Raw genomic sequence first — 259946 nt, 5'->3', positions numbered from 1 at the left:
TGTTCCTACCCCCCCGTTTTTTGGTTCCTACCCCCGGTGTCGCGCTCAAATGGGTCCCCCCGGAAACGGGGGCCCGTTTTTTTGGTTCCTACCCCCGTATTTTGGATTCTACCGCCGGTGTCCCGCTTAAATGGGTCCCCACGGAAACGGGGGCCCGTTTTTTTTGGTTCCTACCCCTGTTTTTTGGTTCCTACCCCCGGTGTCGCGCTTAAAGGTGTCCCCCCGGAAACGGGGGCCCGTTTTTTTTGGTTCCTACCCCCGTTTTTTGGTTCCTACCCCCGGTGTCGCGCTCAAATGGGTCCCCCCGGAAACGGGGGCCCGTTTTTTTGGTTCCTACCCCCCGTTTTTTGGTTCCTACCCCCGGTGTAGCGCTTAAATGGGTCCCCCCGGAAACGGGGGCCCGTTTTTTTGGTTCCTACCCCCGTTTTTTGGTTCCTTCCCCCGGTGTCGCGCTTAAATGGGTCCCCCCGGAAACGGGGGCCCGTTTTTTTGGTTCCTACCCCCGTTTTTTGGTTCCTACCCCCGGTGTCGCGCTTAAAGGGGTCCCCCCCGGAAACGGGGGCCCGTTTTTTTGGTTCCTACCCCCGATTTTGGTTCCTACCCCCGGTGTCGCGCTAAAAAGGGTCCCCCCGGAAACGGGTGCAAGTTTTTTTGGTTCCTACCCCCGTTTTTTGGTTCCTACCCCCGGTGTCGCGCATAAATGGGTCCCCCCGGAAACGGGTGCAAGTTTTTTTGGTTCCTACCCCCGTTTTTTGGTTCCTACCCCCGGTGTCGCGCTTAAATGGGTCCCCCCGGAAACGGGGGCCCGTTTTTTTTGGTTCCTACCCCCGTTTTTTGGTTCCTACCCCCGGTGTCGCGCTTAAATGGGTCCCCCCGGAAACGGGGGCCCGTTTTTTTGGTTCCTACGCCCGATTTTTGGTTCCTACCCCCAGTGTCGCGCTTAAATGGGTCCTCCCGGAAACGGGGGCCCGTTTTTTTGGTTCCTAACCCCGTTTTTTGGTTCCTAACCCCGGTGTCGCGCATAAATGGGTCCCCCCGTAAACGGGGGCCCTTTTTTTTGGTTCCTACCCCGTTTTTTGGTTCCAACCCCTGGTGTCGCGCTTAAAGGGGTCCCCCCGGAAACGGGGGCCCATTTTTTTGGTTCCTAACCCCGTTTTTGGTTCCTACCCCCGGTGTCGCGCTCAAATGGGTCCCACCGGAAACGGGGGCCCGTTTTTTTTGGTTCCTACCCCCGTTTTTGGATCCTACCCCCGGTGTCGCGCTTAAGTGGGTCCCCCTGGAAACGGGGGCCCGTTTTTTTGGTTCCTACCCCTTTTTTGGTTCCTACCCCCGGTGTGGCGCTTAAATGGGTCCCCCGGAAACGGGGGCCCGTTTTTTTGGTTCCTACCCCCGTTTTTTTGATTCCTACCCCCGGTGTCGCGCTTAAATGGGTCCCCCGGAAACGGGGGCTAGTTTTTTTGGTTCCTACCCCCGTTTTTTGGTTCCTACCCCCGGTGTCGCGCTCAATGGGTCCCCCCGGAAACGGGGGCCCGTTTTTTTGGTTCCTACCCCCGTTTTTTGGATCCTAACCCCGGTGCCGCGCTTTAATGGGTCCCCCCGGAAACGGGGGCCCTTTTTTTGGTTCCTACCCCCGTATTTTGGTTCCTACCCCTGGTGTCGCGCTTAAATGGGTCCCCCCGGAAACGGGAGCCCGTTTTTTTGGTTCCTACCCCCGTTTTTTGGTTCCTACCCCCGGTGTCGCGCTAAAAAGGGTCCCCCCGGAAACGGGTGCAAGTTTTTTTGGTTCCTACCCCCGTTTTTTGGTTCCTACCCCCCGGTGTCGCGCATAAATGGGTCCCCCCGGAAACGGGTGCAAGTTTTTTTGGTTCCTACCCCCGTTTTTTGGTTCCTACCCCCGGTGTCGCGCATAAATGGGTCCCCCCGGAAACGGGGGCCCGTTTTTTTGGTTCCTACCCCCGTTTTTTAGTTCCTACCCCTGGTGTCGCGCTTAAAGGTGTCCCCCCGGAAACGGGGGCCCGTTTTTTTGGTTCCTACCCCCGTTTTTTGGTTCCTACCCCCGGTGTCGCGCTCAAATGGGTCTCCCCGGAAACGGGGGCCCGTTTTTTTGGTTCCTACCCCCCGTTTTTTGGATCCTACCGCCGGTGTCCCGCTTAAATGGGGCCCCACGGAAACGGGGGCCCGTTTTTTTGGTTCCTACCCCTGTTTTTTGGTTCCTACCCCGGTGTCGCGCTTAAATGGGTCCTCCCGGAAACGGGGCCCGTTTTTTTGGTTCCTACCCCCGTTTTTTGGTTCCCACCCCCGGTGTCGCGCTTAAATGGGTCCCCCCGGAAACGGGGGCCCGTTTTTTTGGTTCCTACCCCCGTTTTTTGGTTCCTACCCCCGGTGTCCCGCTTAAACGGGTCCCCCCGGAAACGGGGGCCCGTTTTTTTAGTTCCTACCCCCGTTTGTTAGTTCCTACCCCAGGTGTCGCGCTTAAACGGGTCCTCCCGGAAACGGGGGCCCGTTTTTTTGGTTCCTACCCCCGTTTTTTGGTTCCTACCCCCGGTACCCGCGCTTAAATGGGTCCTCACGGAAACGGGGTCCCGTTTTTTTGGTTCCTACCTCCGTTCTTTGGTTCCTAGCCCCGGTGTCCCGCTTAAATGGGTCCCCACGGAAACGGGGGCCCGTTTTTTTGGTTCCTACCCCCGTTTTTTGGTTCCTACCCCCGGTGTCGCGCTTAAATGGGTCCCCCGGAAACGGGGGCCCGTTTTTTTGGTTCCTACCCCCGTTTTTTGGTTCCTACCCCCGGTGCCGCGCTTAAATGGGTCCCCCCGGAAACGGGGGCCCGTTTTTTTGGTTCCTATCCCCGTTTTTTGGTTCCTACCCCTCGTGTCGCGCTTAAAGGTGTCCCCCTGGAAACGGGGGCCCGTTTTTTTGGTTCTACCCCCGTTTTTTGGTTCCTACCCCCGGTGTCGCGCTCAAATGGGTCCCCCCGGAAACGGGGGCCCGTTTTTTTGGTTCCTACCCCCGTTTTTTGGATTCTACCGCCGGTGTCCCGCTTAAATGGGTCCCCACGGAAACGGGGGCCCGTTTTTTTGGTTCCTACCCCTGTTTTTGGTTTCTACCCCCGGTGTCGCGCTTAAAGGTGTCCCCCCGGAAACGGGGGCCCGTTTTTTTGGTTCCTACCCCCGTTTTTTGGTTCGTACCCCCGGTGTCGCGCTCAAATGGGTCCCCCCGGAAACGGGGGCCCGTTTTTTTGGTTCCTACCCCCGTTTTTTGGTTCCTACCCCCGGTGTAGCGCTTAAATGGGTCCCCCCGGAAACGGGGGCCCGTTTTTTTGGTTCCTACCCCCGTTTTTTGGTTCCTTCCCCCGGTGTCGCGCTTAAATGGGTCCCCCCGGAAACGGGGGCCCGTTTTTTTGCTTCCTACCCCCGTTTTTTGGTTCCTACCCCCGGTGTCGCGCTTAAAGGGGTCCCCCCGGAAACGGGGGCCCGTTTTTTTGGTTCCTACCCCCGATTTTTGGTTCCTACCCCCGGTGTCGCGCTAAAAAGGGTCCCCCCGGAAACGGGTGCAAGTTTTTTTGGTTCCTACCCCCGTTTTTTGGTTCCTACCCCCGGTGTCGCGCATAAATGGGTCCCCCCGGAAACGGGTGCAAGTTTTTTTGGTTCCTACCCCCGTTTTTTGGTTCCTACCCCCGGTGTCGCGCATAAATGGGTCCCCCCGGAAACGGGGGCCCGTTTTTTTGGTTCCTACCCCCGTTTTTTAGTTCCTACCCCTGGTGTCGCGCTTAAAGGTGTCCCCCCGGAAACGGGGGCCCGTTTTTTTGGTTCCTACCCCCGTTTTTTGGTTCCTACCCCCGGTGTCGCGCTCAAATGGGTCTCCCCGGAAACGGGGGCCCGTTTTTTTGGTTCCTACCCCCGTTTTTTGGATCCTACCGCCGGTGTCCCGCTTAAATGGGTCCCCACGGAAACGGGGGCCCGTTTTTTTGGTTCCTACCCCTGTTTTTTGGTTCCTACCCCCGGTGTCGCGCTTAAATGGGTCCACCTGGAAACGGGGGCCCGTTTTTTTGGTTCCTACCCCGTTTTTCGGTTCCTACCCCCGGTGTCGCGCTTAAATGGGTCCCCCGGAAACGGGGGCCCGTTTTTTTGGTTCCTACCCCAGTTTTTTGGTTCCTACCCCCGGTGTAGCGCTTAAATGGGTCCCCCCGGAAACGGGGGCCCGTTTTTTTGGTTCCTACCCCCGTTTTTTGGTTCCTACCCCCGGTGTCGCGCTTAAATGGGTCCCCCCGGAAACGGGGGCCCGTTTTTTTGGTTCCTACCCCCGTTTTTTGGTTCCTAACCCCGGTGACGCGCTTTAATGGGTCCCCCCGGAAACGGGGGCCCGTTTTTTTGGTTCCTACCCCCGTTTTTTGGTTCCTACCCCTGGTGTCGCGCTTAAATGGGTCCCCTCGGAAACGGGGGCCCGTTTTTTTTGTTCCTACCCCCGTTTTTTGGTTCCTACCCCCGGTGTCGCGCTTAAAGGGGTCCCCCCGGACACGGGGGCCCGTTTTTTTGGTTCCTACCCGTTTTTTGGTTCCTACCCCCGGTGTCGCGCTTAAGTGGGTCCCCCTGGAAACGGGGGCCCTTTTTTTTGGTTCCTACCCCGTTTTTTCGTTCCTACCCCCGGTGTCGCGCTTAAATGGGTCCCCCGGAAACGGGGGCCCGTTTTTTTGGTTCCTACCCCCGTTTTTTGGTTCCTACCCCCCGGTGTCGCGCTTAAATGGGTCCCCCCGGAAACGGGGGCCCCGTTTTTTTTGGTTCCTACCCCCGTTTTTTGGTTCCTACCCCCGGTGTTGCGCTTAAATGGGTCCCCCCCGGAAACGGGGGCCCGTTTTTTTTGGTTCCTCCCCCCGTTTTTTGGTTCCTACCCCCGGTGTCGCGCTTAAATGGGTCCCCCCGGAAACGGGGGCCCGTTTTTTTGGTTCCTACGCCCGATTTTTGGTTCCTACACCCAGTGTCGCGCTTAAATGGGTCCTCCCGGAAACGGGGGCCCGTTTTTTTGGTTCCTAACCCCGTTTTTTGGTTCCTAACCCCGGTGTCGCGCATAAATGGGTCCCCCCGTAAACGGGGGCCCTTTTTTTTGGTTCCTACCCCCGTTTTTTGGTTCCAACCCCTGGTGTCGCGCTTAAAGGGGTCCCCCCGGAAACGGGGGCCCATTTTTTTGGTTCCTAACCCCGTTTTTGGTTCCTACCCCCGGTGTCGCGCTCAAATGGGTCCCACCGGAAACGGGGGCCCGTTTTTTTGGTTCCTACCCCCGTTTTTTGGATCCTACCCCCGGTGTCGCGCTTAAGTGGGTCCCCCTGGAAACGGGGGCCCGTTTTTTTGGTTCCTACCCCTTTTTTGGTTCCTACCCCCGGTGTGGCGCTTAAATGGGTCCCCCGGAAACGGGGGCCCTTTTTTTTGGTTCCTACCCCCGGTGTCGCGCTTAAATGGGTCCCCCCCGGAAACGGGGGCTAGTTTTTTTGGTTCCTACCCCCGTTTTTTGGTTCCTACCCCCGGTGTCGCGCTCAAATGGGTCCCCCCGGAAACGGGGGCCCGTTTTTTTGGTTCCTACCCCCGTTTTTTGGATCCTAACCCCGGTGCCGCGCTTTAATGGGTCCCCCCGGAAACGGGGGCCCTTTTTTGGTTCCTACCCCCGTATTTTGGTTCCTACCCCTGGTGTCGCGCTTAAATGGGTCCCCCCGGAAACGGGAGCCCGTTTTTTTGGTTCCTACCCCCGTTTTTTGGTTCCTACCCCCGGTGTCGCGCTAAAAAGGGTCCCCCCGGAAACGGGTGCAAGTTTTTTTGGTTCCTACCCCCGTTTTTTGGTTCCTACCCCCGGTGTCGCGCATAAATGGGTCCCCCCGGAAACGGGTGCAAGTTTTTTTGGTTCCTACCCCCGTTTTTTGGTTCCTACCCCCGGTGTCGCGCATAAATGGGTCCCCCCGGAAACGGGGGCCCGTTTTTTTGGTTCCTACCCCCGTTTTTTAGTTCCTACCCCTGGTGTCGCGCTTAAAGGTGTCCCCCCGGAAACGGGGGCCCGTTTTTTTGGTTCCTACCCCCGTTTTTTGGTTCCTACCCCCGGTGTCGCGCTCAAATGGGTCTCCCCGGAAACGGGGGCCCGTTTTTTTGGTTCCTACCCCCGTTTTTTGGATCCTACCGCCGGTGTCCCGCTTAAATGGGTCCCCACGGAAACGGGGGCCCGTTTTTTTGGTTCCTACCCCTGTTTTTTGGTTCCTACCCCCGGTGTCGCGCTTAAATGGGTCCACCTGGAAACGGGGGCCCGTTTTTTTGGTTCCTACCCCGTTTTTCGGTTCCTACCCCCGGTGTCGCGCTTAAATGGGTCCCCCGGAAACGGGGGCCCGTTTTTTTGGTTCCTACCCCAGTTTTTTGGTTCCTACCCCCGGTGTAGCGCTTAAATGGGTCCCCCCGGAAACGGGGGCCCGTTTTTTTTGGTTCCTACCCCCGTTTTTTGGTTCCTACCCCCGGTGTCGCGCTTAAATGGGTCCCCCCGGAAACGGGGGCCCGTTTTTTTGGTTCCTACCCCCGTTTTTTGGTTCCTAACCCCGGTGACGCGCTTTAATGGGTCCCCCCGGAAACGGGGGCCCGTTTTTTTGGTTCCTACCCCCGTTTTTTGGTTCCTACCCCTGGTGTCGCGCTTAAATGGGTCCCCTCGGAAACGGGGGCCCGTTTTTTTTGTTCCTACCCCCGTTTTTTGGTTCCTACCCCCGGTGTCGCGCTTAAAGGGGTCCCCCCGGACACGGGGGCCCGTTTTTTTGGTTCCTACCCTGTTTTTTGGTTCCTACCCCCGGTGTCGCGCTTAAATGTGTCCCCCAGGAAACGGGGGCCCTTTTTTTTGGTTCCTACCCCCGTTTTTTGGTTCCTACCCCCGGTGTCGCGCTAATAGGGTCCCGCCGGAAACGGGGGCCCGTTTTTTTGGTTCCTACCCCCGATTTTTGGATTCTAACCCCGGTGCCGCGCTTAAATGGGTCCCCCCGGAAAAGTTGGCCCGTTTTTTTGGTTCCTACCCCTGTTTTTTGTTTCCTACCCCCGGTGTGGCGCATAAATGGGTGCCCCCGGAAGCAGGGGCCCGTTTTTTTTGGTTCCTACCCCCGTTTTTTGGTTCCTACCCCCGGTGTCGCGCTTAAATGGGTCCCCTCGGAAACGGAGCCCCGTTTTTTTAATTCCTACCCCCGTTTGTTGGTTCCTACCCCAGGTGTCGCGCTTAAATGGGTCCCCCCGGAAACGGGGGCCCGTTTTTTTGGTTCCTACCCCCGTTTTTTGGTTCCTACCCCCGGTGTCGCGCTTAAATGGGTCCCCCTTGAAACGGGGGCCCGTTTTTTTGGTTCCTACCCCCGTTTTTTGGTTCCAACCCCTGGTGTCGCGCTTAAAGGGGTCCCCCCGGAAACGGGGGCCCGTTTTTTTGGTTCCTACCCCCGTTTTTTGGTTCCTACCCCCGATGTCGCGCTTAAATGGGTCCCCCCGGAAACGGGGGCCCGTTTTTTTGGTTCCTACCCCCGTTTTTTGGTTCCTACCCCCGGTGTCGCGCTTAAATGGGTCTCCCCGGAAAAGGGGGCCCGTTTTTTTGGTTCCTACCCCCGTTTTTTGGTTCCTAGCCCCGGTGCCGCGCTTAAATGGGTCCCCCCGGAAACGGGGGCCCTTTTTTTGGTTCCTACCCCCGTTTTTTGGTTCCCACCCCCGGTGTCGCGCTTAAATGGGTCCCCCCGGAAACGGGGGCCCGTTTTTTTGGTACCTACCCCCGTTTTTTGGTTCCTACCCCCGGTACCGCGCTTAAATGGGTCCCCCCGGAAACGGGGGCCCGTTTTTTTAGTTCCTACCTCCGTTCTTTGGTTCCTACCCCCGGTGTCCCGCTTAAATGGGTCCCCACGGAAACGGGGGCCCGTTTTTTTGGTTCCTACCCCCGATTTTTGGTTCCTACCCCCGGTGTCGCGCTTAAAAGGGTCCCCCCGGAAACGGGTGCAAGTTTTTTTGGTTCCTACCCCCGTTTTTTGGTTTCTACCCCCGGTACCGCGCTTAAATGGGTCCTCCCGGAAACGGGGTCCCGTTTTTTTGGTTCCTACCTCCGTTCTTTGGTTCCTACCCCCGGTGTCCCTCTTAAATGGGTCCCCACGGAAACGGGGGCCCGTTTTTTTGGTTCCTACCCCCGATTTTTGGTTCCTACCCCCGGTGTCGCGCTTAAAAGGGTCCCCCCGGAAACGGGTGCAAGTTTTTTTGGTTCCTACCCCCGTTTTTTGGTTTCTACCCCCGGTACCGCGCTTAAATGGGTCCTCCCGGAAACGGGGTCCCGTTTTTTTGGTTCCTACCTCCGTTCTTTGGTTCCTACCGCCGGTGCCGCGCTTAAAGGGGTCCCCCCGGAAACGGGGGCCCGTTTTTTTGGTTCCTACCCCCGATTTTTGGTTCCTACCCCCGGTGTCGCGCTTAAAAGGGTCCCCCCGGAAACGGGTGCAAGTTTTTTTGGTTCCTACCCCCGTTTTTTGGTTTCTACCCCCGGTGTCGCGCATAAATGGGTCCCCCCGTAAACGGGTGCAAGTTTTTTTGGTTCCTACCCCCGTTTTTTGGTTCCTACCCCCGGTGTCGCGCTCAAATGGGTCTCCCCGGAAACGGGGGCCCGTCTTTTTGGTTCCTACCCCCGTTTTTTGGATCCTACCGCCGGTGTCCCGCTTAAATGGGTCCCCACGGAAACGGGGGCCCGTTTTTTTGGTTCCTACCCCTGTTTTTTGGTTCCTACCCCCGGTGTCGCGCTTAAATGGGTCCCCCTGGAAACGGGGGCCCGTTTTTTTGGTTCCTACCCCGTTTTTCGGTTCCTACCCCCGGTGTCGCGCTTAAATGGGTCCCCCGGAAACGGGGGCCCGTTTTTTTGGTTCCTACCCCCGTTTTTTGGTTCCTACCCCCGGTGTAGCGCTTCAATGGGTCCCCCAGGAAACGGTGCACCTTTTTTTGGTTCCTACCCCCGTTTTTTGGATCCTACCGCCAGTGCCGCGCTTAAATGGGTCCCCCGAAAACGGGTGCCCGTTTTTTTGGTTCCTATGCCCGTTTTAATGGATCCTACCCCCGTTTTTTGGTTCCTACCCCCGGTTTCGCGCTTAAATGGGTCCCCCCGGAAACAGGGGCCCGTTTTTTTCGTTCCTACCCCCGGTTCCTAAGCCTGACACCGGGGTTAGGAACAAAAAACGCGGGTAGGAAACAAAAAAAAGGGCACCCGTTTCCGAGGGGACCCATTTAAGGGCGAAACCGGGGGTAGGAACCAAAAAAGGGGGTAAGGAACCCAAAATACGTGCCGCTGTCTCCGGGGGGACCGATTAAGCGCGAAACCCAAAATAGCAACCAAAAAAAGGGGGTAGATACAAAAAGAAGGGCACCCGTTTCCGGAGTTTCCCATTTAAGCACGACACTGGGGGTAGGAACCGGAGAACGGGGGTAGTAACCTAAAACCGGGGCCCTGTTTCCGGGGGCCCCATTTAAGTGCGACACTCGGTATAGGAACCAAACATCCGGGGTAGGAACCAAAAAAACGGGCACCCGTTTCCGGGGGGACCCATTTAAGCGTGACACTCGGTATAGGAACCAAACATCCGGGGTAGGAACCAAAAAACCGGGCACCCGTTTCCGGGGGGACCCATTTAAGCGCGACACCAGGGGTAGGAACCAAAAAACGGGGGTAGGAACCAAAATACCGGGCCCCCGTTTCCGGGGGGAGCCATTTAAGTGCGACACCCGGGGTAGAAACCAAAAAACGGGGGTAGGAACCAAAAAAATAGGCTCCCGTTTCCGGGAGGACAAATTTAAGCGCTAAACCGGGGGTACGAACCAAAAAACGGGGGTAGGAACCAAAAAAATGGGCCCCCGTATCCGGGGGGACCCATTTAATCGCGACACCGGGGGTAGGAACCAAAAAACGGGCGTAGTAACCAAAAAAAACGGGCCCCCGTTTCTGGGGGGACCCATTTAAGCGCGACACTCGGTATAGGAACCAAAAATCAGGGGTAGGAACCAAAAAAACTGGCACCCGTTTCCGGGGGGACCCATCTAAGGGGGACACAGGGGGTAGGAACCAAAAAACGGGGGTAGGAACCAAAAAAATGGGCTCCCGTTTCCGGGGAGACAAATTTAAGTGCTAAACCGGGGGTACGAACCAAAAAACGGGCGTAGGAAGCAAAAAAATGGGCCCCCGTTTCCGGGGGGACCCATTTAATCGCGAAACTGGCTGTAGGAACCAAAAAAAGGGGTAGGAACCAAATAAACGGGCAAACGTTACCGGGGGGACGCATTTAAGCGCGACACCCGAGGTAGGAACCAAAAAACGGGTAGGAACCAAAAAAACGGGCCCCCGTTTCCGGGAGGACCCATTTAAGGGTTACAACGGGGTAGGAACCAAATAACGGGGGTAGGAACGAAAAAAACGGGCCCCCGTTTCCGGGGGAAACCATTTAAGCGCGAAACCGGGGGTAGGAACCAAAAAACGGGCAAATGTTTCCTGGGGGACACATTTAAGCGCGACACCGGCGGGAGGAACCAAAAAATGGGGGTAGGAACCAAAAAACCGGGCCCCCGTTTCCGGGGGGACCCATTTAAGCGCGACACCAGGGGTAGGAACCAAAAAACAGGGGTAGGAACCAAAAAAACGGGCCCCCGTTTCCGGGGGGACCCATTTAAGCGCGACACTCGGTATAGGAACCAAAAATCAGGGGTAGGAACCAAAAAAACGGGCACCCGTTTCCGGGGGGACCCATTTAAGGGGGACACCGGGGGTAGGAACCAAAAAACTGGGGTAGGAACGAAAAAAACGGGCCCCCGTTTCCGGGGTTAACCATTTAAGCGCGGCTTCGGGGGTAGGAACCAAAAAACGGGAGTAGGAACCAAAATACCGGGCCCCTGTTTCCGGGGGGACCCATTTAAGCATGACACCGGCGGTAGGAACCAAAAAATGGGCGTAGGATCCAAAAAAACGGGCCCCCGTTTCTGGGGGGACACATTTAAGCGCGACACTCGGTATAGGAACCAAAAATCAGGGGTAGGAACCAAAAAAACGGGCACCCGTTTCCGGGGGGACCCATTTAAGGGGGACACCGGGGGTAGGAACCAAAAAACGGGGGTAGGAACCAAAAAAAGGGCCCCCGTTTCTGGGGGGACCCATTTAAGCGAGACACCGGGGGTAGCAACAAAAAAACGGGGGAAGGATCCAAAATAACGGGCCCCTGTTTCCAGGGGGACCCATTTAAGCGCGACACCGAGGGTAGGAACCAAAAAATGGGGGTAGGAACCAAAAAAAGGGCCCCCGTTTCCGGAGGGACCCATTTAAGCACGACACCGGGGGTAGGAACCGGAGAACGGGGGTAGGAACCTAAAACCGGGGCCCCAGTTTCCGGGGGGACCCATTTAAGCGCGACACCGGGGGTAGGAACCAAAAAACGGGTGTAGGAACCTAAAAAACGGGCTCCCATTTCCGGGGGGTCCCATTTAAGCGCGACACCGGGGGTAGGAACCAAAAAACGGGGGTAGGAAGCAAAAAAAGGGACCAAGTTTCTGGGGGGACCCATTTAAGCGCGACACCGAGGGTAGGAACCAAAAAATGGGGGTAGGAACCAAAAAAACGGGCCCCCGTTTCCGGGGGGAGCCATTTAAGCGCAACAGCAGGGGTAGGAACCAGAAAACGGGGGTAGGAACCAAAAAAAGGGCCCCATTTTCCGGAGGGACCCATTTAATCGCGGCACCGGGGGTAGGAAACAAAAAAAGGGGGTTTGAACCATAATAACGGGCCCCCGTTTCCGGGGGGACTCATTTAAGCGCGAAACTGGCTGTAGGAACCAAAAAAAGAGGTAGGAACCAAAAAAACGGGCAAACGTTTCTGGGAGGACGCATTTAAGCGCGAAACCTGGGGTAGGAACCAAAAAACAGGGGTAGGAACCAAAAAAACGGGCACCCGTTTCCGGGGGGACCCATTTAAGGGGGACACCGGGGGTAGGAACCAAAAAACGGGGGTAGGAACGAAAAAAACGGGCCCCCGTTTCCGGGGTTAACCATTTAAGCGCGGCTCCGGGGGTAGGAACCAAAAAACGGGTGTAGGAACCAAAAAAACGGGCCCCTGTTTCCGGGGGAACCAATTTAAGAGCGACACTGGGGGTAGGAACCAAAAAACGGGTGTAGGAACCAAAAAAACGGGCTCCCATTTCCGGGGGGACCCATTTAAGCGCGACACCGGGGGTAGGAACCAAAAAACGGGGGTAGGAACAAAAAAAACGGGCCCCTGTTTCCGGGGGGACCCATTTAAGTGCGGCTCCGGGGGTAGGAACCAAAAAACGGGTGTAGGAACCAAAAAAACGGGCCACTGTTTCCGGGGAACCAATTTAAGCGCGACACTGGGGGTAGGAACCAAAAAACGGGTGTATGAACCAAAAAAACGGGCTCCCATTTCCGGGGGAACCCATTTAAGCGCGACACCGGGGGTAGGAACCAAAAAACGGGTGTAGGAACCAAAAAAACGGGCCCCTGTTTCCGGGGGGACTCATTTAAGCGCGACACCCGGGGTAGGAACCAAAAAACGGGGGTAGGAAACAAAAAAAATGGGCCCCCGTTTCCGGGGGATCAAATTTAAGCGCTAAACCGGGGGGTAGCAACCAAAAAACAGGTGTAGGAACCAAAAAACCGGGCCCCTGTTTCCGGGGGGACCCATTTAAGCGCGACACCGGGGGTAGCAACAAAAAAACGCGGTTAGGAACCAAAAAAAGGGGCCCCTGTTTCCGGGCGGACCCATTTAAGTGCGACACCGGGGTGTAGGAACCAAAGAACAGGGGTAGGAACCAAAAAAAGGGCCCCCGTTTCCGGAGGAACCCATTTAAGCACGACACCGGGGGTAGGAAACGAAGAACGGGGGTAGGAACCTAAAACCGGGGCCCTGTTTCCGGGGGGACCCATTTAAGCGCGACACCGGGGGTAGGAAACAAAGAACGGGGGTAGGAACCAAAAAACCGGGCCCCCGTTTCCGGGTGGAACCATTTAAGCGCGACACCAGGGGTAGGAACCAAAAAACGGGAATAGGAACCAAAATACCGGGCCCCCGTTTCCGGGGGGACCCATTTAAGCGCGACACCCGGGGTAGGAACCAAAAAACGGGGGTAGGAACCAAAAAAATGGGCTCCCGTTTCCGGGGGGACAAATTTAAGCGCTAAACCGGGGGTACGAACCAAAACACGGGGGTAGGAAGCAAAAAAACGGGCCCCCGTTTCCGAGGGGACCCATTTAATCGCGACACCGGGGGTAGGAACCAAAAAACGGGGGTTTGAACTATAATAAAGGGCCCCTGTTTCCGGGGGGACCCATTTAAGCGCTAAACTGGCTGTAGGAACCAAAAAAAGGGGTAGGAACCAAAAAAACGGGCAAACGTTTCCGGGGGGACGCATTTAAGCGCGACACCCGGGGTAGGAACCAAAAAACAGGGGTAGGAACCAAAAAAATGGGCCCCCGTTTCCAGGAGGACCCATTTAAGGGTGACACCGGGGTAGGAACCAAATAACAGTGGTAGGAACTAAAAAAACGGGCCCCCGTTTCCGGGGGGAACAATTTAAGCGCGAAACCGGGGGTAGGAACCAAAAAACGGGCAAACGTTTCCGGGGGGACACATTTAAGCGCGACACCGGCGGGAGGAACCAAAAAATGGGGGTAGGAACCGAAAACACGGGCCCCCGTTTCCGGAGGGACCCATTTAAGCACGACACCGGGGGTAGGAACCGAAGAACGGGGGTAGGAACCGAAAACCGGGGCCCTATTTCCGGGGGGACCCATTTAAGCGCGGCACCGGGGGTAGGAACCAAAGAACGGGGGTAGGAACCAAAAAACCGGGCCCCCGTTTCCGGGGGGACCCATTTAAGCGCAACACCAGGGGTAGGAACCAAAAAACGGGGGTTTGAACCATAATAACGGGCCCCCGTTTTCGGGGGGACCCATTTAAGCGCGAAACAGGGGGTAGGAACCAAAAAACGGGCAAACGATTCCGGGGGGACACATTTAAGCGCGACACCGGCGGGAGGAACCAAAAAATGGGGGTAGAAACCGAAAAAACGGGCCCCCGTTTCCGGGGGGACCCATTTAAGCGCGGCACCGGGGGTAGGAACAAAAAAACGGGGGTAGGAACCAAAAAAAGGGACACCGTTTCCGGAGGGACCCAATTAAGCACGACACCGGGGGTAGGAACCGAAGAACGGGGGTAGGAACCTAAAATCGGGGCCCTGTTTCCGGGGGGACCCATTTAAGCGCGACACCGGGGGTAGGAACCAAAGAACGGGGGTAGGAACCAAAAAACCGGGCCCCCGTTTCCGGGGGGACCCATTTAAGCGCGACACCAGGGGTAGGAACCAAAAAACAGGGTTAGGAACCAAAATACCGGGCCCCCGTTTCCGGGGGGACCCATTTAAGCACGACACCGGCAGTAGGAACCAAAAAACGGGGGTAGGAACCGAAAAAATGGGCTCCCGTTTCCGGGGGGACCCATTTAAGCGCGACACCGGCGGTAGGAATCAGAAAACGCCCCTTGAGGCTGCTTTCAGTATCTTTTATACTTCCCACTCAGGGCTCACATGGCTCTCTCACTCCCCACACCTGTGTCAGTTCCTTTTGCTGTGGGACTCACTACGTCCCAGGACCTGGTTCCCCAGCCTCTGGTGAGTTTTCCTTGTTCTGGGGTGGGTGTGCAGAGGCGCTTTTGGGGTGTGGGGCTTTTCATACTCCCCTGGACATCCCCCAAACATTTTGTGTTTCGCAAAATGTTCTGTCAAGCCACTTCCAAGGGCCACCCAGATTACTGAAAAGCTACTGGCCAAGGAGATTTTTCAAATGCTGGGTAGTTCTTTGTAGGGGAGAGTGCAGGAATGGTTGTCACACACACTTGGGAATTTTGAGTGAACTCCATCCTTGTGTAGCAAACTATTAACAGAACTATTAACTAGCTAAAGACCCTCAAAAAAAGGCATATGTGGTAAAAAGGCCTTTTGCTGGTCTCTGGACAGGATTGAATTCAGTCTATGGAAAGTTTTGGATTGGGCCAGACTGCCCCAGGGACCAAGACTGCCCCAGGAACCAAAAGGGAGTAAGTTATTCTTGCTATTTTTTTGTGGATTCTCCAATATTCTGGGTTGGATTCTGAAAGTTGCATTTCACACCATTAATGGACTTGAACCGAATGTAGGTTAGCCCACTGATGCAAAGCTAGCAGAGGGAATGTTCTTTCCTCTGATGCCAACCCTGTCTCCAGGGTAAAGGGGAGGTGGGAGGGAGCATGGCAGAAATGAGCTGTTATACTTGATCCAATGGTGGCATAATCCTTTATAGGCTTTTAGCCTTGGCAGAAACTAAAATGGTCACCGGCTTCTTTTACCTCTGTTGGGACTGGACATTCAGGTTTCAGCCTTCAGCCATTTCTTATGTCTGCAACAGTCCACAAGATCTGAGCCATAACAAGGAAGTTAGGCCTCTCTGTCACCAATGGAAACACTTGTGGTTCAATAATGAGCAAGCACTTTGCACGCTGCGTTCTTACTGCTGCAGAGATACTTGCAGCCTGGTAAATAATTATTTACTTGATGGCTTATGACTAAGCATGACAGATATTTACCACTCACAAATAATAAACAAAGTATTTTATAGACCTCAACATTAACGAAAAAGACATACAGCACCGACGCTTGGTCATTGTAACCACGTAGGGAGATTTGAAGCAAGGTCTCGGCTCCTCTATAAGCAGTATGACTTTTTATGTTTCAGGTCTCAATCTGAAAGGACGATAGTAAGACTTAATTTCTCTCACCCATTTTTTGTATTTTCTATTTAGGTACTAGAGTCTTCAGAACAGGGATGGTCTCTTACTGCATATGTGCACAGCAGGTAGCTCAACAGAGCTGTGATCTTGGTTGAAGATTTTAGGTTTTGTGAAAATAAAACTGCTTTTTAAAGACAGATTTTTATCAGAGGATCCTAGAGTACAATAAGAATATAAAAAACTGTTACAGCATCTTTGAGAGTTAGGAAGTATTCTCTCTTTACACATGGCAACGCAGAAGTACCCAGAAGTACAAACTCTTTTCATGGTCTCATAGCAAGCTAGTGGAAGATGCTAGCCAATTGCAAACAGCTCCCAGGCAACAAACAGTTAATGCTCTTTGGGGTATGTAGTTTACTTGACTGCTGCACAATGATGCTTCAGTGTCTATTGGGACACCTCATTGATACTCTAATACAAATAATGACAGCCTTATATAGCACTATTAAGCAATACTAAAAAATTAAAATGTGAATTCTTTAGAATTATAACAAGATTGAGAGCATCAAGCAGGACAGATCACTCAACAAAATGACACCAGATTACATTTTTTTTTTATTTTCACAATCAGAGAATTTACATAAAGTGACTCTTATATGAGGAACAGTGTATTAGTAGTACAACGGTTATACATTAGTGTGAAAAAGTGTACACAAGCACAGTAAAAAGTTCTGGAGATAAAGTGAAGTAATACATTTGACAGAATGGATTATTTTCAAGAGCCTATGTACAAATAAATATAGCCTTTGTACTGTGTACAAACTTATATGCATACAGAATACACTCATTCAGTTACAAGACAGTTTAATCCAGTGAATAATGAGTAAAACATATTTTTAAAAAACCCCAAACTAAACAAAACAACTTTGTAATTATCAGGGGCTTCTTGAAGTGGTTTTCTATAACAAAAGACGTGGCTTGTTTTTTGTCAATTTAAATGAGTAAAGTAGCTTTAGCTTTTCTTCCTCTAAGGTCGTGTCTACATGTACTTTTATTCATGCCTAAACTTAATGCGCATTAAGATGATTTAGGCGCATGTCTACATGTGAATAAGGATATTCACACTAAGGTGAATTAATGCGGTGTGCGGACTGACTTGAGACTAGCAGTGCCAAGTCAGTCAGGATACGCAGAGTTTAATGGACCTTAGTGCGTCTACTAAAGCAGCTTTAGCTATTCAACCCTAAATTGGACACCTCCTTTTGCAGGTATCAAGTTTAGGCATGAATAGCCTAAAATTTGCTATTTTAAAGGCACATTAAGGGCATGCATGTGTAGACCCAAATCCTTAATATGCCTTAAAAATGGCTAAAGCACCTTAAATTGGCATGTGTAGACATGTCCTCAGTATAGGAATCAAGAGTGTTATAACTGGTAAGTTATTCAGCATGCCATTTTCAGAAAGATCATGTTGACAGACTTTCACTGAAAGTGTGAAAAATCTCACAAGCCAGGATGAAAGCCACATCCAAATACAGACTGACAGGCTTATTTCTAATTGAGACTCAGATTTCTACAACTTATTTCCCTTTAGCATACAATTGATTTCATTTTTTTAAAGTTGTATACATGTACTACACCTTGATTTCAGAAGTGTTTTTTTCAGTCACTGTAGCCAGTCTACACAATATCTGATCTCTGTTGAACAGATATTTTCATTATTTTATTCATTTATTGTTTAATATATTTACGTGTCTCAGCTCTAGACATTTTATAGGAACAAAAGAAAGATTGCTAGCAGAGAGCTTGAAAACTAATTTTAGATGTGACAAGAGGGTGATAGAAACAGTTTGCAAGTGGGGAATGAAAACAAGACATAGGTCCCATAAATAGCAACATGCCATATTCAGCTAATTTGTTGTGCCATAAAATAGCAAATCAGCCACAAAACTATTCCACATAAAATGGTTCCATTTTTAGTTTTTTAATGTAGTATCTAATATTGCTTCATTTTATATATTTTTATGTGCCATCATATATTACTAGCCAACTGCTCATCAAGAATGATGAGGGCTGGGATGGAATGCCACCACCTAACACCCTATGGTGCCACTGTTCTGCTTCTTGCAGGGAGTGAGGTTGGGGCTCAGCTTTGGAATCATGGTAGCACTCCTCCTACTTGGAGCACTCTGATTATCTGCCAATCAGAGCATGAATAAAGCATTACAGACAGACAAACAGACTTATGCTTTTATGATATTAGAATGTTCAATTTTACTTTTGTTTAAATTAGTAGAATGTAGAATGGTATTGTATGCTTTTACCAATAACCACAAACCATGTAATTTTATTATATAATATATAATGTTATTGTTAATTCTATTGTATTGTTTTAGTGAAAGCTATAAATAAATTATGACTGATAATTGAAACCCCCCAACTTATTACAAAAATAATATCTGGATGCAATACAATATGCTACCCAAATTTGAAAGTGAGCTTGCAAATCCTGAGTGACACAAATAACTCTTATTCATGTGAATCAGAATTGCAGGACTAAGACCCTGTGACTAGATAATCAGAAAAAAAAGGTAGCTTCTGCAGTACTTATTTTTGATGGCAAATAAAAAAAGGAATTGTTAATTTTAATCAGATAGTCTGAGCATCAAGAATTTAAACTGTTGTAAGAACATCATAGAATTTAAACATCATAGAATTTAAATATCATAGAATCATAGAATTTAAACATCATAGAATTTAAACTGTTATAAGAACTAAGGGCTTTGGCAGAGGTTCTGTGGAATGTGATATAAAATTATAGCATTTAATAGGGTTTGTGTTGTTTCAGACATGCATGACTGACTTGCCAGTAAATGGCAAGAGAGCAGGGGTGTGTACAGGAGCCCTCCAATTCTGCCCTGTGATGGGACAGAGGGGAAGGGTAGCATGTGGAGGTGGACAAACCAACATGTAGTCTGTGGCTGCCTTCCCTCCACAGCCAATGGGAGGCCAGGCAGAGCAGAGGGTGGGAGGAGAGGAATCTTGAAAAAACTGTTTGGAGTGGGGTGAGGGGGAGTAAAGAGAAAGAAGTGAAAAAAATATTTTAGAAAATTGAAGGATTAAAATTTTGTATGCATCTCAGTGAACTACAATTGGGCTGGAAGGGGGAATTGGGTTAGGGGCAGCAGGGTTTGTACTGGCTGGAATAGGGGAGCTGTCCTGGCCTGCAGGCTGGAATGGGGCAAAGTAGCCAGGGCACAAGGCTGAGAACCAATGTACCTATTGCATTGCACAGAGCACATGCAAGAGCCGAGCTGAGAAAAAAAGGGAGCAGGGCAGGGAAACTGAGGCATAATGAAGCTTCCCCTGCTATGTGGTACCTGGTTAATTGAGCCCCTGCAGCTCCTTGTGAAGCATGGAGCCCCTGGGCAGGGAAAACACAAGTCTGGAACAAGCGAGCTTCCCCCCACTTGCACTATCTACCTTGAATAGAGCCCCAGTGGCTCCATGCTGAGCATGAAGCATGCAGTGAGACCGTGTAACTGGGCTACACAGTCTTTCTGTAATTAAGTGCTGAGAGGGGTGTTCTCAAAAGGTGAAGGGGTGGGGAAGACCACTATAGATTTGCTGCGTGGGAAAGGGTAGAGTGGTTGGGACCTCTGCATCTAGCTGAAGGAATTTAAGTAAGACATTTCCCCAAAGCATGCATACAGTACCCTGGAACATCCTGGGCAAAACTAATCAAAGATAAACCTCAGCTGTAGTGGCATATCTGTGTAACATTTAGGGTTGTTGGTTGTAGCCATGTTGGTCTAAGGACATAGGCAGAAAAGGTTTTTTGCGTAAATGCGATCTCTTTTATTAGACCAGCTAAATAATTGGAAAAATTGTTCTTTGCAAGCCTTTGGGTTTGTTTGTTTGTGCTCGAAAGCTTGCAAAAAACAAACAATTTTTCCAACTACTGTATTTAGTTGGTTGGTCTAATAAAAGAGGTCACATTTGCACAAAAAACCTTATCTGCCTTTGTAACATTTAGACACTTACAAAAGTTTGACACCCATCAACTAATGAATGCTTTCATTTCAAATGCCCTTATGATGTTTTTGAGGTAACTTGTGCCAAAGCCCTTAGTGCATAAAACTTAAAACACAAGATGCTTATTGTACTGAGAACTCATCTGGAGATGATACTTCAGAAACAGTGAATTTACTGCATAAACAGGGAATTATGTTCTCAGGGAACCTGATAATGAATATAATTTTGTATGACTATGCAGCATATATTAAGAACAGGAGCAAATGCTGCCCTCTCTTCATTGTCTTCAGTGGGGGCAGACTGTGGTCCACTGTATTGTATACTTGCTATTCTACCTATTTGAAATCATTTTGTTAAATCAACACATTAACATTTTCTTTTATCAGAAAATAGGATTGTCTTGTATCTAAGTCGCTGTTAGCATTTGGACAACACATGACTCATTCAACTGTATTTTACACTGAATATTATATAGCATATATCATGGATTATGATTTTTTTTATTATAGGTGTTATTTAAAAACTCAGACATAGTCTGCTGGTTTTATTATGGCTTTACTTTGCATTAAGACTGTTATTTAACGTAATATACTGTAAAGTCCAATCTCTTTAAAACACGTATTTTGTTTAATCTACTGGTTCTGTATACGATAAGGAGAATTTACAATAGGCTTACATGTGTGTAATAGATTTATCCACCCCTAAATACAACCTTTTTATTTTGTAGTACATTTTGTATTACATACTTAGTCTTCATGCACTTGAGTACAAGTGGGTCTAGCAATGGGCCTGCTAGAAGCTTTGCTGAGTCTTAGCAATGGGCCTGCTAAGAGCTTTGTCTGCCCTAGGAGTATGATACTAGGTCTCATATGTGGAATTAATGTTTTATAGCTACAGTGATTTGATCTGAAACATTTTGGTAATTTGTGCCTTGTGTTTGTAAAGGGAACGATTAGGATTCCTATAACGAGTAGGAACAACAACATATGTCAAGCCCAAGAAAAAGCTAGATTCTAGGGGTAAAATCCATGCATTGTTAAAGTCCATTGTAAAACTCTCATTAACTTCAGCAGAGTCAGGATTTCAATTTAGGGTCAAAGCATCTGACTCATGCCCATTGGCTTTCAAACTGACTAATTATGAAAGTTTAAGATTACTAGGCCAATGTTGAACTAGACAATATAGCAAGAGTGGTTGCTCAAACCCACAAAGTAATTCAGTCTTTATAGGATTATAGAGTTATACATAGTTATCCGATGGGATACAGAATGGGCAGGAAGAGATTTTTTTATGCTGAATTTCTTTCAAATGATCTATCTTTTTTCTTCAAGAGCTGCTATAGCACTGATGCGTGTCTATCAATTTGTTTTATTCTTTGTCGTTGAAAGGAGAAATCTTCATTCCAAATTGTCAAGCGAGATTTCTACCCTTTTACACTCCCTTTACAAAGGTGAAAAATCATAATTATTAACAAATATAAAAATAATCACTTTAATGAAACATGACAAAAAACAAGATTAACCATCTGACTTGTTTTTGTAATTATAAGGGATGACTTGATTATAACATTTTGATCCATTGAATAATCTTATTCTTTCTTCATTTCTTATTATTTCTGATGGTTTACCTGATTAAACTGTGATCTAAAACAGTGTTAGTCAAACAGTTTTGGCTTTTTTGCTGCATATCACAAATCAAATAGTCTGTATTCATTTACACTTATATAATCCAGCTACTTCAGTATGGGTAGAAGAGAATACAATTTGTCCCAGTGATTCCATTTCTGGTATTATGTAACATATTAATAGCATTATGCAGTGTCAGAGATATAATGTATTTCCTTTTTCTGCTCCCTTCTCCATTTTACCTTACAACATGCTATTGGAGAGTAGATGAAAGTCTGTGAACTTCTTCCTGTGTATCAAGAGACATGTTTACTACATTTAAAAATCAGTCTTCACCTGTGTAACACTACCATTAGTAATTAAATTTGCTTGGATTGCCTGAAGATCCATTAGTGATGATGTGTGGGAAAACAAAAACAAAAACAAAAAAAAACCAGAACAATTGATGCTTGTATTGAGGTATGAGTTTTAGGGCTGGTAAGGAAACATACATTTTTGATAGTTAAACAGATATGAATCAGTGAGACATAACAAACATGGAACCCCAGGATGCCATTCTGCAGAATCACTATTCTGAATAGAACCATGTTAAAACAAACAGCCATATTCCTTTAAATTTGCTGTCAAATAATAAAAAAAAAACCTCATAAATAACAGCATTTATATTTGTCATAAAAGTTGACATGACAAGTATCTCTGGGTAATTCAGTCTTTACAGAATTCAGCGTAAAGGTATTTCCCAATGGTTCTTCAAGTATGGTGATAACAGTACGCTATGGATCACAACCATCAAATTGACTTCCAAGTATTTTGTGAAAACTGTATGGCAGGTATATCAATATTGTAAATATTGTGTGATGCCTAGATAAGTGTGGTGAAATGGGGATCCCTGGCTAGCTGCAGCTAGCTTCCCACCTGCCTCTGGGCACACGACCTACCTATCTCTCCTGCCATGCCTTGTTGATAATTAATAAAGGTGTTAATTAAGGCGGGAGGCTGCCCATTGTTGCACCCCAATATTAGGGGGGGCTATCCGCAGCTCTGTTCCACCCCTACACTGTGGCCCAAGCCTCGCAGATGGCATCTCAGACAGTCAGCTTAACCCTTGCCTTCACCCATTAGCTATGGCCCCCAACTGTGGGGACCTTCGGCTTCCATAAGCCCTGGCCCCGTCTCAGGCCCAGTTGGGACCCCAAGCTTCTGCGCTCATCGTGGGCATCCCTTGTGGTGGGCCCCTGGCCCTTTTGACCCTCAGGTCCTGGCCCCAGCATTGACTAGTCGATTCCTTCAGCGGGGTCTTCGCCTTTCTGGAGTGGGGTTCCCCATTCCCAGCTCAGGTGCTCCTGGGAGTGTGCCTGGTCCTGCAGGGTCTTTCCCCAACTGGCTCAGGCACTTCCAGAAGCTTACCTGGCCTCTAATCCTCCTTTGATGATATTCCCCTCGCACACACCACAACTGGTGCTCCAAGGTCTCACAGGGACTCTCACTCCCCCACTGGAGCAGCAGGTCATTGTGCTTGGCAATTGCTATTATTTTCAACCCACACAAAAGGTGAGGGCTGGGGTTAAGGCACCCCCTACTTGCCTTTCACCAGGGTGGTCACTTGGCCTGGCATTTCCTGGGAGCTCCCACACCACTGAGAGCCCCACCAGGCCACCCACTCCCAGCAGGGTGCAGTTTTAGGTCATGCTAAATACTTGAGGATAGCATGCAAATACAATGAAAATATATCAATCACTAGGCCTACACAGATCTTTCCTTGGTTTGTGCAACCTCAGCACTGTTTTGCTTTGTGCCTTCTTGAATAGTTATTTTCTATTCCCTACCCTAATTCCAACCCTTTACAGAGTTGTAAGATTCTGAACTGCTACAGAATCTCCATAGCACACCTAAGCTCTAAGACTGCTGTCCAGTTACAAGCACTGGTGTTTTTCCCTCCCCAGTGTGGTACATATGTTGAAGGTAGTTATACCAGTGAAATGCAGAGTATCTTTAATGCACTGAACTAAGATCAAACACTGGGCCTATGTGTTTTAATATTTAAGTGTCAACCCAGAGAATCTGGATCTGAGTATATTTCAAATGACAGTATGCACTCACATGCTATCATCACTTTAAAGCTGCATCATGCTCATAAAATCTTGTACGTGCTCTTTTTTTGTGATCGGCATCTCTTATCCCACCCCTCTAAGGAAAACATTGCACATTGAAACCTCTGTATTGCTTTGAAAAAGCTACTTCAAAGGACTGGATGATGACCATGGGACAAACCTACCCTCATTTAAACCTACAAATTTCTACTGAGGACAGTGGCAGTTTCTTAGTGTGAATGAGTGCAGAATTTGGTCTCTAATACATGTTTTCTCTTCAGATTGCCATTCTCTTCAGCAGCCGCCACTATGAGTATGTATATGCCTATTGAAAGGGGATGCTGCTATATTTAAATTTACAGCACAGATGAGGATGATCAAGAAGGATTGATGGTTGCCTACTACAAATTAGGATATATCAGAGTAATGGTTGCCATTAAACAAAACACATGGCCAAATTTCTGCCTCTAATTAGACAGGCTCAAACCCCACTAAAAAGCTATGAGCAACACAGGTGTAGAAGTTGGTTCAGTATGTGATTTTTGTGCCTAGGATGTAATACTTTAGCAGATAAGGAAAGCAATTTTAATTTCTAATTTTCTTGCTTTTCTTCATTAGCATTCCAGCTTTCATAATACAAACTTTTATTTTTAGTTACCTATATATATACATATTTTAGTTACGTATATATTTCTTACTGTTTGATCTACCATTGTTTTTTTTGTTAGTTGTTATGCTTTACCCAGTTATAGTTAAATACAAACATACATGCATGGAATACAACAAAGGACAGAAGTCACTAATGAAATTAAAATGGCTTTGGATTCAGAAAGGAAAGTATAACAAATGCATCCAAACAACTAACTAGACAAAATGTGCTGAGCCATCTGCTGTACAGTCCTGGGTATACCATTTTCATAGTGGATGTGATAAAAATGAGAAATAGCTTTAGAATGGGCACTTGAAGAAACCAGATACCAAATTAAATGACAGGATTCCTGTTTGCACGTCCATCTGCAACTCAGTTACGGGGGGGGGTTTGTTAGTTCCTCTTACCTTATTTCCCAAGGTTGTAGAGCAGATCCTCAGCTGATATAAATAATCACAGCTCTACAATAGACCTATGATAATTTACAGCAATTGAACCCCTGCCCCAAATTATTAAAAAGTATGCTATTTTTTTGGACTTATACAATGAATAGTAGTGGAAAATGCATTTAGTAACTAAATTGCTATCCAGCAGTTGCATCTAAATTCTAAGTGATTACACACAAGCAGATCCAGCCTTTTTTCTTATATAAAAAGGCAAACCTATAGTAGTAGTAGCAGCATAAGAAAGGTAATATCATTACTTATAGTATTGCTGCACTAGAAAAATAGTGAATTCACTCAGTAGTTTTCTGCTATCCTTGCATGCTGGCCTGATCCTAGGAGAGGCCACAAATCCCCAGTCTGGGATTTACCTGTGACTATCAGGAATGTCTGACCCAAGTAAAAATGTTCCAGGCTATAGTACACCATTACACTAAGAGACAGTTTTTGGATCCTGAAGGATTTTTGCAGGATTCTATCAGAACAGCATCTGTGCTATTCAAAGTGCATGTAAAGGCCAATGAAGTAGATGTCCAAAACATGAGCACACCAACCAAAAGGACAGCCCATTAGCCAATTTGGATCAAGTGATGTGAAAATTCTTTTCTTTCTGTTACTCATAAGCATAGTTAGCTAATCACTTCCACAGACCTTTCAGCAAGTTATCAGATAAATCTCGAAGAGGAGATTTGCACCTCCTCAGTATGGATACTAGCATTCTTTTTACAAAGGTTTATCACTTTGTGTTTAGGTATATATTAATATAGAGAAAGAGAGGTACATGAAAACATACGGTACGTGTAGAATATATAAAAGCTTTCATTGTTATGATACATGTACTGTACCTCCACCAGGGAGCAATGAAAGCTTCCTCCCACAAACACAAAAGCCTTATGGCATCTGGCCTCATATCTTCAAAGTAAATATCTTGTTCAGCAGTAGCTAATGCATCAGATGAATAAATCTTCAGCCTCTGTTATCCGTTCCTTTCCTTTATAAAAAAGGTTATGGATCCATTGCTAATTGTCAGGGTAAACTCCATTTCCATTATTCTAATTTTTTTATTCATGAAAATCAGCGCTTCCCACTAGATGGAGATAGGACACAAGATCACTTTGTCCTCCAGAAGGACACTGATGATCAGGAAGACGAAATAGAGTGCGAACATGAGCAAACCTAGGATTTTATTCATCCTCCACTTGCAGAAAGCAATAGAGAGAATAACAAAGATCAGCATGATGAAGAGAAGGACGATAGCACAGAACAAGCCATTGCTGCTAACAGTCACTGGAGCAAATTTGTTAATTATAGCATATATGAGCCATGGAAAAGGAAGTCTGTTGAGAAACAGAAAAAAAGAAATTGGAAATGCTGTAGAGAAGCTGAAAATCTTAATGGAAATGCTCTGAAGACATTTCAAAACAAAGCCATTGATTTACACACAATGAAGTCCAACTGACTGACTAGTACAGGACCCAATAAGTAGGCATTTGATAACATTAAAAAGAACAATTCTGTACTTGGCCCTGAGAGATGACTTGATCAGACAGTGTGACTATGTTGACACTTCCTCTTCAAGAGGAGGTCAAGCTATGGAAAATCTGTCCTAACATAAAAAGTAGAGGGGAAAAACACCGTTTTGACTGAGGAATGTGGGCACTACCATAAAATAATAATAATAATAATAATAATAATTTTTATGCCATCATCAGGAGGTATGGAGCAGCTGAGAAGGAAGGTCATACATATAAGGGAGCTCTCCACCTCTCAAGTAGCCCTAGGTTTTCTCACCCTTCTCTCACTTTCCTATCTTTCTTTGTCATCACTCCCCACTACAGGGTGTTCACAGAGTGAGACACCAGGCTCACTTTATATATAAGCAATCACATTATTTTGAAGAGGGTATGAGGATGGAAAGATCCAGGGGACTCACTCTTCACAGTCAGTGAGGGTTTCCTGCCATGGGGGTCCAACAGCTTTCAGCTAGTAGATCAGGTCCTGACTGCATGGCTTCTTTAATTTATTCCTGGAGTTTCAACTACACGACCCTATCCCCCTACATCTTCCCTTGAAGGCAATATCAGATCTAGACTGGCAAGAGGGAAGAACCTGCAATGCCAGCGAGTGTTCTAGGGTTGTGACCTTCCCACACATCATCAGTGGTAGTTTTTGAGTCAATTCAACCTGGACAGAGTGAGAAAGCTGCTACCCTCAAGGTCTGGCCCTTAAAACTTCTGGATTCACAGTGAGACTGGAAACCTATGCAAAAACGGTTTGAACTTTGTCTGAACTAATGCTTAATTTCTGTTTGCTGTTACTGAATTTCCAACTGTGATACTAAAACATCAGACAACATTACTCTGGAAGATGTCAAGTAAAAGTGAATATTTAAAGCACTGGATTGGAGCTTAGCAGAGCTTTGAACATGTATCAAATGAGACTAATCTGAAGCTCACATCATGTCACTGTTATGTCTCTAAATAACCCAATTAAATGGGAATAATTCATTGCAGCTTCAGTATTAACCATATGATAAATGGAGCTGGATTCTCCTGTTTTCATGCATACAGCATTGCTTATGGCATATACTACAAGGGAGTCCACATTCCCAGAAACAAGAAAGTGAAAAACGTAAGGAAGAAAATAAATGGTGATATTTGAGTATTACAAAAAGGAGGCTTTATGCAACATGATCATTGCTTATGCTACAAAGAATGTTCTAATTGACACACTTGGGATCTTAAACTTTTCATGATATTTCTTACTATTTGAAATTTAAACACAAAACATGTGGGTGGATTCACCACATAATTGAGGCCTTGATTCTTGGCCATTCCCAAGCATTGGATATAGCTAAGAGGTGATGGTTTGGAACAACTCTTTGTACCTCTGCCCTGCAGTCAGCACTAGCCTGATATAAGCATTGCTCCACATAACTGGCTGCAGGTGGCCTGCAGAGGGCTGCTGTAGGAGCTGTGGATTGCTGGGGAGTTTCTATCCTGAGTGTCAGGATGTGAAGCTGCCCCTATATAACCCAGGGATTCTCCCATAACAAGGGGATACTCCAACAGTATAATGTGCTGGGTTTAAATCTGCCTTATGTGTCAGGATCTCACAAAAACCACAGTTAAGTTGACAATGAATAGTCTAAGGGATTCTCAGTAATTCTGGCAAAATCCTTGACATGCCAGAAGGTGCATATGAAGTAGCACAGCAATATCTTATTGATCCATACTGAAAGCAGAAATTGATGCTACACATGCCCTTATCTGGAGATAAGGGGCTGAGAAATATACATTTCTCTAGGCTGACTATATCTTACTCCAAATGCTTAGTGGGATATATTGGTGTAAGACCATTCCTATGGGTAAGTAGGTTTTCTTAAATTGGATGAGCAGGAACTAATTAGGGCCAACAATATCACAAATCATCATGGGTTTTTGTAGCTTAGATATCCCCCTCTTTCTGAAGTACTTACCCCACTGTGATGTCAAATATGTTGCTGCCAACAGAGCTGGATACGGCCATATCCCCAAGACCCTTCCGTGCTACAATCACACTGGTAATTAAGTCAGGGATAGAGGTGCCAGCTGCTAAAATGGTCAATCCCATGATTTCTTCACTAATGCCAATGGTCTCTCCAACCTAAGGGTTATTAAGAGAAATAAGAGACAGAAGAATATATTGATATCAGGGAAAGAATGGACATTCTTGGCTGTAAACTCATTTAAAATGGAAACTGGCTAGGGGCAAGTTCCAGCTTTGATCTAGGGTAGGACTCCAATGGAAGAGAGCAGAGTACACTCTCATGTTTGCAACTAGTTACTTACTTCAGCCATGTCCAGATGAGCACAGCTGTGGGGTATGTGACACCGCACATTCAGCTGTTTTCCATGCTGCAAGGGAGCAGCACGGGGGAGTTTTTTTGACCCCTGAATATTCAGATAAGGGGGACCTAGTGCTGGCCCCAGCCTCCCCTACACCAGCTGCGTGTCAAAGTGTGTATGCACAGGCATTCTCCAGGGACAACTAGCAGCGGCACAAGGTGTCCTGCTGCTAGTTGTCCCTAGGGAACCAAATGTCCATGCTTGTGTGGATGACGACTTCTTGTTTGCTTGCTTGGGGTTCTTCTGGTAGGTTTTTGAGAAGAAAGGAAGTACATCATTCACACAACATCAGTGACAAAGTGAACTATCAAAGACAATACTTAATAGGCTGCTGTAAAAGGACAATACTTAGTATTGTCTTTGATAATACTGCTTGTCTCCCTACTGCTAGTAGGGAGAAAAAGCATATTTTTCAAACAAAAATCTTCACTGAGTTCAATGTGCATTTCTCTTGAATAAAGGCAGCAGGAAATGGGCTATTATTAAAGGTGAAGGCACTTTGCTCTGCATGCATCCTGTCATATTACTGTCAACTCAGAGGAACTATGGTAGAGTGGCAGAGGAAGATATCTACATACCAAGCCCAAATAAAAGGAGCAATTAATGCAAGTTTGTCAAGGAGGAACTAATCACTATAGTTATCAGAGAGAAGGTCGCATTGGTTCTGATATTAAGAGAATGGTCAAATATTTGTTAAATACATTTATTCACCCACTTCTGTCAGATTCTGACACTTCCACACCAGCCATTCTACCTCACAGAATAAGGAGCTAATAACCAGCATGGTGACTGACTGACTCTGAATGATTATTCAGAAATTGAAACACAGTGGACAGTTTCATTTCATACCAGTGTCATTCTCTTACCTGATGCGCCCACCAGACCATTAAATAAGAAAATATTGCTATCCAACTGATCGATCCAAAAAATGTAACAGGAAAAAATTTCCTGGATGACTGAAAAGGAAATAAACAGATGAAGTCAGCATCCATGTTAAATACAGTCTCTAAACAAATTTAAAACAAAACCCTCACAGTGATCAAGGTAAGGCTGACTACCTCATCTACGCATGATCACAAATGCTGTGACACTGATTTCTGCACAGAAGCAAATTTTCTACTGACTTCAATTGGAAAAAGCCTACAAGATTGTTTTATGAAACCACAGCAGTGACACTTATTTATACTGGACCGTAAATATTGGCTTGTCATTCATTCAATATTCCCTTTGGCCCCAATTACTTCAAGTGCTTTGCTGAAGCTTTAGCTTCTAATTTGTGAAATAATGCTTATTCACAAAGTATCAGACAGAAAGTGGAAAGAAGTTGCAACAAGGAAGATACATTTTTACATGTATACACACATTCCTTTAGTAAGATTAGTAACAAGATACATATATCAGGTTGCTTTTAGTCCAATTAACTATACATTAAGAATGTATTTTAGCACACGATTTTCACAGCTGGTATGATAAAGAGTGTTTCAAGATCTAGAATTTAAAAAAATGTACATTCTAAAGTTCTAAGTGAATCATGTTTTCTTAGAATACTAACCTTTAATTAGCATTTAGAAATCCTTAAAAAATGTGTTCATTGGTTATTGTGAAACCCCTCCCCTTTGTTCTGTGTAGAGGTTTGTTATAAAAGAAAAGTAAATTTGCTCAAATGTTAATCTCTTTGAAGCCTATTAATGAATATCAACATCTATATTACAGCAAAGCAGCCTCATTTTCATGATGTTTTTTCTCCTTTACTAATGTCAAACTCTGAATATATAACATTCTCACCACCAATTAATGGGTCATGTTAAAATTTGTAAGTTATTTTGGCCGCTGTTTTTTTCAACCTCATTCATAATCCACATTTTATTTTAGCAAGCTGTGCATGCTTAAAAGAGAGAGCTCAAGCTAAGTGGTTTGGCAGAGGAATCTTGATCATAACACTGTCCTGGGCAAACACAATGTCAATTTAATTACTGTTTGAAACAAAAGGAAGATGCTTCCCATCTTTAAAGAGTCATTTTTCTTTACAATCATTCATTTTTTAGGCTATTCTCATATCAGGTCATACAAAATGAAACAATGAGTGATAATATATCACTGTGGTAATGCATCACTCCCCACTTTATGTATTGGTTCCATGGCTTATTGTTGTTGTTCTTGACTCCATAATACTTCTGCCCATTAAATAGTCATCAACTTCTCTTTGCATTTTTGTCCACATGGACCACAAGAATGGGGCTTTTTCTCCAGCTGGCAAAACTATCCAAAACTAGCTTCCTCAGCTGGTGCATTCAAATCAAAACATGAGATCCAAGGTGATCTTGCAGAACTGGCCACCAAACTCTCAGATTTACATGTAAACTGTTTGATTTCTGCAGCCTCTTTCTCTCTCTCTGTTCCTTCTTTGAAAAGCAGTTCTCAGAAGTATGGTCCAAATTATAAAGTATTTTCCACTTTGCTCCATTTTAGATATAGGTCTGCCATTCCTACGTGCTTCAGAAGAACAAGAACTTCTGAGAGGCATCAGTAAATCCTGCAGGGAGAGAATTAGCTCTGGAAACATTCTGAACATCCCACTACTTTCCCTGAACTCAACTCAAATAAGAGTTGGAAAGCAAGTACCATCCGAACATTGCTAATTTATCATTTAATGTCATTCTAAAGCCTTCTTTTCAAGGGCAGTCACAGAAATGCATGCCAGTTTTTCTGTATATTAAGCAGAATGGGCATGCGTTGGGGGTAGCAAAATAGTCAAGGATTGTTTTATATGGATAAATGCTAGCTAACAGGAGTGAGTAGGATATCCAAACCACCAGAACTGGTTCAATAAAAATATGAATATTTTGTAAATGTTTTAAACCCTCAGTACCTGATACAAAGTTCATTGATGGACACAGGGGTGTATCCATTTATTTCAGTGGGCAACAGACCAAGAAAAAAGGAAAAGCTTAGTGATGGAAAGTGAAGGAAGTAGCTTTTTATATTCTCCCTGCTCATGAAAGAAGAATTAAAAATCCACATCTATTTTTAGCTGTTCAGATGGCTAAAGACCAAGTTGCAAAACTCAGCTTGGTCAGCATTTATTATAATGTGAGAAGTCCCATTGAAATTTGTGTTAGTAAATTAATACTAAGGCTAGGTACAGACATTCAAAAAGCCCGAGGTGGAATCAATCTAAGTTACGTGTTTTTTTGTAAGTGGCATAGATCAGTAGTGAACAGAACACACAATCACCTGTTGTGGGAGAGGAGCAAATCTTAGATCAGGTTCCACCATTTTTAAACCAGTCTATGGGTGCTGAACTTCTGTTCTGTTATGGATATAGGCTGGTTTTGTGTGCTGACCTTTTTATCTTATACTGGTAAAAGTGTAACGTCTGTACCTGGCCTATGGCAAAGAGGGATTCCGTAATGTGAGCTTATTTAGATAATTATCAAGAAGTAAAAAAAAAAAAAAAAAAATGTATTATCTATCACAATACACATTAAAGACTGAGTAGGTTTAATTATATTCATGAAGTATCCATTGAAATATACAATTTTAAGTGGCTACATTTAGTTAGAGGGGGAAAATTTTTGCAGTTTCTGAGAGGATATTCTTTTAAATTAATTGTGTCTAACACTGATGAAAATAGCACTTGGCATATAAATTCTGTTACCATGAGGAACACTACTTTAAAAAAAAAAATCAATATGCTATTTTGTTTGATATACTTCATATATGTTTATATAGCAATAATAAAAAGAAATAATTTACTCTATATTGAAGAAATCAATCAGCCACCTACTATATAAGTAATTTTTTAACAAGAATTTGTGGGAAATACAGTATTTCCACATGCAGGAGTCATATGTGCCTGCTTTAAACAGGAAAACCCCAACCCATATAACAACCTCTTCCCAGACCAAAATGTAAGTAGAGAGGTGGTGATTTGATAATGGTTTATTTATTTTTCAAAATAATGATATTCAATTCCTTGTCAGTATTTTTACAGCCAGATTTTCAAAAAAATTAAATAATTTTCTTTTCATGTGTAAATGTTTTGCTTCTCTCTTTACCAGGTAAAGGAACTAGATGATGAGCCAATATATGTATTTTTGGCAGTGAGCTTTAAAATGCTAAATATGACAGCCAATCAGAGCAGTGGAATTTGCATATTCAACATACAGTTGTCAAGCAGTAACCCTACTGTACACTATGCAGATCCTATGGCTGTTGTGACAGCTGAAAATGATGTCTGTGTGATAAAAGTGCTTGGTGAAGGCTCTGTGAAGATTAGACCAAGTGTTTTTCTGTCATTTGTTTAGCTATTAAGATATATGTTGTTGCTAAGAGCCTAATTAAAGTTTAAGATGTAGTAAGGCCTTGTATACAGCAAGGCCTAGTAAATTTAGCAACGCCTTGAAGTAGTAAGGCCCTGTGGCATAGTTAAAATTAACCTTATCAAAAGGAATGCAATGCTTGTACTGCTATTGGTCAGTCTAAGAACACATGAAGTAAAAAGAATCTGAGTAGCTGTAAATTATCAGTACCGTTCAGAAGCTATAAATTGGCTAAACAGCCGGAAATCATTCAGAAGGAAGATACAGCTCAGTGAAAAGGATTATTTAGCTGTTGACCTGGATCAGTGGGCCCATTGATCTCGAGGAGCCCAAGGGCTGAATACCAGAGTCCTTCCCGGTGCCTCTCGGACAGCGCTGATCGGGGACGCCTGACTTCGCTGAGCTTTGTGGAAAGAGAAACTTGTTGTACATGAGGCATCAGAGGGGACTGCCGATAAGTTGCCGACACAAATTTTTCTTGTCTGTCATTGTTCGTCTTGTTACTACGCGTAGTTGTGTTTTTGTTAAGTCAATAAACCTTTCTTACCTTTCTACCCCCGACCATACTCTCAATCCTGAACCCTCCGCAGGTGGCTGGGACAGGTTGTCATTCAACCAGATGGTTCACACCATATGGTTCTTGTAAAATAACCAGACAGTGCCTATCCAAATCAGATGCCCACAAGGAAGAAGAACATGGGGAACTGTACAGTTGAGAATTATGAGTCAGTAACGGTGCAGGATACATGCACCCTGATGGTCTCAGCCAATTCCATGTCAGCATAATTAACTGATAAGAATTAGTTCAAGGTGAGGAGCATTTTAACAGACTTTCCAGATTAATTATCTATTTTAAAGTAGAAAACATTATTACTCAAACAATGCAAAATGTAAAGCCTGTGCCAATTATAGAAGCTGAAATCATGACAGAAATCCAATAAATACTGTCATATAATGTGCATATAAAAGGTTTAGTAAAAACAGTGGGTGTACTGTTTTTCCTGAAGCTGGATTTCTACTTCAAAAATCCTGCTTAGCTTGTAATTATTGTCAAAGTTTTTCATGTTCACTGTTGCAAGTAATTTGCAAGCTCTTGGGAACATGCAGAGCTGTCAGTTCTGAAAATTTCCCTGAAAAAAATGAATTAAAGCTATCAGACATGAGCTTTTCCAACAACACTTCTTTCCAGTGCACCATTGCAGCTGTTGTAATGGCTGCTGTACAAAGATGCTAGCACTTAGTTTATTACAAATTGGTACCACTGTGGTCATGGTAACAGAACAAATTCAAGAAGCACAGTGGGTACACTAATTATGTCTTTTCCACTTAGCAATGTCAATTTGAACAGAGATCTGTTCGAATGTGCTGCTGTATAGCACAGTGCCTTAATTATTCAAGGCTATTTCTCCAAGACCATATCAGTACTGCATACCTGAAAGTATTGTTTTTTAAATAAAAAGTTTAAAATAAATGGGAATTGTGATCAAAGGATGTTTTCAGAATATGGAGTGTTTCTGAGGTTAATGATCTGGTAAACAAAATATTTTTGTATATTTAGATCAAATATAAATCAACTATATTTAGATTTTTGTAATATTATTATTATTTTTACCCAATATTTTACCGTAATAATTCATATGTTTGCCTCACACACATACTGAGACATGAATATTCATTTATATTTCATCCATCATTTGTTGATTTAGGTTCTTATCCTGCTTATAGGTAAATTCTTGTCCTTGCCCAGAGTCCTTTTGATAACAGGGCTCTCAGTGGACAGAAAGGTTCACTTAGTTGAAGAATCTGTGTAGTTACTAGAATTCTGCTAAGCAAAAAGTTTGTAAAGGGAGAAGCAATAATGTCAAATGGGAAGAGCACTGTACTGGAATATGAGAGATTGAAATGTGAGAGACTGGAATATGAGAGCCCCTACTGCTGGCCTGGTGGATCGGCTTAGTTACATCATGTTGTCTCACAATCCCTCCATTTTCATAACAGTAATGTGTACATAATGATATGTATTTATTTTGTAATTTTTTGGGGATATAGCGATGAAAAGCCCTATACAAATGCTAGTTACAGATATTAAAAGAGCTAGCCATTAGTTGCCAACTACCACCTGAGATCTTGTAGGAACACAGCTGCAAATGTGGGTCTAACTTAGAACAAGACACTGGTAAGTTTAGAATATTATTACTTTCATCAGTTTTTAGAGATACCTATCAATATTTCTTTATTTAGGGCCCACAGTTTTATACTAGAACCAATTTCTAATTTACCAGTTCCAAAAGCTAAACAGTAGTTATTATTGACATTTGAATAAAAAGCCAACCATGAATTTTCTGGGGAAAAATAATCTACCTCCAGTTTACTTCAAGTAACTTTAACAGTGCTCTAGTGATGGTAGGTCTATCTCCATGAAGATGGCTTTAAGTAAATGGTATATTAAACCAGTGATTCCTTATTAATGTAAGTCACTTACTGCATCAGTTATAAAATCACTTTTGAACTAATGTATAGCCTCCTATCATTCTATTTTACACATAAAAATCCATTTATGTGTAAATTGGACAAAATTCAGAAACATTTTGAAAAAATTCAGAAAAAAATTAAAATAGCAGGATCCTAAATAAGCTAGGATTTAGATTTTGAAAGACATTTGGTGTTTCTTAAATGAGAAAGACTTCTAGAACTGAATGTAGTGTTGGCAAATGCTGTTGGACATTCCCTATTTGATCCAGCTGAAAAACATGCCAGAAGAGAGATAAAAGGAGAACAAAGAAAAAAGCACTGGGGGTGGGGAGAAGTGTGGGGAGAACAATTTTCAAAAGTGGACACAGAGAAGACATCAAAAGTGTCATACAGTTGTTTTGCATATACATGCTCACCTTATGCGCCAGTCTGAGCCTCCCGTGGTCCTCAATATTTTCTACTTAAAATTATATTTGCATATAGGTTTTCCAATGATAAATTTCCCTTGAAAATCTGAATGGTGTTTTAGGTTTGCCTCACACTGTGCATGTAAATGTGAATTCCAAAGCACTTTTTGAACCATCCTAATCAACCAGGTTTTCCTTGTTGCAGGTTGGGGAGTGCATTAAATAAGTGAGAGTATTAGTCACAAACAAGCTGATTTGACAAGTTAGGCCGCTGGGCACAGTTTTTGTAACCATCTGGTTAATTCTTTGACAGTAATATTCAAAGTAAACAACTTGTCACACCGATCCATCCTGCTACCTCTCCTGTTATAATTACATGGCATTACAATCTGCATGCAGTGTTCAGCTTCTTTCCTTATATTCCCATGTGACAAGCTATTCTTTTAAGTGAATGAGATTCTTCCTAACTCCTGCTGCCCACTGATTTTCAACATAAGCATATGTACTTCATCCTTTATATCATGGTGAAGTATTTCCTGCTGGACATCTGGGCTAAATTATTGGACATCTATGGGCTAGATCTGGCATCAACACTTCCAGTGCTATTATTCACATGGAGATGAAGCTACTTGAATATTCATGAGATTTTGGTTTTCCAAAATCATTCTTGTTAACAACTGCTCTAATCTGTAGTATATACATGTTAAGGAGAATGAACAAAAAATGTTGCAAACTCAATTTTAGTTGGAGACTTGTATTCAAAATAATGGTAGGCAACACTTTTTTCAGTATTCAGTACTGCAAAAATGTTGCAAATGTATTTGTTATTTTTATACATGTATTTCTTTGCATACATATTGAAAAGAGTTCACAACTTGTCTTATATCATATGCTGTTTTTTGGTACTAGGCAAGAATTCTTGATGAATTCTGAAAACTAAAAGAAAGCACAAACATTAGAAGAGAAAATTGGAAAGCTATGATTCTTTATCTGAAAGCAAATTAAAAGTCTTATTTCAGCTTGTGGATTTGGTGCAGAACTGAAGTTTTTCAGCATGGAGGAGGGGAAATATGAGTGGGAGGCAGAAGGCAGAATGTGGATTTAGACCCTGTCTCCCTGAAGTTTTAAATCTATTTTTGATTCAAGGAGAAAAAAGTAAAATACTTGATGGATTATTCCAGTAATAATTTATTAGCTTTTGTGCGTCTACCATCTACCATTGTTTGGAGATGTAAATATAAGAGAGCTAAGGCATGATGAATTATTATAGACAGTTACTATTATTAATAATCAACCTTTGGTGAATCCAAATAAAAAGCTCAGATTAAAAATGATCAGTGCTTTTCATTAGGACAGTCTTCTCCATTTCATTCTAAAGTGATGATAAAGAGAATGTACAGAAAAATAGAAATCTTGAAGTCCACTCAGGTTTTTCTCAGCTTTTACTCAAGAAAAACTCTTTCCTTAATTGAAGTTTGCCCATGTAAGGCTAACATACGCTGCACTGAAGAGAACCTCTGTTCTCTTTAGGCATGTACCTCTGTCTGATTACCGTTAACAAATAACAAAGTTACTATTCCTGCAAGAGATTAGAAGAAAACAATACTCTTTTCTGTCTTTCATTAGCCTTTATTGGAATGATTCATTTACTTAACAATAGGCTTACGTTTCTCTTGTCACCTGGTTTGTAATTAATAAAATGGTTATGACATAATTCAGGGGTCGGCAACTTATGGCCAAACTTATTCAGCCTGTGGATCCAGCTGGGGAAGGTCTGACCTGGCCTGGGGCAGCACACAGGACAGGGTGTCATAGAAGATTGGTTGGCACAGAGCTGCACCAGGCTCCTGTCCCCTCCCCAACACTCTTCTCTGCAGCCCTGCATGCACTCACGATTGCAACTCCTGGTGAAGGGGAAGGTGAGCAGGGCCCTACCCTGAGCACTGACTTAGAGAAGGTGCCAGAATGCCCTCCTAGGAGTCTCTGCTCTAGCAGGTGTACCTCAGAGCTGCCAGACCCTGGAAGCCAGGCTGCCCTGCAGTCAGCAATGTATAGAGGCCAGGGGTTGAAACGGTGCCCTTCCCAACTCCCCCCTGCCTTTTTACTATGGGAGGTGCAGCTCCTCACCCAGTAGCATATCTGGTGTGGGAGGTGTGAACAAGGCATCAGAGGCAGCCTGCACTGCAGTGAGCCTGCCCCTCAGCTGCAGCAGCCCAAGCCCATACTGCTCCAGGAGCAGCAGCTGTTACCATAGTGCAAAGAGAGTGGTGTCGGGTAAGATTCTGCATCCTCCTCACCAGCCCTGTAGCAATCTACCTTCTGCCCAGGTTGCTGCAGGAGCTTGCTTCACCTCTGCCTGCACTTATTTTCAAGCAGGTGGCTTCAGCTCTGTGGATGGGGTAGAGATTTATGGCGCTTGGCAAGAGGCTGGGTTGCAAACTCTGATGTGCAGTGGCAAAAGGTTGCCAACTCCTGAGGTAATTTGTGTCTTGTGCACTATAGCTTGTGTTCTCATTATTTTTTCCTTAATTTAATAAAACACAGGAAACAAAAGGACAAACACGGGTTGTAAATTGTCCAGGAACCTCAGAGACAACTGTATGTGCCAACAGATGTTGCTCTTGGGCCACCATAACATTTTTATGGTGGCACAAGTTGCGAGCAAGCAGATGTCTTAGCCCTTTGGTGTGCTCCAAGTGCCCCAAAATACTACCATGTCCAAAGGCAGTCACAGCTTGTGGGGAGGACATCTGTTTGCTTATTGCACAGCATGGGAATTCCCTTGCAGGAAATCCTTGCTGGGGATTGCTATAGGACTCATATCAGGTGGCTGTGCCCCAACTTGGGGTGCACATCTGCAAGCAAGGGAACCTGCATGTGGGACTTGGGGTACGGCATCTGGAGCTAAGCCCTGGGCATGGCAGGGACCCCACCCTGCAGCACAAAGGTTGGCAATGCCTATAGATGCCAATGAGGCAGACGTCCCAGTACAGCTAATCCTGCTCCAAAGAACATGTCTATTTATAGCCTGTAATAATTAAAAAAAAAAATTACACAACTGGCCTGAGTTAATCTGAGAACAGAATTAGCTATTAGCGTTTGATCTACCTCTGTACCCTGTTGCGTGGTGAGCCCCTGCTTTGCAGAGATCTTGTTAGATCTCACAAACTAAGTTGGTTCAGAGAAGTTTAGCTGGGTTAGGCAAGGTAACTGCTGTTATGGAAGAATTCCAAGGATCACCAAGATACAGCAGGCAGTAGTAGTAAGGTTCCAATAGGTGGCAGTCTTCCCTTTGAATCAGTACAGAGCCAATGTCACAGCATGTTTTTAATGGGTGAGGAACTGCCTTGTGTGTGGGACTTCCTTAGTGGTTAAGTGCTGCATAATGGACATTGAGAAATGTAGCCATCAAGACCCAAAGAAAATTATTACAGCCTCTCTCTTTGTGCCGTAAAATATTTATGCATATAAATTCCAACCCAGCTGTTACCTTTCAGATAATTTTTATACTGCTTTAAGGTTAATGATTCTAGTGCTGTATTTTTTCCACAAGAAAAAAAAAATGAAAAACAACTTGGTTGAATCTACTAAAAAAATCTATATTTCTTTTCCTTTGCCTCACTAAATAAGTGAGCTGATTCTTGAAAGCAATACTCATGCATAGCCTGCATCAATCCAAAAGGTACTTTTTTCCCCACACTGTGGGCACATCTATGAGATGCTTAATGTGCATTAGACTAATTCTTCTGCACATTAACACGTCGTGGCAAAATCTGTGCACAGTAAAATTAGTGTACTGCACATTAAGCAACACAAAAAGACTGCGTGCCAGCACTAGTGTGCAGTAGCACTGGTTATTGTGCACTTAGTTAGTACCTCATATTAAACATACCAAACAATGCAGAGTAACAACAGCACATTAATGCATGTGTAGATGCACTCTGTTACTAACAACCTGCTACTTGATGTTGGTCATTTTCTACAGACCCATGTCCCCTGATAGTAGCATTAAGGATTATGAAGTTTAGAATGGTTCAGAAAAAACATGCTATAGAAGCATAAAAACGGAGAAACTGAAGCCTAAGAATATAAGTACTGCCCCATTCTAATGTTTGAAATTTTCTAGCCCATAGACAGATCTGATCTGTTAGCTTATCTGAGTTTACTGCACTGAGTTAAACTACATCAAAACTGTGTCAAGCAGGGGTAACTAATGTCCATTTTGCAAAATATATTAACTTATATAACAGCAGAAGGGTCATTACTTACAGGCTTTCTGACATCTGGTAAGGTAACCCACAGTGGAAAAACAATGGGTAAAAAAATAAGGTATGTGATCTGTTTGCGTGAAGTTTCAGGCCAAGCCAGGCTGAGGGGCTGGTCATCATCATCCTCTTCCAAATCCTAAGAATAGAAATAAAATCCATAAAAATAGAAATAAAAAAAGAACATTGGAAAAATAAGATTAGAAGTCAGATGAACGTCAACGTGCCTCATTCAAAAAGTCCTTAAATAGAGATAGGGTTACTGGGTTTGAATCACCACTGTTAGTGCCTGGAGGCATAAATTGTACCAGCCTGAAAACAAGCATTCTGCCTCTGAGGGAAGGCAGACTGGTTTTACGCCGTCACCCTTCTGGTGACCTCACATAAGGGACAATATTAAACTACACCTGGAGTGTCACATGAACTTTCCTGGCAAAAGCTGCCTAAGGATGCACCTGACTGGTATCTCATCCACCACTGTTAGTCATTCATTTGGGTTGTACTGACTACCTTCAAAACTCTTGGACCAGGTGGGGTGTTTGCTTCTGTTTATGCTACTGCCACATGTCCATAAGTATTTTCCACTCATATTTTCTGCATCTCAGGTTATTCTGGTCACAGCCTGATAGCCCCAGCATGAGCCTTTCCACGTTGTTTTGCTCCGTTACTTGTCAATAACATATCAGATTCTTAACAGCTAAGTAGTAAAAGTTTGGAGAAAAACATTATTCCCGTATCCATGTGATGCATCTTCTTTTCAATAACCTCCTTAAAAGTTTTCTGTACACTGTCCTGCTAGTTGCATTTCTGCCATTTACTCTACCATGGGTAGACTTTAAGGAACTTTTCCTGTGAGATGGGATCTTTATGGGTCGCTGTATATGTGCAGGGATGCTGCTCTGACACGCTGGCATTACATTACATCAGATTAGATTTTATTAAGGCTGCTGGAGTGTGATAATTAGCATACTCCAGCAGCCTCCGCATTTTGTGTAATCAGCATCCCTGTGCTTCAAAATGGCAGCAGGGGTACTTTAACTAAAGCTCATCAGATGAACTTTAGTTAAAGTGTCCCCACCACCATTTTGAAGAGCAGGATGCTGAATACATGAGATGCTGAGGGCACTTTAATTAGAGTTTAATTAGAGTTAAATCTCCCTGTTGCAGAGCACTGAGGTGCCCTACTCCTAAAGAGGAGAAACTGCTAGAGAAATAGCCCTAGCAGTGAATAAGGAGCCCAGCTGTTGGTTGCCAGAGAAACTGGAGTCAGCAAATGACCCACACCTGCCAGCAGTCAGCTAGCTGTAAGGGGCAGGTCCTGGCTAAGCCCAGGAGCTGAGGCCAGGGGAGTTCCCTGCCAGGAGCCAGAAGCTCCCTGAGCAAAGATGCAAGAAGAAGCCTGACCGCAGGTACAGCTCAAGCCGAGTAAAGGATGGCAGCTCTAGGATGTCTGAGCCATGTGGTTTTAGCCGGGTGGCTTTAAGTTATGTTATAGCCTAGGGGCTTGTGTTTTGTTTTGTTGTTACACCAGTGATTTGGGTGAGGCTATCAGGAGATGGAGGAGGCCTCATAGGGGACTCACACTAGTGTGGGGACCCCAGCACCAGTGAGGGCCCAGTATTCGGGGTGTATAGACCCCAGCCCCAGAGAGAAGCAGCTGAGAAGCCCCCAAGAAGGGGGCATTACTGAGAAGCCCCAGGGCGGGTGCGGTGAGCCCCCGAGAAGGGGGCATTGCTGAGAAGCCCCAGGACGGGTGCGGTGAGCCCCGAAGAAGGGGGGCAGCAGTGCGGTGAGCCCCGGAGAAGGGGGGCTTTACAGAGAAGGCCCTGAGAGAGGGCGTGGAAAGAGGGAGACAGAGAGAGACTGAACAACACCTATTCCAGCTGCGAGGCTTGGGGCGTGGTGAAAGGGGTGGTTGGAGCCACGCATAGCCCATAAGGCTAGGGTGCCCGTGAAGCACCAATGGTAGAGCAGAACCCATCAGAGGTCCGGGAAACCACGAGGTCTGAATCAACACTGAGAAGGGACCAAGAGGGCATAAGGCAGCCTCCCAAACTTACTTAAACATCAAAGACGTGGCGGGCGAGAATCAGAGGGTGCCCTTGGGCCAACTTGGCATGGAGGAAGGGGGCCTTAAGGAGATCACGGCCCTCCTGTAGGACCCCGCTGTGATACTTCCCCAAGCCTGGAGCATGTGTAAAGATGCCCTATGGTCTTATACTTTTCACCCCCTTTTCCTATATCCCAGCTCTACTTTCATTCTTCTGTGCAGAGTTTAAGCCATCTTGTGTTGCCAGATTGAGTCAGAAAGTCACAACTTAAACTAATATCACATTTACACCTATTTTCTGGCTTATTCACAAGAGGGACCAAGGGGCTAATTTCATTCTTGATTTAACTCAAAAAGGTGACATCAGTGGGTGCATCCACACATACAAGCACGTGTGCTTGCATCAGCTCAAAAAGAAGTGGTGCAATCTTGAGCTGGGGCTTTTTGCTTCAGCGCATGTGCTTGGACATGCACTTTGTTGTGGAGCAAATTGTGCCACTTGGGGCAAAATAACCCTGCCTGGCTCCTCCCAGATCTTCAGCCAGAGGGAGGTATAGCCCCGGGCCAGCACCTGTGTTGTCCCCAGCAGTATAAAAAGCTGCCTTGTCCTGGCCCCAGCAATACAAAAAGCCACCCTGGCAAGTAGCTCAGAGCTACTAGCTCTCAGGAGCTTCTGCGGCCCAGCCAATTGGTACTGGGGGACACTATCCCTTGTGTCACCTGGATTGCTGAAGCAGCCCTGAGAGTTCCCTGCACCCTCTACCTACTGCAGCAGTCTGGCAGTGGGGGCTGCTGCTTGGCTGTGACCTGCTGTGCACCTGCCAGACTCAGATGGGGACTGCAGAGCCAGTAGAGGCATCTGCCCCTCTGGGCCAGCTGCCAGTGGACTGCGGTTGCAGGGTTGGCCTTTGTGAGGCACTACTGCCATTTGTGCCCCTTGCCCGGCCATCTGGGCAAGGGGTACAAATGTGTTCTGGGTATGGTGTTCTGGGTATGGTGGCTTACTTTAAACTGTCAAAGCATGTCCTCCTGGCCCCATTTGTCCAGGAGGTCAGTCATAGCTAAAAGGGTCCAAGGTGCCAGTTCTGAGCAGGCAGGGTCCTACCACTGGCCTCCTTAGCAGGAATTCTGGTGTTCCCTATTGGAAAACTGAAAAATCCCTGATAAAAAAACCCCCAAAGTCACTGTAAAATACCCACAAATCCATGTCCCTGCACAAGTAAAACAAAAGACCACTATAAAGAGAGAGAGACAGCAATCAGTTGGACAATGTCTTATTGATATAGCTACAGTAGTAAAGCAAGTCTCTTATCATAATAATAAAGTGACCTCTAAATACATGTTTCATAAATTCATTAACACACATTTTGCTGCACTCCCACAAGGAGATGGCCCCCCACACAAGGGCTTCAGCCCCCTACACAAGGGGTCTGCCCCCAAACAAGTGGTACAGCCCCCCCAATGGGGGCCAAATGGTCCCCGCAGGAGCTACCATCCCCCTGCAAGACCCACATGCCCCCCAACTGCTACCCCAACTGTTGCCACTCCTGGCCCCATCCTGCACTAGTTGCTGCAGCCCCCCAATGGCTTCCCCACCCAATCCCACCCCCCAACTTGCACCCCCAGCCCCCCATGGCTAACCCCACCACCCCAGGCACCATCATAAAACCCAGAAAAAACCCCAAAAAGAAATGGGGAAAAAAAGCCTCTGCTTACCTTTGAAGCAGCGGTGGGGGGGCTCCAGGGCCTCCTGGCAGAGCCTCCCAGGCAGCACAGGACAGCGGGGAAGCAGCAAAGCCCAGGCTGGGGCTGCTGGGGCTGTCAGTCTGCCCCACACTGTGGAGGCAGGGCCCCAGTCAGCCAGAGCTGCTGATAAGTACCAGGGTATTTTTTTGTTTTGTTTTTTTAAGCTATAGCGTGGGAGGGGCAGGGATGGGGGCGCTGGCAGGGGGAGAGGTGAGCCCCAGCAGGGGTCAGGGGCCTCAGGGGGCTGGCAGGGGAGGGGCCGGCCCCAGCAGGGGTTGGAGGCCTCAGGGAGGCTGGCGGGGGGAGGGGCCATCCCCAGCAGGGGTCGGGGATCCTCCCCATGGTCCCCTCCCCCCTCCTCCAGCCCCCCAACACCTTACTCACCGGCACTGGAGCCCTGGTGCTGAAACATGCAGCCTGGCCGGCCGCATGTTTCAGCACCAGGACGAAGGCCAACCATAGAGATGCTCTGGCTGCCATGGAGGTCCCAGCCTCCGGTTGCCTCAGGGCATGATCTGGGACAATGCCCTCTGCTTTTTTAAACAGGTTTTTTTTCGATGGCAAAAGGAGTTTGAGGCAGGGCAAGAGGCACATGCGCACTCATGTGGACACACCCAGTGAGTTTAAGCTAGAATACAACCAATACCACTGTGTAGGCCAACACAAAACTTGGCCCAAACAGTTCTATGACATAAAGGTTCTGATTTCCAAACACTGTAAAGTCAGTGGAAAGACTCACTCTGAGGTCAACTGAACTTGAATTTGGCCTTGAAAGTAGTATTTGGTTTAAACTTTTTTTCTACCTTTTGAAGTTATTTGTTTACTTAAAAAAAGATATTTGGACTTGACACCTCAAATATTACTGAAAGTGACATATTCTTCTTCCAGTAAGGTTATCCAGTGTGGTGAAATATCATCCATAGTTTCCTTAGAGTTATTCTCCTGCATTAACAATACTTAGTTCAAGTCTTTAATAGTTCTGTAACACACTGACATCAGTAACTGCTTGGTTTGGCTAGTTAATTTCACAGGTCTGTAAGTTTTGGGGCTTGTTAACAGTTCTGCTTCAAAATCTTGTCTTAATTAGGCAAATGTTTAGTGAGATCAGAAATATTATTCTTTGATTACTGTAAATGGAGGTATGATTCTTGTTTGTAAAGTGATCATTTAAAATGTACTAATCAACATTTAGGATCACAAAGCGTGATTTTTCAACTCAGTTTTGTAAATTTTGCATCTCAGTCACCACACTGACATCAATAAGGTTACTCCAGGTTTACACTGACAAAAGCCCATATTTTCCCTTTGATACATTCACAGGTTGTAGCTATCTTTGGCAATTATATGCTCATGTTAAAAATCATAGTCTGTTAATCTCTAAATTCTTAGAAACTCAACTGTGACGTGTGATTATAAAAATTGAAGAGTTCACAGGTACAGAAAATTACAGGATTTCAGAAAGACAGATATGGACAGAAGTGGTCACAATTTCTTCACAGAAGCCTAAGCCTCTGAAGAGTTTAAGAGACAGCAGCTTCCCTGTATTTTTCAGCACATTACTAAAGCAGGCAGATGCAGAATGCCTTATTTCCATAACCTACAGGAGCAGGGCCTCTTTAATAGACTTGTGCAAGTGCAGGGGTTTTTGACACTTCTTCCTTACAACCAAATCTGTTTTCTTTCTCTCTTCCAGGTTTTAGCGGAAGGTGCTGGGGTGGATGAATCAGACAAAGATGGGTGCCTAGGTTTTAAATAATGATGACTAAGGTAAAATTTGAACACAAAAGATGCAATTGAAAGGTTGCCTAGGTATCTGAGTGGCCTGCATATATTGCAAATAGCAGACTCAGCATAAATAAACCTCTATAAACAACAGTTTCAAAACCAGCATTGAATGACTAAACCATCATTCTAAGAGATTAGCTGTGATTACCAGCCCTCTATGATCATAATGATAACTATACATATATCTCCATTTCTCTGGTTACACATTTGCAGAACTTGCAGATATTAATATACAATTCACAAAGGCTACAACCTGTATCCCCAATTTACAGTGTAGCAATGTTGGTTGGCAGGCAAAAGAAATCAGAACTCTTGGTGGAGGTGATATCTTTTATTAGACCATTTATCACTGTAAATTCTGACATTAGGCCTAATTGTGATCTCATACCTGAGGAAATCAGGATTAGCTGTACTGACTCCCTATGCACCCTATGTACTCTATGTTAATGAGCTCAGGTGAATTGTTTGCTTTCATGGGCATTAAAAAATGACAAACTATGAAGCTTCTGAGTTCACCACATACTCTACAGCAACACAGAAAGGAGGCTAATTGAAGTCACTAATCTGGACCCAGCAATATGGATGTAACCCAAGCGGTACTCCAAGAGGTACCCCCTCTCCAATTGAAGATATCAGAGCAGGTGCACAAGCACTGTGGGAGGTGTAGGGACTCTCCTCCCCATATAGAGGACAGACCATCAATGGGGCCTTAACCATATACCTTTTAATGAGAGAACAATACTGGGAACATAATAGGCATAAGCCAGGGGGTATAGGGGACACTATAATGTCCTGAGGAGGCAGGATTCAACAAAGGTTAGACGCTTATAATCATTGACAAAAGACAGAGTTAACAAAATATAAAATGAACTGCAGAACAAACAATACTGGTTGGTGAAATATAAAAGGCACAAAATACAAAAATGTGAAATGACGAGGAATATAGGGCCTAGGTACCTGGAGAAGGGGAAAGAGGGAAAACACAATGACCCCTTTCCACTGCAGCAAGAATTTCTCTCTGTTACTTCACTTACCCCAAGTCACCCCAACTAGGACTTGAACTCAGATCACCTACATGGCAGGCAGACACTACCACACAGCCACCAGTCTTTATCCTATGCTAAGCTGCTAGGGGTCTTGATCTCTCCAGAGCACGGCCTCATGTCGAGCTGCCTGGCCTCTTGCTGGAGGAGCTGGAGGCAGAGCTGGGAACCTCTCAAGTCAATGCTCAGATCATTGCTGGAGCTGGGGAGCCTCTCCTGCTGGCCACAGCCTCCCATAGGCGATCCTGGAGCCCAGTGGGGAGCCTCTCCTACCAGCCACATGCCACGCTGCTGAGGATCCAACTGCTGCCTTCAGGTCCCACTCCTTCGGGTGCTTCTGGGGCAACTGCTTCCACCCTGCTGGCCCAGCTCTTGACAACTCTTTGAAGCTTCTTCCTTGTGGTCCCTCACTGGTCCTCCCAAGTCAGCCACACTGCCCCTTTTATCCCCCTCCAGGTGACCCAAGTGGCCAATCAGGGGACACGGAGGGTGAGTCTCTGGGGCCCGATTGGTGAGGAAAGGGAATCCCAAGTCCTCCAATCATCTTTTGCCTTTTCAAAACCCCTGGGCTAAGTCACTGCCAGCTAGCCCGTCACATGGAGAATAAGTGATATGCATAGAATTGAAAAAACAAAAACATCCATTGTCCACACATACTGGAAAAATACTGGGTTGAAGTTTTGCACTTGTAGGGAGCAGATTAGAAAGGCTAAGGCCAGTGGTGATGCATAGGTGATGCACAGGGGTGCATGTGCACTCCCTTAGAGTGCTGGTGCACCCTGGTTAAGTGACAGGAAGGGGAGGCAGGTGGGAGCACTGGTGACCCCCTTGTGAGTGCCATCTGGGGAGTGGGGGCACCAAGAGAAGTGTCACTGGCACTTCCAGGAGCGTCTGGAAACTGCATTTTGATTCAGGTATAGAAAAATATGAAAAAAGAAACAAAATACCTACTCAGTAGCACTGATGGCTGAGTGTTTATTATTTGCTCACAATAAAGTGATCGCATCACATAATAAATATCTCGAATTTAATATACCACATTTTGTAGCTGATTTCATTGGCCAAATTGACGTAAGGGTTTGGATTATACATTGTCCTATTTTTTGCATGCCTACTTCCCATTGATTCCTGGTACAGATCATCAGCACAGGATTAGCAATAGGTCTCATATGGAAAGTGAAACTGGAGAGCAGTGCCATTTATGGGTAGTTTGATCATGCTGAAGTACAGATGTTGTGTAAAAGTATAAACATTAGTGACCTTTTTTCTAGCATTGCAAAAAAAAAAAACCTTATTCATTTCCGGACCTGAATATCCTGTCCCTTCAATCTTAATATGAAAGTAGGATGACCTCAAGATGTCACGTGTCAAATTTAAATCTAATTGTTCAATATTAAGACTGAAATTATTCTTTGTAATGAAAAATCTGTGATTATTTTATGCCATCATGTAGGCAAAGAGGAAGTGTGACCCAGTGGTTAGGGTACTGTATTGGGTATTGAGAGACCTGGAACCTAGTTCCTGCCCCACTACAGGCTTCCTGGGTGACTTTGGGCAGGTGACTAATCCATCCACTGCCTTAGTTCTTCATCACAAAATGCAGGGTAATTGCACTGCTTTTCCTCTCAGAAGTGCTGTGAGGAAAATATATTCAAGATTATGAGGTGCTAGACCAGGGGTTGACAACCCCCAGCACGTGTGCCGAGCATGGCACTTAAAGCCGTTTTGCTCAGCACACCACAGCCAGCCTCGGCTCTGGGTAGCTGCTGCCAGCAATGGAGCCTGGGCTGCTCCCAGGAGGGCTTGCTTGCAGTGTCCCAGCTGCCTGCTGGGAGCAGCCTGGGCTCCCGGCTGACAACAGCTACCGAGAGCCAGGCTGGCTGCAGCTTGGAGGCTCCAAACACCTGTTACAGGCTCCAGCATCAGCTCTGTACTGGTACATGCAGGCACGCCTCAGAGTGGGCGGCAGGGGAGGGGTCTGTGGCAACACAGCCCCAGTCTCTCCCCCGCTCCCAGCATAGAGGTGATGGCAGGGTTCGGGGGCCTGGCACAGCTGTTTGTAGCCAGCCCAGGCTCTGGTCCATGGCAGCAAGCAGCGGGCAAGCTGCAAACAGCTGCACCGGGCTCCACAGCTCTGGCATCAGCTCCATGCTAGCACCAACTGCGCATACACCTCAGGGCAGACAGCAGGGCAGCACAGCCCACCTTGAGGTGCCCGTGCAGTCGCCGCCAGCACAGAGCTGATGCCGGAGCTGTGGAGCCCGGTGCAGCTGTTTGCAGCTTGCCTGCTGCTTGCTACAGCTGCCCAGAGCCCGGACTGGCTATAAACAGCTGCACCGGGTTCCAGAACCCTGCCATCACCTCTGTGCTGGGAGCGAGGGAGAGACTGGGGCTGCACTGCCTCAGGCCCCTCCCACTGCCAGCTCTGAGGGACGCCTGCATGTGCTGGTACGGAGCTGGTGCCAGAGCCTGGAGCCTGGCACATCTGTTTATAGTCTCCCAGCTGCAGCTGGCCCCAGCTCTGGGTAGCTGCTGCCAGCTGGGAGCCCGGGCTGCTCCCAGCAGGGAGCTGGGATGCTGCAAGCCCTGCTGGGAGCAGCCCGGGCTCCAGCAGCTACCCAGAGCCAGGGTAGCTGCTGACAGCCACAGAGCCTGTGCTGGGGGGCAGGGGCTTTGGGTGTGGGGCAAGGGGCACAAGCAGGGCATCCTGCCATGTACCGCTTGCCCTCATTTTGTTTTTCTGGCATGCCAGCACTCTGGCAGCTTCCAAGGTAGGCATTGTGGTGTTTTTTGGCACACTGACCAAAAAATATTGCCTAGAAGAGCAACCTTTCTACCAACAACTCCTGTCTTCTTAGGATATATTCTCATTACCTGGATAGCACACATTAATGCTAACAGCCTATGTTACTTCTCCTCATATTGTGAAATACAGAAAGCAGGCCAAATCCCTTTGGATTAGATTTTATGGTAATAAATAATGAATGCTCATCATTGCAGTCTGTACTTTTCTTGGACATTTTCTGCAAGTACACAGAGTCCTGAGTAACTAGAATGTCCTGAACTTGTAAACATTTATTCTGCACAAAAGTATGTTGTGGACTTTATTGGTGGGCATGGAAGATGTTTCCAGAGTCTAGTGCTAATAAATTACACTCAGCAGATGCAAATTTAATTTATCAGCTACAGATGCACGGAAGCGCAGTTTATAAGTAAGCTGGGTCTTGATACCTGTTTTCCACTGTCCTATTTTTCAAATAAATGAAAAAAGTAATAAACCAGAAGAGATGTGGGAGAGATTTCTAAATGGCCTTTGGGGGTGGGTGGGAAGGAACTTTTTTTTTTTTTTTTTAATTTTACACAGCAGTGCAACTATTGATGAATGGCAGACAAAGTTTTTTCGGTAAATCTGATATCTTTTATTAGACCAACTAAATAGCTGGAAAAAAATGTTCTTAGCAAGCTTTCATGTTTGAAAACCCTTCGTTAGACTGAGGAAGCATCTGCAGTTGTTATATGCTCTTCCATTCCATCCAGGAAGAGCACACACCAACTGCAGATGCTTCCTCAGCCTGATGAAGGGTTTTCAAACCTGAAAGCTTGCTAAGAACATTTTTTCTAAGTATTTAGTTGGTTTAATAAAAGATATCAGATTTACCCAAAGAATCTTGTCTGCCTATGTCCTTAGACAGCTACAACCTACACCCCTGTAACTATTGATGAATTACACTGAGATAAGTTGACAAGAGTCCCTTACAATTCTTTTAAAGCTTAACATGGTTGTTCAACACCAAGGAGAAGATCTTTAAGCATCAGAAAGGTATTCTTAATCACCAAAAGAATACCAGGCTCTTTGGCACATATTATTGCCCTTCAACTAAGTCTGTTTTCACCTCCCCTATCCCTTTCTCTCCAAAACAGAAACACCTAAAATCATCCAGTAAATGCACCCAGTATCTGAGAACAACTCTGTTTAGATACTAGTTTGATGGAAAGTGCTGTGCATTCCTCAGTAGGAATGTCTCAGACAGAGAGTTTGTCCTGAAATGCACAAACTATGTGCTGTTCTTTCATGAAGAAAAAACTTAATCCACTTTAACATGGTTGCTCAAATAAGCTGTTTAGCAAGCACATTGAAAACAATGAAGGCTTAGCAGTGTTTTCTTATTGCATCCAAGGTGCATTTTCTTTTCATGAAAAGTTGTCTTTGACATGGTTGGCATATACAAGTTTTCCAATTAGGTTTCCATGGAAACTGGTGATAGGGTGTGTATGTGTGGGAGGTGAGAGGAGAAGGTGTTAAGTTGAACAGGGATGTTATTTTTAGGTAAGCCACAAGTGACAATGATTATGGGTGAACCTGCTTAATCAAATGCTTCTTAAGAACGGGAGGTGGGGGAAACTACCTTTCAGAAGGATCATTTCTTTGCATGGCTACCTATAAAATATTTAATGAGATACCATCAATGTCCTTCAAGGTTTCTTTTAAATTTTGTCAAACATGCTCAGTATCAAGCTATAAATATGCAGTATGCATTACATAACAGCATTTTTTCCTCCTGTTAAAGGTCAAAAGGAAAATTACAATATATAGAAAACTACACAGGAGGATGGAATGCACTGCAAGAGGGAAGATGGGCCAGGACAATAAAGAAATATACTACAGATAGAACTGGAGGGAAAAATAACCCCAGAGGATTTTGTTTGATGGCTCTCTCCTGAGAAAGCTCATCCAATACCTATTACCATCAGAGAGAATCTTTCCTTTGACTTCTGGAGGGGACCCAAGAAGAATATAGTTGCCTTGGATTGGAGTTGGGTCTATAGGGGACATTTTCTGGGAGGACCCTTAAGACATCTGTAAACAGTGACAAAAGTAAACAGAGCTCTGAGCTTCTCGTCTGAGGATTAGAGTGTTGGGCCATCAAGAGGGACAACAGAATTTAGATCCTCTGCCAGATGAGAGTGGTGTTAGGAGGTAGAAAGCCACTAATATTTTTGGGGGAAAAAAAGGAAGGGACAGGTACCCTAGAAAGAGAACGGAAAGATTAATGAGAAAGAAGAAGACAAACTAAAGTCCATCCAGGTGCACAAAGTCTTGTATAAGTAAGTCATGGGCCTTGTGTGTTTGTACTCTGCCTAGAGATTAATTTCAGTTAGACAGAATAACACAGTGAAACCAAGGAAGGAAGGGAGGAGAAATCAGACCCATGGAAAAACAACCTGTATCCAGAAAAAGAAAAAGTGAGAAAACAAAAACAAGCCCGAAAAACCTATAAAGAAGGGGAGGAGAAGGAAGAAGCAACACAGGGGAGTGAGGGTGATTTTCTTTTCTTAAAATAAAGCTTAAATTATTTCACAAGCTTACAAAGTTAAAAAATAGTTAAAAATAAAGACAGAGGACTTTGATAATCACAGTTACAAACAAAAGCAGTTGTTTGAAAATAGGAAAGAATTTAGGGCCTGCCAACAGTTTTAAACAGGGTTTTAAACTAAGCTCACCGGGGGATGGGCAGACAACCACCAGTGCAAGCCTACCTAGCAACAACTGCAGAATCAGTAAGTCATACAGCACAAGGCACACTCCAATTCACTCCTACCCCAGCCGAGGGATGGGACTCTTCTAGCAGTGCGGGGAAGCCCAGGACCTCCAATGGCAGGCTTACCTGCCTGTATACAAATGCTAGGAGCCTGGGGAACAAACAGGAGGACCTGGCCCTCCTGCTAAATAAAAATCAATATAATCTTATAGTAATAACAGAAACTTAGTGCGACTCCACCTATAGAACCACAGGTATAGATGGCTTGTACAGGAGGGATCATCTTGCTAGAAAGGGCGGGGGTGTAGCTCTCTATGTGAAGGAGCAGTAAACTTCCCTACAAATGGAGTTTGGCATCTTGAGACCCTTTTGGTCAGATTACCGGGGGGGGGGGAGGGGGACGTGGTGAAGGAGATATATTGGTAGGAGTCTACTATAGACCTCCTAATCAAGAGGAAGATCTTGACCACACATTTGCAAGGGAACTGGCAGAGACTGCACACTCGGTGCACGGTTGTCACAGGTGACTTTAACTACCCTGACATCTCATGGGAGGACGACTCTGCCAAACCCGATTGGTCGCATAGCTTTTTCACCTACATTGATGAACTCTATGGGCGAACAAGAGGTAAGGCACTCCTGGATCTGGTATTGGCCAAAGGGGATGATCTAGTGCAGGGGTGAGCAAAATGCGGCCCATGGGCCGGATGCAGCCTGCCAGGCCATTCTATCCGGCCTGCAGGGCCCCTAAAAAAATTAGTAAATTAATATTTATCTGCCCCTGACTGCCTGTCATGCGGCCCTTGATGGCTTGCCAAAACTCAGTAAGCAGCCCTCCGCTCAAAATAATTGCCTGCCCCTGATCTAGTGAGTGACCTGAGAATTGAAGGGAAGCTTGGAGACAGTGATCATGAACTGATCACTTTCTCTATCCATCACAAAACTGACAAATCAGTCAGCAATGCAGAAATCCTTGATTTTAGGAAAGCTGACTTTCATAAGCTCAGGAGGCTGGTTGCCGAGGCCCTGAGAAACCAGGATCTAAACAGAGAGGGGAGTCCACAAGGAGTGGTTGCTCCTTAAGGTACTCAGCACTGGCCTGCACCTATAGGGAGCAAACTAGGAAGAAGCCAAAGCCAAAACCAAACTTATATTGGCTACAGGAATCAAGGGCAACAAAAAGTCCTTTTTCAGATATGTGGGTAGTCAGAAGAAAAACAAATGCAACATTTGCTAAACCAAACAAGGCAGCTGACAACTGACACCCAAGAAAAAAACAAATCTCCTTAATGATTACTTTGCATTGGTCTTCCACCAGCCCAAGGGTATCACCCTGCCAAGCAAGAAGCAGGATTGCCAGGGTATGGGAGAACACACACCCATCATTGGGGAAGATCTCATGAGGGGACACTTTGAGAGGCTGGACATTCACAAATCAGCTGACCTGGATGGAATGCACTCAAGAGTGCTAAAAGAACTGTCTGACATCATAGCTCGGCTAACGGTGAGGATATTTGAGGACTCATGGCACTTGGGTGAGCTTCCTGAGGATTGGAACAGGGCCAGTGTGGTGCCCATCTTCAAGCAAGCGAGGAAGAAAGATCCAGGAAACTACAGGCCAATCAGTTTGACCTAAATCTCTGGAAAGATATTAGAAAAAAATTCAAAGAAACCACTAACAACAGGCTAATGGAATGCAATATTCTGAAAGATAGCCAACATGGCTTTGTTGCGGGTTGGTCCTGCCTGACCAACCTCATTTCCTTCTATGACCAGGTAACGCATCATGTGGACAAAGAAGAGGTTGATACAATGTATTTGGACTTCAAAAAAGCCTTTGACTTGGTCTCCCATGAAGTCATTATGGTTAAACTGGGGAACGCCAGCCATGACAGCCTTACAGTCCGATGGCTCAAGAACTGGCCCTGTGGTCAGACCCAGAGATTGATAGTAAATGGAACCATGTCAACATGGCGGGTGGTGACCAGTGGTATCCCCCAGGGTTCCGTACTTGGAACAGTAGTACTCTTTACCATATTTACAAACAATCTGAGTTCAGATATTAGACACAGACTAGCTAAATTTGCTGATGACACCAAACTATGGGGAAACGTGGTCACACTAGTGGACAGGCGGGCAATTCAAGCCGACCTGGACAGGCTCACAAAGTGAGAGGATCAAAACCTGATGGCATTCAACACTGAGAAATGAAAGGTGCTCCACCTCAGGAAAAAGAATCCACATCATACCTATAGGCTCGGCAGTGCTACGCTCGCTAGCACCATGACCAAAAGAGACTTGGGGATCAGGATTGACCAGAAGATGAACATGAGCCACCAATGTGATGCCACAGCTGGCAAAGCAAACAAAAGCCTGGTGGCTCTATCAATGCATCTCAAGCAAGAACCAGGATGTTATCCTCCTGCTGTATTTGGCCTTGATGAGGAGTGCTGGAGTACTGCATTCAGTTCTGGGCTCCACACTTTAGGAAGGATGAGGAGAAGCTTGAGAGAGTCCAGAGGAGAGCCACAGGCATGATCAGAGAACAAGAGAACAAGTCTTATGAGGAAAGGCTGAGAGGCATGGGACTCTTCAGCCTGGAAAAGCAAAGGCTCTGGTGGGACTTGGTGGCAGCCTAAGTATAAGGAATGTACACCAAGAATTGGGAGAACATCTGTTCAGCAGGGCACCACAAGGGAAGACAAGGTCTAACAGTCACAGACTCCATGAAGACCATTTTAGGCTTGACATAAGAGAAAACTTCTTTACCATCCAAGTCCCCAGAATCTGGAATAGACCACCCCCCCCCCCAGAAATGGTGCAAGCACCTACTCTAGATATCTTTAAGACACACTTGGATGCCTATCTTGCTGGGATCATTTGACCCCAGAAGACTTCCCGCCCCTGGGGCGGGGGACTGGACCCAATGATCTTGCAAGGTCTCTTCCAGCCCCAATGTCTATGAAATCTATTTGCACACATTGTCCCAGGCCTATAGTAGAGACAAATACTAATATTTTGATTTTGGATGCACCCAACTTCTGGCAAGTTTATAGAAAATGCAGAATGTCATAATGATATGATGTTTGCAACATAGAGACTTTAGATAGAGCTAACATAGTATGGACCAGTGAAAGGTAAAATTGCCAGAAACCTGATAATGTATAGTCTCAAAGTGGGTAATACAGAAAGGAGATATGGAATCATACACACAATATAGAGAAGAATTAATTTTCATAAATGAATTATGAATTAAGATTCATAATCCAAGCATACAGACCTCAACCAGATGTCATTTAATACAGAGAAACATAAAGTGCTCCATCTGAGGAAAAATAAACCACAACACACTTACAGGCTTGGCAGTGCTATGCTTGTTAGCACCACATCTGAACAAGACCTGGGTGTCATGACAGACAACAAAATGAACATGAGCCACCAATGAGGTGCCATAGCTGGCAGAGCTAATCAAACACTGGCATGCATCCACCGAGGCATCTTGAGCAAGGCTAGGGATGTCATTCTTTCTCTCTACTTGGCCCTGGTTAGACCGCAGCTGGAGTTCTGTATCCAGTTTTGGGTGCTGCACTTCAGGAAGGATGTGGAGAAGCTCAAGAGAGTCCAAAGGAGGGCCATGATTAGAGGCCTAGAGACCAGGTCATAAGGAGAGACTTCAGTAGGGCTGTGCGAAATTTCGCCGCCAGTTTTGTTTTGACACTGTTTTGACTCATTTTGAGATCAAAACAGCAAAATCAAAATGAAACAGATACAGCTGAAACATCCTTGAAACAAAATGAGGCGAGTTGAAACGTTTTGTCATTTCGACGCTGTTTTGCCCATAGGCTATATAGGGGAAGGCTGAAACAGCCTATAACTTTGTCATTTCTGGCCTAATTTGGATGAAACTTGCAGGAATGGTAGGTCCTTCTGAGGTCATTACGCCTGTCAATCTTCAAGGAGATGGATGCAGCGGGTTTCGGGAAACTGCATCCCAAAGTCTTGAAAGTAAAACTCATGTCACATGTATGTGTTAAGGCACAGTGGGATCAAAACTGTAGGTATGATATGCCGTGCTGAGGCCACAAAGCTTGCTAAGTTTCATGGAGGTAGGTGCAGGGGCTTGGGGGTACTGTACCTCAAGCTGCAGACAAGCAGAACTCGTGACATGGGTGACATTGTGTGTGTTAAGGCGCAGCAGGACGAAAGCTACAGGCCTGCTAGCCCCTGCTGAGGCCATGAAGCCTGTCAGCTTTCAAGAAGATAGGTGCAGGGGTTCTGGGGCCCTGCACCTCTAGCTGCTGACAGGCAAAACTCATGTCATGTACACTTGTAGGACTGTCTGTCTTGGGGCAGAGGGGGAAACTGCTCATTCCCAGCCCTGATGCCAGGGGGCACTATCTGTGGCTCTGACCTCCCCTACGCCACAGCTCATGCCTCGTAGATGGCATCACAGTTCTTAGCATCACCAGCCCCACACTGGGCCCCATAATCCTTCAGTCTGCACCGCAACTGGATCCCTCCAATCAGGCAGCCTACTCCACCCTCATTCTGGGCTGCCTAGCTCCCTGCACTCTTTGCCCTCTAGGGCGTGGCCCCCCTGGGACCTTTGGCCACACAAACCCTGGCCTCACCTCCAAAGCCAGTCAGAACCCCAGGCCCTCAGCTCTGGGTGTCCCTCAAGGTGGGCCCCTGGCCCTTTTGACCCTTCTGGTCCGGGCCCCAGCACTGACCAGTTGAGGGTGCCTCAAGTCAGGCTTCTTGAGCATCTATCCCACTCTCTCACATGGGTCTACCTAGCCATCCCCATAAGCTCTTACCCTTACCTCCTAGCTGTTCCTGCTGCAGCTCAGCTAAGTGATGTTTCTGCCTGGGCTGGCACCAGCAGACTGCAGCCTTTATATACTGGGTTCTCAAAATGGCTGTTGCCATCAGGCACTTGCTGACCCAGCCCTTAAAGTGGCAGGCACCAACAGTGCCCTGCCACAAGGTACCTGTGGGATTTGTAGTGCACAGCTGCAGCCAGCACTAAGTAAGCAGCAGGACAGCTCCATACTTGGGGAAAGATGAATTTAACCCCCCTCCCTGGACCCAGCCCCTAGCTGGGGTTTGCCTGGGGGGAAGGGCAGCAGTGAACCAGCCAGTGAGGCCAGTGAGCCAGCTCTCACTTCTCTGGCTAGGGAGCAGAGGGGTGGGGCCAGCCCTGCTCTCTGGAGCAGACAGCATAGCCCAGGCCAGCCCAGGACTGCAAAATGTTGGGATGCTGCGTGACTCTGATTTAACTTAAGCCAGGAACAGGTCAGGGACAGAAGTTTTATAAACTGGGTTGACCTAAATCAGTTAAGTCTGATACTGCATTCAACCAGGTTTATCTTAAACCAGTTTCAGCCATCTAAACCAGTTTCTTATCACTGAAACCAGTTTGTGTAATCTGTCCCTCGCCTGGCTGGTGCCAGGCTATTTGGCATGATATATACAGCCTCTTGTCATAAAAGGCTCAAAACTCAAGAGAAATTGCAGGTCAGAAATGAACTGCAATAGCTTAACTATGGGAGTAAAGCTGCTGCACAAGGCCTATGTGGCATACTGCCAAGGATGTTCATCACTTAGTTTCCCTTAGAAGTCTGCAGGGAGTACAACATGCTGTCAGACAGTGTACTTCATAAGGTAGTGCTCCTAGTGTTAAATCCTGTAAAAGTTTAGGGTTTCCTTGATGTTTGGAGCCGAGATAGGAAAGGAGTGAAGAATGAGTATTGGTTATTTTCAAACTCCTAATTCTAATCTTCACTGCTACGAAAGGCCATGTGAACATGATTCTGATGTAAATCAGAAGTAATCCTATTAAAGTCAATAAAGTTAATGGGCAGAGTGGGAGGAGACTTGAGCTCACTGAGGTCATCCATCTCTACTTTGCTTCCTCTCTAATACCACCTATCAGAAACATTTGTAAAAGTAGGCAGTGGGAAAACATGAATATCAAATTTGAATTGTCTGTGCTTTATCTAACAGTGCATATGGACTGAATCCTTCTCCCAGTGAAGTGAGTAGGAGTTTTGCCTTTGATATCAATGAGAACAGAATCAGACCCTTTGTGGCGGCCAGTTGCTTTTCTTTGTCCTTAAACTGCACATTTACTTTTGCAAGTCCAGCTCCTGCTCTCTTTGGGTATGTACAGATGTGTGCTACACCCAGACTATGATCATGCAATTTACTTTAAGCTGCATGGTTGTAGATTAGGAGCAGCATGTGCAGACATTTGCCTGTGCTGGGAGCTATGCCAGGAAGTCAATATTAAGTAACATGGAGTAGGAAAAACTGGGAGGGGCTAGAGGGTCTGGAGGGGGCATTGACATGTTTGAGGGGGTTGGCAGAGCTAAAAGCGAGGTAATGAGGGGGTAGTTGGTGGGCTAAAAATGGTTCAGGTTGGGGGGAGAGGGGGCATACAAAGAGCATAGCCCTGAGACTACAATGAGTGGCTAGGCTTTCCCAGGACTGTGCTCTGAATGTGTGAATGCTAGCCCATTTCTGATCTAAATTAGTTCACCTCTTCAGGTGAACTAATTTAGATTGGACCCACAGTTTTTTACTGATTTAACCTTCCCACATGTCTGCACATTCAGGGATTTAGGTCAATCTAAATGTAACATTTGCACGTACCCTCTATTGCCTATAGGGTACTCTACTTTGTTCTTCCCCTCTTCCTGTCCATCTCTTATAGTTCATTTATTTTTCTCCACACTAACTTTCCTGTGGTCTGCCTTACTTTCTTAGCAGTGCCGTAGTACATCAGGAAGCCTGCCCTTCCTTACTCATCTTTATTAGATCTTGTATAAGTCGGGTAAATCTTCCAACAGCATGCGAATCGAAGACAACCAGTGCTCCTTTCAGCAATGGTCAATAGGAAAAACAGAGGATCAGCCCCAGATTCTCAAAGGCAGTTAGGCTCCTAACATCCTTTGAATTCAGTAAGAGGTAGATCTTTGAGAATCTGAGCCCTAGGCTATCTGGTCCTTAGAGGTATGTTGTGTTCTGCTATGGATAGCAGAAATGAACAGCAGACATTTTTTTTAAATTCTAGCTACCTGACATATTTTTGCAGATAGTTGAAACTGAGATTTGAGGTGTTGGCAGCTATGGTAGCAGCAACAATGGGATAATCATTGACAGAGTAGGAAATCAGAGAGTCTGTGGAGATGAAGCCCCCATCTCAATGCAATTGGGGTACTACTGCGTGCCTGTGCTAGTGGTCTCCTAGCCATTAACGCCCATAAAACCCTTTATTTTAATCTGATGGAACTACAGCTGCAGAATCACTCATACACTCTTGACATTTCAAGCCCCTCTATTCTTAATTAGGATAAATAATGCATCTCACTGCTGTTCTAGCATGGTAAATTTTGAGTATATATGAATATCTGCTGAATCTAGCATGTAAGTTCCAAACATTTCCTCAATGAAAGTTTTAAGTACCTACCGGGAAAAAAGGCCTTCTTGGCAATGTATGCTTGTAATAATTTCATCTATTTATCCCACAGTTGTTTGAAATTAAACCATCAAAATGTTTTACCTTGGATGGTGATGCTGCTTGACTCTGCATATTTTGAGCAGGCTTTGAAGCCACTTCATTACAATATGAAATGTCAATGTATGGACATTTCTGAGAGATACAAGTACCCTTCTTTTACTGCTTTTTTTTTTTCTGAGCAATTTCTGAGAAAGAATCTATATGCAGCTCAATAAATTACTGAATTGAGTTTTACTCAATTACTAAATTTTACTAAAATGATTAAATTTTGAGTTTTTGTGTACTCCACAAAAGTATTATTCATTCACATCATAACAAGTTATTCCATAGCATAGCAGTAAAAGCTGAAGCTGTGCCAATGAAATACACTATAAATAAATAAATCAACCTAATAAATAATTAATATCCCTGCCTGGAGTTATCATCTCCCCCATTTGTTACTGTTTAATGTTATAAACGGCCTTGACATTTATTTTGGCTCAGAGGTAAACTTAGTCTTTTAGAATATGTTCCAAGTGGACGCTGAAAAAAATGATCCCAAAAGCTAAAGGTTCACTATTCATAGATTTATAGATTGTAAGGGCTGGAAGGGACCTCGTATGATTATCGAGTCCAACCCCCTGCCCTGGGCAGGAAAGACGACCTTAGCTAGGTGCTTGTCTAGTCTCCTTTTGAAGACCCCCAAGGTAGGGGAGAGAACCAAAATGCATTGGTTGATAAAGTAATGCCGGAGCAGTGTGTTGAGAACTTTTCTAGAAAGGGAGTTACCAAACTACTCTGCTTAAGTGGAATGTTTAATATTTAGTTTTGATGACTAGGAATCTTTAGGTGGTCCATCAGTCTGGGAAATTCAGCACAATAGAGACTGTGTACATATTATCAGCATCTTTTTGTTTTCCCAACACAACATTCAACATCCACTTTTCCCTGCCTAATCAGCCCAGAAAATAAAGCAGCAGCTTTTCCAGGGATTCCTCCATCTCTTCAGGTGGGACTGTGATCCTAACACTCCATTCCTATCCCAAGAGGCTAGATAATAGAGAGGGTTAAAGACATTTGGCCATGGTTTGTGCCCTACTATTACTGTTTGAGAGTTTTTCCCTGAGTTTTAATCTTAGCCTCCTTTGCTGTAGTTCAAACAAATTTCAAGTGTTTTAAGTGACTACTTTAAACACTTATATAAAAATGTGCAAACAAGATGACATAGAAAAGTACCTGCAGAAATGGGTAGGTAGGTGAACAAAAGTAGAATACTGAAGATTAGAGAACTATTGGGCATATTTACAACAAAAAGCAGCATAAGGAAACAGCAATAGGAATATCAAATACCTGCATTTTGCCACCAGGGAAAATAGTTTCTATACATTCTTTAAAGAAAATGGAGAGACTTGTACATTTTCAGCTGAAAGTAAACCAAAATCTGATATTGAAAGTCATGTAAGAAATAATCCTTGGGCCAGTTTGGAAGTCTGCATGGTGCTTTCAGCAGTTAGCTCGGGTCTAAGTGTAAGACCCAACCTTAACAATACTAACTCACAAGGCTATTTTGTTTCTTTTGGTCACATAGAAGTTGGGCAGTCACCTGATTTGCTTAGGCACTCTTGTAAGCTACACTAGATGCCTGTCTACATCTTTAGGTTCCTAATGTTCTTTGTATTTCAGGTAGTCATTACAAAAATCAGACAGTCATGCAGTTGTATGATAACTATTCATAAAAAGTATATTTACTTGGTTAAAACAAGCAAATTTAAATCTGTATTTTTCTTGTGAGCAACTATGCAATGTCTGCATTTATGCTTACTATGCACAGTCATGCAAGCAAACATAATTTGCTCTCTGTCTGAAATTTGTGTCTCAGATATGATATCCAAAGGAAGATGTTCGTGACCAGTTCTCATCTTGTAAGCACTTTCTTGTAACCATCCACTTAATTAAACATGACAGGTTGCACTCCTAAGAGAAAATGTTCTGTGCAATGTTAGAACAACTGGACAAACTATTTCCATTAGTTGCAAGTATATGCAATATGCAAGAAATATGCCCTGAAAGAAAACATTTCAAAATATGGCTTTGCCTTAAATACGGTGCTACGTGTAGGTGCAGGGGAAAAGAGCCTTTGTATTTTAGGCAAAATTTGCTCTAATACCCAGTTTAATTGAGGGCAGAGGCAAACAAGACTATTCCTTGCTCAGAATAAAGACCTTTTTGCAATCTACTTCTAGATAAAATAGACAATAAAAAGATATTAACCTCGGCTTCAGTGTTGTGGGCAACATTTCCATTTTGTACTGGTCCTGAATCAGTTGGTGGTGTTATTGCAACTTCCACTTTTGCAGCATTTGGGAGTTCAATTTTTTCTGTTAGATCATCCATAAGCAGGGGTGGAGGGGCAGAGGAGAACAACAATATATAACAAATTAGTAACATTGCTTTCAGTCTATGTGAATTATCAAGTGCTACCAGTAACATTCATAAAAAAAGATAAATTCTGGACTTAGTTACATTGATGCAATTACTCCAGAGAACAAACTTTCATACATGTAAATTAGAGTCAAATTTGGACTAATGAGGGGGTTGCCTGGATAAGGGATGAAGAGCTGTTCCAATGTTACTTGTGTTTTTTAAAAGAGCTCTTTTTAATGTTTAAATTCTTAACTGTAACTTAGGACCTATTTGGTGCTCTTTACTCATGTCATACTCTTGCTGAGCTGTGGTAAATCTAACAGAATTGAGTCAAAACTGACACTAAACCATTCTTCATAACGGATAATAAAATATAAGATTCTCTGCTGGCAGGTGGAGTGTGCGATAAACTCATGAAGATATGGAGAAACTTGACTTGCATATTTTTCCATCTGCAATTAGTAAAGCTGGATTTCTGTTAGAGTTGCCATGGAACTCACAGGTGTTATGACTATAATATGATCTGAAATATTTGTGACTTGACATTTGGGGATGTCTATATGCAAAGGATAGGTGGTGAGGAGTTGTAAAAATGACACCTCTGAGAACTACCAAATTAGATCTTGCACTGCTCTGCAATTCTACCATGACAAAAAGGCTGGGTCAGTGAGGTTTTTTTGCAAAAGCTAGACTACAATTTTGTCCCTAGTTGATGCATTAAATAAGAGAGTCAGTTTAAAAATATGGAAGTTGGTGTTTAAAAATTAATTTTGTGCAAATTCCTGTCTTCAGAATTGTCACTTTTCTCATATGACATTCACATTCTTTTTACTTGCACCATGAATGGAAAAAGCAAAGGTACTAAACAATACCCAAGTTTTCCAATAGTTTTACAAATAAAGTCCTCATGAAAATGTCCTGCCAGGATAAATGGGAGATAGTAGGGAACAAGGGGCTCTGGCCCTATATTTATTCAGTTCAGTTCTTTTCACCATGATTCACCTGGGATTGTTCTAAATAAGAAGCATGACAAAAACTCTTATTCAAAAAGAGTAGTGGTCAGATGTCCTTGGATAATCAGATGACATGAGAAGGAGCAACAAACAATTACTTGAACAACATGCATTTTATAAAATCTTGCCACAGAAAGAAGTAAATATAACTGTGTGGCTTGCATTACTGCTGTGGTCATGTTCTTTCTGAATTAAAATCCAAGATTCACAAGTGCAGTGCAGAGCTCAGGATAGGTATAATTATTTCCCTGCTTTTAAGTCTTCCTTCTTCCCAGCAATATGATGCATTAACAAAACATTCTCAACTAATTGCTTGACTCTGTAGGCAAAGTGTATCTAAGTCTAGCACAAGGTCAGGGCAAGTGTCAACTGATAGCATGGATTCGGTTTTTATCAGATACATTTCATAGACTTCTTTTGTTGAACATTCAGTGGTAAGGCAGTGGCTAAAGGAAAGGTGACTGTAAGAATTTTTTCTTTAACAACTACACATGACTTCTGAGCTGAAAGACATTCTTATCCTTTGTGAAATGCAGAGCAAACAACTTAGTGCAACAGCCATGTACAGGGCCAGAGATGATGGAATTTTTCCAGCCCATTGTCAGGATATAGACCAGCTATCAAACTATACCTCCTATTGTTGACTCCAGCTCATAGTAGCGACTGAACTCCACTATGCAATAGGGACACAAAATTTTGGCTACTGGATATGCAATGAGTGTGAACCTAGCGACTGTGACCCTGTTCTACCCCTGGGGTAGCCCAAATCTTTGCCCTACAAGAGAGATACCTCAAAGCAATTACTTGAAATATTCTACAGTTGATGAACCCATATCCGTACCTTTCTTCTGCAAGACAGAGTCTTTGCTCTTGAGACTTTGTATGCCAATGCAAGATATCCAGGTTTTGCTTCTGAGAGAATGAATCATTCACAGCAGCAATGTGTCTCTTTGAGGGCTTTTGAGTTTACATGGTAGATTTCAAGGATGTTAGTCTTTTTTATGGCAGCTGTTGAATTACATATGCCACATCACGCACACACCTTGCTCATGAATGTGAAAATTGTATGTAGTATTACAAACTGTACACAGCGTAGATCTCAGGGAGCATTTTGTACATTCAGAGTACTCACCCAAAGCATACATCCCTGGTACTGCCATAAAGAAATACATAATCGTGATCAAAATGGTGTTTTCAATTGTTCCTGTCAAATTTCTGTGAAAACCCATGGATTTGCATGAACATAACTGAGAGCATAAATTGTCTTCCTATTCCCATTACTTTTAATTCTACATATTTCCATAATTAGTGTTTCAGCCTTGCACAATGGCTCCCTGGATGCCTTTTTTGGCTTTCTTTTCATACATAGGAGCTCCCATTCATCCTGATGGGGCAGAGTTTCAGGCAGAATCCTGTAGAGAGTCAGAATAGTCTTTAATAATTCATTATAGATGAATCAGAGAGGAAAATTTAGCCCCAGAAAGAATATGGAACTTATATCTAGGGCTCATAACAAATGACTAGGCCTAAAATTAAAGTAGATACATTGTTGTATGGTTTCATACAGATAATCAGCCAGATTCTTCACTTGGTTATGCCAAGAGTTCCATCCTGAGCCCAGTGGCCCATCAAGCTAACATAATTAGGACATACTTGTAGCAAATTAAATGCTGAGCAGTTACTATGTATGCACAGTAAGGCACATGTAGACAGCTGACAAGAAGCAAATTTGCTCCCTGTCAGCCAGGCAGCAGCGGGTGGGTGATTGCCCCCTGCCCATTGGAGCTCCCTGCTGCTGGAGCAGGCTCCAGTGGCAGAGTCTGGGTGGAGACAATGTTTCTATGTCCCAGCAGCAGGGAGCTCCCAGTCCCTGCTCCACGATCGGGAATCCCTGCCTAGCCAGGGGCTCACTGCTAGCTACCACACTGGTAGATAGGGGCAGGGGGCTGAGACCTGCCCCTCCCCTGCAGCTCTTTCCAAGTCCCCTGCTCCCAGTCGGGGAGCTGAGGCCAGAAGCTCCCTGCTGTTGGGGCAGGGAGACATTTCCTCATGCTAGGTTCTGCCCCAGCACTAGGCAGCTCCCAGAGGCAGGCAGCAATCTCCCAGCTCCTGCCAAGAGACAGCTGTCTCCTGGCCCCATGCTCTCTGCCATCCCCTGGGCTAGCACCCAGAGGTAGTCTGGAGATCCCCCTGGCTGCTGCAGGGCGGGCAGAGCAGGATGGGAATGGCCATCTCTGGGCTGCCCCTGTTGGGAGCAAATCTGCTCCCAAATGTGTGCACATGTAGACACCTGCCCAGGATGTGTCGATGGCTCCACTGGGTTCTGTAACCAACAGCACAGAAGGAAATGGTTGGTATCATGGTCACTTGCTTTGACCCTCTAGCCTAAATGACCAGGTACCCTTTCATATCTGGGTCAGCTTGGAAGTAGCCTTTGGTGCAAGTCTGGAGCAAAGATCAAACTGGCATGTTTACATGAGACATTTACTGTGGAGCCAACTAATTAGTTCTGCATTAAACATCTCAGCGTCTACATATGCCTATTAGGGCACAGGAGACTAATGAACTCTGCAGCAGGGTAGTACTTGTATATACAAATAGCAGCAGCACACCTGTAGATGCTGCCCTGGCTGGCTGGGGCATGAGGGTACTTCAGTGTCGGGGTTGCCTGCTGGCTAGTCCTACACTGAAGCATCCTTGTGTCCCAGCCAGGCCCTCTGCAGCACATTGAACCCCGTTGGAGTAGCCCTGGGCTGGCAGGCTGACCTCCCAAGCACCCTGCTCTGACCTGGCTCAATGTGCTGTGGTCTGGATGCACATGCAAAAATCCTGGGAGCTTCCTGGGAGCAATAAACTACAGAACAATAACCTCTAAAAAGTTTATTCATGCACTGTAATGGCACATTTGCAGATATGTCTCTCTTCTCATTTGCAGGTACTAACTGCTGTGGAAAACCAGGCTTCTATTATAAGTCCAAATATGGATTTGGGGTCTATTTTTAGGTTCCCAAGCTGATATATTTCCTCTTTTTTGGGTAAGTAAATGGTATATATACTCTTTGCCAATAAAAATAATTTGGAACTCCTATACTCACCATGATTAGCAGCCCCATTCCGTCTTTCACTGTCTTCTACCTGGCACTTCTTTTTGGCAATCTTATGAAGAATTGAGGCTCTCTCTCTGAATTTTCCTTAAAAAAAACCACATTGTCTTTGTTGAAGTGCATCCATTCTGACATTTTTTGTAGTAAATTTTGCCTCAGGACTCAAAACCAATAAGTTATTTCTATCCAACTGAATGAGCTAACATATTTTTAATCATTAGCTGACTTTCCAGCATCTACAAATTGTGATTGCTTATGTACTTAAGAATTTAAAAGATGTCAGCTGGTGCTTTAGAAATCAAAGAAAATGAACTACTAAATTATTTTTTCTGGTAAAGCATTCAATCAGGTTTTCATAAAAAGGTACCAGTGTAAACCATTCAACACAAATTATATAATAAATCTATTTTAAAGAAAAGGGTTATTTTGAGTCTGCTAGAGCAATGCAATAACCAAAGAATTTCATGGGGTTCCATGAATAAGGAACACTGGAACTGGCATACTAAAGACAACATGTGGCCAATCTAGTCCAGTATTTTATTCTCAGTGCAGGACATGCCCAGAGACTTCAGAAAAAGGTGCAAGCATTTTCATTAACGAACAACTGCTGTATAAACTTCCTCATAGGGAAATTTTCTTTCCAACTTCTGTGTCCCCAATCTTTCAATCTTTCTCTGTGGTTGGTCCACAACCTGCAGTATTACGATTCCATCCTAATATCTGTGTTTGTGCTCTTTCTCTATGAAACTTTTTTCTAAAACCAGTCACATGGCATAAAGGCAAATTTTTCCATTCCCTGCCCAACCCAAACACCCACTGAAATCAGTTGGAATTAAGGGGGCACAAAGTCTGCAAGTTTTAAACCAAAAGTTATTGAATTAAAAAGCATTATTACTCAAAGGATGCATTATATTAATACACCATTAGTAACAACAGGAAGCACAGAGAAGTTATGATTACAAAATCTTTGATTTAGATATCAGTATTTCAAAAAGTAAATCAAAATTACATTAAAGACAGGCAGTGAATGAAATGGAAGAATGAATTATCAGCTAATAATAAACAAATATCCCCCTTCCCACCAAAATGTGAATGTTTTAGAAAGCAGAATATCACAGTGGAATGACAGCATGCTAATACAGAAAGGGGCAAGTAGCTATCATTTAGGGAAAAACAGAATGAATCTGTCAGTCACAATATAAGGTAAATGATAATAAAGAGACCTTATTACAAGCTCTGAATACTACCCTTTCAGCTTTACATGTGTTACTAACAAAATATCACACTGTAAAATAATATCTGACCATCTAGAAAAACAGCAGAAAATACCACAAGGAATTTTCTTATCCATTACAAAAATAGTTAGTATGGAAGTATTGGAAATTCTTTGCTCTATCATGGATATGATGAAATAAAATAGCCAAAAGACCAGAGGAATACTGAAAACCAAGATGCCAACCCTCACTTCAGTGCACAGGATCAATGTGAAAAAATAAAGTTCAAACACACAGAAGATAACAAGACAAAGTGCAGAAACAGAGAAAGGAAACATCTGAAGTCTGAGCTGACGTGAAAAGAGAAAGGAAAAGGGAGAAAACCAACCAGAATGGTCTTGCCAATTATTTTATACTGAAATCCTGAAAATGTTAAGGCCATTTCCATTGAAAATATTTTAAAGTGTTTCTAGAGAAATGTGCTTGTAATTTTGCATGTCCTGACTGACCTGATAGAAAATGTGATGCATTTCCATAAACTAGGGAGGATTTGTGTTTGCATGCATGCAAATACACAAGGTTACATACGTGCATGGTGGGGAGTGGCACAGTGTGCAAGTTTAGTCTGCAAACACTTTTTGAGGAGCCAGCTTGTCATGTCCCATGTGTATTGATGAACTTTTGGGAGCAAGGGAAAATGAAAGAAGGAGGATTTTTTTTATAATCTCAAATTGTATTTTGTATGTAATGTTATTCATCAGTTTCTTTGCTGAAATTTCAGCTTGTATTCTAAAATTATTTCCCTTTTGGCTTTTATACTTGTAGGTGTGGGTCGGTATATCCCCTCTCTTCCCCAGGACTTGCCTGTCATGATTAAGATAGTAAAAAGATTTAGATGTTAATCCCTGAGGGGAGAGGGTGAGAAACACCAGACCACCTGGGTGTTAGTTTCACCATGTTTCACCTATCTTTATTAAAGTGGATACAATGTAGTGGACTACACAATTGCCTCATTAAGATGGAAGCAGCTGTATCACCGCTTAGTTGATTGCAGCTTCCCTGCTGCTCTGTTCCTGATTGCGGCTGTCTCTCTGCTGCTCCCACTGAGAGCTGGTTGTCTCTGGGGATCCTCTTTGGGGTCTGGTTCCCCAGCCTTCCCAGGGTCTTGCCAGCCACCCGTCAGCTCCTGTGAACTTTCCCTGTAGCTCCCTTCCCAATCACGGCTGTCTCTCCGCCGCTTCGTTTGAGAGCCGGTTGTTTCCTGGAGCTCGGTCTCCAAGGGCCGCGTTCCCAACCTCCCTGGGATCCTGCCAGATGACTGCTGGCCACTGCCACCTGGGGTAAGTATCCCCCGTCTCACCGGTCTGATGTCCGACTTGCTTGCCTTGCCCACAGCATCCTTCTTGCTCCGTTGGCTTTGCAGCAACTACTCTGCTTCACTCCAGTGCCCTGAGGGCAACCGCTTGATTTCTAGCCCGAGCCCCTGTTACACACCTCCCCCATTTTGTTCAAAGAAACTTAAAGTTGCTGAGTCTTCGCAATCCTCGGCATGATCAGTCGGACCCTTCGCCCTTTCACCGGTATCTGTTGTGTCTTCAGTGCGTGACAGGAAGTCAATATTCCTGCTCTTCTTTCCCGCCCAGTGCTTCACTATAAAATAAAAGGATTGTGTAGCGAGAGACCATCTCGTTGACCTAGTGTTATCTAGCTTGGCTGTTCGTAGCCAGCGTAGGGGTGCATGGTCTGTGATTAGTATGAACTTCTGGCCTACTAAGTAATAACGAAAGAGTTCCACCCCCCCACCAGATAGCCAGGCATTCCCTGTCAGTTGTGGAATATTGGGTTTCTGTGGGCGTCAGTTTTTTGCTAGCAAAGGCTATTCGTCTCTCTTCTGCCCCTCCTTCTTGGAAGAGGATAGTTCCTAATGCAGTGCCGGAGGCATCCATTTGTTAAAAAAAAAAGCATCTTTTCAAAATTTGGGGTATAAAGCACTGGGTGCTGGCATAGGGTTGCCTTAACTTGTTTGAAGGCTAGGATGGCCCGTGGGTTCCACTGGATCCAGTTTCTCCAAGAACTCCTCCAAGGCGCCATCCTATCAAGGGCGCCACCTTCTCTGAAAAATCCTTGATAAAGCACCTGTTGTAGTTGGCAAAACCAAGAAAATACCGTAGCTGTCTGAGTGTTTGAGGCAAGGGGCGTCGTTGTATGGCTGCCACTTTATTAGCTATGGGCTTTATTTTTCCCTGTCCAACCATGAACCCAAGGTACCGGGTCTCTCTCTTTCCCAATGCGCACTTCCAGTGATTCACAGTCAGCTCAGCCTGTCAGAGTTCATTGAGGATCTCCCATAGGTGGTGGCAGTGTGTTTCCCAGTCACCAGAGAAAACAATGATGTTGGCAATATATACGGCCGCATATTCTTGATGGGGTGCCAACAGTTGGTCCATCAGGCGCTGGAATGAAGCTGCCACCTCATGGTGCTCAAATGGCATCCTCCTGAATTGGAATAAGCCCCATGGGGTTCCAAAGGCAGTTTTTTCCTTTTCGGTCAGTGCCATCGGGATCTGCCAATAGCCCTTTGTGAGATCCAAGGTCAAGATGTATTTGACTTGGCCTACCTTTTCCAACATATCCTCTACCTGGGGCATTGGAAAGGTATCGAACATTGCTATTTTGTTTACCTTGTAAGAATTGATGCACAACCTAATAGAGCCATCTGCCTTCGGGACCATCACCACCGGGCTTCTCCAGGGGCTCCTAGATTCCTCAATGATGCCCAACTTCTTCATCACATCAACCTCCTGCTTGACTGCGGGCCACAGGTGCTGAGGTAGCGTCATCCAATGATTGTGTACGATCTGTCCAGGTGGGGTCTGGATGCGATGTACTACTCCCTGGGGTTCCCCCGGGATCTCACAGAACACATCACAATATTCGGTTATTAAGGTCCCCAAAGTCTTTTGCTGTTTGAGGTCTAGTCAGTTATCTACCTCAGGTCTTGGTGGGGCCTCCCCCAACCTCCAAGTTTCCCTATCCCCTTCTAGTTCTTCACATTCAACTGGATCCTGTATCATCCACCACTCCCTTTGATGCCACTTCTTCAATAAGTTAACGTGATAGATTTGTTTTCTCCTGGTGGGCTCCATCCGAAGGACCTCGTACTTGACGGGCCCCGTACGCTTAGTTACTTTAAACAGACCCTGCCATTGACCTAATAACTTGTGTAGACTATCAGGTAGTAGCACTAGCACCCAATCTCCTGCCTTCAGCTCTCTTTCTGCGGTATGCATGTCATAGTGCTATTTCTGTCTCTCTTGCCTCTGTCCCAGATTCCGTTGAGCTATCATCATGGCCTTCTTTAATCTGTCCCAAAAGTCAGTCACAGCCTGTGGTGGCGTTGTCCCCTCAGGCCTGGTTTCCCACCATTCTTGGATCATGTCCAGGAGTCCCCTTGGGTCACAACCAAAAACCAACTCAAATGGGGCATAGCCGGTGGATGCTTGGGGGACTTCCCTGATTGAGAACAGAAGGGGGGGATCATCACATCCCACTCCCAAGGGTCACCCCATATGCATGTCCATATCATCCCTTTTAGTGTCCGATTGAAGCGCTCCACCAGTCCTTCCCTCTGGGGATGACAGATGGAGGTTCTGAGTTGTTCGATTTTCAGCGTGTTGCATATCCCCCTCAGGATTTTGGACATGAAGTTTTTGCCTCAGTCAGTGAGAATTTCCTAAGGGATTCTGACCCTTGTGATCCATCTCATGAGAGTACTAGCTATCATGGGGGCGGTCACTGAGCATACGGGCAAAGCTTCAGGAAACTGTGTGGCATAATCAATGATTACCAAGATGAATTGGTGGCCTGTCCAGCTGTGGAGGAAAGGTCCTGCCACATCCATGGCAATCCTATCAAATGGTTGCCCTGCCAACAGCAGCAGTATCAGCAGGGCCTTGGCCAGTCTTAGCCCCTCTGTTCTTCGACACTTGGGACATTCAGTACAAAAATTGCTCCACCATTGTGTACAGGCCTGGCCAGAAGACCCATCGCTTCCATCTTGTCCTTCCCCAGGTGTCCTCCCATTGGAAGAGTATGGGCTACCCGAAGCAAGTCACCCCGATATTTCCATGGGACTAGGATCTGTTGTTTTTTGTACCCCTCTTCTTTGTCCTCCACTCGGTACAGGATGCCAGTTCTTACCTCAGAGTGGAGACTCAACTTCGCCTTCTCAGGGTCTACCACTACTCCCTCTCATCTAGCCAGCCGGGTCTGCCAGATATTCTGGAACAATGGTTCTTGTTCCTGTTCTTCCCAGAAGTATCCACCGCCGATAATCTGCTCCAGGTCTAGGTCACCCCCTTCTTCCTGTTCGGAGGTTCTGAAGCATACCGCCTCTGGATCACTCTGCCATTCCCCCCGCTGCTTCTTAGTACCTGGGAAACTACTTTCTTCAAGTGTGGTCAATCAACTCCCAGGGGCATGGGGTGGGGGAGGGTCTCTGCTAACCCCACCGCTATCTTTTCTGTGCAGCTTGTCACTGACAGCCGGAGCCATTTCTTTCATAAGTGTACGAGGCCCCATGGATGCAGACTATATTCACAGGTGACTCTGAGCTTCCTAGCTGTGTTGGTAGTAGGCCTGCCCTTATCATGGACTGGGGGCAGCTGGTGTCGACAACTGCAGGAATGATGGTGTCTCCCACTCAAACCTTGACTACTGGCTTATTCTGACGTCCGGGCCTCTTGTGTCACCCAAAACTACAGTCCATTTTCTCTTCATGAGGACTCTCTACCATCGCCTCAGCTTGGGGTCTGTGCGGACAAAAACTAGACACATGTCCCTTTTTTCTGCACCTATAGCAGATTATGTCCTTGGCATCCCAGCCCCTGGGTTCTCAGCCTGAGAGTCAGGTCCCCTCTCCTCTTCTTCCTTTGCCAGAGCCTTCTGAGCATTGCATCATCCCAGTCCCTCCTGAACACTCCTTCTTTGGACCCTCTCCTTCAACTTCAGCAGTGACGTAGTCCTCAGCTAGGTGCAAGGCTTCTTCCACCATCTTTGGCTGATGCTGCCTGATCCAGCATTGAGTGCTGCCTCCTAGACCAGTCAGGGACTGTTCTAGTATGATGTGGTCCACTATCACCCTTATGGACCTGGTCTCCTGCTCTCAGAGTTTGTGCAAGCAGGCATGGGCATAGTCCCCCCATCCCTTTCCGGGCCCAGAACTTCTGCCGATATGTCTATGGGGATATCTCAAGGTGGTAGAGTATGGCCTCCTTCACCTTCCCGTAGTCTCTGGCCTCTGTTTGTGTGAGAGTCCAGTAGGCTGCTTGTGCAGGGCCAGTGAGAAGGGGACCTATGCGCATCACCCAGCTGCTCGGGTCCTACTTACAAATGGTGGCTGTTCTCTCAAAAGCTTCTAGATAGGCCTCCATGTCATCCTAGGGTGTCATCCTAGGGAACCGGGAGCCTTCTCCATCTCTCTCCAGGGACGCTTGTTGGGCTTCAATCTTCTTGCTCAGATTGTGCTGCCGAGAGAACAGTCTGATTCTGGCCTCTGCTTCTTGTGTCCATACTTGGACTATCTCTTCCAATTGTGCCTGCTGGCCCTGTAGCAGCCGTAGAGTAATATTATGGGCCTGTTGCCAGTCTGCTGGGGTCTGAATGTCCATGGACTCCATGGTTTTCTGGTGCTCCCTGTGCAGCTTCAGTTTCCTAGCCAATGCACCACTTTGTAGGTGTTGGTTGGCTATATGTCCCCTCTCTTCCCCATGACTCACCTGCCACAATTAAGAAGATGATAGAAAGATTTAGATTTTAATCCCTGAGAGGAGAGGGTGAGAAACACCAGACTACCTGGGGGTTAGTTTCACCAAGTGCCTACCTTTATTCAAGTGGATACAATGTAGCCGACCACACTAATTGCCTCATTAATGTGGAAGCATCTGTATCACCACTTAGTTGATTGCAGCTCCCCTGCTGCTCTGTTTCCGGTTACGGCTGTCTCTCTGCTGCTCCCACTGAGAGCTGGTTGTCTCTGGGGATCCTTCTCTGGGGTCTGGTTCCCCAGCCTTCCTGGGGTCTTGCTAGCCACCCATCAGCTCCTGTGCCCTGAGTGAACTTTCCCTGTAGCTCCCTTCCCGATCATGGCTGTCTCTCCTCTGCTTCGTTCGAGAGCCGGTTGTCTCCTGGAGCTCGGTCTCCAAGGGCCGTGTTCTCAACTTCCCTGGGATCCTGTTAGCTGACTGCCGGCCACCATCCCCTGGGGTAAGCATCCCCAGTCTCACCGGTCTGATGTCCAACCTGCTTGCCTTGACCTGCCTGCGGCGTCCTTCTTGCTCCATCGGCTCCACAGCAACCGCTCTCCTTCACTCCAGTGCCCTGAGGGCAACTGCTTGATTTCTAGCCCTGCCTTTTATGTGTGGCAGTGGCCATGATTACCCTAATCCTCACCCAGTGTGCCAAGCCCCCCACTGCTGTGTCTTAGTTCTCTTAATCACCCATGGCCAGTGTTTCTTCAGTAACAGGGGTTCTGCTCAAGCCCCTGTTACAATACTCTTTTATAATATTTCCTTCAGCAAGAATCATATAAAATGGTATTGAAAAAAACCCACAGGGCCACTTACTTCATGGGCTTAGCTACACAACAAAGCTGAATGGGTTTAACTTTAACCAGTTTAATTTTAACCAATGCAGATCTGTGTGGAATTCTCATTTCCACTTGAGTGGCTTAGAGTGATTTAGTTGAGTTTCAATGGGTTAGGAAAAAGTTTAAGTTAAATAATAAAAAAAGAAATTACTTTTAAATTGGAATAAAGCTGTCCACAGCAAGATTTCTATTGGTTTCACGACATCATTGTAAAAAATGTATTGGGTTAAGTTGGTGCAATCTTTTCAAGACAAGACCCACCTCTCTTCCTCAATACTAGGGTTTTTCTCTATAATTCATTTTCTCATTTAGTTTTAAATACCCTAAGAGGCTGCATCTATTACTTCCTTTGAGAGTTTATTCCACAGTTAGAACTGACTATCAAGGAACTGATGCTTGACATTAAATAAATTTTTTATCGTCCTTTTTTTTCTCCAAGTAATACTACTACTCTGCATCCTGGGACTTCTCAAAGGGCACACGGAGACATACCCTAGGGTTAGGGTGATCTAAGTGCTGAATAGTGCATACATTTAGGGAGTTTAGACTGGGCAAAAAGTGGTTGGCCTGATCTAACTTAGTTCACCTAAGGAGGTGCATTACATAGTTTAGGTTAACCTGTGCCCGATCTAACTGAACTTGTGTGCACGTCCAGTGTGTGTGTCTGAGTGCATGCTTGTATACAGGTATTCTGTGTGGACCTCTAGTGAACAGAAGATAAGACTTAGTGAAAAATATCACTCCTGTAAAAAAAATTATTCCAACATTTCTTTCAAAATCATGTAGAAAGTAGCTATATGCATTTTCAAGCTGTAATTAAAATAAAAGCTGAAGAACAAAAATAGATACAGTTTTCATTACTTCATTTAGTGTAGGCCAGTGACACTCAACTTTTAACAGATAAGACAGTCACAAATTCACAAAGTGTGGTGCCCTTTTTGGCATTCCTTGATAATGCAAAACTTTCAGTGACTTCTGCAAGCTGCCAAGATAATTAAACTTTATGTAGTGTCAAATTCTGCAAAAAAATCAGTGGAACCTATGAACCCTCCCTATTTCTTAGGAAGCCCTCTAGTTCAGGCCCCCAATATCCAAATGCGTGCGGGACAAAATATACTATAAAGAAATATTCTCTCTTTTTATACCCCGCATCAATCCATGTGACTTTTCTGTCTGTATGGTTATGTTCCAGGTTGTGCATCTTTAAAAAAGAAAGTTTTCCTCTAAGTAAACATACCATTATTTTCAGGATATCATCATTATGATACATCAGATACTGTATTCTTACCATGGAAAAAATGCATTATAGGATTTGCAGAGCCACAGTCATCTTATTGGGGCGCTGCATTTTGGAATAAACTCTTTGCAGAACAACATATAAAGTTGACTCAGTGCAGTGCTGTGGTCAAGTGGCTGACTGGCCTACTAAAGCATGCAAAGCAGCTCATTTTGAGTAAGAGTTTGCACAGGAATGCAAAGCCTCTGGAGAATTATGTAGTACAGTTCTCATAAAAAAGAACAATCAAAATTAGCATTCTGTTGCTGATTTCTTTCTGTCTAGTTAGTATAATTCTAGGACTGAATTGGATTTAGAGAGAGATTAACAAAATAGGTCATACATAATTTGAGCTAAGGTGCCACAGCTAATAAATTTGAGTTTAACAGAAATGTCTGATGACAAAAATATCAATTTTAAGGAATGTCAACTGTTTTTTTTTTTAAATAAATCACTATTGCACCTTGTTCTTACCTTTCAACAAATGTCTGATGAAATCCATATAGCTATATTTATACACTACTGAAGGAGTCACAAGTCAAGGAATGACAAAGTTAAGGTGGACCATCCAATCTCAACTCTGTCCACTTGGGCTATGGTAGGATCAAATTATTGGCAGAAATGTCTTAGCATTTTCTCTTTCAGTCATGTGACTGAAACTTTTGATCACTCCTCAGGCAAAGAAGATGGATCCTACCCCTCATAAAGCGAATGGCAAAATGTCACTGATTTTAGTGGAGATATGATTTCATCTATAGTGCCTTGACATACAGCAAGTTCCTAATCACAAATCACCTCTTTTGGAACTATGGGATCTCTAGTACACCAGCTGAACACAAACTATGGGTGACTATTCTTGCATGCTGCACAAAGTCTTTTTTTATATACTGTACTAAGTTAATCATAGGCCCCTGACACATTTAAGATGCAATTAACAGACTCCTTAAATAGTAACATGGCCACACGTTAAAGTCAATTTAAGTCGCGATAATACAGTTAATGAACAAAAAAGGTATTCCACATATAAGGTACAACAACTTGTGGCTCATTTGTATTATGCCTTAAATTGAATGTGTAGCTGGTTGGAGCTGGCCCATGATAGAGCCCAGCACTCAGCTGAGTGCCAGGATCCAGAATAGGGCAACCCGAGGGCCTAGGATGCAGCTGTCCCAGCAGTCCAATCCCAGGGTCCCCATGTTCTGGGACCTTTAAAACCCCATGTGCCACTCAGCTGGGTGACACACAGGGTTTTAACTCCACCCCAGCTCATATGGACCCAGGGATCAGGCTACTGCAGCCTAATCCCTGGGGTCCCCATGTCCAGGACCTGGTTGTCAGATGAGGCTGGGGACCTGATTGCAGCCAGTTTCAGATCTGAGTGCAGTTCCTCACTCCAAATGACAATCAGCTGGATTTTAACTTGCTGGTTCATTTCAGATCATGATCCCAGGTTCCCTCTGCACTAACAAGATCCCAGTATGGATCTAATTCCTGATCCCAAAATTGCGCATCCTGCTATGCATATGGGCGTGGCAGGGGGTGCAATTGTTGGGATGGTGGTGTAGATCCCTTGGCACCTTAAATTGAACATCTGTCAGAGGCCATAAAGATAAACAGTTCTACAGACCTTACATGGCAGTGATGTCATGATCACATCCTGGAATTCTAGAAAGCTTGGAATGTAGTTATGATACCTATTACTGGCCAAAGAGGGGAAGATGAATGTTAAAGTCAGTACACCACTTGCCTATCTGATATATTGGTTCATAGATATTCTAAGCACTTCTACAAGACCCTTCCAAAGGTTCACTGTAGAGATGATTAAACTTTCATTAACTATCAAAGGCAACACATCTATGTATTTGCTGCTGGAGTCGTCTTATAATCAGGATTATCTTCTATTTGGATACATACAGTATTCTCATAAAAAATGATTAGTTATGAATTGCTATATCTGATTTAATGCATATATATATTCCATTTGGATGTTTCAAAAATATAATCCTCAGTTGCCATGCTTTTTGTCATCCTGATTCAATTTATTTACATCTATCTATCTTGAATATATATATTCAATTCAATGCAATATATATATATAAATTGAATCAGGATGACAAAAAACATGGCAACTGAGGATTATATTTTTGAAACATTCCAAATAGAATCCTTTAATCTTAATCAGTTTCTAGCATATTTTATGCCGTGTTTATTTTTGAAGTTATATAGAAGTGATGGTGACAAATAATGTTGTAAAACTAAAATGTATCATAGAGTCTCATCAGTGGTGATGTTCCAAAAAGGGGGAAAGAAAAAACCTTATTTCTTCCTTACTTTCACCATTAGGATAAAATGTCCAGTATAGCCTCAGATGAATACATCCATGTTCCTTAAAAGTACGTGAAGCTTTGTAATGGAAATTGCAATATACCAAATCATGAAGAGTGATACTTTTTTTCTAATAATAACATTACATATAGCATTTATATCTATCTGGTAATAATATACAGCAGTTAGCTACTTTATACATAACATATTTATAGGAATAATTTCTACCCACATATTGAGACATACATTTTATTGCAATACTTTATAAAATCAGAAATATATTAATGCACAAATTATAGCAGTTTCTTCAAATTGCATATTTAATATTGTAGGATTAAAATAATAGACCCAAATCCCCAGCCCCTATGTTGAGAAATGAAGTAAATAACTTTCCTGAAATAAATATTTGACATGAGAATTTCTCTAACGGCCATATCTGAGTGCTAGGTTAATGACCCATTTTTAGAATACAACAAAGTATTTAAACAAATTAGCCACCATGTTATGTCAATCAAAAGCTCATTTCAATCATAGTGTTTTATAATAGCTCCACCTTAGTTAACAAGTCAATCCCACACAAGATAAATCCAGTTAGATGTTTGTTCTGACACCTCACTGAGTTGGCACCTCTAATAGAAAGGAATTTACTATATTTAGGTTTGTCAAAACTGAGGAAAGAAATCTGCCTAGGAAACATGTTAACTAATACATCTGAAGTAAGAGGATTTTAAATACAGCTCTGCATGTTGTGTAGGGAGGCTGAGCCACATTTAAAAATGTATTCAGTGGCCATGGTTAGGTGGAGACTGCTATCAGGTAACTCATTTTCAAATACAAGGTATTTTTCTTATCTAGATAAACAGGTTGGAATATTTCTGGAAGCAGATTTAAATTTAGACGCTTCAGTAACTATCTCCAAGGTGCCCAACACCAACTGGAATTCTTAGCCCTGAGTTAGATGTCTAGGCTACCAAAATACTGGATGGTGAGAATTAGGTGCCTAAAAAAGCAAACTTAAAAAACCAGCCGATGGGGTGTTGGCTAAACTAGCAGGATTATACAGTAGAGGAAAAGTGCAGATTACAGACAGCTCACTAGCCATGAATATCTCTCTGGCTTGATTTGTGCCTCCTTGGTTATAGGATCATAGGAAAATAGGGCTGGAAGGGGCCTCACAAGGTCATCTAATCTAGCTCCCTGCTCAAGACAGGATCATCCCTGACTACCAGCCAAGTGTCTGTCTAACCTGCTTCTGAAAGTTTCTAAGCATGGAGATGACAAAACTTCTCCAGGTAGCTGTTCCAGTGCCTAACCACTTTTATAGTTGGAAAACTCCTCCTAATCTCCATCCTAAATTTCCCTTGCTGCACTTTGATACCACTAATCTTAGTCCTATCCCCTAAGGCCACAGAGAAAAACCCATCTCCTTCTCTATAATCATCCTTCAGGTATTCAAAGACTGTTATCAAATCCTCCCTCAGCCTTCTCTTCTACAGGCTATATAACCCTAGTTCTCTCAGCCTTTCCTCATAAGTAGGGGTTTACAAAACTTGAGGAGGTGGCTGGCCAATTTCATGGGCAGATCCTGGGGCCAGCCACCATTTCATGGGCTGATTGTGGCAGGGGCCCCCCATGCCTGTGGTTGGTTTTAGGGCCCCTGCAGTCCCACCTCTCCCCAGATTGGCAGATGGCCTGAAACTGCATCTTAATTACCTTGATTAATCCCAGGGAAGCCATTAATCCACATGTTATTAAGCATGGATTAATGGCTTCCCCAGCCTTAATCAGGGTAATTAAGCCATGGTTTCAGGCCATCCCTAAGCAGGGAGACTACAGGCAGCTGCAAAGGGTCCATGGAGCCCTGGCTTAGCTTACTGGCAGCAGGTGCAGAACAGACCCAGCCTCTTCCTTGCTGTCCACCCCAAGGCATGTGCACACCCGCCACTGGCAACGAGTTGGACTGGGGCTCTGTAGACCCTGTGCAGCTGCTTGCAGCCTCCCCGGCACCTGCTGCAAGCAACCTGGGCTCTGTGGCCAGCAGCAGGGGCCTGCCCAGATTCTGGGCCCAGACTGGCTGTGGCAGGTAGCCATGAGGCTGCAAGTGGCTTCACTGGGGTCTGTGGAGTCCTGGCCCAGCTCATTGCCCGCAGTGGGAGCACACATGCAATGAGCTGGGCTGGGGCTCCATAGATGCCAATGCAATTGTTTGCAGCCTCCCCACCACCTGCTGTGAGCAGCCCTTTCCCCGTCCCATGCTCCAATATTGAAGGGCTTCCCACCCTTTTCTCTGCCGACCAAAATTGCAGAGTCTGCCATTGTTCATAGAAAATGCTTGATTTCATATTTTCTATGAAAAAGAAGCAATCAAGATTTCAGTAGGTCCCTATTCATAAGTCCAGGTCCTTACTCATATGTCTTGTCTCCAAGGCCCATAATAATTTTTGCTGCCCTGCGCTGGACTCTTTCCAAACTGCCCACATCTTTTGTGGGGCTTGAAACTGGACACAGTACTCCAGGTGAAGCCTCATCAGTGCTGAATAGAGAGGAAGAACCACTTCTCTCGATTTGCAAATGACACTCCTGTTAATACAACCCAATATACTGCTGGCTTTTTTTGCAACCAGAGGACACTGTTGGCTCATAATCAGCTTATAGTCCACCACAGCCCCCAGCCCCTTCTCTGTCATGTCATTTCTCTGCCATGCTGCAACCAAACCAGTCATTCTCTTGTGAGGTCTTTTCCAGCCCTGCTTTCTTATGTATTTGTGCATGCGTTTATTTTGTCTCAAGTTCAGATAAAACTCCACCCTTTGTACTTGTCCTTGTTGAATCTCATACGGTTGATTATGAGTTTTTACAGTCCATCAAGGTCATTCTGGATCCTAAAATGACCTGGATAAACTGGTGGGGGGGGAGACAGCAGCAAGTTAAAACATTCACCTGAGACTGAGAGACCTGGTTTCAAATCCCTCTTCTGCCTGAGTTAGAACTGGGTTTTAAAACCTCATCTCAGGCAATGTCATTACTGTACAGTCAAACTTGCTTACTTTTTCTCTTGACCAAGAAGCATGCTTATATCAAGTAGAAAAGCTGCAACAAGAATGACTGAAAGAGAGAGATAACCCAAGTGCTGACTAGCTGGTAGGTTGATGGTTATGTCAAGCCCCTGTTGCAGAGGGACACCAATCTGGATGGCAATGTAGGTGGGGAAACATCTATTTTGAGAATCTTGTTTTAGGGCCTCTGGTCTTCCAACTATGGGATGGTATCAGTAATGAAGTAGCTTGAAGCATGTCCACTGGAAAAAAGTTTAGGGTTCCAGAGAATTTAAGTGCTGCAGAGTTAATTAGAATTTGGGTAACATTTTTGAGAAAGTTAGAAGCACCTAAATGATTGAGTTCGGTACCTAAAGAGCTGAGTGTGCTGCGGGTCACATGTTCAAATGGCATACCTGGGAGCAATAAACTTTAGTGTTTATTGCTTCACATTAATTGCATGTGTAAATGTGCCCTAAATGTATCAGTTTTAATATTTTTCTCAACTTAATCCATCTAGCAGGTCCTCCTCTGTAGTTGCCCCCCTTGTAGTTTCTTCCTCTCCAAAGTGCCGTTTTAACTAGTTAGGTTATCTTGCTACCCCAATAGTTTCAGTAGCTTCTCCTGAAGCTAGATCTGCTCTACCCTTTCACCTCATGATGACAACTCAGTAGATGTGCTTGAAACTTTCCCCACAACCCTTAAGACTGATTTTTAATTTAACAAATGTTTTTACATAAAGCATCTACTTTCATAAAAAAGTCATTTTTCATCAGAAAACTTTTTTTTCCATTTGAAGCAGTTTGTTTTTCTGTGATGAGCTATCCTTTTCTTCTGAAAAAAAAAACTGTTTTAGAAAAAAAATCTTCATTTTGGTGTAAATTGTCTGTAGGGGAAAACAGGATGTCTCTTGGAAGAGGGGGCAGGTAAGCACCCCAGTCACCCCAAATGCATCTGTAGCAGAGCAGGGTAAAGACATGGAAGCAAAACTTATATACCAACAGTTAGGGAGGTCTCATGGTGACTTGACAATTTCAGCTCTGAAAATACCAAAGCAATTATAGTGTCTACTTGATGTCAATAAGTGGCAGCCAAAAGTAGAGAATTAGGTAGTTTGCTGCTGGGCTGGGAGTGTTCCACCAGAAATTTTATTCATTTACTTGCACTAATAGAATAGTTATCTACTTACTATGAGCAATGGCAGGAAAAATTAATCCATTAAACAGTGTGAATACATAGAGACATTACATCAGTAGCCTCCAGTTCTTACTGTACAGTATCCACTTTCACTAAGGCAGAGTGGCCACACTTTTCTTTTTGGCTCACTTTTACTGATTATGCAATTGCTCTTAATTGCTTATGTCATTTATGAATGATCAAATGGACTGTGCAAGCCTGACACTGTACCTCTAATGACACTGGTTATTTATCAGTAAGAACAGTACTTTTACGCTGAAATTCTATCCAAGTATAGGATACTTTAAGAAATAACATTATAAATGATTGAAACAGAACTGTTCAGTTCCAGGGTCTGGGGTTTTGAGAGGGAACAGTCAGCCCTGTTGATATATCAATAGTATCTAAAGAATAGGGCCTGTTAGTAAGAGGGAATTCTGCAATGTATTTGAATGATGAGAAAGTGTCCCATTGGGAGCTTAAAACCTCAGGGGAGAGAGCAGAAAAATAGCAAATGGTGGGGGAACAGTTTGCAGGCAGGACACAAACTAGGAATAGAACAAAAGCTTGCTGTCAAGGAGGAGTCAGGCTGCTGTGCTGGGGTCAGAGCCCAAGGGCTCCTTTCCCAATACTTGTAGCAAGGCAGAAGGGTTTTGCTTTGTTTATTTGTCTGCTGCTCAAAGACTATGCTTTATTTGGGAGGACTGGCTGAGGAGCTCCTCAGGATAAAAAACCTCTCTATTGAACTCAGTAGGCTAAGCAACCAGCTTCTGGTCACTGGAAGATGTAGCTTTTAAGCTGCATCTTAGGGACGAGACCCTTGTGATTCCAGGCTCCATATCACCAAGCCTGGAGAAATATGGGGAAAATCTTATCTGGAGAAGAAAGAAGAGAGTAATGAATCAGATATTTTGTACAAGACTGACTCTCATATCCTGTTCTTTAGTTAAGAAACAGAGTTCTTATTAGCTGTAGATCCTGTCTCTGTTATGGAGTGAGACATGGAGGAGGGAGATAAATATGGTATACCAGCTGTCATGGAAATGACTAAACACCATTGGAGTTTATATATTCAATTTTTTTTTTAAATGTTCCTCCTAATTTTAAAATCTGCCATGGTTATGAAATTCTGGTCCTTGAGCAGCTATGAAGGAACTGTGAGTTCAGCTGGGGTCTGCAGCACAGGGGGTTCTCCCCACCCCTGCTGGCAGGGCTGGCTGCACAGCCCTGCCCCCTGTGACTCTCTGCTTCTGACCTGCAGTGGGGAAGGGGAGAGGAGGTGTTCTGTCCCAGTATCTCCTCCCCCCCCCCCCCCCGCAACTGGGGTCTGTCCAGGTGGAAGGAGCCCTGTGCTGCAGGGGGAGGTTCTTCTGCTGCTGTCTTGCCTCCCCCCACCCCCAGGCTGGGGTATTCCCAGATGGGGGGAGCACCTACCACAAGGAGTTTCTCTGACTCCACCCAGCTAGACTGGCTGCATAGCCCTGCCCTGAAAGTTTGCCTCTGACTCACTGCGGGGAGTGGGGAATGAAGCCCCCCATCCCCATCTCAGCCCCATCACCCTGAGCTGGGGTCTTCCCAGCTGGTGGGGATCCTGAATCATGGGATGGTTTCCCCTATCCCTGCTTGGCTGGGCTGGTTCCATAGAAGGAAGGACTGAGCCCTGCTGCCTGGCACAAGCCCCCTGGGCTGCCTGACATGTTGTGCTAACTGCTGCTGGTGTCAGGCTCTAGTGGGATGCACTGGGTGGCCCAGAGGGCTTCTGCCAGCCAGTGGGGATGGGAGTGCTCCATAGAGGGAAGGATCAGACCCCACTGCTCAGTGCAGGCCTCCCGGGCTGTCTGTTGCATCCTGCACTTAGGTGCCCTCGGTAATATCTGGCATGCTGGGAGGCATGCAAGAGTGCCCCCCCCCCGCCCCCCCGTCCTCTTCTTGCCTCAGCCAATGCAGGCATCTACCTGTCTTCCACAACTGAAGAGTGAATGTGAGTTCTTTTCATTAATGGTCCAATCTATGCAGCTTAGAGAAACCTGTGAAGATTGGATTGATTCCCCCATGAGCTTTTTGACTGTCTGCACTTAGCCAAAAGGTAGTTTGGCTGAATATCTCTGGATAAAGGTAAAGAAGAAAAGAATGTGTGGTGTCTACTGTAGACTATCTACTATCTTTTCTGAGCAATTATCAATACTACCTAAAGGATAGGGCCTGCTAGTAAGAAGGAATTCTAAGAACATAAATATCTGTTGGAAAAAAACAATACAACAGGACCTAGACAATCTATTAAACTCTTGGAATACATTGGGGATACTTTTTTTCACTGCAGAAAATCAGAGAAGATATTACAGGAGTGGAGAATGTCATGCTGCTGCTGGTTGTGGTTACTGGTGTTACTGGTGGTGCTGCAGGTGCAAACTCAGCTTCCATCTCCTTGCTCCCACTAGCAGCAGAAGACTCCTCACTGCCAGGAAAGAGGGTGCATCTATCTTTGGGGGGGGGGGGGAACTTGCAGCTCTCCCTCAGCCCCCTTTCCCTCCCCTGCCAGAAGACCTGGCACCTGGCTTTCCAGCATGCTTCATGATGTATGGTGTGCTGCAAAATGTGTGCATATCTGTGTGCAATGTATGTAATATATGTTGTGCTTTCCTGTACAGTGATGACACACTGTCAGGGAAAACACAGATTTCTTTTTGTGGGGGGTAAAAAAGACAGGCTAACAAGAATAAATAAGAGAATTTGGGGGGAACAATAAGCTGAAATGAATGGATAACAATATGGATTGTAGGCAAGGGTAAATAGGAAAGGATTGGATAGAACTTGGTGGCAAGAGACTACCTACTACCAAGCCAGAGCCCTCCAGATGCTGCTGCTGCTGCAACAGACAGACAGCTCACAACAGGCACACAGAGGAGTTCACACACAGCCTTATATGTTGTTTCTATGTGTCTGCCCCAGAGCACTGCGACTGGAAGGGAACTCAGAGAAAGACCACAGTCACTGGCCAGCTATAGATGTCAATATCAGAGCAGTCTCCCCTCCGCACCCCCTCTTCTGAGTTTCTGTTTTCTGCATGACTGCCTTCTGAATCTCTGAATCTTTTCCAAATCAATTCAGAGGGTTCGATTCAATTCGGAGCTTTTGGGTCTCTCAATTCAATTTGGATTTAGAGATTTGGCTGCCAAATCTCCTCCAAATTGAATCGGCTACCAAAGCTTCACACAGCCCTAATAATCAGGTACTTGGGCAGCAGACTCTTATTCCACATACAGTTAGACTCCGATTCTGAAAAACATCAAAATTAACTGCAAAAGGACTTAAGTATGTGGTGAAAGTTAAGCCAATGTTTAAATACTTTCCTGAATCAAGACTATAAATACCATCAGCCTGATCTAAAGGTATTTGAAGTCAAGAAAAAGACTATCAATGATTTCATTGCACACTGAATCAGTCCCCAAGTATGAAAAAAATCAGAGACCTGTTTGAAGAATCAGGTTAGCACCTTGCTGTTGAATAATTCAGAAGACTGAGGTCAATCAATAGTTCTTCTCAGGTTTTGTGCTTAGACTGTCCACAAATGATGTTATCTAATTAAATGTGTTATGTCAAAACCATGGTATAGAAATATGTATGTATGGCATATATTATATATTTGTATGTAGTTACTAGTATATAAAGTTGTCTTACTCTAGCAAAAATATTGTCTGTTGTATAGATTTATCGGAAAAAACAAACTTGCAAATGCAAATGACAAAAATGTAATAAAATCATGACAATTGATCACACTGTCAGTGAAATCATGCAAAGAAATACACAATACCCAAAAAGAAGAATGAGGAAAAAGCAAGCACACAAAAGGCAGACAAAAAAAAGACTTAACAAAGTGACTACAAACAATTCTAAAATATTTCTTACCTTCTTCAGTCATTGTGTCATAATATTTTAGTTTTCCATATGATCCAAGCTCTATAACATCACAGTAAAAGACACAAAGATAAGGAAGCAGTAGACATTAAAAAAAATCTACATGTTTTCACTTGTACTTAATAAACTTCACAGTGATTACGTAAAATTCCTGCAGAAGTATAGGCAAACATGGATTGTTGAAATGGTGGACAGTTTTTTTTCTTGAAATTTCCTAAATCAGTTGCTTCAGTTAAGTGACTTGTTCACATGCAATATGGGGGGGGCGGGGGGAGGGAGAAGAGGGAGCACTGCAATCTAGGATAAAACTTTAACTTGTGACTAGTGACTTTTGGTGCAAAAGGGGTCGGGGTGGTGCAGACATTAAGGTGCATGGTTGGCAGCCTGGAGATCAAAAGTTTGAGGCCATAGCAGAAGCGCTTATGGCATAGCCCTGTCATATTTCAACAAATCTGCAAATCCTGCTAAATACCTTGTCATACAAAGACATGAAAACAGAAAAGAACTGATTTTGGGTGTTTCAATTTATGGAGCACAAATTTAAAACATCTGAAAGAGGCCTGATCAGCAAAGTGGTAAGAAGCTGCCTTTTAAGAGCCAAACTCTTTTAAAGTGTCTGAAGCTTGTCATTCAAAAATTAAAGCACCCCAAATGATAAGGTGCTTTTGGCAAGTCTGTTAAAATGGTTTAGACCTTGGACTGCTCCTAGAAGTAAATGTTCTTGCAACAGCTCTGATGCTGAGTTGCTATCAGACCTTGGATATAAAAGCTTGGCCTCAGATTTATTATTTGAAAAATTATGGGAAATATATTTACTATATTTATTTACAATATGGGATGCTGTGAGGCATAATTAAATTATGTTTTTAGAATACTGTATGAATTCACAGTATTTTATTTTCTGCCCAGAATAGAAGCATGGAGATGTAAAATGGCTGCTGCTTCTTTTCCTTCTGTTCCTTCCAGCAGCCATATAGAGGGTGTGGTGGAGTCCATCCGGGCAGATCTGAGGGGATGCAGTGGAGTGGTTGTATCCTACTTTGATTCCTGCTCTCCCCAGAGTTTAAAATCAAATGCCCAGCTGTGGCATTTGACTTCTTAGGTCATTATAATGTACCTGATTCCTGCTAATCTCTCTTTACTCTACAGGAGTTAATGACCCACTCTCCTTTTTTATAATTTGATGTTCTACTAATCAAGCTATCATTTATTTGGCAATTTGACTGTCTGTTAACCTTTTCTGCTCTTTCTTCTCCTGTTTCACAGCCCTGCAGACTGTTTTTAGTTATTTTCAACATCCTAGATCTACCCATGCCTTCAGCAGAAGCTACAATTTCAGCCTTCTCTTAGTGGCCAAGAACTGCTGAAAATTCAGCTGTGAAAAGCTGTAGGTTTTACCTGCACAGGAAATAAATGGAACATTAGATTGTCTCTGCTCTATAACTCTGGAAAAATCTTGTTTTGGGAAGGCAGAATGAAGAAAAAAGGGTGCATGTCTTCTCTGGGAACATGCGGTATGTGCTAAAATATGATTATCATGGTCCTTCAGTAGCAAGGAAAGGAGTGGAAGTCAGAATCATTCCGTTCCCAGGCCTGTAGTAATTTCCCTAGATGACAGGGTATTTGTGGGGAATCATCTCTTCTTCCTTCAGAATTATTTTTCAAAGTTCATTTTTATTATGAAAGTGGGTTCTCCCCCTAATTTTGTATGATATACTATGAATAATTTCCAGTTTTCTAAAACGTCTGTGAGAAATTAATATAGTGAGGGTTTCAGAATCATGCAAAGTATTCCAGAAAAAAATTTATGATCTAACTAATTTCTGATTCTCTATCTAAAACTTTAATAACTATGCTTTTGAGAACCAAAGATTTATCAATGGCATAACATTTTGAATATTTAGCCATCAGATAATAGAGTTTTACTATAAATTATCCTTTCTTCATATTCAGGAAAGTGCTTAAGAAATTAATTATAAAAATAATAGTCTATTATTTTGTTTTTAGTCTATTGTTTGGAGAGGATGTACCTCATGTTCTCTTCAAACAGTTGTTTTCACCTGAGCAAATTACAATAGAAATCTTGCTTTTAGTTTTTAATGCCAAGACATTGGGACACTGTAGAAATCTGTTTTTTATAAGGTTTTTTTTTTTGTTTAGACTCCACTGCATACACCTGAATCTGTAGGTTGAATATTTTTATGTCATATGTATAATGTAGATACTATTTATATGACACATTTTCATTGTCATTATGATTTTAAAGGTGTTACACAAATGACTACAGAAAACTGTTGGAAGAATAATCTATATATTAACAATAATTCATCACATATATAGATATGTATTTATAAATGTTTGAACAATGTAATTTCTCTTTGTTTTTGCCCATACATACATACATACATATCCATAAGCACACATGTATGTTTACGTGCATAAAGGTAATTATCTGAAATCTCAATTAGAGCAAAGACTGCAATCTATTAAAGAAAGGATTTTATATAGTTTTGCAAACAATTGTTTATGACTGCAGTATAGTTTTAGTTGTTGCATTATACTAAATAAATGCTTTTGCCCTTGTATCTTGATTTTACCCTAAAAATAAAGGTGGTAGTTTAGGACCTGAATCCTTACCCATGCAGAACTCCCAGAAACTTCAGTGTGGATTTTCTTCAGCCAAGGAGCTCAGGGCTGAGTGCATATTTTATTAGAACCCTGATTAGCTTAACTACAGAATCCAAGTTAACTATTAATTGCTCTTCCTCTTTTAACAATATTATTTTTAACTCTGTTTCAATTTGCTTGTGATCAGACAATCTGCAGGCTAGGGAGAGAAGCTGGTGAAGGGTAAAGAGAGATAGTAAAGACAGAGGATACCAAAGGAGGCCTTAAGGGAAAAAGAAGATGTGAAATAGCACCAGGAAGTAGATGCAATACTGGAATACTGATAGGTGGGTGTATACAGCAATAAGGAAAGAAAGCAACTGTGGGAGACCACAGAGTGGGGATAGGAAGGGAATACAGGGTGCATCTACATGTCGCCATATGGTGATGTTGCTACGGCGCCGTGCTTTTGTACTTCCTTTCGGAAGTATTAAAGTACGGCACAGTAATTGCCTGTACTGTGCTGTGCGCACAGCACACAGTAAGATTTCACTGCTACATTGCTGTAGCAGTACGCTAAAATGGGAGAGTGTGCCATTACAGTGATGTAGATCCATGTGATCGCTATGTCACTGTAGCACGCCATACAGCAATGTAGTGTGTTGCTACACTGCCATAGGGCAACGTGTAGACACACCCACAGTGTACGAAAGAAGGTATCTACCAAAGTGTGAAATGGAGTATAACTGAAACAAGAGTCTGGAAAGAGAGCAGCATAAGAGAGGATATGCTGCTAGTAATGAAATGGGACACGGGTTTTGAAAGGAGCCAGCAATTCTATTCTAATATTATAAAAGCCTAAGTCTGTCTGTCTGTCCATAATCCTTTATTCACACTCTGATTGGCTGTCTCAGCACAAGGGGGCAGGGAATGGGGTTGGGACCACCACAGCAGGGGAGGCAGGGGGGTGGACCAACCCTGGGCCTGAACCCGAATCACCAGGGGGGAATGGGATTGGGTCCAAATGTGGGGGCAGGACTGGACGAGGGGAGAGGGGGTGCATGGCTGGACACTGGGCTCTGTACCCGCTGGCCCCCCAAGGGCCCCAAAGTGGAGGGGGCAAGGGTGGGGAGAGTGAGCCTGGCCCCAGGCCTCTGTCCCTGCCCAGCCCCCTGCCCTGACAGGCAGCGGCGATGGAGCAGATGGAGGGGCAGAACTGGCCCTGTCCCCCCTGCTCCCTGCAGGCCACACTCCCAGCCCTGCAGGCAGCAGTGACAGAGAGAACGGGGAGGCGGGGCCAAGGGACGGAGGGGGGTGGTGGCCTGGCCCGGCTCTGAAGTGGCAGCGGGGCGGTCCTAGCCGCAAAAGGTGGGTGGGGGGGCTAGACGCAGGCCTCTGTCCCTGGCCACCCCTCCCTCCCTCCGCCCATAATTCTTGGGCAATTGACTACTGGGAAGATAAGGATGATAGTGCCAGATATCCAGGAGACAGAAAACAAAGTGTGATAGATGGACATGGCAGGAAATATGCTGGAGATCAGGGTTAATTCCATTATTGCTGCTATCTCCACTGAAATAACAGACTTGGACAAACAGAAAGAAAAAAAAGACTCAGACAAACATAAAGAAGAAAAGAAGACAAGCACAAGAATTCACATTGGAATTTTTCCTAAAGTTTAACTTTTTTTTTTTTTAGGTGCACTATCAAGGCTAGCAATTTCACACTAATAGAAATAAAACAAACTCCTGAATCATTAGAAAAACTGTTGCCTGTAAAATTCTAATCTTGCTGCTGCAAATACATTCCCCAAAAGCTTTACACTACTGGCACAGAATTCCTGCAACTAATGAACTAAATGCCCTGCACCAGATACAGGCAAATGAACCTGCTCACATGAATTAACACACTCACTTCAATGAAAATGAGTAAGCACCACTCAAAATCAGGACAGGCAAAGGATCTGGGCTCTAAATAACAAAGACCTATTTAAGTATTTGAAGATTAAAATCTAAGATGTAGAGAAATTATGGTCCAAATAGTATATCACTGACTTCTAAGATTCCCTCTTTAGACAAGGCTCACTGAAGATTAAGGTCAATGTTTTCACACTTGGCTGCCTAAATTAGACATCAAAACCTTTATCTGCAAATCTTATTACATATTAATATTAACCTGATCTAAGTCTTCCAAAAAGTAGATATACCCAGTACATATTTTCCTCCTATTGTGGAAAGGCTAGGCAGTCTGATTGTCACTAGTGGATTATATTAGCTTCTGTTTCACAATTGCTTGAGTGAATCTGGTATGTGTAGTTCATTTTTAATCTTCCCCTTATTATTCTGAGGGTCATCTGGCTAGACTACAGTAGGAACCAACACATACTCAAACTGGATTCAGTTCAATTTATTTTGTAGCCTAGTCAAAAAAATGCATCCCTCAAAACTGCTCGACTTCAGACAGAACTGCTAAATGCTAAAATACTGTGAAAAAAAAAATCACTGTTACTATTATTTGTAATTTGCTTTGGATGGTAGTGGAAAGTCAATTTGATGAAATATTTTGAAAATGTGGACGATAGTTCTATTATAGTGTTGAAATCAGAAATATTGTTTTCAAACTTCTTTGCAATGTATTTTTAAGTTATAGAATCTTGGCATTTTGAATGTTTTAAATTTAATTTTTGTTTTGGAGAAGGTTCATTTTTACAGGAAAACATTGCAGCTGCAAAATTCTGGCGTAGATGGAATGAGCAATTTCGAGAAATGTTGCAGGAAATCCTTTTTTCATAAAATCTGATCTCAGTCTATTTTGAGACTGAATAACTTCATGATCAAAGCACTATGGAGTGTTTATTTGATCACAGCTCAGATTTTTGAAGGCATGTCTGACACTGGAGCTGCTATATTTTTTTTTTTATTTATTTGGATTTTTACAAATGTTAAACATGTTTGAAGTTTGATAAAATTACAATTTTCAAACTGGTTCTACTTTCCAAAATCTTCATATTTCTACAAGGGAATATTTCTTATTACATATGAAACTTGTATGGAACAAGCCCTATCTTGCAGGTAGCTTCTTGTGGGTGGTAATTATTTGCTCTTATTCCTTGGGAATTTGTACTCCTTTCTGTTGTACAGCATGGAGCAGGACTTTGGAAGTTATTGTTTGGCCATGATGGAGAACCTCTCTACAAGTGTTTTCCTTCCTTTGTCTTCTCTGCAAAATTGTTGAGTGGCCAATAGGTCACATAAATGTAGGCAGTGACAAGGAGTGGAGGAACGAGTTAGGAACAGATCATTTGAGCAATGTGTTCTCCCCTTTATGAGAACTGGAGTCCTCATTAAAACTAGAAAAAATCCTCACACAATTAGTTCATCCTGATCAAAACAGATTTATCTAGTTCAACAAACCATGCAATCCCAATTGGAAAGTATATAGTCTTTTACCATTCTTATGAAGTGAGGAGGGCATAGAAATGAGGTTTAACAGCTGCTCCTAAACTTTCACAGACTCTCTCAATTAATTTGTTTCCTTTTGCATGTTTTTACACAGGTTGAGAACAAAGGGTCCTTGATAATCAGGCAATTAGACAACTTGAAGGCTTTTAACCCACTGTTTTATAGTATATTTCACTGCAGCATAATATTTAAAAAGACAGAAATAATCATACAATTATTAAATCCATATTACAATACTATGTTTAAATAATATAAACAAGTCTAGAGAATTGAGGCATTTCTGGAAAAAACCCTATCCCAGATTCCTGCCCTCCATTCAGTTACCAAAAAATAAGACTGAAAGATAAACATTTCAGAGATAATTAATTAAAAAACTCCTGAATTTAAAACAATCTCATATTAGAGACTGAGAAAGGTTTCTAATAAAAGTTTATATCTAGAACCCCTCTCTGTTACTGTTAGCAAGTAAATGCCTGCCCTTCATAGTTTGCAGCAAGTGATGCAGTTTGGTAACTTGTACATGTTTTCTTGTACTATTTTTAGTTTAAGTGGGTTAGACGTGCCATGGAAAATACCCTCTAAATAAAATAGGTTTTATTTAACAGATGGTACCTAACTCAGGCACCATCTTGGCCACCCAAAGGAGGGAAAAGGACCCTGTTCAGCCTCCAGACTCTACAAAACTATCAGGCCTCCCTGGGTGGGCATTACCATAGGGTATCACCAAAGGGTATCTTTTGACCCCTCCTCAATCACTGCTGAAGGGCAATGTCAGAGTCTTTATTTTACTTCTTGTTATGGTTCTTTGGAATTTGTGTTGGGATTGTTTGGAGGAGTCATCTGTGCTTTTTGGGTGGGAGGGCAGTAACAGTCTGAGCCCCTCTGTAGGAAAGAGGTTGTGGATTTGGACAGACTGTTAGGGGAGGGAGTAGTGGGGAGTGGAAAGAGGTTTCTTGCAACTGGATGTGCATGGTAGTTGGGAGGCTTGGTTGGAATTGGCATGAGGGTTTGCTTTGAGGGGAGGGGCATCAGGGGAGGCAGTGATTGGGGGAGGCGGGGAGATGGAGTTCTCAGGTTTTGGGATGTTGCCTGGCAAAGCCAATCTGGGTTGTTTATTTATTGTAAGCCACACGGAGCCTTTTGGATAGGGTTGGCTATACATATAATACATTATTGGTTTATTTATTTTTCTTATTTATTGTAAACCCCTCAGAAACAGATATCTATATTCTTTGCATTATAAATGCACAGTTCAAAAGGAATAAGTATGCAAAAGTCAGCATCTCCTATACACAACAACCTTGAAAGAACCGCAACATCATGGATTTGCCAACTAAACTTCCATATACCTATGGAAGGATGGTCTGGAGGTGGCAAAGGTTGAAAACACATTGTTGAACTGCAGCAGTATTTACAGGCCTCTGCTGGTTCTCCCAGATCTGGAGAGGAGAATTCCATTTCCCTGACTCCTTAGGCAAGGCCTAATAGATTCTGTTATGTTAGGCCTTGTCTACACATAGACCTGGTACTGCTTGAAATAGTTCAAGCAGTATGACTTTATTGAAAAATCTGTGCATAAAGCTGACAGCACACTTTTACCCTATGAAGATAGATTGTGAGACAGTGTTGTTTTACTGTTACTGAGGGGTCAGAGTAAGTGCACAATGAAAAAGCAGCTGATGCACTGTAAAAAAAAATCACACCCTAGCTTAGACAGTATCCACAGTCCAATAGGCATATGTAACAAAAGGGGACCTACATGCCCTGCAGAGACCCCCATGACTCCCAGAAGACCCCAAAAGGGCTGATCAAAAAACCTCAGAAAGCAAGGAAAACTTACCTTTAAGATGGACCCCACAACAGCATGCGGCGCTGCCACCACTGCCACATTTTAAAAGGTCCCTGTCAATCAATCTTGGCAATGCCCCGCTGATGACATCAGCCGCTGGCGCTGCCATGGGAGATTTAAAAGGCACTCCAAGTGCCGGCATGGTGGGAGAAGGGGTTGTCTCTGGGCCGGGGACAGCCTTGAAGCACTGAGGCAGGGCGGCCCTGGAGCCAAGAAGGTTCCCTTAGGCAAAAGCTAAGGAACCATGCCTTTGCCTGTTTCTAAGACTAACTCCCATAGGGAGCTTACTGAAGTCCAGTAGGAACACTGGGTTCAGATAAAGCAATCCCTCCAGAGTGGAGGCTTTCTTGTGTTTGTTCCCTTTTATTCTTTCTCTCTTTTTTTCTTGGTGAAATGTATTGAGAGGGTGCAAAGACCAAGACAGATCTAGGTCAAAGGCCAAGACAGAACTTGCATATAAGGACTAAGGGATCTACCCAAAAAAGTCCTGAGAAACTCCACCAGGGTTGTTGAAGACCAGGACCAGACCAGGCTAGAGTCCTGCATCGGATCAAAACATCTCAACAATGATGGCTAGTGTGTGGCTGGGAGGTGGAGCCCCAAGGTCAACTGCTCCCAGAACCGTGCATACCCTGAGAGGGACCTCTCTATTTACACCACTAAACCCCTCTTTTGAATTAATTTCCATCAAGTTGTGGCAGGCAAGTCGAGGGGAGTGGAACCTGCTTGGGGTACTCTGTATAACACTTGACAAGTAAGCGGGAGCCTTACAGTATAATAGACATGAGGAACCAGAATATGGCCCCTGATGGATGTGTAGGTAAAGGCACGATGGGACCTAATACCCAATCCACACAATTGCTCTTCCTGCCAAATCATGCATGCATGGTAGGAGGCCTGATTGTCGGATCACACATCAGATCTCATCATGCCTTACTGCCAGTGCAGGGGCAAGCAGGAAGCTGCTGCAGCTGCTATCTCCCATCAGCTGACCGTGTTCCCAGCCACAGGGGCACAGCTGTGTACATATTCAATTAATGGCATGATAGGAACCAGCCGCAACATTTTTACACATTTTTTGTGGAATAATGTTGTGGCTTATTCCTCATTTTATTATGCCATTAATTGACTAGATGCGTGGCTGGGATACAACTTAGGAGGCAATTAACTGGTTAATCATGCCTTGAGTGAAACATGTGGCACAAGCCTGATGTGGAAACTCCAAATGTATATTAATATGGCTAGATTCACTCTATGGCCCTGTAACTGAGAATAACACTGAGAACAGAGACAGATATCTACTTGGGAATCTGAAGAACCCTGGAAATTTCAAAACAGCTTCAAACAATTCCGTTTGATAATTTTTTTTAATCATATTGTCCTACAGATGATAGGTTTGGCAAATGAAATGCAAGGAGATTTATATAAAATTTATATAAAATAAACAAGAGGGGTTTTTTTTAATCAGTATCATACTATTTTTATGGTTTTTAAAGCATCCAAGTGCTTTATTTTTTGATTAATTATGTATTTCTAATGGTTTTGAGGAAGTAGAGAACCATTGTTTTCCCCTTGTTTCTATTACTTGTGCTATTGTTGATGGATTGTGAATACAAATGTGTACATTCATAGTAATCAACTGCTTGTTTTGGGTGGATTTCCCAGAGAACAGTCCATGACAATGATTTCCTACTTGAAGGTTTTTCCTGCCTTTAAATCCTTAGCTTTTTAACTTCTCATTTGGGTTTGTTGATGTATGCTTTATGGAGTCTCCTTTGCGTTTCATGTATATGTCTGAAAGAAGGCACAAGAGTTAGGGAGGGAGGAACTATGGAAAATTTTGTATCACAACACTAAAGGGGAATGGGTTCTCTCTCTCTCTTCCCAGTCCCTTTACAGTTTTTGCTACCCATTATTGTTTTTGAAGAAATTCAATTAGATGATCAAGAGACCTTCTCATAAACAAATACTAATAGAATCTACTTCAAAAGTTTTACTAAAAACTGATCTTGCAGCTATTCATCTAAATTTTAATCAAGGTTGAATGTGGTCTCATCAAAGACGCTGGGTTTGGAACAAAGAACTGTTACTGCTGAAAAAAATGCAAAAGATCTAACTGAAAAGATCAATAGAGAACAGGTGCAAAATGACAATACTGAAGCTCAGACAGGGACTTAATAGAAGATACTACTTTTTTCGTACATGAAAACATGAGGTAATGGCAAAGTTCGTAAAGCCTCCCAATTAAAGGATACCGGATATTTTTGGCATTTAAAAAGGAAGATTTATCTTAAAAGAATTTTCTTTGCTGAAGCACGTATCAGATTCCCTACCTTTTACATGGTCCATAAACCTCTTAACACTTGCCTAGCTTATTTATTGTCTACTTCATCTGTCTCAGCTCAGTGTATGAACTATGACATTAATTGTTCTGGTGCCAGGGAGAAGCCATAGGACATTTCTTTGGATTGAGAATAATACAGTTAGTGTTTGAAATTCATAACAGATTGCATGCATTTTTATTGATGGATGGGGTTTTCGAGTGGTACATTGAGGTTTATTATTCATAAGTTATCAAAAATGAAACTGTTTATACATCTACTTGAAATATAGCTTCAAAACAAAAAAATCTTTAATATATATATTTTTAAATCAAAATGCCTATTATAACAGAGCTGTTCAGCCAGGGCCCTCAACTGTACACATCACAGCCTCTGAGGCCGTCGGCTGTATGGGCTATGGACCGTGCTGCCAGTATCTCACTGAGCTGTGCAGATACTGCCGTGCCATCCCATAACCTGGCTCCCACCCTCAAACTGCGCCATGCAGGTACCCTCCTTCCATGAGGGAAATTGGAATTTCAGGGGGGGTTGTTTTTTTTTACTTTGAAATCTAAAGAAGAACTAATCAGTTTGCCTCTTTTTCTGTTTTATGACTAGCATTAACAGGGCTGTTCAGAGATTACCTTCCCAGAGAAAATGCAGCATTGAAAAGGGTCTCCTTATAGGCCTCTGATCTATGCCTAAAGAACACTCAAGAGTGAAGATACTGAAACAAGGAGTTGTAAACAAGTGTGCTTATTATTTTTGCATAGAGTTTTGGCCTAACTAAAGTAAATTCACGTATTTATTTTATTTATAGATTTATACACCACCTTTCCCAATAAAGGGTCATGACAGCTTATATTAAGATAGCAAAATAATTTATAAAAGCAGGTAGAATAGTAGAATACAATATAAAACAAAAACTCTGTAAACAATATCCCAGTTTAAGCGTACTTGCTTAACACCTGTCCAAATGCAAAAGTTTTATAGCCTTTCTGAGAGACATTCAGCCATGGGCTTAGACAGGGCTCAAGGGGAAGCAAATTCCAGAGTAGAGAGACAAGCACTGAGAATGACCTCCCACATCTTGCCAAAAACATTTGGCACACAGGTGGTTGTTCCTTGTTTCATACTCCCCTGGAGCTCCTCATGGGTCTGGTGATTAGGTAGCAGAGGGAGCTGCCAAATTTTCAGACCTGTGGATGACAGACCACAGGCTGGGTGACATGGTCGCATGGGCCAGAGGTTGAGCACCACTGTCTTAGAGTGTGGAAGAAGTGAAGCTGCCTGCCAACCCTGACACGCCTCTGAAGTAGTGTTGACATGACTTTCATAGGCCAAAGCAATGGAATATGAAATTGGACAGATATTTTTACGTGCTTCTCCCAGGCACAAGCAAATGCAGTGGGATGCATTTATAAAGCAATGAAGATCCATGTTTTATGTACAAGTGTATGTAGAAATGTCCAGATACTGGTATGACCAATTCCAGTGACTGTATTAAGGAAATCAGAATTAAAACTCTGGCCCAGGTGAAGGCTATAGGAGTTTGCCACTGACTTCCACTGAGCCAGCATATCATCATAGGTGAACATGAGAAGACTATTTTGATATCTACTTAACCATGAAACCAGTGCACTCAGTCACACTAATGATATGTATTCCTTCTTATGTTCTACATGCTTGGCTACGGTTATGTTCTATAATGTTCATTTTGTGTATTCTTTCCCTGTATACCTTCATTTGTGCACACATTCAGAGGTTTTGGAGGTTACTCGTGCCTTTTTCTTTTAAATGTTTTTGGGCCTGGGTTTTACTGTTCAGGGTTAAAGTGCATATTTATAAATCGCAGGTAGATCAGACTGTGTTTCAAACAGCCCTCCCTGTCTATGAGGGACAGGGGAGTTTCCAAAGAGGAGTCATTCCCTGGATGGCCTTCTGGCCCATCAACTCCTCAAAGGGAAAGTACTTGTGTGTGTGCAAGTCCTTACAGTGTAGTCATGTAGAACTTCAATATTCACTATATAGGTAAAAAGTCTGAAATCCCTGAACATGAGCAAATAACTGAGATCACATAAGGAACATGAAAAGGATCAGTAGAGGAACAGTGGCCGACCCCTAGCAGAAGAGGTGTGGCAGCAATCCCCAGGGATGGCCAGCTACTCCAGTCTGGGCTTCCCTACCCAGCACTTGCTACTTGGGCTGGCATAGGTGGTAAAGCCTTGGATGGCAGGTTTGGGCGAGTCTCTTTTCCCAACAGGCCAGGCTAGTTTGGCATTAGGTTGTTTTGCCCATGACTGAGACTGTTAACTGTTTGGGGTTTCAGTTAATGCTCAACAGAATAGTTAAAGTTTTCTTTAGGGTTGTGTGTTAGTTCCCTTTTCCCCCATAGTAAATCTGTTTTAGTTGAACATTGCTTCCAAGTGGGGAAGTGTGTTCACTTCGGAACACCCAATCAAAATTTACTTTCCCAGGTTTTTGAGCCAGAGCTTAAGCCAGATTTAATTTTTTTTTAATTTTAAAAAATTTTAATCTCAATTTACATTTGATTAAATTTGATTTAAATTTGGTTCAAATTTGACACCAGATTTAAAAAAATTGGTGTTAAGCTGTTTAATCTGAACCCAGCCCTTGTTACTTCCATGCAGTGCCTGGCAGAAAGGGTGAGCATGTGTGTGTATATGCACGTGTATATCTTTTAATATTATAAAAGCCTTAATCTGTCTGTCCGTCTGGCCATAACACTTTATTCATGCTCTGACTGGCTGACTGAAACAGCCAATCAGAGTGCAAATAAGTCTTTGGACAGGGGGTGGTGGTGCAGCGGAGCACACACAGGGGACAGAGCGGGGGGTGAGGCCCTGTTCCCCCCTGCCCTGCTCCCCAAGGGTGGCGGCATGGGTGGGGGGGGGGGGGGGGGCTAAGCCACCTTCCGTTGTCGCTGCCTGCAGGGCCAATGCAGACCAACACGGCAGCGGTGGGGGCAAGGGAGTGGGTCTGTGTAGGTGAGGGGAGGAACAGGCGCATTGCGGCGGCAGTGGGGGGGAGGGGAGGCAAGGGCCTTGGTGCAGGCCTGATGTGGGAGGGGAGCAAGTCCGACAGTGGGGGGAAGAAGTCAACCCACCATGGTGATGGGGGAGGGAGCAGGCCTGGCATGGCCCAACATGGCAACAGCGGGGGTGGGGAGGAGCAGGTCTCCTCCCCTCCTTGGGCCTGGGCCCACTCCTCCCCACCTTCTCCTCCCTCATGTTGGCCCTGATCCCGCTCCTCCTGTCCCCCCACCGTCGCCAGGTCGGCCTGGGCCTGCTATTCCCCCCTGCTGTGGCGGTCCAGCTTCTCCCCACCCTTGGTCCTGGTCCTCCCCTACATTGGGCCCGGGCCTGTTCCTCCCCTTCCCCTGCTGCTGCCATAAGCAGCAGGAGGGAAACGGGGAGCAGGCCCAGATCGGGGGCTGGAGCACAGGGCTCCGTCTGAGCAATTGGCTAGTGTGTGTGTGTGTGTGTGGGTGTGAGTATACATACCCACACACGTATATGTATATATGAGCCTCCCTCTGTGTGTGTGGGTGTATACACACATGCACGTGTGTGTGTGTGTGTGTGTGTGTGTGTGTGTGTACAGTTAGGCATCAGAAGCCAGGGGAGGAAAAGGAAATCCCAAGACACTGGCAACTGCAGGTGTGCACACACACACACACACACACACATGTGCGCGTGTGTATATATGCACGTGTGTGAGTGTGTGTGTGTATCACACATACACACACACGTACACACAGGCAGGCACATATATACATGTGTGTGTGTATACAGATACAGATGTGTGTGTGTGTGTGTGTGTGTGTGTGTGTGTGTGTATACACACACGTAAAAATGTGGATATGCATTCGTACAGTCTTTTTTGCATGTGCAGGTGAGTTGGTTTGGTTTGGGGGGGGGGGTTAATTAAACTAGTGTGTCAGTATTAAGGGAAACACTAAATATGGCTAGACTTTCAAAGCATTCCAGTTAAAAGCCAAAAAGATTTTACATTTCCAATTTGCAAGTAAAATTTGTGCCTGGATGCAAAGAAGCCTTGAGGTCGGGGGGAACACCTAAAAAGACCACTTAAATCCTTCCCTTCTCATTTCACAAGCATGATTTCTGAAGACATGCATTATCTCACCAGTGACAAACCACATAATTGGAACATAAGCGACACAAATAAATACCTGGGTCTGAATGTTTTAGGTCTGCTTCAAGGGGCTGGAGAGCATACCAACTTCTACTCAAGCATGACTTCAAAGTTAGATCAAACCAAATATAAAGTTATGTCTTTCCTCTACAGTAGGTTCTGTCCAACTGGCAGTCCACAGGCTGCATGTGGCCTGTGAGGAGTTAACATGAGGCCTCTGGGTTCCCACTTGTGTCTGCTGACCCTTGCTCTACCTGCAGTTGCCAGTGTCTTGGGATTTCCTCTTCCTCCCCTGGCTTCTGATGCCTAACTCAGCCCCAAAGTGTGGGATATAACAGCATGGCACAGCTCATGGTGCAGGGTGAGCCAGCACCCCAGAATACCCACATGGCCTGGTGCTGTGAGGAAGCCTGCAGGCTGTTGCAGGTGAGGTAGGATACTGTGCTGCATGAGGGAGGCAGGGGGTGGGGGTGGCCACTGATGTGGATGGTGCAGTGGGGTAGCAGGGATGCCTGCCTGTGCATGAGCATGACGTGGAGCCTGGGGGGCCATGGCCCCTGTTGATGCAGACTGTTGGGGTGTGCACCCCCCAGCTACTTAGAAGTTGGACAATCCGGTTCTAGAGAATTGCAAAAGTGCAGAGATTATACTGAGCTCTTTGTATATCCAGCCAAAGTCAAGACTTCGTTATTCCAACACTGCCTATGCTTCATATAACAAATCTGTAACCTCTGTAGCTACACTGATGTCAAGCCTAGGACATAAAAATGGGAAAAAAAAACACTCAAAAATGAAGTAGAAAATTTGATTTTTTACATCTCTGCTCATAATGAACTCTATTTAAGGCAGAAGTAGAGAGACAGGTAACATCTATGACGTATCAACCAGATAGTCCTTATTATTTAGTACTCAAAGTCACAAGTCTTAGTGAAACTGTACATAACACTGTAAGTGGAGTGCAAAGAACAAAAAGAAACTGAACTGTGAAAGTAATTTATATAGTAAACAACCTTTTTTTGCAAGGGAAAAGAAAGAAAATGCAACTGAGGATGAAATTATAGGGATACCTTCAGCCAGGGGATCAAGCGTGTGAATCATAAGTTGAAAGATGCTGTTCCTCATCAAACTATTGTGGAGAGATGCAGAGCTCCCACCTCGCTGAAGCCGTGGCTTGGTCTGAATGTAGAAAGAAAAAGGAAAGGAATTAAGTCTTTTAGTAAGAATGGATCCAGTTACACTGGCTACTTTGCTTCTTGGTAGAGAGGTAGTGTTTGTAGAGAAAGGCAGCATGATTGAAGACACTACTGCCTGATGTGGTAAGTCTGCAGCATAGACATGCCTTGTGAGCTGTAGCCACCTTGCCAATGAAAATGTTTCCAATATAACTCAACACACTGTATTAAACAGTATTATCAGTATAACCCTTTTCACCACAAAGCATCACTATATCTATTCATCAGCCACCAGGACTCATAAGCAGAACTGTGGAAATTGTTTCCTCATCCCATATATTTTCATTATTTAACTTTTCTGCATCAGAAAGAATTCAGGCTTATCTTTTTTGTAGAACCATATAGTTGGGTCCCTCAGGTATGCCATCTCCTCATTTTAAAAAATTGTATTCCATTACCAACTTACAGAAATCATGGAAGTGATAGAGAAAACAAGCATAAAGTGACCTAAGCGGCCATATCTTAACAGTCATAGCTTAGTTGGAAAAACATCATATGCCTCTCTGTCTATGGCTTTCCAGCACACCTGGAAAACAAGGTTAAAACAACAGGTGGTCAGTGAGATTAAAAATATACATGCACACATACATGGAACTTATGTACAAAGTTTGTTTTACATATTTTAATGGGGTTATAAACATATAGGCAATGTTCTTCTGCCTGTGCTTTTAAATATATACTATAATATATTAGCGTCTGCAGAATGCATCTGTAAAGTTCTTACACAATACAATTCAGGGATGGCATTGATCAAAAAACAGTGGCTCCTTTGGATTTAAAAACAAACAAACAACAGGATCAACAATTTGCAAGGCAAATAAGCCAACAAAACTAAAAAAGAAAAAAGAAAAAGCCTGGAGGAAATATTTTGGTTTTGATGAAAATATTTCTAGTGCACATACATGAATCCATGGTACCTAATTAAAAAGCAAATAAAAATGATAGACACTGAATTCCAGAATGAATCTGTCACTCTAACATTGGAATGTAATTATTTTAAATGTATAGCAACATATGGGAGGGAGGAAACAGCTTATTAAAATGCTGAAGTGTACCAAAGCAAAGTATGATTCGTCTCACCCACACCTTCTAAAAATAAATGCCAGACACAGATGAACTAATTGCTGCCTACCGTCAGTGTTTGGTCATCCTTGTTCCCAGCATTAGGTGACTGCATTTGTGTGGAGAAAACAAAACAAAAACAAAACATGTCACAAAGTATGCACACATTTTCAAAGATGGATTTCAATAAAAACAGAAGAAAGGTAAATGGCATAAATGTGTACTGAATGGTGTAGATTCTATGGGCCTCAGTGATCTTGCAGCTCTGGAAATACAGGAATTCAAGAATCCTAGAAATGCCGTTGGTCATGAATTATCTGCAAAGTTTCACACATATGATAGTAATTTCTTCTGTTTGGCTGTCACTTGGTTTATTTGCATATGATGGACTAAATCTTGAGGTCCTCATATTGTTGAGGAAAACTCCCATTAGTTTTAATAAGATTTTGTTAAAGTAAGGACTGAATAATCAGCAGAGGTGCTGAGTAGGCGGGGGCCCCAAGGGCCCTGGCCATCCTCAGGAAGAGGGCTGTCACCTGAAATTCATAAAACATTTCACATGTCCATCCTATGTGTCACATGCCACTCCTGCTACCCTGGCAAAAATAAAAGTCAGCACCTATGATAGTCAGTCTAAGGTCAGTAAGGGCTTTAGGGTTGGAACACTGCTAATTCCAGTGTCCCAAACAAATATCATGATCCTGATATTTTGAAAACAGCCTATGAACCAACATTTTAAAAATACAATTTTTGATACTTTCCTGCAAACTTCAATATACCACAAGTAGCCAACAACAAACAGTTGAGAGCTGGCAGCATGCCATGTACAAGAATCAAACTCTGGGGTAGATTTTAAAGCCATTTTAGACTACAGAGAAGGTGGTTCGTGTTGCAGGGAAATCTGTCACCTTCCTAGGACAATAATGACACAGCAATGACATTCATAGGATGAAGAACTGGGGAAAATTTAAGTTTCTCTGAAGAAGCGATTTTACACTTGTTTTGTATGCCTGGGTTGTTTTACAAAAACAACAGGTATCATAATCAGGTTATGACACCACCACAGAATTATGAATTTATAAAACTTTTTGGAAGGACTGTGGTAACATGGGATAGAGTCATACTGTTTTCTTAAATGTGCTGAAGCATATTGTACAAGGAGTTAATTCACCAGATAATCTATAAAGACACCCATAAATCAGGGTTGATAAACAGCACACATCAAGCAATCTACCAGTCTTAATGTCATCATTGTTTGGTTATATTCCTTTCTTAAAAGCCAGAATATATATTGTCTCTCTCCTATTCCAAACTTTCATATATTTTATATATATCCAACAAGTCAACAAATGTTACTGTGTTCTACAAAACACAGGGGAAAATATCCAGCACAATGGGCTCAGCTTTTGATACATATTGAGATTAACTGTCAGAGCAAGCTTCCTTCTGTTAGTAAATTTAACTTTGTGGGGGTTCAGTGGAAGACAAACACAAGCAAACATTGATATTGAAGAGGAACATTTCTGTTCCACAAAAAAACAGAGGAAGAACAGGACGTATTTCCCTATGTCAACAATGTCCGCTCCCAAGAACATCAATTTGTAGAAAAGATTAAGTGAAAAAGGCTACCTTTTGGTAAACTCCTTCTCAAATCAGGTTATATCAGACAGCGCAAGAAATCCTTTTGGGAAAAAAAATATATATACGTTTCATAGTTGTATTGTAAGAAGATCCTTTATTGGAACTTCAGAAAAGACATTTCTACTCTAAAAAGGAATCCACTGTGCAAATTTATATTTAGAAAGTATTTTGATGTATATTGTTAATTGATGTAACACACATTTCTACACATACAATACATTATTTACATATTCTTCCAAGGGTTGTTTTTGCTTGACTTCTTTCCCATAAAGGTGAACTTTATTCATATTGGGTAAAATTTATCAAACCCATTCATCAAAGAATTCATATCTGAACAGAAGGATCAGTCCAAGATCTCATTGCCAGTAAAGTGGTTCTTATGAACCTATTCATGTGAATAAAGTTACCCATGTGTAGAAGTGTTTGAAAAACAGGGTCCTTAATAGGAACGAGAAAAATGATTTTGTACTTGAAAATATAGGGGTTCATGTCTTGTTTGTATATTGAGGAAGAGTCTGACCAGAGATGAAAAAATCCTAAATCCTAATCACCTATGTGGTCTAACCTTGCAAGATGCTGAGTGCCCTCATTCAAATCAGAAATACTGAGTGCATTTCTGGATCAATACTGAGACCTTTCAGCACCTATTCCAATTATCATAGAGACTGGTATTGACTATAAAGGATCAGGCCCAGTGTATATATTAATAAAAATTGTTAAATGAAAATGTGCACATACAGATTTTAATTTGTATTAGGCAGCCTTTGATATAAATAGAAGTTATACATCAGAGCAGTAATTATGCCTTAGTTTACCTAAAAAGAAAAATACCGAAAGTCTCATATAATTGTCATTATTTATATTTCGTGTTTACTTGTAGTTTTCCTGAACTGTGACAATGAAAAATTAAGCCAGTTTTCCTTTTGTTTATAGCCAACTTCACATTTACATTCTTAATAGTACAATATTGGACTTTCACATACTGCAGGGAAATATTTATGTCCCAAATACTTTTTGGGGGGGTTTTTTTCCAATTGTAGAAACCTATTTTTATTAGTCCCAGGGTTCTTACAAGATTATTTAATACAATATTGAAAATTTACCCCAAATGTAATCCCTTTATGATAACTACAAATAACCTGTGGTTACATATATACGCATAATGGTATTTATTTTTTATTAGAAGGCAAATTTCCTATACAGGAATATGTGTCCTTATATTGAAGCAATTCACATAGTATCATCCTTTTATATTGAATTTCCCATTCTCTTGCCTTAACCTTTTAACTTGCACATTATTTGTCTTCCTTACTACGCATACTAGGAGAATGAATGGACCAAAATCACAAAAATGCTTACCAGACAGCTGTATAATCTGGTAGGACTACTCATGAACTTTCGTATGAAATCTCACCAAGATCTAAGTGCTTAGGAATGGTAACAGGTGTTCTGTTAGTTCTTCCTGGCTTAGGTTTTGAGTTAAACATTTATCTCTTTTTCTCAACCCAAACAATAATACTGTTGATTCTCAGCATCTCTACTTGCCAGACCTCCATGCCAGATCTCCAGTTGCTTCCTGTGTTAAGAATCATCTTGAGAAGTGGGGATGTGAGGTGATAGGAGATGGTGGGATATAAGGAGGGACAATGGCAGGAGGGACAGCACTAAAAAGATCTCAACAGGACAACCAGGTACAAAGTGACTGCTTACTGGATCAGCAATTAACAGGTTTTGACCCAACATATTCACTGTGACTTCCCCTAAAGATGTTTGGTATGCAACAATAGTGTGGAAACAAGTCTGTAACTCTCACGGGGTGATGCTTTACTGCACATTACACTGATTTAATGCACAGTAAAGCATCAGTGACTACACATATGCGGGACTTATTGCACAGTAAATTAGGCTAATGCACCATCCCCAGTCCTGGCACTGATCAGCTCCTAGCTCCTAAGAGAAGCCAGGAGCTGAGCATTCCACAGCCACAGACAGCTCCCCTCCTGCCTCCTGTGGCCCCCTGCTGCCTAGGCTGACCATTAATCTAGTACCTGTATTTGTTGGTACTAGCAAATGGAGCATTAGCTTAATTTACTGCACAGTAAGTCCCAGACAAACGTAGATGCTGACACCTTACTGCACATTAGATTAACCTAATATGCAGTAAAGCATATTGTGTAGACACACCCACTAAGTATTAAGCAAAACCTCCCGTCTTATCATACCTTCCCATTCATAACCTTTGCAATTCAATCTTCAAGCAATTCAAGTTTTTTCCTTTATGACTTTTCTGGAAAGACCATTCTAAAATCTCACTCCTCTGACAGACTTCAACTTCTAATTTCAAATTCAGTTTACCTGCAGCCAGTTTGCAGTCATTTGATCTTATGCTGGTGTTGTTTTACAACATAAAAGGTTCTTCTCCACAGGAGTGTTTAATCCACAGACCTGCACAGGAGGCAGTGTGAAGACATACAGATCTAGAAAGGGTGCTGTCTCTGAAGCACTTTGTCTGCTGCTGATCCCCTTGGGTTAGGAGAGCAAAACCTTTACCTCCTACTAGGGTGGAACAGATTGCCTTCTCCATATGTGTCTGGCTCATCCCATCAGTTCATTTCATTCCATTTCTGTGTCCTGGCCACAAAAGGAAGAAGTCTCTTTCTTTTCTTTTGAGCTGTAAGCAACATTTCTGCTTAAGAAATAAGGAAGGAATATCCTGCTTAACAGGAGCTGAATGATTACTTCTTTCTGATAATTTAGTACAGAATAAATATCCAAGAATATTATAGTTAATTATTTCTCATTATTCTGTTCAAATATTTGGCAATGAAAGGGTATCTACCTTCATTTAACACTTTAGACCTTAACCACAACAACAGATAACTTATCCAGTAACTTGGGAATCTTGGAAATCTTTACAAGGCCTGTATTTGGTCCCAATCACCATGGTATCTGAACACCTGTGAATCTTTCAAGTGCTTATTCTCACAAAACATCATGAGGTAGAGAAGTGCTACTATTCTTGTTTTACAGATGAAAAGCTAGCGTCTAGGTCCAATGCAAGCAAAATACAGTCCGCTCACTCCCACAGGAGCAATGCGTGCTGTGCTTCCAGCCTCACATGTGGGATGGCCCTGACCCCAGCCCTGCAAGTAGGGAAGTGGCGGCAGTAGGCGGGTGGTGGATGGGATTCAGTGGATGCGGGGGGCGGGGGGGGGGAGAGGGGAAGTGATGAGGGTGGCAGATGGGGAAGCAGCAGCAGGGGAGGGTTGGCAGCAGTGGAGGGCAGGGGGAGGGGAAGTGACAGAGAGCAGGAGTGAAGTGGCAGCTGGATAGGAATGCGGAGGCCAGCAGGGACCCAGGTCAGGGTGGCAGGAGCCTGGGCCAGTGGGGCTATGGGATCTACCTGGTTCTATTGCATGGGGCTCTCTGGGGCTCACATGAAGTTCCCAGGTTCTCCGCCCAAGCTACACACCTCAGGAGGAGCCCCACGTGATGGAGCTGGTGGCTTGCCCAGTCCTCATTGCCACATGTAGGGCATGGGGAACAGCAGGGAGCTCTGCACTGCAGAGCTGGGCTGATTCTGCCCCTTTCCCTGGCAAAGCCCCATGACCTGCACTACCAGCTTAACTGTGGTCCCCCCGGTGGCATGGGGCTTGGGCATGTAAGCCCCATGTGATGGAGCCAAGTGCCCAGCCACGTGCAGTCCTGGGGCTCACCGGAACAACATGCAACCAGAGGGCTCCACCTGCCATGGGCTATAAACACCCCCAGCTGCTGCCGCTGGTGGAAGGGGCTGTGTAATGGAGGGGGTGTGTTAAACATGGGGGGTCTCATCATACATGCACACCCAACATCCACAACACACTCCCTCAGCCACCCTCCCCCTCCACACATCACAACCTCCCCACATACCCACAGCCCCCCACAAGCCCCATACCCACCCAACCCACCCAACCCTCCACACCCACACCCTCCCCACATATACACTCACCCCCACACCCACACCTACAGCCCCCACAAACCCTATACCCACCCCCCCAATATACAAGAGTAATACTTCATTTTGAACTGTTATGCAGTTGAGTCTACATATGCTATACAAACACACATAAATCAGGACACATTTGTTTTTAAATGAAATTATCTTATAGGAGATGTTTGATTTTTAGTATATAATTTGTTTTTTTTCTGGTTCCAAGATGGCAAACCCCTTTCCCACAAGGAGTATTTCCAGGGGCAACAGGAGGGACTTCTGGTCCCAAGATGGTGACCAGGGAGCATGGCACATGTCAAGAGGTGTGGCTACCCTTGCGGCCCTCAACAGCTCATCAAAATTTAAGCAGCTCTCCAGGTGAAATAATTGCCAACCCCTGGTCTATGTCTTCAAAGATATTTAAAGATATAGCTCCCATCAATTGAAATCCCTGGGAGTTAGGCACCCAAGCAATTTTTGAGGATATTTGGTGAAGTTACTTGCCCAAGATCACACAGGAGGTTTTGTGGTGGGCCAAAAAATAAATCTAGGCCTCCTACCACGCAAGCTACTGCTCCCTTGAAATTTCTATGCATATTGTATTGCATATGGAAATTACATTTAACAATTATTGGCTAAAACCCCAGAAAGAATTAGGGGCAGGGATTGGAACCTATAGCTTACCTTGCTGTCTCCATCTCTGTTCATCTTGCTCTCCCAATGAATATTTAATTTAATGAAAATGGAACAACATCAGCAGGAAGAACTAGCCTAGAATGCCCTATAGTGCAGTAGGGAGAGCATTTTCCAGAAGCATGGGAAATGTGGGTTTTCATATCCTCTAGCAAAGGAGGGAATTGGACATTGATTGTTCAATGTTTTTGGGAATACACTTGCCCTTAGGGTCTTGGACAGAATTTGGGGATTTCTCTTTTTCTTTTGTCCAATAAATCTTTAATGCATCTGTGCAAAGTGAAACAGCTTCACAGCTTGATACAGTCTTAAGGCATGGGTCTGTGGGTCTAGGGCCTGAGTTTCCACTTTGAAAGGGCCCTAGAGCCAATCAGCCAATGTTAAAAGAAGTTATATGCAAAATTTTCCCCACACAAGGTGCAGATATTTAGAGGTATAAAATAAAAAGAGAACTAAGGCATAAGCAAAAAAAAAAAAAGAAAAAAGTCTGCAAACATTCAAATATGCAGTTATCTGTATCATTATATGAATTGTGATGTCATAATTCCTAATCTACTCCAAAAATTTACAAACTCTCTCATTGTGGCATAAATAGACCTTGATGGGGAATGTTCTTTTATTCTGTGATTTCAAATCAAATAAAAAGCCTTTCCAAAATGTCCTTCCCATGTCCCATGAGAGGATCTATTTGGCACTGGTTTTATCAATCATATGATCTTGCTTCACCCTAATTTCTACATCTTTCAACATATTGCCAATTTCTCAAATTTTGCTAATATAGTTCAGAGTTAAACAACTTGAAACAGAAGCAGTAAACACAATCAGGTGAAACAGAATATAGTAGCAAATGTTATTTTATACCAGATCTCTTTAAAACTGTTCTGAAAAATAGAAAGCTGATTTTTCCCCTTCATTGCTAGCCAAAGGAAAATTCTTAAAATTTGTTTATGTGAGAATACACACACACAAAAAAAAAAGATAATACTATCATTGATTTCTGGCCACTTGGCAAGATTCTTCAAACCTTCAGTGCTAGAAACTGTATTCTTTGAATGCCTGCAGTTGTTTCAAATTGTTACTGCACAAAGACATAATTACATCCACAGATGTGGCTGCTTATTGGTGATAATATTGTCTCTTTTTAAAATACTTTCAAACCTATCATGTCTACCAGAGGAAAAAATCCCTTCTTTCTTAAGAAGGTAATTTTCAGAAGCACAGAAAGTTATGTTGGATTCCTCAAGTAGAATACTTCAGTCAACTAGAAGCAAAGCAGCTGATTAAAAAAAACAACTTAAAAGGGATAGACTTTGTTTCACAATGCTGACTTTTCTTTCAGCTTTTCTTTTGCAGCATTCAGCTCCAAAAAGATGTTCCTTTTTTTTTTTTTGTAAAAGATTGCCAGTTTTCCTTTCAGTTTTGGCTATGACAATTTATAATGTTACTGAAGTCCAGCCAGCCACACACGTACACAAATATAAGTTAATTAGGAAACATCTAAAACACTTAGGAACAAACTGACACATCCAATAAAAAGTGCTGTCTGTTGTCTGACAGGAAGTTGTACAACACTGCCAATTTCCTAAATTTAGAAGAAAATAAATTTTGCTGTTGAAGAAAACATTTTACATTTGAAAACTTACTCTTTGTTTTGTTGCTACCCCTAACTTCTCTTTCTAGGGTATATTGCCTATTCTGTAACCCAGCCCAGTGTACAACCTCTCCTCTTCTCTCAAACACAGGAGAATTGTTTATCAGATCAATCATATAATTCTGTTCACTCAGCACCAGAAAAGTGAAGTAAAAAACAACAGACACAAATGCTGTTGTTGGCACAGTATTATAATAGTGGTCTCAATGTGGAAGTGATAGTTACATCCTCACACTTACTTCATATCTCCCTCTTGTAAATAGGATAAGGCAAATTCCTTTAAGCTCTCAGGCTGTGGTACAGCTCCTGGGATGATAGAACATCTCACAAGTTTGACATTTGTTTTCTATTGTTTTCAATTATTTCCCAATCAAGTGTAGATTGGGGAGAAGAGATTAATGGTTTCCTAGATTAAGTAAAGAAAGCTAGAAAAGAAAGTTTGTGATGTGTATTAGCTGTCAGAGTATGGCACATTGCAACTGAACTTTACCAGAGTGCAACTGAACTTTACCAGAACTTTTAATGGAGAGACATAGTCACATTAGTCTGAAGGTAGGCAGAAAGTAGAGCAGGGTGACAGGTCTTATATGGTCTTCCTCTCCTTAGAGAGCCCCTCTGAAGTCAGCTCTGATATGGCTTCACAAGTGGCAAGCCTCTGTCTTTGAGACCTGGCTCTTCTCAGTCCCCGGCGTCCCTGGTCATCTGTGGCACTCCCACCTTGGGGAGCTCTTTCTTTTTTGTTTAGCTCCAAAGAAGGGTTTGTTTGTTTTTTCAAAGAGGGAGGACATTCAGAGTGTTGATGTCCCAAATATATAGCACAGCAGACTGCTCAGCTCCAAACAGTCTGTATCGTGCCATTCCGGTCTCTTCTGTCCTCCCTGGGACTTCCTTTCTTTTCTCCCTAGACCTACCCTTTTTCCACCTCTAGCAGTCTAAGAGCCTCACTCATTTTCCTCAGGTTCAGTCAGCCACACTTGCAACAAAACAGTCACAGTACAACCTAGGGACAACACTCACTCAATTAAATGAAACAAAATCATGGGGAACTGATCACTGTTATTAATTTTTTTCTTGTCTTATTTTTCAAAAGCAGAATCTGTTCATTCCAATTATATAGGTATCAGAAAGTTGACATTTGTCAGCTCGGGGGAAAAAACCTGCCTACAGAGTCATTGGATAAAATACATAAACTGTGCTGGAAGCACAGACCAGAACCCAAGACTTCCTACTTCCACAACTGGGAGACATGGGCTAGAACTCCCTTGGCTGAGAATTGAATCTGGCCTCCCACTTCCTGACTGAATTTTCTAACCATTCTCTAATCAAAGTAAAAGGAGGTGCCACTACCTGTTTCTTTTCACACACAGTTACAGAAAGAAACAGTGAACTAGACCTCTATACATAATGCTATGTACGACTTCAGCACCTAAATGCAGAAGGGAGCTATGGGCAACAAATCATGGTCTCACAGAGGTTCTCAACTCAGGAGCGCAATTAGGTGCCTAACTCAATTGAGAATAATAGGATTTAAAACTACTCCTACCTTCAGTGTTTTCTACAGGATGGTTTATGCACCCCCTTACTCATGTGTGCACACTGTTTGAACCCCTTTCCAAAACACCTAACTTTCTCCAGGTACAGTACAGGGAGCCCAGGCATCAGAATTGTGGTTTGCGAATTTCCCTTGGAGTTGGGTGTCTAAAGCTTAGGTATGGAGAACACTGCCATAATTAAGTTGCTTTTTGGATCTTGGCCTTACAGACCAAATTCAGAGCTAATGCTTAAGTTGGTTTCTTTGTGGTGGAATCTTCTCACATCGCCCATCCTCACACACCCATTCTTATGATCTCAAAGGGTATGTCTGTACTATAAAAGGAGGTGTGGCCATAGTACACGTTCCTCTCCCAACCACTAGCATTAATCTTGCTACTAGAAGTAAGGATGGCACTGAGGATGTAACAGCACAAACTTCAGTGATCAGAAGTTTAAGTGATCAGAAACTGGTTTAAACCTGTAACAGAACATAAGTTCAGTGTGCTTAAGCCAGTTTCAAAAAGGCCAAAACCAGTTTAAGATAAACCTGATTGTATGTAGTATCAGATTTAACTGATTTGAGTCAAACTGATTTGGTTTATGGAACTTAAACCAGGAAACGGTCTGGGATAGAAGTTAAATCAGAGTCCCCCATGATCTCAGCATACTCTGCAGCCCTGGGTTGTGCTGTGCTGTCTGCTCCAGAGAACAGGGCTGGCCCTGCACCTTTGCTCTCCAGCAGGAGCAGGGGCACGGCCAGATGCCAGCCTGCCATAGATCCCCGAGGCAAAGGGAGCAGGGCAGGGGTTTATTCTCTCCCTTCTCCCCTTAGGGGACCTTAGCCAGGGTCTGCCTGGCCAGGGTGTAGCAGCCCCTGTGAGGCATTCCCTCCCCCTCGCTGCTCAAGCAGTGGCGGGGAGGCTAGGCCAGCCCCAACCGCAGGCTCAAGGAGTGGGGATAGAGAAGGGTTTAATTCCCCCCTCCCTCCCCTGTCCCACCAACATGGAGCTAGGCAGGGGACGAGCCAAGCTGAGCATGAAACTGGGGGAGCAGCTCCTGCCTGGCAGTCCCTTCTCCCCACTGGAGAGTGAGGCCTGGGCCAGCCCCCACCCCTGTAGCAGGGCATATGGTGCAGGCTTGCCCCCTCAGCCCTGAGGCCTGTTACCTGCAGCTGCTGGGCACCAAGTTGGGCATGCCCTACTCACTGCTCCCCTATCAGGTGGTAGCAACACAGGATGGCCCCATGTATCAAGTGCCAGGTGAAGGGCAGTACTCCTGTGACTTCCCCACCACTGCTGTGGCAGGCCCCACCACAATGGTGGCAGTAACGAAGCCATAAGGATAACATCCTGTGCCTGGTACATGGGGTCATGCTGTGCCTATAGCTTCCCTTCCACTGCTGCCTGGGGCATGGCGAGATGCTGTCCTAGCCAGATGCCATCACGGCATGTCCCTCCTTAAGGTGAAGGGGACAGGGAGGGGGTGTATTCCCCCCTCCGTTCCCTCTCCCAACCGGGGGAATGCAGCTGATGTCTGCCACTCGCACCACCGCTGCCTCTGCCACTCGCACCCAGCCAAACAGACCTGGGCTGGAGTTCCTGGGGGAAGAGGGGAGGGAGGAGGAATATCCCCCTCCCTGCTTGTGCTCCCAGGACACCAACACAGAGGCTGCTCCCCATCAGGGACTCCCCCTGACCTCATGGTGTTCCAGGAGAGAAAGCAGGGAGGGTGTTTATTCTCCCCTCTCTTCCCTGTCCCCTGGCAAGGACCCCAGCCAGGGTCTGCGTTGCTAGGGCAGAGCAGCCCCTGTCAGGCATTCCCATCTCTACTCCAATGGCAGAGGTGGGAAAATGGATAATTGCTGGCCAGCATGGCCCCCTGAAGTGAAGGGGGCAGGTAGCGGGTTTATTCCCCCCTCCATCCCCTCTCCCACTGGGGGACCCCAGCCAGAGTCTGCCAGCCCTGGCCACCACCTCCACCACTCATGCCTAGCCAGGCAGATCCTGGTTGGGGTGCCCCAGCGGGGAGACAGGACAGAGTGGGGAATAAATCCCCTCCCTGCCCCATTGGCCTCAAGGGGCTGTGCTGGCTGGCACCTGGCCATGCCCCCACCCCTGCCGTGGAAGCAGCGATGGGGGAAGGACCCTGACAGGGACAACAGCCCCTGTCATGGTGTCCAGGTGAATGCAAGCCTCTTACCAATGAGGAGGCTGCACTGCGGGCACGAGTGAGGGAGGCAGAGCTGCTGCAGCTTGTGCAGGGTGGGCAGCAGCAGGGCTTAGAGGGGTGGCTATGAGAGCTAAGCTGAATTTTGGGGTGGCCACAGCCCCGCAAACACCCTCTAGCACTGCTGCCCCTCTCCCCCACCCCCCAACAGGCTGTGGCAGGTCTGCCCATCCAGCTCCCACCCGTATCACAGCCCCCGCACCAGGAAGAGACTAGTGCTCCCTGGGCTACCGTGACGGGCTACTGCCCCTGTCAGGGTCCCTCCCCCCTTGCTACTCCACCTGCAGGGATGGGGGTGTGGGGTGCTGGCTGGCATGGCTCCCTGAGGTGTAGGGGGCAGGGAGTAGATTTATTCCCTCCTCTCTCCCCTCTCTCCCTTGGGGACCACAGCTAGGGTCTGCCTGGCTGGGTGCAAGCAGTGGAAGTGATGGCAGGGGCTGGAACACCCTGGCTACAGTCCTCTGGTGGGAGAAGGGACAGAATGGGGAATAAATCCCCTCCCTGTCTCCTTCACCTTAGGGAGCCATGCCAGTTCGGCATCTGGCCATGCCCCAGGTGGTGGCAGGGAAGCCATAGGCACAGCAAGGCCCTGTGTACCAGGAATGGGGAGCTATCAGTACCGCTTCCCCACCACCATGTTCCTGCAGAGCGGCTGACTACAGTTTTGTGGCATGGGTGGCACCTACCTGTATGGCCAGGCCGGGCCCCCTTGACGCCAGCGGTGGTGGGGAAACTGTAGGGGTAGAACCCCATGCCTGGCACATGAGGCTGCGTTGCATCACCACATCCAATTCAGAGCCCGGTGTGTCCAGGGTTGGCACTGGGGCTGAGGGAACTAGCCCACACCTGCTATGGGGTGTACACTGCTATGGGGGCCACCCCAAGTGCCACTTTTCAGTGGGTAGAAAGGGCCAACGGCAGGCCGGGCAGGAGCTTTCCTTTATGGAACTTTGCTCCTGGGCCCCTCCTTCATCCCAATCAGACCTTTTCTCATGAGCTACCCCAAGATAAACCCAGCCCCAGCAGCTGGAAAAGTGCAGTGAGATTGCCTGCTGACTGGGAGGGGGGCTCTGGTTGTCTTGGGCCATGCTGAGCCATGAGCAGAGGGGAAAAGCCAGGCAGGCCCCAGCTAGGGTCTCTGTAGGCCAGGCTTGGGGTTTAAACCCCTCCCCAGTCATATTCAGCCTGCTGGGGACTGGCCATGCCCCCCTCAGTTCAGCTTTCCTCCAGCCTGAAGGGAAGGGAGGGCTCTGTCTAGCTCCCCCCAGCTTCTAGACTGAGACACCGCAGGCATGTGCCTGCATTTCTGGAATCAAAAGTGAATGTCCATTCACTTGCAAATCAGTTCAATCTACATAGGTTAACCTAAACTGCAAAGATTGAATGAATTCAGACTCCAACATTTTGACTGTCTCTCCCTAGCCCAGGTGCGTGATTGGCACTCAGAGCCTGCACTGAAGACAGTGCTGCAGCCTTTTTATCACAACTGTTTATGAAGACTCACTTTGTGCACACACATTGGCTAACTGAATGAACAAATTATCACTTGGGAAACATGAGATCTGAATGTGTAAGACCTGTCAGACACACATAGTGTTAGGATTTTCAGACAAAATACATGCAACTAAGCAAAAAACTTCAAAAATTCATCTCAATGGCTGTGCAAGGGCAGGATCATTCCGGAAATCCTTTGACTTGGTGAGTAAAGCAGGCTTGTAAACTCAGTTCTGGTCGTGAAACTTACTCGTTCCTATAATAAAGGTGGTTCTTTCAGTGGATAGTCACCTATTTAAAAAAAGAAAAACTAGTTTTACCTCCTCCATCTCTGTTCCTATGAGGGTTTATAAGTGAATCTTGGTTGACTTGCCAGCCTCAGTTAGAAATCCTGTGGCAGAGGCAGGGATAGCATCCAGTTCTGAGGCTTACTCAATGAGCTCAGCCATAAAACCAAACTTCCTCTTCTATTTTTCACTACACACCTTCCTGTGTTCAGGTTGTACACAATCCCAGTTCTTTCCTTGAGCACCCTCCACTGTGTGCACTGAATGAGGCAGGAAATCTTGTGGATAAAAAAAGTGCACTCACATAATTAAACATTGAAACAGAAAGTATACGCAAAAAGCTGCTAAATTAAGATTTCCCACTCAACCTTAATTTTGGAATTCCTTAAATTTCAAAGCACTTGACTTTCAAGGCTGAACAACTTTCTTTCTACTCTCTCTCTATCAGTTGAAAAGCACTGGTCTGAGTACTGAACCCTGAGGGATGCCACTGGTCATCCTCCGCCATGACGACTTGGTTCTGTCAATCAATACTCTCTGGGCCCTACCATGGAGCCAGTTACCTAGCCCCTGGACCATAAAGTAGTCAAAGCTGCATTTTCCCAATTTTTTCATGAGGACTTTGTGGGAGACCAGGTCAAAGGCCTTTTTGAAGTCCAGGTATTTGACATCAGCATCATTTCTCCCATCCAGGTGGCAAGTAACCTGATCATAGAAGGAAATAAGGTTGGTCTGGCATGACCCGCCCATAACAAAATCATGTTAGCTATCCTTCAGAATACTGCCTTCTGCTAGCCTGTCTGTAATGGATTCCTTGATAATTTTCTCCAGTATTTTACCAGGGATAGAGGTCAAACTGATTGGCCTGTAATTTCTCAGGTCCTCCTTTCTCTCTTAAAGGTAGGCACCATGCTGGCCTTCTTCCAAACTTCTGGGACTTCTCCCAAGCACCAGGAGTCTTCAAATAACTTTGCCATCAGTTACACAATGACACTGGCCACTTCTTTTAGCACCCTTGGGTGTAGTTCATCTGGTCCTGCTGACTTGTAGGTATTTAGCCTTTGGAGGTGTTCCCCCACAAGATCTATGCCAACTATGGGGGGTGGTCACCCCCACCATGATCATCTGGTATCCTGTCAAGAAGGCTAACACCCTTGGACTGGTGGAATACCAAAGTGAAGTAGTCATTCAGGAATTCAGTTTTGTTTTGTCCTGAGTGTCGGCTATCAGCCGTCCCATTTCATTCATCGGGGCCCTATGCTTCCCTTATTTTTTCACCGACTTCCTACATATCTAAAGGACTTCTGTTGTCCTTGATTCAGGTTGTCAATCTGTATTTGGTCTGTGCTTTTGCTGTCCTCATCTGCTCCCTACAGATGCAATCTGTTGCCAAGTACTCCTCTTTGGTAATTATTCCTGACTTTCATCCTTTGCAATGGCCTCCTCACATAAAACAAGTCATGTGCAGACTTCTCCCGCTGGATCCATCATCTACCACAATAACCAATTACTAATACCCATAACCTCTACAAAGTCCTGCAGAGATGGATAAGTGGCAACAGGGACAGATTAAGTGATTGTTGGATGCCTGTATAGATCCACACACAGGCCAAAGTCACATGTTGGTTGCCCTGCCCCTGCCCCTAGTCACATGATGCATGACATCAAAAAAACCCACCCCTGACCCTGTCACATGGCATGTGACACCACCATCACATGGTCCATGACATCAGAAGGACTGCCCATTCAGGCCCCAAAGCCCACCCCTTATGCTGCAAGACCCACCCTAGACTACATGGTACAGTCATGACCTATCAGACCCCAGGCCACAACACCGGCTCCAGAATTCCCCTCCCCATCACGTGACATGTGACATCAGAAGGGTTGCCCAACAGCCCCACCCCTCCATTCCACATGCTGCATGGCACCACCCTAGCTCACCAGGCATAGGCATAGCCTATTGGGTAGCAGGCAGTTGTGACCTCTCTAACCCACCACCCCCAATCAATTGCCAGGGGGTTTCAGAGGCCTCAGACTTCCCCAAGAATGGCACTGAACCAACCAGAATGAGTAGAGGGGTGGAGCCTAGGCTGCAAGCCCACCTGGTTTATCTGCTTTCTCTGTTTGTCTCAGACTGCATTAAAGCAAGCAGGGGATGATATGGATTCTTACATCACCCCTGTAAGACCCCCTCACCACACCAGCAAGACTTGTTAGACAGCCACATAGAAAGTATTACCATAGTAATAGTTTTGAGGAAAACAGCCCCTAGCCCAAAGACTCCCTAAGATGCCTGAACCTGGTCTGGAAACCCATGTTAACTTGCAAGAGGAGACCTGTGAGGCTTAGGCCCCTGAAACAGATGTGGAGAATTTGGAAAAATTTGGGTGGCCTTGTGCCAGAGCCTGCATGGGAAGAAGGGGTCGATGGGGGAGCAGTGATGCCGGTAAGAGACTTGAAGCATGGTTGTGGAGGGCATTTAGGTCCAACAGTATTTTAACAGGGGGCAGTGGTAGCAGCTAGAGGTGCACTGACATATCAGTCCATATCGTATTGGCACCGATAAAAGGAAAATTGACATTATTGGCAATATGCTTTCTTTTGGCCAGTGTAGCATGCATGTGGCCAGGAATGCAGCCTGGCAGCTTGGAGACCATCATCTGAATGGTAAGTCTGCAGGGGAGAAAGGGGTGTGGGAGGAGGCAGATCAAGACCCCCATGGTGAGGGAGGGAATAGGGCTGGGGCTAGGGAAAGGGCAGACGCTGCCCAGCTGGGGTGGGATGGAGCATGGGACGGCTTGTCCAAGTGGCGTGGGGGGGAAGCTCCCCACCACTGAATGCACCCCAAAGGGTGCATGACTGTTCATCATAAGAACAGTTGCTGGCATGGGAGGTTCTAGAATTTTGAAAAGCGAGGTGCAGATGGTGTGGTGCATCATCACATACAATAAGATATTGTGTCCTGTAGCCATTATAGTTAATTGTACATCTCTTATTCAGGTTCATAAAACAAAATCTAGTCTTATTGACCACCTCAATAGTGCCTCCAATACTTCAGTAAGTCACTAGTACACCTGCATTAAGGTTTTTAGCTAGAGTTAAAAACAGTATGTAGGGATGTGAAATAGAAGAGAGACATTACCAGGAATGGCTAATACAGCAGTACTGCAGATGAAAGGATAGCTTGAATAGTGGAAAATCAAGATCATTAAAAAGATGAGAGGGTGGTTAATACCTATCGAGTGAAGAGATATTAGCAAGAATCAGGGAGATGATAATGAGCCATGAAGTCAATGGAGCCCCTCAGTTCTGCCTAAATAGAAATGCCATTGCCCCCTTCCAAGCAGTTGTTAGGGAAAGGTTCCATGCCTAACTGGATGAATGACCACCCCGAGAAGGATATTAGGAACATCTGTAGAACCAAAAAGGGATGGAAGACTGTTCAGCAAACAGAAGTCAAGATGTACAGAGGTAAAAATAGAACTGCTAAAACAGACTTGGACCTAGCAAAGGATCAAACAAAGCTCTTTTTAAAGTCTGGGTGGAGCAGAAATCAAGGGGTAGAGGTGCAACTGCACCACTGCACTCTTCTTAGGTCTGTCTCCGGTCACAGGATTGCTCTGGTGCAGTAGTTCAACCTTTTTAGACTCAAGGCAGATTCAAGCCCCCTACCCCATAAGTTGTACAGTGAGCAGCATCACATTTCAAAAATAAACTTATCAATTACATGCTTATGTTCTTGTAGAGGGGCCAGGCAAAGAAACAGCCAGGAAGTGACAGCATGAGCCTGTTCTGATCTGCTTATCTCTTCACACCCTCGCTTGTCTCTTCACACCTCCTCTGGCTACCCATAAAGGATCCTATAGCCCCCCAGGCTGCTGTGGTACCCTAGCTGAGAATCACTGGTTTAGTGGAAAGTGATAGTAGGCTTTAGCATGAGTGGATTTGATAATGAGTCATACTTATCTATTAATGATAGTTCTGTACCAGAAAATCCATTACATCTCACAGAGGATTCACACCAAGAGAGGCCAAGCAGCAGTATTAATGCCTGTGATTCTTCAGGCTTCTCAAGGCAGAAGAGCAGCCACAATTTCTGCAGAGAATTTGGCTAGCATAGACTCCTGAAAGGACCTGCTGAATGAGTGCTCCCCCTATGCTAATGCACTTTTTCACCTCTTTTTCCATCTTCCCTACCTCAATAGGCTTTTGCCACTAGAACCCTGATCCTGGACTTCTGCCAGCTTCTGCAGAAATCAAAGTTGGATCTAGCTCTATGAACAGAGATTCTGGAAGGGGAAAAATAAGATCAAATAAGCCAGATACAAAATAACGAACGGTTTGAGAAAGCCAACTGAGCACCCTGAACAATTATTGTTTCCTCTAATATTAGAAGAAGGCATTCAAAGAAACTTAAAAGACACCATGCTTCAAGGAAAACTAGTTTTCTCAGCATTTCACAATATGATTTGTGCGAGTGACTGCAAGAAGATACCATTGGCAAATAGTCTGGTTAGCTTTAGAAGGACAGACTGCACATATTGAGGGAGAGGGAAAGGGGAAGAGCAGTATTTGCAGACACTCAGGTGAGGACACCATGACCAGAGCTATCCACCTTCAAAGAATAAAATGATCTCCAACCGGCAGAACAAGGACATCTTCCCCTGCTACAGGACGCAGAACATCTGGATTCTTGTATCATTCCTGTCCCCAGCTTGCTTGATAACCTTCAGGAAGTCATTTCACCCTTGTTTCTCCATTCCCTACATGTAAATTGGGAATAATGACACAGACTTCCTTTGTAAAGTGCTTTGAGCAACACAGCTGAAAACTGCTTTATAAGAATTAGGTATTATTATCATGGGGTTATACCTTTCCCTGAAGCATCTAACACCGTCTGTTCTGAGAAACAGGGTATTGGATAAGAGTGCCTTGTGTTCTCCTTCACTATGATGTTATTCTTTCCACATTTGTGTTAGCCTCTTTTTTCCAACAACACAACAGGGCCATTGAACATAATCATCCATAAAACAGCATCCATCAGAGACCAGAACATGAAAAAGCTGTAAGTGAAAAATCAAAATGCTCTGGATAGCTGGCTTTATTGCTCACCTAATGTGAAAGATGCTATACTTTGGGACTATCCATGTCTCCAACCCAGGTAAGAATGTAGTTATGTGATTAAGGCATTCCAGTAAGAAAAGAGTATAGTAACAAAAAGTATAAGAATAAATCACTATAATTGGGCCATAAAAATACTGTTACACCTTTTCAGACTGAAAAGAAATAGAAGGAGAAGACACCATTTATTTAATTTATCCATGAACTGGAGCATATTTCACTTTTAAAACAGAAAACCACCCATCAAGTTTGAATCAAAACAAAGAATTGTAGGTGCCAATTACCTTAGGGCTAATAATCTGCTATGCATTTCAACTGACATCCAGTATCATGTGTAATTCTATTAACCCTAAAGATAAGCATCCCCAACTAGTCACCTGTGTCCTTCCAAATCTCCTACTGTGTTTCTACTGCTTTCTGCTGTCTACCCTATAAGACTTTTGTTGTATGGAAACAATGGATAACAGAGAGAGCTAAGAGAAAAAACAGGATTGCAACTTTACTAAGGAACATGACAACAACATACAAGCAGTGTACTAACAGAGAATCTGCTATAGTGGTCAGACCAAGCAAACAGTTCCCTAGCCCCTCCTAGATTTGCACAGTTTCCTCTACACCAATAAGCCAATAATAGTTTGGTCTTAGTATTTTCTCTCAGTCTGAAAAAACAGTAGAGAAAATAAGGTGTACGCATCCTTAGCTTTATTGGCCTGTACGATATGACAAAGGCCATAGAGTGAGTCAGTCCATTCATCTAATTTCTTTCTTTATTCCACTGTACCACAGTAACTCATAGAGGCTCGACTTGTCTTTCTTTGCAGACAATAGCGAATAAGCTGATTCATCTGTAGATGGCTGGCTGAGAAGTCTAACCCACCAGTTCTTGCTTGGGGGGCACTGCTGCTTTCCCATGCAGACTGCAAAACCTGGCTCTGCCAACAAAGTAAATCAGTTAGCACAGCTTGGAGGATATCAGAGAATATCAGGAGCATCACCTCTGCTATGAATTAGCACAACTGGCAGTAGTAGCTAAATAGGCTTCTGAAAAATGCAGTTGTTTAGGATTAGGGGGTCTCTATCTGCAAAATTAGAATAAAAGCACTTTCTTGTCTCACACAGCTGTTAAGAGAAAATATGTTTCAGACTGTGAGTGTGCTCATGTACTTTGGTCATAAGGGCTATTTAAATGCAAAAAAATAGAAAGATACTATTACCCCTTTTGGACAAAAGCAGTTAAGAAAACCACCCAGGAAGCTGAGGATTGTTTCCATCAGGAGGAGAAACTTAGAGCCGCTCTTATTAAAGTGCCCACAGCATCTCGTGTATCAGCATATGAGCTTTAGTTAAAGTGCCCCCACTGCAATTTTGAAGTGTGGAGCCGCTGAACACATGAGACATGGAGCATGCTCCAGCAGACTGCATTAGCACGCAGCAGACTCCATTAATTGAGTCTTCTGACAAACTATAATTACAGCATGTCGCAGGAGCTTCCCTGAATATCTACAGGCACCCTAAAGCTCTTTAGTCTGATACCGCATCCATCAAGGGTTAACTTAGAGCAGGATCTGCCATTTCTAATGCGCTTTATGTGCCGTGACAGTCTGTTCAGTTATGGCTGTAGAGCACTTTTTGCATGCTTATCGCAAGATAAGTGTAACATCTGTACCTAGCCAAAGGGAATGCCTGGGCTTGTCTGTTGCTCCACAATAAAAGGTTGTTTAGTTCTTCTTATTCATGCCTGTCTTTATCGAACCCAATGATCACTACAAAATGGATGATAAATCCAGGCCTCTGTGAAGCAATCCTGTTTATTTATAAAGAATGTATAAAGTTGTGTCCCTGAACATGGTAGAAATAAAAAAGCAGGACAATTTCTTTGCTTTAAGCTCAAAGCCTCTTTCCAGTTAGCAAATGTTCTCTCATGGTCATACTATCAGTGCTTCTGTGACTGCCTGGGCTTCCTTTTCTCCCTGCTCCTCTGGTCTTTCTGCTTCTCTTCTGCAGCATCCACCCTGCAGATTACTGTGTAGCATAGAAATATTCAAGCAAGCTGTAAATCACTAATATGGGTATCGGAAATTATCTAGCTGTAACAGCATGGAGTTCAGTATAAGCAAATTTATCACGGCAAGAAGGATTAGAAAAAGAGCTTGTTCAGAGCTTAGTGCTGCAGATGAGTGTTGCTAGAACCAGAGCTAGCTGGTTTGAAGGTAGCTCAGTTATCTTTTATAGTACACTACATACGTGTGTCTCCACCAAACAATACCCACCAAATCCTCTCCGTCTACATGCACCTTTGTTCTGAGCAGCAATGTGTTCTGCTATTTTGGGTGGAAGCTACTATCATTTCAGCTATTTCCAAAAAGAAGCATACTCATTTCCAACATTCTAATATTATAAAAGCCTAAGTCTGTCTGTCTGTCTGCCCATAATGCTTTACTTGCACTCTGATTGGCTGATGAAAACAGCCAATCAGAATGCTCCAAGCGTGGGTGTGTGCAGCCACGATTCCAAAGCTGCACTAAGGACTGGACAGAGGGTTGGGGAGCTGAGGCCAGTGCTGCTGGCTTCAGCTCCCCACCCCGCTCCCTGCAAGCAGCACTGAGGACTGAACAAGGGGTAGGGGAGCTGGAGCCAGCAGCGCTGGCCTCAGCTCCCCTACCTGCTCCCTGCAAGAGGCAGAAGAACAGCAGCACGGGTTGCTAGGTGGCGGCACTCCAATTCTGCCTCTTCCCCCTCCACCCCCCCCGCCCGTCATTCTTGATGAGCAATTGGCTAGTTTATCAATAATGAAGTGGGCCTGTTTTTCCTACCAGAGTGTATAAGGTTTAATCCAACCCTCATAAAATACTTTTGCTCTTTAGCGTGTAAGGGAGTAAGAGAAGCTTAAAATCTGAAATCAGATTGCTTGTAAGAGAGCATAAAGGCAATCTGTAATAAAAGCAATCCTGGGTATGGGGAAGATTTGAAGATAAGCCTCATATCTGACCAGCAGACCAGAACAGACATTGAAATAATCAGTAAGGAAAGTCTATTTTTAAAAAATCAAATATAAATGTGAAAACATTCTTTGAAGTTGGGCTAATTGTCAACTCCCGACCTCTGCGGCCATGTTCTAAACGGTTTTTAAAGTATTTTTCTTTTAATATCTACATTGTCTTGCAATGCACCATATTTCTATATCTGCAAATACCTGGTCACTCCATAAAAAGAGAAATTCAAATTAGGTAAGAGAAACCTTTTCCCCTTGTTGAATTAATCATGCAAAGAAAATTATAAGATAAGCAGCCTGAAATCATTGTGCTTAATGCAAAATTCACCTGTCTCAAAATGATCCCTAAAACAACCTAGTTTAGTAGACAAATACTTCTGTTGTTGCTATTAATCTATATATCTGACACTACAATCACTCCATAAGTGTGCAAAATGTACAAGGTACAGAGTATCTTCTTCAGAAAACTCCATTTACACTTTGGGAAATCGCAATCTCTCTCATGCTAAATTATCATGAAAAGTGGTACTCTCCTGTTAGTGTTTTTGAGGCTCCAATCAAACATAGATAAGCTAAAGTCACCACCTACTACAAAGTGTTTCTAGGCAGCATTTTATGTTAACCATTACCTATGCCAAGCATGCGAGTTAGAATACTTGCATGAAACAAATGTGTTTTTTTTTAATTTTTTGGACAAACCAGTCTTTCTGTGTGCATAACAAAGTGATTAAACTCCCTCTGTGTGCTTGCCTTGTGTTTGTTTTACTGATAATTGTTTGAGAAAGATCTTTGTGACTACATATTATACAAATACTGCATAAGCAATACTGGACTTCTCATAAGCAATAAGCAATGCTGGATTTCTCAAAGGCCAAGGCAATATGTGAATAGTACTTTTTATTGTTGTAGTTACTGTTATTATTATTACTGTTTTTAAATCAGAGAAATCAGCTTATTAAATGGGAAAGAATTACTAGAGCTACTGGTGACTAACTCTTGTTCATAATTCTTGCCCTTTGCATATTGGAAATTGCAATGTCTTATAGCGAGCCATGAAAAATCTCTCTTCCTTATCTCATACACAGTTCTGGTTTCAATTATTTTTAAGCCTTGTGGTTGAGGATTGAACTCTTAAGTCAGCTCAAGACCCATCAGTGAGCTATGGTAGAGATCATCCTTGAATCGAGGGATTGCTGCCAATGATATACACCCAGGTAAACCAAGCACTAGCATTAAAAGGCTTCATTCTGCATCAAAAGGGGTAGGGGCAGAAATATGGGGCACTGTAAAAATGTTCTTTGTTTCTTCCAACACTCTTGTGTATGAGGGTGTTTTAGAAAGCGACGGCAATTTTGACAAAAAAACCATTTTCTGGTGGGAAACTATGCAGCAGTGGAGAACACAGATGGCAATATTGTTAAACACGCCCATTGTTTACAACTCTGTAGATAAGTGATGTGGTCTATTAAATGATAGTTGCACAAAAATAATTTTATTTTGAAATTGCCATTACTTTTTGCACTGGCTTTGTTTCAACACTGGCTGATGGTCTTGTCACCCTTTCAAACCAAGGGCACATATGCTATAAGATGGTACTGAATATGGGGCTGAATTTTCTGGTCTAAAGTAGACTTGGAAGCCTTAGCAAATTTTGCAACCTCAGAATGAGTGACTTACGTTTGTGGTGTATTCCAAAGAACAATGCTGCTCTGGTATGGTCATGATGGAAAGGAATTAGGCTACCTACAGACATTCAATTCTACCAGAAATTTCTTCCAGTGGAAAAATAGCCCAGGAGGCAAACTATACAGAACTTCACAGGCAAGCTCTCCAGCCAGGGGGCACTAGAGGGCTGCTTCCTGGGCCTCCTCTACCCTTAGGAGAGCTCAGTACTGCCCTCTCCCCTGCCTGAAAAGGGGGTAGAGTATCGAATCATAGAATCATAGAAGTAGGGTTGGAAGGGACCTTGTAGATCTTCAGGTCCGACCCCCTGCCTGGCCAGGAAGAAAACTGGGCTCAAATGACCCCAGTCAGGTAGGCATCAAGCTGCTTCTTAAAGACCCCCAAGGTACGAGCCAGCACCACTTCTCTTGGAAGTCGGTTCCAGATCCTAGCCGCCCTAACTGTGAAGTAGTTCCTACGGATGTCTAATCTAAACCTACTCTCCAACAATTTGTGGCCGTTATTCCTTGTTATCCCGGGGGGCGCTAGGGGAAACAAGGTCTCCCCCAAACCCTTCTGGTCCCCCTTAGTGAGTTTATAGATGGTCACCAGGTCCCCCCTCAGCCTTCTCTTGTGAAGGCTGAACAGGTTCAGGTCCCATAGCCTCTCATTGTAGGGTCTGCCCTGCTGTCCCTGGATTATGCGGGTGGCCCTCCTCTGGACCCTCTCAATGTTGTCCACATCCCTCAGAACTGGACGCAGTACTCTAGCTGTGGCCTGACCAATGTCACGTAGAGGAGGAGGAGGATCACTTCCTTGGACCTACTTGAGATGCACCTGTGGATACACGATAAGCTCCGGTTAGCCCTGCCGACCGTGACCTCGCATTGTCGGCCCATGTTCATCTTGGAATCAATGATGACTCCAAGATCCCTTTCTGCCTCCGTGCTCTCAAGAAGAGAGGTTCCCATCTTATAAGTGTGCTGCCGGTTACTACTGCCCAAGTGCAGCACCCTGCACTTGTCAGTATTGAAACACATCCTGTTTTTGTTAGCCCACCCCTGCAACCTATCCAGGTCTTTCTGCAGTCTTTCCCTCCCTGCTAACATGCCCACCTCACCCCAAATTTTGGTATCATCAGCAAATTTGAACAGGTTGCTTTTCACCCCATTGTCCAAATCGCTGATAAAGAAATTGAGCAGCACGGGCCCAAGGACCGAGCCCTGGGGGACTCCACTGCCCACTTCCCCCCAGGTCGAATATGACCCATCCACCACCACCCTCTGAGTACGACCCTTCAGCCAATTAGCAATCCATCTGATCGTGTAGGCATCAATGCCACAGTCGCCTAGTTTTTTAATGAGGATGGGGTGGGAGACAGTGTCAAAGGCCTTGCTGAAGTCCAGAAAGACTACATCCACGGCGACACCTGCATCCAATGCTTTTGTGACCTGATCGTAAAAGGCAATCAGGTTGGTCTGACATGACCTGCCCCTAATGAAACCGTGCTGGTTGCCCTTGAGCATCATCCCCGATGCCGGCCCGTCACAGATGTGCTCCTTGATGATCTTCTCAAAGAGTTTCCCCAGGATTGAGGTAAGACTGACAGGCCTATAGTTGCCTGGGTCCTCCCTCCTCCCTTTTTTATAGATGGGGACCACATTGGCTATCTTCCAATCATCTGGCACCTGGCCTGAGCACCATGAGTGCTCGTAAAGCCATGCCAAGGGCCCTGCAATAACCCCAGCTAGCTCCCTCACCACCCTGGGGTGGAGAGCATCTGGACCTGCTGATTTGAACACGTCCAGCCCCTCCAGAAGCACTCTAACCCAGACTTTCTCAACCTTAGGTCTTGGGGTGTTCCCCTCGAGTCCGTCTTGAATCACGGTGGGGGAGTCCCAGTCCCTGCACACGAAAACGGAGGTGAAGAATTTGTTAGAGGTCTGCCTTCTCCTCTGGCGCAACCACCAGATTGCCCAGCGTATCTTGCAGGGGCCCCACATTTCCCGGTGCCTTCTTCATCCTCCCTATATATTTGAAAAAGGACTTATTATCTTTGATCTTGGACACTAGTCCTAGCTCTATGTCTGCCTTAGCTTTCCTAACAGCCCCCCTACAGGCCCGAGCAGTGGAGGTATACTCCTCTTTGGAGATCACCCCCCCCCCTTCCACCGGGTGTATGCCGCCTTTTTGGCAGCCAGGCATTCCCGGATGTCCTTGGTGAGCCAGGGAGGCTTTTGAGCACTCTTGCCCCCCTTGCTTCTTGTTGGGATCATCACCCCTTGGGCCCTGAGTATCGTCTCCTTAAGGAACGACCACTCATCTTGGGCACTGAGTTCCCCGGCCTTTAAGAACCCCAGTGCCTCTCCCACCAATCTCCTCAACTCTTTGAAGTTGGTCCTCTTGAAGTCTAGGGCTACCGCCTTGCTGCAGGCCCTTGTCACCCCGTGCTGGATGATGAATTCCAGCAAGTGATGATCGCTATCACCCAGGTGGTCAAGGACCTGGAGCCCCCTTACCAGATCAACGCCTGTGGCCAGGACCAGATCCAACATGGCATTCCCTCTGGTGGGACTGTGCACCTCCTGGGTTAAGTGGAGGTCCTGTATCTTGGCCAGGAACCTCCTGGAACGGTCCAACCTGGCTTACTGCTCCTCTCAGCAGATGTCCAGGTAATTTAGATCACCCATGACAACTACATCCCTTGCCTTATGTGCCTCTGAAAGCTGGCCCAAAAATTCCTGGTCCAGTTCCTCCCCTTGGTTGGGGGGTCTGTAGTAGACCCCCACTGTTAAATCCCTCTCCCCACGACCCCCAAATGGTATCTGGCAGCTGCTGAGAAGCCTTTGGAGAATGCCCCCCCCACCAAAAAAAACTGCCAATCAACTGACTGAGAGGAGGGAGACATTCTCTTGTGGTGGGAACTCTCCTGGTTTTCCCCCTTAGAACAACAGTGCCCTGCTTCTTACACTTCTGTATGCTGATCCAGAGGAGGGCATGGGGGTGGGGAGAGAACTTGGCCATTACAACAAGCCTCTGGGAGCTTTGCCTCAGGGACAGTATCACCCTGAACTGCTTTGGGCTGACCCAGAGCAGTCCAGGGTAGGTCTCATGGCAGGCCAGTGACCTGACTTGCCTGGCACTGCTGCAGGTCAGATGAGATGAGATTTGTGGGCCACAAGGGGGTTCAGGGAGTCAGGTACTGGACTAAAAAAATCATCTGCAAGCCTGGCTTCCCCTTGCCCCACCTTACCATTCAGCTGAGCAACAGAGGTGGTGATTTAAAGGAGCCAGGGGTCCAGAGGCTTTCCAGAGCCTGGCTCCTGGTTCCCAACTCCCACCAGCTTCCTCTTGCTGCCAGTGGGGTGGCAATTTAAAAACTGGTGGCTGGCAACAGGGCTCTGGGAAATTGCAGTCCCCTTGTTGCCCTACCTGAATGGCATGGTGGCGATTTAAAACCCAGCACCTGGGAGCAGGGCTTGGGCAGATTACTTAAAAAGACCCTAGGGAGATGCTGACCTTACTATACCTTTGCTGTAGAAAACTAGAGGATTTCAGTCTCTTTGCTGCCAGTTTTGTTAGCAATATATCTATAAATAACTATATTAAAAAGTCATCAAAAGAACAAGCCATCCCAGCTACTGGCTTTCCTGCCACCCTGCCTCTCAGCAGGGTAACAGGGCAGCAAGGGGGAGTTTGCAGGAGCTGGGACTCTTTCCTACAGCCCCATCCCCAGCTGAGCAGCAGCAAGGGGAAGCTGGCAAAAGCTAGCAAAGCCTCCTGCCTCTTGTTGAAACCAGGGACTGCCCAGTTTGGGGAAAAAGCAGGGACTTCTCCCCTCCCTTTCTGGTCTATGGGATGGGGGTGAGACACTCCCCCTCTTCTCCATGCCTTCTTAAGACTGGAGTGACCCCAGCAAGACTAGAGTGATGCCAGCCTCAAGAAGGCAGGGAGCCTTTTCCTCAGGTCCACTCCTTCTGAACCCAGAAGAAGTTAATCCAAGGGAAAGTAAATACATGTATAGTCTCAGAACTGCTCTAATTAAAGCATCTGCCCACCCACAGGGAATGTGTATAGACACCCTCAGTCTCATAGGAGAAAAAAATCTTCCCTGGGAAAGATTTAACCCTGGGTGTTCCAGGGTTATTCTTTTTTCTTGGCAGATTAGAAACTTTTGCTGTAGGAGAAAAATGTCTAAAGATGGTTTGGCTTGTATCAAGTCTCTTTGTTGAAACTGAACGCCTTATTAGTTATGTGTGGCAGGTACATTTACCTGCAGGAGAACAGCAAAAACTTTTTCATGTTCAAGTACAAAGATTGTAAGTATAATTCATGCAGCTACTTTTGGAAATGTATGTCATTGTGTCAAATTAAAGCTCTAGATTAGACAGTCAGATGAAGCCTTTATGAGGTTTATTGCTTTTAAAAAATCTCATTGACTGCAGGTGAAAGATGATTGACATTCACATTTTATAATCCTCACATCTCCTGTGTGAAAAGATTTAAATCTAACAAAAGTTGTGTAAGAATATCAAAACTTCCAAGCTTTTATTTCTTGGACAGATTCATATTTTTTACATCACAATGTTTTAAACCTAAGTTTAGCTTGGTTTAGATGTGGCTAATCTCTCTTGGATATCAGAAATATAAGTGCTCTCTCATTTTTCCTTACAAATTGTCCCCCTCATGAAATAAGTATCAACTTATAGGCAAACTTTACTATAGTAAAACAGAAAATTAGAACCATCCAAAACAGCAAGTTTTTTTAACAGTAATATTCTGCTATTCTTTTACTGCTCTGTCACATATATGTGTTGAAAAAGCATTTCTACGTGGTTCAAATTCTTGTTCCTCATTTCTAAAAACATGCCTGGAACTTTATAATTTAAATGCATACAAAACAAAAGAAGGCAGTACAGAAAGCAACTGAAGTACTATTAAGCACTGGTAACGTTGTCTTAGTTTTTTATTTTCTCGTTCTCATTTGTTAAGTTTCATGGCTACAATTTTCAGTCATTAACTAATTATTACTTTAACTAGAAGCAATGCCGCAAAGGCATTACCACATATATGACATAACAATTTATTGGTCATGGAAGTGACCATTTTATTTTAAACCCAACTTTATGACTTCATAATAAGATCAATATTAAGTGCTTCGCCAATCAGTGGTATTCAAGCTGTCCAGCCTGAAGGCCACAATCAATTTTTGGGACACATTTGCTGCCTTGAAACTAGACAAAAGATCCCTTCCAGGGATTCTCCTGGCATGGATAGGTCCTCACCCAGCACAAAGATGTCATAACTTGATTCCTGTGTCTTTCCTTCTCTTCAATCTCTGGTGCTGAAAGTGTATGGTAGGTAATAGCTGGAACAAAGTCCACTCGGGCTTCCACAGCCTCTCAAGGAAAGAGGCAAAGGGTCAGCCAGAGTTACTCTCTCCTTCATTGTGATACATCATGCAGCCAGCATTGAAGATGTTAAACAGCTGCTGACAACGGATCCAGCTCACTAATCCCAGAGCTGCTCCTGAGGTGGAAAAGGAAGTGATGAGAGGCAGTGGGGAGGACATGTTTTACCTCCCCCATGTAATAGTGGGGCCGATTCAGACACTTTAAAATTACATAGTTGGTCAAGGGTGCATCTTTTTGTTATAATTAACATGTTACTTCTTAGTAAGAAGTCATATTTCAGGTCCACTATTTAGTATCTCAAAACGACAAAACCTGCAAGATGAACATCTACGATAGCAGATAGCAAGAGTGTAAATATTGGTCTTATAGTTATGTCTGATATCATGTCATAATTTCCTCATAGGAGGTCATTGTTTCATAATTCCTCTTTCCCTGGATGTCATTGTGATTTTGTCAGTCACTGAGCTACATTCAAGGGCTCCCAAAGAAACAGGCTGGGAATGCTCTGGTCTGCAGTACTGCTGCTTCAGAACTCCTTATTAATGATGCCTTTATTTTTAGTAGTGACTCATTCTTGAAAGCAGATTCTAAAGAAAGAAGAAACTTTCAGTGTGACTTTTTAAAGCCTTCCTAATATGGTTGTAATTGTAGAGTCTTATTTGCCATTTGAGGACCACTATTTCAAAATGATTAAGGCTTCAGGGTCAGATTCAGATTCCTCGCAGCCTGATTTTCAGGTTGACATCCCCAAGTAGAAAAGTTTCAGAAAGAGGCATCTTTGAAGGATTTTTAAAAATACATCTACAATTAAGATATTCTGTTCTTATTAGGCTACAGACAACTAGAAGATCAGCTATCTGGTCTTGACGCATGCTTTCAATTTGATCTTTTTTGAGAGCTGCTTATTTTCCAACTAGGACTGAGTTCTTTCAATGATCTCATGACTAGAAGTCATAAATGACCTTTGCTGTGGTCAGAAATATTGCACAGGTTATCTGTGAGCATAAGACTGGACCTGAAGTACTACCTTTGCAAACCTTACAGTAGCCATGCAGAATCATCTTAAAAACTGATAAGAATACAGCAATGAATTCATATGCTGCAGACAACAAACTCAGTGCTGCACAAATCACACAGGGAGATGATATGAGAAACAATAAGTGGAGTTCAGGTGCATGACCTCTATTGCCCCTGAAGCTGAAGAAGAACTAGTTTAGCTGGTAGCAACAACAAGGTCCCTTATCCTCTCCAAGGGAAGCAACACTGCTGGCAGGAAATACCAAGGCAAAATCTAAATGTAATGGCTGTACATACCCTTAAATTGCAAGCGATAGTTTTTCAGCCTAATTCTGAATGCTGATGAATAGGGTTCCTGCACTTTAGCATCCTCTTTGTAGAGAGAGGATGCAGTTCTGCAAAACCTTGAAGTTTTATTCCTGCCAGTGGGACCTCCTGATTAAGGAAGATTCATAAGTAAGGATTTATCAGATTGGGCCTGTAGTTCCAGAATAAAATAATCTTCTTTTAAATATGATTGTATAAACTCAAAAGGGCTTCTAAGAGTAACAATCCTTAAACCTATTAAGCTAACCAAATAAAGTAGCTGCATGTTGTTCAGACTATTTTAACTATTCAGCATTTCTGTTTCTCCCTTCCCTGCAGCCTCTGATTCTGGGAGTGAGTGATGGATAAGAGTAAATTCTCCCTGGGTTTCCCCAGAGGCTCCCCTTTACTATACCAAGAACAGGGCAGAGAATCAAGGAGCTGTTCTCTCTGACGTAAAACAGGCTGTTCTCTCTGATGTGAAGAAGGCCTGAGAAATCACTCTGCAAATGAGCTTTAGTTACAAAATGATGCAGATCACAGAAATCTCAGCCATTTTCCAATATGTTTACCTTACAAGAGTGAAGTCTAACCATCTATGTTCAGTCTGAATGACTTGTTTTGCAGAAAGAGAATAAACCAAGAAAGGTCAAAGTCAAGTTGGGGGGATTTCAGGACAATTTTATAAAACAACTTACTCCCCTGAGCTGAGACCATGGAACAAACATTTCAAGCCCAAGAAGTATTTTTCAGGCAGTTATCAAGATAATAATTCAAACTCAAGAACTAATAACGGCCAGTTTTGCAGTGGAATTTCAGCTTCTATTTTATTCAGGGTAAAACATTACCAAAAATGAAGGCCTCGTTCCAGTTCTCAAAGTGCACCTTTGGTTTCAAAACTACATACATATGAATTAAATTGTCAAGATTTAAGACATGAGCCAGCAAGTCCTAACCTATATGAATAGGCTGTTTGATTTATTCTTATTAAATTTGGTTGTCAAAAACCATAGTGCATTTGGATTTTAAATATTGTTGTATGTTCTGTGACTCTTTTTTGATTAAATTTCAAGCTATATTATTGAATATCAAGGAAATGTGCAAATCTTATATATTCTGGTCAAACTAATGAATAATTTTGGCTTTCTTATGCTTAGTTCCCCTTAAACTAAGTCCTACTTACACAGAGAAACATAAGGTATGTTGGCACTACATTATAGTGCAGTATATCCATAAATTAGCTAGCTACTAGGATCAGTCTAGCTGTGGCAACACAGAAATAAGGGCAGACTGCAAAACCTTCCCAAAAATATGAATAACTACTGAGCTTCCATACTGCTGAGGCTAAACTGCTACAGCCAGCTGGGATAGCTAAGTTGCATGCCTATTGTCCCACAGGAGCCGGGGTTATAGGAGGACCCCAGGCTAAAGCAAAAAGAAATCCCCACTTACCTTCTGCAGGGTCCGAAAAGCATGAAGAAATGCGCGCGACGAAACCACCAACATGGTTCATCAGCTGCACTTATATTCAGCTGGGGCTGGGTGACGTCAGCTGGAGACACCACCTGGCAGAGATAAAAAGTTGCCCCGAGGGTGCAGGAGGGCGGCAGACAAGCAGAGGCTTGAGGGGGAAGCCCACAACCCAAGGGGCACAACTGCTGTGTTGGGGCAGCACGGGAAGCCGGGGGCAGAGCCTGGGGAGGCTCCAACAGCAGAGCCGGCAGCAGAGCTGACAGCAGAGCCGATAGAGGCACCAGCAGCAACACCTGCAGGAGAGCCAGCAGCTGCACCGGCAGAGGGGCCAGTTACAGAACCGACAGAGGCAGCGACGGCCAAGCCGACAGAGGTGTCAACTGGCGAGCCAGCAGGGAAGTCCCGGAGAGGAGGTAACAAGGGCGTGGCCGACGGGAACCCCATCGGGTATCGCCGTGGGGTGCGGCAGAAAACCCCAAGCAGGGACGGAACAAGCGGCAGACAGGCCCCACTACAGCCCAAGGATAATCGACCAGGACTCCATACCTGAGTGGGGCAAGCAACCGGGGCTGGGCACCTAGGCACAGGGGAACCACGGGGCCCATAGGTTAAGGGCACTCTTCGTGGGGTGGTTGAGATAGAGCACTAGGGATACAGGTTAGTGGGATCCAGGTCCGAGGGCCTCAAAGTCTGCACATTGAGTCGCGACCTGAAGATACTGACGCGTGGCTGGAGGGCCACAGGGAGAAGTCGGGTGGAGCCAAGGACGCCAAAGGGCCAGAAGACCTGCAACCTAAGGTGGCGAGTGGCCAGGGTGTAGGGAAGGTCGGAGCCCCGTGAGTGCCTGCCAGGAGGCGTCACGACCCTGGAGGCTGCCTTGAAGGAGAACCCCTCCACTGAGGTACCATTCAAAGTCATGGCAGGTGAGTTAAGTGGATCCCCTGACGTCAGCCGAGGTAGTCTTTGGGGTCCACTAGCAAGCCCAGGACAGGCTTGATCGACAGTCCGGGCTAAGGCCGCACGAGAGCACCTAGTAGAGCAGAGGCGGGCACACCTATGTATAAACTTCTATGACTGCAGCAACTGCAGGGCAGACATACCTGTAGAAACTTAGGACTGGAAACAACCTACTGGATCATCAAGTTTAGTCCCAGGTATTATAGGCAAGCATGTAACACAATCCCTTTCATGAACTGATCAAGACATCAAATGACCAATTTGGAGTCCTCCAGCATCCCAGGATGTACCATTCTCAGCCTTTCCCATTATTTTGCTCCAAGGGCAAATTTTCCACCCTCCTGAACTCTACTGCCTGGGAGGTGGTACAGCTCCCAAGCCAACATGCCTCCCATCCCCTCCTGCCCCCAGGGGGTGCAAGCCTGGACCATGTGGCACCACAAGTTGATCCCCTCTCAGAATAATTTGCCAGCTGCTCTTGCATTTGCTCATGCATTGCACCTACCTTCCTGAACCAGAGCTACAGTGAGCCAGATAACATCCCTCTTGAACTCAGTCAGGCAGCCCTCAAACTAGACCTAGGCTGAGGTGCTGGACCTCAATGGGATCTGTGGCAAAGAAAGAACCATCATCGCCACTGCCAAGAGCACAAGGGGAAACCACCAGAACCAGGTGGTGTATGAGAGGTTTGCCGCACAGATAATGGCTTGAGGGTACCAGACAATGGTGCTCTGATCATACTGTGATTTCCAAGACTTGGTATTGGTTTGGATCTACAGCATCTGAACACCCTCCCCCCCCACACGCACACAATTCACTTGCACCTCCCTTTGAGTCCAGCTCCATCCAAAATGTAAAAACAATTTCTTGGCAGTGGCAGCAGCACTTCTAGTCAAGCAGTGCTGAGGGAGTCATTTGACTTCATGGCTCAATCTACCTGACCCCTTCTAAACACTTAATTCCACAGGTGCTAATGACTCTCTCTTTTTTCAATGGTCTTGATGTTCCACTATCAAGTTATCCTTTGTTCTGCAATTCTGCTGTCTGTTTGCTGCTCCTGGTAATGAAGCTCTTATTTCACAGCTCTGTATTGTTTTATATGTGATGATGCACCTCACCATCTGCACCCACCTTTTCAAAATTCTAGATCCATCCATGCAATAAGTAGGGACCTACCTAAATTGTGGCAGAAGTGTGTTGGGCAGTGACTCATTTAATCTTTGTTTTTCATGGCATGCCCCCCCACTGATTGGCAGAGGGGTCACATCAGCCCTGCTGCTTGCTGCTGATTAGCTGGGAGGCAAAAGCTAGTTTTAAATATGCTGTGGTTTTTGTCTTGTGCTGCTGATTGGCTGAGGGACCCTGGCAGCTCCACTGCTTCCTGTGATCAGCTTGGAGGCAAAAATCACGGCATGTTTAAAGCTTTGGTTTTTGCCTCACAGCCAATGAGCAGCACCGTGGCCCCTTGGCCAACTAGTGGCAGAGGGAAGAGGCACAGTTAAAAGAGGAAGAGTTGCTGTACAGCATACTTCTGCTGTGATTTAGATTGGCCCCTAGCAATAAAGTTCTGGGGGCAGGCAGCAAGGATTGTGGTTCCCTATTGTGAGGAGCTGGCTCAGATCCAAATCAGACTATGCCATCACCCCCTGCCACACTACGCAGCGCACACTTGCGAGGCCTGCATGAAGTGACAATGGTGGTGAAGAGGGTGATAGCAACAGGGTCTCTCTGTGCCCCCCAACTACTGAAATGGTCCCAGGGGAGCATCAGAAGGCGAACTTCATGGACTTGCTCCCAGCCCAAGCTCTGACCCCGACCATGCAGATCCCTCAAGCCCTGATGCAGGACAAGAAAGGAGATGGCAACAATTCTGACCAGACCATAACATGGGTTGACATGAACAATCCACCAGCAACCGCTGGTAAGTCTCAGCAACCCAGGGCAGGAGAGGGTGGTTGTGGGGGGCATAAAGTGCAAGCTGCTGTGGTTGGGTGGGTTACTGAAGAGACCCTAAGCTGTCTGTGGTTCCCTCCTACCTGGGGAGTAGGGGCTGGGGCTTCCTGGCCTCTCCTCTAAATGTAAAGGCTCAGTACCTTAACTTCAGGCTGACTGTTTTTATCTTGCCACAGCTGACCACAGCTTCTCAAAGTGCCGGTGCTTTTCTCCTGGTCAGTTGGGCTCTGTGGCTCTCTCCCCAAGTGTGCCAGTTCTGTCCTGGTTGGGACAGGATGGAGGGACAGTGGTCCCCAACCAGCCCACTGGGTGGGCTCAGCCAGTCCCAGGCCAAGCCAGCCCATGAACCCCCACCTGAAGGACAGGGCCTCCCCCCTCCTGGCCTGGAAACACATTCCTAGCCTTGACTGGAATGCCAGCCATGATGCCTCAAATGGCTAGACACTGCTCCAAATTTAAAAGGACCACGGGGTAACTCCAGAGTAGTTGCTTTAACTGGCTTGCTGTCACAGCATCTGGCTGCAGTTTTTCTAAGTGCCAGCACTTCTCTGCTTGCCAGATTGCTTCAAGGTCACCATGGCTCCAACACCCACTGGCCATGTCTTGGGTTGGGGAGGATGCTGGGGCTGGCCACCTAAGCCTCCCCTTCCCTCCCTCCTCGCCAGTACCCACACTACCAGCTTGCTGCAGGACACCTGCCAAACTCCCTACACTCTCTGCAGAAGCTGGGGAGGCTCCTATGAGCAAGCAGGTTCCTCAACACCTTGCAGCCATGGCTCCCTCCTGGCTGGTGGAGTGGGGTGTAGTGGGGGCTAGAAGTAATTATTTTCCCCAACTTCTCCTACTGGAAGGGCTGCTCAAGAACCACACTGCTCTGGTAGTTAGAAACCTCCAAATTTCCAGCCAAAATGTATTCATGGCCACTCTGTACTTTTTTTTTTTCTTGTAGCAATCCTGTCTTTTATTACAAGTAGTTCTTTCCCTCCTGGTTTTTACTTCCAAAAGTATGCCCTCTCTGCCTTCATTTTCAGGACTAAATAAGCCAAGTCCTTTTAGTAACCACTCATATGTTTGGTTCTCTATTCTCCTGATCATCTTGCTAGCCTTTTTCTTTCCAAAAGCTTGTCTTTATCTTGTTTAAACATGGGTCACCAATACTGTACACAGCATGAATGACGTGTGCCCCCAATGGCTGGTGGGGCACGGCGGCGGCAGCAGGAGCGCAGCGGTGGTGGTAAGCAGGAGCTCCTGCAGACACCACCAGTGGTGGTGGGGGAGGGAGTAGCAGGCGCCAACCAGGGGGTGCTTTTTTGTAGGGGGTGCATCACCATGCTTAGGGGGCGCACATGCATCCCCTACACTGGTACACCGTATTCCAGGTGACGTACCACTTATTTCTTGTGCAACATCATTAATAATTCCATATTTTTACCAGAAGTACTTCACTAGACTTGTATGAAGATCTTATTTGTGTTTTTCATTCAAGACCATACCAAAGCTCTTAGTTATCTTGTGATCAATTACATCTATAATGATAAAGGTGGAGAAACTCCCAGCTTATAGCAGAAATTTTTGGTTTTTACATGTATGGCCATACAAATTAAATTATTACATTCTATTCCATTTGTATTATTCCAGTCCTCAAGATCATCCAATTCCTTCTTTATGATATTCTGATCTCCCCTTTATCCTGATCTCTCCCCCTTTATGATATCTTGAACTGATTACACCTTCAAACTGTGTCATCATGAAATATTATTTAACTCATTCCTACTTAACCCCCCTTGCTGATGCTGTATTTGTTGTAACTTATAGGACAAGGAGTTGGAAAATAGTGTAAAAAGGTGCAGGTTAAGAAATATTAGAAGACTTTGATCACACCCACAGAATATTTAATCATCACTTACCCAACACATACTTACCATTTCATATTATGCATTTTAAATCTTTCCTCAGAACTTACTTATTGCAGCCTTTTTGGTAGCTTTCCTTTGAATTTATCAGTAAATGAATAAATAAATGAATGAAAACGTAAATCCTACAAAATGATTCTTTATCTCTTCAAAGGAGGGCATCCAGAAAAACTTCACTGGTTTCCATTTCTCAGTCCCTTGTACATTTGCTCCCTTTAGTAACTACTTGTTTAGTTTATGTGTATGAACCAGCCCTCCTGCTGCAACATGAAAGTATTTTACAGCAATATTAATTTGTAGTGATATCATACTCTCACATGTAACACATTTCACAAGTGTAACACCAAAAAAAAACAACCCAACAAAGCCCAGCGTGAGCAAAACAGCAGTGGATTTCCAAAGTCATGCAGCAGTGCACACTACATACCCAAGAGAATGCTGTGAAAATGTTTATTTTTTGCATTTTTGAGGTGACTTCCTTAAAGAAACTTAATATTTTGAAGTCCTAGCTATTTATTCTTCAAGACTACCTTCTAAATGTATTACTATTGTCTCTTTAAGTGTGCAATTCCCATTTTTGCCCATAACTGCATGATAGCCTCTTTCATTTTAACTTTCTTCCCTGGCTTTTTCTATCTCAGCAGACTACTTCTAGTTATAATCTAAATGTAAAGACTGGGACACGCTTGCCACTGAATCAACCAAACACTACTGAATGCAACAAGGAGCAGAAAGGAAGAGTCTGTTTCTATGGTAAACTAAACCTGTTTCACTGTAACAAACATTGTAGCTATATATATATATATATATATACACACACAATCTCAATATCACCTGGCACTAAAGCCTGCTTGAATAAAGAAAAGAAGAAATCAACCACATAGCACTCTGTAAAGATCAATTCTGGTCTGCTGTTGACCTCTACAGAAAAAAGCCTTCTTCTTATTTTCTCTGTATTGATGCAATGTACACACACACACACACACACACACACACACCCCACTAACTACATTAACTGCAGACACTTATAAGAGAGCTACAGAAAATTTAAGCAAATGGCTCAGACAGCAAATGCTGAGGACATGCAAATACTCCCTTCATTGTCAGTGCTTGGGAGTTGAATATCAGGCACAAGGAGTATTTTTAGTCACACTTAGCAGCGCTCACTCATGTGGGCAAACTCACTGATATCAATGGGGCTACTTAACATTTTTCAACATGGGTGATCATTGCAGAATTGGGCTTTTACAAAAATATACTTGCTGTAAGCATGGTAATTATAGTACCATTGTTCTATACTTGATGCCATTATTCTGTTTGGTCTCTGTCAGGCATAGTCCCAATAATAGAAAAATCAATAAACAGATTTTCAAAGCCTGATGTCATTCACAGAACTTTGTATGCCTTCTCCTGGGCCTTGGTGGCAGAACAAGGGTTGGGTCCAAATTTGAGGGCTTTTAGCATAAGCCACCACCCAGAAACCCAAGAAAAATTCACCTTTACCTGATCCTAAAAGAACAACTTCCCCATTTGCAAGAAAGTTGTTATATAAGCAGGGTTCTATTTTATTTGCAAGTAATCTTGACCAAACAGTGTTTTCCCACTAACCTCAATGGGATTTCTTATAAGAATAAGGGCTGTATGACTGGTTTCTTAATAATTTAGTCTGACTCTAAAGATAATGAGAAATAACGATAATGATGTTAATCCAGTACACATAGCATGCTTTTCAGTCAGAAATGGATTAAAAACCTGAGGCTGCTGTTTAACTCAGCAGGATATCACTTATTAATTTTACTGCAAGTAGGTTCAGATCCTTGTAGTGGAAATAGTATCACCTACAATTGAAATAATACAGGCACCTGCACCTCTGATAGAACTGAGACAGAAACAGAAGCACATGGTGTTCAGACTGAAATGGCTGGGGGCATAAGGCTAAGACACCAGCACCAATACCCTCACTTTCACCACAGGTGCCATACAATTGTTAAGGATTACATGTATTTGGAGCCCTGCTTCTTGCATCTTACTCTAGGGATATCAAATTCATCACACCCTGCAGGCAGAATGAGTTGCATGGGGCTGATCCATGTGTGGCAAAGTGTCCTTCCAGGGGTGGCTGTGAAGACCCTGGAATCCCTTCAGCACACACTTTCTGGGCAGTGACCCCTTCAGTCATCTGCCATGCCTTGATGTCTTTTACCTCTGTAGGATGGAGGCTGCTCTAGGGATTCCTAAATTGCTCTCTCAAATGACCACCAGGTACCTGTGGTCCCTGCCTTATGGGTTAATTGCATGGCTCCATTCCATCCCTACACCATGCCCCATGCCTCACAGATGGCCTCCTCACTGATGTTTTCTTCCACTTAGCCCCTCCTCTGGGGTTCCTGGACCCTCTTTGGTCCCACATCCTCAGCCTCTCTATAGGCTCCTAGAACCTCACTGGTCCCAAACACTCAGCCTCTCAATCTGGACTTCAGACTCCTTTGTGGGGTTCTAGGAACTTCCTCCTCCCCCTAGTTCCTCCCCAAAACTCAAAACTGCTTTAGGTGTTGCCCTCCATATTGACCTCCTGGAGCTGCAGCCATCCTGCTGAGGTGGTGTTCTTTCAGTAGGCTCTGGGGTGTTACGGCTGTCTCATCTCAGAGGATGGGCTTATATCTTTCCTAAACCCAACTGTCCTCCTGGGTCAGATGACTGCACTCAGCCCAGGTCACACCTGCAGGCCAATTTGGCTCCAACCTTCCTACTCTTAACGTGGCAAGAGCACCAAACTTCCTACCACACCGTGGGCCAGTTAAGGCCCACAGAGCAGCACCACATGTCAGATCTAGCATACAGAGCCAGCCCCAGCCCCAGCTTTGTATACAGCATGCTGGGCCAGGGCTGGCACACACTGCATGCACTACATGGGCCAGTCCAGGGCATACTGCATGCATTCTGCAGGTCCAGTCCAAGACCCATGGGCAGCCATGTGGGCTAGATGATAAGCCTCCACAGGCCAGATCCATCCCTCAGGCTGTGTCTTGACACACCCCTGTGTTAAACAAAAGGCGGTACCTGCCACAACACACAAGCTAAGTACAGACAGTCAAAAAGCCCGAGGCTGAATCAATACAATCTTTGCAGGTTAGTCTAAGCTAGTATAGATTGTCTAAGCTAGTATAGATTGAACTGATAAGCAAGTGAACAGACATTTGCTTTTGAGTATGTAAATGCAGCCACATGCCTGTAGTGGCCCAGGCCAGAAGCTGCAGGGTGCTAGAGCACACCTCCTTGCTCCATTGGAGCAGACAGCTTGGGCCAAGGCTAGCCCACCTATCCTGCAAGGGGAAGTTTGTGGGGGAGGCGCAAAGCATCCTGGGAGGCTGGGGGACTGTGAGTTAGCTTGAACCTGGAGGGGATCTAGGACCGAACTTCAATAAACTGATTTAACTTAAATCAGTTAAGTCTGATACTGCATCTATCTAGGTTTATCTTAAACCGTTTTTGGTCATTTTGAAAGCATTTTATGTGCACTGAACTTCTGTTCTGCTACAGATTTGAACCATCTTCTGATCACTTATACTGCTTTATGTGTAACTTCTGTCCCTAGCTACAGTGATAAGGCATGGGTTCATAGATTGTAGGGCCAGAAGGGATCTTGGAAGATCATTGGGTCCAGCCCCCTGCACCAAGCAGGAAAGATAACTGGGGGTTAAGTGACCCCAGCAATGTGACCGTCTAGTCTCCTCTTGAAGATTTCCAAGGTAGGTGATTGCACCGCCTCTGGAGGGAGCTTCTTCCACAGTCTGGACACCCTGACTGTGAAGAAGTTTTTCCTAATGTTGAGCCAGAATCAATCTTCCAGGAGTTTGTGGCCATAACTCTTGGTTTTCCCCTTGGGTGCCCTGGTGAACAGTTGCTCACCGAGCCCTTCATGTACTCTCCTAGTGTAGCAGTAAACTGCTACAAGGTCCCCTCTCAGCCTTCTTTTCCTCAGGATGGAGAGTCCCAGATCCTTCAGCTTTTCCTCATATGGCTTGCCTTTTAAGACTCTGATCATATGGCTGGCTCTTCTTTGGACTCTCTCAAGCTTGTCCACATCCTTGTTAAAGTGTGGTGCCCAGAACTAGACACAGTACTCCAGCTGCAGTCTCACCAGTGCCAAGTAGAGTGGAAGAATCACCTCCATGGTTTTACTGGAGATGCATCAATTGACACATGCCAGAGTATTATTTGCCCTACTAGCTACAGCATCGGACTGTCAGCTTATATTCATCTGTGGTCTGTTATTACCCACAGGTCCCTTTCATTCATGGTACTAGTCAGTTTGGTGCCACCAAACCTGTAGGTGTATTGGGGGTTGCTCATCCTGAGGTAGAGCGCTTTACATTTCTCAATGTTGAACTTCATCAGATTCTGATCCACCCAACTTGCTAGCCTGTCTAAGGCTACTGATACAGGCAGACCATCTTGAAGCATGACCATGCTCCCCCATAACTTGGTGTTGTCCGCGAACTTGGCTAGTGAGCTCTTCACCCTTACATCCAAATCATTAATAAAGACGTTGAAAAGTACTGGAACAAGCACCAACCCCTGCGGGACACCGCTGCCCACTTCTTGTCAGGATGACACAGATCCGTTTGCTACAACTCTCTGGGTTCTATCCTGCAGCCAGTTTCTCACCCACTTGACCTTATTGGAATTAAGCCCACAATCCTGTTCAATACTGCGTCAGAAGAAATAATCCAAACTACTGCATGTCCAAAATTACTTCCTGAATGTTCCCTGAAGGCCTGTCAAAAAAAAACTAAGACCCCTCCTTGTTTGGACTGTCAACTATGATAAGATCATAACCCAAAGTGGTATGGTAGCCTGACAGTCAAAATAGGTTTCCAGCCACTTTTTCTATCCAAGGATTTCATGCAACTCCCATACTCTTTTAGCTACACTTTCATAGTTATACTCAAAATTGAAAAAAATATTGTGTTCATCTCAATTCCACCTGCAGTTTAATTTAGACAAAAGCATTTTTCTTTTATCTCCAGTTTTACATCAGCATGTAGTGTTGCTATAAGCCCTTATATAGTCACAGTATACCATCCCAGAAGTGACTGTATTTTCATTGCGATTAAAGTGATCCTTGCATAAATGTTTAAACAAAATGGATCTTTCTCTAAATGATATAAAAGGCCTCCCCACCTCCTTAAATCTGTAACAAAAGATACAATTATTGAGCACGGAAATTTGCAACCGATGGTCCACAGCCTGAATCTGGCCTACCAAGAATGCAATAAATTGTCGCAGAAGTTTATGTAAGGTCTTATAAAGTTAGTATATTTGGAGTGAAAATGTTCCATCTAGTGGCAAAATGTCTACAACTGCTGGCCTACCTTAGGATGGAGCCGTGTTAGAATTCTGTTAGTAAAATGTTGCTGAACCCTGTATACAAACTAAATGAAGTCTGCAACAGACCAACAGGCAAACGTTCTGAACAACCTCCCCCAAAAGTGATCAAAAAGACTCTTTTCCCTGACATCTTGTTTGCCATGACATCCTACAAGCAGTCATATGAGCAGCAAACAAAATAGAGTACACCGAGAAGCAAAAACCCATGGCTGCCAAAGAGTAGGATGGAGAATTTTCTCTCTCCTTTCTGGAGAGCTTTCACTGTTCTTCTCTAAACTATGTATTAATGCCCAAATACCAATTTGATAGACGTTTCAGGAACACCAGCAGACAGCCATACAGAATAAGATTTCCCTTAGGCTTGGATTGTATTTAAGGCCATACCACACTCAGCTGAACAGTAACAGATGATAAAGGCAGTCCTCTGTGGCAGTCCTCTTCCTTCCTGAAATAAGAGGGAAGTACGGGCAAAACTGATACTCAGTCATGGCTGGGTTGCTGTTCTTTTCCTTGGGCCGCACAGCTGTTACCTCTTAGTTGGCACAGATTGAAGGGTCTCACTCCCAGCTTAAAAAGGATCACAGTTACCTTCTATTTGCATTTTTTATTTTGTTTTATTCCTGCATGTCCCCTTTTAAGATCTCAACAAAAATCATAACCCAGGGTAAAAATATACATATTACACATGAATACATTTAAGTAAGCATATTCCTTTGAGACCTGAGGAAGGGCACTGTGATAGCGCAATATTTAGATTTAAGTCTACCCCAGCCATGTAGTTGGTTCAATAGATAAAAGATATCACCCACAAGAATTCTTTCCTTTTGCATAGTACTCCAAGTCATTTTGCATAAATACGTTTGCTTTAAAAAAGGGAATAAAATTGGAACTGGGTGCAAATCACATGTAAATGTAAGATCAGTAGACTGCCAAAATCAATTTTACCAAACATGCTTTTCAGTCAGCTTATACCAGCTGTGCTGTCTCTATGCAAATGGAAAAGATAAGCAGGATCTGGCATGCAATTAGACTAATCTCAGACATCTCTGTCTTCCTTATGAGCTGTTGCTCAGCTGGAATACAACTTTCCCTGAGAATACAGAATAGTGAGATCAAAGAGTGCTTCTTGCCAGCCTTGTTTGTACAGACCAGCTATTCCTCCTTTTTGGGGAACCTCCTGCTTGCATTGAAGTAACTTTCTGAGTTACCCCTGCATTATTTATAAGACAGCCACAGAACTAGCTCAGATAAGTTTTTCTGTATGGGAGAGATTACAAACAGCATGGAAATTGGTAAAGCCTTGCTGACCTGCAGTGCCACTGTGATTATTTTTTTTTTTTTAAATGCCATGGGGGGAGGAGGGTAGGGGGGGGAAAATCAATGAAATACACCCTATATTCATTTTACACTATAGCTGTTTTCATGCATTTCTAATGCTGCACTTTAAGTGCAACCTAATAGGTGGGAAATTAATATTTAAGCCAGTTTATTCATATTTGAGCTTCCAAATAAGGCTTTGAGGATTATGGGGCTTTTCTTCCTTCTTGAGTTTACAGCTGTTGAAGTGGTCGTTGAATGGACTCACATAAATCCAGTGATGGGGTGCCTAGCAGATTCTAAAATATTCTTCCTTCCTGGTTTCAGTCAAGTGATATTGCATCTTCTGCAGATGGAAGGCTGGACATGGTGACAAAATAAAGCACATGCACAATTCTATTTTTAAAACATTCACTCCTAAACAAGTGTATGAGCCTTATTCAGATTGCAGATACCCAAATGCATATCACAAGTAATTTTGTTCACATAGGTAGAGCCAGCCTGGATGTCTACTTCAACAAGCAGCACCAGAATATGGCCCTACACATCACACCATATTAGAGTATTCTACACATAATTCCTTTAGGGACAGAAGTTACACATAAACCAGTTTAAGTCACCAGAAACAGAACAGAAGCTCAGTGAACATAAACCAGTTTCAAAATGGCTTAAACTGGTTTAAGATAAACGTGGTTGAATGTAGTATCAGACTTAAGTGATTTAGGTCAAACCAGTTTATGAAACTTGTGTCTGAGACCCCTTCCTCGTTCAAGTTAAAATCACAGTCCCCCAGCATGCTTTCCAGGCCTGTGCTGGGCTGTGATGTCTGCTTCAGCAGAGAAGGGCTTGGGGGGGGGGGGGAGGAAGGTAGAGACTGTTCGTGACAGACAAACCCCAGATGGGGTCTGGGGCCAGGGAGGGGGGGTTAAACCCCTCCTCCTGCAAGTACAGTGCTGCCCTGCTGCTAAACTTACTGCCAGCTTTGACTGTGGACTGCAAATCCCAGAGGCACCTGGAAGCAGAACAAGGAAGTGATGAGCAACCCTGCAGAATCCTGCTACTGTGATTCCGGACTGCAAATCCCAGACACCTTAAACTAACTTGCAAAGACTGAATTGATTCAGCCTTGGGCATTTTGTACTTAGCCTAAAAGTGTTTGTTTGTAACTTATTCATTTCAGGCAGAGGTCTCCCTGAATAAAGAGGGGGTAAGCATTTTAGTCACATATTGCAAACAAATAAAGAAGGAAAAAATAACTAAGGGCTCAGTCCTGCCATACCTACTCCAGTGAGTAATCCTTTTCTCACAGGTATTTCCAACAATAGCATTATTTATGGGATTAAGAAGTACCCATAGCATAAGAGCTGCAGGATTTGTGGCCTAACAAAGCAGAAAAAATACAAGAACCAATACTGCATGCATATGCTGAAATGGACATAAATAACTGCATAGTAGTACCCAATCCTTTAATACTTAAGTACCTGTTTCATTTATACAATAGTAATCTCAACTATGTACACCGAGTTATGAATAAGGTTGAATACTTACAAGGCTGAAGGCAAAATTTTCAGCCCCCCTTGGGCACATCCAAACAAGCATGCACATGCCTCTTGCAGCATTTCAAAGCCCTTTAAGATGCTGCAAAAGGCATATGTGGAAATAAAAAAATGTTCCCCGCACTGCAAATTTACAGCGTGGGGGCAAAATTAGACCACTGGATATCCAGGGATCAAAAAATACCCTGGGCCAAAAAAAGTTGGGCAGGGCACCATCTCTGATCATGCTTTGAGGCAACAGAGGCCCAGGTCCTCCACAGAGCCACTCTGGCAGCCAACCACAGTGCCTCTATGGCTGGCCCTTGCCCCAGTGCTGAAGCATGCTGCCTGCTCATGCAGCATGCCAGCCACAGGAAGCTGGACCTGGGCTCTGTGCTGGTAAGTAGAGGGAAGGGGGGCTGGAGGAGGGGGGAGGGGACCATGGGGGGATCCCCACTGCTCCCATCCCCTGCCTGTTCCCCCAGCCCCTTGGATCACTGCCCCACCCATCCCCATTCCCCCCCACTCGCTTCCCCAGCCTCCTAATGGCTGCCCCTCCTGTCCCCATCCCCTGCTGGCTCCTGCAGCCCAATGGCTGCCCCACCCAGCCCCAGCATCCTAGCACTTAAAAAAAAATGCCCCACACTCACTGGCTGTATCAGTGGCCATCAAGGCCCCTGGGGCCTCATGGTAGAGCACCCCCACATCACACAGGACAGCGGGGATTGGCCCCGGCCACCTGCACTACCACTGTCAGATTGCGTGGGTGCAGTGTGGCTCAGCAGGGATTACAGCTCAGGGCCACTTGAGCTGTGCAGAAGGGCTCTGTCACAAGGTCCCAGAGGCCCTAACAGCCACTGCTACAGCAGTGAGTGCAGGGCGCCTTTTTTTTTCTTTTTTTTTTTTTTTTAAGTGCTGGGATGCTCAGGCCAGATGGGGCAACCATCATGGGGGCAGCAGGAGCTGGCAGGGGCTGGGGCTGGGTGAGGGAGTAATCCAGGGGTCTGGGGAAGCAGGCAGGGTGAGGCCAGGTGGGGGGCAGTCACCCCGGGGGGGGCTGTCCAAAAGCTGCATGGGGGGGAGGCTGCACCCTGCAGGGGGCAAGGGACCCACCCCTCCTGAGTAGCTCCCCCTCACAGTCCCCCCACACACTCCACGACCCCTCACATCCCCCGACCCTGCTTGCCACCCTCCTCCTGCAAAATCCACATGCTCCTAGCATATACCCTGCATGCTCAGCTGCCAGACAGGATAAGAACTGGTGGCAGGAGCTGTGGCTGCAGGGGCAGCTGTCCCCATTTCCTGGTTAGTAAAAGGGTCAGGGGGAGCTCCAACTGCTCCATGATAAGAAAACCAAAGGCAAACAGCAAAACATATATTTATCATCATAATAAAATGAATTCTAGAGACACTGGTAGGCTTCCAAATTGCTTTAACACTGTACATATATCAATAACATTGCCCAACTGAATGCTCTCTCTCTAGTGTTCTTTTGTTTTAATTGTGGAGGAACATGGATTTCGGGGTATTTTACAGAGTGATATTGGGAATTTTTATCAGGGATTTTTCAGTTTTCAAATAAGGAACACCAGAATTCCTGCTAGGGAGGCAAGTGGCAGGACCCAGGCAGAGAAGCCTACTCAGAGCTGGCACCCAGGGCCCAGCTGGAGGTGGCTGACCTCCTGGCCAATTGGGGCCAGAAGGACATGCTTTGACAGTTTAAAGCAGGCCACCACACTGGGAACATCTTCTGGGCAATAGCTGCCCAGATGGCCAGGCAGGGACACACATGGCAGTAGTGCCACACAAAGGCCAACTGTGCAGCCACTGCCCACTGGCAGCTGGCCTAGAGGGGCAGATGCCTCTACTGGCTGTGCAGTCCCCATCCAGGCCCCAGAAGCTCCTGTCTATTTGTAACATTCAAATACCATGGGCCCTAAGGCCCACCCACTGAACTAGTAGCCCCTATTGTATGGGGGCCAATGAGTGAATGCTACAACAAAATACTTGGAACAACAAAAGCAAAAAACAGGACATGAGTAACATGAGGGTCAAAGGGTCAAAACATGAAAATGAGTGTGCCTGAGGGGGGCACCAAGCAGAGTGCCCCAGGCCACACCCCCCAGTCCTCAAAGGCATCCAAAGAGCCAGTGCACACCACCCACTGGTGTCCATGCACATTTCCGGGCAGAACAAGTGAGAAGAAAGTGGCCCTGCAGTCTCCGGGCACCTTCCCAGCCACAGCCTCCTTCCTAGTCAAGTACAGGGCCCAGTTGGCCAGGGCATGGAGGAGGTTGACCAGGAGGTCCTGGGACTTGGTGGGGCCATGGATGGGGCAACCAAAAACAAAAAGATAGGGGATGAAGTTCAACCAGAACCTCAGGAGGAAATTCTAGAGTGAGCAGCCCTGAGCTACTTGCCAGGGCAGCTTTTTGTACTGATGGGGCCAGGATAGGGCAGCTTTTTATACAGGCTCTAGCTCCTCTTGACTGCAGATCCGGGAGGAGCCAGGTAGGGTTAATTTGCCCCAAGTGGCACAACTTGTCCCACACCAAAGTGCATGTCCAGGCATGTGTGCTGAGGCAAAAAGTCCCAGCTCAAATTTGCACTGCTTTTATTTGAGCTGCTGCAAGTGCACGTGCCTGCACGTATGGACATGACCCTTTAGGCTAATCTTCCCTATATCCAGTCATAGACTGCAACTGAGTTCTTTACATTTGTTAATGTATTCTGGATTAAAATACTGGTAAGCAATAGGCTTCAAGGTTTCTGCTTCCATCAGCAGTTAACTTAATCTGAGTTATTATGAAAGCACTATAGCTGTCCTCTACAGATCTTCTGTACTAGTAGGTGACTCCTTTGGTGAGTGGCAGTAATGTCACTTAGAAGGACACAGGGACCTGGGAAGCTCCTTCAGCAGAACGCTCCTGACTAGCATTTGAGCTAGATCAGGTATTTATGCTACCATTTTCCCTTTCCTTGCATTCTTTTTCAGCTGAAGAAGGAAATCTATTCAGGAAGCTCGGGAGCTCATGTAATTTAAATGTTTGTAAACTGATTGGTTAAACTGAGAGGTCTATTGAACTTTTTCTAAGCTTGCTACCAGATTTCAATAAAAAAAACAAACAAACCCAAGTATTCCAACCCAGGGCAGAGTCTTAAGGCAGTTTCAGAAACTATCATTATGTAGAGCCAGATTTGGCTATGCGTAAATCCATAGGGAGGCACAAGGAGTAACCTATGTACAAGAGCTGGACATATGTACAATTCCTATGACTTCTTGATTATAAAACCCTTACCTGTTTAATGTAGGGGCATTAAGTCCTACAAACCAATGAACAAAGGGAATGTGTCCTGCACCCTCTTGGAGGGAGCTGCAGCTATCCTTGTGCCATAAGTAGGTAGGTCCCGAGGCACAATGACTTCCAGAAACTCAGTTTTTGGTGCTGACTCTACATTGCCCCCAGTGAAGAACATTTCTAAACGAGGTTGTAACTAGGAGAGGTAACTAGGAAAAAAGCATTTTCAGGAGGAAACTGCAGGAACAGCCAAGCTTGAGGTGGGCAGGGAAAGGGATAAAGGGCAGGCTGAGTTGCTACAATGGTAATTTAATAATGGGGGTAAATTTGGGAACTACCAATAATACACTGTTGGGGTTGGGACAGTATTGCTGCAGATGTATTGTTAAGCACGTCATGTGTTTCAGTCCAGGAGTGGTTGTTTCAGTGATGGCTGAACTAGCACTTGTACAGAAATCTATAAATCAGTTTGTTAAATTTCTCAGGTTAAAAAGTGGAATAGGTTATTGTTATGATGAATACTGCAATTAATACAATTCTCATTATTAGCATTCCAGTAAACACACAATTTAAGGTCAATACTTCATTATCTGTAATAAGCTGCTAACTGGCATGTTTATAAATGTTTTTCATGCTGTTTGTTTCAGTCTTTGAAGGATAACAGTGTCTTTGCAAATTATCAGGACCTTAGCTTCTTTGAGAGTTAAGTTTCATCAAGTCAAGTAAGACTTGGATGACCTTGGCAGTCATAGCAGAGGTGTGGAAGGAAGGATCATAAAAAAAAGCTTACATGTAGTCTTTGACATATCAATCTAATATCTGTAATATGCAAGATATAAAGAAATAAGAAAATGTTTGCATTTCTGGGAAAAGTAAACAAACATCCTTTTTGTGACATGCATATTTATTTACGTCTAAATTCTGTAGGTATCAATAGAAGTTGCATATTGGTATCCCAGAGGGTGGAATTTGGCCGTTTGTCCTGAATTAAGCAGATCCTAAACTTGAGGAATGTATTGACTTCAAGGGCACATGTTTCTGTACTAAAGAAGTGCCTTATTGAATCAAGGCATTAGTAATTATTTGCCTGTTTTTAGCTTAGTTAAACAAAATACAAAAGAAAGAAGCTCAAATTTTCAGAAGGATATAACTAATTGTTGATCACTCTATTCTAGGTGCCTAATTTGTGACAGCCCCCCCCGGCCAGAGTTTCAAAAGTAACTATTTTCACTTCAGTTTTATGATTCTCAACTTTGGACACATGGGATCTGATTTTTGAGGTGCCAGTTACTAAAAAGCAGGTTACTAAACTTTTCCCTTTTTCTTTTCACATAAAGTTCTACTGAAGCTGCACATTCCATGGAATTTCTGAACTTTTAGCAATTCTTAGGTTTGCTTGGGGCCTCAGGATTAGGTGCTTAAAGCTCTAGTCTTCTACTGGGCCTGTCATGTAGATTGAACAATGTGGCCATTAAGGTGATTGTCTGTCTAGAATTTTCAATCTGCCTCCATGTCACACAGTAAAAAGATTGTTGTAGAACAGGGCTGTCCAACTGGCAGCCTGTGGACAGCATGAGCTTCTCTAGGGTTGAACCTGCAAGTCCTCATCTGGATGACTTTGCCACTGCTGGGGTCTCTGGGCCACTTCCCTCCTCCAACTTCTACTTCTTACCACCACCCCTCTGGAGGCTGGGGTGGGGCCTCATGGAATGCAGCTGGGATCTCCCACTGCATAGTGGGGGACCCACATAGTGCACTGCAGTCCACAGAACATGTGGCTCAGCAGCACATGGTATGCAGCCCCTGCCTACTCACAAGTTGGACAATCCCAAGGTAGAGGATGATAACTGAGGAAAATTGTTTTCCTTGATTTGTATCAAAATATAATCCCTGCTCTGGGAAACCTTCCAAATTTATACTCAGCATGCCCCTTAAAATCTGTCTGTAAGCACATATTACAAAAATTTAACATTTAGTATGATCCTTACATATTTAAGTGAATGGAATATTCACAGGTTGCAGGGTTTACACAAAACTGCTTTCTAAAATGGAAATAAAAAAGCTCCAAAATGCTACAAATTACTAAATCTTTATTAGTTTTTAATAATGTGTACTTGTTCATTTCTTTCTTCATTATTCTTTAACTTCCAAATGTTCTGAAAGGCAGAGTCATTCAACAGAAAGAGCAGTGTCCTAGGAATTAAATTTTAGATCTATTCCTGGTTCTACCAGTAACCAAGTATGACTTATAAGCCTGTGACCTTATTTCTTGTTTCCCTATCTACAAAGGGAGGACACTTCCTCTCCTTTTTAAAATGCATTGAGATGTTCAGATTGCAAGTGCGATTAAAGTTATCAGTCTTATTAAGTGGAGGCACACAGTACCTTAACCATTTTCATGTCAGCATTTCTACTCCCCACCCCTCACCATTTTTAATAAAAATCACATCACTTACATTTGAGTTAGGGACTATTCCTTTTGTGGAAGTGCCAGACATACATATGTTAAATTTACTTTTTTAGTACAGGTTATGTTTACCATTGATGTTGCTGAAATTCATAAATAAATCCAAATGCCAAAGACCCACAGCAGAGATCTGTCTAAGCTGCAATTCTATATAATAGAATTATTTTGGTACTATTGTCTTTACACTTCCTTCTCTGCTACTTTATTGCAAGTCTTCTGGAACAAAAAACATGTACAAACAAGTTGAGCTGTGAAGCCATTATCCACAGGGACCTAATCAGTGCACCTAGAACTGTCAGCAGAGAGTAAAATTTATCATGAGAATTTTCCACTAATGTTAAATAAATGTGTAAAACCTTCCAATTATATTCTTTGAAATTCTGCTGCAATATTTGATACAATTTCCAATTAATATTCTGGGGGGGCTAGAGTCTTCTGAACAGAGCAAAATGGAAAAGTATGCTATCTAATTAAATGGATCACTTTCACCTGGAAATTGTTTTCTGATCTATTTCGTTCCATAAGTCCCAAGGGACTGCTATTTCAGAAAGTCTCTGTCAGTCAAACAGATCAGCCGCTTTGCTTTATTTATAAAGTGTGCCCTTACCTCTTTAGGCTTATTTCCCATGTCCTTCAGCTGAAATGTTATTAGTTGTATAATGAGAATATGTGGCAAGAAATTAGCAAGGCCTCACCTCCTGAAGGTGAAATTTTGCTCTCAATGAAATCAATTGTAAAGGTTTCTTTGATTGTAAAAGAAACCCAATCCTGTATCTAAGGCATCTCTATAACTTGCAGGATTAAGCCCTAGAGCTAGATTACATCTTTAAGATTTTTGTTTATTGGGGCTGCCTCTGAACAAGTAGGGTCAAAGTAAAAAAAAAAAATTCTAAGCATCTATTGCCCCTTAAAAAAACACCCAAAAACTTTATTCCTAAGAATCCACAATGAGGCTGAATTAAAAAAAAAAACAAAAAACAAAAAACATTTCCAAACCTTTATATATCTGAAATGTAGTATAAACTACAGAGTTAGTACATTAGGATTTTTCTGTTTTTTGCTCTCATATTGATATGCAATTGCTGAAAAATTATTAAATTTATTTAGAGTAAATATCTATATCATCTATCTAATTCTGCACTCAGTTTTTCCTGCAATCTGTCAAAACCCCAAGTTGTCATTAATATTCAGCTTTTTGTTCATTCTAAAATGTCTTGGAATGCACTATTTCTCTCTACATGAAATGTGGCCAGAATACCATCATTAGGTCAGCATATTCATGGGAACCCAAACTGCCCTCTCTCAATATAAACCCTATAAATTTGAAAATTAAAAAGACTAAGTGGGAAGTCTATCTCTAAGCATGGTGAAATTACATGGGTGAAATTCACGTCCACTGTCACAGTTGCTTTTCTGCTCTGAAGAAGAAAGCCATACTTAAATTTATTCACTCAGGCTAGTATGTTCAGGGGAAGTGTGACATGGACTTTGGGTTACATAGCAGTCACAAGATACTTGAGTTAGCTTTAGTATCTTACAGAATGACTAGTTACCTTGTTTAGAACTAGCTTGGGTTAACTACACAGCACTGCATTTTGCCATGTAGCATACCCTACATTTCCTTGCCACCTTCTCCCAAGACAGCACGCACCCAGCAGTGAAGATTCTTAGCTAGCCATGTCAGTTGCTGATTTTCACAGCTGCAAGTGGCAGAACAATCTTTGGATAACCACTGTTGTATGTATACCAGTGGCTGACTATATATCCATATTCCCAAACCCACATATGAAAATTTGCTCAGAAGGGTCATTTTCTTGGTATTGTTTTGCAAACAATACCTTGGTATTGAACTGCTTGTTCAATGTTCCCCTCTATGACTCCAGTCGTACTCTGTGATTTAGAATGGCACAACAGCACTCTTCTTTAAATGCAAGATTAATGAGATTTTTCTGAAGTTCACACATTATTCTCTCTCCTTTTTTAAAAGTAGCATAAGGCTGATTAATTTGCAGATTTCTGACCATTCTCCCAGTACTTCATATGATTTGTAAGACTTCATGAAGAGCATTAAGGGCTAAATTCTACTCTTGGTGATATTGGTGCACTGATTGTCTGAAGACGTCTTTGTATAAACAGGACATTGGAAAGCAACCTGAATGCCTCCCTGCATGACTCATAGTACAGCTCTTACTGTGCAGAAAAGGCAGCCAGTCTGACCATGCTGACTGCAGTGTATGTGGGCTCCTTCTCCCTTGGACTTAAAAAACAGAAAAGGTCAAAGATGCAGACTATGTGGGGGGGGGGGGTATACATGTAGAGGACAATACCTCAGAGGACACATTCAGGAATCCAGGTTTTGCAGGCAAGCACTAACATGATTTGTGCCCTATAAATGCAAAGCATAAGAGGAGCTAAGTGGCTCTTTTGATACAGTTGAAAATATCCAATCAGTTTATTTATTTCTTAACAGTCTCCATACCATCTCCGCGTACTTTAGAAATGACAATCTAAAAAGTGCACGCTGATGAGAAATATGCTGCAACACCTTTAATCTCTGCTTTAGCAAGCGTGCCTCTGAAAACTATGCTGCTGTGCTAAATGAGTTGCCTGTCCCTAGGTACCTACAGCAACAGAAGGCACCAAGTCATTTCTAATTATCCATGCACTGTGTCTGCCTATTTCCAGGCATTTATAGTGCTCTCCTTATAGTGATATTCAAGCATAGTAATCTGGCATTCTTGCAGCATTAAAGTGTATATTGTTCAAGTAATTCTACTTTAAAAATGTTAAATGGAACTACTATATGGTTTCAAAATTACTGACGTCAGATGACTTCCTGTTTCTCCTTATACTTAATAGCTTTTGCCAATTACTTATTAATCAGATTTTTTTTTCTATCTTTGTGTGTGTCTATGCTTACTCTGTGTACTGTGGGGCTTTCAGGTATTGATCTTTCTGCTTTTAAAGGTCATTTACTATAACAGTAGAATATAAATGTTTGGTGTGGCGCTGCTAGCCAAGTAGCAGTAAAGGTATTCTGAATGGATTCGGCCAAACAAATCCCTAATCTAACATTTGCAACTGCCCAAGACCTAGGAAATCACAGATAAATAAGTAACAAGGATTCCTGATGTAAGCTTGGAGCTCATCAGCTTCAAAAGAGAATAAGAAAAAAGATCTGGTAATGATTATTCAAATGCAGGATGACTGAGGCACCAATGCAATACGACTATGAGAAAGGCATATATCGTATCAGAGATGTATCAGGAGAGGTATTTTCAGTAGAGATGGACAATACCATTTTCCCTAAACACTGATGAGACTTCATTTAAAAAACTGTGAGCAGTACAAGGCACTCATGTTCAAGAAAGATGAATTCAAAGCAGAACAGGCATGAAAAAAGGACTACTAGGATGATTAAGGGGGAAAGAGAAAAACTGGTCTCCCAAGAGAAGATTACAAGAGCTTGGCTTGTTCAGCCTAGAAAAGTGAAAGTTGAGAGGGGATATAACTGCTCTCTATTTCATCAAGGTAGTAAACATCAGGGTGGGGATTTAAGGAATTTAAGGTAAAGGTCAGTCCTGCCACAGGAACAAATGATTACAAATTGGCCATGAATCAATACCAGATAGAAATTAGATATCTAACCGTAAGAGCAGTGAGGGTCTGGAACAGCCATCCAAACAAAATAGTTGGAAACCAAAAAAACCAAACAAAAAAACAAAAAACAACTACCAAACAACCCCCCCTAACTACTTTTGAATGGAATATGATTATTGTAGTTAAAGAATTTATTAAAAGATTATTTATATGGCATTATTGCCAGAAATGGCAAAGGATTGGACTTGAAGGCCCAGGAAGTTCTTTCAAGTCCAGGGCTCAGGCATTGAAGAATTTCTCGTGACTCATTGCTACATAGGCTCTGCATATAAATGAGGTGGGAGTAGCTATTTGGGCAGAGCTAATTTAGGTTTTGGGCTAAATAATCCCCAGAGATTAAACTCAGATCTGTTAAGCCTAGGGAGAAGGAAGGGTTTGACATTTGTTATATTTTTATTAGGTGTTTGGTAACAATTCCAGACCCCAAAAGGAGGAGTGAATTTTTCCCCTCAGAAGTTTACATGTACTGCTCTGGGAAAAACTAGTTGCCTTCATCATGGAACTGCAAGTTTCTTGGTCTGTTTGCCCAAATGTGGATCATACAGAAAACAAGCAGCTCTAAAGTAATATGAACTAACTCTAGTTTTGGCTGTATTAAAAATCACCTAAAAGTGAACAGGAGTTTCTTCCAAAGTGACCGACGCCCCTCCCTACCTCTGCTCCCCTAATAAACTCAAGCTTATTTGTTACTTAATCAGTGTTTGAAATACTTGTTCTTACTACTTCTTAGTTCCTATAATCCTATCTATCAAGATTAAAATGTAAAAGCTAGCAAGCACCTTCAAGGAATCCAGACTATTTTTAAACCACTGTCCTCAGAATCTGTCCAACTGCATAACATCCATACCATATCCTGTCAACATTTTAATCAAAATTAGATGCAATAAAATCCAATTTTCACAACTCTAAAGCCATTAAATCTCTTCAGAATCAGAGTTTTAATTTTAAAATAAGTAAATATAACAGTATCTTTTCATGTATGAAAACTTGTATCCACCTCAAATGTCTCTGGCTATATAAACAAAGTATCTTTATAAAATTCACAGTGAAAAGTACATGAAAACTCTACGTGTCTTTTGGAAATCTCACGACAAAAATCCACCCCTCAATTTTCATTGTTTGTACCAAACATTGATTAAATGGCTTTTGTGAACATATTCCATAGACCAGAGCTAAAAGTTTTAATGATAATGTCAGGACATATAGAAAGTTTAAGTAGATATAAATTTATCTGTTCTAATGTTATTTCAATTCAAAAGAGCATATTTAATAATCTAATTTGACATGTGCAAAAAAGGATGACATTTCAATAGCATTTTATGATGTGAATACAAGTATTCATTTTTATGCAGCTGGACAACTTCATAGATTATTATGTTAACCTGTAATACCAATCTTCAACATACAAATCAGAAGTCAGTAGTTTGATTAAAACCACAGAAAAATATGCCTTGAATACCTGCACTGTTTTCAGAAGGTGATTCAAATAATTTCTTCTGGCTTGGTGAAGTGGGAGTACTGCTGTCCATGGTGCTGAAAGGAGGGACAGCTACAGAACTGAAAATCTCATTTCCATACTGGCTTCCATTTCACCCAGGAGAGCACACAACACAACATACTCTCCCTGTGCCTGAAGAAGGGTGTTTGTACCCAAAAGTTTGTAAAGAACATTTTTTCCCCAACTATTTAGTTGGTCGAATAAAAGATATCACATATACCCAAAGAACCTTGTTTGCCTATTTCCAATAAAGAAACTTTATTCCACTGAAGTTATGGCTTCAAATGTTTGTAAATAATTGGGTTTGAAAATCTGCTAGGGACCTAGCTATGCTAGTTGGAATGAGTTAAAAGTATTGGAAGCTGCACTGATGACCATGAGTAGAAAACCCCATGAAGAGATACAAAAATATAAGTGCCCCAAATCCTCCATTTTCTCTTACAAATCCAAAACAACACAAAGCTGGACTTGCCATTATAAAAATCTTATAATTTGGAAAATATTTAACTACAACAAATACAAGCCTCTAGTTCTGATGAGTATTGTGGTATGGAAGCCATTTGATGTGTTAAACTTTAAACATCATAGAGAACAACAAAACAGAGAACAAAGCCTTACCCCACTGTGCAATGAGTATACTGATCTAAGGCATTGTTCTACAGCTGTACCTATTCCCATGCCTGCTCTTCTGATGTTGGTTTTAGTGTAGAAGGAGCCCTAAGTCTGTCAGCCATTCACACAATAGCTCCTTTGATTATCAAATCCATCATATGTGCAGAGGAAGACTTTGATCTAATCAGCCACTCTTCTGCAGAAATGTCTTCCCCCCATTATTTAGATGCAGTCTCTGAAACTAGTTAAAGCATGTTTACAATAGCCACTTTTATAACTTACCTCTACATTATCTAGAAGGGAGCAGAATCACAGGGTTCTTCCTATTATCCCATCTACTAGTATTCTTTACCTGCAACCTCCGTCTGGTATGAAGGCATTGTTTTCCAACAAGAGATGCATTTGTCTGGAGCCCACTTAACCAGAAAAATAAATCCAGAGATTGCCATAGCTTTGTCTGCATCCACCCACATGCCAATGAGGCACCAGGATCCAGAATTATCACAGAAGCAGCAACAATCTGTGCCAAACCTTTTGCAATACAAAATATGCCCCTCTGGAGCAAGGAGAGAAAAGGAATTACAATTCCTAAATCCCAGTTCTGGGAGCAAAGGAGAAGCTCCTTATGAATAGGGTAATGGATTACCTATCCCTCCCATCCTGTGCTGCATATGGGAAACTGGGGAGAAAGAAAGCCTATTTTGCCTCTTCCTAATGCAACTCCTGGCCTCAGGTATAACTAAACATACCTAGTATTTAATGTCAGCATTCTATCTAGGCCTCCTCCTTCCCTTCACAGGCTTGAACGGGAACAAACTGGCAGAAAGTCATTTTGCTGGCTCAACACCATTCACAGAAACCTCCTTTGGTTTTCCACAGGAGTCATTAAAGCCCTATTTTGTATTGTTTCACTGTTCGAATCAATTGAAATCACTAAGCTCTGCTGGTTCTGCTTCTTCCCCAGAGACCTGAAAAAGGATACTGTAATACACAAATTCTTGTCCGTCTGTCTCTCCCAACTATTCAGTTGGTCCAATTAAAGATAAATAATTTTTTTAAAAAGCAATCACCCACCCAAATTCTTGCTTCTTGTATATTTCCTGGACCACCATGGCAATAACATCACATCAATACTACCTACATAAAATCACTAAGTCATTCCTCTGTCTCTCTCACAAAAAACAATAACTTGATAAAATGCACTAATGTCACTGAATTTTAAGAATCAGCAAGTTCAGAACTAACTCTTAATCTCAAATACAATAAAGAAGAAAACATTTTGCTCTGTATCATAAACCAAATCAGACACCAGCCAAGGTATCTGGGTGCTAAGAAGATGCATGTAGTTCAGGAAAGGAGAATAATCTTTCCTCATCAGGCTGCAAATTGGTAATCAAGTGGTTACAAAGACTGTAATCGGGTCATAGTCACTCAGACCTACCCCTACTTACCATTCACATCCTGTGCACTTTTACATTGGCAGTTCCAAAACACTAACTCCATTCTGTACCAAAAGTGCAGATACCCTACCCCTAGATGACTACACACGTTCCTTTATTGGGGGAACTGCTACATCTAGGGCGGAAAGGCTGGAGTTACTGCTTTGCAAATAAAAAAAAAAATGAAATAAAAAAAAAAAGAAGCATTTTGAAAAGTACTTTGCTTCTTTGGCAACTGTAATTTAACATTATTTATTTATATCTCTGCTTCAATAACTGCATTATAACAGATATGGCAAAAATAATGGCTTATGACTCCTGACTCCAGCAGTCTACTGTGACTTTTTTGCTGAGAAGCAGGAACCAGCTGCCTATTTGTGTGGATTAGTGAGGTTCTAGTGAATTCTCACATTAAATAAGTTTGTCAATTTCTAATTCTCAGGTTTACCAAGCTAATCCCTATGACAAGTGGCACCCAAAGGGTATTTAGTTAAAAAAATATATCTTATAGCTGCCTTAAAATGAAAGAATTTCTGCCTTAAAATGACTTATTTGATTAAGCTCCAGTTTAAATAATGACATAGACTAAAATATTGTAATTTTTTTGATTTAAGGAATAAAGTACTTAAATTCAAACAATATGCATCAATATAGGCTGTTAGGCAATATCACTGATCATAATATTTTTCTTAGAGAACAATATTATATAGTAAATGCTCCACTCAGCAGACATTTTGGACTAGATTCATTTCACACATAGGTCTACTGAAGCCAATGCATTTATACCAGGAAAGAACCTAACACATCTCTTGTGCCTTCTTTTTTTTTTCAAGGTAACAGAGTTCAGCTCCCTTCACAGCTTGAGAAGGTTTCCAACCTAATGAACTGACTTCCCAGGAGAGTGCACTAGCACCAAGTGTGCTGACTAGTGGCAAGAAGTGGGTTACATACCTAAAAATTAGGTGTTACAGTGGCTAACTTTCAGGCACCTAAATCCTCTTCTGGATCTAGCCCCAAATCTTTCAGTCAACCTAGGAAAAGTCTGTTACACTATGTCCACTTTATTATAACCCACTAAAATGTGACCAACTTCTCACTACATTGAAAGTACTGACAAAATTATTGCAAAACTAGACTCAAAGGCTTGAGAGGGGAATGACTTCTGAACAGCTATTGGCAAACTGGATCTTCTCTGTTACTCATGGTGTTCCAACAGCAGGACAAAATTACACATTTAATTGCTGAAGTTCCTGACTCCCTGCAGAATATTGAAGTTTTCCTAAGTTAAAGACTGAACTACCTGCATGCATGTTTATGAGACTGTGGGTGCATCTACATGATATGCTTTACCCACGATCAGAGCAAATTACTGTGCAGTAAGCATCACCGTCTACACGTACAGATGCTAACTGCACAGTACCTTGCTCTAATCATGAGTAAATTTGCTACCCATGAATACAAGTAGAAAATTTACTCAGGAGTAATTACTGTGCAGTACAGCATGTGTAGATGGCTGACCAGGAGCAAATGTGCTCCTGGTCACCTGGGTAGAGGGGGTAGGAGATTGTTTCCTGCCTCTGGGAGCTGTCTGCTGACAGGGCAGGCTCCACCTCTAGAGCCCAGGGCAGTAAAAATGTCCCTTTACCTCTGCAGCAGGAAGCTCCCAGCCCCCAACTGCAGAGTGGGAGCTGAGAGATTCTTCTCTCTCAGCCCTGGCTCCCCAGTGAGGGAGTAGGGGCTGGGACATAAGAATCTCCCAGCCCCTGCTCTGTGATTGCAAAGTGGGGGCTGGGAGCTCCCTGCCACCAGGCCAGGGGGACATTGCCTTTGCCTGGGATCCAGCAGTGGAGCCACCCTGGCAGCAGGCACTCCTGGAGGCAGGGAGAAATCTCTTTGTCCCTGCCAGGAGACATCTGTCTCCTGGCTCCATGCTCCCTGCCAGCCCCTGGACTAGTGTCCGGGGGAGCCTAGAGCTCCCCCAGCTGCTGCAGGGGCCCAGTGCAGGCCCAGCATCAGTGGGAGCAGACTGCTGCCATAAGCAAATCTCCTCCCACTTCCACATACAGGTAACCGCCTGCCCAGGGTGGGTTTACTCTGTGCGGGCCGGGAGCGGTCTGAGGCCCTCGGGGGCGCACGGCGGGCTGTGGCCAGCAGCCCTGGCACGCGGGTCGGGGAATGCAGGCCGGCGGACTAGAATTAGGCACGGACACGTAGCGGTTGATTGAAGATTATTTTACTTACACCGTAGACGGTCGCGGTGCAGGCAGGAAAAACTTGCTTGCGTTGCAGTTACAGACAGACACGTGGAGTTTGCTAGGCTCCACAACACGAACTTGAACAAGACCCGCAGAAAACTCAAGCCTCTTGAAATAACTCAGACAGAGCTCTGGATACACACACACACACGAAGCTTGCTAGGCTCCATGGAACAAGCGCGCAGGGAAGGGGTTCGTCGAGGGATCGCGCTCAGTGACGGGGAGAGGCCAGAGGTTGATCAGACCCCTATAGCCTTCTTAAGGCACACGCTGGGTCCGTTAGGCTCCGCAGCGCTTAGAGTTCTTCACGAGACGTGAAGTCCTCCTCCTCCACGAGATGGTTGTGGAGTCCTCCAACTTGGGCAGAAACCGCTCAAGCCTCTTATACAGCTAGCAAGCCAATCGCTAGCTGCCATGTGGGAATAATTTAGAAACAGCCAATAGTGGGGAACAAATTTGCATGCGAATGGTGGGAACTCCTTTGCACCGGGGTTTTCTCTTTGCAACTGAGAAATGCACCCTGCAAAGAAAGCTCCTCGTGGCGGGAAATAATTTAGCAGTGCCGAAGCGCGCACACACAAAATCACACCCTTGGGTTGTGACATACTCTAGAGTAAATTACACCCCAGAGCATTTGCACATGTAGGCATGCCCTATAACTGTTAGATTTCCAATTTCCAAAATCCTTTGTTAAAAAGTAGCTCTTCTCACACTGCTTTCTTTTTGTGTGTTTATTTTAAAGTAAAATATTTATAAAAGACAATTGTTTTAATCTATAACTTTGAGTAAATGATAACATCTTACCTTTAAGATTGAATCACAAAAAAAGCAGTGAGTAAGAGGACCCTCCCGCCTTTTGTATTAACAGCATTTCAGGGACTTGAACAGAATGTACTAGAATTGTACTTAGGCACTTAAATCTTCTTAGATATCCAATAGGTGGAATAGACACTGGCCATTAGTGTCTAAACAGATGTTCAGTAATGTCACTTTCTTCATTAAGAGTCACCAAGTGGTGTTAAAATCAACTCACTATACCACAGCGTTCTTGTTGACTTTGAACACCACTGCTTACTACATATGTGGGTTGAATAAGTAGGGCAAATTCTCAATTCCCTTTGCTAACTGCACCATTGCAACCCAACCAAAGCCAAAAGCATTGCACCAGTATAAGTGAGACAAGAATTTGATTTGTAGTTTCTTTGATTTGTATATTGAGGGACTTGTGTTTTCCGTAATTCAGAAGCTGAGTAATTTGCCAAAGAAAATCACCCTTGCCACTCAAAAGCTAGGTTTTTATAAATAAACAAATAAAACAAGACAAAGCAAAGACACCTTAGGATTGCAAAGATAACATTGCAAGGATAGAATGATGTAACATTGACAGTCTGAATCTTCAAACAATCTGAAACTATAGCATGTAAATTATGTGCTTCTGTCCCCTTCTCAGACAGAATGCTTTCAATTTAAAAGTCAACACTTTTGCCTGAAGGAAACAATATATTGAATATAATAATTGGTACCAACACAAGTAATTCTGCTTTCCTCATCTTCATTGCTTCCATACAGTAATCAGAAAAAGTGGTTCTTTCACAGAAAACCACAGGCATGTCTGTTAAGAGAAGACCTGCTGATTCAAATCAAAGCCCTTACTGACCTCAGAATTAAACATAGCATGAAGTGTGATTTCTCTCCTGTCACAGTAATTGAATACCTGCTGGTAAATAAAACAGTTTGGCTGTAAAACTCTAGTTGTCATGCAGGTTACTCCCATAAAGTAATTACTGATTTCTAAGCTTCACATAAAACACAGGAAGCATTATCAAATGTGGCTAGCTTACTTAAAAATTAGTATCCACTATTGTTGCAATCATTTTTTGCATAGGATAGGTCCACTCCAATGCAAATTCCATGAAGCAGTGCAATCATTTAGGCCTAGGCTCTGACTTCAGATAGAACCCTGAGCAAGACTTGTGTATAAACTGTAACCCCATAGGAGTAGCACTAGGATGATTGTGGCTCAGACGCACACACCTCTGAGTCACAGTCCCTCCCCTGCTTCCTCCTTGCAGGGAGAAGGGGATTTTAATTTGTTGCTGGTCTGTACCTGCAGCAAATCACAGAGCACCCTTTGCACTGGCTAAGAAGGGCTAATAATCCTGCATGGGCATGTAGCCCAGTTGTACGTTTAGCCTCATTCCACAAAACATCTTTTGCACACTATCCCTGGAAGCCTTGAAGTATTAATAGGCATCTAGGGAAAACTTTGATTTTTCCAATATGTAAAAGAAGCCTTATTTCATTTATTAACCTTGTTTACTACAGAATGTCACTCTGAGAAGCTGTGGGGGCTCAGTTTCTTGGCTGCTCCCTCATCCTTGATTTGTGGCTTAAAATGAATTATTTGTGGAAAACTACTTCCTTTTACTCAGGGCCTTGTTATATTGCAATTTTGGGTGGCTTGCTGAGCTCTTAACCCCTGGACTGTTCACACATTAACACCTTAAAATGGCTTTAAACACTCGTTATGTGGCTCAAAGTTACACCACTCCTAGGCAGGATTATCCCTGATCCACACTATTCAGCTCATGTTCCATTAAGATGTGGCCCCTCTGCACATATGTGCTGCCTAAGCTGAAGACCTCCAGTGTCCCAGGATCTCTCACACCCCTGCCTGTAGAGCAGGGATAGAAGCTTGCCCTGGCTCACTAGCCATGTAATGGCAACTCAGCTAAAGCTCTGAGTCCTGACCCTGCTCACCAGCCCTCTGGTGGCAAGTCATAGCTGTGCAGATGGGGGACAGTCAAAGAAGGTTTTAAACTAAGGGTGTGATTGCTCCGAACTCCAAACTAGCACTAACACTGATCAACATTTGTGTGGCTCATGGGGTAAGGTGGAAGAAGGCTGACACAGAAACAGAAGGAGGGAGAAGAGTCCCTGTTTATCAGACACTTCTCTCTGCAAGTAAAGTTAGATTTGTTGTTGAATTTCTCTTCCTTAATTGTACAAGCAGCCATCACATAGTTCTTAATATTGTAGTATAGGAACTTTGGTATAGAATGATGTTTTAGCTGTGATGATCCAGGAATTATGTGAGAGGCAAGTATTTTTCTGGGGTGATATTTTTAAATATTTTCTATGAGAACTGCTGTGTCTGTGTGGGTTTTTATAAAAGGAGTGAATTAAATTTAGCTGTGCAACTCCACATTCTCTATAAGGGTGTAGGGGCACCTCTGCCTCCTCTTATATGAGGGAATTACTTGTAACTGCACTAGTTAAGGAAAATATGGGATGATTCTGGTCTAAGAGTAGGGAAGCCTGGTGACCTACTTTGCATTTCATATCATGATGGTACTAGGACTAGTGACAGAAAATTTGCTCAAGTTCAATGTCAGAAGTTTTGTACAGGAAATTGTTGCATTCCCACCATCTTGCAATGGGGTCTGAACTCCTCTGGAGAGAACCCCCCCCCCCCCCCCCAGAGTTGCTGGATTTTCAAGTGGCATTCAAAGCCCATACTATTATAATAATCACTAGAAAGGTTGCTATAAGGAATGCTATAGAAAAAGAGTAAGAGTATTACAAAATCTATCCTTGCTTCCCATTTCTTTCTTTGGGGATTGTCTTTAGCTTGCAGTTACCCTACTCTCAGAGAAATGTGGGAACAACACAAATTGTTGCCATGCCAATGACAAAACACCAGTGTCTACCAGTGCAGCTCCACACTATCATAGATGTAAGACATTTCTGCTGCTGTCAGAGGAAAATAACACCTCTTATTCTCACTGCATCTAACGAGACTTCATGCACAGGGTATTCATCATTAGCTGGCTGCCTCTGGCACAGATGGAAGGTTTCTCCTATGAACATTCAAACCTTACTTTCTCCAAATTATGTAGCAGCCTTTGAATGCTGAATACAGAGTAGAGTGGAACTGCACTGCACATCACAGCAGAGTTCCTACAGAAGTATTGAGTTGAGCCATTTGTTGTTTAACTTTTAACTGGTGTAACAGTAACATTGCAACTGGTAGCAAACCAAAGCATGCACTTCTAACACAATATACTAACAGCTTTTGTGCTTTGCTTTCTGAACAAGATTTAGCTTTGGGGTATTAGAAGTATTTAGTATATAGACCTTTGGCATTTGTGATTTGTACATGACCATAAAGCACTAACAGAATCCTCTTTAAAAATAGGAAACTCAATTGTTAAAAACATATATTACAAGAAAACTTTTTATGAGGCATAGTCTGTTTCTGCCTCCCTTTCTTCAATGCACTACTGCTACCACAATTAATCCCTCTTGACTGACAGCAGCCACTCATCTAGTTGAACTCTTCAAGAAGCTACACCTTTTCTATCCAGATTTATTATGTTGGACATGCATTTGTCACTAAGGTAGGACTGGCATTAAAAATGCACTCCTGTACTGTCTGCCAGCTGGTTATTTTTCCTTTGGATTTTTTACAATGGATTTGGCAGTCATTCATCCACAGTTTGGTGGTTTTATCAATTTTCTGCTGATGTTGATATAGTGATTGTGGGGTTTTTTCCAGCTATGAAAAATCATTAAAATGGTTCTAGCCCTATGGGTTGCATAGCAGGGAATCCACTAGCTTCTTGAAATAACTAAGCAGAATCGGTGAGAGTCTGTATAGCTGTGCTTTCTTAATAAATGCCAAGCATTTGGAATAAAAACCTTATCCTACCTAGCCAATGTTGTTAGCTATGGCAGGATTTAAGGCTCTAAGTCAGAGAGGTCAATCCTGTATTAGTAACATTAATCATTTCCATGAGAACCATTGATGATACCATATGTAAAAAATTTTGTCAGTTTCATTGTGCAGAGAAGCACAAAAAGCAGAAAAGTTGTAAAAGTAAAACTCAGTTTATACATCCCCCCTCTAGCTGGTCTAAATAACAGTACCTAATTAAAAACTTTGCTTAATTATCAACTGAATAAGGATTTCAGGAATGGACTCAATAACTGATCAACTGATATTGGGGTTGTGCTGATAAGTGAGGGGGTAAAGGGGTAGGTTGGTTTGGCCACTGAATTTAGGCTATAAAGCTTTTTCCCACTGAAACTGTTTGGCAAGAGTCAGCATAGTTTCAGGTTGAGTAAAAATGCATATTTTAACAAATAAACTGCTTGCCTAAAATTTTTGCTTAGCTATCACTGATACCATATATTCCAGGATGACAGGTTACTAGGGTCAATTTAAAAATGCAGGACTCATTCTGCAAGTCACTTTAAGCACATTTGTTATAAGTCTGATAAAAAGAGAGTAATTTATGCCATCTCATGTTGGCAGCTGGACATATTAGTTCCAACGCAAATCATAACAGCAGTTGCAACCTCCCTCTGGCATAGGGAGATAAAGACAAAGGAAGGTGCTGGAAACAGCCAGACTCAAGGAAGCTTAGTCTCACATTTATGTTTAATACATGTTAATGAAAACAAAGTGTAGGAAAGGGGTATATTTGGATCATATCTATGGGATATATACTATGCTTTATGTTTGAAATAGGGTGGCAATACCACCTACTTGCACTATATTAGCTTGCATTGATAGATATTTTTCAGTGGACAAATTAAAATAGCTTTTGGTACCCTATTTACTCACATACACACACCTCTTTCCCCAAAAAGCAGCCTTCCAAAACTGGGGTGCATGTATAAGCAGGGAAGCTTATCTAGAATAGAAACATGGAGGTTCTGTAAGATGGCTGCTGCTTTATTTCCTCCTCTCCCTCCAGCAGCTTCATGATCATGGGTAGGGAGTACAATGATGTTGGTGTGGTCACACCCCATTTTGATTCCTGATTCACCCAAAGTTCAACACCAACTGCCCAGCAGCAGCAGTGGCATTTCTATTCAGGCAGCATTAATGCAGCTGATTAACTTCATAGCTCATTATAATCTCCCTGATTCCTGCTAATTGCTCTTCACTTTGCAGGTATTAATGACCCCGTCTCCTTTTTAATGGTATTACTGTTTCACTGATCATGCTAGTCTTTCTTTTGCAATTTTGCTGCCTGTTAGCTACTCCTGGTCTCTCTTTTCCTAATTCACAGCCCAGTATACTGTTTCTAGTCCTTCAAAATCCCAGAAGTGTCCATGGTGCCCAATCTTCAGCAGCAGCTACAGTTTCAACTTTTGGCTGAGAAGCCAAGAGCTACTGATAAAACAGATTAGAAAGAGATGATGAGTCAGCTCAAGTTTAGGCTTTGTCCATGTACTATGTGACCATAACTCTGGGGGGAAAATATCTTCACTGTAATTGCAAAAGGCAATGAAGATGCAGTGGAAGACACACCTAAAGCCCTCCAGATAAGGGTGACAAGAGTGAAACAGCTGCCCTAGGTCTCATTTGCATCTGAGATGGAACCAGATGACAATTCATTTACATGGGAGATCGAGAACAGAAAGCCTGAAGCAAAGACCGCAGTAAATTCTGGGATCAGAAAAGCAGGGGAGCGCTGCATGATGGGGAATCTGTGCTCCAAATGCTAATCAACCCATATTTACACACACCCAGCTCAGCATTTATCAGACCAATTCTAATCTGGATTTACAAAGGACTTCCCCCCCCCTCCCCAAACACACACACCTCATCTAACCAGAACTAAGCAGAAGTAAAGTTTAATAGGCATCTCAGGCCGTACATTCCCCGATCCCACTCACTAGGCACAGATTTCTGAACCTGAATTATATTAGTTAAGCTTGAGCTACGTTTCCCCAAATACTTACTGAAACCAGGGTAGTATTGTAACTGTTTGTGTTTGTTTTCCTTTGCATGGCTATTACTACTAGTACCATTATATATTTCATATACTTAGCAATAAATAACTTTTATAGTCAAACTGGTAGTAACTGGGTATATTTTTCCTTCTCTACTTCTCCTTCCCCACTTGCTCTGCAGCAACACTTCTTTTACCTAAGCTAAAGACCCCTGTGAAGCCCAGAAATACTGTGGGGTCTGCTCATCAAGAGGCTAAAGATTGGGACGTGCTGAGTTTGAAACACATAAGGGGATCAGCTTGTACAAGCTGATTGACCCAGTTTGGCTCAGACATGCCCTAATGAACTGAATGCCGGTCCATGAGGGTGGGCACCCAGCCAGATTCAACTGGACACCCAGCCAGATTCAGAGGTATTCTGTTTACCTGTGTGCTTCTGCCTGACTGCATTTTATTGTTGCTCTGATGAACTGATTCTTGACATATGAGGGTGTCAGCCTGTCCATGCTGATCAACCTGGCCGGGTCAGGTGTGTCATGTTAATCTGTGTGTGTATGACTGATTTGGTGACTGGAGGAACCCAGCCCCATTGAAACCGAGTCCTGCAAGATAGCTCCATTGGGGGTGAGGACTTGCAGAAGGGAGATATACAGCTCCGTACAGAAACACAAGCACACCAGCAGCACATTGATAAAATTACAAAGACCCTAGAAATGTATCCCTAATAAATGAGCACACCCCAAAGTGATGGGCAAATCTGGTAACAATTCTGCTTTCCCAAAAGCATGGTGGACACTTATTTGGGGGGCAGTGGCATGTGAATAAATATGGGATATTCTTTAGGAAGTCGATAATTGCTCAATAAAAGCACCCACTTTTGGCTCATTACTGATTGACAGGGAGGCAAAAACTGTGATTTTAAATATGGCACCATTTTTGCCTCCCACTTCTGATTGGCCAAGGGGCCCCCAGCAGCCCTGTTGCTTGCTGTTGACTGGTGAGGAGGCAAAAACAGTGCCAGGTTTAAAACCACAATTTTTGCTTTCCTACCAATCAGGAGCAAATTGCAAGCAGGGCCCCCCCACCAATTAGTGGTGGGAGAGGGGCACGTGAGGGACCCTACAAGATTAAAGAAGCTGCAGCACATGTCACTTCTACTGTGAATTTGGTAGGGCCCTAGTCATAAGCCTTTTGGCTGTGGACTAATATAATTCATAGTAGATGCATCTACATTAAATTTTTACTGTGGGGTAGACTAATTAACTGTGCAGTAAATGTCTTAGCATCTACACATGCAGCCCTATTAGGTCATGGTAAACTAATAAACTCTGCTGCAGGTTAATACTTGTAAATACAAATACTATCCTGTGGCGGAGCTTTTTGGGGGCACAGCAGTGCATATGTAGACACTGACCCAGCTGGTTAGGGCACAGGGATACTTCAGTGAGGGGCTGCCTGCCAGCAGCTGGAGTACCCTTGGGCCCCAGCAAGCCCCTTGCAGCACACTGAGCTATGGTTGGAGTAGCCCCAGGATGGCAGGCTGACCCCCACAGGATAAATGTTAGAGTTTGTGTTGCATTCATATGCAAGTGTAGATATGCTCAGTTTGTACCATGCACAAATAGGTATAAAAGTGTTGCTTAAAAGGATGTTTATTAAATATCCATGCCAAAATTTGCAGCAGTTAGGGTTGGGGCCATATTCAGATCCACTATAGTCTCCTGGGGCAAAAACCTAGCTCAAGATGGTTTTGGCATAGAAATAAATAACACTACCATAATCAAAACTGTTTAATCTCTTTGCTCTCTTCTGCAATTCTTTGTATGAAGCGTATGGTTCCTTAACCCAAGTGCCAGGTATTAGAGTCTGCCTATTATTTGCACTTGGGCATAAACCATCTTTGAAAAGGTATTTAGTTATTTTATTTGAATGCCATTTTATTATATTTAATCAGAATCTGCTCTGTTTAACTGAAAATAACCTGAAAGCTATGTTTATAAGAAAATATCCTACAAAATGTAAGTGCTGTGCTCTTACCTCACACCAGCATGCTTCAAGAAGTACAAACAACAATAAAAAAATAGTATGTTTAATACACATGTGGCTACTATAAAAAGGGTTTCCACTCCAGACCAAGGAACTGATTAGCACAGTCCACCTTGAGCACAGAGCTTCCATTAGCTAATTGCAAAGCTTTTTCTGCTATGGAAGATATAATTGCTTGGGGTGACTGTTTCACAAGCTATTAGAGATGCGCACCTGTGAAAAACTTCCCCATTTGCAACAACTATATATTATTTTAAAACAGTTGTGCTGACAGAATGCTATGACCTATGATTAGGATAGCTAACTTCAGGAAATACCAACATTAAACTGCCTACATAAACTAACGTCCGCTTCCATATATAATTATGAGGCTACTGCTTTGGTTATACAATCGCATACTATTTCGTAAACATATTTTTTTCCTTTTACCTTTTTTTTACCCTTTTGATCTCAGGATAACTTTAGGATAGCTTTGTGTCCCAGCACAAATTAGATCGTCTTACACTGAATACCCAAAGGACCATTTTAGTAGCTGGGTATTGCTGGGACACAAAAAGACTCTGCCACACCTCCTTTTTCCCAGTCACACTTCCTGCCTAGAGGCTATGCCAGCTCTAAAATGTCTGAAGTTCCCTTAATGCAAGAAGAATCCTCAATTCCATTAATCCAGGCCTAAGCAGTATAAAACTTCATGACAAATACCTCAAGTTGCCTCAACAACAGAAGCCACATTGTCACTTTTTAAACCTGCACCCATTCACAAAACACTGCCTTCCGCATTATGTAGGAAGGGGAGTATATGCTGTTCTCCCTTGGCACATGTTATAACCCAAGATCCTGGTAGCCTTTGAGAGTGAGTAAACATGTTCCTTAGACCTGCATAATTTCCCTCTCCAAATTTTTGTTTCCCTCCACTGCCCTCTCACTAGAATACCCAGTGATTACAGAGCTACTAAAGTAACTCCATATGTAGTTACCTCACACCTAGCAAAAATACACCTTCTGAACTCGATTTAGTAATGCTGCGTTGAACAAAGCTCCTCTTTTTGAATAGTTATATAAGGTTATAATGCACAACTTCATCTACAGCCTCTGAGATATTTAGGGACCATAACATCTGTAATACAAAGTAACATGTAACACTACCAAAATAGCTATATATTCCCCATTTTTCTTTACAACTTAGCCTAAAGGACCCTAAATGAAAAAAAGCAACTAAAAGTAGAATTCTGTATAAAGTAATTCACACAGGATGGAAATCTATCCTGCCTTGGGGGCTATATCTAGGATTCAACATCAGTTCAAAGCCAGCTTACCCCTTTATCCAAAGAGTGAAAGAAACTGTGCCTGCTGGTGCAGCTTTCTCCTTTCACTCCAATTCATCAGTACTGACTGGTACACATAAGGTTGTTGTCTATCCATTCTGCACACAAGGGAGAGAAGTGGTTGCGTTTCCTTGGACCATACTGTGAATAACCCATGAAAGTAAGTGAAGTCATTCCCTTCATTTCCATACTCCCCCTGGATGGGAAGACATGCCAGCTCATTGTAGGGCAGACCCTACAATGAGAGGCTACGGGACCTGAACCTGTTCAGCCTTCCCAAGAGAAGGCTGAGGGGGGACCTGGTGACTGTCTATAAACTAACTGGGGGGACCAGAAGGGTTTGGGGGAGACCTTGTTTTCCCTAGCACCCCCTGGGATAACAAGGTATAACGGCCACAAGTTGTTGGAGAGTAGGTTTAGATTAGACATCCGTAAGAACTACATCACAGTTAGGGCGACTAGAATCTGGAACCAACTTCCAAGGGAAGTGATGCTGGCTCCTACCGTGGGGGTCTTTAAGAAGCGGCTTGATGCCTACCTGACTGGGGTCATTTGAGCCCAGTTTTCCTCCTGCCCAGGCAGGGGGTCGGACTTGAAGATCTACAAGGTTCCTTCTGACTCTACTTCTATGATTCTATGAGTGCCCAGCATATAAAACCTACATAGAACAACTTCCCATTTATGTGTTTTAGCATTGTAGATATTCTAGACATTAAGCCCTTAAGCAGTCAGTCTCTCTGCATAGTTTTCTTTTTAGTTAATGATGCAATAAAGCAATAGAGGGTGTCATTTGTTTGAACCCAGCCAAGGTTGATAGTTTCTTACAAGTAGCAACTGTATGCTGTCTAATGGCCAACATAAATGAGTTAGTGATCTCAGGTCAGGCTTCAACAATTGCCAGATCAGAAAAAAAACTCCACCCTAATCACTAATCTTGTTAGCACATTTGCCATCTTGAGGGAGAAGTTAAAAAAATGAATGGGCTTGCAGAAAAAACTTTCCTTTTAAACATTTCTCTAAGGAGTAAATTGAAGTTAGCAGTGCTGTTATGTAAGCTTTTTCTTGCTATGTATCAGTAAAAGACAACTGCACTTCAGGGCCCACAACTCAGTACCTATTGCAAGCTGTAAAGTACAGAAAATTGAAACAAATTTATATTCTTATAATGGCTCTTCTGGACGTTATCTCCACCTTCTGGATCAAGAGTGAGCTATGTTCCTGTCTGAGAGCTTATGATTTTGTAAGTCCACAATTCAACTGCTGTTAGAAGGTATGGATCAAAGCTAGTTTAATTCATTAGAATATACTCTCGTGTGAGTCTGTATAAAGATGGAAACTGTACACACCAGAAAAGGTTTCTTTCAATAAAAAAGACTAAAATTAAATGAAAACAGTGTTTAAATGGTCTAAACTTGCTTTTGGAACTTACTTTTCAATATGTTCATGAAGTTACATGCCTCAAATGCATGCAATTACTGTTGATGTAGTTATAATTTATGGAATTTGTGAATAAGGTCCACCTCTTCGTTATTTAACTGAATGCATATTTACATAGGCAGTGTGTATAACTTAATGAAAATCAGCTTTTGCTTGTATGTACACATGCATGCATGTTCATTTTCTTAAGAGCGGGTCTTGTTGCATGGTAATTTTGGGCTCCTGGAGCTCCTAACATTTGTTTTTAATCACTTGTTATGTGGCTCAAAATTATGCCACTCTAGGACAGGATTACCTCTGATCTATGCTACCCAGCTGGGCCAGATGACTAGCAGCACCACAGCAGCTGGGGCTGGTCAGGCAGGTTAACCCTTCCCTGCCTGCTCCCCTGGACAGTCTTGTACAGTCTTGTCTGTACAAGACTGGCAGTCACAAGTAAGTAATGCCCCAGAGGGAGTGTGGGGCAGGAGGCAGGGGGAACAATGCCCCTCAAGAGACAGGGGGAAGCCCAGAAGGGGGGAGGGGGGTACAAGTCTTACCTTTCAGTACTCCAGGCCCCTGCTGGCCTAAAGTGTGACTGCTCCAAGCTCAAGCTAGCATTAACACTGATCAACATAATCTAGGACAGAAGTTCCATAAACTCGTTTGACTTAAATCAGTTAAGTCTGATACTACATCCAACCAGGTTTATCTTAAACTGGTTTTGGTCTTTTTGAAAACAGTTCATGTGCACTGACCTTCTGTTTTGTTACAGGTTTAAACCAGTTTCCGATCACTTAAACTGGTTTATGTGTAACTTCTGTGCCTAGCCCATTTGTGCAGCTCACAGCATAAAGTATAACAAGGCCCAGAACATACATGATAGCTGATCTCTGTTCTGACTCTTATCTTCTGGAATGATAAAACAGAAGGATAACTAATTAGCTGCATAATAAGGAGCTGGCTGTCTTTTCTTTCAAGTGAAGATAAATGTCAGAATGGAAATGAGATGTCACATTTCATCACACATACATTGCCCATGTGATAGTTCTCTGTTTTTCAGAATTCAGACTGCTTCAGATGCTTACTAAGATTTTCAAAAGAAGCTAAGTGACATATGACTTTGAATCCCATTTTCAAAAGTTACTCGTTCCCTTAAGAAGTCCTACTGATTTTTCAATGAGTTTCAGGCTCCCAAGTCACTTGTCCAGTTTTTAAAGTGGCTTTTAAGTGCAATTTAGTCATGGGTAGTTATAATGCATGAGAAAGAAATTCTACTGATTATAAAATACTTGTGGTTTTCTGTGCTAACCATAAAATGGCATGCTTGTGTGCAGAACTAGCAAAGAGTACAATCATAGACTACTAGAAAAATTGGCCTGGAAGGAACCTTGATAGAACATCTAGTCTAACCCTCTGCTTAAGACAGGATCATTCCAGACTAAACCATTTTATACAGAGCTACTCCAAACTGCACTTAAAAATTTCCAGAGCTGGTAGATTCCACAGCTTCCTTTGGTAATTTTATTCCACTGTAACAGCTCTTATAGTTAGGAAGTTCAGTCTAAGTTTTCTGTATATTTATTTGACATATGCTGTGTACAGTACATATACATTTCATGAGTCATTGTTCTCACCATATCTATAAAGCCAGTAATACTTAAAATAGTTGGGCCATGTTCTTCCTTGCTCTAATACTCTACTAGCTATATACAGTTGACTCCAAGTACTCTACATACGAGATAACAACAATGCAGAAACTTTCAGTGAAATCTTAAACTCAACAGAAGATGTGAAACACTCAAAATAATCCTTCTGATTCGCAATTGAGCAATCTGCACACAGCAAAGGTTATATATGGGAGAGGTTAATGCAATAGGTTTTTATTTTTAAACAAACTACTCTTAAAACCTTAACTGGATCTATTTCCGGTTTAGTTACATCGGTCACTCCTACTCAGGTCCTTGTTTTGGTATTTTCTAGATACTCCAGACTGCATATTACACGAAAACTTTTAACCATACATTTTGTTAGGAGATAGCAACATAGACCTTCTTAGAAAGGGAAAAATGCTTTTCTTGTGTGGCAAACGATAGCTTACTAGTTAAATTACTTACTGGGTGCATCTACACGTGCAATTAATGTGCATGTATAGACTCCGTAGCTTAATGCTTCTGAGTATATTCATGTGCAGCACATGAAGCCCGGTGAGAGCAGCCTAAGGGTATATACATACAGAAGATCAGAGTTGAAGCTTTAACAAAAGTTTAAAATGCATCTGAACATTGGTTAGGAAAAATCACCACACATTAGCATGAATTACTATGGAACTATTTTCTTTTTTAGTCAGCACAGTACAGTTGTCTGGACAATACAAATTCATAGATTCATAGATGCTAGGGTTGGAAGGGACCTCAACAGATCATCGAGTCCGACCCCCTGCATAGGCAGGAAAGAGTGCTGGGTTCAGATGACCCCAGCTAGATGCTTATCTAACCTCCTCTTGAAGACCCCCAGGGTAGGGGAGAGCACCACCTCCCTTGGGAGCCCATTCCAGACCTTGGCCACTCTAACTGTGAAGAAGTTCTTCCTAATGTCTAGTCTAAATCTGCTCTCTGCTAGCTTGTGGCCATTATTTCTTGTAACACCCGGGGGTGCCTTGGTGAATAAAACCTCACCAATTCCCTTCTGTGCCCCCGTGATGAACTTATAGGCAGCCACAAGGTCGCCTCTCAACCTTCTCTTGTGGAGGCTGAAGAGGTCCAGGTGCCCCAGTCTCTCCTCATAGGGCTTGGCCCGCAAGCCCTTAACCATACGAGTGGCCCTTCTCTGGACCCTCTCCAGGTTATCCGCATCCCTCTTGAAGTATGGCGCCCAAAACTGCACACAGTATTCCAACTGCGGTCTAACCAGCGCCCAATAGAGGGGAAGTATCACCTCCTTGGATCTGTTCGTCATGCATCTGCTGATGCACGATAAAGTGCCATTAGCTTTTCTGATGGCTTCATCACACTGCCGACTCATGTTCATCTTGGAGTCCACTAGGACTCCAAGATCCCTTTCCACTTCCATTCCAACAAGCAGGTCATTTCCTAGGCAGTAGGTATGGTGGACATTTTTCCTCCCTAGATGCAGCACTTTGCATTTCTCCTTGTTGAATTGCATTCTGTTGTTTTCTGCCCATAAAACACGGGGGCACAGAAGGGAATTGGTGAGGATTTATTCACCAAGGCACCCCTGGGGGTTACAAGAAATAACGGCCACAAGCTAGCAGAGAGCAGATTTAGATTGGACATTAGGAAGAACTTCTTCACAGTTAGAGTGGCCAAGGTCTGGAACGGGCTCCCAAGGGAGGTGGTGCTCTCCCCTACCCTGGGTGTCTTCAAGAGAAGGTTTGATAAGCATCTAGCTGGGGTCATCTAGACCCAGCACTCTTTCCTGCCTATGCAGGGGGTCGGACTCGATGATCTATTGAGGTCCCTTCCGACCCTAACATCTATGAATCTATGGATCATATGTCCAACCTGTCCAGGTCTGCTTATAGTTGTTCCCTGCCCTCTGGCATGTCCACTTCTCCCCACAGTTTTGTGTCATTCACAGACTTGCACAGAGTACACTTCACTCCCTCGTCCAAGTCGCTGATGAAGATATTGAAGAGTATCGGTCCAAGGACCGAGCCCTGCGGGACCCCACTGCCCACACCCTTCCAGGTCGATACCGACCAATCCACTACGACTCTCTGGGTGCGGCCCTCTAGCCAATTCGCCACCCACTGGACTGTGTAGTCATCCAAGTCACAGCCTCTTAACTTGTTTACCAGTATGGTGTGGGATACTGTATCGAAGGCCTTCCTGAAGTCTAAGTATACGACATCAACCCCTACTCCTGCATCGAGGCGTTTTGCAACCTGGTCATAAAAAGAGACTAGATTAGTCAGGCATGATCTACCTGCCATGAACCCATGCTGGTTTCCCCTCAGCATAATTTGCCCTGCCGGGCTCTCGCAAATGTGAGCCTTGATAATTTTTTCGAAGACTTTGCCTAGGATGGAGATGAGACTGACTGGCCTATAGTTGCCTGGGTCCTCCTTCCTCCCCTTCTTGAAAATGGGGACCACATTGGCCCTTTTCCAGTCCTCCAGGACCTGGCCCATGTGCCACGAGTGTTCAAATATTACCGTCAGTGGCTGTGCAACGACGTCAGCCAGTGCCTTCAGTACCCTCAGATAGAGCTCATCCGGGCCTGCCAACTTAAAGGCATCCAGTTCCTCCAAGTGACTCTGCACCATCTCAGGGTCTATGCATGGCAGTCTGGTGCCTTGCTGCTGCCTCTCTACAATCCCAGTGAGAGCCTTGTCCTGCCCCTCATTTAGGAACACTGAGGCAAAGAACTCGTTGAGGAGTTCAGCCTTGTCCCCTCTGTCCATCACCAATTGCTTCTGCCCATTTAGTAGGGGTCCTATTCCTCCCTGGGCCTTCCTTTTACTCCCTATACATCTAAAAAACAAATTTTTGTTATCCTTTACTTGGGATGCCATCTTCAGCTCCATGGTAGCTTTGGCCCACCTAACTGCCTCCCTACAAGTGCGAGCAGAGGAGGTATACTCCTCTTTGGTAATCTCTCCCTGTTTCCACTTTTTATATGCTCCCCTTTTAGTCCGCAGGCTGCCCTGGATTTCTCTGGTCAGCCAAGGAAGCCTCCTGGCCCCTTTCCCTCTTTTTCCTCTCATCAGGATAGTCTCCCTCTGTGCCTGAAGGATCATTTGCATTCCCCCTAGTGGGACCATGTACCTCCTGCATCAGGTGGAGGTCCTGTACGCAGGATAGGAACGTGCGTGAACGGTGGGACTTTGCTGTCTGTGTCTCCCAGCAGATGTCTGGGTAGTTTAGGTCCCCCATGACTACTGCCTCCTTAGTTTTTATGGTCTCTGAAAGCTGCCTCAGGAGCCCCGAATCTAGTTCTTCCCCTTGGTGTGGGTGTTTGTAGCAGACCCCTACCACCAAATCCCTTTCTCCTTGTCCTCCATGTAACTTAACCCACAATCCTTCTACTTTCTTCTCCTTCGATTCTGTCTTGATGAGGGTCGAAGTATATTGCTCATTGACATAGAGCGCAACCCCTCCCCCTTTCTTCCCCACCCTGTCCTTTCTGTACAGCCTATACCCCTCAATATGTACCGCCCAGTTGTGGGAAGAATCCCACCAAGTTTCAGATAGTCCTACTAAGTCGTAGGTGCTATCTGCAAGCAGGAGTGCTAGTTCATCCTGCTTGTTCCCCATGCTCCTAGCATTAATATATAGGCACTTGAGCCCTGTGACTGGTGCCTTTTTTGCCCCCCAACTCCGATTGCCAAAGGGCCCCTTATTGCTTACCTGCGCTGTATTGCTGGCCGCCCCATGGGTTGCAGGTTCCCGATGTTCTCCTTCTTCAGGCTGGGCTGTCCTTGTGGGTGCCACATGGTTTGGTGGTCCACGGCTTCCCCCACCCTCATCTTCCCCTCCCCCTGACGAGCCTTATAGAATTAATATAGATCTATAGCAGAACAATAACTTTGACTTGCTAAAGGTATTGAGCAGTCAGGGTCAGATTATGATATGCTGGGGTCCTAAACTAGGGATTCTCAACATTTCTATGCCATGGCCCAGCAAACTGTGGACCACTGCGTGGAGTCCCGCTGCTGGAATTTCCAGCCAGAACACCAGTAAAGATATGTCCACCACCCTGAGGGGGTGGGCCCAAAACTGAACCATGGCTGCTGTGGGCCCTGCAGGAGGAGTCATGGCCTCTCTGCCTGGCTCTGTGGGGCCACGGTCCAGCAGCCAACCCTTCACAGCCCAGGGGTTGGTTTAGAGGCCCCTCATAATGCAAGGCCCTAAACTGAAGCTTATTTAGCTTATGCTTAATCCAGCACTGTGAGCAGTATATTTGTTTTGATTCAACAATTTCTCAATTAAATCCTATATAAATTACATTTCAGTTTTTTCTGGTTTGTCTTGTCTAGAAGCAGACTCAGTAAATTATTTTTAAATTCTGCATATCCTTGTAAGGATTTGTTTTGAAATTAACTTTCTTTTTGTACACATCTTTTGAAAATCTAAAGAGAACTGAAAAAAATACAGTATTCTCTGGTAGGAATAATACAATATATGAACATGGGGATGGATTACTAGGGGGTGGGAGGGGTGGTGCACCCTGTTCTATCACTGAATTTGTCTACTGACCCAGGCAGAGGGGGAGCTCCAGAGCCACAGCTACTTGAGTGCCAAGCTTGGCAGGGGATAGCAGCAGTGGCACACAGATTCCTCCGTCCAGTACCTGCACCCTGCCCAACCATCTGCCACAGGTATCCCCTGCTGGCTGGGAGAAGGTGCTGGAAGTAAGAACCTTTATGCCACTGCCCCTACTGCCCTCAGATGATACAGGCACGAGGAGAGCCCCACAGCCACTATGACCCCATGCTGCAGGGAGAAACTGTGCAGGGAGCCAGGTTCAGCTAGAGTAGCAGTGCACAGATTGCTCCATCTAGCTCTCAGCCATTAGAGGGTACCTTCAGGGAGGGATGGGCAAGGCGTGGAAGGAAGAAGCTGTGCACTAACATCACTACTGGTGTCTAAGCATGGCATCCCATACAACTGCTCCCTACAGTCCCCAGCTGGAGTGATACAGAAGTGGCTCTGGCCCCATCACCCACAGGTTGGCCAGGAACATTAGCAGCCAAGCAGGTCCCCCACGTCCTTTATGCATATACTTCCTGTCTAGCTGCCCCATATCCCTTGCTGACTTGGGAGCCCATCCATGCCTTTCCCCACATCCCCATATTTGAAGGATGGTGGCACACCATCCTTCCCTTTTAGGCAATCCTGGATTCACAGATGTGTGAGCATGGTTCTGAACTCTACTACATTCATTTTATAATGACAAACTTCCAATGGAATTACCACCACAGCATTAGTGAAACAGCAAGGAAAATCAAGTCTTATGGTTTTTAAGAGTATGAAGGGAATGGAAAGCTGTCACAAAAAATCCCTCACTACATATAACAAGTTAAAATGAATAGCGCAACTAAGTTGTACCACAGATATCTTGAATAGGATTTATATAATAATATTGTTTGATAAAATATATTCACTTAAAACAAGAAAAAGATCATCTGCATATGTGCTACTTCTAAGATGCAGAAAAAATAAAGGAAATGATTGGAAAGGATGTCAGAAATGTGTCTGTCATTGCTGATAAGGAATCCTGGGCCTTCATAATTTCAGTTGCACATTGAATCTCATTTCCTGATTTGATCAATTGGTCTTTTTTTCCTAAATTACATTTTAAGGCTTCCATACTGTCCTTGATCTATGCATACATAACTACCACTGATGCTGACAGGAATTTTCTCACAGATCAAAAGGCAGAATATTGCCATTTCTTTTAATGAGGTCTATTACCATCATACAGCCTCCCGACAAGAATTACAGTCTCAACTATTTCTCTGATACACGTTGTACATTTCATGAGGTGTAAATTCACTTGTTAAGACGTATGACTTTATTCAGAACAACACCTCATTTAGAAGCTCGGTGATGAAGTCTAGGTTCTCACAAAAAACATTGGCATATTTTATGGTGCAAAGTCTAAACAAACATGTATAATAACCAATTACAATTAAGCAACTTTTTAAGGGCTGAAAATATTTCAATGCTTACCTGAAGAAACAATATCTACTTGCTTTTCAGCAAGTGGAATCACATTCTACAAAAATTCTAAGTATTAACCTTTGTGGAATAACACCATATGTTTTAATAGGGTTCCATAGATGTCAGGCTAAATGCCTATAAAATTTAGTAGAGAAGAATTTTTCCTTTCTATAGAATTTTTTTAATTCTTTTTCCATAAGGGAGAGAATAACTTGTGTTCACTCCCAGAATCCTTCTTTTTTTTTCAATATGCATTTAAACATTCTTGAAGTTTTATGGCAAAGAATTCATTTTTAGAAATGGGCAGTTTGTTATCCTGAACACTGGGCACATCCACATATGTGCTTTAATGCACAGTAGGCTATTTTACTGCACATTAAAGTGTCATGTAAAAAAAAATGCTGTTATGTTAATGTGCAGTAAAATAGGCTACTGTGCATTGTGTCACCTAAGAACTGTCCACAGTCATTACTGCACATTAAGGCAACCTAATGTGCATTTGTTTAGTACATTGGAGGTACCAAATTTAATGCACGTTAAGAAAAGCATCATAATGCACTTGTAGATGCAGCATGTGGCCAAAGCAGGTCCAACTGTGGCTTTCCTTCCCCAGTGCCAGCCTGACCGGGCTGAGACGGCACAAGTAAGGGGATGGGGTGGCTGAGCCAGCTGAGGTGCATACCGCTTTAAATGGGATGGGCCCAAGCGGGTCGGCACTGGGGAGGGAAAGCCGTGGCTGAGCTGGCTTTGCCAAATGCTGCTTGGGACAGAATGGGCTGGTCCCAAGCGGCACAGAGGGAAGCAGCCATGACTTCTCCTCCCTGGTGCCGACCCAGCTGAGTCCATCCCCTCCCAAGTGGCACATGGCTCAGCTTTCCCTCCCAGCCTGGCCCAAGCTGCATGCTCTAAAGCCACGGCTTCCCCTTACCTCTGCTGGTCCATCATGGCCTGTCCTGAGCAGCATGCAGCGAAGCCAGCCCAGCTGCTGCTTCCCTTCCCTGATGCTGGCCCAGCCAGGCCTGTGCAGCACAGTGGAAGCCCACGCAGCAGCCGCTTTCCCTTATATGGGTGGCAGGATCCTGTCCAGTACCTCACAGAGAGGCAGAAGTTGGCCCAGGCACCGCTCCCCCTCACTGGCACCACAGAATCTGGCCCATCCCCTCCTGCCCCACTCAAGCTACAGGCCTGGCCTGAGCTGCAGGCCTGGCCTGGCCAGTGCTAGATTGGGGTCAGGGCTGGTTGCCTAGCAACCAGAACCCAAGTAAACAGCCTGAGGTGCCTGCACCTCTAGCCTGCTGGAGGCTTTCAGATAGGCAGCTGCCATTACCAGAGATTTGAAGGAGCTCCACGGGCTGGATGGAAGTGCCTGGCAGGCTGCATCCAGCCCGTAGGCCGTATTTCACTTGCCCCTGATCTATACTATAAATTGAAAAAAGACTCTCTCTCTCATATGAAAAACCCTTACTCTTGAAAGGCTTTGTTTTCTAGTCACCAGCATGCTGCACCATTGCCATGTCTACCACCTTTCTTGAGATGTCATACCTTGCTACCTTATATCAAGATTATTTTGCAATCAATATGCTGCCAACTGATTTACTAGAAGACATTAATCCAATCAGACAAGCAGAAATAAAGCTTCCTACAGCTCACTGTAAAACGTTCTATCAGGTTTTAATGCCATGGGTTTCTAAGTAGATTAAATGAAACAGATAACTACATCGAGGCTCTTAAATCCCCAAACTAAAGAATGAGTTTTCAAGGATTCATAATTTTATATTCTTCTGATGTCAACAGTATATTCTATTCATTTCACTGCTTTTGTCCAAAACAGCTGTTTAATTCTATCATAATTTTAAAAGTGTCTGAAGAATTTTTGGCTTGCTGTTTATATATTTTCTGGCCCAAGAGTATATAGGTAACATTAATGCCAAATCAACAAATTTTAGAGAATGCTTGCAGAAAAAAAAAAAAAAGAACAGAATTTGTCACTGTGAGGCTAGGAACAGATGTTGCATTTATCCCGGGATTGGTGCATACACACATTACCTTTCTAATCAGGGTTTAGTGAGCATCTGAAAGCAGATCTACTTTTCTGCCATTAACTCAGTGGTGCAATCCCAGGATATCTGTACAGATGGGCTTAGCAATAAACTGTACCGATAAACTGTAGGTGCATCTATACGTTCATTAATGTACAGTGGTTATTGTACATTTAATTTAGTATTTGTATAATCAAGTACTAAATATATTTGCAATAACCAGAGTTACTGCGCAGTAGTGCCAGCGAATGCTTTTTTTAGTGACACTACTAGCAAATTAGCACTATCCATGCTGTGCTGTGCTACCACGCATTATTATTGGGCTACTGCACAGTTAGCATCTCATGTAGATGCTCCCTGTTACTATCTCTTATCAAGGAAAGTTTTTAAGGTTTTATAACAGAATGATGGACATAAACATCTGTACGTATAAATGGTTACATGTAGCATTTATCCCAGGGTAGATGCAGTATCTGTTTATAGCCTGAAGCATCATCACCTTTAAACAGCACGTATTTTTTCCAGTTAAAAATAAACTAGAAGCTTTATTAATATGCTAGGAGCATAGGGCTGCATTATTCAGTTTAAGATTGAAGTGAAAACAAATATAACTTCATTGGAATTAGTTAAAAACTCTGCAGGGCTATGAAATAGGAACTTTATTACCAGGTGCAGCTAACAGCAAGAATTGAAGAACAAAAGATAATTTGATTGGTGGAACATCAAGACCATTAAAAAGGAGAGGGTCATTAATGTGTATGGAATGGAGAGTTTAGAAGGGATTAGGTAGATTATAATGACCTATGAAATCAAGTGGCTCCCTTTGTACTTCCTGACTAGAAATGCTGCTGCCACTTCCAGGCAGTTGGTTTTAAACTTTGGGGAGGACAAGGAATCAAATGGGTACAAGTGTACCAGGGCACTCCCCTCTCCCCCTCTGTCCAGATCTCCCCCTGCACTTCATAAACTGTTTGGACACCTTAGGTATTCCCCTAACTATAAAAGCAGGGGTGTGTCTACACAAGTCATTTACTGCACAGTTGACTAATTAGCTCTGCAGTAAATATCATGTATTTAGGTAGGAATAAACGAATTAACTCTGCAGCAGGATAGTACGTATAAATACAAATACTATTCTGCTGGCAGAGTTTTTCACTTCACAGCAGCACACATGTAGACACTGCCCAGGCTGGCTGGGACATGAGGGTGCTTCAGTTCATGGGCTGCCTGCCAGCTAGCCCCACACTGGAGCACTCTCATGCCCTAGCCAGTCCCTCTGCAGCACATTAAGCCTGGTTGGAGAAGCCCTGGGCTGGCAGCCTAACCCCATGGGCCCTCTGCCAGCTGGGGCAGTTCTGACCTGGCTCAATTTGCTGCACTCCTAGGTACACATGTAAACACGGTGCCTGGGAAGCAATACACTCCAGTGTGATAAGCACCAGAGTTTAAATTTCTTTGAATTAATTGTCCATGTAGATGTGCCACCAGTGACTGAGGGCTACTATACTCTAACTTCTTCTGCCCAGTAAATGAGTAGTCTAACTTCCTCCGTGGAGTAACTTAGAGTGTGAATTTACAATGCATAATTCAAGGCATATGGCTCAATAAGCAGAGTGAAGGTAAGATGATTGAAGCTAAATGATACATTTAATTTACAGTACTGGACCTGATCCAGAGGCATGCTGAACACCAATTTTATCTCTGAAAATTGTTTGTGCAATTTACTTATCCTCTTCAGTACCACCATAAATGCTTCATTTCCCTTTTTTTATTGGCTATAGGAATTTTGCCAGCAACTTCACCTGGATTAGGCTCAGGCATTGAATCTGCAAATTCCACCTAGGCTGACCTCATTCCAAAACATGCACCTGCTTTGGGTGTACATATGTTGTTGATAAATTAAATCCCACAACGACTATTTTCATAGTGTCCAATATATGGTAATATATTAATTTTGCCTGATTAAGCCAAGATTTTCAGATTATCATCAAGATTCATTGTTAGTATTTGCATTGCCTCAGCACCCAAAGATGCAGCCAACACCCTTCTTTTGTTAGGTGCTGTGGAAATATATGGGAATATCGTCATGCTGTCCATCTCAAACAGTTTACAGTCTAAACTGAAATAAGGCAGCAAAAGTGAACATTAAGAGGGAATACAGAACGGAAGACCAGAGTAATAGGAAAAGTATAGATACATCAGTTAGCTATTGCCCAAGAGGTTTTCATATTGTTTGCAAAACTTCTCTCTCAGAAAACAAACAAACAAAGGAATCATAAATTATTTCTGACTGTCTTGCTTCTTACCAAGTGGCTCTGCAATTCAAAGAAATATTTTTTTCACTGAAAATACAAATAGGCCACAAGGTTTAATAAACTGATAACCTGATAACTTTGATAAAACTGAATCTGAAAGGGAGTAAAAGAATTTTGATATATTATTTGCTTTTGAAGGACCTTTAACAAAGTATATTAATTAAGCAATGAAACTGCCATTGGGCTAATCCAAAAAAAAGGTTTAAATCCTCAATCCTTGCAAACACAGAAAATCTCAAACCTTTTACAAACATTCCCTTAAGCAAAAGCCTGTATAACGAGTCAGGCCTTGAAACATGCCCCAAAGGTCATAAAAATATGGGCTCTCTCAGCAAACCCACCTTTCCCCCAGTGTTCTACGTTGTCCAGAGTTGTAATACAGCAATGTGAAAGGGTGAAATGTTGACATTAGACCGTCATGCAATACATGTCACTAGTAATACCATTTATTTTAAACTAATCTCACAGCTTTAAGCCCTGAAGAGGTGATAAAGCAGGATTAATTCCTGAGTATAATTTATGATTAATTTGTCAGTGAAGCTGGCAATAATATTTCCCAGTGCATTTGTTCCTATTACAAATTAAACCTATTTTGCACCATTCTATTTTTTTAAAGCATCAGCACTGTGCAGAGCTGTTAATACCATTGAGCATAAGTTTTTTAAAGCCTCATCTCACACCTCACCTTAAAATAGTCATGCAAGGTCACAGCTATTTCTGTCTATCCATATAAACAGATATATTTTTCTGTGGAAAGTGGCAGAGTGGCAACAAAATGATGGAAAGTATCTTAATTGAACAATAATCTTCGTTTGAACTGAATTTATTTTAAAATAGTCTTTCTTGTATACAGTGGAGTATAAAATTGCCAAAGTAAACTGTCTGCTACTGTTGATTCCAGCAGAATAGGGAATGTAGTTGTAAGCTCCTTTGGAAGCAAAGTGAGCTCTGAACTTTCCACCTGTTGTAGGACTCAGTACATCTAATTACTCTCTCAAGATGCAGGACCTAAATCTTCTACAGAAGTACATAGGTGTTTTGCCAGCAGATTCAAGAGAAACAGACACCGGCCAATATAGGACCTCAGTCACTCTTACACAGTTGCCATTTTATATAGAACTAGTCATTCCCCACAAAAGTAACATCTAGTGAGTATGGCAATAACATGAACTTTTTTTCCTGTCAAATGGAAATGATATATTAGCAGTATCTTTTAAATATCAGGATACAGGCTATTCCCCCTGGTATGGGAGAATATATTCATACTTCCTTCCACGGAAGCTTAGCATATAAGCATTAAAGATTGTTTTGGACCTGACAGAGAAAGTCTAAGTATAACTCTCTAGATTTGTGGTTAGCCCAGACACCTGGAAAGGGGGAGGGGGAAGGTAGAAATATTCCCCATCTTTACTCCTTTTTTTTTTATTCAATGGCTGTTTAATATGAAGTGCACATAACAGTTGGAGCAGAGACAGGAACCCAAGATCCTTTCTATATCCCAGGTACAGTTCCCAACCACTAAACTAGAGGCATGCTCATTCTTGCTCTCAAAGCCTCTGGCCCACTCCATCTTTGTTTATTCCATGCAAAGTCCATCCAGTTTCAACAAGGGGGAAATGAAAGTGTACCCTACCCACAGAATGCACCCTGCTAACAAGAGGGAATGAGAGCATGCCCAGTTGCCCTAAAGAGGCTGGTGGGTAGCATGCACTCCTGGTTTGTAGCAGATGGGGATTGGAATCCCTTTGGGTGGAGAAGGAAACTGATGCTGAGGGAAGAATCCTACCTCACTTTACCTGTCCAAATGGTACTTACCCAACCACTTAATTGTTGTTGTGGGCACTTACACACCACTTGCTATCTATTCCACATATGGTATGGATGTGCAAGTGTCCACACAGCTGTTGAGCACATGCAGGAAGCTGTGTGTAGCCAGGCAGGTACGTGGTTCTGTACATACATACCTGAGCATAAATACTGATACTGTAGACCAAGGGGGAAAAGGATAGTGGGGGTGGAAGGCCCTCCTATGTTTTGGCCAGATAGCTTAGTGATTAAGACACTCACTGAGCTATTAGGATACCTAGGTTCTATACTGTCCGTCTTAGCCACACAGGTTTGAACCTACATCTCCTCCATTTTGGAGCACAGTGCTCTTGCAGCCAGGCCACAAGTTAGGCATTAACCTGTTTCCTTCTCCAACCCTCCCTTTGGAGTTAGCTTCCCTTTTTGGCTCTGCAAGGAGCCATAAGAGGCAAGGGCAAAGGGGGTGGGTGGTTGTCTCAGCAACATACTCTGGAAGGGTATGAGCCCCAGGTACTATTTCTGCTCCCAATGAGGCAGAAAGTTCCCCACTGTTCTTCATCCATTTTATCCAATGAATGTAAAATGCAAGGTGCAATGGCTCAGCCTCAAGGGGGAGGTTGAAAAGGAGACTGGAAAATGGCTAATCTGTCTGCTGGTGGCTAGAGCACTGTGTTGAGAGGTCAGAATGATGTAGATTCTAACTCTTCTGGGTGAGGGGGAGCCTCAAACCTCAGTATCCTGTGCTTTCAGTATGCTGCTCTCATCCCAGAACACATTCTACAATTCTATGATTCACGCCTCAGTGTCCTGAGTTCTGGGAAGAGAGCAGCCATACAGATACTTCCACATCCATGTTGCACATGGAATAAACTGTGCATAATTGCTGCTGAGCAGGCGCTTTTTGGTGTATAGCGTTAAATAGGATTTGGCCCCAGATCTCCCACATTCTGTGCGAATCCTCTAACCCCTGGGCCACTGTACAAGAGGACAGCACTAATTCTCTTTTCTGATGCCTTAAAAGAGAGTAGCAGCTGCCACTGTACTGGTCTGATAAATAAGTTGTGAGTGTGCCTGTTAGACAGTGCTCTTTAGGGGAGATGAGTAGAGGAATGTCTAGTCTGTAGCTTAGACATGAGATAGGTACCACACTACTCATCCTTGTTAAGAGTCAGGTACTTCTTAAAAAACCCAGAAGCAGAATTTAAGATGCCCAATGAATTATCATAAATATATAAGAGACACCTTCAGAGTTCAGGAGATTGCTAGGTTACAAAAATTAGCAGAGGTTTTGTGTATTGTACTTTAGGACTTAGGCATGTAAACTGCACCTAAATCCCACTTTAGAGGTTAAGTCCTTAAGACTAGGGTAATCAAGGAAAAAGAAAACTTCAGTGCAAGCTCCTCAGAACTGGGACTATGCCATGCTTTCTGTACAGCATCAAGAACAATGGGCCCAATTCTCATTGGTACTTTTCAATAGTACTATATGATAAATAAATAATAAATAGGGCACTTTAAACCCTTTACAGTTATATCATCACTGCTATGTGTGACTTAAAATAAATATGGTTTGTTTTTACATTGTGATTTTTTTTTTTAAGTTGATGGCAATTAGGGCTGTGTGAAGCTTCAGGTGCTGTTTTGATTCCCCGGTTTGGTGGCCAAATCTCCAAATCTGAATCAAATCAGGGGACCATTTAAAAGGTCAGAAAGCTTCAGAGAGTTTTGGTGATTCGGGCAGTCTCCACCTGCTGCAGCAGGGAGCTGGACCTGGACTACATGCTGGTAAGCAGGGAGCGGAGGAGCAGGGAAGGGGGCTGAAGGAGAGGGAAGGGGACCATAGGGGGACCCCTGCCAGGCCTCAACCCCTGCCTGCTCCCCCAGGCTCCCCCAAGCACCCCCTGACCCTTGCCCACTCCCCTAGCCCCCTATGGCTGCCCTGCCCGCCCCAGATTCCAGCCCTTTAAAAAAAAGCCCCAACTCACCTGGTGCTGCCAAGCAGGGGGGGCAATCCCCACTGCCCCCCCACTGTCTCATGTCATCTGGGGGGCTCTGCCATGATCCCCCCAATGCCTACCCATTCTCACAGCCCCCGCCCATAACTGCCCCACCCGCCCCAGCTCTGGCCTTTAAGAAAAAAAAACAACCCCAAAACATTCCCTACTCGCTGGCTCCTTCAGTGGCCTCAGGGCTTTGGGGGGCTCATGGAAGAGCTCCCAATGCAGCACAGGGCAGTGGGGGGGCAGTGGAGATTGCCTCCCCGACTAGGCAGGAGCCAGTGAATCAGGGTTTTTTTGTTTTGGTTTGGGGTTTTTTTTAAAGGACTGGGAGCTGGGGTGGGCAGGGCAGCCATTGGGGGGGGCAACGGAGTGGACGGGGGCTCGGGGGCTCATGGCAGAGCCTCCCACATGGCATGGGGCAGTGGGGGGCAGCAGGGATCACGGCCCTACCAGGCAGCAGCCAGTGAGTCGGGCCTTTTTTCTTCAAAGATCTGGGAGCTGGGGCAGGAGGGGCAGCTATTGCCGCGGCTGGGAGAGCAGGCGGGAGATGGGGCCTGTGTGATTCAGAGATTCAACTGATTCGGCTGCAGCTGAATGTCCAAATCAGATTCAGCCGAATCGATTTGGGACAGTGATTTGAATCACTGAATCAAATCACTGTCCCCTAAATTGGTCAAATCTGAATCCAAAGCAAATACTAGCCACTTCACACAGGCCTAATGGCTATATATATCAATCATCCCGTTGTTCTTAGCAAGTGGTCCTCAGTCTTCCATTCTCTGGTAGAATTAACACAAGCTGCATGGTCAAACTTAGTGGGCATCAAACATTTAAGAGCATTTCATTTGCATCACACTTCCATGCTGTCATATTTAGCTTGCTAATCCAGTGGGAGATATACAAAATCAAAAGAATCCAGTGTTGCAAATCACTATATTCACTTCTTCATGGAGCAATTAATAGAAGTGCTAAGAGAAAAGGAGAGTAATATTTGACTAACTGTTTTAATTGCTGTCAACAGCAGGTAGCAAAACAATCAAATACATTAGTAGGAATCCTAAAATACAGTCCCAATTTTTTAGTGTAACTCTAGAATGACCATGTATTGCCCTCTGAGCCACTGCAATTATTCTGTAGACAAAATATTTCCCCAAAGTTTTAAAGACAAAAAACAAATAAGGTGTAAGCACTAAGACAACGTCTGAATTCGGGCCACAGTCTGGTCCAACCACCTAAATGATGCTCCATTTGCAGACTAGGATGAAAAAACAATCTCACTCTTATGTTGACATGCAAGGTTCCAATGCAGAAATGTTGTGTACTTATGTCTGTATTTGTAGGGGTTAGCCACCTAGAGGAAGGCTATGGAAGGAGATTCCAAATTTCCTATAAATGACAAAATAATGCTACACACACACACGTTCTCCTCTAGAGAAAGGGGAGCAGAATAGCGTGGGGAAGATTCAGTGGTTTATGGATGTACGGTCCATGTATATTTACTGGAGAGACGCTTCGAGCTAATATAAACTGTAAAGAGCCACTATTAACTTGAAAATTTTTAAATGTGCCACGTTAGCTATACATTGGTGACTTAAGTTTTACCTTAAGTCATGATATACTGTACCCAACTTGGTACTACTGATTTTTTTACTCCACAGTGGGATACTACTTGTATTCACAAATGCTATCTTGCTACAGAATAAATTAGTTTACTCCAGTCTATCAGGGACTCACATGTAGATGCCAAGATGTTTACTGCACAGCTAATTAGTCAACTGTTTAGTGACCATCTCATGTAGACATGCCAACAGTGTAGGATATATACATATTTTTGGCTATAGCTGCCTGTAGGTAGAGAATGGCTTAACTACCTAAATGTTTCATTTGCAAATTGCCTGTCATTTATAATGCAATTAATGCCATCTTCTAAAAGTGTTGGCATATTTAAAGGACTGCACCTCTTAAGCAGAATGTGATATTGAATGTTACCTATTAAGATTTTTCAAAACAAAAAGTTAGCTTTAAGATCAATTTTAACATTGTGTCTAATTGCTAAAAGCAGTTTTTGGGGGGTTTTTTGTTTTTTTACAGGCAATCTTCTGCAAACTAAGAAATATTGTAACTGGCATGTAAAAACACAAGCCTAGGTATCTGGATGGAATGTTATTCTTGTTGAATCAGATGTCATTTCATAGCATTCCCTTGCCACTCCCGTTTTTTTAATTGCCAGAGCTGTTTGAGGATATTTATCAGACAATGCAAACAGAATCTTTCAGAAATAATTCCTTTGTCATCAAAAAAAGAGCCATAACTGCACTAAATAGTGAACCATAGCTTTAGTTCCAGTACTTCATCAACAACTGTTGAGTTCCAGTATTTCATCAAGAACAATTAAAAACCAAAGATTTTAATTACACTTACCTCAATGGAAGCTGAAACACAGAAGAGGATGCAACATATACAAATACTACTTACCCTGCCATTATACTTAAGCCAAAGCAAAGTCTAATGATTGGGGATGGAAGCATAAATCCAGTTCCTATTCCCTTGCATTGTCATTCCAATCCTTTGTTACCATAGTGAGACGACCCATGAAGATGCTAAAATCCCTGCTCCCACTGCTTGTCTTTAGGTTTTGTGTCTTTATCAAAATATTGTTTTTACTTTCTGCTGCCCATTTTTGTTTCTGTTTGCTTTCTCCATCCTTTAATTCAGCTATTACCTTTTCCCTTTGATTCCCTCCATCCACCTAAAGAAGACATGGGTTAGTAAAAGATGGTTTATCCTAAAAGCTCATCCAGGCTACTCCTGTGAAGGATCAGTATACAGAGACCTAGTACTTCCATAGCAGGCTAAATATAGTTTATTCCTACCTTGGTTGGCACGGGACTCCAAGACCAAGCTTGGTTCCCTTTCCACAATTTGCTACTTGTGTCCTTTCTCTTAATTTTTAATCCCCCAACTCTAACTACCCTGTCTCTGTCCACTTTTGCTCTGTATTTTCTGATAATTCCTTCCTGTTCTATCTGTCCTCCATCCTTCCCTTTAACCTTCATACCTCTTCCACACCCTCCAATAGTTCACCAATGAGATCACCACCTTGCTGCCCTGCATGTAACCTGGTGCTGCAGAAGCAGTAAAGCTGAGGAATTCTGAAAGTTTTTCATTTGAGTTCTGTTAATATGTTTGGTATCAAAGAAAACAACGGCGGCCACATGGTGCCCCAACTGAACTTGTAATCTGTCCTACTCTCCTCACTTTCACTAAGATACTGCAATCAAGTTCTGCCAGATTTTCCTCAATCTACACCATTCTTTTAGGGGTTGTTTGGGTGGGGCAGAGGGGAGAATTTTTAAAATGTAAAGAGAAGGAGCGGGAAAATAAGAGATTATAGTTAACTCCCATGACATCTAAAATCTCTTCATATCCATACATTCTTTTCTAGACAAATTATTGTTACATAGATAAACTGCACAAGCTGTGTTTTTCTAGTTGAGTTCTAATCCTCACAATTTCCTTGTACAAAGTATACTTAATATTTCCTTGAGACACTTTACTTACATGAAGATACTATGGTAATATGATCATGAGGACTACCCTAAAACAGTGGTGCTCACCCTAAATTGCCCTGCAGGCTAAATGAGTAGCATGGGGGCAGTCTGCGGGTCAGAATGGAGGGAACCGAGTTGTCTGCAGGTGTGTGCTGTACATAAAACACCACACATAACAGATGCCAGAATGCATTGCACCATCTCTATACACAATTTACCAGTAAATGGACAAGCAAAATAATGTGTGATGATAAATACCACAGGCTCCAAGAAAGAATCCTGCTAGAGCATGGAATTCACCCTCTAATACAGTTGTTCTTAACTTTTTTAGACTTGAGGCACCCGGCATTTGGCTCAAGGCACCCCTTGGATAATGTCAGCTCTTACTTTCACTTGTTTTTTGATTACAGAAAGATAGAGCAATTCTTCTCAGAAAAACTCAGAAAGACCACAACAGATCTTTTTTTTTTTTTTTTTTTAACACTGTGGATTCCCATTTGAAACCTCTGGGTTTATCTTGTGAATTATGTTTGCACACTTAACAGTGTTAATGTTGTGTGGCACCCTGCAACATTCTTGAAAGGATCCAAAAGCACCCCAGGAGAATCCCTGGTTAAGCATCCCTGCTCTAGTACCACTCAGCCCTCTTTTTAGTTTTAATTATATGTGTTCTTTGCATGGGGTGAATTTCCTTTTTTAGTCTACAGTAAGTTCCTTGAAGCCTTTTAACAGAGGGCTGATAATCAAAGTAAATACTTACTTCACCTCAAGGTCTTTTCCTCTGACTGTGAACATATAGATTTTTCATTCCATTAAGATTGAAATTTGTCATTAAGCCACCTAAGCTCTCAAGCTTTTTGATTCTTTATGTAGAGCTCTCAGAACTTTGTTCATCTGCTGTCAGGTTACAACACTCTTAAAGATAAATGCCACAGATGACAGTTTTCTGAACTGCCCACTTACAGCTTATCATGGCATTGCATGTTCAGAAGTAGGGTTGACACACGGGAACAGCAGAATTACCTACCACATCTTGAATAAACCAAAATTTTGCAAGACAAACTTAAAAACAAGTTTCCTAAATATATCCTTATTCAATTTCCATGATTCAAAAGTTATCTATTACACACTCTAGAGAAAAGGATGACTTTGTGTTACAAACAAAAGAAGTTCTAATAGTTGCTTCTGAATATACTTTATAATTCCATATATTTTATATTGTATATAGTGCTGATTTATAAAATTATATAATATAGAATTATTATCTGGCACTTTCACAATGGGTAGAAGGGATCTGTGAACAAAAAGTACAATGAAAATGAGACAATTTTGTCACCAAAGACCAAATACCACCTCTGCTGCATGTCTACCCTCCATTGCTCAGAGAGTAAGCATCCATGTGACAGAGAGATTAGCGACCCAAAGTCACTTTAAAAAACCAAAAATGTGTCCTTCCACTTATACATACCAATTCACATAAGAAACATTTCTGTATAACAGGCTTTGTACGTTTACTTGTTCTGGCCAACAGATTGCATAATTAACACAGCTACTGCCTAATTTGAGAATAAAATTAAAAGCTGTAGTTTCTCAATCCTCACTGTGTGGTAAATGCTGGCATGGGTAGATGTAATAGCAACTACTGAAGTTTGGATTATTATGGAAATTAATAACTGATCTCCTAAAAGTTGTCATATTTTATGTTCCAATTGATGTATAGACTGGTTTAATTTAAAACAGAAATCTTAATGTCACATTAAGGAATTTCTAAGGTATAGTAGTGTTACAAATGTATAGGCATATTAAATATTAAAATACACAATTTAATTTTTTAAAAATGTAATGATGCATACATATTAAAAATAACAAACCTTTCCTTCAGATTCTGCTGCCGTTACCTTCTCAACTTTATTCCTGCTTAGCATTTTTTTCACCCATTCTTCCACTTGAACATTGAATTTCATGAAAGTCACGTAGCAAAAATAAGCTGATAGCAGTATTAAGCTTTCCCACCACTTGATTGAATTATCCAGAAAAAATGTGATTAGCAAGAGCAAGTCAATGATATAAAAAGTCACATCCCGAAAGAGTGGCCACCAGGTAAGATTCAAGATCTCTCGAGAAAATATAGCACACATTCCAATGACAAACAAGATGTTGAATACTGCAGAGCCTACTATTGTTCCAATGCCAACATTACTGTGGGCTATGAAGACTCCTATCAAAGAGGTGAAGAGTTCAGGGGCCGAACCACCAGCAGCCATGAATGTTGCCCCAGCTACATCATCTGATATGTCCAACTTTTCAGTGATGACAGTCAACGAAGGAACAAAGAACTCATCACAGACTATAGCTAAAGCTATGAACATGTAAATCATTCCAATGATATGGAGGACGACTGCGCCCCTTCTTCTTTCCTGAAGAGAAAAAAGGTCTTTGGGGTACTCTCCCTTAGAGTGTTCTTTTGTTGCATTGTCATGCCCAGTTTCATATTTCATAGAAACAGGTGAAGCTATTGTGCTATTTTGATTCTGCTCCTTGAAATCCAATAGAGTTCTTTGTTTCCCATGTATTGACTTTTGGCTCCCTAGACTGCTGGCTATCTCAGTGCTATATGGTTCCACCTTGAAAAAGGCACTAATTGAAAGAGAGAAAGTGCTAATGGCCATTATACTCATAAAAAGCCCTATTATTCGTATCAGTCTCAATTTTTTTCTGACATTCTCATGCCTCTTACAACCTAACAGTGGTTCCTTCAAACACCATTCTTCAAGGATACTAGCAGCAGTGCTTTTACAAAAAGCCATTTTGTATTCTCCGTGGGATGCTGTGGCCCAAAAATTCAGACAGACAGTTCCTTCATATTTTTTCTTGATTTTAAAGTTAAGGGGTCTTTGACATGCTTCTCCACAATCACAAACTTTTACAATTCATCAGGTGTATACTCGTCATTCATGCTTTAAGAAGAGAAATGATTTTATTAATATTACTCTAACAACACTTTATTAGAAACATTACTCTTTAAAAGGTGTTTTATTGTACATAATTAAATAAATGAGTTAATATATTGCAATCAATCATTTTTCTAACAATAAACAATGCAATGTGATCATACTGCATACAGTGCAAAGTAAGCTGCTCCAGCAACAAAATGTTTGTTTCAATAGAAAAATATATTCTATATGGGAACAAAGTTGTGTGGATAAAAATCCATTAATAATCAGATCATTTCATGCCACTATGAAGTCACCTCTGGGCCCTCTCAGTAGCTAACAAATAATTTCAGCAGAAGCCAAAAACTGTCTCCAAATGCTGCATAAAATGAATAAATGATTGTGTTAATGGAGACCCCTAAAATTATTCCTTACCTTTATTATTTGTTACTTATTATATCATGTTCAAACTTCAAACATAGGGACATTAATATATTAAACTAACCTGGAGATTATATTAGTTAGATCTCATTGAAGCTTGAACAGTTTTATTTTAAACATTTAAGCGTGTGAACTGGAACAATCACTGAAAATGTAGGAGACAACACTGCAGGCACAAGGTCTAACATATTTAAACATACCTTAGATGGCTTTATTTGCCAGCTAAAGATACAAGTCCACTGAAGTTAATGCAGATACTCCCACTAACTTACATTTGCTTGGGATCAAGTTGTTTGGACTTCCTAGGAGAAAATTCCTATTCTTCTCTTTGCATTTGAAAACTAAATGCATTTTGTCTCCCAATTTTGACCTCACTAAACCTATTCTTTTAACCAGCAGTATAGTATGTTTTGTGACAAGTTTTTGAAATGTGAAGGGCCAACCCTGACAACCTTTAAACAAACAGTCTCATTGTATACCATTGAAGGACATGGCAAACATGGGGGATGAAGGGCTTCTCACCAAAGAGAATGTTTGCACCATAAGGCCATTTAGGGCTTCCAAAGAACGCAGAAAAATGGCTACAAGTAATAGCCACTTCAGTGCATGCATTCAAAGCATATTTTCATATAGCAAGCATCCTAAGTTGCATTTTGCCTGATGAAAAGGATCAAATATCCTTTGCTACTATATTATTACTGCTTCTATTTTTTACTAAGAAATATGCACAAGGAATACATATCCTTGCACCTTCCCCCACCCCAGGGCATTTATGCAATGATCTGATCCTGGCAGATGAGAAGCCATATTTAAAACTAGTAAAAGACAAACCATCCAAGGTATCCACAGTCCTCTTACACATTGACTTTGCAATGCTCTCCAGTGTGCACAGCAGAGGCACTGGCTGATCCACCTTTCCACTTGATTTCATTAAGACCTAGCTCCTGCTGCCAGGGGAATCAGTTTTGGGCTGCAACCCGCCAGGGGGATCAGTTTTGAGCTAAAACCTGCCAGGGGGATCAGTTTTGGGCTGCAACCTTGGTTTTGGTCTACAACCTGCCAGGGGCATCAGTTTTGGGCTGCAACATGCAGACTCGGGAGGGGGGGCGGGGGGTGAAGATCATGTTGCCCATGGTGGATTTATGGCCTGCCGGACTGCAATAAATAAGATTAAAGGGGGTGGGGGGGAAGAGAGGGCCTCCTGGTTGCTGCCTGCGCTTGTATGGCCAAGTCAGGAGCGGAGGGGTGGGGGCTCGACACATCCCCGGAAGAGAAGCAGTAGCTGGAAGTGTCCGCACCCAGGCTGGGTGGCACAGAACATCCTCAGCTCTGCAAGGTCCCCCTGCCTGCCGCTCTCTCACCCGGATACATCTCTTCCCCCCCTCCCCAGCCCAAGCCCAAAGGCTGCTCCCCCAAAGTCTCCCCTCTGCTCCAGGCTCCTCTCGATCCCCTTGCAGCTTCTCCTCTCCCCCTCTCGTCTGTGCCTGGGACCCAAGTCGGGTGGGAGGGGAGGGGATCACTGGGGCTCTACATTGTGCAGGAAGAGCTCGGATCCCCCTCCTCTGCCTCTTTCTCCTCCCTCCCCCCTCAGCCCCCTCCTGCAGCCGCATCCCTGGTGGGGGGTGGGATCCGGCAGCAGATGCCCGGGTCCCGCTGCAAGTCCTTACCTCTTCCTCTCCGGGCTGGTGCAGAAGGTGGCTGGCATGAGTGATGCCCGCACCCAGCTGCTGCGGCTGCTTGGAGCCTCCTGGGAGAGCGTCGGGCAAGCGAGGGAGAGACTGGCTGGTGCTGGATTCTGCTGGCAGCCGCCTCCTACCCGGCCATGTGAAAGGATGAGATGGGAGGGAGCCTGACCTGTACCAGCAGCACAGCATCCAGGGCCGGCCCCTTCTCCGCCCGGCGCCAGAGCCACTCCCCCGCGCCTCTCCGCCCAGCCTCCCTCCCTCACGCACAGTTAAGTCAAGACGCTGGAAGCTTCCCTCACAGGTGCGTCTTTTTGTGCCAGCCGCTGAACCCGTATGTTTCTGCATCTGCCAGGCTGCCAAGGGGCACACAGAAGTCGCACAAACCTACTGAAGCCAAGAAGTTCAGCACAAGAAGAGTCATAGTGGCACACAGACGTCATAGAGGCTGGAAGTGACCTCCTGAGGTCATCTAGTGCAGTGGTTCTCAGCCTTTTTTGTACCAGGACCCATTTTGTACCAGTCCCAACCCGGTACCCCTCACTCCCAACCCACTGCCCCCCGGGCCCAGGCCCCAGCCCCACACTGTTTGGGGCAGGAGGGGCCCCAAGCAGCCCCTGGCAGGCTAGAGCTCTGCCAGCCTGAAAGGGAAAAGTCACCGTATTTCTCTTTTAAAGGAGAATCCATTTTTTAAAGTTTGTTGATCCATTTTTAAAGTTTGTTCGTGACCCTTTCATACATTCTTGTGACCCACTTTTGGGTCTCAACCAATGGGTTGAGAAATGGTAATCTAGTCCAACCCCCTCCCCGAGTCAGAATCATACCTGTCCAAACCATTCATTCCTGCACAAAACAAGGTAGACTTTGTCGCCTCTTTTTTTTTTTCCAGCCAATCCTCTCTACCTCTTCTGCTTCTCTGCTTCGTACACAGGCAGGGATTTAGTTTCATATTTGTTAGGGGCTAGAAGGGACCTTACAGATCATCCGGTCCAGCCCACATGCACGTGGGCTTGGGCTAAACTCTGTTCCAGGTGTATGGTTGGTCCAGTAAAAGATATCACCCTAAGAAATCCCTGCCTCTTGCAAAATCCCTGAACTGCCACAGCTACAGTATCACTGTAACACTATCTCCCCATCTTATACAAAGAATTCAGGACTGGAGAGAGACTGATAGCTGGGGAAACCAAGACCTCTGTTGGCAGAAAAAGTGTAACCATGAGTCATACCACCTGCTACCACTGATATGCCGCAGCTTCAAACATGGAAGAACAAGGGGAAAGGAAAGTTTATGTGAAGTCCACTGAATATGATGGGGCTGCTTGTTTAATAATGACTCTAAATCAGGAAATGGATCTAGAGCTGATCTTCACAAGTTCTGCTTGAATTGTCCTGCTCTTCCAACTGCCTTCAGGATAACTATCTTTTTAGCAATGAAGATAAGCCCAGAGAGAAAGTATACCTTTCCAAAGGAAGAGGCAAAGTAATGGCCTTCATTTTGTATTTCCTGATATTACTCAATTTGTGTTAAGTAATTAGAATATTTTATTCCCTGTATACTGGGTAAGGGAAATGTGAGGTTTTGGATTTTATTTAGAAAGCTATTAATCACTAACCATTTACTCAAGAACAGAAGTATCCATACACTTTAAAAATTATCCCAGCTACTAATAAAAGATGAGCTTCAACCAAAAACCCTTGACCCAAGCACCACTGAAAATAGGGAAAGATCAGATACCAAAATGTGAAATTTGACTGTGTTTCAACAAAATTCCTATTCCCAAAAAAAGTGTAATAGCTTATTCTGTTCCATGAGGTAAGTACTCTTTATATTTTCAACACTGAAGTACATCTCAAGGTAACCTCTACAGTATTTAATCCCTACTATATATATAGTAGGGATTAAATACTGTAGAGGTTACCTAGTACATATAGAAGGCCATCTATCTGCATACATATATGCACCTACATATCAGTCTCTTTTTAAATACCTGCTTTATGCAGGGACTTGTAAAGATTTGATGTGACCTGTACTAAGCAAATCATTACAGCAAGTTTTTTCTGGATCCCAACCTGTTCACTATTCATGTACTTCTGGGGTAAATGGGGAGAAGTTACTGAATTTAAGACTGTATTAGTGTACTCATATTCTCTATTCTCTGATCTGTTAGGTCTTCTGACTTGCCCCAAGCACTCCTGAGACACTTCTTTCTCTTGAATGGAAGTGCTATAAAGCTGTGGGAGATACACTAAAGATGATGTCTCCAAATCGAATCTCTAGAGAGAATCACTGGAATCAATCCACCCTCACCATAGAGACAGTTAAAGTGATAATGGGCAAACACTCCCTTGGACTTCATAGTCCCTGCCAACTGCCAAATAATTTTGTTTCTGCTACTGCACATATCTAGAAATGCTGCCATCTTGGTACATATTTCTGTGTGGCTATAAATAGATTTCATTTGAGGTGGTTCTGATTGTCCCAGGTTTTGACTCAGATTAAAATAGAAGTGGCACAGTCATTTACACACAGTTGCTTTTCCAAGTTGCTTTGTTGCTCCTCTGCCAGTAGATGGTCAAGGAGAGCACATAGTGGGGTTTACTGTGGAGTTGACTAATTAGCTCTACAGTAAAGTATCACCATCTACACGTGCACCTATATTAGGGCACAGTAAATTAATTAACTCCACCATAAAATAGTACTGTCCGGAGGCAGTACTATCTAACAGCTTTGTAATTAAGTGCAACGAAATGCTCATGTAAATGGTGACAGGGGCTGGCTGGGGCACAAGTGTGCTAAAGTGCAGAGGCAGTCTGCCACCTAGCCACACAGCTCTATAGATTCTGCACCCTCATGACCCAGCCAGTCCCTCTACCACTCAACATCACTGCCCAGAGCCTGACCTCTTGGAGCCTGCTGCCAGTCCAGGGTTGCTCTGCCCTGGCTCAAAGTGCTATTGTCTCAGGTGCATGTGTAGATGCTGTGCCCAGGAACAGCTTACTTTGGTTCAAAGTGCTCTGGAGTTTAATGGTTTTGCCTTAATTGCAGGTGTAGATGCACCCAGTATGACAAGCTTGTCTCTGGAATGAGCCACAATTAAGTTAAATGAGCCAGGATTAATTTACAGATGCACACAGTGATGTTCCAGGAAAAAATGTTATTCGGCATTTTCCACAGGTACTTGAAGCGGGGCAATGAGTATGAATAATCAGTAGGATCTCAGGACAGAAAACAAAAAAACAAACAAACAAACAAAAACCAAAAACCCCTTTCTTCCCAGAAAAAAAATGCAGTATCTGTTTATAAACTTGGGGTAATCTGTTTGGGATTACCAAATAAGGTTTTAGTGTCCAAGAGACCTGTGCAGTCTGATTTGGTAGGTGTGTTCTGAGCATACCTAGTACATCAGAACAATACTGAGTTCTTCACAGCAGCTATAGCCTCTTCTATTAAAAAAAAAACAAACAAAAAACAAAAAAAAACAAAAAAAAAAGGCCAATTGGGTATGTAGCTCTCACTTTTTACATAATATCTCAATAAATAGAACATCTGCCCAGTATGTGGAACACCTGGATTCTAGCTTGAGGGATTAAAAACCCATATCTCCTACCCAGTTTATAAGCTAGAGCAGTGGTTTTCAACCTTTTTTCTTTTGTGGACCCCTAACATTTTGCATGGAGGTATGGATCCCTTTGAAAATTTGAATGGAGGTGTGGAGCCCTTTGAATCGTAAGTGTGAGTATTCACATGCTTTTAATTGATCATAGTCATCTTCTGTGGACCCCTTAGACATAGTCTGTGGACTGCCAGGGCTCTGTGGACTACAGGTTGGAACCACTGGGCTAGAGTTAGTAGCATTTTCGAACATTTCTGCTGAAGTTCACCCCTACATGAAAAAATGATGCAAGATTCCTGGGGAGAGGGACACAGAAAGCAAGAAGGAGCATGGCTCTGTATTTCAGTGATATGAACAATACCCTGGGAATAGAGTTTTGTATTCTAGTCCTCATACTGCTCTATTATCCAATACCTCTTTAATTCATTAGTCCTCAATAATTATGGATTATGTAAAAAGAAAATGTGACCATTGGGCATCACTACCAACAACAACCAATATTTCCAATTGTCTGGCTGAGGTGTTGCTTCTACATCTATCCTGCAGCATACTACTTTTTCTGAATCTTATTCCTAAGTGCCTAACCCAGAGAAAGGACTTCTCTCATTCTCTGGATAAGGTAATTTGGTCCCTATATCAAGTCTTTAAATTCCACTCCTGGAGTTGCCTATGTAAAAGTTAGGCATGAGGGTGCTGAGCACTGCCATGTCTAAGTGCTCTTCTGATTCTGGATCTCAAAGACAAACTATTGCAATCAATCATTTTAGCAATATTTCTTGAGCAAGCATTAAAAACCCATACATTTTGGTTGATTAAATGAAAAACTATGACATTAATATGGGCATTTTTCACTACTTCTAGGATTTAGGTCCACCAGAGGATTTAGGCAGCTAGCTTCTACTTAAGTGTCTTCCTATTGGTTTTAATAGGTTTAAATAGGAGTGAGGCACATAAATACTTTTATGGATCTGGGCCTCCAACAATTTCAGCAGGTGCCAGCAGCTATAGTCTTGGAGCTGCTATAGAGATAACTGGAAGCACCTTTTTTTTCTTAAATAGCTATTAGATGACACATGTAGCTATACCAGAACGTAATAGGAATGTTTGAGGAGCATATGGGCAAGCAAGAGATGCCCGAGGTATTTGCAGAATCCTGATAATTTCTGGTTGATGGCTCAAAAAAATCAGATTATTAAGTGGCAAAGGTAGACAAGGTGCTCCGTACATATCAGAGTTTGCTCATGTGTGTGATGCGATTTAACTCTATTACAGTTTAGGTACCAAGGAACTCCCTATTAGCAGCTGATGCCTTACTGAGAACTCCCTACTGATAATCCAGATTCTCCAAAGACTCAAGAGTATACAAACATACACATGGATACCATTTCAAATGGCCATCTAGCATCATCCCAGACTAGAAATGAATTAAAATACAGTTACAAATTGAATCCACACATGTAAGACATGACTGGACAGGTTCCTCTGTAGAAGTCCACAATCTTGCTTGGGACCTTTCATGCAATGAGTGGAAAAATGTAGGCCAATGGTTTGTGCTAGATTACAACTTCAAATGGCCTTCAAAAACTGCTAAAAGTTGGTATAGAAGCCCAGTGTTGGTTGGACTCTTCAGCACAAGATGGAATCACACAAGCTTTGCAGAATGACCAGAGACTTGACCCCAGAATTTTTTATTTTTTTTTAAACCAACATCAGCTAGGCTGTGGAAAAACAAGCCTGAGTGAACAAACAGGACATACCTGTGTGATGGTTGCTCCCCTGCTTTTCTAGGTTCACCTTCTAACCAAATCCATATATTTCCAGTTAATTAAAACTGACACCAAAATTGTTTGTCTTATGAGTTAATTATTTCAGCTAACAGTTTGAATACGTTCAGTTAACTGACCTGTAGAATGCACTGCATTCAAAAACTTGTCTGTCTATCCCAATCATACAGTTGGTCCATTACATGATATAACCCAAAAAGCCTTGCCTATTCAATGAACTACTGTGTTTCAAGTATTTTGGAACAATCAACCAAGACAAGAACAAAATACCACAGTTAAAATTATGTTTCATGAAAAATAACTTTAAAATAATGTATACATTTCTGAGTTACAAAATAAAATATCAGAAGATCCGTGGCCAAATCCAGAAAAACAGTTAGATGGTAAATAAAGTGTACTTTGGCTTAAATCACCTAGAATATGTTTTTTGTTAGGTGAGATGGCAAGAGATAACATCTGAATTATCTTAGAACCCATCATTCTGTTCACTTGTGAAGATGAATATTCTATATTTAGTTTACTATACCACATGTAGAAACTGGCTGAAGTCACCCAAAAGATAAAATCATCCTTCTTCGTTTCTTATCCAGAAAGCTGCATGCAGCGGTGATTATAATTCTTTCATTGTATTTGTATTTTGTCCTCTCTCGTTACATATCATAGACTTTGTAAGGGCAGGTGTATGTGTCTTTTGTGCATGAGGGGAGGAAGGAACCAAACTAAAAACCTGAATAGCAGCATCTAGAGGTACTGTGGAAAGAAATTCAAAAGCTGTAAGATATTGATGGGAAGGTTACCATGACTATAACAGCGGCATATTTGAATAAAAATTGATGTTAAGCTTTTAAAATGTTAATTTTAATTTAAGATTGGGTGGCACCCAAAATTACAAACATTGTTTTCAATACTTTACAGCTAAGGTAAGGAGAAGGATAAAAGATGACAGATTCCAGTAACATGAATTTATATCAAAAGAATGACAATACTTCTTTAAACCGTAAGTTATTTACTTGTTCAAAGCAATAAATGAAATAGCTACTTATTAAATACAAGGCAAAAAAGCACATGGAAGAGAAAGATGACATGTTGACTAACTATATTGTATTGTAGGATAAAATAACATTAGGCTTTTTATCATCTAAAATGATTGTCATTTATAACAGAACTTTTCAGTAGTGTACATGCTAAAATTGGTTAACATTTGAATTTTAAAATCTGCACTGAACTCATGCATCCCAACCTCCTATATTGTTTAACAAATATAGAGTAAATTTCCCAAGCCAATCTTGGTTAGATACGTTAAATATGATTATTCCCATATTGTGGACTGGGAAACCAAGATGATGCTTACAGCATTGTCAGTGTTAGAATTTGAACCTGCATTCTCTTATTTCCAGGCCTGTGCTCTTACAAATGCACAATATTGCTGCAGCAGTGCAAGATCATGCCTAAGGCATATACCTAGAAGTTGTGTTCCAATGTGGGCTCAAACTATTAATATTTAGTCTATGATGTGAATATGATAATTGTATGTAATTAATGGGTTAATTTATTTCTACATGCTGTTCTATCCTTTATAGAACCAAGACCTTCATACAGCCAAACTGATGCCAATTTTTATGATTTACCACCAGGTGCAATGCTATCAGTAATATTTTAAGTACATTGTTGCACTTCAGTAGTCAGTGCATTAAATTATTTAATCATTCCAAAAGTTGATACTCACACCCTGGATAGACAATGAATTAGAAGTAATATCTTAGCCCGATACTATTTTATCATGGCAATAGTCAGCCTTCCCTGGAAAATGTCAGAAAAAACAGGCTTTGTACAGGGAACCAAGAGCATAGACATACCCAATGGAATTGAGATCACAGTGTTGATGATGTACTTATGGGACCTTGTGGAAATAAATGGTACTATTTTAGGTATACTCTTTCCTATCAGGTAGAGCCCAGAGACTTGCAAATGGTTAATAGTTTATGCGTTCTACGTATCCACCACCCTCAATACATAACAAAGTGAAAAATCTTGACTTCCAGTCCCACCCACTCCTCCCAGATAGAGACCAAGCAACTGTGCTACTGATGCTTTCAGACTAGACCCTCTTGATTTATTCTCCCTGGGGTTGGATTCAACTGCTATACAAAGACTGGATATATTATTGTATGCAGCAGCATGCCTCATTAGCATCAAAGACCATTGAGTGCTTTGCAGAGCAGGGCCAAGACTTTGAACTTTACTGTACAGTGAATAGAGACCCAGTAGAGTCTGTGAAAACTGGTGAGATGTGTTCAAAGTGACCTTTTCTGGGAATGAAAGAACTAACCACTGTGCAGTTCCATGGTTCTGGTCCTCCAGTGGTGTATAAGAGGTGTATAACTACTCATCTTGACACCAGTTGAGAACTGGAGCTCTGTGCTCAGGCATAGTGTGGCTGGAAAACTGTTCACCTTTGAGGAAAGTGAACAAATAAGAACCAACACATAATTGCCTTTCAGTTTAAGGCATAACGGCATAATCATGTGCTCATTTTTACCAACATGAAACCAATGCAAGTCCATCGTGGATTGAACTTGCTCTCACAATGCTATATATAAGAAATAATTAGTACATTGATTCATAATACAACATAAGATAGTTAGACAGGATATAACATTTATCACTTCTTATCAACTTCTGTTTGTATTTGTTTTCTTGTGCTACATAGATCTGCCCACAGAGTTAGAAACCAGGTTTCATTTATTGTCCATCAAGAGTACTTTTGGATATTTCCAGCTGCTAGCAGAAGTGATTCCTTAGGGCCTACTCCAGCTGAAAAATTAGAAAGCTCTTTTATACCAGCTTCCATATAGATTTGATGCATTCCCAATATTACTGGACTAGATTCAATGGAGTTATAACTGTATAACTGCTGAGGCTAAATTTGAATTTGGTTCATTGCCATAGGAAGATGCTATGGTTCTTTTACTCTAACAGACAAAAGTCTTTTCTTGCTACAGAGGGAAAAGCATACTGGTTCCATTAGAGGGAGTGTTCAACTGAAGCATTATTCAATAAGTCAAAAAAATTGAGTCAAAGGTCTGTGTAAGAAAGCTCTGTGTAAGCAGACCATTCACCCAGCTTCCTTATCAAGGCCAGTCAGCTGCATGACCAGGGTTTGCAGTCAGTTTATATAACATAGGGCAACCTTGTCCCCACAGTAAAGAAAAGAAACAGCAAAGCAAGCAAAGGGGCAAACATCACAAGCAAAGTAACAGACAGACCCTGCGAGGAACCACCCAGGTTCTGTGCTCCTTCTCAACATCACAGCTTCCTTTCTTGTCACTCTCACACTGCTCCTAGAGCTCTTGACTCTCTCTATAGCTCCACCCTCAATTACTGGTCATCAGTTGTAGGTAGCTCCCAGCTACCTGCCAGGTAGATTACCTCATGACTGCTACAACTGGATCTCAGCTCCCTGCAGGCTGAGCATCTCCTTACAGGCTGCTTGAGCCTAACAACTTAGGAGGCTAGTATAGTTAAAGAATATCAATTCCTATAGCCAATGGCACACCAGGGACACTTATAATGTCTTCATGAACCTGAATGATACTTAGGTCTAGTTCATGTTCTTGTACAAAGATTTGTTTTCTTATTTTTTCTCCAGAGGCACTTAGCTTGCATGGTTTTAGTTGGGGATGATCCTGCTCTGAACAGGGGGCTAGACTAGATGACCTTATAAGGTCCCTTCCAGTCCTACTTTCTTACGATTCTGTTTTTGGACATGGTAGGCCATTAATACACATTTAAGCTCTCACTTAAAGTAAGGCACAGCTTTAGTATTTTTTGTTGGTCTAACACAGGATCATGTGATGATATTTCTTGGTCATATACATTTAAGGATAGTGGAGAATGAGAAAATACACAATGAGAAAATATTGCAATAAATCCTGCATAAAGGTTGCACATGTAGTGGTGTCTAAGACTATAGCTGGCTGAAAAACAACAAACTTTTGGGAAATAAGGGTGGAATGCGTTTTCCCACTTTTCATCTACAATTTCTGATCAACACTAATAATAATAATAATAATAATACGTGCACTTTATAGCATCTTTCATTCAAAGTTTCTGAGCACTTTATAAACATTCTTTTTTTTTTCAAAACTACACTTAAGTAAACTAAAAGGCTAAGTAATTTTCCCATGCCTAGAAAATGAATCAGTGGATGAATTGAGAATAAAATTATTGAAGTCAACACAGTTCTCTACATTTAACAAGATCATAATCACTATTTTATGAAGATATGTCTTCACCTGCCTGATTTTTTTCCAAGAGCAGCAACATAATATCCATCTAGGATAAAGAAGGTTGATTGAAGGATAGCAAGCTTGGAAGGGTTTGATTCCTTCAGGATTAGAACCCTGAATATCAGAATTGGACATATTTTGTCCTTTTTTAAATGTGTCCATCATGATATATAATTTCAAAATGTGTCATCTAAAGCACTGGGCAAAGAACCCAGCTGGCAGCAAGAGTTGGGCCATGTAGTACTCAATTTTTCTACTGATGCAGCAGAATCCAGATTTTCTGAATCGGGGTGGTTTGCAATCTGCTTAGTTTGCAGCAGGTTGCCAAATTAAGAATGAGCTATTCAGCTCCTCAGCTGCTTGCTACAGCTTTTACATCAAAGGTCGCTGCTTTTCTACTCTGTTAAAGCACAGATGCAGTGCTATGCAACTGACCAAAGAAGAGGCACCCTTTTAAATAAAAACTGCAGCAATTGGTTGGTACAGATCTTCAGTCCTGGACAGTCATTTTCTGTGGCTATTATACCTTCAGCTAATTCTAAAACCCTTGTCTTTGCAGTGGCATTAGGAACCTAACTGAAACATTTGGGTTCTACTGTACTTAGAAAACCCTCAGTGATAGTTACATTTTTATTTATCATAACAATAACTTCTAGACTGGAATAGGTATTTCATGGTTATTGTTTAGAGAAAGATGTCATGCAAAGAAAGAAGAAATAGTAAAAATTCCAGAGCCTGTGGACTGAGGAGCCTTAAATTGCAAGTGAAAATATGCAATGGCCAACCTAAAAAAGAACCTGCAGTTGTATCAGTAGAGTGTGAAAATGTTTTATTAGCAAATGGGAGAATTATCAATGAACCTGCTATAGACACAATGATATTTTTGACACTCAGTGAGGATAAGGATGTAGTGGCAGATTAGTGGCAGTGGTTCCTTTGGTCCCAATACCACAATAAACTACCTGGCATAGTGTTTGCTTCTATGAACTACTGAAAATGGTTAAGTACTTATCAATAGTTTGGTCTGCTTATAAGTTCAGAGCAAGCTACAAAACAAACCAACCCTTACTCACACGGGATATTTTTAACATTGTATTTAAGTACATGATGCTAAAATAGCTCCACAGAATTAATTAGCAACAGGAAATTTATGGTACCCACAATCAGAATGTAGAATGAGATATATTTATGAGATGCATTCAAATTCCAAGATGTCTACAAAGTTTTTTAAACTTCAGATTCTCTATGAATTGCAAACCAAAGTATTTGGAGTACTACACCCAATGATTCAGTTAAAAGCAGTGTATCCTATTATTTTGGATTTATTTCAGTACCTTGTCTCCAAACAGAAAGCAAAGCCCTTCCAAATTTTACTAAATTTACAAACACATGCCATATTGAGATAAAATTTGTCCACAACTGAAATGCAATGACCACTTTGGTGAATCACAGCAATTGTTTCAGCAAACCAAGTCAGACCTATGAAGCGGCTCAAGAGCTGAAGCAAAGAGCAATGTCTCCAATTGAAATTACCAGGAAAATACAATAAATGGCTCCAGATTCCAACCATGCATGTGTTAGCTAATTCCGCCTTTATTACACTGCAACGTTGTGTTCTTGCTCAACTAGGAACAAACAAACAAACAAACAAACAAACGCTAAGTCTTGTGGAAGGCATCTCCTAAAGCTCAAATGTATTATACTCTGAAGGTCACTGTAACAAGTTCATTACATTAAAGGCCATTTGAGAGGGCAGAATGTAATTACCTGAGCTGGGGTTTCGTGAAGCATTAGAGTTATTTGTATGATCTTTAATGATAAGAACATCTGTTATTTGACATATATAGAAAAAATGTCATCTCTAGTCACACAAACTGGTCTAGTACTAACTTAGAGTGACAAGCGTCTTCTACTGCAGGGGTGGCCAACCTGTGGCAAAGCCAGCCTTTGTGTGTGGCACATGGCAGATCAAGGAAGAGGCAGGGAGCACAGTGGCATATATGCCAGGGAGCAGAAAGCACAGCAGCAGAGCCGGTAGGGAAAAATGGACTGGAGTGGCACTCAAAGAAAGTACCAGCCAAAAAGGTCGACTCCCATTGTCCTGTGAATCCCCAGAATTCCTTCCTGCTGCCCCTAAAATGTTTAAGTACTAACCTTGCCCAACATTGTAGCTTGAGATAACAGCTGAATGAGATAGGAATGAGGGCACACTTAGGTCTAAGGATACATCAGAAACAGAATGGAAAAAAAAAGAAAAGGCAAATGTAACTCTAGGTCAAAAAAATATAAGGAGCACTTATACAAGGCAAGACAATTTAACTGTTTGAAAATATAGTATATGTTTGATTTTTAATGATCTTTTTACATAGAAAACAGTGTTCAAAAGAATACTGTGGCCTTTATAAAATAATTGAATGTGTGGAATTAAACAACTTGATAACTACTTTTACTAAAACCCCTTGCAATCATTTTAAGTCTGACCTGACTTCCATGAGAACAAATATTAGACCTTCCTCTGACTTCACTGGCAGTCAGGTTGAATAATGATAAATGAACATCTGTGGAAAAATATTTTTCTTCATCTTCAAGGAATGTTTTGGAGAGTAGAGATTGCAACTTCAATTTAGCTTTATCTCAATGCTAAAAAGTAATAAAACCCACTACCAGGTGTCATTTATGATTTCACAATCTTTAAAAACTATTTATTCATTGGAGTTGAGTGATATCCTTTTGTGTATTCAATAGTTAATGGCATGTGCTATCTAAAAGAACAGCTTTATTCTTCACTAAAAGAACAGCATAATTATTCACCAGACACAGAAAATTAAAATGAAATCAAACAACATAATCATGGCATAGAATATTATTAGATTCTGAATTACATTTGATACACAAGTTTCGTATTTCTCAAGAGTGACAGTACAGAAGTGACTTTTTAGTTGTGACATAAAAATATCAAAACTTAAATCACACAATAGTTCTCTAGGTTCAAAGAAATTGAAGGATCTTTCTGGAGGCTTGTGAAATCTTTATCACAGATACATACAAAAATAATTTTGCTATAAATCAATAATTTCTAAGAGAAGAAGCCACTTCTGTAAGAAATATATCGTGTGTGTGTATCTGGTTATAGGATGCTTTTTCAGGTGAACTGAGAAGGAAAGAAATGATGCTTAATATTGGAATATAACAAATTTAGGCAAACTATTTTATCCATAACGTCTATCTAAATGTTAATGTTTCTGGTATAATAAAAATCTGAGTTTTTTTTCAATTATATGGTTGTAATTAATGTATTAAATAGCCCCCTTCTTCACCCCCAAAGTTATAATCCTTCACCAAGCCTTGCCTAAAGCATTTTTGGAAAGGGACAGCACCTTTATAAATTGTCATAGTTTGCAGTGATATGAATATAATAAATAGCAATAATGTCCAAGGAATCCATCCTTGATTCCTCTAATAGAGAGGAATGTGGACCCACACAGCTTGTCTGTTGGGTGAGTACTGCTCCCATAGAATATTTCTTCTTTTCCTTCTAGCCCCACATGAACACTATGGGCTTCCAACTTAGTTGGCTGAAAAGGGGGATAGGTCAGTCAGTCTCCATCCAGTTTCTTACCTCTAAATGTCCCAGTCAAGATTACCACAGATACATGGACAAATTCTCTGTTGGACTGATAATAGCTCCCTTACAGCCAGCAAAAAAATACAGCTCAAAGTCTTCAATAACCTGCCCAAATCCCGCACTGGATCTTGGGGGACTGCTGTTCTTATAAGGTGGAAGTTACAGGCCCTTCCAAAAGAAAAAAATTAAAAGGAAATCTATGGTATATATCTTCCTATCTAGGAATAACCTATGGAGGTGGCCCTTGTTTAGAAAAGACAGACCAATAAAATGTATAGTATAATCTTATATAATACAGTATTTTGTTTAATGATGATTTTTACTGGTACAGTCTAAAAGGCTGTAATTTACACTCTTGAAACCACATAACATTTTTCTAGCAAATAGTTGATGCATTTTTAGATATTCTTGGCAGAAAGACTGAAAGGCCACCAGAACAGACTGCAGTTCTGCATGATTTTGGAAGAATACAAAGTTAACCATGCTAAAGCTTAATTGCAAAGCACTGGAAGTCACCACTGATCAAAGGTTATCATTCACAGATGACAGAGAAATCAGTTTATGTCTATGAACCAATTCCTGCCTTCTCTTCTATGGGCATAGTAAGCTCTCTCTGTACTGCATGGAGCGAGGTCCCATACAGGCTTTATGAGATCAGATCACTGCAGAGGGGCATTGAGCTAGGAACATTGTACATCTTTAACCATTTGTACATATTGGCTAAATCCATTGTAGAGGCACACATGTACTTGGACCCTATTAGTTTCTACACTACTGTTTCATGGCATGGCCAGGATACTGCTGTCTCCAGATAGAGAGCCTTTGCATAAAGCCTATTTGCTTCAGCTAGAATTTATGCGATGCCTAGCCAACTCATGAAGAAAGGACTACTGCATCTTTTGTCCCTGATTTATTAAAGGCTGTATTTAACTAAAGAAACACTGATGTTAGCCATGGACAGTTAACTTCTGTTTAACCGACAGGCTTGTAAATTCATATCAGAAAGATAGAGAGCCAATTTGGTAAATCAAACAGTTGAAAAACAAATGAACAAACAAATAAAACAAACAGTTTAAATGGATTCTGTGAACTGCAAAGTGTGGAAGTCAAAACTATTTTTGGTTAAAGTGTTCACTTCATGAATGATTTTATCACAACTAGAAAGACCCATGAGATACCTTTAGGGTTATTCAACCTGTGGCCTAATTAATCCAGGAATCTAAATGGATGAAACAGCCATAGGATTAACAACATTTGCTTGGCTTTGTGGGTGTTTGAAGTACTCCCAACTTCATCTCAGCTTTTGTGTTAGTGTTTATGAATTTTATTGGCTGGGGTGTTGCTTTTGGAATAGAAGGTCTTATCTGGCAGAAACAACTAACTGAAAGTGTCTTCTTAATGCAAACACTAATTATTGATTGGATTTGTTTCCACATAATTCACACTTTTGTCTGTTTTAGAAAAATGAGCTCACTTTCCTTCTGGAGCCTGTAAGGTAAGTGAGGCTTGCAGAGGGCTGGGGGGGTTGCAGGTAGAGGGGGTGGGAAGGTTTACAGCCAGCCTGACAGTCTGGCCAGGGAGCTGGGAGTTCTCAGCCCAGGAGCAGGGTGGGGTTTGCAGCTGGGAAGCAAGGGGGTTTGCAGCCAGGGAGCTGGGTGGTTTAGTTCTGATAAACATAAAAAATTGCATGTTATGTTTTATAGCATTGTTTTTGTAAACAAACAAATTGAATAAATAAAATAAAAAATATTTGAAATTGGATGATACAGTGTGATGCTCCATCCACCCCACCGATCTCAGAGTTCACCATCTGCACCTGGTGCAGAGATACTGTCATTGTGGCATTAGAGGCTGTGATAGTTTATGGCAGGTGTGGGCCATTATTTGAGCTGGAGGGCCACTTAGGGAGTTCTGGTAAGCTGTTGCAGTCTGGGTCAGAACCCCTCCCATGCACCATGCTGGGCTGGGTCTGCACCCCCTATCCTACCTGCAACAGCTCACCAAAACTCCTTAAGTGGTAGATTACTAGACCAAAAGGAAGGCACCATTCCTTAAGTGGTTCCTATAGATTGCTAGACCAAACCTAAGGCACCACTAAGAGACCCTGCTAATGGCAGAAGCTGCGGTTTGGCTCTGGCTCCAGAGTGAGACTCATGGGTCGAAGCCTGTTTCACCCCTGTGAGCTCTGGGACCCCCCCATCAGGATCCCAGCGGACCCCCATTGACCCCCAGCATAGCTGGGAGGTAAGTGGGATCCATACTGGGAGGGAGTTAGCACAGCTGCAGGGCATCTGAGAGGAGCTGAGGAGGATCATGCCCCTCCCCCTCTGGTTCTTACTTGGCCCAGCCCCCCCAGGGAGCCATGCAACCGGTGCCACCTGGTGGGTGAGATGGGGAAGGAGGGAGCACTCATCTGTCCTCTTCTCTGGTGGGGGAGGGACCCCCCAAGCCCCTGAGTGTGGCATGGCACCAGTGGGGCCCTACTGCACATGCACAGGATTTAAAAGGGCCTGCCAACAGCAGTAGCCACAGTTTGACCTTGACTCCAGAATGAGACATGGGTGGAAGCCGATTGCATCCCCATGAGCCCCGGGCCCTCCATTAGGAGTCCAATGGAACCCTGGCAACCCACAGCATAGCCAGGAGGTAAGCAGGGCCCATGGTGGGAGGGAGTTGGCACAGCTGTGGAGCCAAGGAAGGTGTTACCCCCCCTGCTCCTACTTCACCCAGCCTCCCAGTGAACCATGCAACCAGAGCCTCATGAACAGAATGTGCAAACAGGAACACTTTTGGCCTGGCACATGAGTTAGCATGGGAGTTCGCACAGGATGGCAGGCAGGAAGGGCTCGAGGCTCTAGGTAGTGCACAGTAGTAGCCAAAGTACTACTTGTGCAAAGTTCCCCCCTGCAGCTGGATCCCTCACCTATGGTACTTCCAAGGCCTCCAACCAGATGGAACCCATGGTGCTAGCCTCCATTCAGATGGAGACCCTGGCTTTCAGCTGTGGGGGCTGCCTGACATGATTCCAGGCACATGGGATCAGGAGCATTGCAACCTGCCCTTGTGAGGTTTGTTCCATATTGGAGTCTCTGGAATGCCAAATAATGGAGCTCCAGACCATGGTGCAGAGGCTGCGTGCCATCAGGGATGGCAAGCAGGAGATTGACTCCTAATGCCAGGCCCTTCACCCCAGGAAAGAAGAGGGAAGACCTAGGTCACCTTCCAGGATCAAGGATGACAAGAGGTACTCCCATACTGTCCAGCCAGGGGGCTGGACAAAAGTTGTCTGTGGCCTCACAGCTCACTGTACCAGGGTCACCACCACCCTGGATCTCTGCAACAGGTACGAACCTCTTGCATCACCAGTAGAGGCTGCAGAGATGCCAGCTACTGCAAGTAAGGAAGAAACATGACCAGCTATCATCCCTAAGATGAAACGTGGAGTGGTCATTGTAGGAGGCTCCCTCCTGAGGGGGGACAGAGGGAGCAATCTGTCACCCCAACCTCTTAGCCTGGGAGGCCTGTTGCCTCCCAGGAGCCCATATCTGGGATGTGGCTGAGAGGATCTCAAAACCTAACTGGCCCTCCGACCACTACCCCATGCTCTTTATCTATATAGGCATAAATGACATGGCTCAGAGCAATCCCAGCTGGGTCATGAATGGCTACAGGGCTCTGGGAGTGGGCCTCAGGGGGTTGGAGGTGTAGGTGTTTTTTTTCCCCTCAATCCTCTGATTTACAGGTCATGGGCTGAAGAGAGAGAGACAAATCTAGGCAGTAAACAGAAAACTGCAGCACTGGTGCCATCGTGAAGGATTTGGCTTCTATGACCACAGTCCGCTCTTTGGAGAGACAGGCAATGGTCTCTTGGGAAGAGATGGAATCTACCTCACTCCACTGGGGAAGATGCTCTTCTTAGCCAGAATGGCTGACCTACTCGACCAGGCTTTAAACTAAGTTTGCCGGGGGATGTGTGGACAATCACCAGAGCAAGCTCATGAAGCATCAACCACAAAATCAGCAGGCTAGGATGCTCAAGGGAACTCCTACCCCAGCCCAGGAACAAAGCTTCTTCATGAGTACAAGGAAGCCTAGGACCTCCAACAGCATACTTACTTGCCTGTACACTAGTGCTAGGAGTTCAGAAAACAAAAACAGGAGGAACTGGTCCTTCTGCTAAACAAAAATGACTACAATCTCATAGGGATAAGGGAGACCTGTTGGGACTCCTCTTATGACAGGACTATGGGTATAAATGGCTATACCTGGTACAGGAAAATTGTGCTGAAAAAAGGGGCGGGGGTATAGCTCTCCATGTAAAGGATTGCTATATGTCCCTACAAGCTGAGATTAGCACCCAAGGAGGATGACTGCAGACCATTTGGGTTAGAATACAAGGGGAATGTAGTGAAGGGGATACAATAGTAGGAGTCTATTTCAGGGAACTGGCTGAGGCTGCATGCTCTCAGTGCATGGTTGTCATGGGAAACTTCAACTACCTGGACCTCTCATGGGAAAAGCCAAATCTGATCAGTCTCAAAACTTCCTTCCATATGTGGATAAGCTCAACCTGTCTCAAAAAGTTTATGGGCCAACAAGAGGTAAGGCGCTGCTGGACCTGGTACAGGCCAAAGGGGATGATCTAATCAGTGACCTAAGAATCGAAGGGAAGCTGGGTGACAGTGACCACAAGTTGATCACTTTCTCTATCCATTGCAAAGCTGGGAAGTCAGCCAGCAATGCAATAGTCCTCGACTTTAGGAAAATTGACTTTCATAAGCTCAGGGGGCTTGTTCTTTAGGCCCCGAGAGGCCATGATTTCCAAGGGAGGGGAGTTCATGATGAGTGGTTGCTCCTTAAGGACATAATCCTTGAAGCACAAGGGGAGTCCATCTCAACCCGTAGAGAAGGTGGTTAAAGGGCTCAACAACCCCCTTGGCTCAAGAGGAAACTCATGGACCTCCTACATCTAAAAAGAGGGGCTTATAAAGGATGAAAGACAGGAAACACCACTAAGGAGGAGTATTCTGCACTGGGCCACACCTGCAGGGAGTGAACTAGGAAAGCCAAGGCTGCAACTGAACTCCAACTGGCTACACAAATCAAGGACAATAAAAAGTCCTTCTTCAGATATATGGGGAGTTGAAATAAAAACAAGGGAAACATTAGACCCCTGCTAAACCAGTTGGGGTAGTTGACTAATGACACCCAGGAAAAAGCCAATCTGCTTAATGATTACTTTGCGTCCGTTTTTCACCAACCCAAAGGGACCACCCTGCCTAACATGATGCAGGACGACAAGGGTGAGGGTGAATATATGCCCGCCATTGGCATGGATCTTGTGAGGGAGCATCTTGAGGGGCTGGACCCCCACAAATCAGCTGGTCCAGATAGATTGCACCCAAGAGTGCTAAAGGAACTTGCAGACATCATAGCATAGACACTAGCAAGGATATTTGAGTAGTTGTGGTGCTCGGGGGAAGTTCCTGAAGATTGGAAGAGGGCCAATGTGGTGAGCATCTTCAAGAAAGGGAGAAAAGATGACCCAGGAAACTACAGGCCAATCAGTCTTACTTCAATCCCTGCGAAGATTTTGGAAAAAAAAAAAGTCTATCAAAGAAACCATTCTTGACAGGCTAACACAAGGCAACATTCTGAGGGATAGCCAGCACGGGTTTGTTACGGGTAGGTCTTGCTTAACCAATCTCAGTTCCTTCTACAACAAGGACAAAAGGGAAGAGGTTGATATCATATATTTGGACTTAAAAAAAAAAAGCCTTTGACCTGGTGTCCCATGATGTCCTCATGGCAAATTGGGGAACTGCACCCTCGACTACTCCACAGTCTGATGGCTGGGGAACTGGCTCTAAGGTCGGACCCAGAGAGTGGTAGTTGACAGAACCGAAACAATATAGCACTCAATGACTAGTGGTGTCCCCCAAGGCTCCATTCTTGGACCTGTACTCTTTAATGTCTTCATAAATGATCTGGACACTGGTGTCATAAGCGGACTGGCTATGTTTGCTGACAACACCAAACTTTGTGGAAGAGTTTCCACACTTGAGGATAGGCTGGTGATCCAGGCTGACCTTGTTAGGCTTGCAAGGTGGGTGGATGAAAACCTGATGGCATTCAATACAGAGAAATGCAAGGTGCTCCACCTCAGGGGAAAAAAAAACCCACATCACACTTATTAGGCTCAGCAATGCTACACTTACTAGCACCATGACCGAAAGAGACTTGGGAGTCATGATTGACTACAAATGAACATGAGCCACCAATGCGATATCGCAGCCGGCAAAGCAAACAAAACCCTGGCTTACATCTATTGATACCTCTCAAGCAAGAACCAGGACGTCACCCTCCCGCTGTACTCAGCCTTGGTGAGGCCACAGCTGGAGTACAGCATCCAATTCTGGGCTCCACAATTTAAGAAGGATGTGGAGAAGCTTGAACGAGTCCATGTGGATGATCAGAGGGCAAGAGAACAGGCCTTGTGAAGAGAGGCTGCTAGCTATGGGACTCTTCAGACTGAAGAAGCGCAGGCTCAGGGGTGACTTGTTGTCAGCCTATAAGTACATAAGGGGTGTGCATCAGGATCTGGGGGAACACCTGTTCACCAGAGCACCCCAAGGGATAACAAGGTCCAATGATCATGAGCTCCTGCAAGACCATTTTAGACTGGACATAAGGAAGAACTTATTTTACTGTCCGAGCCCCCAAGGCCTGGAACAGACTCCCCTCAGAGGTGGTGCAAGCACCTACTTTGGACACTTAAGAAACATTTGGATGCTTATCTTGCTGGGCTCCTTTAACCCTAGCTGACTTCCTGCCCCTTGGGCAGGGGGCTGGACCCAATGATCTTCCAAGGTCCCTTCCAGTCCTAATGTTTATGAGGCAGTGTCTCTATAGGGACCAGCTTGGGACCCCCTGTGGGTATGGTGCATTCAGCAGTGTGGAAGGGGTAGCACCATGGCAAGGGCACAGAGTGGCATCTGGAAGCAGGACAGGCAGCCAGGGCTGGGTCCGGGGCCAGGATCATAGGTCAGTGACAGCACAGGGCTGAGGCCCAGGTGAGAGTCACAATCCACTCCCAGCATGGTCCCATGCTGCCCCATAGTCTCAGCCCCAGCCCTGGCACCAGTCACCCATCCCACTCCCAGACAACACTCCTTGCCTGGCCACGGCCCTATTCCATCTACCTGGCTGAGCATGCTGTGCCCATGGGGGCCCTGGTCTGGTCTCCATGGACACCCTGCCCACCCAACTACTCTATTCAGTGCCTCCATGGTGGGTGTGGGGTGGATGGACCAGGGTGCCTGGGCAATGGGGCTGGGTCCAGCAGTGGCAGTGACACAGGCAGCACCAGCCAGAAGGAGCCTTTGCCACTGGGGCTGCCAGGAAGCCGAGTCTGGCAGCTGTGCTGCCTTAGTCCCACTGTGTGCCTGGGCATAGCAGAACTTCCAGGTACACAACATGGCCTGGGCTGCTTTCTGTACCTGCACTGAGTGGTGCCAAGGAAAAATCCCTTGGCAGGCTAGATCTGGTCTGCAGCCTGTTTTTTGCCCAACCCTTGTTTATCGTCTGAGCTGGCTCTTCCCATACTACTAATGTTGTTGCTGTATGAGTTTCTTCTGCAGAGGGATGTCTTTGTCATTATTAAACTGTTCTATATGCAATTTTGTCATGTTTCTGCAGATCCCCAGTTCTTGTGACAACAGCTTCTAACCTAACAAACATTTTAATCCTCAGTTGTCTATTGATGGAAACACCCACGTTTCAGTGATGCCACCTTATCCTTCAATAGTACTAAGTACACCTCAGCCCTGGCTCCACATTCTTTTTTAAGTAATAGTTTTATAATTTTAACATCATCTCCTGCCAACTGGTTGGATTGTGGTTAAGGGGGACTACAGCAGTTACAGAACCAAAACTTAACTGCAAGTTACTTAAGCTCAGGTTCACTATCCTTCCGCCTGTTGTCAGGTATGTTCTAGATAGCAAAACTAGATTTGGTGCTATGGTATACTGTAGTAAAGCGGTCTCAGGAAAGTGAGAATAATAGTCTAGAGTAAGTACATAAATTACTGTAAGCAAAACTACACCTACTTTTCTACCTATTTCTTCTGGCAGCAACATGAGCTCTTTTCTTTAACTTGGCCTATATTTTTGGTTTCTACAACTTGCCTTGATAGATTACTCTATGTCATTCTTCATTTATGGCAGTATAAAACATCTCCAGTTTCTCTCTTAAATATTTCAATTAAATAACCTTCTTGCATATTTTTCAGTACAGTGGTACAAATTTTTTAAAAACAGAATCACATCTAGAACTGAACACATGAGCCTGAACAAAGGATAGGGGCTGGAAATGTGTTTCCCTGGCCACCACACACTAACAAGCTGAATCACTCTGCACGTTCTCACTTAGAGTTGTTGCTCTAACAGTCACATTCTTATGTTATCTGAGAACAGAGAGGTTTTTGGTTTGGGAGATTTTTTTAAATCAAATTGGTATGTACAATTTCTGCCTTTGGCATTTGCTGTACTGCCCTTTTGTTCATAAAGCATGCCTGCAATGACTACATTTCTCTTAGGTTTATATTTGATTTGCAAATCATACATGTTTAATTGTAAAAAAAATAAGTAAAAAAAATAAGTTCAACACACTTACATGACTGCTGACAAGGTCCCTTTTGGCAATGACTTACGGTTCAGATAGCACTGGCCTCCCATAAGAAATGCAGTGTTTTACACCCAAAATCTTGAGCATATTCACATTTAGTTTTTGTTTGATTCTGTAACACACAAGCTACTGTTTTCTCATTTTTATCATGTTGTAAGTGCATCAGACAAATCCGCTTCCTTTGGATGTCTGCAGACTTCGTTTGGCGATTGCTGTTTCAAAACATACCTCCTTCATTTTCTCAGACCCTCTATGAAGATGTGTACCTTGTGTCCATTGAATATATTGACACAGTAACGATCTCAGGTCACTGGATTGAGCAGCTAGAGTAGACACATTTCCCTACACTGTTCCCTATTTCAAGAATGTTTATACCCTTTCCTAGTTAGCTGAGGCATAGGACAGGATATCTTCAACCTTACTGTAATCTACTGGAACACTTTCCCATGTAAACTTCTCTCACATATTTACTTCCCTGACATATACTTCACTTATTTGCTTAGTTTTAGTTGATCAGCTTTTACTCTGCCCAAAGCTGCCAGAACCCTCTGGTTATGTTGTTCTACTGTTTTTCCTCAAATCAGAACATAAGCCATAATATGCTCTATGAAATATATATACACACATATATATACACATACACACACACACACACACAATAATTTTCCTGTGAAACACTGGTGCTAAACACAACCCAAACAGATGTTTGCAGAAGGAATGCTTCTTATTAAAAGTGTTGAATTAGTTCAAAAACATGTATATTTTTCATCTAACAATCCTGCTGAGAGAAGTTCCACATCAAAATACTTTGAATAGGCCATATCCTTCTGCCCCTACCCCTTGCAAGTTTTTTTCTCATTATAAGTAATGGAAAGTGCTCCCTTTTAATATAAATAGTTAATCCTTTTGCAGACTGTACATAAGCTAATAGTTTGGTACCATTTTTTCCCTACTGTCCCAATGAGGTCACCCACTTGGCTCTATGATCTCTGGAGTAATGAACATAGGCAGCTAGTCTTTTAGCTTCTGTCTTAAGGTGAGCAAAACATTCCCATGACATGAAATGTGCAGTGGCTGGGCTTTTAAAATTCTATTCTGTACTCTGTTGTGGGCTTTCCTTTCTTCTGGAAAAAGTCCTCAATTTTTCCTTGCTTAATTTTACTCCCATGCCCTCTTAAGGAAACCAAAGGTTTGACATGTTATTTCGAAAAATAGACAATTTTTTTCCATAGTACTATTTCATTTTTTTTATCCTTCGTTTGCACATTGTGTGCACTGCCTTAAGTGGGTCCTATGCTGGACTACTCAAGAGCCTAAGACCCTGGAATACCCGGGTCGACAGCTTGAAAAGTAGCACCTTCCCCTACTCAGGAGCTACGTTCCCCATCTCACCTGCCATATCTTGTTCTTGTTTAGTATGAAGGAGATTCCTTGCTGTTATGGGGGCTTTGTACATAGGTCCCATGGGCATTTTCCCTATGGGGCTCCATCTCCTCTTTTACCCTGTCCACAAGCCAGCCAGATGGAAAGGTGTTGTCATCTCTGTCTTCAAATGGAAACACTTGCCATCTCTCAGTCATGTCTTCTATTAGCAATATATTCACAGGGGTCATAGATTCATTTAGGCTAGAAGGGACCTCGGAAGATCATCGGGTCCAGCCCCCCTGCACCAAGCAAGAGAGACAACTGGGGTCATGTGACCCCAGCAAGGTGACTGTCCAATCTCCTCTTGAAGATTTCCAAGGTAGGTGATTGCACCACCTCTGGAGGGAGCTTATTCCACAACCTGGACACCCTAGCTGTGAAGAAATTTTTCCTAATGTTGAGCCTGAAATGGTCTTCCAGGAATTTGCGACCACTACTCCTGGGTTTTCCCCCAAGGGTGCCCTGGTGAACAGTTGTTCACAGAGCCCATAATGTACACCCCTGATGTAGTGGTAAGCTGCTATCAAGTCCCCTCTCAGCCTTCTCTTCTTCAGGCTGAAGAGGCCCAGGTCCTTACCTCGTATGGCTTGCCATGCAAGTCTCTGGTCATATGGGTGGTCCTTATCTGGACTCTCATGAGCATTTCCACATCCTTGTTGAAGTGTGGCATCCAGAACTGGATGCAGTACTCCATCTGTTGTCTCACCAATGTGGAGTAGAGCAAAAGAATCACTTCTTTGGTTTTGCTGGAGATGCATTGATTGATGCATGCCAGAGTATTATTTGCCTGGCTGGCTACAGCATCGGACTGTTGGCTCATGTTCATAAAGTGGTCAATTATTACCCCCAGGTCTCTTTCATTTGTAGTTCTGGTCAGACTGGCATTGCCAAGCCTGTAGGTGTGCAGGGGATTGTTCATCCCCAGCTGGAGCATGTTACATTTCTCAAAGTTAAACCTCACCTGGTTCCAATCTGCCCAACTTGCCAGCCAGTCTAGATCTGCCTGTATCTGCAGCCTATCTTCAAGCATGACCATGCTTTCCCATAACTTGGTATCCACGAACTTGGCCAGTGAGCTCTTCACCCCCACATCCAAATCATTGATGAAGATGTGAAAAAGCACTAGACCAAGCACTGACCCCTCTGAGGGACACCACTGGCCATTTTTTGCCAAGACAACACAGGTCCATTCAGTAGAACTCTCTGGGTCCTACCCACCTAACTGTATTGCAGTTAAGCCCACAATCTTCCAATTTTCTGCAAGCCTATCGAATATAGACTCCTTAATAAATTTTTTCCAGGATTTTCGCTGGCATAGAAGTTAAGCTAATTGGCCTATAGTTACCTGGGTCCTCCCTCCTCCCCTTCTTGAAGATGGGCACAACATTAGCCCTCTTCCAATCCTCATGGACCTCTCTGGAGTGCCACGAGTTTTGGACAAGGTTCGCTAGGGGTTCCATGATGACTCCAGCCAGCTCCTTCAGCACCCTCAGATGAAGTTCATCCAGGACTGCTGATTTATATATGTCTATTTTTTTAATTGATCACACACCAGTTCTATGGCAAAAGTACAAGGGTGGGCAAAATATGGCCCGTGGGCTGGATTTGGCCCATGCGGACATTCTGTCTGGCCCATAGGGCCCCTAAAAAAATTTGGAAAAATTAATATTTCTCTGCCTTTGGTTCCTGTGAAAAATGACAGGAACCAAGTGCAATAGGACCAGGGGAAGCCCAGTGGGCTTCAACAACAGCAGGGTCCACCCGGCCCCATCCCCCAGCCAGAAGCCCCAGCCAGGGTTTCTGGGCTGGGATCATGTGGCTGCCCCAGTGTGGGAAGCTCAGGTAAGTGGGGGGGGGGACCCCGGGCAAGGAAGGAGCGCGGTGGGGGGGGGAAGCAGCCCCTCCCCACCCATGCCTGTGCCCCACCCTGCAGCTGCTTGCAGCCCAAGTGGGGCTGCCTGTGCCCACTCTAGACAGCCCCACATGGGCTGCAAGTGCCTGCAGCATGATGCACTGGTTGTGGGGTGGGGGAGAGGCCTCTTCCCCCCTGCTCTCAGTTTTTTCCCTGGGCTCCTTCCCTGTGCAGAGAAAAGTGGCCCCTCACCCACCCCATGGTCGGTGCCCTGTGCTGCAGGTGCTCGAAGCCCGCGTGGGGCTGTCCAGAGCAGGCACAGGCAGCCCCAGGCAGGCTGCAAGCACCTGCAGTGCAGGGCACTGGCCATGGGGTGGGGAGGGGCTGCTTTCTCCCCCTCCCCTGCACTCAGCTGCACCTTGTAACCTGGCCCCACTACCAGGCTGGCAGTGGGACAGGTTACAAGCTGGTGCTGCACGTGGGGAAAAGTGGCCCCTCACCTGCTCCATGGCCAGTGCCCCATGCTGCAGCCACTCACGGCCTGCCTGAGGCTGCTTGTGCCTGCTCCAGACAGCCCCACATGGGCTGCGAGCACCTGCAATGTGGGGCACCGGCCATGGGGCAGGTGAGGGGCCACTTTTCCCCCACACTCAGCACCAGCTTCTTCCTTGCTGGTGAGCAGGGGGTCGGGGCTGAGCCCTGCCCCCCACCTGTACCACAGGGCTGGGGGGCACTGGGTGTAAGTGGGCGGGTAGCCAGTGGGAGCACAGGGCCTGCAACGGTAGGGCCCAGAGCAAGGTGGCAGGAGCATGGGGTCCCAGCTGGCAGGGGCTCTATGGAGCCGGGCCAGCTCCCCTCTCCCTGCTGGTGCAGCCCAGCCCAGCTCCACGGACCCCTGCCAGCCTGTGCCCCACAGGTGCTGGCCCTGGGTCATTGGTCCCAAGATGGTGACCAGGGGTGGGGCACCTGTCAAGGGGTGGGGCACCTGTCAAGGGGCAGGGCTACCCATGCGGCCCTCGACAGCCTGCCAAAACAGGGTAAGCGGCCCTCTGCTCAAAATAATTGGCCACCCCTGCAATAGTAGGAAGGCGGTCGTTCCTACCATACTCCTTCTGTACGTTCTGGCATGTTTTTCCCCTTGGCCCTGTGAAAGACTGAAGCAAAGTAGTCAGTTTTCTCCTGAGAGCCAGTAACCAGCTGTCCTGAGTTGTTGAGGAGTGGCCCCACACTCCCATTTGTTTTCCTTCTGTTCCCTACATACCTAAAGAAGGACTTCTTGTTGTCCTTGATCCCCATTGCTAATTTTAGTTCAGATGCCACCTTAGCCCTTCTAATCTGTTCCGTACAAGCGTGGGCCATTGTTGTATAGTCCTCCTTGGGGCATGCCCCAAGTTTCCATTGTTTGTACGCCTCTTTCTTCTTTCTTAAGAGGACCAGGATTTTCCTGTTTAGCCAAGAGAGCTTCCCAACCCTTTTACTACTTTTTCTCTGTGTGGGAATGGACTTTCTTTGCATTTCAAGGATCATGTCCTTGTTTGGGTCAGTGCTTTAATTCAAATGCAGCTCAATTCATACCCTCCTCCAGTTCATTAACTTAATTAATTGCATATAGATTAAACTTAAATCAATCTCCTGGAGGCACTCCTCTGGACCAATTAGGACTGAAGCCTTGCACTAAATTGTAGAAACCTAATTCATCTTGATAAAATTAACTTCCATAAACACTCATCTGGTCTCAGTTCCATTCATTCAATTAATTATCTCTGGTGATCACACCACCATAATCAAATCAGTTTGTATCACCATTAATTCATTGGGGTATCCCCCCTCTATCAACTTGTTTGCTTTGTATCAACAAACTGTGAACAGTTGGTTTTACTCTGCGCTGGCACCGTTGCCCTCACACAGATTCCAACAACTGCCTCAAGGATCAGCAGGGTATGAGAGCTCCCTTCTCTCTGAACCTGTCCTGGCTGAAGTTTCTGAGGGCAACACCTCCCATCCTCCACTTCTGGGGTTATGGTACCTCATATCAGGTACCCCTCTGAGCACCGGGTAGTCCCTCTGGGCTTGTGAAGGCTTCTCCTCTGCCAACTCCTCCACCAGCTCCACTGATGGTCTCTGGCTCACTGCCACTGTTCCACTCCCAGATCCATGCGAGTGCCCCTCCCACTTCTCCTGCTGAAGCCACCAGATGTCCGGTTTTACTGGCAGCTCCCTGGCATCTCTCAATCTTTAGGGAGCAGGAGCTTACATAGAAGGGTTGAGTGCAAGGTCCTGGCTGCTCCGCTGCTGCTGCCACTGTCCCTGCAGGGCCGCAAGGCTAATCTCCGGCCCTTACCGGGTTTCACCATTTTCTCCCAGTGAGCAGAAGAGGGCTTTTCTCAGGGTCCCCAGCCCCAAGTTTTTGGAGGGCCTGGCCTCCTGCTCTCACACACATCTAGTTTGTATACTCCTTTGTTGGGGATAAGTGTTACTGCTGGCCTTGAATTTCGTCCATTTACCTTCTAACTCCTTGTAGTTTTTATTTTCAGTGCTCATATCATATTGCTGTTTCTGTTACCACATTGCCTCATGCACCTATACTCAAGTACAACTTTTAAATGTTCCATTTGCTTTCAGGCTGACAGTTCACTTATTTCCTGCTGCAATGGTATTTGCTGCTCCTACAGAAAGATAATTTAGGCTAATGAAGCTCTCATTGTTCCTTCTGTTCACATCGTGCCAACACATGCACAGTTATATAAACCAGTGATGGGATATCCAACTTCTAAGTTGCTGGGAGCCACCTGTCCTGCACGCTGCATTAGTAGGGACTAGCAAGGGACATGGGCTCCCCAAGCTGTATGCATGCATAGGCAAGTACTTCCCTGTCACATCATATGTGCATTTGGGCCTCGTCCATCTCCCGCTGCACTGTGTGTGCATGGGCAGGCACCCCACTTCACCCTCAGATTCCCATGGGCTCCCCTGTGGCATTGCGATGGACTGCCAGCTCCCCCAGCATCATGGGCCACACCACCATGGCCTACCTCACAGTGGAAGCCAGAGGAGGGAGGGAGAGTCCCAGGATGCCTGTAATTTCTACAGCTGGAGTGGTAAGGTCAGGGGCAGCTGTGTAGCGCTTTGTAGGATGCACGTGGCTTGTGGGCCTTCAGCTGAACAGCCCTGATATAAACCATTGAATTCTGGCATCCCTCCTCATATGCCAGGCATTTTCCCCGATGTGTACCAATGCATAGAATGTGCAACTGCTTTTGCTTTTCTTTGATTCTGACTTTGGGCTCCACATACCTTCAGCCTTAGGTCTCTTTTCCTGCAGACTGTCTTTGGATTCTTAATCATACCTACATGCACTGTTCACCCACCATATGCTCCATTCTAGACTGTGTGGCTTCTGATTCTTGGTAAATTCTAACTACTTTGTCCATGGTTAATTCCGAGTCTTGAAGCACTCTCTGTGTATGTTGCAATGTGGTGACAGGTAGCACAGATCCACCACTGAGGTAATAACCTCACTCTGAACTCCTGTTCCATGTACATCATCCCTGGAAATAAGCCATTCCTTGCTCTATCACTGTGCTGTAAACATACCCTCTAGGGGTTTTTTAGTTCCAGACTCCAATCAGAATCTGGTCATCCAATAGGGATTTCATGAGCTCCTCCTCTCTCTTACTAACTCAGGCTGCAAATCTTGTTAACTGAAACCTGTTAAACATATCAAGCACATGAGACTCTGCTGTCATCAGAAATAAGACAGAGTGAAATCCTACTTAAATTTCTGCCAATTGTCTCCTATATTTCTAGAGAATTTCAGCTCTATTGGCACTTTCAGCTACTTCATTTTTCTCTTAGGTCATTTTGCTTAATTTCTTTGTATTCCCCATATTGTAGGGTGCTCAGTAATTGTTCTGGGGTGACATGTGAAAAACTAGAAGCTGGAATCAGCTGAGCTAAGCACAGAAAAGTAAAAATAAAACAAAGCTAATCAAAACAAAGCACGAAGGAGGAAATGGAAGCCACGTTACTGGCCAAAATTCCAATGAGAAGTAATAACCTGGCTTGCATACATTGAAAGTTTAGCAAGAAAATTACCTTACAAGCTACAGTTCCATTTTCAGAAATTAAGTCAAGACCCAATAACTTTCTATGCAATTTAGGACCCAAAATAAAGTAGTACTGCAAAAAATTATAACCAGGCAAAACTTGGGATATATTAACTACAATCTACAATTTCCAGATATTGTAAAATAAGCAGAGATGTGCAGCATGACATAAGCATGTTGTTTGTTATTCAATAACAGAACTGATCATTATCTTCACTCGAACCATAATAACCGTATGATTCTCATCTGATAAAGTGGGTGAAATGTCAGAGGAGCATGAAAGCTTCCATCTAATGAAATGGAAACTAGAGTGACCCATCAGATTCTTCTGACTTGCTCAAACACTATGACAACGTGTCTGCTTTAATTCACCTGCTGAAATTTTAGGACTGAGCCAAATGCAACACAAGCAGCTCTTTAGGAAAAAATCCTACATCTATTAGAATGGAATTTGTATAAGTTATACTTTTATCTTAACAGAGAAATCTACATTTGGGGGTGATTTCCATTAATTGATAATATTAATGCTTCAATCATATGGAGATGTATAATTAATAGTTTCTATTTAAAAATTTTAAGGGATAAATCTGTCAATATAAATCCATGGACCATATCTTCATGGCATTACTCTTTCTTACTCAGTGAAAACACTGATTTTGGTCACTGAAAATTTTGGCCCTGCAAAGTATGAACATCAGGATTTGGTTTTATGTACTTAGAGAAATGTAATTTACGAGGATACCTGCAGCACCTTCAATTATTAAAACCTGGAGGCACTTTTTTTAATACCATTTAGCTCTTGGTATTCACACTTTTATTTGCAATTTCTTTAGGTAAACAGGTGAAAAAAAAAGATGTTTCACTTTTGCTTCTTAATCATAATACTTACCTGCTTTATATACTTTATATTTTATATATGCTAAATATAATGCTTTATATTTTATAAGCCTTGTATAGCTGTTACCACATGAACCCTCACAGCATCTGTGTAATCTTCTTTCTATTGGTTTTCTGCATCATAATGCAACATTGTGCAAGGGGTAGTGTTTTTGTTTTTTCATGGTGTGGGAAATAGATAAACTAACCATCATGAATTGGATTTTGGTGCAATTCCACATGAGCTCTTTTCCTGCAATTTTTCTTTCTTTCTGCTGGGGCAAAGATCCAGTACAAAGATGGCTAAAGTGTAGTTTTTATATTAAGTCATACCTGGTAAGATGTCACCCAAAATAAATAAAAGGCACTAGCCCTTTCTCACTCTAGGACTGCCTCCATGGGAATCAACAGGCAATTTCAGACAGGTTTGATAGGTCCAGATAGTACAGTGTGTGGAAGGTACTGTAGGCTGTTTTCCCACATTGAGAAAAACTTAACTGTTTCAGATGGGAAATATTCAGGATTTATTGCCCTGAGCAGTTCTTGAAGATGAATTCTAAGCAATGCAGTACTCCTGAGAAATAAAGAATGAGTCCTTTTCCTTCACTACTGCACTGGAATTGGAATAAAAATTATCTGGATTTCAGCTGAGTATATCTAAATCAAGCCTTTGATCAATGGTCTTCTTACTGTCACTTTGGCTAAATACAGACAATCAAAAAGCCTGAGGCTGAGTTGATTCAGTCTTTACAGGTTAGTCTAAGCTGCAAAGATTGAACCAATAAGCAAATGAACAGACATTCACTTTTGATTCAGTGGCTCAAGCCAGAAGCTGGGGGGTGTTGGGGGTACTAGAGCATGGCTCTCTGGCATGTAGCCAGCATGAGCTGTGTGTTCACTTCTTCCTGCTGCCCCTGAAGTCTCTGGGATTTGCAGCTTCAGTCATTTTGAAACTGGTTTATGTGCACTGAACTTTTATTCTGTTACAGATTTAAACCACTATCTGATCATTTAAACCAGTTTGTGTGTAACTTCTATCCCTAGCCTTTGGCAATCACAGGGTCTCTGCAAATGGTGCTGACCTACAAAGACAACAGTCAAGAAAAAAAAAAAAAAGATCAAAAGATATTTCTGAGATTACACACCTCATTGGGCTAGCCTAGTTAATGCCTCTTTTTATAGCCAATGACAAGCAAAGATGTTAGCATCACATCCAGCTGCCTTTTGACTCCCCAATTTAAATGGCCATCTAGAGCCATACTGACTAGGGGCAGCTCATGTTACAAGTTTGGAGCCAGGCTCAAACTCACACTTCTAGATATATAGTAAGATATCTTAACTATTTTGCCACCATGCTGGTAATAAATTGTTCCCTAAGCTATCAGCAGAGTGGTCTTGTATTTGATAATATAACTTCTCAAAGAAATGTAGAACCCTGCTGGATTCAACAACCTTCAAGATCATATCAAACAAATTTTATTATGCCATCAAGACCAGAAGTAGGCCCTGACATCCATCTGGAGGAAATAATGATCTGACAAATACACCTGTGTGATTTTTCAGGTACTCATTATGGGCACATGGAAGGCTGGATCCAAAGCTTCCCAGCTGCATGAAAGCAGTCTAAAAACACTTAAAATTGTCCTACAGTTGATGAACTATGATATCTGAACAGAGGTGTAATGACAAAGCTAAGTGCCCAGGGCAGTTGTCACAAAGCTGCAATTCACACACACATATCCACATACAACCTGTGTATAGTAATATCCTAGTTAATATAGACCAGGAAGTAATTAAAGATAATATACTGATTTATTTTCAGCTATACCAGTTTTGTATTTCAGTGCCTTTTTTCTGGTTTACATCCATATAATGGAGATTAGACCCTGTACATTTTAATGACTTTAGTGGCAGGCAAATAGGAACTCAAGCAGGAATCCAGAGTTCTAAGTAAGTGGTCTGACTGTACAAAATAGCCTTTGATTAAGAATCATGTGTATGTGCCTGAGGGAATCTGTGTATACTTCTTTATCTACTGTGTCCAACAGTAAATCTTCATTATTAACAATAATTATAATGTTTCTTGTACTTCTCGGAGTTTGGAAAATGAAAATATATTAAGTCAATTAATTTGCCCTTTTCCCCTTTTACATCTAGCCTCTTTCACTTTCAGATCCTCTCACTATAGCACAGAGTACACTAATTTCTGGAACATAATTATTTTGCTTCAGGTTAAGAGAGATTTGAGTTGAAGCATATTGAGAGGACAATGTGGAGGAGTTTGTAATGGTAGTTTTATTTTGTATCTGTTACAGGGATTGAGAGGTGTAATAGGGTGCTCGTGACTGAAAAGCTCAAGTACTAAAATTTACTTTACAAAACCTCCTTTTTAAAGCTGTGCATTCTCTGCCAGTTGGATAAAATTTTAAAAGGTTAAATAACTGTATAACTATACATTTTCCTTTCACTGAAAATATATTCACTGTATATCTTAGATTTATCAATACACATATTTTAAAATGCTCAGAAGACGTGGAGATTTGGCCACCAAATCGGGCTGAATCTCCACCAAATTGAATTGGGGACCAAAGCTTGGCACAGCCCTACTGACGAGCCTATAATTACCTAGATCATTTTTTCCTTTTTCATAAATATAGCTGTGATGGCTATCTATACATGGTAAACTTGGAGTGCTTGACGGCTCCGTTGCCAGGTGTGTTAAGAATGCCAAACAGATAGGACCTGCTTTACTATTTACTAGTCAGATATTTCCATCCCTGACTTATCAGATATTGTAAGAAACCTTATCACCAGTGTTGCAATTTTGTATGCCTTGTCTTTCAGTGCTCTGGCACAGAGATTATTTGGTCCATGCTACTTGAATGCATGTGATCCTTTTGAGTATTATTTTCACATCAGATGCATTACTTTCCATCCCCTTGTCCTCATTCCCATTAGCCATTCTGCATTTGCCCTCATGTTCATCATCACTGTCCTTATTAAAACCAGGAGAAAAATATTCATTTAGATTTTGAGATATACACCTACATTTTCTTAATTTACCTCATCCTCACTGCACCACAACTCTTCTTTTTTGTACCCTTTTAGTTAAATGTTCTTCTACCTGTAAATAATGTTTTAATTTCCTTAGGTTTAACTCTAGCTTGATTTACAGAAACTGTTGTTTTTTTTTCCCCCCATATACTTCCTGACATCTGAAATAGGGGGTTCATCACAAAGGAAGCTCTCTCATACCTTGCAAACTGTCAGCCTACTCCTAGTGTCTTCTGAGGTGGTTAACCATCCACTTAGGTACAGAATTTTTCCCTACAAGGTTTTACCTGTTCTTGAAGTTTAAGTTCCTATTAGTTTGAGGAATTTTAACTTAAGGAAACTTCAAGCCTTCTCAGCTTTCAAGTCCTTGAAAATTTCAATGCAGCTGACTTCACTGATTAGATCCTTTAGGATCTCAAGCTAAACCCTGGATCACCTCAGGCACCTGATGTGAAAAGGCACATTGATTAGAGTAGAATGCCACCCTCTCTCCAGGCCTCCTCAGTAATGCCGCCCTGTCCTCTGGACCTTCTCAAGTGCTGCCCCCTTCTCTTGGGGCTTCTCAACTGCCCCCGTCTGGGGCTGGGGTCAATGTACCCCAAATGCTGCACCCTCACTGGCGCTGGGGTCCCCACACTGCTGTGGGTCCCCTATGAGGCCTCCTCCAACCCCTAATAGCCTCACCCAAACCACCGGTGAGGAACAGCAACACAAACGCAAGCCCCTTGGCTATAACATAAACTGAAGCTGCCCGGCTATAACCACATTCAACCCTACTAGGGATTCTTCATTTTGCAGCAGTGTCAGACGCTGCTCCTGCATCAGGCTTCTCCTCTCTTCAATGACAGAGAGCTCCCTCCTCCTTGGCTGCTGACAAGGAACTGCCTCTGGCCTCAGCCCCTAGGGTTTATAAGGGAGCCAGGCCCTGCCGCTTTCAGTCAGCTGACCACTGGCAGGTGCGATCTCTTGCTAGCTCCAGTTGCCCTGGCAACCAACAGCTGGGCTCCTTATTCACTGCAAGGGCTCTTTCCCTAGCAGTTTCGCCTCTTTAGGAGCAGGGCACCTGGAAGTGGACCGGAAATACTTCCAGTCTATTTCTGGGTCTGCCAGGGAGTGCTCTGCCCCCCCCTACCATCCCCCATACTCCCCTGGCTCAGCGATTGGCCACAAGGGAACCCCAGGTGCCCTCCCCAACCCAGGAGGCACCAGTCACTGAGCCAGGGTGGCGCAGGGAGCCTCCCCTATGCGCACCGCGGTAGACCAGGAAGTGCACCGGAAGTGCTTCTGGTCCACTTCCGGGTCCGCCACGCTGGGAGCCAGCTAGCTAGAGATGCAAGGATGGTTACACTGACTCACAACAAAACAAACCTGCAGGCCTACAGAATGGAGCTCTATTTCTTCCTTTGCCCACTTGCCATTTTGGATAAAAAAGGGCAAGTGATTATTTTCTGACCCTCCATTTTCCAATGTCACCCATCCCCTGAGACTGATAACCTTCCTGATAATCTAGCCACCTACATGCCTGCTTACATCTGTAGCTATCTTTCTTGCTGAGCATTTTTTATTATTATATACTAGTACTGCCTATACAGAGCACAGAGAGAAAAAGGATCAATAGGTTTTCAGTATAAAGGCTCCTTATTCGGTAATGCTTGTGTAGCACTATGAATATTCCTATATATAGCCTGAATAAATGTCAATGAAACTAATGACTTCATTGGAACTACTCATAGCTTTAAATAATATATTAGTGGCGTATGCAGGTTCAGATCCCAAGAGATACTAACAGAAGTGACTAGGTGAATAAGATATAGATCATCAGTGGTCACTCAGAGATATGGCTTTTTCTTCCCTTCATCTCTTATCTATGTAAGTGGATAAGAAATAAGAGCGATTGCTTTCCCTGTGTTTGCGTTTACTTCTAAAGTCTATTTCTGAACTGTTTAGTACTAATCTTTATTATTATTTTATCTATACTGCAGAAGCACTGAGAGGCTCTAGACATAGCCCCATTGGACCAGCTGCTGATATTTGTATAACTAAATTTAATAAACAAAATATTAAATACAGAAATGATAAGTTTATGGCAGAAACCAAAATCAACTATCAATACTATCTCCTTTTTTCATTTTGTTTTTAGAAGTAGTGAACATCTCTCACTGGGCCATTTTATTGACTCTTGCTTGCTCTATGGGTATAAACAAATAAGGCAAGAATTATTTCTTTCTGGACATGAAATTTTAATAATGTGCTAAATCATCCAGTCAATGCAACTTACTCTGCCATCAGGCACTGATCAAAGACTGGGGTCAGTTATTTTTAAATAAATCATTGAAATATATTCTAAAATCGAATGCATTGGCAGTTTTTTCCATAGAAGAATATGATGTTTGAGACCAGTGGGAACAAAATCTATTATAAAAAATCCTTATTTTTCTTACTAAAAATGGTGATGAAACTGAATTCATCCAAGAAGCAGATCTTTTAATTTAGAAAAATGCTATTTTTGAAGGGTCATTTTTCAAGACTAGGAATGGACTTCATACAAAATAGTAACTGAGTCAAAAAAAAAAAAGATTAATTTCCCAAGGTGTGTAACCAGCTCTGGACATTATTCCTATGGCATAATGGAACAGCTTTGATGAAATATGGCATAGATGCAGTAAATAATGGGCACACCAGTTTAAAAAAAAAACATTTATAGGCAAGCCTGTAAATGTTTCTTTGTATTAAACCAAAACTTCTAAGGAAGTTTTAACAAAGGAAGCCAGTCAACAAGGAATCCTTTCTATATATAATGTCTGATCACTAATTGTGACAGCCTTAGTCCTACTGGTGGGTCTTTTCTCTGAGAACAGATCCTTATCCCTCTCTTCCCATTCTTCAGCAGAAGTTCTAGTAGAGGAAGTTAGGTTGGCCTCTTCATCTCTTCTTTTATCTGGCTTCCAAAAGAAAGTGGGGAAAGAAGAAGGTGGTGCCAACACTGGCAAGGACAAATCCAGTCTCTTCTGTAAATGTGAAAGGCTCAACATTCAGAAGAACCTGCATGGTTCTCAGAAAGAGACATGTGAATTGGAGAGGGCAGATACTCCATTCAATGACTTGCAGTGCTCATGGGTGATAGAGATTTATTCCATTAAACCCATCTACTGAAGAGCAGAGGATGTTGTTGTGGATGGGGTTTAAATGTGACTGCTGGATATGGACATCTATCCACCAAATGTGCTGCTCTGCACAGGAGAGCAGTAACTGCACTGACTTAGTGTAGCCCAGCATAGAGTGGACCTATGTATACTCCATACCCTTGAAGAGTTTCCTGCACTTGAAAAAAAATTTTAGAATCATAGAATAGGAGAATTGGAGGGGACTTTAGGAGGTCATGTAGTCTAACCCCCTGCTGAAAGCAAGACCATCTCCAACTAGATCAGGGGAGGGCAATTATTTTGGACGGAGGGCTGCTTACCTAGTTTTGGCAGGCTGTTGAGGGCTGCATGGGTAGCCCCACCCCTTCACAGGTGCCCTGCCCCCTGACAGGTGCCCCGCCCCCCGGTCACCATCTTGGGACCAATGTTTCAGGGCCAGCACCGGTGGGACCTAAAGTGGGGCACAGGCTGGCAGGGGTCTGTGGAGCTGGGTTGGGCTGCACAAGCAGGGAGAGTGGGGAGCTGGCCCGGCTCCATAGAGCCCCTGCCAGCTGGGATCCCGTGCTCCTGCCACCCTGCTCTGTGCCTCGCTGGCACTGGCCCCAGGACACTGGTGCAGGCCCTGTGTTCCCACTGGCTCCCACGCCCACTCGCACCCAGTGCCTCCCAGCCCTGCAGTACAGGTAGGGGGCAGCACACAGCCCTGACCCCCTGCTCACCAGCAGGGAAGAAGCTGGTGCTGAGCATGGGGAAAAGAAGCCCCTCTCCTGCCCTGTGTCCAGTGCCCCATGCTGCAGCCACTCACAGCCCACTTGGGGCTACCTGTGCCTGCTCTGAACAGCCCTGAATGGGCTGCAAGTGGCTGCAGCACAGGGCACCAGCCACAGGGCGGGGGAGGGGCCAGTTCCTTCCATGCCAGGAAGGAGCCCAAGGAAAAGCTGAGCGTGGGGAAAAGTGGCCTCCCCCCTTGGCCAGTGCTCCCTGCTGCAGACACTCACAACCCACGGGGCTGTCCAGAGCAGGCACAGGCAGCCCCATGTGGGCTGCGAGAGACTGCAGCATGGGGTGTCGGCCACGGGGCAGGCGAGGGGCTGTTTTCCCTCTGCCCATGCTCAGCTTTTCCCTGGTCTCCTTCCCTGCCTGGGGTCTTCCCCTGCCCTTCCCCCTTACTTGAGTTTCCAGTGCCACTGGGGCAGCCACATGCTCCCAAGCCAAAACCCCCTGCTAGGCCTTCCATCTTGGGGGGGGGCTGGGTGGACCCTGCTGTTGTGGAAGCCCGCTGGGCTTCCCCTGAGTCCTACTGCCCATGGTTCCAGTCATGTTTTACTGGAACCAAGGGCAGATAAATATTAATTTTCTAAAATTTTTAGGGGCCTCATGGCCCGGATAGAATGGCCTCATGGGCTGGATCCAGCCCACGGGCCATATTTTGCCCATCCCTGAACTAGATCATTCCACCCAAAGTTTGTCTAGCTGGGTCTTAAAAACCTCCAAGAGGGGACATTCCACAACCTCTCTAGGTAACCTGTACAGTGCTTTACTATCCTTCTAGTGAGGAAGTTTTTCCTAATTGTGACAGGCAGTGTTTGCAAGACTGGTTGCTACCGTGGCCTGCACACCTGTCTGGGCAGTCTGCTTGCCTATCTCATCTGCCACACCTTTGATGGAATAAATATGTTCAGTTTAGGTGAGAGGCTGCCCCCTTACATTCCTGGTGTTAAGGGTTTTAGCCACACCTCATACCTCCCCCTTAGTGTGTCCCAACCATCGCAGGTTTTATAATTTCTACCATCCCTGAGCCCCTCTGGCTCTCTGGGCTCCCTGTGCCCTTGGATCTGAGCCCTTCTCTCTCTAGGGCACAAAATGAGGCCTCCAAACCTCCCCTTTTAACCTCATGCTGGTCCTCCAGATGTAAACAGAAACACAAACCAAAAATCTCCAGGCTATAACTTGCCTATCATCTACAACACAAGTACTATGCCCCTTCTCTATTGCATTCTCTCTAGCTTAAGTACCTGGGAGGTTCCTAGGTTGGTTTCACTGCATTGGGGATCAAAGCAGACAGCATCAGTTGCAACAAGGGCACAGTGTTGGCTCATATTCAGATTATTGTCCACTATAACCCCCAGGTCCTTTTCTGCAGAGTTGCTGCCCAGTCAGTCAGTCCCCAACCTTGCCTGAAAGCTGCTTAGTAGAGGAGAGATGGTTTGGCCTTTATGGAAATGGTTAAGGATCACAGAACAGATCATCAATTGGTGTAAAATACTGTTACTCTAAAATGAATGTCTGACAATTTACACTATGTGGGAATCTGCTGCCCTGTGGACTGTACTTTAAAAGAAAAGGATGTTTTTACCCCATGCCAGGAAAAGGGAACCTATATAATTGCTCCTCTTTTGGTGTGCAGGTAGATTTAAAAGGCTTTTGTATAATTAATTCATGGACACTCTCTTATGTAAAGCTCAACACTGAGGTGAGACAGCACTTTTAAAAAGTAGTTTCACAGAAGCTGCTGTAGGTTAATTAAACATGAGCTTGGTATCAGAACCAACTTTGGAAATGCCAGCAATATTCAAACCAGTTTCTGAACACTTCTAAAACATAAGCCAGCCGCTATTTTGCATGAGGACTAGCTCTGATTCATGAAAATCCACTGTCTCTCTTTCACTAGTATTTGTTCATGAGCATCATTTTGGCATGACAGGCATAATAAGGGACAGGAAGATTGCTAGGGAGTAGAAGAGAAACTGAAGACTCCTAGAATCATAAAAAGATGGTGATCTGTGCCGTGGAAGCAAGCTGCATACAGAGAAAACGCAAATTCATTGAGTCTTTACTTCAACCTCAGTCCATTATTTGGAACTGTCCAACATGTCTTTATCAAGTCATTTAGTTTCTCTCCCAGCTCTGTCCATCTGAAAAACTCTCTAGGGCACTATTTTACTTCTAAAAATGTTGTTGTTTATAGTTCCCAAATTCTAGCACCACACTAAAAGTCCACTAGAAGTCACTGAATGTTATCCAATGGCAGCCAGACTGTATGTGTTAAAACCCAGTCCACTCACCTAGGCTCAGCAGTTATGCGGATCCTAATCATGCAGAGGCCCAAAACTCCTTTGGTAAGTCCAATTTAAGTACAGTTAAATGAACAAGAAATGCAATATAGTTAATTATTTATCGATCAATTATTTATGAATGTAATTGATATATAAACAGTGTCTCCATTTGAAAACTTGACGTATACTTATTTTCAGGACACTTAAGGAGTATGGAGAAATTTAACAAGCTGATATTGGACCAGAGACAGGATTGGTGTGTTCTGCTACATGAACAAAAGCAGGCCTGAACTTGTTTTGTATTTCCCTAAATAGTAGATCAGAGCAGCAGAGAATTGCCATGAATCACTTCCCTATCTACTTGAATGGGCAACTGGAAAGCAGAACAAGATGTTCCTCTTGACTCTCCGGTAGCAATGCAAAGGAAAGATAAAACCATCTTGTGATTTGGGGCCCCAAGACAGTGAGATGAGAGGTTTTTTGCTTTGCCAGTACCTAGGAATATTCCTGAATTAAAACACTGCCTGTACTGAGATATTTAGGAGTGAATCAAGGCAGCAAACAGGGGAAGCAGTTCACAGGCAGTTTGCTGGGAGCAAGAGGAGAAGGCACTGGTGAGAGCACCTCTGGAGTACTGTGTTCAGTTTTAGTTGCCCCTCTACAAAAAGGATGTGGACAAATTGGAGAAAGTCCAGCGGAGGGCAACAAAAATAGTTAGGGGGCTGGGGCACATGACTTATGAGGAGAGGTTGGGGGAACTGGGCTTATTTAGTCTGGAGAAGAGAAGACTGAGAGGGGATTAAACACCAGGTTTCAACTACCTGTAGGGTGGCTCCAAAGAAGATGGGGCTAGACTGTTCTTAGTGGTGGCAGATGACAGAGCAAGAAGCAATGGTCTCAAGTTACAGCAAGGGAAGTTTAGGTTAGATATTAGGGCAAATTCTCTCATTAGGAGAGAATCTCGAGGGAGATTGTGGAATCTCCTACCTTGGAGGTTTTAAAGACCCAGCTAGACAAAATCTTGGGTAGGATGATCTGTTGGGGGTGGTCTGACTTTCAGCAGGAGGTTGAACTAGATGGCCTCCTGGTTCCCTTCTAACCCTAATTTTCTATTATTCTATGAATCAGTACTTTTTAAAAGTTGTAGGTTTTTTTCTAAACTTTCCAACCTTTCAACAATAACAGCTTTCTGGTAATTCCTGAGTTCAAGTTTTCTCTCTCTTGTTTATATCAGAAATAATTCTGCTGAAGGCAGTGGTGTCACAGATCTAAAATTATGTCTACAGTGCAGTCCAGCTCATGCAAATATTCCTGAGGTCATTTTAATTAGCTAGTTTGGACAGCAATAGCAGTGTAGGGGCAACCACAGGGACTTTGGCAACTGACTACACATCCAGAATCCTAGTCAGGCTTATGCAGAATCTCTTGAAGCTTGTGGCAGTGCAGGTACACTGCTCTTGGTACCCAAACTAACTGATTAGTTAAGTGCCACTCTGCCCTGCCTTTTGCCTACGTGAGATTAAGGTAGGTTGGGCAGGTTTATATAAACTGCAAACTCTGTATTATTGAACTATAATGTAGAGAAGAATCAGGCCTATTAAGTCTTCTATACACCAAAGAGTTAAAGATGAAGAAGCTTTACATCTCATAAGTATATCAGGCTGCTTGCAGACATGGAAAAAAATGCTTTACCAGAAGCTGCAGCACATTATTTCGACCCGACTCTGTAGTGTCTGTATAAATCAGGCACTTTGGTGTGGCTTTTTGGCACTTCTAGCTAATAGCTGATTTAGTCAGCTAGTAGATAAAAGCCCCAAAAAGCTCCACTAAAGTGCTCAGTCTATACCGATGCTACAGAGCCAGGTCGAACTAACGCGCTGCATTTTCTGGGAATGCGCTTGGGCTCCACGCTGGAGAGCACTGAGTTTAAAGCAAAGCACAATTTGCTTGTTTGGGTTTTTTTTCATATCTGCAAGCAACCTTACAACTTAGAGAGAACATTCTTAAGCAGGAACTTTTCTATTTTGATATGCACCATTCTTTCAGTTATTTCCCCAAATACCCTGAAAGTACCCCGCCATGCGCCAAAAATCCTTTTTATTTAAATTTAAAGGTCTATCTGAGCTTCTACTAAAAAAAATGGAGCTGTCCCTTTGTTCCATTAAAATAACATCCTGGCCTGGCCACATATATGCATACTTGTTTTCTTACATATTTTTGCTATTTAGTAAAGGCCTGGTACAGTACATTTAATAATTCAAGGGTGAACTAAAAATGGATTTGATCTAGCTTCCTGGAATATCCTTTGGGATTAAGTTTAGGAGAGCAGCAGCAACAACAACTATTTCACACCTTCCTGTACAGCTGATTGTTTTCTCTCCCACCAAAACTCCATCTCCAATCAAGGGCACCAGCAGGATTTAAGAGGACTGTTAAATCATAGAGGAATACAGCTGGATGGGACCTTCATAGTCACACATTCTGCCTGAGGTAGAATTATTCGTATCCAACACATCCTATACAAATCCACTGTCTAACCAAGTGGTACTTGACAATTTATGCTCTGCAGGCTGTATGGATGGTGCCCAGTTCATCCATAAGGCTGTATCTAGCTGCTGAGACTGATTCAGCACACAAGGCAGGCACAGCTGGGCCTGATCCAGCCTTGCAGAGGAGTGTGGGGAACATCTACTAGCTGCACAGGGGTTCAAGTTCCAGCACAAGCATCAACACATGGAATTCTGAGAGTGAGTTAGGACTGAATCCATGTAGCTCTTCCCAGTCCATAACATACTGCTACTTGTCAGCAGTAGTTCAGAAGGAAGTTGCTAAGTAATAAGAATGCCCTGCTAATTTTAAGAAGAAGGCAGCAAGCTCAGAATTTCAGTTTTCCTCAACTCGCTAATTAACTGATAATAAAAAATTTTCTGCTCTGTACCTTTTAGCAAGGAATCACAAGACATTTTAGAAATATTAACTAAAGCAACACAAACCTATAAGAGTCTGCAGCTTAAATATAAGTGAACAAAGGCATGGAGAAGCAAAGAGATTTACCCAAGATTATACATTGGGTCAGCTGCTGAGTATAGACTACAACACAGAAATGGTTAATACAGTCTGCTCCTGGCAGTTGGATTTGCCAGTAGTATGAAACAGCCTCTTTTCATTGCCTCACTAGTGGATTTATAGATAAATGCAAACCAAAATGTTCAGCTTAGCTCCAACCTTCTCTCCTGCCCAAATGGGACAACTCAACAGAAAGAAATGGCAGTAATCATCATGAGCAAGTTGCACTGTAAATTAGAGCTGTGCAAAACAGCACCATTCCATTTCAATTTCTGTTTCACCATTTCAAAGGGGCAGTGTTTCATTTCACTGTTTCAGAGCACTCACTGCTCTGTTTTGTTTTGTCAAAACTGTTTCACTCTTTCGATGCTGTTTCAACGTGTTTCAACATTTTGCCCATAGGTTATAATGGGGAATCATGAAAATGCCAGTAACTTTGTGATTTCTTTCCAGATTTGAATGAAAACAGTACGGAGAATAGCCCCTGCTGAGCCCACAAAGCTTGTCAAGTTTCAGGGAGATAGGTGTAGAGGTTTCTGGGAAACTGCACCACAAACTGTCCAGAGCAAAACTCATGCCATTTGTTAGTATGAAGGCACAGAGGGGTGAAAACAGCAGGCATGGTAGCCCCTGCTGAGGCTTTGAATGCTGCCAAGTTTCAAGGAGATGATAGGTGCAGGGGGTTCTGGGAAACTGTACCTCAAACTACTGACAAGCAAAACTTGTGATATGTGTGACTGTGTGTGTATGTTAAGGTGCACCCTCACTAGCGCTGGGGCCTCTACATGACACAGCAGTGTGCCCCAGTGAGGTCTCTTCCTCCCCTACAGCCTCAGCTCAGTCTATCACTTTAAATAATAACAGGTAAGTAAGCAGCACAGTAGAACTAGCATCTCAGGCAGCCAAACTGTGACAGAGCCTTTCTTTCCTTTCCTGCAGGAGCTTCTTCTCTAGCAGCTGTCAGAGAACTCTCCCTGCCAGCCCCAGCCCTGGGGTTTAGATGTGCCAGTCAGGTTTAGTCAGCTGAACAGGGACAAGTGCTAGGAGTATAGCTTATAGCCATGTCTAAGGACATGGCACTGGCAGGCAAAGTTATTTGGGTCAATCTGATATCTTTTAGTAGACCAACTGAATAGTTGGAGAAATATATCTTAGCAAACTTTCGGGTTGAAAACCCTTCGTCGGGCTGAGGAAGCATCTGCAGCTGGTATCTGTGCTCTTTCTGGATGGAAGGAAGAGTAAAGAAGCCAGAAGCTGGTATGCAATGCAGGCAAGAAAGTCGGTTAGTGAAAATGGAAATGAAGGTGTCAGGGGGTGAGGGACAGGCTGGGGGGTGGGGGAGGGGGAAGGGGGATGTAGCAGGTAAAAGTGGAGAGGCACTTGAGGAGCCAGATGTCCAGCAGGTTGTAGTGTGTCAGAATTCCAATGTCTATATTGAGTCTATGAGTTTCTGTACCTAGGAGGTTGATGAAGTGCAGTTCATAGGCTTGTCTGTGAAAAGTGGTTTGTAAATTCAAACAAGCACTGAACCTCACTAACCTCATCACCAGAAGCCAACTTCCTACAGCCCAAAACACACTGAATGGATCCAGGCCATGCCATGACAAGACATTCAAAACCTGCCAACAATATCTCCAGTATGGAGATATATCTTCACAATACATATCTCCATCAGGGCACTAAATGCCCTGATGGAATATATGTAGGAGACACCAAACAACAACTGTGCACCAGAATGAGTGCACACTGAAAACAAGAACACCCAACTACCTGTCTCCAATCTCGCAGGACTGATCCTCAAAGGGAATTTACAAACCACTTGTCATAGACAAGCCTATGAACTTCATACCAGCCTCTGGCTTCTTTACTATTCCTTCTGTCCAGGAAGAGCACACACACCAACTGCAGGTGGTTCCTCAGCCTGATGAAGGGTTTTGCAACCCGAAAGCTGGCATCCCAAGCAGCTAAGCTGAGCTCACTTGGAGCCTCACAACTGCACTGCAACCAGCAAGCCTCAGGCCCGTCAAGTATGTGACAGTTCTGGGCTTTCCCCAGCCAGGACTGTACATGCGTGTGGTGGTTGGAGGCTATAAGGTGCCTCCTACCTGCCTTTCAATAGGGAGATCCTTGGTCCTGGCTTTTCCTGGGGCTGCCACACTGCCGGCAGTCCCACTAGGCCTCCCAACCCTGGCAGGGTGCACTTTTAGTGGTCATGCCCAGGATCTGGCATCTCCTTCTTCCCCATAGCCCCTGTTTATACCTCCAAGTTCATCTTGGCGCGGAACTCAGGAGGGACATATTCTTCCCCTGCTGGCTGGTGATACAGTGAGTGCCCCCTCCAGCTCTGAGAGTGGGGCACTAAATGGTTGTGAAACCCAAGGGTAAATAAAATAATGAAGCACGGATGGAGTGAGGAGGTTAGCACTCATTCCATCTGCACGTGGCACTTAGGGAACCCTAGAAGTGGAAGGTTCACCTTCAGGAACACCAGCTGCTTCACCAAACCAGGATCCAAAGAGGTGCAGTGGGGTTTTACTACAACACCAGCAATGCTGAACACCCTCTCGCTTCGTGTGGCAGGGATGCCGCCACAAACCAGGACCTACTTTTCAGCCAGGAGCGGAGAGAGACATGGAGCTGGCAGGGCATTGCTGAAGATCAAAGGCACAGTGGGAGAGAGGCCACCATGGGAAGATAAGCCATGCCAAGACCAGAGAGAGAAAAGCAGAAGTGGCTACAGTGGGCTGCAGCAGAGCCAGTGCATTTGGCCATACTGGCATGGGCACGCTAAAGCTCTGTGCTGATGCCAGTTTTCAGCCAGCCCTCAGAGGGGGAAATAAAAATCCCACTGGCTGGCATTCAAGGGGGACCAGAAATGAATCTTTGGAAGGCCTAGAGTGGCTGGAAGCAAATGACTGGGGACCCTTTGAGGTATCTTACTGGAAGGCAAGCTGTTGACTTGAAAGGAGACAGCTATACCCGAACAGTCAGAAAGTGCAAAACGCTCAAGTGAATGTCATGGGAGGTTACAAATTGTAGCATTGGCTGGGAAACACAAAAAGGGGGTGACCCTGGAGGATAGCATAGAGATGGAAGTGAACCTAGCACCACAAGATGAGTTATTGGGCCAGACACTACATGCTGTCACCAAAATGCTAGAGGTCCAGCAGCAACAGGCTATTCAACAACAAGAATGGATGAGATGAAACTGGACCTTTTTCTGAATGCACAAGATGATCAAGGAGGATGACAGCGAGGCATATATCAAATCTTTTGAGAGAATGATAATATAAATGACTAGATAGGATGCAGTGGGCTTGCCAACTGGGGTCCCTGTTAGTAGGGAAAGCACAAGCATCATACCGGGCCCTTCCTATGGTGCCACTGTCTGAGTCTGCCTCCCCTCCAAGAGCACCAGCCATAACCTGCCCCCCACCATGACAATAAGCAGCACCATTATGACAGTCTCCACCACCCCCATTTTACTTCCCATGCTGAGCCTTCCAGTACCAGAGGAAGAGCTGGATCTGTATCTGAGTGCCATAGCAAGGGAAATTCTTGGGAAGGAGGGGGAATCATCTGAGTTTGTGCTCCACGTCCCTCAAGTTTCCCCTAGAGCCAGGTCTCCTTCTCCAGAAGACAATTTGGAGGAGGTTGAGGTAGAGGTTGTGGTGGCAAGTGGCTCAGCTAAGTCTGCTCCTCCTGTTGCTGTGCCTCTGCCTGCTGAGGAGGGGGAAAAGGCAGCATCTACACATGCTCCCACACCCCAGAAATGAGGGGGTAGTGTGGTTTGGGATCATTCTGAGCTGGCAGATGATCCCATATTTGCTATCTGCCTTCACTGTCAAGCCAAAACCAGCCGGGGTAAGGGGACAAAACACATGAACGCCACGGGGATGCTGATGCTCTTGCCTGTCCTCAGCCTGGCACCAGTGGGAGTGTGCCCAAAAAGAAGTCCCCCACTCGCTCCAAAGCCCCCATCCTCATGAAGCAGAGGCTGGCCATCCTGGAACAGTGGGGGGTAAAGCAGACAGAAAGGGGGGGTGTTGCAAATGTGAGTGAGGTCACCCAGACCACTGGGGAGATGCTTGCTATGGATGGCCAACCCTTCTCCTTAGTTGAGTGGCAGAGTTCAGGTGGCTTATGGTGTTTGTGGTCCCATCATACCAAATGCCTGCATGCATCACCTTCAGCAGGACGGTGGTGGCCTCCCTGTATGAGGCATCCAGGGAATACTTGAGGTAGGAGCTGTGCAAGGCAGGTCCACAGGTGGCCTTACACTTCACCTTGGACATCTGGAGCAGCCAGGGTGGAGATCACATCTACTTATCCATCACAGGGCACTAGTGTGACCAGTCAGGCCATCAGTAGGATCTCCTTCAAGTTAAGGTGATGGATGAGTCCCTCACAGCAACAGAGATCATGGGGCCATGAACCCAATGGTGCAGCGGTGGCTCGTTGGGCAGGGCAAGCTTACCTGTGGGTTCATGGTCACCGACAATAGGGCCAATATGATCAATGCGTTCCATGATGCCAAGTTTGTTGGCATCTGCTGTGTGGCACACAAGTTCACCACATAGTCAGGGACACCCTGGAGAGGGACAGGGCTGCTAGTGATGGTGCCAACACCACCAGCAAGCTCATTTCGAAATGCAGGAAGGTGTCAGGCTACTTCCATCAGAGCACCAAAGTGGGACAAGATGCTGCAGGACATACAGGCAGAGCTGAACATCCTGCAGCACAAAACCATGCAGGATGTGGAGACTTGGTGGAGCTCCACATCCCTGATGCTTGAGAGGCTGAAGGAGCAACAGAAGGCAATCCGTAAGATGGCTTTGCTCACAGAGATTGGGATCAGTGGCCCCTTTAACAGAGCTGAGTGCGGTGCCATCTCCGAGATGTTGGTGGTCCTCAAGCCCTTCCTCGAAGCCACTGAGAGCCTCAGTGCTGGTGATGCCCTCCTTAGTTAGGTGATCCATGTAGTGAGGGAACTTCAGAACCAAATGGAGAAGTTCCAGGGGGTCAATATTCCTGGCTGGGGCAAGCCTGTGTCACCAGACATCCAGGCACTGGTGAGGCAGCTGAAGAAGGGCATCAGGAAATGGCTGGACCCTTGTGGTCCAGTATGGTCCACGGGCTGGCCGCCATGTGTGACCCGAGGGTAAAGGGGAGTGCCAGCATATTCGACAGCAAAACCCTGGATCAGTGGATGGAGGTGCTGGTGGACAGAGTCAGGGAGGCAGAGGGGCAGAGGTGGGGGGATGTGGAAAAGGGGGATCCACTGTCCTGTGCCAGCATGCTATCCACCAGTCAGTCTCCTCCTCCACCACAGGTGCTGCCAATGTGGGCCAAGGGCATGGCTTCCATGGTGGGGTCCAGGAGCACCAGACCCCACCATAAGGCAGGTAGTGCTCAGGCCTTGGTGGCTGCCTATTTCACTGAGGATATGGAGCTGCTGCTGTGCAACCCTTTGGCCTACTGGGAAAACTGCAGCCAGATGTGGCTGGATCTTGTCATGCTTGCCTGGGAACACTTGTCCTGTCCAGCAACCAGTGTTCCAAGTGTAACCTCCTGTGACATTTACTTGAGTGTTTTGCTCTTTCTGGCCTTTTGGGTGCAGCTGTCTCCTTTCAAGTTGACAGCTTGACTTCCAGTAAGATAACTCAAAGGGTCCCCAGGGATTCTCGCCTGCCATGTCTTCTTTTTACTGGCTATTGTTGGGACGATGTTTTTAAATCCTGCCTCTTCTGGTTCCTTCCTTTGGCTCTCTTGCCTGGACTCCTATTTTGGAGCTGTGCCTCCCCTAATACACCCCACCTTGCACCAACCAAGGATGTTGCTGCAAAGTCTGCTTGCCACAGTAAGGGCTTTAGCCCTTATATAGTCACAGTCCTGTTCAGACGGCATACCATCCTGGTTCAGGCCTCACGTCAGCCTGGTTTGGTTTCCTATTCACCCAAGGATGCCTTACTCCCAGGCGCTCTCCCTTTTTTCCCCGATGTCTACTCACAGCCTCAGACTGTTTTCTTTTTTCTCTCTTCCCAGGCTCATTGCTGTCCCCGTCTACACTGGCCGCATCTGGTATCCACAGTCTCATCAAAGGTAAGAATTCAGGCTCCACCGAGCCAGCTTTGTCAGGGCATTCCCCCTCCTGGGGTTGCCACCACTCACCCCTGTTGGCGAAGTCATTTGCTTCTGGCCACTCTGAGCCTTCCACAGGACTCACTTCTGGTCCCCCTCAAATACTGGCCTGTAGGGTTTTTATTCCCCCCTCTGAGGGCCACCTGAAAAACTGACATTGGAACAGCCATAAAGCATGCCCATGCCAGGACCGCTTCTGTTTTTCTCCCTCTGGTCTTGGTGAGGCTTGTCTTCCTGCAGTGGCCTCTCTCCCACCATGCCTTTGATTTCAGCGGTGTCCTGCCAGCTCCACGTCTCTCTCCACTCCTGTCTGAAAGGTAGGTCCTGGTTCGTGGCGGCATCCCTGCCACACATCCCCCTACCTAAATTGCCTTCTGTCAGTGGAGTCTCTCTGTTTCAGTTGCCAAGGACTTTGATATCTGCCCTTGGCAGTTCTGCCATTGTTACATCAGTTTCATCACACCTGGACAAGAAATCCATGACTCTGTTGGTCACTCCTGGCCTATAACTAACAGAGAATTTAAATGGCTGTAAGAACAAAGCCCAGTGTGTCATCTGTGCATTATCATTCTTTCTCATGTTCAACCATTGCAGTGAGGCATGATCAGTCACCAGCCTAAACTCTCTCCCAATCAAATAATAGTGAAAGTAATTTACCACCCACTTTATCACCAAACACTCCCTCTCAATGGTGGATTAATTTGGAGGTTTGGAGTGAGGGCTATGGGGAAGGAGGAGGCTCCGGGTCCTGGGCATGACCACTAAAACTGCACCCTGTCAGGGTAGGGAGGCTTGGTGGATCTGCCAGCAGTGCTGCAGCCTCATAAATGCCAGGACCAATGATCCCCTGGTGAAAGGTGGGTAGGAGGTACCATAGCTTCCAGCTAACACACGCACTCACACAGTCCTGGCTGGGGAAAGCCCAGACCTGTCACATCTTTTACAGGCCTGAGGCTTGCTGGTTGTAGTGCAGTTGTGAGGCTCCCAGTGAGCTCAGCTTAGATGCCTCACATAGTTAAGTTCATAGGCCTAGCTGTGAAAAGTGGTTTGTAATTTGCTCCCTTTCAGGATCAGGTCCAGAGAAACTAGAAGCAGAGTGTTTTTTTGGTGAGGATTGTGCCCCACAGGTAGTTGGGTATTGTCGTATTTGATAGATTCTGGTGTGCACTTTGTTGGGGTACTGGAAATAGTTGGCAGGTTTTGTGTTTTTCATAGATTCATAGATGTTAGGGTCAGAAGGGACCTCAATAGATCATCGAGTCCGACCCCCTGCATAGGCAGGAAAGAGCGCTGGGTTTAGATGACCCCAGCTAGATGCCTATTTAACCTCCTCTTGAAGACCCCCAGGGTAGGGGAGAGCACCACCTCCCTTGGGAGCCCATTCCAGACTTTGGCCACTCTAACTGTGAAGAAGTTCTTCCTAATGTCCAGTCTAAATCTGCTCTCTGCTAGCTTATGGCCATTATTTCTTGTAACCCCCAGGGGTGCCTTGGTGAGTAAAGCCTCACCAATTCCCTTCTGTGCCCCCATGATGAACTTATAGGCAGCCACAAGGTCGCCTCTCAACCTTCTCTCGCGGAAGCTGAAGAGGTCCAGGTGCCTCAGTCTCTCCTCATAGGGCTTGGCCTGCAAGCCCTTAACCATACGAGTGGCCCTTCTCTGGACCCTCTCCAGGTTATCCACATCCCTCTTGAAGTGCGGCACCCAAAATTGCGTGCAGTATTCCAACTGCGGTCTGACCAGAGCCCGATAGAGGGGAATTATCACCTCCTTGGTTCTGTTCGTCATGTATCTACTGATGCACGCTAAAGTGCCATTAGCTTTTCTGATGACTTCATCACACTGATGACTCATGTTCATCTTGGAGTCCACTAGGACTCCAAGATCCCTTTCCACTTCCGTGCCTCCAAGCAGGTCATTTCCTAGGCAGTAGGTATGCTGGACATTTTTCCTCCCTAGGTGCAGCACTTTGCATTTCTCCTTGTTGAATTACATTCTGTTGTTTTCTGCCCATATGTCCAACCTGTCCAGGTCTGCTTGTAGTTGTTCCCTGCCCTCCAGTGTGTCCACTTCTCCCCACAGTTTTGTGTCATCCGCAAACTTGGACAGAGTACACTTCACTCCCTCATCCAAGTCGCTGATGAAGACATTGAAGAGTATCGGTCCAAGGACCGAGCCCTGCGGGACCCCACTGCCCACACCCTTCCAGGTCAATACTGACCCATCCACCACAACTCTCTGGGTATGACCCTCTATCCAATTCGCCACCCACCGGACTGTGTAGTCATCCAAGTCATAGCCTCTTAACTTGTTTACCAGTATGGTGTGGGATACCGTATCGAAGGCCTTCCTGAAGTCCAAGTAAACGACGTCAACCCCTACTCCTGCATCGAGGCGTTTTGTAACCTGGTCATAAAAAGAGACTAGATTAGTCAGGCATGATCTACCTGCTACGAACCCATGCTGGTTTCCCCTCAGCATAATTTTTCCTGCCAGTCTCTCGCAAATGTGAGCCTTGATAATTTTTTCAAAGATTTTGCCTAGGATGGAGGTGAGACTGACTGGCCTATAGTTGCCTGGGTCCTCCTTCCTCCCCTTCTTGAAAATGGGGACCACATTGGCCCTTTTCCAGTCCTCTGGGACCTGGCTCGTGCGCCATGAGTGTTCAAATATTCCCACCAGTAGCTGTGCAATGACGTCAGCCAGTGCCTTCAGTACCCTCAGATGGAGCCCGGATGGAACCTCGGTTTTGAGCTGTAGGAAGTTGGCTTCAGTTCTGGTGATGAGGTTAGCTGCTTGTTTGAATTTACAAACCACTTTTCAGAGCTGGGCCTATGAACTGCATTTCATCAGCCTCCTAAGTAGTAGGTACAGAAACTCATGGACTCAAAATACACAGTGGAATTCTGACACACTGCATCCTGCCATACATCTGACTCTCCAGGTACCTCTGCAGTTTTACCTGCACTGCTACGTCCCTCTTTCCCCTCCTCCCCCCACCCTAGCATGTCCCTCACCCCCTGACACCTTCATTTCCATTTTCAGTGACTGGCTTTCTTGCCTGCATTGCATGCCAGGCCAGCCTCTGGCTTCTTTACTATTCCTTCCATCCAAGACCAGGAGACAAACCAACTTCAGGTGCTTCCTCAGCCTGACAAAGAGTTTTTCAACCCGAAAGCTTCCTAAGATATATTTCTCTAACTATTCTGTTTTTTTTCATAATAAACATATAAACTTAAAAACACAAGACAAGCCATAACACACCACAAGTAACATATATCCAACACAACATCTTTACTTCTTGCTTTCAATTCCTTTATAAAAAGACAGGCTCTGTGAAAGTTTGACTAGGCTACCAGAGATGCTGCTGGTGCAACTGTGCTAGTGCTGCTCACTCACTAAGTTATTTTTACCTGCTGCTGTTTACAGTGGTGGACTAGACTGAGACTGTAGGGGAGGAGGAGCCCTCACCGGGGTACACTGCCACGTTGTGCAGAGGCCCCAGCACCAGGAAGGGCGCACCTGAACACACACACACTGTCACCCATCCATGTCACGAGTTTTGCCTGCCTGCGGCCAGAGGTGCAGAGCCCCAGAACCCAGACTCCCCCTGCACCTGTCTCCTTGACAGCTGGCAGGCTTTGTGGCCACAGCAGGGCCTAGCAGGCCTGCAGTAGTTTTTTTTTCACCCCCCTGTGCCCTGAGACTGAGTCACACAAGCACCCATGTCACAAGTTTTGCTTGTTAGCAGCCAGAGGTGCAGGGCCCCAGAACCCAGACTCCCCCTGCACCTATCTCCTTGACAGCTGGCAGGCTTCATGGCTACAGCAGGGCCTAGCAGGCCTGCAATTTTCACCCTCTTGTGCCCTAACACACACAGTGCCACCTATGTCATGAGTTTTGCTTGTCAGCAGCTTGAGGTGCAGTTTCCCAGAAACCCTTGCACCTATCTCCTTGAAACCTGGCAGGCTTTGTGGCCTCATCAGGAGTTACCATCCCTGCAGTTTTTACCTCTGCTGTGGCATAACACACACACACACACACACACACACACACACACGACATGAGTTTTGCTTGTCAGCAGCTTGAGGTGCAGTTTCCCAGAAACCCCTGTACATATCACCTTGAAACTTAGCAGGCTTCATGCCCTCAGCAGAGGCTTCAGCTGCTGCAAGTTTCATCTGAACATCTAAAAAACAACAAAGTTATAGATATTTCATTGATTCCCCATTATACTCTATGGCCTAATCTCTGAATTTCTCCGAATCAGCTCTGAATCTTCTGAAGCTGATTCAGCCGAATCAAATCAGAAAAGCAATCTGAATCTCTAAATTGAATCACTGGCATCCAAATTGGCTGAATCCCCTATTCCCTATTCTCAGAGGCCTACCATGGATCTTCCCTCTTATTGCATCTGTCAGGGCCGCTGTCTTTTCAGCAAAATGCGGAATAAATCTTCTATAATTATTAGCCAAGTCCAAGAATAACCTCATCTGTTTCTTGGTCTGAGATGGCTGGTAGTTTTCAATTATGGCTATCTTACTCGCTAAAGGTCGTATGACCCCTTGTCCAATTCTAAACCCCAGTTAATTGTTTCCTGCATCCCTAAGGAACACTTTTTGGGATTGGCTGTCATCCCTTCATGATAAAGTTCTTGTAGTATTACTTTCAGATGATGCATATTTTAGGACCATGACCACAAGTAAATGACAATATCATCAATGTAGGCAGCTGCATACATCATATGTGGGGTGAGTATATGATCCATGAGACACTGGAATGTAACGGTGGCCCTACAGAGACAAAAAGGCATCTGTGTAAACTCAAACAGTCCCCATGGTGTGCTGAAGGCAATTTTCGGCTGGTCCCTTGCTGCCATGGGTCAAAAGGGTCAATACCCTTTTTGACAGGTATCATGGGTATATACTTTGTTCATAGGTATATACTTGGCCTGTCCTATCCTTTCTAGGAGCTCTTCTACATACGGCATGGGGAAAGCATCAAAATGAGTGATTTCATTTACCCTTCGGAAATCTATGCAAATTCTCAGGGAGTCTTAGGTACCATGACCATAGGGCTTCACCATCGGCTATGAGACATTATGACCTCTTGGGTCAGCATCTTCTTTATCTCCCGGTACACATAAGCTTGCAAATGGTGTGGGGTGGCTGTCTACCTCTCTCGCACGATGGTTCCCCTTGGGGTGTTAATTTCATGCCTCACTCCTCTGGTCTTCCCAGGTCTTTCATTGAATACATATCTAAATGTATCGATAAGGAGAAGAGATTGATGTCATATATCTTGACTTTAAAAAAGCCTTCAATCTGGTATCCCATGATCACCTCTTGGCAAAACTGGCTAACTGCGTCCTCGGCCTCACCACAATCTGCTAGCTGGGGAATTAGCGCTGCGGTAGGACTCAGAGGATGGTGGTTGATGGAAGCCAATCATTGTGGTGCGTTGTGACCAGTGGGGTTCCTAGAGCCTATACTATTTAACATCTTCATTAATGATGTAGACATTGGTTTCAGAAGTGGACTGGCCTAGTTCACTGATGACACCAAACTCTGGGGTAAAGCATCCACACCTGAGGACAGGAGGATGATCCAGGCTGACCTTGACAGGCTCAGGAAATGGGCAGATGAGAACCTGATGGTATTTAACACCGAAAAATGCAAGGTTCTCCACCTTGGGAGGAAAAACCTGCAGCATACTTATAGGCTCAGCAGTGCTATGCTGGCTAGCACTACGGATGAAAGGGACTTGTGGGTCATGATTGACCACGAGATGAACATGAGCCTTCAATATGATGCTGCAGCTAGTAAACCAAGCAAAACGCTGGCTTGCATCCATAGATGCTTCTCAAGCAAATCCCAGGATGTCATTCTCCCCTTGTACTCAGCCATGGTGAGGCCACAGCTGGAGTACTGCATCCAGTTTTGGGCTCCACAATTGAAAAAAGATGTGGAGAAGCTTGAGAGAGTACAGAGCAGAGCCATGCCCATGATCAGAGGTCAGGAAAACAGACCTTATGATGAGAGCCTGAGAGCCATGGGACTTTTCAGCCTAGAAAAGTGCAAGCTCAGGGGTGATCTGGTGGCCACCTATAAGTTTATCAGGGGTGCTCACCAGGATCTGGGGGAACAATTGTTCACCAGAGCACCCCAAGGGATGACATGGACAAATGGTCACAAACTCCTCCATGACTATTTCAGGCTGGACGTAAGAAAGAACTTCTTTGCTGTCTGAGCCCCCAAGGTTTAGAATAGACTGCTGCCAGAGGTGGTTCAAGCACCTACTTTGAATGCCTTCAAGAGACATTTGGATGTTTATTTTGCTGGGAACCTATGATCCCTGCTGACTTCCTGCCCCTGGGGCAGGGGGCTGGACTCAATGATCTTCCGAGGTCCCCTCCGGCCCTAGTGTCTATAAGCATTTGTAGCTGCCCCCACTGATCTCTATTCAGTTCTGGATTCTGCTTTACTTTTCCCCACAGTTCTACCCCTCTCAGCTGATCTTCTGCTTCAGGTCCTAACTCCTCGGGTTGGTCTTCTGGACTAAGCATCCAACCCTCCAGTTCTCACCAGGCCTTCAAAAAGTTAACATGGTATATCTGTCTTTCTCGTCAGTGCCCAGGTCGATACCCTTCGTAATCAACTGGGCCAGCCTATCTAATAACTTCAAATGGCCCCTACCACCTTGTCAGCAATTTGTCTGCAGTTGTAGGGAGTAACACAAGGACCTTATCCTTGACGTGGAACTCCCTGATGTGTGTTCATTTATTGTACTCCTGTTTCTGTCTTTGTTGTGCATTTGCTAGGTTTTCTTGTGCTAACCGCCTGGCTTGCCTGAGCCTCTCTACCATCTCTTGCTTGTGTCACTGGACCCCAACTTCCTGCTGTCCTGTACTTTCTCATTCCTCCCTTACCTATTGTAGCAACTCTCTTGGCTTATGCCCAAATATTAAATCGAAGAGGGAGAGCTTAGTGGATGCTTGGGGAGTGTCCCTCAATGCAAATAAAAGGAGTATCACTATTAAGTCCCACCTCTGGAGTTCCTTTTGGGAACTGTGATATAGCAAATGCTTAATCATTCCATTCGATTGTTCCACCAGACCGTTGGTCTGGGGATGATAGATGGACGTGCATAACTGCCAGATCCCTTGCACCTGGCACATTGCTTTGATAACCTCCACCATAAAGTTTGTAACCTGTTCTGTAATTATTTCTCTCAGGACCCCTACTCTTGATATCCACTTTAATAACTCCTCAATGATCCGAGGTACGGTTGCTGACCACAGAGGTACTGCCTCTGGATAATGGGATGCATAATCTACTATGACCAATATATACTGGTACCCTGCACTACTTTTTGTCAGGGGGCCTACAAGATCCAACACTACCCTATCAAATTGTCTTTCAATAAGGCGCATCACTTGCAAGGGTGCCTTTGGCAGCTGTCTCTCTTGTACCCTCTGGCACTCAGAACAGGGCTCTCAACGCTATGCGACCTCCTCCCTCAACCCCATCCAGAAAAACCATTGGTCAATCTTGGCAATGGTCTTGTCCCTCCCAAAATGCACCCCCCTTCGGGGTGGCATGGGCCAATCCCCATATTCACCTACTGAAGGGGCACAGTAACATCAATTTCTGGGTCCAATCACCCTTGACTGGGCAGTTCCTTACCCTATACAATAGCCCGTTACGGATCTCAAAATGTGGATCACTTACATCAAGTGCGGGCTGTAACACCTGGTCCTCTACATGGGCCACCTCCTCTTCCTGGATCCTCAGGAATTCTTCTTATCCTCCTGAGCAGTCTTAAACTGAGGCCCCATTGTTCCAATCCCCAGGTTCAGTAGGGCTTCCTCCTCCTCTTAGGATGTTTGTTCTTTGGCAACCCGCCCTTCGACTTTGGGCCAGCCTTTCCTTTCCAACTCATTTCTCTGTACTTCTAGCACCTTGTAAAAGGGTGGCCAGTCTTGTCCTATAATCATTTGTCTGTCCAACTTGGGTACAAATCCTACTTTAATTCTACCCTTCCAGTTGGCTATTTTCATGTGTATATAGCCCCTCTCATACTGGTCTGTCTCGCCATGGATGTAACGCATCCTTACCAGCCAGCACCATTCTACGGCGATGTCTGGTATCAACCCTGCCCTCACTAGGGTCTGGAAGCAACCTGTGTCAAGGGTAGCTTGTACCATCTTGCCTGCCACAGGCCGACCCAAGCCGTCACCATGGGTCTGTCCCAGACAACTATTTCTTCACTCCGCCCAAAGCTGCAATCCATTTCTTCGATTGCCTCACCAGCTCCTGGCCTTTCTTTCACCCCAGGAGCCTCCCCCACTTGTTTCCACTATTCTTGCATGCCCAGCATGCACTTCTGAGAGATGTGGCCTGATCTCCCACATCTATAGCACACTATACCTTTTCTAAAATATCTTGGCACCCCTCACCATGGTTTCTCTTCCTTTCTAGCATTAGCTCCCACGTTCTTGTGCCTCTTTTCTTTAGTGGGTTCTAACTTCAATGCTGCAAAGGCCTCAGTGACCCTTAAGGTCTCCTCTGTTGTCCTTGGGAGGTGCTGTCATACCCACAGTTGGGTCTCATCTTCCAAATACCTCATGAGCTGCTCTAATAGGATTTGATCAGCTAGAGTGGCCCTATCCACTTTTTCAGGTGGTACCCACTTATACATGAGATCCTTTAGTAATTGTATCAAGTTCTAGGGCTGTCTGTCTTCTTTCCCTTTTCAGGCTCTGAACAATTTCCTGTAATGCTCTGATGTTAATTCTGAATGGTGTAGTATTGTGGCTTTCACTTTGTCATAATCATAGGCATCCTCTCCTTGCTGCCAGTAGAACTAGAAGTCTCATGCCTGCTAGTTGTAGGAAAGAGTCTGCATCTCAGTTTGGCGAGGAGGCAGAGGACTTACAACTCTCCCTCTACCTCCCCCCCACCCCCAAAGGCTTGCCAGATGTCTTTCTAGCACACTTCATATTGTGTTCCATAGTGTGTTTGTGTGTAATGTAATATGCATTTATGTAGATAATTGCATTTATGTATTTATGTAATAAATAAAATATATAAATGTTTGTATGTGTTCCTGTATAAATTCTATATTATAATATGCAATATATGCTGGGCTTCCCTGCAAAGTGAATGGAATGCAAACTGTGAGAGAAAGCATAGATTTTTTTTCTGGGGGAAAAGAATCAAAATAGACTAACAAAAACAAAAAGGATTTTGGGGGAGGAATAAACTGAAAGGAATGAATATAATAATAATAAAGGGTATTAGGAAAGCAAAAGCTAGTGGATCCCACTTTCTAGTAACAGGATAGCAAATAGGAAGTGACAGCCGTTCTCTGATGCTGCTGAGCTGCTGGAAGACACAGCTCAGTAAGCTGACCTGAAGGTACAGAGAAAGCTCAGTTCAAACAATGCTTTTTATGCTTTTTTTCCATCCCTCCCCCAGAGCACTGGAATTGGAAGGGACCTCAGGGAAGGATCACAGTCACTGGCCAGATACACATGTCAATATCAGAGCAGTCCTTCTCCACTCTTCCCCTTCGTTCTCCTTAGTTTCTCTTTAGCTGCAAGTAAGCCCAGCTTTGAAACTCAAAATGTTTCAAAACTTTTCAAGGCTGTCTCAAAGCCTTTCATTTCATTTTAATTTAGCTGTTTTGAGCTCAAAAAGAGTCGAAACAGTGTCAAAGTGAAACACCCGTGGAAATTTTGCACAGCCCTATTGTAAATTACTTGCACTGGCTCATGCTCACAGGAATGGATCCTATGAGTGTGGACTTCAAACCCTTATTTCTATTGTAGTTCCAATTTGAAGCTATATTATAAATACTTGTGACAGGGGGCACCTCTAGGGTCTGGGTCTCATGTTGGCCTGTCCACCTGTTGCTACGGGGCAATCCGCCTGGTCCCGCCTGCCATGACTTTGCTATATCTACAAACAGATGGTAAATATGGGAGACTGCCCATTACATGCCTCGATGCCAGAGGGTGCTATCCGCGGCTCCGAACCTCCCCTATACCACAGCCCATGCCTTACAGATGGCATCCATGGTGTCATTCTGCTCCCGGCCTAGAGCCAGGCCAAGCTTAGCCCTCACTGTCAGGCCTCTCACACACACATTCACTCTGCCCTCCTCTCGCTAGGGCCTCTTGCATTCCACCTCCTCTCACAGGGACTCTCTCACACCAACAACTTGTTCTGCCCTTCTCCCTCTTGGAGAGGCTCCTGTAGGTCATAGACTTTATCTGGATCATGCCTTGGGTGGCAGACGTACTGTCTCTTGGGTTTCACTTTGTCATAATCATAGGCATCCTCTCCTTGCTGCCAGTAGAACTAGAAGTCTCATGCCTGCTAGTTGTAGGAAAGAGGCTGCATGAACCTCACCTGAGTAGTGGCCAGCCAAGTTCCTGACCTGGGCCAAGCTTGACCTGGCCCCTTAAGCTTTACACAAACATACACAAACACACATTGGATTCCCAGCCCCATGCACTGGGCTCCCAGCCCTCTGTTCCCCCTCACTGGGGCTCCACACTTCCCTCAACTTGCTCTCCAGGGGGTTGGCCCATGTGCTGCCCTTCAGGCTGTCCCACAGCCCTACTCAGCACACCCCTTCTGGGCTGCCCTTTAGGTTGACCTTCAGCCCTACTAAACCCTCTCTACCACTGTCACTACCACCCCCTCTCTGGAGTTACACATCTACCCCCTCCTTCAGGGTTCTGGGGTTTTTCTCTTCTGTGGAGGTTCAGATGGATGCAGCCGTGCCTGGCCCTACCTGGGGCTTACCCCCTCTTTGGGCTTAGGTGGCTGCAGCTGTGCCTGGCCCCCTTGTACCCACACTGTTGTGGAGGTTAGGGGTTAAGACGCCTTGACTTGCCTTTCACCGCGGTGGTAACTGGCCTTTCCTGGGGGCTCCCATGCCATTGGGAGTCCCACCAGGCCACCCACTCCCAGCAGGGTGCAGTTTTAGGTCATGCCCAGGAGCCTTCAAACCATCTCCATAAGCTCCTTCCCTTATCTCCACGATGTTCCATGCAGCTGTTCAGCCAGGTGATGTTCTGCTGGCCCACCAGCAGCAAACTGCTCTGTTTATATAGGCAGCCAGTGTTATAAAATGACTGCCACAATCATTCACCTGCCGGCTGCTCAACTCAACCTTTAAAGTGGCAGACACTACTAGTGCCCTGCCACAATACTGCAGAATGATGCTATGTTGGAACTTGCACTTTTATGGGACTTGCATAATGCAGAGGCATGAAAACATGGGGACAGAAAGAAATGAGAGAAAGAAAAACTGTTTTTTTCATTAATCTTAAAGTATTATGATTTTTATCAAAGCTTCATAATGCTTCTTTTATTATCTAGTTGCCACACACTATATTTAGAGTACAGACATAAAAAGAAATGGATTTGAAGAAATCCTACAGTGCTAAATACCTCTACATTTTGGAGAAGTTCATTACCACGTCCAAATTATTAATGTAATTCCTATTTCTATAGAATCATTTTGCACAAAACCCATGAATTCTAAGAGAAATTGTGGAATCTCCAGTCTTGAAAGTTTTCAAGAACGGGTTACACACTTGGCTGGAATGGCGTATTCAGGGATGATCCTGCCTTGAGCAGAGGCTAGACTAGATGATTTTGTGGTCCCTTCCAGCTCTACTGTTTTGTGATCATAATATGTTTATGATACGATCCTATGTCCAACTCTCATATTACACTTTTTAAAAAGCCCTTACCTGTTGGAGTCTGTTGCTTTGCTGAACAATGTATTTCAATCATTTCATCATTCTCAACTTCATAAAAATTGCATGGCAAGGAACTGGCTCTCCTTTGAATGCTGAGTAGCAGTGTAGATGCACCACGGCAGAATCAGTGATCAACTTTGTTACAGATGCAGCCGGCATAATTGTCATTTGGGTACCTTGTGTTGTGTTTTGGGGCTTAAGGCAGGGACAAATTGAGGCTCTAGGCAGGGACAAGCTTAAAATTTATCCTTACTTCACATTTACTTTTTAAGATGAATCTCTTTATGAGCTGGCTTTATAATCTAAGAAAGACAGCTGCAGCTCAGAGATACAGTTAAAGCAGCTGATATATGTAGTGTTTTGCCACCACCCAGTGGGGAGAATGGGAAAGTCCAAATCTGAGACAATGAGATTGATTTATTAGGAAGTACTTCCAAATTGTCTGGGAGATATAGGGTTTCTGTGTAAGTGTGATTCACATTTATAGGACTTGTACACTTGCACTGAGGGCAGAATGGGATTTGTGTTCGATGCTATTTCCCATAAGCAGAAAGTTAGGAAGTAAGATTCAATCATCTTTAATTAACTTATTCACAAGCAATGTAACTGAGTTATGGAAATTCACAAGGCTTGGGATAGATATCTGAAATATTTTTGGTTTAGCACTCATGGTTAAATTACTAATAGCCACCTCACTTTCTTTTAGTTATCTTGTAGAAATTTGTAATGGGCAACTACTTCAACAATTCTGTCTACAGACCATACCCTAACACATGTAATTGATAAAAAACATAGCACCTTAGTCTCTTGGTGCACTCCTGCACATCTTTTAATATAGGTCCTTTACAATGCTCTGGCAGTATATATGGAAGTGGTGGCTAACCCTTTAGGAAAACATGCTTCTCCCTACCCTGAGTGCCACTGCAATCCGCATCCCCCGAGTTTCTGGCTTGGGTGCTGAAATAGAAGCAGAGGGGCTTGAACCTTCTTTCCAGCATGGGCAGACAGCTGCCAGAAGAGGTGTCATTTTTAAGGGCACAGTTAACCCTTTCCTGGCCCTGCAGCCAGCCCAGATTGATATGGCAAGTGAGGATCCAAAGCCCTCAGTTCAGCGGCAGTTGCAGGGTCAGGCAACAGTTAACTTGGCTCTTGGCAGTGATGGTTACATCTCCTCTCACAGCAGTATTTTGCCCCCAATTTTCTCCACACAGCTGGAGGCTCCAGC

The 259946-nt window shown here is 44.0% G+C and overlaps 1 protein-coding gene across 3 annotated transcripts; it reads right to left on the bottom strand.

Moving 5' to 3' along the window:
* Window positions 1–16362: 16362 nt before the first annotated feature.
* On the bottom strand, window positions 16363–198624 carry SLC24A2 (solute carrier family 24 member 2). Of its 3 annotated transcripts, XM_019480761.2 has the most exons (11): window positions 198211–198624; window positions 195041–196126; window positions 102529–102567; window positions 101232–101340; window positions 85745–85795; window positions 66158–66253; window positions 61897–62003; window positions 39965–40099; window positions 29361–29450; window positions 28086–28252; window positions 16363–25944 (listed from the first exon to the last, which is right to left on the bottom strand). In XM_019480761.2, the coding sequence occupies exons 2-11, from the start codon at window positions 195974–195976 to the stop codon at window positions 25695–25697; spliced, it is 1980 nt and encodes a 659-aa protein (XP_019336306.1). In that variant the 5' UTR covers window positions 195977–196126; window positions 198211–198624; the 3' UTR covers window positions 16363–25694. The 3 variants fall into 3 exon arrangements, with proteins under 3 accessions (XP_019336306.1, XP_019336308.1, XP_019336307.1); XM_019480763.2 differs by lacking the exon at window positions 85745–85795; XM_019480762.2 differs by lacking the exon at window positions 102529–102567.
* Window positions 198625–259946: the final 61322 nt, after the last annotated feature.

Source organism: Alligator mississippiensis, chromosome 3, assembly GCF_030867095.1.
Source record: "Alligator mississippiensis isolate rAllMis1 chromosome 3, rAllMis1, whole genome shotgun sequence".
Classification (NCBI taxonomy): Eukaryota; Metazoa; Chordata; order Crocodylia; family Alligatoridae; genus Alligator; species Alligator mississippiensis.
Note: the sequence above shows the minus strand (reverse complement) of the source record. Positions and strands in the feature narration are given on the sequence as shown.

Coding starts and splice junctions, on each gene's coding strand:
- SLC24A2 (XM_019480761.2), bottom strand. CDS start 195,976: ATGGCTTTTTGTAAAAGCACTGCTGCTAGTATCCTTGAAGAATGGTGT. Junction 101,341..102,528: donor AGGATGACCAAACACTGACG/GTAGGCAGCAAT, acceptor TTCTACATTCAG/ACCAAGCCACGGCTTCAGCG. Junction 85,796..101,231: donor GCTTGATCCCCTGGCTGAAG/GTATCCCTATAA, acceptor GTGATGTTATAG/AGCTTGGATCATATGGAAAA.